Source organism: Meles meles, chromosome 20 (assembly GCF_922984935.1).
Source record: "Meles meles chromosome 20, mMelMel3.1 paternal haplotype, whole genome shotgun sequence".
NCBI classification, from domain to species: domain Eukaryota; kingdom Metazoa; phylum Chordata; class Mammalia; order Carnivora; family Mustelidae; genus Meles; species Meles meles.
The window spans coordinates 3834304-4072781 of NC_060085.1; the positions used below are offsets into that span (position 1 = coordinate 3834304).

The window sequence follows — 238478 nt, forward strand, 5'->3', positions numbered from 1 at the left end:
AGGTTTACTGACTTTCTGGGGCCACAGAACAGGCAAGTTCCAGGGCTGGGATTTGAACCCAGGCAGTCTGGCACCAAGGCAGGAGGCCTCCTACTGGTGGTGCCAGCTCCAGCCCTGAAGCTGCTCACTCGGCCGCTCTCGTCCCTAACATCTCCCAGGTGTTAGAAGCTGAACCCCACCCCTAACACTCCAGCAGTCCCTGAACCTTCCAGCCCCCATGACCAGCCGAGACAGCTGTGCAGTGAGAGGGGTTTTCTTGATTCCCCAGAAAGGGATCACTCGCTTGGTGCACGTGATGGGCTGAATTGTGTCCCTGCGCCCAAATTCATATGTGCAAGCCCAGACCCCCAGGACCTCAGAATGTGACTGTATTTGGAAACAGGGTCTTTAAAGAGCTAATTGAGTTAAATGAGGTCATGAGGGTGGGCCCTGATCCAATAGGACTGGTGTCCTTATGAGAAGAGGAGATTAGGACAGAGATGCATGCAGGGGGAGGATCACGTGAGGACACAGAGAGGACAGCCATAGACAAGCCAGAGAGAGAGGCCTCAGGGGGGAAAAAAAATCCTGCCAAGGCCTTGGCTCAAACTTCTAGCCTCCAGAATTGTGAGAAAATAAACGTCTGGTGTGGAAATTCCCCAGTCTCTAGTACTTTGTGATGGCAGTCCCCAGCAAACTCATATGGCGCCTGGGAGAGGAGCTCCACCAGCTCCAGAGCCTCAGCACTGAGGACATTTGGTCTGCAAACACACAAACAAGCCAAAAAATGAATCAGTTCAGATTCTTCTTAATCAAGAAGACCACTAGTATAACAAAATAACAGCTGCAGGCATGGTTCGATCCAGGTGCTCAAATCATGCCAGATCATCTGTTTTCCTCTCTATTAGCTCTATTCTCAGGGAAGTGTTTCCCAGATCAGATAGGTGCTAAAAAGACCGGGCTTCCCTCAACTCAGCCAACTCTGAGGAAAACAAGTGTCTTCTCCCACATAACAGAACTTCCCCCCATAAACCCAGCAAGTGTTCAGGAGCTGACGCTGATTGGGCCAACTTGGGTCATGGTGGGTGGCCCTGAGCCAATCACTGAAGCCAGAGGTTCAGCAGTCTCTGTTGGCCAGCCCTGGGTGTCTTTATTGGGCTCCCCCAAAAAGGAACTCTTTGAGACAAGGATCTGGGAGGTTGGGCCAGGGGGCGGTGGCGGGAGGGGGGGTGGGGATAGTATATTGGTTGATCCCAGGAAGCATCAAGGAGGAGATGAAAGTGAGACCTGGAAGGGAAATGGCCAAAACGGGGGTGATGCGGAACAGGTGGTGTGGAGGGGAGGGATCTCCAGGATACCACAGAGAACATGCCTCGGAATGATCCCAACGGTAGATGAGGCAGCTGCCATATTTACCCACCGACTCCCCATCTGTAAAGGCTGAGTGTGGCATGAATTCTTTTGCCTTCAGGCCTGGCCTGCCCTGGGCTGAGTGAGCTCCAGCCGCCAGGAAGATATCTGCCGAGAGCAGGTTGCTGGTTTCCAGCTTGCAAGGTGAGCTCAAAATGATAGGGATGTGGCTGCTCCACTGGGTCATATCTTCCCTACCTGGTGTCCAGGCTGAAGCCAACCATGCCTGAACCTTGTGAACTGAAAGCAAGACAGGGGAAGTCCCCCTAGGAAAACTCTGAGGCACTGTTCCAGAAAAAGGAAGGATGCAAGACAGGCTAAAACAAAGATCATCTAGATACAGTCAGATCTCCTTCTTTCTTCCCACGAATCTCATGTGCTCCCACTGGCTACCTCTTGACATTTCCCTCCAGTTGCCCAAGACCCCTGAGGCCCTTCCCGGTTCACAGCTGGGTCATCCTTGCAAACATCAGACAGAGAGAGAGGGCCAGAAGGCGGGACGGATAGGCCATTCCTGCTGTTACCTCTGTGGCGATGTTGGACAAAGGTTTTGTGCAATCCTGCTTCCTTGACCCTGCTGGTCCTAAGGCAGGTCCTTGCACACCCCAGTGGGGCTTCAAGGTAACACTCATACGGTTGACATTCACGAATGAGTTCAGGTCCCAGTCACCAGGCTAGACAACATGACAGGAAAAGAGAGTGAGGTAGGACTTCTATCCCCACCAAGCCCTGTATTAGAATCCTGTCCCCTCCCTCTTTCCTTAGGACTAAGCCCCCACAGGGACACCACTGAGTGCCCTTCCCTGCCCTTCGATCTCCATCCAGGCCATCTCAACCCAGAGAGAACCTCAGATGGGAAGGAGCTCTGCACATCCAGGAGTGTGGGGAGAGGTGTATTAGCTAGCTGTCGCTGCGTAACAAATGGGCACAAACTTAGCAATTAGACAACACACATCTACTATCTCACAGTTTCTGCAGATCGAGAGCCAGGACGTGGGTTAGCTGTTCCTCTGCTCCACGATTTCCCAAGAGACTACAACCAAAGTGTCAGCTGAGGCCAGAGTCGTCTCTGGGTTCAAAAGGAACTGAGTCTGCTCCCCAGTTCAAGAGGCCTCACGCACTTCTGTTCACTCTCTCGGAGCCCAGCTCCCGTGCGAGCAACCCCGGGCTAGTCTGCTGGAAGAACATCCTTGATCTTCGCGGAGTTTGATCATGGCACAAGATGCGGTTGTCCCAGCCAGCCACAGCGGACCCCCCAAACTAGAGGGCCCAGCCAAGATGCGCAGAGCGGTGCACCCAGCCCCAGGGTGAGTGCAGAGGCAGGACGGAGGCTGGTTGAGATGAGCAGAATCACCCAGCTCATCTGGGAACACGAGAACACCCTCGGTGCTTTCAGCTGTTGGGTTGGGGGCTGGCTTGACAGATGCAATCTGCCGCGGCACCGTCCACCACAATGACAATGACAATAGGCTCCCACTGAAATCTGAACGAAACTAGGAATCAGTCAGTCGGCTCTCCCCAAATAAAGAAGTTCTGCTTCACGGAGTTTTGCTGTCTCCACTCTGCAAAGGAAAGGTGGCTGGCAGCTTGTCCTGATTAAAAACTGTTAAGTTCCACCTCGCCAGGCATCCCATTAACCTCCTCTTCCGGCCACGTTCCCGGGAGAGTCTGGGAACCAGGGGATGCTCGCAAAGCCTTGCAGGCTGGACTGGGGACTGGCCAAGGCTCTCAGAACAGCGCCCCTCCCTGCCTGCCATCCTATTTCCAGCTCTTGGCTATGGAGGCTTGTTTGCTAAAGATATGCTCACCTTTACTTTCCCAAACCTGAGGCCCCCTTAAGGCAAAGTGGCCTGAAACACCTGCTGGAGAACAGCAGGATAGACTTCAGGAAGCCTCAGGTCAAGGCTCGGTCCAGACTCGCCAGTGAGCTTGGGCTTGTCACGGTCCAGGAACGCTCGGTAAAGAGAGGATGTCTCCTGCCCACTCCCCGGGTCCATCCCTGATCCCCCCGCCCCCCAAACCTCCTAGACCTCCTTCAAGGTCTAGCTCTGATGTGGACTTGCCCCAGCACATCTGGTCTCTTTGGTGGGTCCTGCCGTCCTACCTGTAGCTCAGTGATGTTTACTCTCCACCCAGAAAGCAAGTGCTCCGAGCGCCACAGCGCAGTGGTCATGAGCGTAAACTCTGGAGTGTTGAAAGCTTAGAAAACCTGGAAGGCATGAGGGAATGATTAGACCTTGAAAGATGACCCACCCATACCTGCGGGGAACCTCAGCGTCACCAAGATTCACTGCTACCACAACAAAGCCAGAGTCATGGATACAGTTTCTGTTTGGGATGATTAAAAAAAAAAAAAAGTTCTGCGGACGGATGGGGCGATGATTGCCCACAGCGGGAGGTACCCGGTGCCATTGTGCCGCACACGTTCCCGTGATGAATTTCATGTTATATATATCTGACCACAACTGCAAAGGGTTGGATGGGGGCGTGGCAGAAGGAAAGGTTTTGCCTCTCACAGGGTGACCCAACTTTATGCTTCCCACATTGCAGCCTCTGGCTCGCGGGGAGCTTGGAAGCAGCGTCAGGCACCAGTTTAGAGAAATGGAGATCCAGATGGGAGGGGAGCAGCCCAGAACTTCACCCAGCAAGGAGGGTGCCAGAACGGGACTCCAGGACTCCGACACAGCCCAAAGGGATAAGAAGGTCCCCCAGATCCTCTCCAGGGAGCAGTTGATTTTGTTCAAGCTCCTGGCAGGGGAGGCAGAATGAGAAGGAAGTGTCTTCTCTCCTTGCGGGAGCCTTGGGAACGTCTCCCTGGGGAGAGGTGCCGGCTGCTGAAGACGTTCCCCCCTGTTAAGTCTCCGATCACGAGATTCGGTGATTTCATTATTGTCTGCAAAGCTCTCAGGAGGGTTGGCGCACAGATAATCGCCCGTGATACAGGACAGTGGAGTCATCAAGGATCCCTGAGGCTGGTCGGGATGGGGGGGGCCAAGGTGGGTCCGCAGAGATGGCCCTGTGTGGAGAGAGGGGCCCAGGAGCCAGAGCAAGGGGAGGGGGAGCAAGGCCAAGGTCACAGAGCCAAAGCCAAAGTGGGGCGAGATCCTCCCTGGCAGCTTCCAAGGGGAAACCTGAGTCAGGTCCCTTCCTCTTGCCCACAGCCCTCGAGGCCTCTCACCTCCCTGCGGTAGAAGCCCAAGTTCTCCCCCATGATCCCCAGGACCCTGAGCTGTCCTGCCCAGTCCCCTCTCTGGCCTCCCCTCCTCCCTCTCTCCCCCTCGATCTCTCCATCCCAGGCCCTGGTACTTAACAAGTGCTCAGAAAAAAGGAACGGCCTCAATGCAGAATAAATGGGCGCCGTGAGCACATTTGGAATCTGAAAGGAACATCTAGTGCACAGCCTCTGCTTGGATTCCTCTCTCGATGAGGAGCTCACTACCTTTCAACAGGCTCCCTTTCCATCTCAGAGCTGTTCTGGCCATTAGAAGCATCCTTAACAAAGACTGGGCTGAGTTTTGTGTTCTGAAGAGTGTGTGTGTGTGTGTGTGTGTGTGTGTGAGCACGCACGAACGCACGTGTGTGTGTGTGTTGAAGCATGGGGGAGTGAAATGAGGTCGTGAGGGAAATAATTCTGGAATCTTTGTACAGTGGCCGCTGATTTGAACAAGTTGGAAAGCCTGAGGCTATCAGGATGAGGTGATCCCAAACTGATTCCTTCCTCTTCCTCTTCCTCCCTCTATCTCTCACTATGTCTCTCTCTCTCTCTCTCTCCTTTTGTCTCTCTGTTTCTGTCTCTCTCCTTTTTTCCACTTGTCTCTCTGTTTCTGTCTCTCGGTCGCTGTGCTGTTCAAAGTCAAACAGATACCAAAGCAGCCTCCCAGCCCCAAAAGAAAATTTCCGGCCGCCCCAGCAGCAGAATAATTGAATCCGCGGGCGGCCCAGGATTGAATCGAGTGAGAGGGTAAAGGCGGGTGGACTGGGGGGCGGCTGTGTTCAGGCTAAAAGCCGCCTCGCACCAGGAGGACGCGCTTAGCTCTAGGCAGTGGGGGCACAGCCTTGGGGGGCGGGGGGCTGTGAAATCTCCAGGGCGGGTCTGGCGCCCGCCGGGCCCCACACGAGGCGATCCGAGCCCTGCAGAAGGAGCCAGAGGTCTCCTGCCGTCCAGTCTCTGCCCTTCCTACACACAGTCGGCTGAATCCTCAGAACCAGGTGTCAGGGTCGGGGATGGGGGCTTCGCCAGGGCAGGCAAGCTCTCGGGAGGCAGGGGCAGCCCAGCTCGGCAATCGCTCTGTTGTTACCTGTCGACCATCCACCCATTCCCTCACCCCCCTGCCCACCCACCACCCACCACGACCTACCCCTCCCCCCACCCGTCCTTTCATCCATCTGTCTCCCACCTAGCCACCCACCCAACCTGCCATCCCCCTACCCCACCGCCCCCCTCCCATCCCCCCATCCTCCCTCCCACCCATCCTGGTCAAACACTCAACAAACACTTATTAAGCTCCTGCTGGGTGCCCATTTCTACACTGGGAGATCCTGGGAGAGCCGAGGGGCTCTGCTCAGAGGGGCAGCATCTAGTTGGGAAGATGACTGCTAAGCAAACAATTGGAAAAACAGCTCATAGAAATCATGCCGGTTCTGCAAGACACGCTCCAACGGCTCTCAGACATCTAATACGGGGAGGCGGATCCTTAGGTCTGAGGACATGGCTGGGCTCCAAAGGGGAACGGTGTCACAGGCAGAGGGAACAGCATATGCAAAGAAGAGGCAGTGAACAGTGGCTCAAGGGCAGGGCATGTGGAGTGGGCCTTGGACGTGATGTGAGAACCCTGGACAAGGAGTGAATGCGATGCGGGGGTAAGTTGCTGCCCCCAGATTGGGGGCTGCTGGAGAGTCTCCACGGGGATGGGTAGGAATCAGCAGGAGGAAGTGACAAGGAGGCAAAGGAGACTACAGGGGCAGAAGGGAAACCGCGGTGGGTGGGACCTCGAAGCCAAGGGGAAGGAGACCTGGGCATGGGACAGCCATCCCTTCCCCTCACCCAGACCACCCAGACGGAGAAGTTAGGATCCTGCCCGCCAGCCCGGGCTCTGCCCAGTGGCCTCTCTGTCCCCTCCTCCTGTTGGACAGCTTCTGGGGCCCTGAAGACCATGGAGGGAGACCCCTCAGCTGTTGATCTGGCAGCCTCCGTGTTCTTTCTGTGAAATGAGGACATTTCAGATGCCCCAGAGGCGGAGGGGAAGCACCAAGGCCAAGATGACAACAGAGAGAAGTTATCATGTCCTTGGCACGATGACTGGCATGGCCTTCTGGCCTCCGCATCATTCATTCATTCATTCATTCATTCAACAAATAATTATTGAGTGCTCAGGGACTGTTCTGGGTCCTGGCGATATTGTTGTAAAGAAAACAATCACAGGGGTGCCTGGGTGGCTCAGTGGGTTAAAGCCTCTGCTTTCGACTCGGGTCATGATCCCAGGGTCCTGGGATCGAGCCCCGCATCAGGCTCTCTGCTCAGCAGGGAGCCTGCTTCCCCCACCCTGCCTCTGCCTGCCTATCTGCCTACTTGTGATCTCTGTCAAATAAATAAATAAATAAAATCTAAAAAAAAAAAAGAAAACAATCACAGCTCCTCTATCCTCAAGGAGCTGATACTTAAGTAGCATGAGAACAGAGAATAACACATGAATACCTACTCTAATTTTGGGAAGCAGTATGAATTATAAAACAGGGAAAAGGGACGTAATGGTTTGGTAAAGATGCCCATAGCTAGGATCATCAGGGAAGGCTTCCTCGAGGAGGCGCCACGTGAGCTGAGACAGTGGAAGGAAGCATCAATCCGGCCAAGATGTTGAGAAAATCACTCCAGGTGCGGGGAACGGCAAATGCAAAGGTCCTGGGGCAGGACCAAGTTTGGCATTTTAAGAATCAGCAGTTTCATGTGGCTGGAACAGAACGAAAGTGAAGGAAGGGGGTCCATGCTCCCCAGCCACCCATCCCTGGCACTCCTAGTCCCCTTCTCTCTTGCTTCTCCACTGCAATTCAAACCATTTGCCATGCTATACCTTTTCCTTATTGTGTTTATTTTCTTGCTCTTCAACGGTAAGCCCCATGAAGATGGAAACTTCCTTCTTTCTGGCTGGTCTGCTTGTTCCTGGCTTTGCCACCAGAGCCTAGAAGAGTGCCTGGCACACAGTACGCGCTCGTGAGTAATTTTGAATTAGTGAATGAATGAACGAACGGACAGACGAATGAACAGGCATCGTTGCCATCAGAAGAGCCAGGTAGGAAGGCAATCAGAGGCTCCGGCCACTTCAAGAGGCCCCTCTAGGAGGTCAGAGCTGAGAGATGTGGGGGTCAGGGCCTCCCTTGATTACTGCGATTCTAATTAACTCCTGGGCCGAGAGGGCTGCCCTGCTCGGAGGAATTAGAGATAAGTTTGCATCCAAGTGTTTGAGCAGCGGCTCTAAGGGGGCGGGCAGCGGCTCCCCGCTCTCCCCCCCACCAGCCAGCTGGCCTGGGAGGCGGGCGCCGAAAGAGGTCATTTGCATAGGCAGGTAATTGGTTTTGCAAATAAATCTGGTTCTTGAAATTTGTAGATTAGCAATAATACGTCTCCAGATGAGAGAAAAAGGTCACGGATGAATAAAACAACAATTAAACTTTCGGGAGATTATTAAACTAAACAGAAATCTGGCACGGGGCGGCCGAGGGAATATGGAGCACGGTGGCGAAGGCGGAGAGGGCCTGGGTGGGGGAGCCCATGGCTGTCCTCGCCTTGTGCCTCGTGGGAGCACCTCCTGAATGCCAGGCTCTGCGCACAGTGGGGCTTTCTGTGCAACAGGCCCAGGATCCCGTTTCTCAGTAGAAAACTGAGGCCGGGGAGAGGGAGAGGATGATGCCCAAGGCCACGCCAATGCAGGATTCGAACCCACGAATGTTAGCTTTGCACTGTCCTGGGTGGCAGGGAGCCCCATCTAATGGCGGGGGGGGGAGGGGAGGCTGGAAGTCCAAACCTGCCTCCTCTTGGCTGTGCTTCCAGGCCCATTCCTTCCCCCACAAGACGCTTCATCATCCCATGCCTTGAAAAGCTGGGGCTAGGAGCCCTTTGGGTGTGATTTGTGATTTACGAATATTTTCATACTTCTCTGGCAACTAGAAGGGACCGGGCAGCCGATGGACCAGGCACTGGGCCTGGCATGATGGGGGTACCTCTTCGGTCATCCCAGGCTCTTGGCAGCAAACACAGAAATGTGCTCCCGGAGATGTAAGCAGAACCGAAACTGATAAGGAATTTGTGGTGTAGAAGGCAAAGGTGGAGAAAGAGGGTCAGTTGACAGAGAGGAAGGGGTCCCAGATAGGTGACACAACCCTCTTTTGGTGTGTGATCAGCGTGTGACCTTGGGTGAGTCACCCTTCCCCTAGGACCTGTTTCCATGTCACTAAAAGGGAGGACGATTTTGCCTACTTTATTCACTCAGTGTACTCATTCAGAATATTTCCCGAGCCCCGACTGAATGCCAGGCACCGTTCTAGGCACTGGGAATGCGACAGTGAGCAAAACAGGCAGAAACCCCTTCCCTGGGTCGAACTCAGAACCTCGTGGGCAAGACAGACAGTAAGCAAATAAATCTATAGGGCTTTCAAGAGTGCAAAGTGCTAGGAAGAGCATTAGGGCAGGGAAGGACGCAGGAAGGGGCAAGAAGTGGGGAGGGAGGGCAGGTTGCAATTTTAAATGGGACATTCAGGGAAGGCCTCTGAGGAGGTGACATTTGAGCAGATATCTGAAAGAAGGGAAGGGGGGAGTCATGGAAAGATGTGGAGGAAGAGCATCCCTGGCAGAGGGAACGGCCTGTGCAAAGGCCCTGGGGCAGGACTGAGTCCGGCATGCTGGAGGAACAGCATGAGGAGGCTCATGTGGCTGGAGCAGTGTGCAAGGGGGAGAGAGGGAGGAAGGGGGGGGCAGAGAGGGAACGGGACTGGGTCATGTAGGTCTCCTTGTCCAGAGACCAAGGAGAAGGGGCATCGCCCTGCTAGGATCACCGAAACAGTGACCAATGTCCACTTTTCCTTCCCAGCCCATTCAGTGGCAGAGGCTGTGGGCTGGCCCTTGATAGTCATTCTCTGCTTCCCCCTTTAGAAACAGAATCCACCCAACTGAAGCCCAACCTCCCTTGAAGCTCCGTGTGACCATGTGGCTACATAGGGGACAACAGGATGTGAGCACAAGCCATGCGTGTAACACCAGGCGGTAACCTCAGAACATAAGGACAGGCCCTCCTCTACCCCTTCTCCCATCCCTCCTTGCCCCTCATCTGGGAGGTGGCTGTGATGGCAGGAGCTGGAGCAGCCAGTATGGGCCACAGTTCAAAGTTCAACTGAGGAGGTGGAGCCATAAGGTAAAAAAAAAAAAAAAAAAAAGTCTGGTTCCTGATGACTGGGGACCCACCACTGTGGAGCCTGGGATGATGCCTGGACTGTGAGGACAGGAGCGATGAGCTTCTCTCGCACAAAAGCCATGATCTCACGGTGTCACAGACATGGTCATAGACTCATGGCAACAAAGAGCTCAAATAATAAATAGTCAAAAGTTCTTCTGGGTGGCTCAGTCGGTTAAGCATCTATGTTCAGCTCAGGTCATGATCCCTGGGTCCTCGAATCGAGCCCTATGTTGGGGCCGAGCAGGGAGCCTACTTCTCCCTCTGTCTCTCCCCCCTGCTCATGCTCCTTTGCACGTCCGGGCACGCTCTCTCTCTCTCTCACACAAAAATGAATAATCTTAAAAAAAAAAATAGTTAAAAAAACAAAGTAGTTTGAGCAGCACCACTGGCCACATTGCAAACCCCAGACTTGCTCTCCCAGTGAACAGGCCCTTGCTGCAGACCGTCCATCACCCATCTCCACCCCCTGATTTCCCAGAGACTCTGCTACAACCCAGCCGGACCCGCCAAATGTGCCACCATGTGGCCGGCCAGGAAAGTGTCGCCCTCGACTCCCGGGGAAGTCTGGCCCATCTGCAGCTGCCCACTGGTTCCCCAAGAGACTTAGTTTTATTCTAAGATATTTCCATGAATGTCCGCCTCTCCTACAGTCTCTTTACCTTCATCTCTCCCTCTGGCCCCTCCCAAATGTTGTAGCTCTACTAGACCTGAGCTCCAAGTCCTTTCACTCCCCAAGTCCTATGTCTGTGATGATTCTGTAAGGCAGAGGTGCACCAGAGACAGCCAGCGGCCTGGCGGGGTCACACAGCCAGGCCATCCTCTGCAGAGGGCATCCCTTCCTGGGAGGCCCACCACTATCCCCCCCCCCCCAAACCCCTGCGTCAGGGCTGGGTCATTTCATCCCCTCCTTCATGGCCCAAACTCTGAAAAATGGCTGCGTACCATGTCCTTCTGCCAACACAGGACCAAAGCAGCCTCTTCTCCTCCCTCTAAGAGCTCGCGGGTTCGTGTCTCCTGTCGGAGCTGCGGTGAGGCGCCCAGAAGAGGCCCCCCGAGCTGGGCTGGGCCCTGGGCTACCCGGAGGAGGTGACGCAAAGGGGAGAAGGCAGCGGGACCCACGCGGAGGCAAGAGCAGGAGCAGAGGTGGGTGCGGTGAGTGTGAGCCCCGCAGAGGCCGCCAGAGCTGGGGGTGTGGACCCAGGGGGTAACGAGAGCTGAGGGCAATGGGGATCCAAGGACGTAGATTTAAGGCGGTGGGGGGGGCGGGCAGTGAGATCAGATTTGGCTTGGGGGCCGATTGCCCGGAGGGGGCAGGGTTGGGGGCCCCGCCTGGAGGCCGGGGCAGGCGGGAGCTGGCCCAAGACCCGGCCGTGCGTCCCCGCCCGGGGTCGCTGCTCCCGTTGCGAGCGGGAAGGCGGGCCGGGAGGGGGTACCTGGCAGCCGAAAGCCCAGCGGCTAATGAGCCCGGTGCGGCGCGCGCTATTTTTAGCAGCAGCTCCTCGGGACGCCTAATCGCTCCGGCCGGCTCCCGCCAGGCTGCCATGGAAACGCTCAGCGCCGCCGAGAGCGCGGTCCCGGTCCCGGCCCGCGCGGCCACCTCCGGGCGGGGCCCCCGCGCGCCCTCCGCGCCGCCTCTCCTGCTCCCGCGCCGCCCGGGCCCCGCTCCCGGCAGTCGACCTCCAGCCCGCCCCCACCCTGCTTGGAGCCTCGGCTTCTCGTCTTTGAAACGGGCTCACCTGCTAGGACTGTGGGGGACCCGGGTGCTGGGAGCTCGGGGCAGAGCCCAGCGCCTGGTCTCCGTGATTCCAGGCACTCATTGAGCGCCTACTGTATGCCTGGCATGGCCCTAAGCGTTCCACACATTAATTTTACTCTGACTCCAGGGCATATTCGGGAGGGGTTAAACGGTCTGTCCAAAGTCACGCAGCTTGCAGGCGGTAGAGCTGGGATTTGAGCCCAGGCCTGCTGAAAACCGACTTAGCCCTAAGCCACCCCCCACCCACCCCCCACCCCCCCGAAGGGCAGGCACAGATATTTCAAGTGGAACCTGGCGGGTTTGTGTTTATCCGCCAAGGAATGCCTCGCAAATGGTGGCTTCTGAGGCAGGTGGGGACCTGCTTTTTAGCCCCACCTTGATTTATGGGAATCCGGAGGTGAGAGGCTTCACTCCCACATGGGACAAATGAGGACATCGAGGCCTGGCCAAGGAGCAGCGACTTGTGGGATGCTGACGCCGGAAAGCTCTGGTGGAGGGCATGGGTCTGTGGCACACGGACCCCCACCGGCAGCTCGTACCCATAGTTCTTTGAGGCAGTGTTGCTCAGGCAAGGAGACGGTGCCAAGCTGGGAGCCAGGATGGAGGGGTCCAAGCTGGGGGAGGTCCAGGCCCCACCTGGGCCAAGAGGTGGGGAGGGCAGGCAGGGCGTCAGATAGGCCAAGAGCATACCCCCACCAAGGTCCTCCCCCCTGTTTCCCCATCTATAAAGTGGGGTATCGATGACCACAGTCCCACCTCCCGGGGGGCTGTGGGGACCACCAGAACACTCCTACATGTCCGACCAATGCAGGGACCTACCCGCCTGCCCTTAACGTTGGCTGTTTTATTCTGCGTGGACTCTTTCTTGCATTGGTTTGAATTTTTGCAAACATGACTTAAAATAGTAGTTCCCTTGCTGACTGGGCTTGTTGGCACCTGCTTAAGTTCAATCTTACCCTAATCCTGGCCTGGTGACCATCACGAGAGCTGCTCTGAACCGGCCTGGCCCCCAGGACACACTCAAGGAGAGCGGCAGTCAAGTCAAAGTGGGTAACGTCTTCCGAGAGCTGCAAACTGATTTTAAGTGTCCGCGATCAATCTCTCTCGGCACCTGCCCTGTGCGGAGGGACCGCCAGCCTTGGTGGGCCCACCTGGAAGATAGTAATAACCTGTTCTTCCGAGCAGGGGAGGGAGGGAAGGGAGCCTCCTGAGGCCGGCATACAGTGGGCCCCTTTCCCACCATCCCGCCCGTCCTGAGCTACGGTTTTTGCCATTAGCTTTGCCTCCAAAGATGCTCCCTGAGAAGAGGAGCTGCGGGGCTGACTCCCGGGCCTCCGACTGGGGGCGAAGAGGGGGACACAAAGCCCGAAACTGCATCCCGCCCCCACCCCACTGATCCCCCCATCACCCCGGCAGCAGGAAGGGCGGGGGAGGGGAGGCCAAGGTTGCCGTGCCCCTCCCCCAGCCCGGCTGTAATTAGCCCGGAGATGAATTAAACATGAGGCCGCCGTCGAGGGGTGGCAGGCGCGTATCCGACACTAACTGTTCCCTGGCAGCCGGCAGAGGGCGGGGCTGCCGTGCGGGGCCGGGGGAGGAGCGCGAACGGCACCGGGCTAGGCAGGGCGTCTGCGTGGCCACGGTAGGGGCACGCGTGTGCCCACGTGAGCGTGTGTGTGCGCGTGTGTCCCGAGGGCTCTCCAGGCGTGGGAGCAGCCTTGGCCCTTGAGCTCAGCAGACCCAGCCGAAGGGGTGAAGCCTCACCCCGGCTCAGCAAAGCCGTCTGCGCACGGCCCCTTCCTGGGAACCCACCGCTCGGGCTGCCGGCTGACACCCCCGAGTTTCCACCGTTAGGACGGCTCTTAGTCACGCACCCCTTCCCGAGCACGCGGAGCGCGGGGGACAGAGCGCCGGGTGGGGCGCCGAGAGGGGCGGGGCGGGGCGGGGCGAGGTCGAGGGGCGGGGCCGAGAGAGGGAGGACAAGGCTTGGACCTGCACCGCGGGGACCGGCGGGCCCTCACGCTGGGCTCACCTTGCCCCGCCCTGAGCCAGTCACTCACTCCCTCGACGCCAGGAAATGCTGAAATCTCCCCCACCCGCCGGCAGACAGGCGACAGGCGGGAGATGGAGGTGGAGACGCGGAAGGGACCGGGAGGCGCGGGGCCGCGGCCCCCAGTGGACACGCCCCCCCAGCCCTGCCCTAACCTCACCCTTCCACCTTGCTTCCAGATCCCCCTACCAGATCCGACAGCGGGACTGTCCCCAGCTCCACCCCCAGGACCAGCCGAGGGACCTCAGCGAGGCGGGCTTGCCTCTCAGTGCCTCAGTGTTCCCACCTACACATTGGGGAGCGGCCGTGGACCCAGGAGGCCAGGGTTCATGACACAGTGTCAGAGATCAGCCTCCAGGCCCGCTGCCCAGGCCCCCGCGTGTGACTCAGACGTGTCACTGGTTCGCTCCCATCCTGTTTCCGCTCCTGTGAAATGGAAGGATGATAGTGTTTGGAGGGAGGGAGAAGGGCGAGCAGGGGCCCCTCCGCCCCGGCCCCCAAGCCCCGTCTGCAGCCATTGTGAGTGTGAGGACCACTGCCACCCTCCCTGAGAAAAATCGATTAGAATCAGCCTTTGCCTCTATTACGATTTCCTCACTCATGGCTCCTCTAGGTCCCCACAGACTCCAAGAGCCCATGAGTGCCCCCCCCCCCACTACTGAAATCCTACCTGGTCTGGGCCAAGCTGGCCTGGAGACCCAGCCCTGGAGGGGTCCCCAAGCTGGGGGAGCCAAACCAGCCAGAGACTCCCAGCCCAAGTGGTCAGGCTGGGCAGAGGAAGATGGGGTGCCCCGCCATGGAGTGGGTAAAGCTTCAGTGTGGGGTTCACAAAGAAAGCCTCCTGCAGACCTAGACCCTGAGTTTTGAAGACCAAGGGGGCTTCACACATGGGAAGGAAAGCCATTCCTGCTGGAGCAAACAGCCAAGGCAAATGTTTGGAGGCAGAAAGAAAAAAAAAAAAAAATCACAAATTCTGGTCTCATCTAGAACCCGAAGTGGCTCGCCTGGATAGAGCAGCCTGGCGGGGCTTCGCAGGACAAGCTCTCAAGTCAGAACCCACCCTGATGCAGACAGCGGCGCTCAAGAACACAGATCCTAGAGTCAGACGAGCACTCGCAAAGTGGAGGTAATAACAGCTTTCGCCCCCAGAGCTATTGTGACGAAGAGATGAGTGAAGAGAAGTGTGTAAACACTCAGCACAAACTCAAGTACTTGCAAGGTGGCTGTTGTTACTACGGTTCCAAACAGGACCACGCAGATCATTTTTTAACAGTTATATATTCATTTCAATGTCTATCCTCCCAAATTTATATATACCATTTACTTCACTCAAAAAAATATATATCTGCGATTTCATGGTAGGATATAACGGTGCATTTTTAAAATAAATATATTTTGTTGGGAAAGAATGGGGAGGAGTTTTAGAGAAAAAGTGATGAAGGAGGGAAGGAGGGAAGCCTTGCGTCAGGAACCGCTCGGCTAATAGATTTCTCAGCCTGCTCCTGGACCCGTAATTAATCCTGAGGGGCTCATTAAGTTCGGGCTTCCGCTCCAGCCACTCAGCGGCCTCCCTCCCGGTCTTCCCTCTCCCCCAGGGAGGCCCAGCCTGGCCTGCCCCTGCCAGGGCCTCCCTCCTGCCGTGCTGCTGGGCCCCCAGATCCCTGGGCTTAATCACGGAGAATTAACGTTTAATCAGAAGCTTTTACTGCTGGGAGGGGACGCTGGGCAGAGGCAGGGCCTCCCAGGTACAGCCGTCGCAGGAATGGGTGAGGCGAGTGAGGCAGAGTAGAGCCAGCGCAGGGTCAGAGCCTGGCAAAGTTTCACACTTCGATACTTTGTTCACTGTATCTGTTTCTGCATTTATTGTATTTTTTTAAATTTATGTATTCGAGAGAGAGATTGACCGTGCATGGCAGGGGGTGTGAGAGGGGTAGAGGGAGAGAGAGAAGCTGACGTCCTGCTGAGCCGGGAGCTGGGAGCCTCTGGTGAACTCGCTCCCAGGACCCCAATATCATGACCTGAACCCAAGGCATACCCTCCACCGACTGAGTCCCCCCAGGCAACCCTGCATTTATTGCATTTTTTTAAATATGGTGTTAAAATAGTATTTATCCAGGGCCCCTCCGTGGCACAGTCGGTTAGGCTTCTGACTCTTGGTTGAGGCTCAGGTAATGATCCCAGGGTCTTGGGACCCTGGGGCGGGCTCTATGTGCTTGGTCTGCTTGAGATTCTCTCTCTCCCTCTCTCTCTGCCCCCGCCATTTATGCACTCTCTCTCTCTCTAAGACAAATAAATACACCTTGGAAAAAAAACGTAGAGTTCCGTTACATGACTGAGTTTGGTGGTACCGCTAAGTTGGTACAGAGGCTGGTGCCTCTCTTGGCCGACCTTAATCCCGCTCATGACAGCTGCAGGGAGGCGGGAGCTCCTGAGTTAGCATCCTGTGGCCGGGAGCTAATTGGAACCTCACCATTGTCAGAAGATGGCCTACCACTGGACCGATTTCATAGAGGGGAAACCGAGGCCCAGAAGGGCAAGTCATTGGCCTCAGGTCACCCGGTTAAGAGAAGGCAGAGGCAGGATTTGAACCCTTGACAGCCTTCCAGGGCCCCACCTCCCTTGAGGTTAAATTCCAAACCCTCCCCGTGGCCCCCAAGGCTCCCACAGGACCTGCCCCCAAGGGCAACCAGATCAAAGGGGGTTCTGTGGGCAGGGGAGGAAGGGGACCGCCGGTGCTCACGGCCTCCCTCTAGTGACTGCTGCGGGAAGAGAGACTGCACAGGTGGAAGATGGGGGAACCGGAGCAGAGGGGACCCCGCTAGTCTACAGGGGTGATATAACCTTGTGCCTGATTCTGTACTGTCCAGCATGTGAGCCTCTGACATTTAAAGCGGGACTAGTTCACAGTGAGCTGTTCTGCAAGTACAAAACACACATCGGTTTCTAAAGACTTGGAATGATGGGGCGCCTGGGTGGCTGACTCTTGATTTTGGCTCAGGTCATGATCTCTGGGGTCTTGAGATCAAGCCCCACATAGGACTCTGAGCTCAGTGGGCATCTGCTTGAGATTCTCTCCTCCCTCTGATCCTTCCCCCCAACCTCACCTCCCCAAATAAATATATTTCTTTAAGATTTCATTTATTGGGGGGGCACCTGGGTGGCTCAGTGGGTTAAAGCCTCTGCCTTTGGCTCAGGTCATGATCCCAGGGTCTTGGGTTCGAGCCTTACATCAGGCTCTCTGCTCAGCGGGAAGCCCGTTTCCTCCTCTCTCTCTCTCTCTGCCTGCCTCTCTGCCTACTTGTGATCTCTATCTGTCAAATAAATAAATAAAATCTTTAAAAAAAAAAGATTTCATTTATTGGGGCACCTGGGTGGCTCAGTGGGTTAAGCCCCTGCCTTCGGCTCAGGTCATGATCTCAGGGTCCTGCGATCGAGCCCCGCATCAGGCTCTCTGCTCAGCGGGGAGCCTGCTTCCGCTTCTCTCTCTGCCTGCCCCTCTGCCTACTTGTGATCTCTCTCTGTCAAATAAATAAATAAAATCTTTTAAAAAATAAGATTTCATTTATCTATTTGACAGAAAGAGAGAGAGTGGGCACAAGCAGGGGGAGCAGCAGAAGGAGAGGGAGAAGCAAACTCCCTGCTGAGCAGGGAGCCTTATGTGGGGCTCGATCTCAGGACCCCGGGATCATGACCTGAGTGGAAGGCAGACGCTTAACCAACTGAGCCACACAGGCACCCCAATAAATAAATCCTTAAAAAAAAACCCAAAAACTTGGTATGAATAAAAAAGTTAAGATAGCTCCTGAACAGGTTTTTATATTGATTGCCTGTTAAAATGATATTTTGGCTGTATTGAGTTAAATAAAACATATTAAAATTAATTTCACCTGTTTCTTTTTACCTTTTTCTCATGGCTACTAGAAAGTTTTAAATTACATATGTGGTTTCCATGATCTTTCTACCAGACAACACTGGGTATTTGAATTCTGACTCATGGCCCACCAGGGGACGCTGTGCCCTTGCAGTGGGGTCTGGCCCTCAGGAATCTAAAGGAGAAGGAAGTAGTAAGTCGAGACAGTTGCTCCTTTGTGGTTGTTGTCTTGGATCAGGTCTTACAACACGGACCTGTATTTTCTATCCGCCATGGCTCACTGGCTAAGGGAGACAGAGCCACCTGTGGGTAAGCTGTTGGCCTCCCACACTGACCCCATTTTATTCTGCCAGGGTCAGGGAGGAAGAATTAGGACTCCAGAGACACATCACAGATTCTGCAATATTTATTATATAATGACTGTGTGCCACCCTCTGTTAATCCAAGGTGATTCCTGCCACAGATTCACCCAACAGACAAGGATCCCTCTACCTTTTTGCAAAAGAGAAAAACAAAGACTCAGCGAAGAAAAGTGAGTTCCCCCAAAAGAGCCCAGCAGAGGCAGGCTTTGCACCCAGGTCCACCTGGCTCCACGGCATTCTGGGCCTCCCCCCTACCCGAACCCCATCCCCCAGCCAGCTGCCTCTCAACCTCTTGGAAACTCCTGAGGGATGTTGAGCACACATGGGGGCCAGGACACTCTATCTGTCCAGATCAGACCAGTTCGGCGGGGCAGTCAATAATTCATTCTGAGTTTTCCCCATTTATCACAATGGCAGGAACCGGAGTGCATGGAATCCTAATCCCAAGTTTCTGTGCCCCTTGGTCGCCTGGAGTTGGACACAGTGGTGACAGCAACTGGGGAAGGGGTCCCGCACTGAGCCTGGGGAAGGGGGGGTGCTCCTGGCTCGCCACCCCCGATACTGGGTTGTTAAATGTGCGATCCAGCAGTGACCAGATGAGACCCATCCCAGCCTTCACAGTGCCCACAGGCTGGTGGAGAAAATACACACTGAATAAGTAATAATATAAATAATTAATGCTACCAAGGTAAAGAACAGAGTGATGTGAGAATGCAAAACTGGGGGGACATGACTTGTTTAGGGCCTCCTCAGGGAAGTGACATTGAATGTGCAAATCAGAAGGTGGAAGGTGAGGATGGGAGAGGGTGCTGCCTACAGAGAAACAGCACATGCAAAGGCCCTGTGGCCAGAAGTTTCTCCCACGTGGGAACCAGCAAGAGGATGCGTGGGTCTGGAGCTCAGAGCACTGGTGGAAGGTCAGTGTCGAGTCAGGAGCCCTCAGAGCCAGGCCTGGAGCCCTCATGCGGAGGCCAGCAGCCTTCAGTGGGTGCCAGGGACCCTCAGAGAAAGAGACAGGCAAGTTTCCCGGATGTTCTGGGGCATGGTGGTGAGGCCGCTTCCACCCCCGGTGAGTCACGTGGCAGGCTGGGCAGCTGGTCCTGTGATTTTCTCTTTCGTTTCTTCTTGCAGCTCTGTCCCCCGTGGAGGATTCTTTCAAACCCATTTGAGTGCAGGGGTGAGTCAGGATTTCTCTCCCAACAAATAGCCTATACCATGCAAGCAGCACCTGGGGCAGCCACCGGACACCCCTGCTTCCTTGAACAGGTGGGAGAACTGAGGCCCACAGAAGGGGTCTCCGGGAGCCCAGGAGCAGCCTCCGCCCTGCAGCATCATGGGTCTTCTGCTGAACCTCCAGCCTCGTGACGGTGCTCAGGTGGGTGTCTTGGCCTTTGTGTGAATTACAGAAAATGTCCCCTTCCTGGGGCCCTCTCACCCCTCAGCTGGGTGCTTTGGCGCCAACCTGTCCCACTCTCTGTGGCAGCCAGAGCAGGGTCTGTCTTGGTATCTCCAGCAGCCAGCCCAGGGCCAGGCACACAGAGGACACTCCAAATGCCCAGGGAACAAGTGAGCAGAGACAGAGAACGCCATGACCTGGCTTGGAATCACGGAGGAAGAGAGTGAGGCAGAGAAGGATGGAATCAGCAAGTCTGGGTGCTGGCAGTTTCTGGCTAAGCCGCCGATGCCTCCTCTGGGAAACACCTGGATTTACGTGCCACCCAGGAACCGCCCCCCACCCCCAGGGTTCTGGGAGCCCAAACCAAGTGGGCAGCCTGGAGGGGAGGCGGGAGGCAGGAGGCGCCCCTCCCCAGGACGCCTTGGGCCCCAGGAAGAGACAGTGGCCTCCAAGTTTCACTTGAAACTCCTTGCAGCCCAGACTTGCTCCAGGGGTGGAGCCAGGAGCCCCAGTCGCCTCGGGGGCAGGGGGAACCGTGGGGGGGGGGCGGAGGCAGGCTTCCTCTATTTCACAGCCCAAAGAGGGGAGGGGCGGGTTGGGGTCAGCCAGAGTAGGAGTCAGGGGAAAAGATTTCCTGTGGAGGGCAGAGCCCGCATGTGGGAAGAGGCGCTCACCCAGGCAGAAGGAAGACCAAAGGCCGAGTTAGGGAGCTTGAACTTGATTCTGTTTTGAAACACTTAATCTGGGGCATCTGGGTGGCTTGGTCGTTAAGCGTCTGCCTTCAGCTCAGGTCATGATACCCGGGCTGCAGGAAGCCTGCTTCTCCCTCTCCCACTCCCCCTGCTTGTGTTCCCTCTCTTACTGTCTCTCTCTCTCTCTCTCTGTCAAATAAATAAATAAATAATCTTAAAAAAAAAAAAAAGAAATACTTAATCTTTTATTCATACGCACTTGAAGACAGCCCTTCTATACCTGGTCCTGACCTGGGCCCCAGGCTCCACTCCTCAGGCTGGGAGGGCCAAAACACCGCCCAGTTGCCTGCGTCGGGACTGAGCCAGCAAGAATGGAGGTTGCAGGACCCACAGGCCCACGGGGCCACTGAAGAGCTCACACTGAGCCGTGTCATAACCAGGCAGGGGCCAGAACTGAGCCCAGTGGGCAGGGATGCTGTGGCCCCCTCAAGAAGTCAGGGCCGGACCATAGAGGGTTTAGTGTAACCGAAGCCCAGAGGGAAGTGGAGGCTCTTCTTGGAGTATCAGAAATGCCTGCGTGAAGAAGAGGGCATTGCAGCTGGGCTTTGAGGGATGAATAAGAGTTTGCCAAAGAGAGAGGGTAGGGCGTGCAACCTGGCAGTGGCCAGAATTCAAAAAACATGCTTATGGAGTAGCGGGAGAAAGCAGGACTGGGGAAACACAGTCTGTCAAGTCCAAGTTCTCCAGATCCAAGCTCGGGGCAGCCTGCCATTTGAGGCCAAAACCCTCCAGGATGACTTCCCTGGGCTCTGCCAAGCCCTGCCAGGCCACCACTTTCATGTGGCCCTGGGACCTCAGGCCAGACTTGGGCCTCCCTGTATCTCATCTGGAAGATGGGAATGCTGGGAGCCACTTTCGTTGCTTTTTCCATTCACCTCGGGACTGGGAGGCCTCCTAGGAACCAAGTACAGGAAGAAAAGCAGTAAAGGGAATAAAGGGAAGGAGGGGGAGAAGGGAAGGAAGAAAGGAGGGAGGGAGGGAGGGGGAAGGAGAAGCTCTATATTCCTCCTCCAGGCAAACACCAATGGACAGGTCCAACATTATTATTTCAGTGCACGCCTGGGCTGTCGAGCCTTAAGAAATGGGTGGTGATTTGCATATGATTTGCATAGTGTTTGTTAAATGTCAAAAAGGGCCTGAAATGCCTCCCCCACCCCCCTGCCTCTACCCTCAATCAAGAAGCAGGAATCCCTCTCCTTCTTCCATCAGGGACCCTGCAGGGGCTGGGGCCCCTCTGTTCAGCAGCCCGGAGAAGGATGACCTTGCACACCCCATCTGTGAAATGTGTCATAATCCCGGCCACCACCATGGGGCAGGCAGCAGTTTGTAGTTAGAACCGCCTGAAGTAAACCCTCTCAACTTTAGCAGGTAGTAGGGACTGAGGGATGGAGCTGGGTGACCGTCATGGAACCCCACTTTCTGGGCAGGCCCCCACATGTGCACAGAGTTGTCTGTGGGCCTGTGCCAGACACCTGTGTAGCTTACTGACATGTGGATCCGCAGGAGTCTGGGCTTCTTCCCTCTGCTGGCCCCAAGGGTTCCCTGCAAGGAGCTGCGGCCTCAGTTTACCCATCACAAAAGTGGGAACTGGAAGCCCTGACCTAAGAGAAACCCCAAGGAACAGGCACGGAGGTCTTGAGGTACCTGGTCTTGGACTTGGGCACCAGGGCGGACTGGGCACCAGGGGGAACAAAGACAGGTGGAACCCAGGTCACCCACGCTGTACCCCAGCGCCTAAGACTCAGAGGGCAGGGGAGCAAGGCCGGACCAACTGGCACCATCCCCGCCACAGCATGGGCGGGCAGTCCGAGCCTGGCTCTCCCCGCGGACCCTATTGATTACCCACGTGTCCACACTCAGCGCCCTGCGGCCAACACCACTCTTAATCAAAACGTTATTTCTTCCCAGGCTCCCGCGCCTCTGCCCTGCACCAGGCCGGCACCTGGACCGCGCACACCGCCCTCGAGGGAGTGTGCCGGCCCCCTCACCTCCCGCAACCCTCCCAGGTCCCAACAGCACGCAGAGCAGGGCAGAGGTCTAACCTGCGGGTCTCGTCCCCAGAATTGCCGCGACACACTGCCCGCAATGTCCCTGAGATCGCCGCCCGTGCCCCATGGCTCTTTGGACACCAACCGGCTCCTCCGGCCCTGCCCACTTACACAGGGCCCTTCAGACCCAACCAGGAGACCCCACATAGGGGTTTAGGGGATGAGGACACAGACAAAGGAGTGGGCACAGGCACAGAATGGGGGTGTGTTTGGGGCTGGAGGCATCGTGGGACGCTGGAGAGCTGGGGGAGGGCTGGGTCCCCCAGTCTCCCCCTGTAGTCATTGGAACTTGCATCAGTAATTGGCTGCACTCCCCCCTCCCCTAGTCAAGGCAGTTCACAGTAGAGGAGGCTCGTGGGGGCCCCACAGAGGACAAAGTGCTCACTGGCTGGTGAGGAGGGAATCCCAGAAGACTTCCTGGAGGAGGCTGGAATCCCAGATGCGTTGGAGTGGCAGACAGGAGTGTGGAAGGTGCGTCAGGAAGGGGGCGCAGCCCGGACACAGGTGTGGCCCAGAGAATGTACAAGGCGGGAGGGATGATGTCCCTAAGGTCCTCTCCTCTCCCCTCTGCGCCTCTCTTCATGTCATATCCCCTGGCTGCACACGGTTCCCGGCGCACGCCGGCTCCCACTGCAGACTGGGCACTGAAGGTCCTGCGGGGTCAGCCACAGCCTCAGGGTCACGCAGACTCCCCCCTGCTGGCTGGGCCTGAGCAGGTACATGCTAGGTCCCTGCCGGGCCTGGGACTCCGGGGGGCGTGTCCAAGGCAGCAGCTGGTCGGGAGGTCAGGCCAGTACTTCACCGAGCACCCCAGGAGCCCAGAATTTGCAACGGCAGCAAGGAGGAAATAAAACAATTTCAAGCCAGGCCCGGGGAAGGGTGAAACGCCAGCTTTCCTTTTCCCCTTGTCCCCAGATCCCTGACTTGGACAGTGACACAGGGAGCCATCTCTTCCTTCCTGGTGGCGGGGGGCCTAGCTCGGCTGTTTGGAGCCACCTGGTGACTGCTCTCTGGAATTGCAGGCAAAGAGCACAAATCAACCAACCCTGTGCACCAAAGGCCCATCTTTCTGGGGGAAGGAGTACCAGAGCCCAGAGAGGAGTGACTTGCCCAAGGTCACACAGCGAGTCGGGACAACATCACTCCTGTTAGTTAGGGGCGACAAATGTTAGTCTAAAGGTAAGTGAGAAGGTAAGGCCCATGTTCTTACCCAAGGGGCAAAAAATCACCAGGGCATGGAGTGCAGTGCTAGTCAACAGAGGCGAGTCCCTTCTCCTCTCTGGGCCTCAGTTTCCACATCTGTGATCTCTACAGTCTGCATTAGAAGTACTAGAGACTTAAGGGACGCCTGGCTGGCTCTGTTGGTAGAGCATGGGACTCTTGATCTCAAGGTTGTGATTTGAGCCCCACGTGGGGTGTAGAGATTACTTAAAACAAATCTTTAAAAAAAAAAAAGAAAGAAAGAAAGAAAGAAAGAAGAAGAAGAGACTTACCCAGAGTGATGTCAGGGCTCCTGGGAGGTGCCTCCGGAAGGTGCCCCCAGCCCCAGCCCGCTCCTTCAGCCAGCACCTCCGGTCCCCTGGGTCATGACTCCACCTCCTCCAACTACCTGAAGGACAGGGGCGAACGACCCAGGTTGCAGGCCAGATGCAGCCCTCCCCTCGGCACTCAATGCCTGATCCACTCCCTGCCGGCCAATGCATCTTCCAGCACCTGCTCGACTCACTTCCGGCCTTGAGACCCTCCCCCCACTTCCAGGAACCGCTAGAGCTCCAGGAAAGTGTTCTAAGCAGCCCCAACCTCCAGAAACAATACATTGGACAAATATTTACTGAGGACCTACTACATGCCAGGCACTGTACTGGGAAGACAGCAGTGAGTGCCCTCAGAGAGTTTACAGTCCAGGGGGAGGACATGGGGTGAAAAAATGAATGAAACATAAGTCGGCTCCTGGTGAGTGCTAGGGACAAAGGTTAAGGCACGTCAGCAGGGCGCAGTGTTAAACGGGGTGGTCTGGGAAGATTGCATTGTGATGTTATCTGAACAAAGGCCCGAAAGAGCTGAGCGAGGGAGGAAGGAAGGTGGAAAGCGTTCCAGGCCGGCTGGAACAGCCAGTGTAAAGGCCCTGAGGCATGTCCCTGCCTAGAGAGCTGGCCCAATCCTGTTTCAGTCTCTGCCATTGCTGTCCTGGAACTCTGCTCTGCTTCCCAGGCTTCTGCCATCCACCACCCCCCAGTCTGTCCTCCCCACACTGGCCACAAGAGGGCACCTGTGAGCTCCTGAGTTATGCCCTGCCTTCTGCCCACAGCCCTCCATGGCTCCACCTTCCTCAGGGTAAAAGTCCTCCTCATGGGCCCCCAAAGCCCTGCATTCCCTGCCCTGTCCCCTCCCCACCTTCCTCTCCTCCCTCTCTCCCCCTCACTCTGCTCCAGTCACACGTGCCTCCTCACTGCTCTAACACACCACGCCTGCTTCTCCCCCAGGGTCTTTGCACCGACTGTGCCCTCTGCCCAGACCATTCGCCCCCAACATATCCACTTCGTTCCCTCCCTCACCTCCATTAGGAATTTACTGAAACTGTCATCGTGTAAGTGAAGCTGTCCCTACAGCCCTGTTTAAATTAACAACTCTTTGGGTGCCTGGTTGGCTCAGTCATTGGGTATCTGCCTTCGGCTCGGGTCGTGATCCCAGGGTCCTGGGATCGGGCCCCGCCTCGGGCTCCCTGCTCAGTGGGGGAGCCTGCTTCTCCCTCTCCCACTCCCCCTGCTTGTGTTCCCTCTCTTGCTGTGTCTCTCTCTGTCAAATAAATAAATAAAATCTTAAAAATAAAATAAAATAGGGCACCTGGGTGGCTCAGTGGATTAAGCCTCTGCCTTCGGCTCAGGTCATGATCTCAGGGTCCTGGGATCAAGCCCCACGTCGGGCTCCCTGCTCGGCGGGGAGCCTGCTTCCCCCCTCTCTCTGCCTGCTTCTCTGCCTACTTGTGATCTCTCTCTGTCAAATAAATAAATAAAATCTTTTAAAAAAAATAAAATAACAACTCTCGGGGCGCCTGGGTGCTATAGTATGTTGAGCGTCGGACTCTTGGTTTTGGCTGGGGTCGCAGTCTTGGGGTTGTGGGATTGAGCCCCGAGTCGGGCTCCGTGATCAGCATGGCGTATGCTTAGAACTCTCTCCCTCTCCCTGTGCCCTTCCCACCCCAACTCTTTCTCTTTCTCTCTTTCAAAAAAATGAATAAATCTTTTTTAAAAAATGACAACTCTTGGGGACGCCTGCGTGACTCAGTCGGTTAAGCATCTGGTCACGATCCCTGGGTCCTGGGCTCAAGCCCATGTCAGGCTCTCTGCTCAGTGGGGAGTCTGCTTCTCCTTCTCCCTCTGACCCTCACCCTGCTCTGCTCTCGCTGGCTCTCTCTCTCTCTCTCATGAATAAATAAATAAATCTTTTTCTAAAAATGACAACTCTCAGGGGGCCTGGGTGGCTCAGTGGGCTAAGCCTCTGCCTTCGGTTCAGGTCATGATCCCAGGGTCCTGGGAGGCTCAGTGGGTTAAGCCTCTGCCTTCAGCTCAGGTCATGATCCCAGGGTCCTGGGATCGAGCCCCGCATCGGGCTCTCTGCTCAGCGGGGAGCCTGCTTCCCTTCCTCTCTCTCAGCCTGCCTCTCTGCCTACTTGTGATCTCTCTCTGTCAAATAAATAAAGAAAAATCTTTAAAAAATAGATGGAAGAAACAAGTTATGTTTAAATAAATAAATAACATTTTAAAAAATTAGGAAATGACAACTCTCACCCCTGCAGTCCCAAATCATCCCACCGCCTGACAGCCTCCTTCCAGAGGGCCAGGGGAGGCAGCCCTCCCACCCCACCCCCAGCCTCCTGCTCTCCAAACATCACCCCAGGCTTGGCAGATCAAGCCTTAAGGGCCAAACCCAGGGAGTGCGACCCCCATGAACTCTAGAGTTACACATCCTGGTTCGGGTCCCTCCCCTGCCCACTGCCACCACCTCAATACCAGGCTGGCCATAGGCTGGCCTCCAGCCTTCCCCAGAGCTGTCCCCGGCCTCTCCCCCGTGCTCTCCACAGACCCCCCCTGGGGCAGAGACATGCCCCTCCAGCGCCACCTTGGCCACTGGGACCTCTTTGGAAACCTCACGTGGCCAGATCAGAGCCTCAGGACCGGACTGGGGAGGGAGACAGAAGGGAGGAGAAGGCAGAGCGACTCAGAGAGACAAAGGAAAGCAACACAGACAGCAACGGACAGAGACACAGACACAGGAGGAGTGACCGGAAATGAAATAAACAGGGACAGCACCACTGAGCGGGGCAGGGGCTGAGACAGAGGGACCCTACGAAAGACCGGACAGGGCAAGGAGAGGGGGCAGAGCAAACGAGAAGGAATGAGGCAGGGGTGGTGGGGGGCGAGCCAGCCGCCCCAGGCCTCTCCCTGCCTGTCTCCAGTCTCTTCCCAGCCGGTTCGGAGAGGAGCCGGAGCTCGGGCCCTGGGCTGCCGCCATCCCACCCCATTCCGCCGCCCCGCCCTCCCGCCTTCCCCCACCCCGGACCCCAGCCGCGCCCCGCCCCCCCAACCCTTCTCGCCTCGCCGCACCCCTGCCCCCCCGCCCCGCCGCCGCAGCCCCCCCTCCGCGCGCGCGCGGGACCCCGCGCAGGCCCCCCGCCGCGCCCGCGCCCCGCCACCTGGGGTCGCTGACGAGCAGCAGCACCGAGCCGTCCTGCAGGCGCACGTCGCGCACCGTCTGGTGGTCGTCCAGCCGCCGCGCGTTGTAGTAGAAGGTGCGCTTCCAGGAGCTCACGCCCTGGCCCACGAGCTGCGCGCGCAGGTCGCTGAGCGTGTCCCGCGGCCGCACGGTGAGCGGCAGCAGCAGCGCCTCGTCCGCCAGGTGCACCTTGATGTGGTAGCGCTTCCAGCGCGACAGGCCCCGCCGCAGCCCCTCCATGGCGCCCGCGCGGCGCCCCGGCCCCGGCCCCGCGCCCGCCCCGGCCGCCCGCCCGACCGGCCCGCCCCCGCGCCAGCCCGCCCGGGCACGCCCGGCAGCAGGCGGGGGCCCCGGAGGGCGGGACGCGGCGACGCCGAGCTGGGGGCGGGTGGCGGTGGCGGCCCGGCTGCGGCCGAGACGAGGCGGAGGGACGCGCCCGGGAGACCCGCGGCCAAAGGGCGCAAAACCGAGACGCTAACGAAGCAGACGCGGTGCATCGGGTCGTGGGAAGGGCCGGGGAGGGGAAGGAGGAAGAGAGGCGGGCTGTTTTAGACGGAGACGAGGGTCAGGGGAGGTCTCTCCTGGGAGGTGGCATTGGGGCTGAGTCCTGAGGGATGAGGGGAGAGGTCATGGTTTTGAGTACCGCAGCCGGCAAGGGCTGGTGCAAGAGCCCTGGGGCAGAACCCCGCCAGGCCTGTTGGAAGAACAGGGAGGAGGAGACCTGGTGCCTGGAGCAAAGGGAGGGAGGGGGACTTGGGCTTTGACCCCAAGGGAGGTGGGCGCCCTGGAAGGCTATGGGCAGAGGCGGGAAGTGACTAAAGTTTGTATTTGTTACTCATTTATTCCCTTATGTCATTAGAGACACATTCAGCCAGCGCTGACTCTGTGTCCCCGGGTCATGCTGTGCACCAGAGAAATCTCAGCCTAGGGCCTGGCCCTGAAAGGTCTCTAGCTGGGGAGGTGGGAACGGAGAGCAGGACACAGACAACTCTAGGCCTTATGTGGTCAAGGCTTGAGAAGTAGATCTCGGGCTGGGAAAGGCCAGTGGGTGGGGATGGCTTCCCAGATGGGTGGGCATGAGAGCTTGGGCTCTGGCAGATGAGTAGGAGTTCAACACTCCCAGGAAGGAGGCACCTGCCCATGGTCCCCAGCTATTAGTTCAGTGTGTGCCTAGTTGGGAGAAAAGGAGGAGTCAAGACTTACCATGAGTAGCAGCCATGGGAGGCTGTGAGCAGGGCTCGCCCACCCCCCAATTTCTTGCCTGTCCTCTTTCATTCCTGCAATCTCTTTCTCAAGGCTCAGCTGGCCTCTCCAGTTACACTTCTCCAAGTACCCTCTTCCCAGAAGCCTTCCCTGATTGCTGCCTGTCCCTACGCACTGCCATACCAGCCAGGACAGGACTGACCAGTTCTGGGAATCCAGGATTCTGACTTGACCTCAAGGACTCTAAGTCTGGCCTTAGAAGCCAGTTTCACTGGGCCCGCTTGTAAGTCCTCCTCTATCAGTGGTCTGGAGGTGGGAGGAAGGGAGGGAGGGAGAGAGACTGAGGCCAGAGCAAGACAGAGAATGGGCTCGAGTCCTGGCCCTGACCCTTGAAAGTTCCTGAGGAAGGACACTACCCTCTCCAGTCCTCTAGGTGCCCATCTATCCAGTGCGATTGTTGTGAGGAGAAACCGCTGCAGGGGAAGCACTTAGAATGTTCCTGAAGCTCGGCCACTCGCCATCTGGCTGTGCTGAAAGGATAGTCACAGAGAAGTGCAATTTGACTCCTCAAAGAAAAGCAGATAAAAACAAAAATAGCAAACAGAGCCTGGGTGGCTCAGTGGGTTGAGCCTCTGCCTTCGGCTCAGGTCATGAGCTCAGGGTCCTGGGATCGAGCCCCTAATTGCATCCCGCTCTCTGCTCAGCGGGGAGTCTGCTTCCTCCTCTCCCTCTGCCTGCCTTTCTGCCTACTTGTGATCTCTATCTGTCGAATAATTAAATAAAAATCTTAAAAAAAAAAAAGGCAAACAGAAAAGGGACCTGCTAAGTGACAGGTGGTGTTTTGGGTTTTCAATTAAAAAAAGGGGGGGACGCCTGGGTGGCTCAGTCGTTGAGTGTCTGCCTTTGGCTCAGGTCATGATCCCAGGGTCCTGGGATCAAGTCCCGTGTTGGGCTCCCTGCTCCCCGGGTAGCCTGCTTCTCCCTCTCCCACTCCCTCTGCTGTGTTCCCTCTCTCGCTGTGTCTCTCTCTGTCAAATAAATAAATAAAATCTTAAAAAGAAGAAAGAAAGAAATTCTCACATCACACTATTAGCACCTATTTTACAGATGAGTAAACTGAGGCATGGAGAGGATACGCGACTTCCCTAAGGATACGCCATGGAAAATGTCAGAGCCAGAACCCTAGCTCAACACTAGCCACCTGCCTCCAGCAACCATGCTTTCGTCCATATACAATCATCAGATTTCAGGTGTAGATATTAAAAGTGACTAAAAAGCAGGGTGCCTGGGTGGCTCAGTCAGTTAAACATGGGACCCATAATTTCAACTCAGGTCATGATCTCAGCGTCATGAGACTGTGCCCCGAATCGGGCTCCATGCTGGGCGTGGAGATTCTGTGTCTCCCTCTCCCTCTACCCCTACCCCCTGCACCCCTGCTGGCATGCTTGCACTCTCTCTCTCTCTCTCAAAAACAAAGTGACTAAAAGCAAAATAAATTTCAGATGGGTCCCCAGCCCCTGAACATGGCTTCCAAAAAAAGGAAAAAAGAAAAAAAAGACAGAAAGAAACCATAAAACTACTAGAAGAGAACATGGGAGTTCAAAATAGCAATCCCAGAGTGTTGAAGCATGACATTAAGCCCTAAAGCCTTTAATTAAAAGATTAGTAATTAGCTGCATACAAATATAAAATTTCTGCATACACACACACACACACACGCGCGCGCGCGCACGCGTGCGCGAAGGTCAATAGACACAGGGAAACTTTTCCATGACATACCAGACAATAAGCGGATTTCCTTAATATGTAAAAAGCTTCCAGAAATCAATAAGGACCAGCAGCCCAATAGAAAAAGCAGCAAAAGATGTACGGTTTTTGAAAACGAAATACAAATGTCTTCTAAGCTTGTGAAAGGAACTTGTTATTCTCACTTGTAGTAAGCTAAATATAAAAGAAAACTACCAAGAAAATACCCTTTTTTAAAACTAAATCTATCAGGTTGCTCGAGATGAAAAAATTGGATAATTCACCACGTTGCCAGGCCCCATTTTGGGAAAAGGGCAATCTCACACCTCGGGGTTCGGAGTGTGAAAAGGCATAATCTCTCTGATAATAGCTATTGAAAGGATAAGCTGGCCGTGGCCCTTCTGGGAATCCGTCCATGTGCCCAAGGATAGAAGATAGCGCAAGTCCTGAGCCATTTACACATAATCCTCAGCAAAGTCTGAGGCTAAACTCATTGCACAAAGGAGGGAAACTAAGGCCCAGAGAGGGGAAGTGGCAGAATGAGGGCCCGCGCTGCTGTGTACTCTTTCCAAGGCAGATGTACGGGCTGGCTGTTCCTGCAGAACGAGGTCAGCACGGTCCCAGCCACCCCCCTCGTCGGGCTAAATCAGGCTTCGTGCATCATATACCCGCTGGTGTCTCCAACAGGTCAGAGCAAGGCCCCAGGATGCTGGGCTTTAATACAGAGGCCAAGCCAGCCATGCCAAAGCCCTGTGAGTGTTGGGTGCCAGTTCCAATTAATTCTGACTTTCTCATTAAGCCGTTAGAAGAGCCGGGTGGCTGCAGGCAGTAGCCCTCTGCCTGGGCTGCTGGATTAGAGGGATCATGGTTTCTGCCTCAAGACACTATATTATCCGTCACAGGCAATTATGGAAGACCCAGGCGAACAGTTCCTGAGCTCCGGAACCTGGGAGGCTCAGAGTCATGGGATCGCCGAAATTGTGGCCTCTCAGAATCTTGGAATGCCTGGCATTCTAGACCCTCAGGATGTATGCCCCCAGAACATTCTAGAATTGGAGAGCTAGGGCTTGGAACGGAAATTGGCACCCATCACTTTTGGCTGTTGTTATCCCATTTCTCAGATGAGAATGCTGGGGCTTGCTCGGAGAGAGAAATCACTTCTCGGAAGCCGCACCTGAAGGCGGGGTGGGGGTTGGGGGTGGGGAGGGTTGGGGGGGTGGGGAGGACCCCTGGAACAAAGCAGAAGAGAACTAATGGGAGGGCTCAGGCTCCTCTCTCCCTGGGCGTAAGCAAAAAGGAAATGTGGTGCAGACATGGGAATGGCTTTGAGAAAGGCACGGAAAAAGGAGTTTCGGTTTTCTTCTAAGAGCAATGGGGAGCCATGGAAGGTTGTGAAGCAAGGGAGTGGTGTGATCTATTTTATACATCAAAAAAGTCCCTGAGCGCTGAGTGTATCTCAGAAGATGGATACAGGGGATGCCTGGATGGCTCGGTGGGTTAAACCTCTGCCTTCAGCTCAGGTCATGACCCCAGGGTCCTGGGTTTGAGTCCCACATTGGGCTCCCTGCTGAGCAGAGAGACTGCTTCTCCCTCTGCCTGTTGCTCCCTGTGCTTGTGCTCACTCTATCTCTCTCTCTGACAAATAAAGAAAGAAAAAAAAAAAAAGGATGAATACATTGATCCTTAGCTAAGAAAGACCTTGCCTCAGGTCAGAGTGCTCTCTTCATAGCTACTACTTCTTGGACCTCTGTCCCTCTCCAGTGAGATTTCATAAGGAATTCATTGCTAGGATGTCTGGAAAATGAGGGCTCATGGTGATCCCTGGTGGTAAACTGGGTTATTCTCTTCTACCTTTATTGAAAACAAAAGGTATTCACCACCAATGAGTTCAAAAGTGACATCCTTCCTATATTAAGAGTGGTTAGAAATAAATGAGAATAGGGGTGCCTGGGTGGCTCAGTCATTAAGCGTCTGCCTTCAGCTCGGGTCATGGTCCTAGTGTCCTGGGATCGAGCCCCACATCAGGCTGCTGGCTCCGCGGGAAGCCTGTTTCTCCCTCTCTCACTCCCCCTGCTTGTGTTCCTTCTCTCACTGTGCCTGTCTCTCTGACAAATAAATAAATAAAATCTTTAAAAAAAAAGAAAGAAAGAAGAATAGAGAGACACATGCATAGAACATGGATGCTACTTTGCATACACAGAAGATGTCAGTGGGAAATTATAAAAGAAAGGCTCACATGCAAAAGTGTTTAACCAGGGGTGTCTGGGTGGCTCAGTGGGTTAAACCTCTGCCTTCGGCTCAGGTCATGATCTCGGGGTCCTGGGATCGAGCCCCACATCGGGCTCTCTGCTCCGCAGGGAGCCTGCTTCCCCCTCTCTCTCTGCCTGCCTCTCTGCCTACTTGTGATCTCTCTCTCTCTAAGAAGTAAATAAAATCTTTTTTTTAAAATATTTTATTTATTTGACAGAGAGAGATCACAAGTAGGCAGAGAGGCAGGCAGAGAGAGAGAGAGAGGGAAGCAGGCTCCCTGCTGAGCTGAGAGCCCGATGCGGGACTCGATCCCAGGACCCCGAGATCATGACCTGAGCCGAAGGCAGCGGCTTAACCCACTGAGCCACCCAGGAGCCCAGTACCATCTTTCTGGAAGGCAAGATGGTTAAATATATTGGAAGCCTTGGATGGATAATAAGCCATTATAATAACTCACCTTTGTTGAGTCACAAATCAACTTCCTTTATTACGTTTTCCCCACTTGAACAGAAGCGCCCCTAGGGCAGGAATTCTCCTGTGTTTTGTTCACTGCTGAGTCCCTGGTGCCAGGAACAGCACCTGGTTCTGCTTCGTATGCCCGGCAAGATCTAGTCTGCTCATTTTCCTGAAGTCTGAGAAACACTGAGCTAGACGAGACCAAAAGGGAAGTTTCGGCGCAGACAGATACCGACTGTCCACCTTATTTAGGTCTTTATGACAACCATCAATTCCCTAGCAGGGCAGGGAGGAGTCTCAGGTGCTCCCGCTGACCCATGTTTTAATGGATGCTCTTGTAATCCTAAGGATTAAATGAGATGATTTCTGACACTTATTAGTCCTTGGGCTGTGCCAGACAGTGTCCAAAGAGCTTTACAAAACTCAGCTCAGGGTGCCTGAATGGCTCAGTGGGTTAAAGCCTCTGCCTTCGGCTCAGGTCAGGATCTCAGAGTCCTGGGATCGAGTCCCGCATCGGGCTCTCTGCTCGGCAGGGAGCCTGCTTCTCCATCTCTCTCTGCCTGTCTCTCTGCCTACTTGTGATCTCTCTCTGTCAAATAAATAAATAAAATCTTTAAAAAAAAAAACCTCAGCTCAATCACTTAATAACAAAACTAACGTGAGGCCCATTTCACAGATGAGGAAAGTGAGTCCCCAGCACGAATGCAGTACCCTAGCTAGGGCCTGGTGCGTCGTAAGTGCTTAGGGTTAGTAGAACCTAAATCTTTCTCAGTGTGTGGGCATCACTTCTTGTCTCTGAAGGAAGCATTTCCTCCAGCGTCTTCTTCTGGGAGACCGTGGTCCCTCCCATGGAGGACCAGTAACTGCTTCCTGTTTCAATTCTTAAATTCCTTGAGTGACTCAAAGGAGAGCTGCCAGGGAAGGTGAACAGAGGTGGTCGTGGCATGTTTCTGGGGGCAGGGCGGGGAGACACATGACACGGAGTGGCCCCTTCTCCCCACACAGACACAGGGACGCCCATGAGCAGCGTCCCCTAAGACAAACACGAGACACCGCTGCCCGTGAGACATCTCACAGCCTGGATCCCAGCCCCAGCTCCAGCCCCCACTTCTGTCCCTTTACCCTGGGGCCCAGGGCCTCCCACTAAGGGGGGGCGTTGACTAGTTGGGGAGCCGGAGGCGGAGGCTGCGCGAGAAACGGACTTGCCGGGTTGCAGGAGGGGCAGGCGGGCAGGCGGAGGGCACAGAGCACGGCTCTCGGGCGCCACCCGGTGGGCACAGGGGACAGGGGCACGAAAGCCCCCTCAGCTGGACATCTTTGCGGGTCTGCGGGTCTCTCTGGGTCCCTGTGTGCCTTTGTCTCTGCGTCTGTGTCTCTTTCTAACTCTCTGTGTCTCAGCCTGTCTCCCTTCTCTGGAAGTCTCCATCTCTTTCTGCTTCTGTCTCTTCTGTGTCTCTGTCTCTGCTTTTCTTCCCCACCCCTTCTCCCCCATGCCTCTCCCTACCTCCTGAGCCCAGGACCTCTTCCACAGAGGAGCCCAAGTGCGTCCAGGGACCCCCTCCCTGCCCACGCCTCTTATCAGCAGCGTTACCCTTGCCCTGTCCCCCGATGGCATCTTGGCATTTCCGGCCACCGGGGGCCGCCAGCGTGACTCAGTCCAGGTGAGGCATGATGGCCAACCTTGTCGGCTTTGCCAGCCTACCTTCTGGTCTTTGGGGAGGGGACCCCACGCCAGGAGACGCACGGGGTCCCCCTGCTGTGCCTTTGAGTTGCTTGAAGCTCACCTTGGCTCACCCTGTCTGTAGGGCTGGCTGATGCGGGACCCCTGAAGGCAGGAAGTGCCGGCTGCGTAGGGGGGAGAGGGAGAGGGCAGGGGGACAATGAGGATTTGGACGGCCAAGCAAGGAAGGGCCCAGAGAGAGGCAGGGATGGTCACCCTGAAACCTGCTGGGAGGGCAGGGATCTTCTCAGCTGCTGAAAACCCACCACGGGCCCCTCATCCCCTACAGGCTGGCGGCCTGATCCCTGCCTAGCCCAAGCCTCAGAGCCCACTCTGACCGCAAGCCTCCTGGACTTCCATGGGCTCCGTTCCTTCGAGGTGCCACGCCCTTTCCTTTCTGGGCGCTCCCCCCCCATTCTGTTCTCTCTCTAGATGCCCTTCCGGTCACCTCCTCCAGGGAGGACGCAGGAAGTGTCCGGGAAGCGTTCGCTAAACAAATGAGCACCGGAAAGAGGGTTCAGGGCCTCCGGGGCTCCAGGACGTGCCTTCAGGCCCAGAACTCCCATCTTGCCTTGCTGGGGGCCCCCTGGCCCAGTGGGCTGCTCCCCGCTCTGTGCCCCGTGTCCCCGGGACAGGGGATGAGCAGACATTTCCTGGGCCCCTGGCGAGTTCTACCCCGCCGGGTGTCATTTCAGCCGCGTCTGTAAATATCTGGGCATCCATGCAGGGGAAGCTCCGGTGCCTTTTACGAGCCTCCCTGCGGGGGGCCCTACGCGGGGTTTCTGTGGCTGCGTATGTGGGGCGTCCGGGCAGTTTCGCAGCAGGCTGGCAAGGGGTGGGGAAGACTGCGGGGGCTGCGGGGGCTGCAGGGAGCCGCGAGACGGCCCCGGCGGCTTCTGGCACTTACCGGCCCAGCGTGCAGCATCACGAGGCCCGAACGGGGCCTCCTGTTTTAAAAATTGCTAATGCAACACTGTAGACAGCAGCGTGCTTGAGATGGGAGACCGAACAGACTCCCTGCCCCGCCCGAAGGACACACCGAATCCTTAGGGGAAGGGGTTTCTGGCGAGGAGGTGGAAGGCCCTGGTGTAGACGGAGGTCTTCTAGAAGAATCCACAGAGGCCCTGCCTACTGGCTAAGCACCAGCTGTATGCTGAGTAGCGTGCAAAACGCCATCAATGCATCACCTTGTCGTGCCCTCGGAAAGCACCCAGCCTGTCCCACGGGAAAATTCAGAGGGGTTCAGGGTAACCGGCTTAACGTCATCCAGCTGGCGAAGGGCAGCGTGGTCTCCGGTAAGTCTCCGTCCCTCATGGAGACCTCCCTGTAGGGCCACCGCGGGTCCGCCCTGGAAACCGCAGGGCGCTTCTCACCGGTCAGGACCCCAGGGGTGAGTGGATGTAAGGCTTGAATCAGATCAGCAGTTCGGAGTTGGGGTCTGGGAGCCTGGTTTTAGGTTAGCACCTGCCTCTGCCCTGGGGGACTCTGGCTGCCGGTGGCCCTCTGTCCTTCCATACAGACAGCAGCCTTACTACTGCCTCCGTTCCAACGGGTTTCCAACGCTGCCTCTCAATCCCAGGAGGAACCGGCTGCCATCTGCTGTTTCCTGAAGACACCACAAGACCGAGACCTTGAGACCTTGCCGGTCCCACCAGGCACTCATCTAGGGGGATTTCCCACCCTCCACAGTGGGTGTCTGATGCTTTAACATCCAGGGGCCTGGCTCAGCCTGGAGAGGCAGCCCCTCCCGGGCTAGCTAATTCCCGGGCTAGCTAAGAGCAAAGGACTCACCCCCGTGTGCCTGTCACACGCAAACTCCCACACAGACCCCACAACTAGTTCCCCCGGGGAGCTCTCCCAGTCAGGGCCAGGATCGCCCCAGGGCCCAGGGCCAGACAATGAGGCAAGCTCCCACACCCCAGAGCCCGCTGAGATCATTCAGACTGGCCAGGCCCGAGCCTGCGGACAGTGCTTCGCTGTTCCTGCTAGCAGAAACCACAGTAAAGTCCTTGTCCACTCTGTACTCCCCTCTCCCTGCCCCATCTCGGGAACAGTGAATAACAAACCATTTTTTTTTTTAAAGGATTTTAAAAAATGTAATCTCTGCACCCAGTGCGGGGCTCGAACTCACATCCCCAAGATCAAGAGTTGCACCGTCCGCGGTCTGGGCCAGCAGGGCGCCCCCAAGCTGTGTTACCAGTGTTAGCGGGGGCGGTCCTCTCTGTATCCCGAGCTCTGGGTTTGGAAAGGCCCTGGAGAGCCGCCTGGGCATAGGCCTGGGACATCTCCCTTTGCTGCAGGGTGTGGACAGAGTGCGGGCGCTGGGGGAGGGGATGGAATCTGAGACCCCAGCACCGCCCTTAATTCACCGGGTCCGTCCCGGGGCCCTTCTGCGTAGCGGGGTGCGGTCTCTGCTGTGTTGGTGTTTGCTGCCGCAGGCGACCCAGGCGGCTTTGTCTGCTGTGGGTTCAAGGTCGCACAGGTACTAGCCAACAGCCCCGGGCCGCCCTGCTGCTCCTGCACGCACCGCCTTTCCGGGAGCGATCTGAGATCCCCCCACCCCAACCCGTGCTGTTTTCACTTTCGCTTAGGCCATTTCGGATCTCTGACGCCATCAGGGATGCAGCAAGTTGCCCCGGAGGTCAACTCCAAAGGTCAGGCATGCGTGCGCGCGTGCACACACACACACACACACACACACACACACACACGCAACAGTGTAGACAGTAAACTTCCAGTCAGCCTGTTCACTGGTGCCCAAAGGCACGGTCACGTCTCTGATTCCAGAGAAGTTGGGACTGAGCATGTCGGGGCTTGAGGACGTCTTCATGTCCACAGGACATGAATAGGTCTCACTTCTTTGGCCACTGTTCACATCTGCGACCCCCAAAGCAGAGTGTGTCATGCCTCAGGGTGATGGGCGAAGTAAAGACCTGCCCGCTCCCCAGGGATGTCCATATCCCAATCCCTGGCACCAGTGACAATGTCCCCTGACGTGGCAAAAGGGACTGTGGCACATTTGACTGAGGTCACGGGCCCTGGGGGAAATGCACACACCCAGTTATCTTGCAAGCATTGCGTGCAACGAACGCTCCAGTCCCAAGATGAGCATAGCTCTCTTGGGGAGAGGAGGAAATCACCATCCTGGGGACCCAGCGCCCCACCGAGCAAAAGAGGCGTCCGGCAGACACGTTGGACCTGCCGTGGTCGCCCATCAAATCCTCCCAGGGTGAAGAAGGTATCACACCCCTCTGAGAAATGGGAAAGCAGTTGGCTCAGAGGGGGTGAGTCACTTTCCTAAGGACACACAGCGTATGAAAGAGGGGGAGCCGAGATGTGAACACACCTGGCAGGTGCGAGCCCAGGTCCAAACCCTGGCTCACCAGCCTCTGACGACCTTGCCCCAGGAAGGGGTGGTCTTAATTGGTGTGTGTGTCGGGGGTGGGGGTGTCAACCCCAGGAGTGTCGCGGAGACCCCTGCCCCTCAGCCTGGCCAGCCAGCTAAAAGGCCCTCTGTCCCCACTGGCCGTCTTTTGCAGCTGTTATTTTCTGAAAATCAAAAAGAGCTTTTTATAACTTCAGGTTTGAAGTTTTTTGACTGGGAGTCACACACGCAATTTACGACTGGCAATCATCATGCAGGCTTGGGAATTTCTGCAAAGTGAGAAAATTTAACCTAGCAACTGTTTTGAAATGTAATGAAATCTGTATGAGTACAAAATTTCGCAATTGATGAAGTTGACACATTTTTGTAGATGTGGAGACATCTGATAAGGTATTAATTCTGATTTCGCAGTTTTCCTTATATCTGGAGCGGAGAATCCCGTCCTTCCTATTCTCCAGGCCTCAAAACATCTTCCAGGTTCCCCGGACAGCACGAGGACCCCGGGACCTTTCCCTGCAGGCCGCCCACCCCGTGCCGGTCAACATGAAGCACTTACTGTATGGCAGGATCAACTCTGAGTTTTTCACGTATTTGACTAATTTCATCTTCGCCAAGACCCTTTACGGTAAATACTACTACTGTCCCCTTTTTCCAGTTAAGGAAGCTAAAGCAGAGGACTGTGAACTCCCCAAGGGCAGTCAGGCAAATGGGGGGATTGTGAACCTGCCCCGCCCTGCCTCTACCCAGTGCCTCTCAGTCTGATGGTACCCGATAGAAGCCCTGTCTTGAAAAAAATTACTTTTTTTATTTTTATTTTTTTAAAGATTTAATTAATTTATTTGACAGAGAAGAGAGACACAGAGAAAAAGAGAGGGAACACAAGCAGGAGGAGTGGGAGCGGGAGAAGCAGGCTTCCTGCTGAGCAGGGAGCCTGATGTGGGACTCGATCCCAGGACCTCGAGATCATGACCTGCCTTAATGACCGAGGCACCCAGGCGTCCCTAAACAAATTTTTAAATTGTGATAAAATACACATAAAATGTTACCATCTCTAAGTGCGCAGCTCAGTGGCATTAAGCACATTCCCGCTGTGCAAACATCCGCATCCTCCATCTCCAGAATCTTCCATGTCCCCCTCAAACAGATACTCTGAACCCATGAAGTATGGCCCCCCCCAGCCGCTGCCCCAGCCCGGCTCCCACCCTCTCCTCTGTGTTGGTGTGGACGGGACTCCTCTGGGGCCCTCCTGGGAGTGGGGACCTGCGGGATGAATCCTGCTGTGCTTGGCTCCTCCCACCGAACCCAGCGTCCTAGGGGGAGGCGGGGCAGGCCCTCTGCGTGGTGGCGGGTGTTCAAACTATGGACGGACCACGCCGTTTACCCACACTACCACCATACCCTGTTACGATGGCTGTTAACAAATGCGCAGAAACCAGAGAATCAGTGTTGGTGAGGACGCGGAGTGACCCTCCGTGCATCACTGGTGGGGCTGTGAGATGCACAGCCGCTGTGGGAAACGGGGTTCCTCAAAAGCCGAAGGCAGAATGACCATGGGAGCCAGCAGTTCCAGGCCTACGTGTCTACCCAGAATGGGAAACGGGTGTGCAGGCAGACACATGGCCATGAACGTTCAGAGGAGCCAAAGATGCCAACAAGCCCCGTGCCCACGAGCGGCCCCTTTCAGAACACAGACGTGGGAGACAAACTGTAAGACTCTTAATCATAGGAAACAAACTGAGGGTTGCTGGAGCGATGAGGTAACTGGGTGCTGGACATGAGGGAGGTACGTGTTACGGTGAGCATTGGGCGTTACAGAGGACTGACCACAGACCTAAACGTCGTACGTTTACAAAAAATGGTCAAAAATTTAAAATAAAAGCACAGGTTTGGTTTTACCTCCCTTTTCTCTCCTGGAATAAAAATCAGACCTAACATCATCTAACCACACAGTTTAAAAACAAAACGAAGTAAGGTGGGTTATCAGACACAACCAGAAAAAATAAGAAAATTGTAACAGATACTGCGCACTCCGGCGGGTCAACGCTCGGGCCCGGGATGATGGGGCGCTCGGCCGCACACGCGCACACAGCTCTGACCCTGCATGAAGGTGGTGGGGAGGCAGAGACACCCCAGCAGCCTGTCCACAGAGTGGGGTAACTCTAGGGAAGGTCCCGGACTTGATAATGAGCAATTTCCCCTCCATTTACCGGGAAGTTGCACCCTGGCAAAATTCCCATGTTGAGGTGCTGGCCCCAGGACCTTAGAAGGTGGCTGTATTTGGAGACGAGGCCTTTGCACAGGTCATTCGGGTGGGCCCCGGACCACGTGACCAGCGTACTTACAGAAAAAGGGAAATCTGGCCACAGACACGCACACTGGGATACTCCTGACAGGCAGAGATCAAGGTGACCTGTCAACAAGCCAAGGGACACCACCAAAGACTGCCGGTGACCTCCAAAGCTGGGAGAGCATGGGACAGATTCTGTCACAGCTTCGGAGGGAAACTTGACCCCGACTTCTGGTCTCCAGGATGGTGAGAGTATTATTTGTTTCCAGCACTGTGCTACGGCAGCCCCAGCAAATGCCCGGATTTTACCTATGTTAAGAACTAGTCTGGGGGGGGCACCTGGGTGGCTCAGTGGATTAAGCCGCTGCCTTCGGCTCAGGTCATGATCTCAGGGTCCTGGGATCGAGCCCCGCATCGGGCTCTCTGCTCCGTAGGGAGCCTGCTTCCTCCTCTCTCTCTGCCTGCCTCTCTGTCTACTTGTGATCTATCAAGTAAATAAATAAAATCTTTAAAAAAAAAAAAAAAGAACTAGTCTGGGGGCACCTGAGTGGCTCAGTGGGTTAAAGCCTCTGCCTTCGGCTCAGGCCATGATCCCAGGGCCCTGGGATTGAGCCCCGCATTGGGCTCTCTGCTCTGCGGGGAGCCTGCTTCCCCCTCTCTCTGCCTGCCTGCCTCTCTGCCTACTTGTGATCTGTGTCAAATAAATTAAAAAAAAACAAAAAAAACCAAAGTCCGGTTTCAGGCCCAGCTGTTAGGAAGGGGGTGTTCTCACCCGCCCCAGGCTGTCTAAAGCTCCGATGGGGCAGCTTGGCGGCAGCACCCGGGGCCGAGGGCCCTTGGTCTCGCTCCTGGACGTCAGTTACCCCTACCTCCTGGAGGGCGGTCGCTGCACGGCAGCTAGGGGACAAGATCTCAAAACAGGTCTCACCCGCAACCCCAGGCTGAGTCTGGCTTTTATCACCCAACATGGTGAGCTCAGACCCCAATTTCCAGGCTCTGGCTTGTGGAGAAGAGACAGGCCCTGTGCAGGAGGCACTGTGGAAACAGCATCTTGTTAACCTGTCATTGGAAGATGACTCCGAGAGCCCCCGTGGTGGGGGAAGCTCATGCAGCATTTACTCGGTGCAATTCAGAGGACACCAAGGGCCAGAGCTGACCTGCCTTTAACGCTCCGGCTTCCGCGGCAGGCTGGGGAGGACTTTCATATGGCTCTTTTAAAACTAAACACCCCAGCGGGAACACAGGCTACTCCTGGAGAACTGGCAATTGTTTGGCAGCCTGCGGGGCGGCTGTCCTAGTTCTGGAGGGAGGGAATCCAGGTGCCTGGCAGGGGACGCTGAGGGATTAACTCTCCCCACTCCAGATCAGGGCCAGGATTTGTGGGTCGTCCTCCTGCCTGCCCCCATATCCACCCCATTTACGGGGGTGGGGGGAAGGACAGGCTTGGCCCCTGGGTACCCCAATGGGCCCGTGGGCACCCAAGCTCCCTGCCAGCCGCAGCTCAGCTGTTCTCTGGGGTCACGCTGGAGGGGCCTGGGCCAGAGGGGCAGTGCCCAGCTCTGAGGGCCAGCCAGGGGCCTAGTAATCCCATGTGAGGAAATTACCTATTAATTTGCATTTCCAGAAAAATGGGGTGATCAAGCCCCCATACCAAGCAGGGCCTGCCCTCAGCCAGACCCCCAAACCTGGCACACCATCACCAGATCGCCCCCCTCACCTCCGGCACACCAGCATGAGGAGCGAAGTGACTGGTCTGAGGCCCCCACGATGCAGACCCCCCCACTCCCATGAAGAATTTCTAATTCGGATCCCAGCCCTGCCCCCTACTGCAATCCTTAGGACCCGGTTCCTCACCTGCAGCCGGGGGCGGGTGGGGGCGCAGGGCTGTCGGAGGAACTCACTCAGGCCCAAAGGCAAGAGGCCGCTGCTGAGGTGGGCACCGCCCCCAGCCCCGTAGTCACCGCGACACACACAAGTGCGAACCATAAACTTTTATTAATGGAAAATGGAATGCCTCAGTTAACAGAAATATCTTGTCTTAAAAATGGCAGAGAACACGTTTATTTAAAAAAAAAAAAAAAGTGAATTCACATTGTATTGAGCTACAACATGGTGGCAGGGTTTGCTTTTGTTTCCTAAAAGGTTCCACAAGTTCAAGGTGACTCGGGCAGAGTCAACAGTACGTCCGCCTACCTGGACGCTCGGGGAGAGTGGGGCTTAGTAGCGGCGGGTGAAGTGGGGGTACGGGTGGGGGTGGGGGTGCGGGACTCGGCTGCCCCGGTCCTGGCCGGCCGGTCCTCCACCTTCCAGTCCGCCGCCGGGCACCATGTGGCCCTGGGAATGCCCGCCTTGTGCAAAGCCGCCTCGCCTAGGAACAAAGGCACACGTTTTGTCCCCTCGAAGTGCTGTACGTTCTCCTCGTGACGTAGGGCAGCACACGGCTCTGCAGCCTTTACAGCCCGTCTGGCTTTTTCCAGGTGGGAGCAGTCCTCATCACAGACTGCGTTCCGGGCGCCTGGGGAGTGTGGCTTGTGGGGGCTGCCCAGAGCCGCTCTGGGGGCTTGCTGTCAAAACATTCAACCCAGCAAGCTGATCAAACATGCAAAAATAGGGAAGGAAAGGAGGAGCAGGGACAAAACTCCTTACCCCGACATCCCGCCCCGATTTGCCATGTGTCCTGGCCCTGAGGGTCCGGAGAGGCCCCTCTCACCACCTGGAAGAAAGGCAAGTGTTTGCATACACTTTTCTCGGAAGCCCCTGGAAGCCTCAGCAACTGCCGGGAGGGGTCCTGGAAACGTGCGGCCCTCCTTTAGCTCGTACCTTGCCACCGCGCGTGCTCCCTGCCTGCCGTGCCTGCGTCCACCGAGCCCGGCCACGCGCGCTCTGGATGCTCTTCTAGCCTCTGACCGTGCTCCGCCCAGTCACGTCCACCCCTGCGTCACAACAGAAAGCAGGCAAGTAAGTGTCCCTGCACGCCTCTACGGTGAGGCCGTGGCCTGGATGATCCTGCCCTACACCGACGGCTCCTGGAGAGGAGGGCAGAATAGGAGGACATGCCCCCAGAGACACGCACGTGGCCAGCGAGCCCGCGAACGGGAGCTCAGCTCGGCCACTGCGACAAGCAAATATGTCAGCTGTGAGACCCCTACACCACCCGAGAGGCTGGCCTGTGACCCAAGGACAGATGGGAAGAGCTGTCGAGGATGCGGACAAATAAGAGATCCTCGCGTGGGGCCAGTTCGAGAAGGTAAAACAGGACAGCACACGGTGACCGTGGCACCCGCCGTGTCCTTCCCTGCCCATTCGCCCAAGGGAGAAGGAAACGTGTTCACGGAAAAACTGGAACACACACTGCGGCACGACTCCGTGCAAGCCCCGAAGTGGGACAGCCCCAGTGTCCCCCTGCTGGTGAGCAGCGGAATAAAACGTGGTTTCTGCACAGGCGGCACGTCACTGAGCCACAAAAAGGAACGCAGCTCTGACCCGTGAGACCGCGTGGCTGAGCCCTGCCAACATGATAGGGAGAGAAGACAGATGCGAGAGGCCATGTAATGGGATTTCATCTTGCGTGAAACGCCCGAGCAGGCAAATCCAGACGCGGACCGGATCCGCAGGAGCCGGGGCAGGGGGAGGGAATGGGGAGGACTGTGAACGGAGGGTCCTTTGGGGGTGATGACAACGTTCCGTAATGGGCGGTGGGGAGGCGTCTACGGCTCCGAACATACTAGCAGCCGTGGCTTCAAAGCAGTCACCTCTGCGGTGCGGGACTGGGGCTCAAGAAAGTGGTTTCGAAAGAGAGAAGCTCCAGGGAGTAGGAGCCCACACAGGGTTCTGGCGTGGGGACGGCAGCCAGCACCAGCGGCGCCCAGGCCCAGGCTGACCCGTGCTCTGAAACGTGCGACAAGGAGGCCATCCGAGCCCAACACCTGTCCCCAAGGGTGACTGCTCGGCTGCCCCACACGCACGGGTGGCCGTCGCCCAGCCAGAGGGTGACGGCGCCCATGGCTCCCTTCTGTCCGCCAGAGTTCTCCCGGTCCCGCTTCTCGCGGGTACTTAAGGCAGAACGGACTGCCCGGTGTTCCAGGACCGAGTGCTAAGTAGGGCGCTCGGGAAAGCACTTCACATCAATCTAGCAAAACGGTACTGCCCTTTTGCTCCACACCCGAAAACCCACCTCAGAGAGGCAGAACCTTCTGGCAGGCACCGCGCCCCCCCCAACGCCTACAAGGGACTGGGGGGCAGGGGTCGGGGTGCAGAGCTTCTCTCTTCTCTAGGTCCCCGGGCCAAGCGTAAGAAAGGCTCCAGGGCTGTCCCCGTCAGTAGGCGGGGGCTCCCGTGCCTTAGGGCTGAGGCGCGTGGGGAAGGGCTGCTGGGGGTAAACCAGCGAGGCTCTCTCCCCGGCCCATCTGCCAACCTGGGTGGAGGCGGCGGCCCCCGGCCCTCACTCATCCTCTTGTCGGAGCCGTAGCCCCCCCAGCCGTCCCGGGAGTCCCGGCTGTGGCGCTCTGGCAGTCCTCCGTGTCCATGGCGGTCATCTGAGTAGTGCTGGAAGGCATAAGAGGGACAAGGCGACTCTAGCCACGTCACTCTCGGACAGGCCCGTGAGCCTGCTGGAGCTGGCCTGGTTGGCTCTGAGAGGACCTGCCCAGGCCCCTCCTGACCCCACCTCGCTGGAGACGCTCTTCGACCCTGACAGCGCCACGGGAACCCGAACGGGGCCTCTCGATTCCCTATCCCCTCTGGCTAAGACCGTCACGCGCCCCTACAGCCCATCTCCGGCGCCACGCCGAGTGCCAGCAGGGGCCGCTCCGGCCCCGTGCACGTGGAAAGCCCCGCACTTTATGGCGCTGAAGGGTCCTCTGCTAAGAGTCCCTTAGAGTCCTCCCTTCCCGGGAGGGTCCCTCCCACAGCCGTAGGGCAGTCAGCCGCCTCTCTGTGTGGCACGGGGGGGGGGGGGGTGGGGGGGGGTGGGGGGGGGGTGGGGGGGGGGTGGGCAGCAAGGCAGACAGGAACCACTCTGTGCTCTGGCCAACCAGTCCTGCACTCCGGAACCTGGCACACTGCCGCCGGGCGGAATCATAACCTGTTCCCTCAAAAATCACACTGCTGGCTTAGAAGATTCCGATGCTCACCCCCTTTCTCCTGGAGGACTACCCTCTTCTCTGAGCATCCCTCTGCAGACACACACGGATCCCACCACACCAATATGGGCAAAAACACCTCACGGGCTAAGCCCCCGAGTGGGGTATCGTGGGGCAGCTTGCGGTACCAAGACTCAAAGACCCTCTAAACAAGTGGGCGACCCAGAAACACTTGCAGATTCCACTGAATGCAATTCAACAAAAACACACCCTACGTATGAAAAAAACACACAGGCTCACTAACCAGAAAATCATCAGTCACACACACTTCCACTCACTGGTCAGAACTGACATGCCCACACCCCCCGCCCCCACAGCACAGAAGCAGGTACGCCCCAGGCTTGGGGTCTGGGTTTACTTACTTGCCCATCTCGCTCTCCCATCACCGACCTTGAACCTTCCCTCCTGCAAAAGGGAAACACCTCGTTCCAATGGCCGCGGGCGGCACCAGACAACGCTACGGCAGGTCCCACACGCAAGTTTCACAATTGGGGCGCTTCTTCCATTCCACCCAGTAAGAACTGTAATTTACTGGCCTGAGAAACAAAGCTGGCTGGCCTCTAAAGCCTTCTCCCTGAGGACGGGAGTGAAGCTGCAGCCTAAGAAGGTGGGAATAAAGATTTCACAGAACTGAATTCCCTTGGAGTGATCTCCAACCCACACCACGAAGCCCATGTCTCATTTATCTGTGGCCTGGTGACAAAACCCAAGGAATAGCAGGGAAGCCTTAGAGGGTCCCCAACCTCCGGTTTGATCCAATACACGTGATTCACACCAAATCTCCAAACCACCATTCATTCATTACGTGAGCGGCTTCTCAGCCCGGCTTTCCCTGCTCTCCCTTCCTTATTGAAGAGCTAATAAACAGTGAAACGGCCCAGGGATAGGCAGCCCAGGGGAGCATGATGAGAAACCCAGATAGAGAACTCTTAAACTAGAAAATTAAGGGCTGCCTTTCTAATGAACTATATATATTTCTCTTTTAAAATGACACTGACCAAAAAAAAAAAAAACTATTTCTTTAAAAGGGCCTGGCTAAAAAAACCTTCTCAAACCTTTCAACCGCCCAGCCAGGCAACAAGAACTTTCCCGCGTGCTGGTCGGTTCTCGCCTGTGCTGGTCAGCAAAGCTTGGGGATGTGGACTCTGGCCACTCTGCCTGCAAAGGCTCGGGCAGGTCATACCCTTTCTCTAAACAGCTTCCTCTCTGTGCAGACAAGGAGGCCGGGCACGTCCTCCTTGAAACCCTGCTTCCCAAGGGGCTTGCCTCAGTGGAGGGTGCCTGGGAGAGTTCTGAGCTATGAGGCCCGGAGTGTGGGGCCGGGGAGAGCTGAGCATGGGGGTGCTGAGGCTCAGGAATCGCCCCCAGACTCCACCAATCCGTGAAAAGGGCACTGTGTGAAAGGAGCTGGGGACGCCCTAAGGGACGTGAGTCCCACATCCTGCTGAAGGCGTGACCCTGTAAGTCCCATGTGCAGCAGGTCGGCCAACCGCGGGGAGCCTCACGCGTAAATGAGACGTCAGAGGACAGAGACCCATCCCTGTGTCGAGCTGAGGTGGCTCCGTCCACAGCTGCAAGAGATGGTGGTGCTGACCTGTCAGCCACATGGTCCTGGTACTGGCCCCGGTCTCGATGGTCAAAGTCGTGGAAGCGGTGATCAGGGCGAGGGAAGTCGGGACGGTACCTGTCCTCCATGGCCACACGCTTGCCTTCCGGCCAATAAGCATCATCTCGCCTGTTTTTTATTTTTAAAAGGAGTGAGTTTCATTTATGACGGAGAATGAAGGAAAAAATGGAAGGACGTAGAGGTGGGGAGGGGAGCTCTCTCCAGACCCAGTATCATTTAAAATGTCCTGGAGGGCTAATCTCTAAACATTCAATCATTATGGCTTTGATTTGATAAATTAAAATCCTCCAAACTGCCAAGAGGCATGCCCGTATTCTCATCTGACAGTCCTGAAAGGAGGGCTGCTGGGAGCTAATTGTATCACAGGCTGTTAATACCTTGATCCCCGCATGAGCCCAGATGCAAGTGAAATGAAATATTTGATTCCTCTGCAACGCCATTCTGAGCTGCCACATTTCCCCCTTCCTGTCTTCTACAGGAACCTGAACCTCCCTCTGAGTTTTTGCAAACGCAAAGGGAATTAGATGTGGTGATAGTGAACTACAAACAGCTCCGGATGGCATCCAATTATCTTCTTCCTGATCTGCCCCAGCACACTGGGATCCCCGGGGGTGGGGGGACGGGTGACTGTCAATTAAGCAGTTCGGAGGGGCCAGAGACCAATAAACCTACTTCGTGAAGGGGAAGGCAATTTCCTGTTCTACAGCGCCAGTCTGAGCCTCTCCCTCTCCTGGCCAACTGGCGGCCCTGGCGCCGAAGGGCCTCACCGCAGGCTCGGCCGCCCACAACTGGCACTGGCAGGTGGGAAACCGCGGTGTGAAGACGGCCGCGGCCTCAAAGAGCACCGGTTCCCCAAGGGGCAACTATCCAGATTCTCCGCGGGACAAGTCAGGGAAACCGCTGCCGAGCCCCCGGACCCCAGACCCCACAAGCTGGAGCTGGCGACTGCCCAGAGCCCTGTGCAGGCGTCTGGGGGCGCCAGGCTCGGTCGTCAACGTTCCCCACTCTGCAGGGAAGGGGGACTCACCGCCCGTCGTCGTAGGGCCTCCGCAGCACGGGCCGCCGCTCCTGCTCGTAGCGCAGCTGCTCCTGCTGGCGCCGCAGCTCCTCGCGCTCGCGGTGGATGCGCTCCTGCTCCTTGCGCCGCTCGCGCTCCACGCGCATGCGCTCCCGCTCCAGCCGCTCGCGCTCCATGCGCTCCCCGCTCCAGCCGCTGCCGCTGGCACTCGAGCTGCAGGCGCTCCCGCTGCAGCCGCGCCTTCTCCTTGCGCTCGTGGAAGGCCTCCAGGCGCTGCTCCCGCTCGCGCTGCTCCCGCTCTCTGCTGGGACATGGAGGGCCGCGCTGACTTCCCTGCTGGCACCCGGGAGACCCAGACACCCGGCGACAGGCGCCACCCCCACTTCGCAGAGCCGCGCACCTGGGCCGCAACCCCTCGCCTCCACGCTCCGTCCTTTGTCGCTAGAGCCAGGCCAGGGGTGAGCGGGGAGGCCGGGGGCACGGGCCAGGAGGGCTTGGCTCACAGGCACAAAGTGAAGCCACACGTTACAGGGGAGAGAAGAGAACCGGGGGTAGCCGCTGGGACGAAGGCTGCGGGGCGCAGGAGGACCCTAGAGCGAGGCCTGCATAACCTGGAACGGGCCTTCTTTCTTCCCACTTTCCCCCCCAGAAGCCGGCATTTTCTGGGGACCCTGCCTTTTCCGGCGGACCCGGGAAGCTGCGAGCCCAGAAGACTGGGCCTGCGCTAAGGTCACCGGCGGTATGGGGCCTGCTCTGTCATCGGCCAGCACACAACCACACACCCGGGGCTCCGGGGCATGGGGGACGCCCCCTCTGCACCTGCAAAGGGAGCTGCTGCTGCTCTGGGGACTGGGAGGCTCCAAGGCCAGCGTGGGCCACTGGGAAACAAACACAGCCAACGGTGCCTTTACTTCCTAAGGGTCCATGAACAGAGATGCCAGCGTCCCACTACGTCAGAAAGCCGACGGAGCGAAACCGGAGAAGTTTCTATACATCCTACTTCTGCTCAAGTAAGGTCGCCAACACCGTGACACAAAGCTTTCGTTTCAGAGTGGTGTAGAAGAATGACAAGGGAGCCTTAGGCAGAAAAAGGCAGAAGGCAGAACTGGGAAGAGGCCGACTACCAGAAACTGTCCTCCTAAACAAGAGGCAAACGTGGCGAAGAACGTCGTGTGCGACCGGGGCTGCCCGAATCACCACAAACGTGGGCACTTCAGGAGCGAGGACGCCGCTGCGGTGCGTACCGTCTCTAATAAACGTGCCACGTCCCCAGGCTGCATTCCTGCTCTTATGTGGGGCTGCAGCAGGGACAGCTATAAGACCTTGATACCGGGGGCCCTTCCATCAAGGCCACACACGGGTGAGCCTGCTCCCCGGGCCAGGGGACTCGCCACACAGCAGAGAGCAAGCACCTGCGCGGCTCAGGCGGGTAAGCGTCAGACTCTTGGTATCAGATGAAACCAGCTCTGACGAACGTCATGTCGAGGCTGACCATGACCGCTCATGACCCTCGCCTTTCGCCTCAGCTAACAGCAGGCGGCCAGTAAGCCTGGGCCAGGCAGGACGCGTGCTTGGGGAGAAGGGCGGAGCGCCCCCAGAGGAGACCACCCACCTGCCGGCCTGCCGGGCCCCACTCACCGCCGCCTCTCCGTCTCTCGGATCTCCCGTTCCCGCTGCCTCTGGCGCTCGCGCTCCCTCTGCTCTTTGATTTTATCAAATGACAAGATGTCTCTCTTCTCTTTGCTTTCCGATTTGCGGTCCTGACTCTTGGAGCTCTGTTTACCGAAATTGGTTCATTCACGTCAGAAAAATGCAGCCGGTGCACAGTGGAAGTTAGATACACGTTTCTCTGGGGTCGGCTAAAATTCCTGTCCCCCGTGGCTTCCAGGAAGGCCCAGGAGGCAGTTCAGCTCACCCACAGCCCAGAGGCACTGCTCGCTCGGGAGAACTGCCTTCTCATGCCGCAATCATAAGGGGTCACAGGAGAGCAAGGAGGGGGGACACCTCACAAAACCTACAGGCAGGTCTCCCTGCCCAGCAGAGAAGGACTCTGCGCCGTCTAGAACAAGGCCCCACGGAGCCACGGGCACATGTATCCTGGCCGCCCCGCTGGATGACAGGCCGCATGGCTCACATCTCACCTGTCGCCTCAGGCCTACAAATCCAACAGACCGAAGCAGCTCTGCCGTGAAGGAGAGCTCCTACTCGGCGACAAGGCGCTCACGGGCAACTGCCGTGCTGCTCCCTCTCCGGGTAAGGCAGGAAACGCTGCCGCCGACTCTCACCTCTGAGGCTCTCAGGGGCTAGGACGCCCAAGCTGGCCACGATCACCCTCTCAGAAAGCTTCCGCAGCTTGGGACACCTGTGTGTCCTGCAGCCCCCCACCCTGGTCTCTAAGGAAGGGGCTTAGAAGACATTTTTAAACATTTCCTCAGGTTATTTTCTTAATTATCTTGAGGACCAACCCAAGAAAAAGACAAGCCATAGTTATGAACAGATGATTTTGCTGAAAAAAGAGAGGAGCACAGAGAGGACGATCTCATCACAAAGAAAGACCGGACGCCAAAACACCAGGATGACACTCTTCGCCTAAGAGATGGGCCGAGTTTTGAGTCTAATCACACACACCGCAGGCCGGGGGGTGCCCAGGCGAGGTGCTGGAGTCTCCGAGTCGGACCCCAGGATCGCAGCGGGCCTCCAGCGTCCCTGTAGCCCGGTGCGCTCTACGCACCCAGGGACCTGGCATCCTGTTCCCTTTCTGAAGGGCGCTCGTAGAACACCCGACCCAAGGAACATCCGTGCTCCTCAGCACCTAGAGACCAGGGCCGGCATGGCCCGTGTGCACAAATGCTGCCCCACAGCGGTCCTTGACAGGGGCCGTGACACCAGCGAGTGTCCCTAAACAAGGGACCAGGGAAGAGGATCACAGTGCAGCTGCGTTTAAGGGTACACACACACGCGCGCGCGCACACACACACACAACTTGGACAGCTCCCAAGGGCACCACCCTGAGGTCACGTGCTACAGTCTCACTGGGACAACATTCTAGAGATGGGGGCGGAGAACCAGCTTAGCTTCCCAGGGCAGGGGTTAGGCCGGTGGGGTGGGTCACGAGCAGGAGAGCTCTACGGTGACCGGATGGCCCTGGACCCTGACCGCGGCTGTGCTCATGTGAGACTCCACCAGGACCCCAAAGTCCCAGCACTCCGGTCACGCACACCCCGCAGACCACTGTCACCGTCCCTGGCTTTGAAACTGGGCTATAGTTATGTGAGCGGAAATCCCCGGGGGAAGCAAGGTGATAGGTACATGTATCTCCATGCTATTCTGGCAACTTTCTGTGACTCCGTGATTATCTGGAAATAGAGTGTACACGCCGTGTCGCGTGTGTGATGCCCTTGGAAAGGGAGTGTGAGGAGTCCATGTGAAAGCAAGGAGGCTTCTGTCCTCGTGTTGTCCTCCTCCTATGTGTTCTCAAGGTTCTAATCGGACAGACTTTATTACTGTTTATTTTTTCTAACTTCAGAGCTTTTCAGCTGGTAAGTTTATGGGGATTTTGGGGGGGCTTTCTTTAGATTTCTCTATTTTATAGTTCTAAACTTTTACAGTTTTCACGTAGCCCATAAGAAACATGACCTTAGGAAGGACTGTATTCGAGAAAGCAAACGTTCATTGCAAAAGTCACCAACGGAGCGTTCTTAGATGAACAACGTTAGCTCCGTGTTCATTCTAAAAGGACAAGTCTCCTCAGGAACGTTTCAGCCAGAACCTTCAGCTGGTAAGCGGAGGGTTTCATTTTCCAGGTGAGGGAAAAAAACCAAAGGAGAAGCCACCGGTCTGTCCAGCCGCGTGCCGCTTACGACACGGAGGCGCGGTCTCTGACACTGTGGAAGTCGGTGTCGCAGTGGGCTCCCCTTTCCTTCCCCATTAACGTCCCAGAAGAAGGAAGTTGGCCAGCACAGGTCAGCCACACAGCAGAGCCCACCTTCCGACTTGAACAGCCTGGGTCCTGCCCGTCCCACCCCATGGTGGGCTTTCTGTGAACCGGTTTCCTTCTAGAAGATGGTATAATCCAACAAAGAACCAGCAAGGGGTCAATACATCGCGGAAAGGAAAAACACTAAGCATAGTTTTGAAACGCACCATAGAACCCAACCCTGGGTGCGCACATCCAGCCTAAACAGGGAGGAACAGGCGTGCCTCTAAGCACTTAGAAGAATGCTTCGATGTGGTTTTCCTAACGCGAATCCAAGCGGTCCTTCAACCACCCACAAATGCGCAGGGCCCGATGCAGGACACACAATACTTACTCTCTCTTTTGACCTGCTTGTGGTTTTCACGCTAATGACAGGCTCTCCTTTCGATCTGTCCATCACGACCGTCCGCTCCATCCCTCTGCTTCCTTCAGGGAGAAAACCGCGCTCTGTGCACCTGCCCACAGCCCCGCTTCCCGATGGCAGGCCGCGGCCGGGCTGCCAGGGGGTTCTCGCCGCTCTGAGTGACTCAAGCGAACCCCGGAGCCTCCGCACCTCCCCTCCCCGCTCGTCCTGACCTGCGGCGAGCACCACGGACAGGAGGCCGCTGGCGTGCCCTGACTGGGCCTCGCTCGCCTGGGATGGAGCAGCTGTGGTTTCCCCGCAACGTACCCCGTGAATCGAAGTCAAGGCGCGTTCGGCAGCGCACACACACCCGACCCACCCGCTGGCTTCACCCGCACGCTCAATCCTAGCGGCTCCAGGATAACCGCTTTCCATTTTTTCATCCTCCTCCACATTCTGGAAAGCTCTGCAGAGCTCAGGCCCTTGTGTTCTGAGTCAGATGGCTGGGCTTCCCTTCATTCGTGTACAGCAATAAAGGCTTCCAAATGGATTCTGCCCCTCGGCGACACAATAACCAGACTCTAACCACGGCGACTATTACTGATTTGGGGAGATTTGCAATACTTGAGGAACATTTTTAAAAACACGTTCCTCATGAGACTGCCAGTAAATTACCCCGAACGCTTAAGATCCAATTTGTAACGCGCTGTACCCAATTCCAACGCTCCAGATGGCTGAGTTTTGTTTGTTTTATGGGGGGGGGGGGGGAGGGCGGGGAGAACTGGGTTTTGTTTTTTCCACAAAACATTCTGTGGCGCCTCAAGGCAGTCTGAAGGCGTGGAACAAGCTGCAGAGCCGCATCAAATCTGTGACAAGAACGGGGCCACCTCTCCCTCGCACAGCTGCCAAAGGTGCGCGGGACGAGCAAGAAGCCCGGTCCCCAAGCCACCAGTGACCATATGTCACGGAGCGCGACACCTCCAGGTGTGCGACATCAGCAACGGCTCCTACAAGCCGCGCCATCCCCAGGCCCTGCTGCTTTTCAAGGCCGCCCATCCGTGGAAGCCGCAGTCTGCAGGGCCAGCGCACAGAGCCCTCGCTGGCTCCCTTGGCCCTCGCCCGCCCCCTGCCCGCCCCTCCTGCCAGGCTCTAGCCTCCCCGGGAGACCTTGGCAAGCTCCGCTCACCTGATTTGGTGACTCGGGAGCGATTGGTAGGCACTGGTTTCGGCTCATCCTCATCTTTTTCTTCCTTCTTAATGTCTTCGGGCTTTTTTTCCTCCTTTTTCTCCATCTTCTCTTCCTTCTTAATCACGGTTCTGTTTAAAAACATGGTCATCACGCTTGGGCTCCTGGGACTCCGGCAGCAGGTCACAGTCACTCGGACTTCCCGCACAAAACCAATCCGCCGGGGGCAAGCGGACAGGGACAGTGACTGGGGAACCGTGGAAATGATCTAATGCCCTCCCGAGACCTGGCCCTCATCCCCCCGGAGTTCTCTGCTGCGCGCAGAAACAGGCAGCACGGAGGCTCGTGGACAGTCTTCCACACTGCTCGAGGCACTGGTCTGTAGGACAGACACGCGGGCACATGTGAGAGCCACTCCCAACTAGAGAAGAATGGCCGGGAAAAACTGAGGTTTCGTGTTTCACTCCAGGTGGAATTTTTAAGTTTATGTATTTTGTCCAGATATGGCACAGAAGAGAAGAGAAGGGAACAGAGGCAGGGCACAAGGATGCGAGGTGCCTGTGCCACGAAGCAGCAGGCCACCCGCCCTCCGCTCCGCACCGGGTCACTGCCGCACACTTTGGGGGAGCTACAATGGCATGCTACGCACCAGCTCCTACAGAACCTGTCAGGAACGTTTCTGCTGAAGCCGGCTTTATTCTACCCAGTGAACTGCCTCTCACACTTGTCTCCCAAATTCCCTAACGCTGTTTGTCTCGGGCAATTAAATCCCACACTTATTAAATGCCCACCGTGTGCCAGGGTCCAGGATGGGAAAGCTAGGCCCCTCAGGGTTGCCTAACCAGTGCTCCCCGCCCTCTGTTGCCTACAACTCGGGCTGTCCAAGGAAACCCTCCGGGCTCGCTCTTCCTCTCTCAGCTTCCACAGTACAAAGCTGTCTTTTTGGGTTTTTTTGAGAGAGAGAGAGAGACAGACAGTGTGTGTATGTGTCTGTGTGTTGGGGGGTTGGTGATCGGGAAGGGCAGAGGAAGAATGAAAGGGGGAATCCTAAGCGCACTCCATGCCCACTGCGCGGCCCAACCTCGCGCTCAGTCTCACAGACCTGGAGCTCACGACCGTCTCGAAAACAGACGCTGAACCGAACAAGCCACCCAGGCACCTTGGAGCGGTCGTCTTTTTTTTTTTTTTAAAGATTTTATTTATTTATTTGATAGACAGAGATCACAAGTAGGCAGAGAGGCAGGCAGAGAGAGAGAGGAGGAAGCAGGCTCCCCACTGAGCAGAGAGCCCGATGTGGGGCTCGATCCCAGGACCCTGAGATCATGACCTGAGCTGAAAGCAGAGGCTTAACCCACTGAGCCACCCAGGCGCCCCGGAGCGGTCGTCTTTTAAGTAATACTCACTTTGGGACCTCTGGGCCGCTCAGTAGGTTAAGCATCTGCTTTTGCTCAGATCATGATCTCAGGGGCCTGGAATCGAGGCCCCTGTTGTCCTCTGCGCTTAGCTTGGAGTCTGCCTCTCCCTCTGCCCCTCCCTGCCAACTTGTGCTCATACCCCTCTCAAATGAATAAGTAAAATCTTTTAAAAAAGATTAAAATGATATTCACTTTAAGAAAACCTTTTTTCTTTTAAAAGATTTTATTTTTAAGTCACCTCTACACCCAATGTGGGGCCCGAACCTACAACCCTGAGCTCAAGAGTCAGAACGTGCCATCGGTAGAGCAAGCCAGGTGCCCTGAGCGAAACTTTATTAAGTAGTTGTTTTTTTAATTAGCAATAATCGCGCCTCGGATAAACCTCATTGGCTACGATACTGCCACTGCGCAAAGCTAGTAGTTGTTTTTTTAAAAAATATATATTTGGGAGAGAAAAGAGAAAGACAGAAAGAGAATGAACAAGGGAGGAGCAGAGGGAAAGAATCCCAAGGAGAAAGACTCTGCTGAGTGCGGAGCCTGATGGGGCTAAATTTCACGACCCTGAGATCATGGCCTGAGCCGAAACCACGAATTGGACGCTCAACCAACCAAGCCACTCAAGCGCCCCTAAAATTTTTTTACATTATGAACCACACCATAATAACTGATAATATAACCAGATCAAGAACTTTTTTTTTTTTTTTAAAGATTTGACTTATTTATTTGACAGACAGAGATCACAAGTAGGCAGAGAGGCAGGAAGAGGGAAAGAGGAGGAAGCAGGCTCGCTGCTAGCAGAGAACCCGATGCGGGGGCTCGATCCCAGGACCCTGGGATCATGACCCGAGCTGAAGGCAGATGCCTAACCAACTGATTCCCCCAGGTGCCCAAGAACTTGTTTTTAGCATATTGGTTTTGCTTAAAAAGACAAAACCCAAGAACCCTAAATACGCAGGTACGTCAAACAATTTCCCTGGGACGACCACCATGGGGCCTTTGCGGTCGATCACTGGGCTCCAGGCCCGGGCCGAGGCTCGGCGAGGCTGGGATGGAACGCGGCTCCCTGTGCTACAGCACCTCTCCCCTAGACCTTGTCGCGGGCAATACCCGTGCTTCTGCTTCCCCTCAACGGCTAAGGAGTCCGTGTCCCTTCTAACGGGACAGAGAAGGCTTCTGGGGACCACACGGCTGCAAGTAAAGCCATAACAAGTCACATCTGATGTGTGTCTGCTGCTACTCTGCGGGGGGTGGGGTGGGGGGGTGCCTTCTCTCTCCAAGGAGACCCCCTGCCCGTCCGTAGTCACATGGCATGTCCCAGACACAAAGGAACTTCTCTGGACACCACATTAAACAGTAATTTCTAAACCACAAACGTGAGCACGAGAAAAGGCTGGAAGGAATATACACGGAAGAGGGTCACCCTCGGGTAGCGGGATTGCACTCGACATTTGTCTGGACTTTCCAAACAGCGGCCACATGAAAACCACTCATCCAGCCCCAGGTGGACGAGCCCCTTGGTTGGAAAGGTGCTTCCGTTTCACTTAGGTTGACTGCTGCACCGACACGTTTTGTTTTTTAAGATTCTATGTATTTATCTGTCAGAGACCGCAACCACACACAAGCAGGGGGAGCAGCAGGCAGAGGCAGAAGCAGGCTCCCTGCCAAGCAAGAGGCCCGCTGCAGGGTTCAATCCCAGGACCCCGGGATCATGACCCCACCTCAAGGCAGATGCCTAACCGACTGAGTCCCCCAGGTGTCCCTGACTCTTGAAATTTTTTTTTTTTTTAAGATTTTATTTATTTATTTGACAGATAGAGATCACAAGTAGGGAGAGAGGCAGGCATAGAGAGAGAGAGGAGGAAGCAGGCTCCCCCGCAAGCAGAGAGCCCGATGTGGGGCTCGATCCCAGCACACTGGGATCATGACTTGAGCGAAAGGCAGAGGCTTAACCCACTGAGCCACCCAGGCACCCCGAATCTTGAAATTCTTAAAGCGAAAAGAAAAGATTAAAAAAGGTTTACTAGCAGAAAGAACTATTGTTCAAACGTATTTTGAATTACTCAACCTCCTCATCAGACCACTTGAAGCCAGTTTATCCCAAGTTCATCAGCTGGTTCTGTGCCCCGGCACTGGGGCCGGCCAGCCCAGACTGAATCCTGGCCTTGCCCCTCGCTAGCTGGGCTTGGTGCCCTTCAGCCGGACACTTCCCTTTCCGGAGCCTGTTCCCTCTGCGACCCAGGACCCTTCCAGGGACAGAGCGAACCACGTGATGCAGGTGAGCTAGCTTTTACCCCCGTCCTTTCTCTCCCGCGAACACGTCTCACCGTGTGGTCAGAAAACCAATAAAGAAAATGCATTCCAAAACACAACAACTCTGAACAACTCTGAGCAGCTCCCAGCAGTCCGCAAGCACAGGGCTTTGCAGCGCAGCCGACAGAACACGTCTCTGAGACCAGTCTCGCTTGGAAATACACAGAGGCTTAACCCATCACCGCTCACTGGCCAGCGGACTCCACGCTGGGATGCAGACCAGCACCTACACCTCTCAGAACGGGAGCTGCACGCGCAGGAGCGCCGGTGAAGTCCACACGCGCACTCACCTATACGTGTTCGTCACACAAGAAGCAACGGCCAGCGGAAGCAGTGAGACGGACCGCTTCTCAGCACGGGGCTCGGTCTTTAGAGAGAGTGGCCCCGGAAGGACGAGGAAGCGGTCCTGACAGTGTAAACTTACCGTACCCGCACTGAGAGCGACACCGTTGTCCGCAGCATCACCAAAATCTACCTGCCCCAGAAGACACACCGACGACTTTGAGGAAATTATTACCAAGCAGTGCCTGCCCTGGAAAGACCAGTCCCGATTTCCATCCTTTACAGACACTGTCTCAGACCCGCCGATCCCGAAGTTCTGGGCCACCCCCCCGGGGGTCACAGAAAACTCACAGGTACCCCAGGAGGCGTCGGTTTTGAGGGAAACACAGCAATACTTGGCAATGCCAGACACCTCACAAACTACTAGCTCGAGGTGGTTCTTTCCGCCACCGGATCAGGCTAGTTCCTGGGATAAAGAGCGAGGACTGGAGAACCCCAGTCTGGATCAGGAAACGGTTCCACGGTGGCAGGGGTCGTGCAAGGACCCAGAGCACCGAGTGAAGTGAAATTACTATTCTTTCCTTTCGGGTGTTCTTTTCTTTCAAAAGCCCCTGAAGTTGTCTGGATGTAAACACTTACTAAGGCTCCTATAAAGACACTTTGGAGAGGTACAGGGGACCGCGCAGGGACCCTTGCTGAAACCTGGACGCGGAAGTGGTAGCAAGATGCGCGCATGTGATACGTGAGCGAGAAGCCGGCGAGGAGGACACGTGCTTGCCTCTGGAGTGACCCTGTGGCTGTCGCCTGCCCTCCTCCCGACCAGCGCCCCCGCCCCCCACCCCCCGCGACAGAAAGCTTGAGAGAAAGGTTTTAAATAATCACGTTACTTTTCCATTTTGATCTCCACGGGATGATGTCTGTCAGCACTGGATAATTTTTCCTTCTTCACTTCACACTCTTTCCTGTCAGACAGCTTTTTCCCAGCAGGTTCATTTTTGGCCTAAAATACAAGACGGATCAGAAATGGCCCACGGTCCGGGTCCCCTCGCTCATGAGCTCGGTGGCATACAGTAGGCGAGTCGCCTCACCTTCTCTACGGAGATCATCCTTCCGTGCAGCTCCGTTCTGTGGAGATGACTGATGCACTTGGTGGCTTCGTCAGATGTCGACATGGTGACAAAGCCATAGCACCGAGCTCCAGGACTGCGGGCGTTGGTCACCACTTTGGCCCCGACAACCTTCGTGAGAGAGGACACTTACTCTTCCATACAAATCACCACACAATTTGTCAAAAATAACTAGCAGTTAACTGGTCACCAGGATTCTTTTCAACAGTTTTTACTTCTCCACAAACTGCTGGTTCGCCATAATTAGTTACTGAAGGGTCCTACCTCATCCTATCGAAATACATGTACTTGCGAAATATGATCAGCCTTCAGAGTGACAAAAAACCAACAGGGAAAGCTAAAGACATTTAAAACTTCACCAACCACAACTCATGAATTAATCAAAAGTCCAGGGCGCCTGGGGGGGCTCAGTGGGTTAAAGCCTCTGCCTTCAGCTCGGGTCACGATCCCAGGGTCCTGGGATCAAGCCCCGCATCCGGCTCTCTGCTCGGCAGGGAGCCTGCTTCCTCCCACCACCGCCTGCCTCTCTCCCTACTTGTGATCTCTGTCAAATAAACGAATAAAAATCTTTTTTTTTTTTAATTTTATTCATTTGACAGAGAGAAATCACAACCAGGCAGAGAGGCAGGCAGAGAGAGAGGAGGAAGCAGGCTTCCCGAGGAGCAGGGAGCCCAATGCGGGGCTCGATCCCAGGACCCTGAGATCATGACCTGAGCTGAAGGCAGAGGCTTTAACCCACTGAGCCACCCAGGCGCCCCAAACGAATAAAATCTTTAAAAAACTTAATCAAAGTCCTTCCCACTTGGATCATTTTCTCCAGCTGGACTTCGACTCCCAGACAGGTTGGCGCAGCAAGCATTTACCCACCCCTGCTGCCTGAAAAAAACCTCGCAAACTGGAGGAAATGTAGGCCACCAGGGTTTTCAAACACCATACACCAGGCCACACAGGACGGTGACCCGGGGGTGGGGACACACACGAGCCAAGCTGCATGGTTGCCCCCGCTTACTTCCTAGAGGTTCCCGGTTGCGTGGGGCGGGGGGAGGACAGGAGTTGAGCAGGGGACGTGGTATCCGGGAGCTGAGCATAGCTGAGCATCTGAAGAAATCGAGGCAGCAGGACACAGTACTGGAGACGAAGTGCTGCATAAAGACAGCTCCGGAGAGCTCCACGGGGCCCCACAGCAGCACGCACGTGAGAGGCCAGGGAGAACACCACCTGTACGAGCAAACACTCCCACAGGCTCAGGGACTCCTATACTTCACTTCTTCCAAAGTGAACCAGAATGGAAAAGAAAAGCTTGCAATTCATGGGGTTAGGCTGAGACCTCAGGAGGATCCTGCCCCAGAAGTGGACAGAGCTAGCCCCGAACTAAGGCTGCTCTGATCTAACGACGCCTAACAGCCAGCCTGGGGAGGAACATGTAACTGAACTGTGTCCCAGCAAAAGCTTAAGAACACTGACAGGGACATGCGAGTAACTAAAATGCAACGTGCACGTCACAACGGCTGGTGTCCGGTCAAAAACGACGAGGCAGCCAAGAAGTAAGAAAATGACTCTAATGAAGAGAACCAACCAATAAACAGAGATCCAGAGCGCGCTCCAACAACAGAATCAGTAAACGACGATATTAAAGTTATTTTACCTGCATCTTAAGCGTTCAAGAAGTTGGAGAAACCACTGAGCATGTTAGGTAAACACAGAGAAGATATTTAAAAACACCCAACCCAAGATTCTGGAGATGAACATACATGCGATGGGATGGACAGCGGACGCTGCAGAAGAAAGGCTGAGGAATTGAAGATGTAGCAACAGAAGCTACTCGAAAAGAACTTGAGGAAGAAAGACGGAAAACGAACCAAAACCACCAGAGCTTCAGGGTGCTGTCGGGCCACCTGTGGCATCACCAAACACCAGCAGCACAGGAAAACCTTCCCGGATGAAACCACAGCGCACAGGCGGCGGGATCTGCTCCAGAGCGGTGATAAAGAGAACCTTCCAGGTAAGCCAGACCAGAAAGACACCTATGTCCCAGGGAGCAAAGGTGAGACCCAGAGCCAACTGGTTAGACAACAGGAACCAGGTGGAGGGAGGAGCACTGCCCTCTGGACAAAAGCCAACAACCAACCCTGAATTCCGCAGGAGCAAGAACAGCTTTCAAAGTGGAAGCAAAAGAATGACATTTTCAGACCTACAAAGGCAGCAGGAATTCATCCCGGGCAACCCTGTATTGTAAGAAAGGTTTAAAGAGGGAGAAAAAAATACCTAAAGGGAACTTGGGTATCAACAAGAGAGAAAAAAGAGCACCCCGAAAAGTAAACACGGAGATAACTAAAAGCCTGTGACTTGCCTTGTTTACATAACTCCTTAATAGATAATTGTTTAAAGCAAAACAAGACAAAAAGACCCCTCCCTGCCAAAACCAAAAAGACACAAACACACCAAAACCCAACCAACCACCCCACCTGTCAATGAGCCAAGACCAGGCTACGTTGTATATGAACCCGAATTTACGCAGCGCTGATACCACCACGAAGGCTGGGAGGGCGGGGCACCGTGCCCAGGTTTGCGGGCCCCCCCACCCCCAAGGACTGGAGCATCGCTGAAGGACAGACTGCACTGCGTCCGATAACAGAATTCCTAATGCAGCCACCAAAGAAAAATGCTGTCGTTCAACCAACTGCTCACGGAAGAAACCAAAAAACTAAAAAAAAAAGCCTTGAGACCGGTGAAGGAGGATGTAACACAGCAAACCTACAGGGTATGGCAAAAGCAGTTCAGAGCTAAGTCCCCATCAAGAAACACAAAAAACCCAAGTGAGCGAGCTCACCTCAAGGAACCGGGACACAGCAACACTATTTCACACACTAGTTCAGCTAAAAAACGACGCAGCACACAAAAGACTCAAGTGCAAGAGGCAGCAGGTACAGAGGAGCAAGAGGTCCAGGAAACCGAGCAGGGAGGAGACAAGGAGCCGGATGGCAGATCAAAGCCCCACTACACGGACGCTCGAGTTAGATGTCCGTGTTCCTGTGGGGCGTGCGAGAGAACTCAAGGTAGGGCCGGCACCTACGCCAAGCGCAGAGCTGTGCATCAGGACACACGAGCCCTAATAGGTCCGGCTCTGACCACCTGTGCTCCTCTCTCTGGACCTCAGGGTCCCCCAACAGCGAGATGACCGGGGGTGCTCGTCACTGCTACGGTCCCGGCAGACCCCGGTGTCCATGAAAGCCCCTCCCCCGTCCAGAGCACCCCATACAGGGCCAAAGGGGACAGATTCTCCCTAGAGAGACATAAATGTCACTCCTCTTAGGCAGCTTCCCCTTCTTCCCTCTCTTCAAGATCAGGCAGCTGAGCCAAGGCCGGGGTCATGTGACCTTCCCGTCAAATACCGATCCTTGCAAGGACATCACCTCCAGTGGCCCTGAGCGCAGAATCCAAGACCTCAGCTGTCCCTGTGCCCCTTGCCTGGCGCTCCGCCGTCACAGCAGCCTTTGAGCAGTTCATCCAAATTACAGACTCGTCCCAACCCAGGGCCCAAGTCCCACAGCTTTAGTCCAGCCCCGATCTCCCGTGGGCAAGGCCGACTTTATCATCACTCAAGCCTCGGCTTCCGGTGCTCCTCCTCCCCAAGGGGCGGTGAACCCAAGACCCCCGCCCAACTCGGCCTTGCTCCCACACACTGATAGCAGGCTGTGACATTCCTACATGAATCCCTCGTAACTCGCCGTGTTTACTTAGGTCACCTCTCCAGCAGCCTGTAAGAACGAGGACGGCGCCCTCACAGCTGCTGTTGTCCCTCATGACTGCTGCCCCAACCAAGAAGGAAGGGAAACTGAGGACGGGCTGTGGCTTCCCAGTTGTGAGCCCCTCCAAAAGACATCCGTGGTCAAGAAAAATTCATCTCACGAACGCTTCTTCTGGGTCCTGTCCACTTAAGTCACGAACACATTCACCGACTCCCATTCGGGGACACAGACCTGGGCCGAGAACCCGCCCAGGACAGCCAGGACATCCTGCCAAGTTCCGCCTGGGCTCCCTACAGCTCCTCCTGGCCAAGGGGCGCCACAGCCCAGGGGCCCGCACCAGACCAGCGCGGAGCTCCCGGCTGTAGGGGCGACTGTTTCACCATCTAACTCCAGGACAGTGCAAATTGGCGTTCAATGTCCTCGAGTCCCTGCGAGGCTTCCAAGGGGTATTAATTTTCTTTCTGCCCCTGTGGACCATGTATTTGTTGATTTATTTTTAAAGCGCTATCACATTCCTGTTCTCCAACTATATGCCTAAAGGTTGATATGTTAAAAACCAACTTTTAAGTTTTGTATGGGCCAAAAACGAGGAGTTTCTTTACAAGCAATGAGAATGAATCACAAGAATGTTCAGACTGTAACGATTTATAGGTGTTTTCCGCGACACGATCAACTACCTGCTATTACCCACTCTCAGCGAGGAAACGAGGCTCCCTACCCAATACCAGGTGGGCCTCTTCTCCCTTGTAACCACAAGGTTGTTTTCTACCCTTCAAAAAACACACACACCAATGGGGCGCCTGGGTGGCTCAGTGGGTTAAAGCCTCTGCCTTCAGCTCAGGTCATGATTTCAAGGTCCTGGGATGGAGCCCCACACTGGGCTTTCTGTTCCACAGGAAGCCTGCTTCCCCTGCTCCCCCTGCCCTGCCTGCCTCTCTGCCTACTTGTGATCTCTGTCCAAAAAAAAAAAAAAAAAAAAAAAGTATATATACACACACTCTGAAAAGACCACCAACAAAACCGGCGACAGAAGAAAAAACTCGCCAAAGTCCTGTGTTCGTCATTGGGCGCCACGCGGAGGCCGGGTGACGGAGCGCCAGGGGTACATACCTTCCCGTACTTGTTGAAGAGGCTCTTCAGATCCGTCGCTCGAGTCGTGGAGGACAGTCCACTGACCCACAGGTTCCGGCCAGAGCTGCTGCTGGTGCGACCTGCCGCAGGAGGGAGGGGATCAGGCTTGGCCTCCAGGCCGAACGGGAAGCATGACCTGCCTCAGGACGCAGCCCGCTCCTGAACCCCAACTACCCCCCATCTCAGCTCCCCTGGTCTAAGCATTTACAGGACGGAAGACAAAATCTACGGGTTGCAGAGACTGTCCCCTTACTCGAGGAATCATCGGTCCTTGTCCGTTACAAACAGAAATGAATTTTGGTGACCAATCCTCAACTGGGGTGGCGGTTTCCACGACTCTGTTCTGTTATTCTAACGGGCAGAACGGGCCTGTACTAGGACGCGACGAAGCACTGGGATTTTCACTATCCCATAAATGACGACCACAATGGAGACGTAAACCACAGAAGCTCACCAACATTTCAATCTAGTCTCTCAAGATACTGGTAGATGGGTTACTTCCAGTAATCCTCAATGAGACCAACCATCGGATCCCCAGTGTGGGTTCCTGCAGGCCCCTCCCTCCCCAAATAAGGGATCCGTAGTCGGCTCCCTGCCACATAAGTTGAATCATACCTTTTTCATCTTTAATGATTGGCTTTATATCTTTTTCTTCCTTAAAAGAGCTAGAGACAAAAGTGAATGTTACTCACATGGGAACAAAATGAGAGAGAACTAAATTAAAAGTATGGCATGTGCTAAAAACTGAATACCTACCAGAAAATTAGTCTGAAATAAAATCTTAAGACACCTTTGCAAGCTTCTCTAGGAAATCTGACCCCCAAAATACGATGTCAGATTCTTAAAAGTCAATTGCATTTAGCTGAAGATAGCAGTTAACGATTTAAGAACACAACCATAGTAGGTTGGGAAAAAGAAAAGGAATAGATTCACCCATTAAAAAATACACAACGAGAAATAAAACATGGTTCAGAAGTAAGCTACGACTGCATCAGTCTGGCTGGCCAATTGCAGAAAAAACAGCTTAAGTGTGTCATTAAATGACCAATGGAAAGGAGATAGCGTCTGGTCTAAAACTGAGAAAAAACAAACCTCATTTTCTGATCAGCGCCCTCACTGGCTGAGGACTCTTTAGGAGCCGGAGGGACTTCATTACAAGCTTCAAAAGCAAACTTCTTCACGTCTTCTTTGCTATCTCTGGGGTCTGGGCTTGAGGCTTCCGGGGGCGCTTCCGCGGCCTCCTCGCTAGAGGCTTCCGTGCGCTCGGAGGCTTTACTACTCTGCTCAACCGGCTGCTCTAGCCCTACAGGCTCACAGTCCGTCCGCGCGCCACCGCCTGGCTGCTCCACGGGCTCCCTTTTCACTACCGCTAACAGGGTGTCTGCCCTGCTCGCCTGAGCTTGCGCTGTTGACTCGCTGGCCAAATCTAAGTCACCCTCCTCCGGGTGGCCGCTGCCAAAAAGGTCCTCTTCCTCCGCAAGCTTTCTGTCTGGCCCCACGCTACTTGTATCCTGTGCCAAGGGCTGCTCCAGCTCGGAACCTTCTTCTTTTACTGGCTCAGATTTACAAGTTTCCCCCAAAATGTCGAGTATTTTCTCATTTTCTACGGATTTAACAGGAATAGAATGGCACAAGGTTTAATTACCAGGGAAATAAAGCAATCACAAATGCGGAACTGGCACGGCTGCCACACTAACACGAAGAGAACCGCTAGCTACACAGAGATTGGAAAACCCGCGGGTACACAAAGTTACACCGGTTACACTACCTGCGCTCCAACCGACTGCTACAGTAAGCCGCTACGCTACATGGAAGAGAAAAGGCCCCCACAGATTCAAACACCTACAACCACGTGGCTGCTTCTCGACAGTCTTCCTCGTGTCTTTGTTCAAGTGTGAGTCTTCAGACTTAGTTTTCCAGTGTCCAAGGTGCCGAACCAAATGCGATCACCGTTCGATGACAGCTCAATTTCCAAAGTTTCTTCCGACTTCTTTTAACGGAACAGTCCGATACGCAAACCAGAAACTCTTCTGACGGCGGGAGATAAACGCAGTCCAGAAGGGGAATAACACGTTGGCCATTTTCCTGAAGAGACTCTGTTTCCTCTTCTGGAATCCAGTCACTTCTCGGGTTATGAGTGCCCTGACAACCGCTTTATCCTGCCTTAACTGTATTAATCAAAAAGACTGCAGCGAAATATCACAAGATCTGTTTCATGTGTGGAAACACATGGAAGAATCACCGGGGGAATGACTTAAATGCCCCTCCATGCGGTGAGAGAGACGAAGATAATCACTACATCTCACCCAATATATTCGACCTCCAGAAACCAGAAGGGCACTTCCACAGATCTGGTGATACGACTGGGTTTCCAATCTCTGATCCTTGTACGATCTGGATTGTCCACCATTAAAATCATTTACACGACCGTACACAGCTTAGAATATATAGATAGATTGAAAAAGAGTGGGAAAACTTTCAAACCATTAACTGTCGTGTTTCTCTTATCAGTACCTGGCTCCAAGAGAGCTTCTTCAATATCCTGTTTTAAAAAGAAAAGAGAAAGAAACCCGCAAGGCACTTAGAAACTGAGCAAATGTCTTTCCCTGGCAGACATAGCTTCAATCACGTGTGAATCAACATTTTCCACTCAAAACGACCCTCTTCCATTCCGGGAGGATTCGGTGAGAAGCCCATTTTGCTGCCCTCTCCCTGGCATAGCCAGGTAGGCAGCAGTGACGCTCGGCCTGTTCCGTTCTCCCTGGAGGGTCTGGTAGCCCCACCCCCAACTCTGGGCTGACCCAGCAGCCTCTGGAGAGAGCAAAGACAGCCACAGCGAGAGGTCACACAGACGGCAACTGTTCTAGATGTCATACCAGATCTGAGAAAGCTCTATTTCTCCCCAAGTAAGCTGTGATTTATAATTGGAAGCTGTCAACAAAACCATCTGTTCACCTCTCTCAAAACCGTCCTGACTGCCCACCGAACTTAAGACAATGGGCCAAATCCTTTCCCTGACTCACGGACGCGGGCGGTCAGGCCCACCCACATCTGCGGCCTCCAGCCCGACATTCAGCCAGTCTCCCTCCTGGCCCACTGATGGGACCTCAGTTTGGATGGCGCTTCCTCTGGGAGCGTTTACAGCCCAACCCCTTCAACTTCTCCCTGGAAGAACTTCTCCCTCCTAGTTACCAACTCCGTCCCCACTAGAATGCAAAGTTAGTCTTGTTTGGCTTGACCTCTTACCCCAGGCACTCAGCTCAGGATCAGCGCTGAACGAGTCCTTCTTACACAGACACACGCCCTCTCCCCCCAAGGAAAACCAAGCACTCACTTCACATCTCCAGCCCTGTAGCACCAGAAAGGTCACTTACCGGAGGTACTTTGAAGTCCAGTGACGAAGTGTCCAAAGTGTTCTCGAAGCCCTCCCCCTCCACCTGAAAGACAAAAACAGAACCACTTAGTGGAGACAGGGCTGTGAGTGCCAGCCCAACACCTCACCAGTTCCTGAGCAGCCTACGTGTCCACTCCCCTCAAGCGCCCGCCGCCCCCTGCAAGTCTGCCACTGGTTGTCGGGTTTCTGGTGGCCTCCCCCGCCTGCTCCAGGGCCGGGCGGCACAGCACCTCTGAGCGGCTCTCCCAGACAGCAGGGGCTCGGTTGGCACCGGCCCAGGAACATGCACACTCCGTTCCCAGGCAGCGTCTGTTTGCTGGCGACCCGGACATATTTTCCAGAGCAGAGCTCAGAAGGAAAATGAAAACCTTCACACTTCCCTGATTTCACTTGGTAACAATACTTTTTTAAAAGTAACAATAACTGGGGGGGCGCCTGGGTGGCTCAGTAGGTTAAGCCTCTGCTTTCAGCTTGGGTCTTGGTCTCAGGGTCCTGGGATCGAGCCCCGCATTAGGCTCTCTGCTCGGCAGGGAGCCTGCTTCCTGCTCTCTCTGCCTGCCTCTCTGCCTACTTGTGATCTGTGTCAAATAAATAAATAAATCTGGAAAAAAAAAAAGTAACAATAACCAGGAACTTTTATCTACTGTGCCTTATTTAAAACATTTAACTGAACTACTATCTTACATGTCTCTCTGTTTGAGAGCTTTTTACTTCTTAAAGTGAAATACAAAAAACTATGCCTTCCCAAAAAAATTTTTTTTTTCCTTTTCCAGGTTTGAAGCTCATGACCTGGATACTTCGATTAACCAAGAGGTAAGAAACCAAGTCAGTGCTCTGGAAATAATTAACACACAGCAGGATTGTACCGAGAGAGGCTAAGGCCAGCAAGTCAGTTACTCATTGTCACCCTAGGTTGAGGGGCAGTGGTGTTTGGAGTTTTTGATTTTTGACCTTTAAAGTCTAAAGTCTGGTCCGAGAGTACTTTTTCTTCCCCTCCCAGTTTAAGGCTTTAAAAAAAAAGAAAAGAAAAAAAAAGAAAAAAAAAAAAAAGGACAGCGAGAACAGAAAACCAAACCTAAACCCAAAAAATACCAAGGAAACGAAGAGGTTGAATGCACCAAGGCAGCAGGATTAAAATGGCAATCAGTTTTAGGATGGCCACAGAATTCTCCACCAAATGAAGTGAAAGTTCGAGAAAGCAATATTGGTAATAGAATCCAAGTCCTCCTTTATATATAGGAACGTTAAGAGTGGTTTTTCTTCCCTAGGGGAGGGGTGCTTCCGAGGGCACGAGTACTTTCCCTCACTCATGTCTTTTAACATAACCATCTAACCTTGTGCCTAGAGTACATCCTAAAAAAACCAACAGGAAGGGGCGCCTAGGTGGCTCAGTGGGGAGCCTGCTTGCCCCCCCCCGCCTGCCTCTCTACCTACTTGTGATCTCTCTGTCAAATAAATAAATAAAATCTTAAAAAAGAAAGGAAACAACAGGAAGACCAGAATGCTGACATGATGAATTGTTTGTGGTTTCCCGTTTTCCAAAGGAAAATACTTTTACCAACGTCAGTCTTTTCCGACTCGTGCCGAGGAAGGGCCTCTCGCCCTTGTATCAAACGACTCCTCAGGACCGTGGAGAAGTCAGGCGCCAACCGACACCTGACTTGCGCGCTGTTTAAACAGACATCATTTACCACGAGGCCCGAGACAGGGACCGCTGATGGGGTGGTGTGCTCCCTAACCACCAGCGCGGGCTCACTCCCTGCGGCGGCCCAGAAGCACCGAGGAGCCCCAGGGCTGCCGGCACCTTCCCCCGTGTCCTCGGGTCACCTACAGCGTGCTCTGCGAGCTGCGCCGGGAGCTCTCGCCGTCGGGCCGCCACATATTCTTTGCTGTCACAAAGGGAACCGAGAAGGCTGTCAGCGCCGTCCTCCCCAAAGTCGGGAGCACTGCTATTCTCAACTTCGCTTTCTTCCAACACACCCACATCCATCATGTCGAGGCTCTGCAAGCTGTCTAAACCTGCATCCATATCCTCCTGCCAAGAGAACGGAGGGCGTCAGCGACTGGGTGGCTGGTCACGGAGCTCCTGCTAGCGTCTCTGCCGTGGACGCCACATACCTGCCCATCTCTGGAATCTTCTTCCAGGCCATTGTCTTCTGTACCTTCTTCCTCCATCTTTTGTCCTGATGACAAAATGATTTTTTAATCAGATAATACTCAGGTTCTGACCTACAAAACGTGTGTACCTTTTATTCTAGAAATCCCCCCAGTTAAGGGCATGCGCTAAAATGTCTGAGGATGAACCAAAAACATAACCCATCTATCTAGAAACTGTATACAGCCCAAACATTCACAAGGGAGACAAATCACGACAGTGCGTTCATGTGTGGGACACCAGCTGTCCTCAACAGGGCAAGTGGAGGGGAATCTGGCGATGACTGGAAACATTTCTGGTGTCACAACTCAGGGATGCTCCCAGCAGCTGGTGGGCAGTGACCAGGGACGCTGTGGGACAGAAGAGCAACGGACAGCGCCCTGCCAGGACGTACCGCCCTCCCCCAGCTGTCAAAAGCGCCAAACCTGCAAAACATAGTGGCCCACCAATGTCTTACAACTTAAAAAGAAAAAAATTATGGGGGCGCCTGGGAGGCTCAGTGGGTTAAGCCTCTGCCTTCTGCTCAGGTTGTGATCTTGGGTCCTGGGATCGAGCCCCGCATTGGGCTCTCTGCTCGGCGGGGAGCCTGCTTCCACTTCTCTGCCTGCCTCTCTGCCTACTTGTGATCTCTCTATCAAATAAATAAAATCTTAAAAAAAAAAATTATGCTTCTAAGAATTAATGATATGGGAAAATGCCCACCAAAAAAATAAATAAATAAAAGACCACGGAGAGTAGTTCCACTTTCATTAAAAGGCACGTACTCATATGGATGCAATCAAGGGTAAAGACGCATTTATAAAACACACACATGAGAACGACGCAGGCCGTCACCAACAGGGGTTAAAATACAGGGTGGTAACATCAGAGATGATTTTCCTTTCACACGCATACTTCCTACGTTTTCTAAAGTATCCAGAAGTACGGTTCTTGTAATTTTTTACAAGAATTTGCTCTTGAAACTTCTCAATTTTCTCTAGAAATGAGACAACCACATCAAAGGGACATAGATCTTTGCATAAAGACCCAAACTGCAACTGGACACTGAGCCCAACTGTACACTGAAGCGGTCTCTGCGCCGCCATCGTGACACTCACTCAAGATGTGTGGCTTTACTGCGGGTCAGGCACCGTGGCCTCGCCGTCACTGCCCCCCACGCCACCAGCAGGCTTGGTAGCTGCACGGACACACGGGCATTTGGTCCGCCTCTTACAAGTGGCTCGAAAAATGCGTGGCAGCAGCACCCACTTTCAGGGCCTGCAGGGCCCAGGACGCCAACAGGACAGATGCAGAGCGCGAAGTTCCCTGAAGGAGTGGGGGGATGACAAAGGCTGACCGCAGAGGTCTGGACCCCAACTCCAAGGGCCTGGTTTCAGGAACGAAAGCTGCAGGGGTGGGGGACCAAGAGGCTAGAAAACCTAATCCAAAATTATAATCTTTCCAAACACATCCACGAGGTTCAAAACTTTTGTCTGTTCAAATGAGCTAAAGAGGAGAAGTTCCCTTGTCTCAACCTGAAGTTTTTTTTCCTCAAAAAGTTTAACTTACTTTTTACTTTTACATGATCTTGAAGACCTAGTTCTGACCAGGGCACCGCGAGGGTCCGGGGTCCAGCACTTCGAGTGACAAACCTTGTGTCCAGACTGCTACAAAGTAACAGTCCAGCTCCCCCAAACAGGGCGGGGCCCCGTTTTCTCTCCGCACTTCTGGCGACTTCTCAGAAAAAAAGGAAGGGGAAGGGACCAGTGCCCTTCTTATCCCACTACAGCTACCCTGGGACTGACATCGCTTTATACCAATAAAAGTAAGTACCACCAAAGCTTTTCTGACAAAATGGTAAGTCCAAGGGGTTTCACCGTCACCTAAACTGTAACCAGACATTCAGACATGCACTGCGAACCCTTGGCTGAGGTGTGGTTTGCCTAATGGTGCAAAGATCCCTGTTAAGAGCCAAGAACACTTTGAGCAGTAAGCCCTGACCCTCCCAAGTCTGAAAGGAGCATCTACGTTAGAGACTTGCACTAAGAACTTTCAGATCGACAGATACACATCTCTCGGCCTCCACTAGCCTGACTAGTCAGTGCTTATACTCGACCATTACAAGATCAATAAAAACACATCGATGGGTTAAAACTCAGCTTAAAGATTACTCCTTTATACAACCTGATTATAAAGTTTAACCTTTCAAAACACATGGAAAGCTTTAATGAATGAGTCACGTCAAAGTCCTTCCAGGAAAGCACTCATAAAAAGTAGATTAAAATTACTGGAAAAGTTGCAAGTTACTTTTCCCTTTCTGAGCATCTGTCCTCCACTGCCTAAACTTAACTCTTCTTCAGATGAACAGGGTACGTCCAGCCGCGACGATTTCTGTGTTGGTCCCTTTCAAGAAAATAATCCCCATCACAGGGAAGTTCCCAAGTAAAAACGAATGAGGATGAAAGCCAAGGAGGGTAACAATGTTTCAAAGTTTTATGGGATTAAATGATTCCAAAAATAGCTAGTACCATTCACACCAAAAAAATGAGGCATGAGTCTATGACACAAAGTGAATAAACCTTGAAAACACGCTCAACAGGATAAGCAGACACAGAAGACCACATACTGTGTGACCCTATTTACATGAAACACAACGATCAGTGACACACTGCCAGAGGCCACACACGGGAGGGGGAGATGGGGAACAAGTGTTTAAAGGCACGGGGGCTGTGTACTGTAAATGTTCCAAAATTAAATAATGTTGGCAACAACACAGCTTTGTGAATGTATTAAAAAGCAATGAAGTGTGGGGCGCCTGGGTGGCTCAGTGGGTTAAAGCCTCTGCCTTCGGCTCAGGTCATGGTCCCAGTGTCCTGGGATTGAGCCCCGCATCGGGCTCTCTGCACCTCAGGGAGCCTGCTTCCTCCTCTCTCTCTGCCTGCTTGTGCTGTCTCTCAAATAAATAAATAAAATCTTAAAAAAAAAAAAAAAGCAATGAAGTGTACGCTGTAAATGAGTGAATTCTATAGTATGTGAACTATACCTTAACTTGGAAAAAAAAAAAAAAAAAAGAAAGAAATCTCACTGTGGGGCACCTGGCTGGTTCAGCGGGTAGAGCACCTGAATCTTGATCTCGGGATTGTAACTATGAGCCCATGTTGGATGTAGAGATTACTTAAAAATAAGATCTTAAAGGGGCACCTGGGTGCTCAGTGGGTTAAGCTTCTGCCTTCGGCTCAGGTCATGATCTCGGGGTCCTAGGATCGAGCCCCGCATCGGGCTCCCTGCTCAGCAGGGAATCTGCTTTTCCCTCTGCCTCTGACCATCCCCCCTGCTTGTGCTCTCTTACATGCGCTCTCCCAAATAAATTAAAAAAAAAAAAAAGAAAAAAGGTAAGATCTTAAAAACAAAACAAAAAACAACTCACTGGTTTAAAAAAAAAAAAAAAAAGGCTGGGTGCAAATTCTCCAACAATCTATTTTGGATCCTTAAAGATACTGAGATCTACTCTGTCTCAGACTGGTGTGGTTTTCGTTGGTTTGGGATCTTGTTTTTTGAACTTTTAGGAAGGAAGCCACATAGTGTATTTGGTTGCTCAGGGCAACTTTAAGAGTGTGCCTTACGCGGGTTCCTTCTGAATCCCAAGGACAAGAGCCAAGAGGTCTCTAACATATGTTTCAGTTTAAATGTACGTGGCACGTGCACAACTCTCTCCTCCTTCCAGCATCCTGACAGAGCTCCTTGTGAGGCAGTGAACACCAAGCCTGTTTGTCAGAGGGAAACAACGAAGGCCAAGGACATTTTCCTGCCCCGAAGGTCTGAAACGGTGTTAAAAAACTCGATCTGTAAGTAAGTTCTCTCCACGCTCAGGCCTCCAGCGGCAATAAGGACGTGCGGGTACCTTTAATGTATCTCTTTATTGTCCTCTTGCTTGTGGCTTCCAAGGCGACACCAATTTCATCAGGATCCTGCCCTTCTTCCTTAACAGCCTGTTAAGAAGAGATGAAACTTTACAACACCATGGAGAGCTGCAGGGCACACGCCATTCTTTTGTTAAGCAAAGACTCCCCAGCAAACAAAGTCAAACACTTCCTTGCAAAAGGGAGTAACTCCCGTCCTACTATCTGGGCTGCCGGCCCAAAAGGCACGGGATGAACCCACCACGACTCCCTTCTCTCTGGGCCCTAAGCACAAAAGACAAAGGGATGGGCGAGCTGGGGATCCAGGGTGCGGGTCAATGTCTAGTTGCAAAATGGCCCTTAAACTAGATCTTGCCCAAACCTCCACTTTAATACCCATAACGGTCAAAGAGACGCTGCACTAAGTCCACCATCTGTAAGGCTGAACGGGGTTCCACAAGCCATGTTTGACCTCTGGGGAGAAACCCCACGCGACAGACGGGGGGAGGGGGCGGGTGCTGCTCGGCGCCCTCCCCCAGGCCGGCATAGGACTGGGCGCTCAATGGTAAACTCGAGCTAAGAGCTTGCTCGGCCCGGGAGTCAGCAATCCCTCCATCCTCAACGCGGGGTCGAGCGCGGCCAGGTGGGGCCTGAACACCGAACTGTGCAGGGCGGGAGCGGGGAGATGGAGCAACACCTGAGCCAGCGCGCGGGGAGACGTCTCAGGTAGAGCGAGGAGCACTACAAGGCACCAACCAGGCGAAGCCCTGGAAGAAGAGTGGTGGGGGGGGAGGGCATGATGACAGGAGCGAGACTCCTGGAGTGGGAACAAGCACAACCCCCCCCCCCCCCTTTAAGATCTCAAAGGCTCTTCGTTCCTCCGTTCCCCAGGGGAGGAAACTGAGGCGCGGAGAGAAAAAGGCACCTATCCAAGGTCACAGAACCCAGGCTCTGACCGGAGCCCGGAAGAAGTCCAGGCGGCCACTCGGCGGCTAAAAGGACGCGCTTTCAGCACTCTCGAGGCCACCAGCTGCAAGGAGGAGCAAAAGCAAGGTACAGAGAGGGGTGGTGACGAGCCAAGGTCACAGAACCGGGCCCCCCCCGGTCCCCGCAGGCTCGGGCCGGGGTCGGTAACAAGGCGAAATGGTGGAGGGGGGCCCGCGCCCGGCAATCGCGCTGACAGGCCGACACGGGGGCGTGCCCCGGCCTCCTCCTCCAACCCGGGACGTCGAGCCGCCTCACCTTCTTGAGCCGCTCCATCAAGACGCTCTTGTTGCCGCCCGTGTCCAGATTCCGCTTCTTCAGCTCCGCCCGCAGGTCTATCACCCGCAAGTCACTCAGGCGCCGCGTCCCGGCCTCCGAGGCACCCGATCCGACAGCGGCTGTGCCAGAACCCGACTCGCCGGACCCTGCCAGAGTCTCCGCCATCCCAGGTCTCACAGCCCCGCCACCCTCTTCCCACACCGCCGGCGGCTGTAGCGGTTCTGAGCACAAAATGGCGCCGCCTAAGAGGAAAACGCACTCGCTTCCTCCCGCCCCGCTTTCCGGCCGCGCATGCGTGCCGCACTTGCCAGCTTGCTTAACAGCACGCGCGCTCGCGCGTCGACCAACCGCACGTTCCGCACCACAACGCGCAGGCGCCGTAACTGCAGCACGCATGTGTCACGGCCGTTCGCGGCGGGAGGCTGGCGAAATGCAATGCGCCTGCGCGCAGCTCTTTTAGTTCTCACCACGCATGTGCAAATGCGACCGGCAGCGTCGGCTCTGCGCCGGGTGCGCCTGCGCAGAAGCGAGGCGCGCCAGGGCGGCTGGAGCGGTTCCCTCGCAGGCGGCGCCATTTTGTGCTAGGTGCCCAGATAAAACCGGCCCGGTTCTGTGTGAAGTGGGCGACGGAGCCAGGGTCCCTGGAATGGCGGAGACTCTCTCAGGCCTAGGCGATTCGGGTGCGGCGGGCGCAGCGGCTCTGAGCTCTGCCTCGTCGGAGACCGGGACGCGGCGGCTCAGCGACCTACGGGTGATCGATCTGCGGGCGGAGCTGAGGAAACGGAATCTGGACTCGAGCGGCAACAAGAGCGTTTTGATGGAGCGGCTCAAAAAGGTGGAGCTGGGGCCCTGCGGGAGCGGGCAGGAAGTGGGAAGGGGGTCCTGGCGGCCGCGACCGGGGTCCCCTGGCCTCGGGGTCCGCCCCCGGCCCGGTGTGGGGCCTGCGTCTGGCCTGGCGCTCCGGGCTTCTCCCGGCTCCTCCCGGGCCCACGCGGGAGCTCCCACCCCAGCGCGGCCTGAGTGCGAACCTCAGCGCCGCCGTGGGGAGAGAGCGACATCTGGGCGCGACCCGGCGACGGCGCCGCGGCCTTGCGGTGGAGGGCGGCGGGGCACCCAGCCGAGGGCTCCTGTTCTCCGCGCCAGCCACCGCGCCGCGCGGCCTTCCTCTCCGGGACCCACCCCAGCCTCCAGAAATGACGGGAAACCCGGAAGCCCTCATTTCCTGGGCCAGGTGGGGGGACTCGGCCAAGGTCACACGGCCGTGGCGACAGGCCGGCCGCTCTCCTGAGCCCGCGCCGGCCGCCGGGCTTCCCCGGAGGTGCCGACGCTCGCCGGCCCGTTCGGGCGGACGCACTTCGAGGAGAGGGGCTAGTTTAGCGGGCGAGTGCGCCGGGAACGTGTTCGGAGGTTAAAACGAAACGAAACAGCTTGTGGACTCGCCGGTCCCGGGTCGGGGAAGTATCACGGAAAGGGAAGCGCTGTCTGCGGTAGCGAGCGGCAACGTGAGAGCCCCGGCGGGGGCCGTGGGGACGGCCGCGGGGCTTCGCCCGGCGGCGGGCAGGCGGCGCGCCCGCTCTGGGGTCTGGCCTCGGGCCTCTGCCGGGTCTCCGTGCGGACGCGCTCTCCGCCTGTTTACGCCGGAAGGAGCCGCAAAGAGCGAGCTTCCGTGTTAGGATGAACCGGCCTTGGCTGGCGGCCTGGCGCGAGAAACGCGGTCGTTGTCACAATTCACTTTTTCTCTCTGTGCCCCCGTTTGTTCTGTGCAGCAGCGGGACTCTGGTCCCTGCCGTGAGGGTTCTCAGGGGCCGGTGCGAAAGCCTGAGCAGTTCACTAAACGTTCGGGGCCTTCCGCTTCCCTTTTCCCGTGCTCTCGTGGGCTTCTGGGCTCTTCTCCCGTTTGCCTGTTCTCATCTTGGGACTTGGGTGTAATCTCAGCCTCGGCCACCCCCAGCCCCTGCAGACGGTGTGACTTGTGACTCTTTCCACTCTCCTGGCTCCCCGGCGACGGAGGACCAGGGCATTAATTATTCCTGATTACCATTAAGCGGGAGTAGGGATTGTTTCTCATTTTTCGAATGAGGACGCTAGGGCTGGGAAGCGGTGGGTTGACGAGCCCAGAGTCCGTGGGGCTCTTACAACGTGAGCTTGTGTTTGTTTCACTATGGATACTAACTCCCTGGGCTCGCCTCGGGGCAGGTAGTTCACCAACGAAGATGATCTAGAAAAATGGCCGGAAGGTTGAGGGTTGCCACCGGGGCCTCCAGTCAGCAAGGCGAAATTGGGACTTTTATCCTTTTTACTCCCAGTCTGCAAGCCGGCAGAGCGGATAGGATGGCACTGAGCTTTCCGTCCGGTTGGTGGCTGAGACTGGTGTGTGGCCTTGAGGAGCCTCCTCCACTGTCCTCTTGGAGCCATTTTTCATTTCTTCTCTCTGCTTTCATTTCCTTTCTGTCTTTCTTTATTTTTATTTTACTGTTTTCATTTCCTTAGGGGTGTGGTCATAGAACGTAAATATCAGCAGCCTGTATGTTTACCTGCTGTTTTACCCAAGTGAGTCTAGAATTACTGATTGACTTTTTCACTTCTACCATCTAGTTAGTGTCCCCCCTTTTGGGTCATTTTTCCAGAAAGGGCAAATGAGGAAAAGGTGGAAGGAGCACAAAGAGTAGTTTCCCGAGCTCTGAAAGGATGACTCATAGCCCACAGCGTCCCTAGGGATGATCCTGTAAACACTGCACCCAGAGGAGACTTACTGAGGGGCAAAATGGTACACCTCCTGTCTGGAGCAGTTCTCTGTTCTCCTAGTGGTATTCCAGAATCCTCTTTTGCCAGGAAGAATGGGATAGACATTCTGGTTGTGCTTTCCTTGATTCCAGGGTAGAACTCCCAATTCCTCCTCCTCACCCTGGCTTACAGAGAGAAGAGAGATTTTTTTTTTTGTTCCTGGTACAGATCAGATGTGGAGCGTCTAAGCCCACAAATTCACAGCTCTTGCAAATCCAGACTTCCACACTGAGAAACTCCTGAAGATCTGAAATTTCTGAAACCGTCTGCAAATAAAAGATTCTATTTGAAGTGGGTTTAAACAGAATTCGCACTCGCAGGGTAATGCAATAAGAAGAGAAAGGGTTATCGGTGAAACCTAAAAGTGAAGTCCAGGATCCAAGAATATCACTGAGGACATGCTCAGTAATCATTTGCTGTGCACCTTCTTGGTGCTCCGCACTGTGCCAAGTGTGGGTGTGGGCTGTTCAAGGGAATGATGAGCTCTTGGGTGGGAGGTGGGGCTTACCAAGAGATGGTTTTAATTCTGTACCCTTTCAGGTAAGTCCCCTACTGGTTAAGAGCAAGACTTTTGGAGGCAGTCTTAGATGTGCCTGATCTGGTAAGGTAGTACAGGTCATGTCCAGCCTCATGCCACACACAGTACGATCTCAGCCGAGTGAGTATAAGTATCTGTCCAGACAGTGCCAAGTGTAGGCATGGCATGGGGAGGGAGTCACAGAGGGTCAAACAACACATTGCTGGGTAAAGTCTCGGGAAAAGAGTGTGCTTTTTCCTTTCTGAGTTCCCTTGGGTCCAGGAATAGGATGATCTACATGGTGGTGATGTTAATACCAAGAAATAAGTTGACTGCAGAGCCATTGTTCCAAGGGGGAGCAAGACAACATATGGGTAAGAGGGAGGCTCTTTCCAGATCAGCAACCTGAAGTTTCTGTGAAAGTCAAGTCTGTGTGCTGCCTTTTTTGATTAACTTTTTTTAACCTTTCCTCTAGGCAATTGAAGATGAGGGGGGTAATCCTGACGAAATTGAAATTACCTCTGAAGGAAACAAAAAGATGTCAAAGAGATCCAGCAAAGGTATGAAGGATTTTATAAGCACTGCTAATGTTGAGAATTTCCTTCACAATTATTTCCTTTGCTAATGAGCCTGTGTACTTGGCCGTGTTTGGGGTCTGTGTACTACCCTGTTAATCCAAAGGGCCTGGGATAAAGCTTTGCGTTTCCTTCAAGATCCCTCCAGTATATTTTCTTTTTCTGGCGCTTAGGAATTCTGACAGGATGGAAGGGATGTTTGCATATTGGTTCATCAGGCTCTCAGCAGTCCTTGTTTACCCAGACTTTTAACCTTCTTTACATAGAGAGTACTTAGGGTTGCTTGGGTCTCCTATTTCTCTGACTGAGGAATGTAATTTCTCTTTTAAATACCACCTGGCCGAAAGAGAGTTGTCAGTTTCACAGACTTTGCTTTTAAAATTGCCTAGTGCGGAAGTGCTCCAATCCACGTGGCATTAGTGACCTTCACCATCTGACCGACATCTCCTATTTCCCTCTTCTCCCCTTCAGCCTTCCTCGACTGCATCCTGGGCTTTAGTCAGGTGCCGAAGATGTGCTTCCCTTTCTTGGTCCTCTTTTGCCCAGGCTTCCGTTCTCTGCCTACCCCTCCCCATGTGTCTGCAGTCAAGTCCTCGTTCATCAGCAGACGACCTGCGATCCCACCAGCAGCAGCTCCTCCCACCTTCACCCTCTACACAGTCCTTAGGCCTTGCTTTTTTGTTTTTTTTTGTTTTTTTTAAGATTTTATTTATTTGTCAGCAAGTGCACAGGCAAGAGGAGTGGCAGGCAGAGGGAGAAGCAGGTTCCCCGCCAAGCAAGGAGCCAGTGTGGGACTCGGTCCTAGGACCTGGAGCATGACCAGAGCCAAAGGCAGATCCTTGACTCACTGAGCCATCCAGGCGCCCCCCCCCCCCCCCTTAGATCTTACTTTAATGCTAATATCAGTCTGCCTCATGTTAATGAGATTGTTGGGGGCAGGGGCTCTATCTTTCTTGTCAGTCTTCTTTAGTATTTACTTGTGATTTCATTCAGTAACATTCAGCTACCGTTTTAAGAAAGAATCGGTTAAAACTGTCCATTTAACTGTTCTAAAAAGTATCTTGGTAATTGGCGGCTTTGTTGCGTGGACCCCACAACAAAATGAAATATTCACATTACCTGGCCGGTGGTGAAGATTTGGGTTTGAAATGTCTAAGAGGCAGGGACCAAGGTCAGCCACACTGTGTGATGTAAGCTCTTGGACAGCAGCAGTCAGGCAATCTCACTTTGGAATGAAGTCACTTCTGTGGTCCCTAGTACATTGTGCATTTTTGGCTTTGCCCAAGTAAATGTCTTTGCCAGGGTAAGAGTACTGGAAAATCCCAGAAAGACAGTCATACTGGTAGAAAATAAAGCCTCTTGGCCTCTTGTGTTTTACTTTCTTTTTGATAAAAGAAATACTTGTTTTAAGTGTTTTGTTATGGTTTTCTTTTTTTAAGTACAGATAGGCATTAAGTAAAATGTAGAAGGAGCTCCTTTTTCCCAGTAAGGTGGTAACCCATTATTAGAAGGTTGGCCATACTTTCCCAGACTTTTCTGTGTGTATGCAGTCTTTTCAGTTAGCAATAATCGCGCCTCGGATAAACCTCATTGGCTACGATACTGCCACTGCGCAAAGCTTGTATGCAGTCTTTTAAAAATAAATATACAAGGGTGCCTGGGTGGCTCAGCGGGTTAAAGCCTCTGCCTTCGGCTCGGGTCATGATCCCAGGGTCCTGGGATCGAGCCCTGTATCAGGCTCTCTGCTCAGCAGGGACCTGCTTCCTCTCTCTTTCTCTCTGCCTGCTTGTGATCTCTGTCTGTCAAATAAATAAATAAAATCCTTTTAATAAATTAATAGAGGGGCGCCTGGGTGGTCAGTTGGTGAAGCATCTCACTTTGGCTCAGGTCATGATCCCAGGGTCCTGGCATCCAGTCCCACATCTTTGGGCTCCTTGTTCAGCAGGAGTCTCTCCCTCTCCCTCTGCTGCTCTCCCTGCTTGTGCCTGCGCCCGCATTGTGTGTGTGTGTGTCTTTCCTTCGCTCTCTAAAATAAATAAGTAAATAAAGTCTTTGGAAAAGTAAATAAATATGTAAAGATGTGTATACAGCTATGCATATGTACTTTTAATCTTAAGGAAATAGGTCTTAGTTTACAAAATATTTTTTAGATTGCTTCTTTTACTTTCCACATTAAGGACATATTTCTGTAGTACCTTAAAGTATAAAAAGATTTTACTCTTTTTTTTTTTTTTTTTTTTTAAAAGATTTTATTTATTTATTTGACACAGAGAGGTCACAAGTAGGCAGAGAGAGAGGAGGAAGCAGGCTCCCTGCGGAGCAGAGAGCCCGATGCGGGGCTCGATCCCAGGACCCTGAGATCATGACCTGAGCCGAAGGCAGCGGCTTAATCCACTGAGCCACCCAGGCGCCCCGATTTTACTCTTTTTTAAACAGTTTAATTTTTCCTATCAGTGCAACACAGTTTAGCTCATCAATCTCCTTTGTTATTAAACTGTTGAGATTTTTTTTTTTCCAGTTTTGACTTGGCACTCCCAGTTTTCAGTGCTGCCATGTACCAGAAATGTCTCTGTGTAAAGAAATGTATTTTTTGATTTTTTTAAAAAATATTTTGAGAGGGAATGAGCGAAAAAGCACAAGCAGGGGCGAGGGGCAGAGAGGCACAGGGAGAAGCAGACTCCTAGCTGAGCAGTGAGCCTGCATGATGCAGGACTTGATCCCCAGGACCCTTGGATCAGAACCTGAATCATCCAAGACAGATGCTCAACTGACTGAGCCACCCAGGTGCCCTATTTTTTGATAACTGAATTAGAAGTAGAATTATGGGGTCAGGGATATGTACATTTCGAGATAGCTGCTGCCAAGTAGCCCTTCAGCGGGCTGTGCTGGCTCTTACCTCTGCACCAGCGCTGGGGATAGGGCCGCCTCTTGAACGTCTTACTGAACGTTAAGGATTACCTTGTTAAATCTGTGTTTAAGGAGAAAACTACTATGTTTATCGGCATTTGTTCACAGGTAAAGTGTTAATTTTCATCTCGTTACAGGTTAAACTGCTTCTGGTAATTGGCTATCTGAACTTTCTGAACTGCCTTTAATGCCCTTTGCATTCTTTTCTGCTGAGTTTGTCTTACTGATTTTTGAGGGCTTGCTCTCTAAAATGTCGCAATTGTTTTTCCTAGTTTGTCATTTGACCTGACTTGTGCGTGATGTTTTGGTCCTTTGAGTTTTAATCTTTAATACGGGCTGCACTATCAACTTACTCTATATGGTTTCTAGATTTTTTTTTTCAAAGATTTTATTTATTTAACAGAAAGAGACACAGGGAGAGATGGAACACAAGCAGGGGGAGTGGGAGAGGGAGAAGCAGGCTTCCGGCGGAGCAGGGAGCCTGATGCAGGGCTCCATGCCAGGACCCCGGGATCATGACTGGAGCCGAAGGCAGCTGCTTAACATCCGAGCCACCCAGACACCCCTGGTTTCTAGATTTTATATTGTGTTTTAAAAGGCCCTTCTTGGGGCGCCTGGGTGGCTCAGTCGGTTAAACATCCCACTGTTGACTTCATCTTGGGTCGTCATCTGCAAGTAGGTGGACGGGGGCTGGAGCTCCGCGGCAGGCTGAGTGCAGAGTTTGCGGAGATTCTCTCCCTCCCCCCGGCTCCTGCACATTTGCACACCCTCTTTCTCTAAATAGATGAAAGTCTTTTTTTTTAATGTTATTTTTTAAAAAGAAAAAAAAAGATCCTTCTTTGCTTTAAAATTATAAAATGTATTCTACGTTGTAGAGTAATATTTATGGTTTTGTTTTTTAACTCAGATGTTTAATTCGTTTGGAATTTACTTTTGCACGTGCTGTGAGGTAGGTAGGGATCCAAGTACAGAACGTTTCTGTTTCTTTGTGCCCTTTCCCAGTCACACTCCCCGAAGCCCCCTAACACCTCACCCCACTCCAAAAAAAGTTTGTTGTGATGACTTTCATGATGAATTAGTTTTGCCTGTTCTAGAACCTCATGTAAAATGGAACCATTCAATATGAACTCTCTTGTGTCTGGTTCTTTGCTTGACGTAATTTGTTCTGTTCCATTACCGTCCATTTTGATATTTTGTGGGGCGAGTATGTACATTCTACTGTATTATTTTCGGCAGCCTTACTACATTTTAGGAAGAGTTTAATGAAAATAAGTTCATTCTTCTGACCCGCTTGGTGAACAAACTGAAAATGCCTTGAAATCTGCATACTGATGATCGCAATCACAGCCCCAGACTGTGTGTCAGGTGGTCTTGGCACTTCTCCAGAGCAGTTTCATACCAGGAATCTGCTAAGCATCATCTTTTTTAAAGTAATTATCAGAAAAAGCAAACCTCACTGGCAGAGTGAAGTTGATCTGTTAGCTCTTACCGATCCTGTGCTGTTGGTCTGTTCTGGCACAGGTTAATCGTAAGGAAAAGATGAAAGAATCAAAAATTTTTCCCGTGTCCTTCATCCAGCCTCCGCAGATGTTAGCATTTTACTAAATTTCTTTATCCTCCACCACCTCCTTGCGTATGTTTTGTTTCGTTTCTGAACGACGTGCGAATAAATGGCCAGCGTGGACCCCTTTGGCCCACAAACTTCTGTATCGCCTGGCAGCAAGCATATTACGGAGCCTTAGGTAATCAAAATTGAGGCATTAACATGGATACAGTTGCGTAAGCTGAGATCTTCTTTCGATGTTAGGTTCTTTATTGCTCAGAAGGAAGAATAATCCAGGGTCATGCATTGCGTGCAGTTGTCACGTGTTCCGGGGCAGTTTCTGAGACTTCGGTTGTGTTCCTGTCTTGCCAGTTTTGACGCGTACAGACCAGTTGTTTTGAAGGCTGGTTTCTGAATTGGGGTTTATTTGTTCATTCATTCATTTTGTTCTCCTCTCGTTCGGTCCGAATGAAACCCTTTTGTCAGCGGTACCGCAAACATTGCTCTCCCTCTGTGCTCTGTTCCTCGGCATCTCCTCGCAAGGCACATGCTGTCCAGTTGAGTAACTGCCTGAAAGTGCTGCTGGTCAGGTTTCTCCACTGGAAAGTTACTTCTTCCCCTTTGTAATTTTACCTCTGGGGGAGAAACTGTAAGACTCCTCTGAGTATCTTGTTCATCCTCCACTAGTTTCATCACCCACTGATTGTTACCCGCTGGTGGTTTTCTAAATTTATTATCCTGTCTACATTTCCTAGTTGGTTTCTGCTGTCAGGGGTGACTCGCCCTTCTTCCCTATTTATCAGTGTGTACCTAGAGAGTTTTACTTCGTTCAGTAAGTTATAAACCTTTGTGATGATTATTTTAATGTTCTTATTGTTCCAGTGAGAGCCCTTCAGGCTGACTTGTGTGTCCTTTTGACGTATCCCTGTCCGTGTTCGAGCACCTTCTTACGTTCTGGCAGAACAGGGCACTCCAGTCTCTTGTACTTCCTGCTGCACCTTGGACATCAGCCATTTCTTCTAGGCTCCCCTGTCCTTTTTTGTGGAGAGTGGTACCTTGTAGGCCAGTGCTGGGTGTGTAAGGGCTGTTGGACTGAATAAGCCTCATGAAATTAAATCTTGGTGAGGCAATCGAATTAGCCAGTGACAGCTTCAGAAATGTGAAAAAATAAAGCTCTGGCTAATATGAGCCGTGTACCAACTGAGCTTGCTAACTAGTTAAAATTGTTTACTAACTGATTCTCTTGGATTTTGGAGGTGGCAGTCATACTTGAGACTGAAGCAGGATGGATATTAAAAAAAACATGTTTAGTGTTCTTAAATGGCAAAATAAAAGTAAAAGGAGATATTTAAGATCTGTGACATGACTAATTTTGAGGTTTTCCTGGGTGTGATGATCTTGCTAGAAAGTTGTTGATCAGCCCCAAGTTGATCTTAAAAGAAAGTGCATAAGAATAACTGAAATTCTGAATAATCGGTGACATAGAGTTGCTCTCGTTTTACTAGTAGGTTATCAAAAGAGTGGGAAGTTGGAAGATTTGTTGGTCTTAAAGGTGGCATTGGGGTTGCGTGGCTGGCTCGGTCGTTAATGGGAGCAGCTCTTCATCTCAGGGTCACGGGTTCAAGCCCCACGTTGGGTATGGAGCCTACTTAGAATATATATATATGGTTTTTATGATGTTTTTTTTTTATTTATTTGACAGCAAGAGAGGGAACAGAAGCAGTGGGAATGGGAGAGGGAGAAGCAGGCTTCCCGCTGAGCAGGGAGCCTGATGCAGGACTCGATTTCAGAACCCTGGGATGGTGACCTGAGCCGAAGGCAGACGCTTAACGACTGAGCCACCCAGGCGCCCCTAAAATATATATATATATTTTAAAGGTGGCTCTATGGACGCCTGGGTGGCTCAGTGGGTTAAGCCTCTGCCTTCGCCTCAGGTCATGATCCCTGGGTCCTGGGATCGAGCCCCGCATGGGGCTCTCTGCTCAGTGGGGAGCCTGCTTCCCCCTCTCTCTCAGTCTGCCTCTCTGCCTGCTTGGGATCTCTGTCAAATAAATAAAAGGTGGCTCTAAGGGTTTTTCAGTAGATGATGCTGGAGCAGTTGGCTCTGACGGTGGGGAAGGACCTGTTCTTCTTCCTTCTCCGGCAGATAGACATTCTGGCTGGGATAGTACTTTCTTAGTCGCCGCCGTGGTGAGGGAGACCTGAAAGGACACTAAAAGTAAAACAAAAGGCAGATAAACTCAGCTGCGTGAAAGGTTTAATCCTCTCAGCAAAAGACATCATAAATAATCCGGGTGCAACAGACTCAGAAGCAGCGTTGTGGAATCCAAATATCCAGGAGACGTCGAGTCTTCTTACACATCCGTGAGGCAAACATGCGGTCCAGTCGGCGAAGTAGAGGCTGTGAGTAAGCAGTTCACAGACCGGAGAAAAAACAAACACGGCCTGCGGACACAAACGTTCTCTCGGGAGGGATTGAAGGAGGGCGCGGAAAAACAGAATTACCATTTTGTCTCTCGCACTCGTAAAAACTTACCCTGCTTGCAGTGTCCCGTGCTAGCGAGGGGGTGAGAGGTGGGCAGCCATTGCACGTGCTGAATTGAGCCTCTTTGCACGGGAGCCACGGAAGAACGCGCACCAGGCGTGATGTGAAACACGCAGGAGGGTCCGCAGGCCCTGCGGGATGGTACTGAGGAGCACGACTCTTCCATGGAAGTAAAACTGACCGTAAAATGAGGACATAAGTACGTCAGTGTATTTATAATCAAACATGTTTTAAAAGTAATGACCTGCCCACTCGGGGTGCTGTGGGGGAATCTGGCAGAAGTCGGGGAGGCGGTCCCACCGGTGAGTTCGGACCTGATCCCTGAGGCAAAAGCTCAGCAGGGGAAGAGGAGCTGTAATCCCAGGCAGGGAGGCTGGGGCCAGGTTAGGGAAGCCCGAGCAAGGCGGGTAGAGCCGTGCCTTCCGGTTTGGAGGCTGCGAATGAGGATGACACTTCGGAGGAGGGATCTGAGGGGCACCGTTTCCCTTGGTGCTGAAGCAAGCACTCAGCTTTGTTCCAGAGAGCTCCGGTTTCCATTCTCATCAGTTCTGCATTGGCTTATGCACAATTTTTTCTTCTTTCTAGAAAGTAGGGTGCCTTTTCCCAAATAGTGCTTCTCGATAAGCTTTCCAGCCAAGGTTGTGCTTTCTTCTGTATGTACTCAAGACTAAGTGGTTTTTTGTTTTTGTTTTTGTTTTTTTAAAAGATTTTATTTGTTTGTTTGACAGACAGAGATCACAAGCAGGCAGAGAGGCAGGCAGAGGGAGAGCAGGAAGCAGGCTCCCTGGTGAGCAGAGAGCCTGATGTGGGGCTCGATCCCATGACCCTGAGATTATGACGTGAGCCGAAGGCAGAGGCTTAACCCACTGAAGCACCCAGGCGCCCCTTAAGACTAAGTGTTTTTGTTTGTTTGTTTAAAGATTTTATTTATTTATTTATTTGACAGACAGATCATAAGTAGGTGGAGAGGAGGCAGAGAGAGAGGAGGAAACAGGCTCCCCAGCAAGCAGAGAGCCCAGTGTGGGGCTTGATCCCAGGACCCTGGGATCATGACCTGAGCCAAAGGCTGAGGCTTTAACTTACTGAGCCACCCAGGCACCCTGGTTTTGTTTTTTAAAGACTTTATATATTTATTTGATAGAGGTAGCAAGAGAGGGAACACACGCACAGGGGAGCTGGAGTGGGAGAAACAGGGAGCCCGATGGGGGCTCTATCCCAGGATGCTGGGATCGTGATCTGAGCTGAAGGCAGATGCTTAATGACTGAGCCCAGGCGCCCCAAGACTAAATGATCTTAAGAGCACGCATTCCCTTGTGGTCCTTTCTTACTTGAGAGAGCTCCCCCACCCCACCCCAAGGGGTTTGGGTTGCAGTGTGTCTGTGCTACTCTCTGGGGCAAAGGTAGTTGTGAAAGTGGAAAACTGATTTTGCTTGTTGGAAACTTGCTGCCTCTCTTGTGAAAGGGAGAGAGGATTGCAGATTTGTGGTGACCTACTTAGAATTTTCCTGGTAACTAGGATAGAACTGGATAAAAACCAGTATATATATTTTAGAATGATTTCAGCTTTTTCAAATACAAGTCTGTGGGAACGCTGCTGGTGCAGCTTCCTGAGATCTTTACATAAAGACCATCGGATTGAGTTCCAGACATTTTTTTAAAAGCTCGAGGCATGTTTTGTCATAGATACTACAAAACGGCAGTGGTGTTCCCAGCCGGCCACTAAGGCTGTTTTCACATAATGTATTGCATTCTGCTGTTAGTGTCATGGTCTGTGTTTTTAAATAGTGTAGTCCTGACAAACCTTTCAGATTTCCTGAAAGATATTCCTGAATGAAATTAGAAGATGGAAAAAACAGGGGCGCCTGGGTGGCCCAGTCGGTTGTGTGTCTGCCTTTGGCTCAGGTCAGGATCCCAGATCAAGCCCGTAGTCTCAGTCCCTGCACAGCAGAGAGCCTGCTTCCCCCTGTGCCCCATCCTTGCTTGTGCTCGCTCTCTGTGTCAAATACCTAAATAAACTCTTGAAAAAAAAAGAATATAGAAGAATGAGGTAACACATGTAATAAGGAAGTTCTTATCCCTGAGAGGGTTATTTATTTATTTATAAAATTTAAAATATCTTAATTATGGTATAAATGACTAGGTTTGGGTTTTTATCCCCCACCCCTTTTTTGCCCTGAATGTTACACATTTCATACACTTACAAGCTTAATTCGTGCGTATAAGCAAGGTAGTGTCTGTTTCCTTCACATTCCTCAAAAAACCCATAATGCTGTTAAGAAATTGAGGCTCCTGTTGGGGGAAAAGGTGTTGAGGGAAGTGAGTTTTTTTGTTTCGTGACTAAGTCACAAAAGAAGTTGTGCAGTGCCCTTGTGATAAGGAGCTGTAGCTCCAGAGCACATCACCTGACCGCGCCACACTCTGCTTTGGAGACACGGTCTCCTATGTCATACATGGGATTTTATTCCTCACCGTGCAGAGAGTAAGTGTGATTGTAGCAAGCCTGTTCTTAGACCCAACACTTCACTTTTCCCCTAGTCTTCCAGTATTCTCATGGCTAGTGATCTCCATTTTCTCTTCAGCCCTGGCATTTCTATTATCATTTACATTTTCCTATTTCTTTTTTTATTCATCCTTATAATTTATACAAAAAAATAAAGGCAAATGGCCACAGAAAAGCTATTTAGAGGAGTGTGCCCATGTGCCTGCCCACGGTGAACTGTCATCTTCAGAGCAGATTGTGAGTGTCCTAAAATAAATCTATTCATAAGAAATCCTAAAAGGTTGAGTGACGGAAGTTCAGGGGAAATGATTTCCTTGTTTTTCAAAGTAGTGGAGTCAAATTTGTCTAAAAATTGAAATGTGAGCCAGAAAATGAGTCCAGCCTCCTGAACAAAAAATACTCAACCTAAGGATATATTCAGGTACAAAAGTTTTCCTTTTTTGCCTAGAACATTGACAGGGATAAGAAATAAGAGCTGGTTTTAAAAGAGATTCCGAACGATCGGGGCTTTGATTCGTCCTTGATGGAACTGTACGAATCGGAGCAGCCTTCCTCTGGAGCATCTTGATAATATGCGGGTTCTTTGTTTTTACTAAAAGCCTTAAAAATATACATACCCTTTGTCTTAGGAATGCCGTTTCTAGAAATATGCTCTAAAATGGTAATTGCCTATGTACAAAAAGAATTGCCAGGATGTTCATCATTACAAGCATTTTCTTGAGTTTCCATGCATATGTATTAATTAGATCAACAGTGCTCTCTCTGTATAATGCCGTGAAAGAATATGGAATTAGATTCATCACATAGTAGTTGGGAAGGTCACAGAATGATGGAACAGTGTCATTTTTGTAAGCGTAGTGCATGTATATACATAGAATAGAGGAGGATGTCTGTGTCAGGACAACATGGGGGCTAACTCGAGGTCGTAAAATTATGAATGGCTTTTCTTACTGCTTGTTTATATTTCGTTTTGTATCCGTTTCTGTTGGAAAATAATGCCCCATGTTTCTTAACTAAAAAACAATACACTGTATGAAATACTTTTTTTTCCCACAAGCAAAGCTACTTGACACGAAGGCCAGGCCTTCAAACAGGTCTGATCTACCTTGACCCCTAAGCACTCATTTCCAGCTGCTTAGACTCCCTCCAACACTTGATTAGGACAGAACCTGCCGTGCTTGGGCTGCGAGCGGGCTTCCGCTTCCAGGATTACCGTTCTGAAGTTGGAAAGTACTACAGGTTTTGGTGTCTGCTTCCGAGACGCTTAGGGCCTGTAAAAGTTACTGTTTCTGGAAGATGCAGGTCGTTGATCGGGTTCTGTAAACTGTTCTCTCTTCAGGGCGTAAACCAGAAGAAGAGGGTGTGGAGGACAACGGGCTGGAGGAGAACTCTGGGGACGGACAGGTATGTGCAGCCTTATCAGTGAATCAGCTTGGTGGACGGACCTCGGGTGGTCACGTGATGGTTGGGTTTTGTTTTGTCGCAGGAGGATGTTGAAACTAGTTTGGAGAACTTGCAAGACATCGACATGATGGATATCAGCGTATTGGATGAAGCAGAAATCGATAACGGAAGCGTCGCCGACTGTGTAGAAGACGACGATGCGGATAACCTCCCAGAGTCCCTGTCCGAAAGCAGAGAGCTAGTCGAGGGCGAAGTGAGAGAGCTTCCAGAGCAGCTCCGAGAACACGCTGTAGGTAACGCGGCAGTGTCTCTCTAGGATGCACCGCGAATGTCGCGAGAGATGCTGAGGGTTATGTTTGGAATTGACTGGTTCCGTGGGACTGTGCTTAATCTGGTCATGTGTAGAATCCAGACCATTCTGAAAACACTTTGTTGAGAAGTGTCTCGGCTCACCGAGGTGAACTGGCCAGGGCTGTGTCATCACGAAGCATTTCGGGGCGCTGTCAGAGACCTTCCTGTTAGAGGAGCTTGGTCTGTGGTGGTGTGGTTCGCATGCCTTGAACGTAGCGAAAGAGGTTGCAAGTTGACCTTTTCCTGATAAAGAACCAATCTGTGCCTTCCTCCTAGTCGGTCTTTCATAAAGTACGCTTTGACCTGGTCTTTAAAGCATTCGTTTTTTTTTTTTTTTCGTTTTAGAAACAAATCTAATTATACTACAATTATAAAGGGTAATATTTATTGAGTTCTGTTTGCCAGGCATTAGGCAGCTGTCTTTCTATACTCTTAACAAGAATAGGACGTATGTAGATAATATTTTGCCGATTTTCCCCTTGAGGAAATCAGGGAGTAAAGAGGTAAACAATGATCTCCAGGCAGCACATAGCTCAGAAGAGAATAAGAATTAAGACCAGGCTAATCCAGAGTCTGTGTGCTTAACTCCTACATCGTGTGCACTTGGTGCAAATAATTTATTAGATTACTTTCCGTGAGGAAGCGTGCGTGTCGGGGGGGCTGAAAAGGCTGTGAAAATTAGAAGCTCTTGGGCATCTCGGTCGAAATCCTTATGTGTTGGTCGCTGGGAGGTACCTTGTTTTCTTCGTAGCTCTAATCTCTTGTAGTGAGTGTCCCATGCATCCCAGGGGACGGAAGCCCTTTTCTCTGCTAGTGGATCCGCTTCTGCTGTGCCTTAGAATATTTTCGCATTTCCTCCTGGAAGTGATTCTGAGTATCCTGAGAAATAGCGGACTGTCATCTTTGAATGGGGAGTTTGATTTTGAGAAGCGGCTCTCATTTTGATACAAATAGGGTGTATAATTTTACTTTGGTGTAAGTTTCATTCGTCGGTTTCCTAGAAAGTACCTGAAACACTCGCGCAGTTATAGGAAGGGCATACCCTTCCTTATTAGCTGCTCTTGCTAAGGGCTGTTTTTTCCTCCTCTGATTAGAAAATCCATACCTTTACTCATTAAAGCCTGGAAACATCCTACATGTCTTGCCAGTGATGGTTAAATTATAATTAATGGAAATAGGGTAAGTGAAGAATTAAGCCCATTCACTAGAGGTCTGACACTTGATTTGCTGTGTGACCTTGGGCAAATTACTTGCTCTCTCTGGACCTCACGTGTAAAAATGATAGGTTTTGGGAGGATTGAATAGATGAACATTTATTACTAGCTTAGATCCAGAGTCCTCAGACTGGCCAATGAACAGTTGGAACATACCCATACCCGTTTGTGGCAGTCATCCGTGGCAGCCGATTTCCCAAACAGTAGTCACGACAGAGACCATCTGGCTCGCAAAGTCTTAAATACTCGCTGTCTGCCCCTTGATAGGAAAAGTTTGCTGACCTTGGTTTAGAACTGTGCCTGGCATATAGCAACATCATAGCGGTGTTGTTGTTACCGTAAGATTATATTTGTCCTTCCAGTAGTAACAGTTACTACTGTTACGTAACCGTGTAAACGAACTAAGTAGGTTCATACGAACTAAACAGTCCTCAAGAGGGAAGTGAAAACAGGGCAGGGGACAGAATGTGCCGCCACTCGTGTGGACAGAGAAAGGAGAGGGGGTCTTGAACGCATGTGTGCTGAGCTCTTGTGAGCACTCATTGACTGTCTGAAGACGATCGCATCAGGGCAAGGAAAGGTGGTGCATGGGTGGTGTCCTAGTCAGGTAATCGTAATAGCCATACATGATGTTGGTAAAATATTCGCAAAATAATCCCCCTCCCTAAAATACAACAGCCTTGGGGCTTTACAGCAAGCAGTTCAAATTATTTTGGTTCTCACAAAGTAATATTACGAACCTTCCTCCTGTGTTTGGGGAATCCCCACCTTTTTGGGCAGAGCCCACCTCTTGGAATAGGAAATCAACATACCAGTCATTTTTCCCCAACAGAGGGGCCTCCGTGGGCCACCTGCCTTGGCAGTTCTGTGTTCCTGTCCCCACACTCTAGGAAATTTAGGAGGCCAGTACTCAGATATGCCATCTCAGTCTGGGCCAGAGTCATCTTGGGGCGGTGGGTTCAGTAGCAGTAGCATTCGGGCTTGGAGAAGTGGTGGTGGCCCCAGAGATCCAAGAATCCATTCTGTAGTCCGCTTCTGGTCGTTGTTCACAGAAGAACAGCCCCCAGACCTGGTGTTCCCGTTGACGGGGAGTCACATGCTATCTCATTTTAATTAGCAATAATCGCGCCTCGGATAAACCTCATTGGCTACGATACTGCCACTGCGCAAAGCTTGCTATCTCATTTTAATCTCTTTTCTGCTCAACTTAAACTCTCTGTTTTTCTTTCTTTGGTTGTACCTTAAAACCCTCAGTGGTACCATAGTGGGCTTCCCAGTGTATTTGCAGGTACCATTTCTTTAAATTGAGGTAAAGTCAATCTCTATGCTGTTTGGATTCCTGCATTGTGTTTAGAATTTTGTCATAAGTGATTTTTTATCGCTCTTTCTTTTCATCTTACAGATGTCCTGTTGTGTTATCTAATATTGACATTGCAGACTGTATTTTTGTTTATTTTACAGATAGAGGACAAAGAAACCCTAAACAATTTAGATACTTCATCATCTGACTTCACTATATTACAGGTAAATTGTATGTCTCAGGAATTTTAGAATCAGGTTAGCCTCCCATTTCTGCAAACGCCTACAGACATTGTATGGCATTCCCAAGTAAAAGTCATTGCAAGGTTTGTTTGCCCTCTTGGCATCTTCAGAGACTTTGCTTTCCACTTTCTCCAGATACAGCAGGCCTATTACAAAGGACTTACCATCTTGACTTCCCCTATAAGCACTGTGGCTTATCTGCAGCTGAGAGGAGGGCCTGTTTGGGGAAGTTCTTGTTGATTTGATTGCCGGGGGGCGGGGGGGGGGGGGGGGGAAGGCTGCCTGTCTGATCTGTTCTGGGGGGCATTCTCTGCAGAAAGACTTGTAAGGGGAGATGGTGGCAGGGGTTGGGGGGCACTCTCCCCCCAGGAGATACTAATAATGGGGTCCAGATGAGGATTCAGGAGGGTGGGGTGGCCAGAACACTGACATCACAGTTGGGGAAGGTGAAATCTTGCGGGGGGGGGGGGGTCTGGTTCTGCCTTTGGGAATTTGTCTCATAGAAAATGCACAGATTTCTTTTGATGACTTTATCGTCTTGACTGTATCATCTGTGTAAATATTAAATCTTAGATGAGAACAAATGAGATGTGGACTAACTTTCAGGTAGGATTTACATAAATGTGGGTCTTGAGTTTCCTTTATAAATTTTTCTGCCAGCCTACCTAGATACATAAACCATTGGAATAAACTTAACCTGGGTAGCTGTGTGATTTTCATTGGAAAATACAGTCAGCTTTTGCTGATTTTTGCTGGTTTTGCTGATTTTGTTTTGCTGATTTTGGTTCTGGGGGTGTTTTACTGTCCTATTCATTCACTTGTACTGCTTAATTAGAATCCTCTTTTCAGATGCAGTCTGCATTTGCTTCCGCCAGGCAGGGGCAAGGATAGTTACTGGGAAGTCAGAATCCCAGCTTCAAGGAAGCTGCAGACCTCAAGAAAACCCAGCCCACCTTTAGGGCTAATGTCTCTCTCCAGCTGCAAAGTGACACCACCCATTCTTGGCTCCGAAGGGAAAGGGGGAGCTGGGTCTTGTCACTTTCTCGAGTCTTTCTAGGTCCAAGACTCTTGTGTTAAAGTGGAAAATACATAAACCCTTACAGACACAGATAGGGATAGATTTTGTTTCTCTCTGCAGAAAGTTACAGAGAGAATTCTGCCTAGAACAATTTTTGGCTTGAGTTGCGGGGTTAAATCCCAGAATGGGGTATGTTGCCTGAGAAACAAGATACACAGAATGAACGTATGAAGAAAGTGAACAGTTTTCCGGGGCTTTCAGAATGGCAGGCCAGCGCCCACGAAGGTGCAGACCACCCGCCCCCCTCCCCCAGGCGTGTGTTCGTGCCTGTGGTGTGTCAGGCATGCGTGCAGAGATGAATGTCCCATCCTCGCAGGGCCCTTCCTGTGTGGAGTACAAACCAGCAGTGCTGGGGAGAGACCTGGGCTGATAGAGACTCGCGCTCACGCAGCCATTGTGGAGAACGTGGCTCTGCTGGGTGTCCTGAGGCAGTTGGTCAGCCACTCTGTGCCAGGACGGTACTAATAGTACCAACCGTGAGGGCTGATGTTTACTGTGTGTATGTAAAGGGATTACATTTGTGCCTGGAACGTAGTCGGCGCTCATCGGTAGTGGCTCGAATTCCAGGGTAAGGTGCCTCACGCAGAGGGGCTGTGGGCGCCGAGGACTGCGTGGTGAGAGAGAGGCTCTTCTGAAGTCGTTAGGAGGAACCTTTCTGGGAGGAGATGGCCCCTGAGCTGAGCTGGGGATCAGGAGGGGTGTAGATGGGCCTGTCAGGAGAGAGTTGATATGAGGGGTCATTGCCGAAGGCTACGGGCCACGGGAACCGTGTGCTCACCGTGGTGGCAGATAGCGTAGGGACAGTAAAACTGGGTGCCGTTGGAGGCGAGGAACAGCAGTGGTCAGGATTGCCAGCCAGGGCTTCCTGGGAAGGGTTTCAGGAATATTTAGGAATTAGAGGTGGCCCCGGGGAACGCTGCTGGAAGAGATAAAGGGAAGAGAAGTGTGTCACCCTCGAGAGTGCTCGGGTGACCAGGTACAGATGTGGTAGGACCAGGGGAAGTGAGAAGGGGTCGAACCGCCTGTGCCTCTATTCCCTCACTCGCTCGGATTTTCAGAAGTTAAACTACATTAAGTGAAAACCAGGACTGGAAAATATCAAGCACTCTTGTTACATGCTCCAAGTAGATAAAACACTGCTCTCTTGGCTTTTAAGAGTTCAGTATAGGGGGACAGACGGGCATGTGATGTGGTCATTGCCATGGAAAATGAGAACGTTGCCAGGCGCTGGGGAAACGAGGCAGCACGAACGGGAGCAGCCACCAGGTCCTGGGCCCCTCGAGAGTAGCCCAGGCAGAGGGGGTGGGGCGGGGCTTGGGCGGAGGTGGGCCAGGTGCACTGTCCTATGTGGGCTCTGTCCTGAATGTGACTAGGTTCTCCACCTGTCGTGTCTGTGAGTTTCCTAGTACGTGTTTTAGAAATTCCCTTTTTAGTTACAGTTTTTGGTGTAAAGAAGCTGTAGGTTTCATTCATCTGGCACAATCTTATATTATGTTTTTTGTTGCAGGAAATTGAAGAGCCATCCTTGGAGCCAGGTACTGTTAAATGAAAAACTTACCAGCGGGGGTTTGAACCATTCTAGCTTTCCACCTTCTCTAATGGAAATTCTTTAATTTTAAAAAAGTTGCCTTACTGTAGTAGACATTGTTCTGAAGGGTTACGACCCAGAACAGACCAGGATCATAGAGATTGGAAACCCAGCCGTATCACCAGATCTGTGAAGGTGGCTTGCTTCTCAGGTCACAGAATGTACTGAGATGAACCGATCTCATGCCTTTTTAAACGTAAACGGCACTTAAACGTATGTAGAAAGTTTGCATGATGCCTCTCGCGAGCTCATTGTTGTGCTCCCCACAAAACAGATCTTGTGATATTGGGCAGTGTCTTAACTTTGTGGTTTTTAATTCAGGCAGTGCAGGTAGCTGTAGGGAGATGCATTTTAAAACATTGAGACATAACTGGATTCCAGAAGAGGAAAGCGTTTCTTCATGAGAATTCCCAACAAATGCTATTCACTTTCTGGACTGCAAATATCTCAGAGCACCGATGGAAGAGATTCTGGTTTTCATGTTGGACTGTTCTGTTAAAAGAAATTCAAAGAAATTTGGAAATTGAGCTGTTCAGTGAATGGTGATACATTCAGTTAAGCACCTTGGACTTTGGAAGCTAAATTTGGAAGAGTCCTATGTAAACGACGACAGAATGAAGAGACTGTCAAGAATCAGCCAGAAGGTTTTGGGGGTTAAATCTCTGGGATGCTTTTCTCTTCCATGTAGCGTAGCGGCTTACTGTAGCAGTCGGTTGGAGCGCAGGTAGTGTAACCGGTGTAACTTTGTGTACCCGCGGGTTTTCCAATCTCTGTGTAGCTAGCGGTTCTCTTCGTGTTAGTGTGGCAGCCGTGCCAGTTCCGCATTTGTGATTGCTTTATTTCCCTGGTAATTAAACCTTGTGCCATTCTATTCCTGTTAAATCCGTAGAAAATGAGAAAATACTCGACATTTTGGGGGAAACTTGTAAATCTGAGCCAGTAAAAGAAGAAGGTTCCGAGCTGGAGCAGCCCTTGGCACAGGATACAAGTAGCGTGGGGCCAGACAGAAAGCTTGCGGAGGAAGAGGACCTTTTTGGCAGCGGCCACCCGGAGGAGGGTGACTTAGATTTGGCCAGCGAGTCAACAGCGCAAGCTCAGGCGAGCAGGGCAGACACCCTGTTAGCGGTAGTGAAAAGGGAGCCCGTGGAGCAGCCAGGCGGTGGCGCGCGGACGGACTGTGAGCCTGTAGGGCTAGAGCAGCCGGTTGAGCAGAGTAGTAAAGCCTCCGAGCGCACGGAAGCCTCTAGCGAGGAGGCCGCGGAAGCGCCCCCGGAAGCCTCAAGCCCAGACCCCAGAGATAGCAAAGAAGACGTGAAGAAGTTTGCTTTTGAAGCTTGTAATGAAGTCCCTCCGGCTCCTAAAGAGTCCTCAGCCAGTGAGGGCGCTGATCAGAAAATGAGGTTTGTTTTTTCTCAGTTTTAGACCAGACGCTATCTCCTTTCCATTGGTCATTTAATGACACACATAAGCTGTTTTTTCTGCAATTGGCCAGCCAGACTGATGCAGTCGTAGCTTACTTCTGAACCATGTTTTATTTCTCTTTGTTTATTTTAAACTGATTACATAATCTTTTTTCTTTTCTCAACCTATCATGGTTGTTTTCTTTAATTCTTCCTAATTATCTTTAGCCCAGCAGAATTAATTAACTCCTGTGGGTCTGAAATCTTATGGTTAGGTCAGATTTCCAATACCAGTTTGTCGGGGTGTCATTTTTCAGAACTAAATTTCGGGTAGGTATGCAACCTCAGCACGTGTTCTATAATTTTGAGTTTGTTTCGTGTCTGCTTCTTCCTTCTGGAGTGACATTATCTTTTGTCTCTAGTTCTGTCGAAGATGAGTCGGATACAAAACGGCTTTCCAAAGAGGAAAAGGGTAGGTCACTGGGGCGACAGCGGTCTGTCTCTTGCACCACGTTTGGCCTTGGCAGCGGTGGGCTTTCTGGTTCTCATTCACTGCGTACTGCGTTTCTCACCCAGATTTGCCTCAGCCTCTCCTGAAGCCTTTCTCTTCCTCTGCTATTCAGTCTGCAGGTTCTGGGTTGTAGGCAGCAGGCCAGGTCCTCAGAGTTAAGGTACTGATCCGAAGCTCACTCTTGCTTTCGCTAGAGCACGGTGACCCTCTGAGGTCGCTGACCCTGACTGCCCTCCCCCTCCCCATTTGCGGATGCCTTAGCCTCAGGGACACTTGCAAATGGGAAACTTTTGTCTGGTTTCAGATACCTTGGGGTTACCTGGCACCTCGGGTTTATCAACACCGTTTCTGTTTATTAAAAAATCACTAACGGAAAACACATTTTGTCGGTTCAGAGTCCTTAGCAGCCTAGAATACAAGCAAGGGATATAGGTGGGAAGGTATTTGTGGCAAGAAGGAGAGCGTCTGAGTTAGGTTCATCCCGACAGCAGCTTTATGTTTGGAAGCCGCCCCAGTGCGCTGCCTAATGCCATTGGGTGACTTCCAAGGGAGCAAACTTCTCACGGCCCTAATAGCCCCTGACTCGCTGTCATAAGTGGCGTTGCTCGCAGCCCTGGTGGGCCTCGTGTACATTTGCAAGGGTGGTGTGAGGGCAGGGGGCGGGCCCTCCTGCCCAAGCTGGCATCTGGGAGAGGTGGGAAAGTGTCTGGTCTGGGATGACTTCAGTCTTCCAGGCTCCTGTGAGTCTGGTGTTTCTGACCAGGCTTTTCTTTTGAAATAGGTCGGAGCAGTTGTGGTAGAAATTTCTGGGTTAGTGGACTTTCTTCTACTACCAGAGCGACAGATTTGAAGAATCTTTTCAGCAAATATGGGAAGGTAAGACCAGGGTTTTCTGGAGAAGAAAATGTTTTGAAGCCAGCGTGGTATGGTCTTAACTTGCAGACGACTGTCGCCTCCTGGTGACTGGTCTGAACAGCACATTGCCATTCTTTAAGCTCACATTTGCTCATGGCCGTGGACGATCTGTCTGTCCACAGCTAGAGGTGAGAGAGGTGGAAGGTTCCAGAGCGCACATCAACTTAGTATTTTTTTCTTCCTTTTCCCCGGCCGAAAGCCACCATTTCAGTCAGAGGATTTCCTGAATTCATTTCTGTGGTTTTGGGCCTTAAACTCAGGGAGGGCTTTGGGGGTCATAGCAGAGGGTGGCTTGGGAAGATTTCAGAACACGAGCGAGGCTGTGGAAAGGGGTTGTGAGCGGGGCCTGTGGAGCCAGACTGGTGCGGAGAGCTGGAGGCCGCAGCTGTGTGGCCGTGAGCCTGGCCCCTCCCCCACGTGAACCTCTGTCTACATCTGGGAGCCCTCAGAGCTGCTGCTTCCTCAAGATGGTGTGTGTAGCCGGAGCCGAGCTGTTGGTGCCTCTGCCCCGTGACTCTCCGCTCCCCTGCTCTTACCCACAGCTGGGCCAGCCCTGGCCACGTGCCCTCTGGAGCACCCGCCTGTCCTCCCTCCCCGCTCCGCCGTGAGCTGTGGCCGTGATGGGTAGAGCGCCTGCCTCCCCCCGGCCCCGAGGCCTGCTGCAGGTCCCTGTGTTTCACAGCACCCGTGGTGGGTCGCTTCCCTAGTCGTCCTCACTAGCCTGGGCTTCTTGTCTCAGGCATAGCTTTTGGGGCAAGCCGAAGGCACGGACTTTTATTTGTACTAAGGGTTCAACAGATCACAGCAGAGAAAACGAATAGTATTTATTTTGGTCATCGATGTCCGAGAACTGACGAGCAAAATTAAGTATGAGGCGCCTGTAGCGGTAACTAGCGAGTCCCTGAGGCTCATCCCTTTGATGATTCTCTGTGGCCCTCAGCAGGTGGGTGCTCCCAGCAGGGACCTGTCCCCCCGGGGCCTCCAGTGTCCTGGGTACATTGCAGGCTTCGGCTATTTGAGTCAGGGACCAACCCTTTCAGAAACTCCCTTGGGTCTGAGTCTCCATGTGGCCTAATATAGGAATAGGAATGGGAATATAGGCTGTGTTGGACCTCCCGGAGCCCGGGGGCCTACCCTTGGCTTGTGGGCCGTCAGGAAAACTGAGTCTTCTTGTCTCAGGCATAGCTTTTGGGGCAAGCCGATGTGTGATGGTGTGACGATGTGCCTGCAGCGCCGGGACGTGCGCACCACGTCTCGCGGTTGCTCCGAGTACGTGTCGTCTGTCGGGCTCCATCCACAGGCCTGTCTTCCTGCCTCACTGCGCATGCGGCTGGTGGGATGCCGGCAGCAGCGTGCCGTGCGTCTCACTTCCACGCTGCTCCTCGGCACTGCCGTCCTGGTCCCCAGGAGGAGCAGCCGGAAGGGGGGGGGGGCAGAGCCTTCGAGGAGTTGCAGTGAGGCAATAGCATCATCTTCCCCGCTGTCAGGTGCCACTTGTCAGGCACCAGGTGACGGCCTCCCCGATTTCCGCATCCCAGGGAGGGCGCCAGGACTTGAGGATTCGCGGAAGGCACCGTGAGCTACGGTGCCCTGCCCGCTTCCCCCGGGGGCGGGAGGGGGCCTCCCGCCTGAGCCATGCTTGTGTGCTTTCCTTTGAGGTGGTGGGCGCCAAGGTGGTGACAAATGCCCGGAGTCCTGGAGCCCGCTGCTACGGCTTCGTTACGATGTCCACAGCCGAAGAGGCCACGAAGTGCATCAACCAGCTGCACAAAACAGAGCTCCACGGGAAGATGATCTCAGTGGAAAAAGTAAGTGGTTATTTTCTTCCAGCAACGTGACCCTTTTTATATATATAGAAGGTAATGTGTGTGTGTGTCTGTGGTAATACTTGGGTTTGATTCTCTTTTTCAGGCGAAAAATGAGCCTACTGGGAAGAAGACCTCTGAAAAGAGAGAGGGTGAGGGGAAAAAGGAGAAGTCCAGCACCAGCGACAGGTACTGGTCTTCTGCGAGGGAGCTGTGGCCAAGAGAGGCCTTCTCTGTACTTCCCGGTCTGCGCGTTTTCCACGGCGGGGGGGCCTGCGGGGCCCCTCACCCCTTCCTTTCTTAGGTTTGGAGGAAGGGTCTCACCTGCAGCGGCTGAGACGATCCTTCCTGCAGGCCCGATGCCAGGGGAGCTTGGGGAGAGCAGGGGGGACTTCCTGTTGGGCATCGTCCCTTCATGCCGACCCAGGCAGCCTCCTGGTCCTGCGGTGCTCAGGCCAAGGGTCCGGTTGGGGCTGCTTTGCTTCTTGAGTACGGGATTTAACAGGCTTGTTGTGCCCTGGGACGTTATTTCTAGGTCTGCAAACCTTAAGAGGGAAGATAAAGCTGATCGAAAAGAGGACGTTAAGAAGGGTGAAGAGGGAAGCGGAGAAAAGAGTAAAGATCAAGACGATCAGAAACCTGGCCCGTCAGAGCGGTCCCGGACTACAAAATCAGGTATTGTCACTGAAGATACCACCTGCGTTTTTTCTCTTCCTGGTTGGTGTGGTTCGTGGTTCGATGTAGTCAGTCAGCAGCACAGACCTGATTTCTTTGCCGTGGAGTTGAGTACTGTTTCCTAATTTGAGTGTTTCCTGTTTCTTATGTCACACAACTCCTTTCCTCCTGTAGGAAGTCGAGGAACGGAGCGGACCGTGGTGATGGATAAATCGAAAGGCGTGCCTGTTATTAGTGTCAAAACATCAGGATCCAAAGAGAGGGTGAGTATTAATTTTCTAACTAGGGCATAGTATTTTCTCATTTCACATTTCTTTCGTTTACGTTTCTGTAGAGTTTAGGCAATTCTTGAACTTAATTTAAGAAAAAGGTGGTATGCCTTTTCAAAATGTAGACAGCTTGATATTCTAAAAAACAAAGAGTTTAAAAAGCTTTCGTTTATAAATACGTAACTCTTTTCTGTTGAGAGTTTTTTTTATTTTTTTATTTTATTTCCCTAAGCTAATTTTAAAATTCAGGTGTGGTGGAGAAGGTTCCATAGTAGATCAGGGGTTAGAACACTGGTCTTAGAAAATTCAAATATGAGACTGGTTGGTTCCCCCCCCGACCCCCCCACCCCCCGAAATCAGCCCATGTCTGGCTATTTCCGTTGCCTCCCCTGAAAGTTTCCGCAGCTCTCTATTGTGCATTCCGAAACTCACGTGCAACCCAGCCAGCCTTCCCTGCCTTTCTGAGTCCGGTCTCCGTTTTGGTTCAGTCCCACACTCTTTGTCCTTGCAGATGCTCCACAGAACACAATTCACAGAAGACCCGTCTTGGGTTCCTACCACTTCACTCCTGCTCTTAGGGTCTTGGGCAGCTGTTTTCCATAAATGCAATTTTTGATAGATTCGGGTCCAGGGTCCCCAAGGCCACCCACATGCAGTGATCCACTGTAAGGACCCCTGGGCTTACCCTGTGGTGGCACGCCCAACGAAGATGGACTCCAGTGGTGCGGTAAGGACGCGCAGGCAGAGTGTGCGGGAGACTCTTGCAGGCTCCCTTGGTGCTGTCCTGTGCCCGTGAGCTTACGCAGCGTTGAAAGTGCAGCGGCACGTGGGCACTGCTCCCGCCCAGGGCGCCCATCACCATCGCCCGTTAGAGCCTCAGCACCCCAGGCTTTTACTGGGGCTTGGTTACATAGGCATTCTGCCAGGTACAGACCAAACTTCTGACTCCCAGAAGGAGAGGAGGCGGTCAGCACAGAGCACATTTGCACGGTCTAGGCCCAGTGAACCGCCCTTACCAGGGAGCTCTGGCCTGGAGGTGCTCTGGGCGCTACGTTCCCAGGTGCCAGCCCCTGGCCGGCCGTGTCGCCGCATGCTGCGCGGTGACAAACCGTCGAAGCTCTGGCAAGCCATCCTTGCAGTTACGGAAGGTTTCAGTCTGTTTGTGTTTGTGCGAATATGTAATACATGTGAGCTCTTTTACGTTTATTTCACGTAAGGTAATTGGAAAATGGCCAAAATGGGAGTACGAGCTCCAGGGCTAAGATGGGATGATCTCATAAAAATCACTCGGGAATCCTCAGATATACCAGAAGTAGCCATGGTCAGGCACTCACTGCCTGTTTAGTTAAGGAAGGAAAAGAACAAGAGTAAGGAATTGATTGTAGATGCAGAAGACAAGGTATTTAGAAAATTGGTTACGGTCATTCATAAGTTTTGGCGTGGAAGTGCTGCCATTTTGACCCCATTGAAAGTACTCGGGGTAGTTGAGCATGGAGATAAGGCTCTTTGAATTATGAGAAGGGAAATGTGACAGTTTTTAGGAGGAGAATGCCTTGTTACTCGGTTGTTCCATTAAATGTACAGTGTTTGTTTCCAACCTTCAAGTTGGATGCTTGGACCTGGACCCGCCTGATTCTCTGTTGTCATTTCTGCTTTAACTTATGGATGTTTTTTTGGTGAACCAGGTTTCCAAGAGCCAGGATCGCAAATCGGCCAGCAGAGAGAAGCGGTCAGTTGTGTCCTTTGATAAAGTCAAAGAGCCTCGGAAGTCAAGAGACTCTGAGTCCCGCAGGTGAGTCCGTGTCCAGGAGTGTTAACTGGTTTGCTTGTATCTCTGGACTAGTTATAATCATGTCATAGGGGGTATTTCCAAAGTCCTCTGTCTGTGAAATATTGTGTTAGACCTCTTGACTCCTTTGGCTTTCATCCTGTGTTTTTATGTTTGTTTTGTTTTGTTTTGTTTTTTTCAATGATCTCAGAGAAGCACATAGGTCCATCTCTCTCTCTCTCTCTCTCTCTCTCTTTTTTTTTTTAAGATTGATTGATTTATTTGACAGAGCACAAGTAGGCAGAGAGGCAGGCAGAGAGAGGGGGAAGCAGGCTCCCTGCTGAGTAGAGAGCCCAGCACAGGGCTCCATCCCAGGACCTCGAGACCATGACCCGAGCTGAAGGCAAAGGCTTAACCCTCTGAGCCCCTCTTTCTCTCTCTCTCTCTTTTTTTTTTTTATACATTTTATTTGACAGTGAGAGAGGGAAACAAGCAGGGCGAGTGGGCAGAGGGAGAAGCGGGCTTCCTGCTGAGCAGGGAGCCTGATGTGGGGCTTGATCCCAGGACCCTGGGATCATGACCTGATCTGAAGGCAGCGGCTTAATGAGTCCCCTTGAGTCCCCCAGGCGCCCCGGCCCATCTCTTTTTTAAAAAGATTATGGAAGGTAACAGTAGGAGCTGGAATGCCTTCCTGGTACAGTAGTGCTAGTTAGCAAACATTCCAGATGTACTCCAGAAGCTGTAGAAAGGGAAAAAGGAACAGTGGAACGTATGCAGGGAGAGAATTAGAACAGTTAATTTTTCCTATCAAGAAACCTTTTTTTTTTTTTTAAAGACTTATTTATTTTAGGGGGCAGGTGGGGAGCAGAGGGGGAGAATATCAAACAGACTCCCTGTTGAGTGCAGAGCCCTACATGGGGCTCGATCTCATGACCCAGAGATCATGACCTGAGACCGAGACTCGGACGCTCCACTGACTGAGCCCCCCCAAACTTCATAGTCTAAAAAAATCATCAGTGCTATTGGCAGAGTAAGAATGAGGAAAGGGGGTAAGGCATTGTTTTTAGTGAGTCCACACTCACAGCTTCCTGCTTCCCAGGGCAAGGCAGCGGGCAGAGGGCACTTTTCTTGAGCCGACTGGCAGAGCGGCGGACCTGACCGATGCGCATGTGGGGATGTAATCTGCGAATGTGACAGGACGGACTAGAGCCCGAGTAGCTTCAGGTCACTGGGCTGTTCTTTACGCAGCACTTTGGGTCTCCCGCTCACGTCTGTGACAAAACCCTCACCATACACTGGTGACTGAACGTGAACGTGAAACGTAACGTCTGCGTTCATAGAAAGTGAACGTGAGCGAATTCAGGAGTAGGGTTGGACAGCCCAGAGTGTCACAGAGAGGTCGACTGAATGCAAATGTGACTTATGTATGTGAGCAGTGGGAACAAATGCGGTTTGAAATCAGTGTAATAAGGCAACGGTAACAAGACGGGAAAGCAGACAGAAGAGAGTTGCCGGAAGCGACAGGCCAGACATCACTGCTCCTGCAGTGGGCTCCGCCTCGCTGGGCCTCAGGAGTGCATGTGAGAGGAGTAGCTGTTTTGGTCCAAACCACAAGCACAGTGAGGCCAGAGTATGCATTTCTGCGGGTAGAGACCATATCTCTGTAAGTGTGTGGCCAGGGCTTGTAGGGGGACAGCCTGGCAGCCGTCGCCCCTGGCTCCTCAGCACGACACGCACAGGGGCCAGCAGGGAAACTGGCGACAGAGTAGACGCTGCGGGTCCCCGCACAGCCTTGCCGGCACCTCACGCAGCCACTGCAGGCCCTGCTGGTTGGCCAGCTCTTCTGAACTTGTACAGCTGCATCCAGAAGTTTCGGTGCTAGTGCCCTAGCCCGGTCCCACGGGGACTCGTTGAAGCTCCTGGGTCAGGGAGCAGAGGTTTTCGGTGAGACTTGATTTGCTGTGAAAGGTATGTTCTGTTGCTCGTTGTTAGCGGGCTGTCGCGTGGAATGAGATGTGGAGCTCCAGAAGAAACGTTCAGGGAGCGAGGCTGAGCTCGTTCTCTAGCTGACCCTCAGTGTGCACACGCCTCTTGCCTTCATGACCCGCCGGGCAGGAACCACGTGGAACGGGGCCTGTGCGGGCATGGCAGGGCCGCCGCTGCCCTCACCCTCATGTCCGCGGGCCTGCGAGAGCTGGAGACCCGTAGCAGGAGACGCAGCCCCGAGTCCGCGTTGGTGCCGCGCTCCGGGGCGGGTCCGCGTTCCCCAGGGTGGGCGCCGTGGTCTGTGTCCTGCAGCTCCGTGGCCCGGGGCCCCTGCAGCTGCTGCTGTCCCGCAGGGTGCGTGAGCGCAGCGAGTGGGAGCAGCGCATGCAGGCGCAGTGGGAGCGGGAGGAGCGGGAGCGGCTGGAGATCGCCCGCGAGCGGCTGGCCTTCCACCGGCACCGGCTGGAGCGCGAGCGCATGGAGCGGGAGCGGCTGGAGCGGGAGCGCATGCACGTGGAGCACGAGCGCCGGCGGGAGCAGGAGCGCATCCACCGCGAGCGCGAGGAGCTGCGGCGCCAGCAGGAGCTGCGCTACGAGCAGGAGCGGCGGCCGGCCGTGCGGAGGCCCTACGACGTGGACGGCCGGTGAGTCGGGCTGCTCTTAGCCCCCCTGCCCCCAGCGGAGGCCCCGGGGCGCTGGGTGTTGGGGGATGGGCCCCAGGGTCACATGAACGGGAGAGTCTTGTTCCGGAGGCCGCACAGGTACATGCTACAGCCCCGTTTGATGTCCTTTACTTCGTCCCGAACCTGGGAGATGGTTAGGGGTAGGTGGAGAAATGGTTGCGCAAAGCAGCGCCTGTCTGGTGAAGCCTCAAGTTCAAGTCCCAGCTCAGATCCCGGAGGAGGGAGTGTGGACTCGCAGAGCCGCACATGACACGCGAGGGCTAAGCAGGTGGCCAGAGACCAAAACCGGCTCCTTCGGGCCCCCTTTTTAGGCTTAGTTGTCATTGTAGTGATTTGTTCTGGTTTGTTCCAAGAACACTGTTTTGTTTCCCAGACATGCCGGTGTGACGTGTGAATACTGAAATGTGAGCCCCGTTGAAAAGGGCCCGATTTCAGACCTGCTCTTGGGAGTCGGGGGTGGTAGTGTCCGTACTGGTCCGATCCAGGCTTCTCCGCCTGCGTCCCCACTTGGGAAAAACCAGTTTGTACTCATGTGCTCTCAGCTGCACAGCTCAGAGTGGGCCCGGGTGACGGCCAGCAGGACCGCTCTTCGGGGACTTCCTGCTATTTTCAGACTTAGGACCTTTGTGCAAAATACTGATGCTGGGAGTCCGTTAGGCCCTAAGTGTTTTTAAAGCGTATGTTTCAAGTGCGTCTCAAAGCCCTTCCACTGGTGTCTTTGCTGGGTCAAGTCCACCTGGGAGGAGAGCCTTTGTGCCAAGGAGAGTTCAGGGTCCGGGCTCTCGCTTGCTGTCCTGGTCGAGGCCATGCACAGCTCTGGAGGCGACCTGCAGGGGTGCACGTGTGCCCACTCCTGCCCGGGAAGCCGCAGCTCTTCCGTGCAGGGGAAGTGGGGCACGTTGGAGGAAATAGAGCGGATCTGACGTGGGTCAGATTCCACGTCACCCTGCCAGCCCCCCTCAGATCACGTAGCAAAGAAGACCCCCCAGGAAAGTCCATTCACATGCTGGGAAGTGACAGGAGCCGAGGATCGTCAGAGGGTCTGGCTCACCAGCTCCCCCAGAGGTCACGAAGGTGGAGGAGAAACTAGGTTCACCTCTTTCTTCCCATTGCAGGCGTGACGATGCCTATTGGCCAGAAGCAAAGCGGGCCGCCCTGGATGAGCGCTACCACTCCGACTTCAACCGCCAGGACCGCTTCCACGACTTTGACCACAGGGACCGGGGCCGCTACCCTGACCACTCTGTCGACAGGTCAGCTGGGTCCCCGGCCCTGCCCTCTCTCTCTCGCTGTCTGTTCTCCTCTCCTCTCTTTTTCTAAATGCCTGAGAACTAGGGTCAGCCCTTCTAGGCTTTGTGGGCTCACTCGAACCATCAGAGCATGAAGTGCCTGGTTTCCATGTGGGAGGTGTTTTGTCTGGGAGGGCCTAACCGACTTAATTTTTCTTTCCTTAATGTTTTTATATAAATTGTCTTTTTCAGGAGAGAAGGTTCAAGATCTATGATGGGAGAAAGAGAAGGACAGGTGAGTCAGAATCTCGGTCGTATCCAGCTTTGCCTTGGTTTCGGTTCTGTCTCCTTTGGCGTGCCTTCTCCTCTCTCTGCAGCTGAGGGGGAGAAGCCGTGTATCCTGGAGTCTCTCTGGGTCTTGACTCTGAGGTTCTGTCCGCCTCTGAATAAGAGTAAATAATGCCGTACTCTTGGCTAAAGAGCTTCGGGCGCAGCTAGCAGGCTCAGCTGGATGCTTGTTCCCTGCGCAGCTTGAGCACACGCGAGTTTGGGGCCGCCTCAGGAGGCAGCTCACTCTCTGGGCCACACCGAGTGCGCCTTGCAGGGTGAGCGTGTTAGAAAATGGGCTTGATAGGGCGGAGGGAAGCTCATCGGTGGGGCCACGAGCTGAGTGCCTTGTGTCACTCTACCCCATGTCCCCTGGGAAGGTCTGAGACTAGGGCCATAGAGCGGCCCTAACAGGGTCCTCCCTGATTTCGGGGAGGTGAGTTCCCAGAGAACGGGGCTCCGCGCGAGGGCAGACTGGGCAGGAAAATGGGCTTGATCGGCTCCTCTTTCCTCTTAGACTTAGCTTGAGAACTTCCCCAAAGAGCATTGACTTCCGTGGGCTTACTGGGAAGATCGTGGGGAATGAGGGAAGGATGTGGTCAGGGCATCATCGTTGGGCGGAATTGCTGCCCGGTGGGCGTCCTTTCCCTGGGGCGAGCACAGATCACTCCCATCTGGCTCCCTCCCTCTTCCTGAGGGCCTGGTGGGGGCCGGCTGCCTGCCATGGCCAGATGGAGGGGGTTCCTCTGCTCCCTCTGGGGGAATCCTCCCAGGATTCCTTTTTCTCTGCTCCTGGAGGTGAATCTGGGACGCAGTTAAATGTACACCCGGTCTCCGGTTTCTTTTTGGTGAAGTTGAGCGCGGTGGTTAAATGTCCAGGTTCCAGAACCAGAACAGAGAGTCACGTCCTGCTGCCAGCACTTGGGCAGAGCGGGTGTCTCCAGCGGTGAGACTGAGGGGGCTTCCTCGCCTGCACGAGGGAGTGGGGCGGAGCGGGCTGAGAGCCACGCTGGCCGCATCCCTCGCGTGCAGCTGCTGGGCACCGCGGGCTCCCTTGCCCACCGTTAGCGCTCCTGAAACTGAAAACGGGCTTTTTCCTCTTGCACACTGTCCTAAGTAAGACGACGGTGCTGCCCTGGATGGTAGGTGGGGGCAGGGGGCGCAGAGGGGAGCACTGGTGCAGGCTTCTGGTCCGGCTGAACCCTTACAGGGGTCGGTGGGTCGGACGGCAGAGCGTGCCTATGTGGGGAAGTATCAGGTAGAGCTAGGAATGGCCCTCACGTAAGAAGTCTTTTCTCTCTCAGCTTTGTGTTTTTAGAAGGCTGTTGATCAAAGATTATTCCTTGTTTGTTTGTTTTTTTTAAAGATTTTACTTACTCATTAGAGCGTGCATGCACACACAGGGGAGCGGCAGGGAGAGGGAGGAGCAGGCTTCCCGCTGATCAGGGAGCCCGATGTGGGGTTCAATCCCAGAACCCCAGCATCATGACCTGAGCTGAAGGCAGACGCTTAACACACTGAGCCACCCAGGCGCCCTGATTGTTCTTTATTAAATATTTGTGATAGTTTAAAAGTGAAGGAAATGGTTTAAATCACAAGATGAAGTTTTTTTTGCTTGGTGTGTTTTGAGGGTTCTTTATGGACATGTTAATCTGGGGTTTCATTTTAACAGCTCTTGCCATCTGGCAGCACTGACTTTCTTGGACGCTCTTGGGTGTTGATTTTGCTCCTAGAAGGAACAGTGCCGTATTTTTTCCATCTTCTACAGTTGAGCAAGATGTCTGCACACATTTGGGAATGAGAGGCCAGGGGAGGCGGGGTGGAGGCCCAGGTGGTTAGGGCTCCCCGGGGTGGGAGCATGCGCGCCCCGGCCTCCGGGACTTCCTGCCTTAATGGTGAAGGTGAGCATGGACAGGAACAGCACCAGGGCACCCGGCATACTCATCCAAGGGGCTTCATCACCGGGCCTCCTTTCTAGGTCTTACCACTTAGAATGGGATCCTGGCACAAATGACCCCAGGGTCACAGGTTGGATCTGTGGGACAGTGAGACCCTCAATGGAACCAAAGCCACCTCCCCAGCTCCCTAAGAGCCATGGCCGTTCCCAGCCCGCAGGGCAGGGTGCAGGTGGAGGATGGGTGGGCATTTATTTCAGACAGCTTCTCCGAGGGGCGCCTGGGGCGTGCGGTCTGTTGAGTGTCTCACTCTTGGTTTTGGACTCAGGTGGTGATCTCAGGGTCATGGGATGGAGCCCCGTGTTGGGTTCACACTAAGCAGGGAGTCTGTTTGGGATTCTCTCTCTGTGCTCCCCCCCACCCCCATATGCTCACTCATTCTCTCACTCAGATAAACTTTCAAAACAGGCTCTTCTTAGAATGGGAGGCTTCCTTTCGATCCATCTTTCAGATGGCATCCCGGAGTCAAGCATCCGCGTGGCCTGTGCCAGCAAGCCGTTTCCACGAGCAAGGCCCCAGGGTGGCTGGCAGTGGGCTGCCCACAGCCCAGGGACATCAGGTCCAGAATGAGTGTGGTCAGGGATCCCCAGTGGCCCTTTCGTTTTGGTGGTTCTGCAGGGCCGGAGCACAGGCACTCGGCATACCGCTGTCTGCTATTGGTGCAGGGCATCCGCTAGGCCCGGCACCCTTCTCTCCATGGTGCCCGAGTTCTCTCCACTTGGATTAGGGCGAATCTCAGCCCTCAGTTTCTCCATTCTTCGACTTTGCTCGCTGGTCCATGGGCAGATGGGATATGGCGGTCATGCAGGCTAAAGACCCGCGTGGCACGAGGCCATGTGTCGCGTGCTCAGCTGCGCTTCTGAGCTGTCGTCACTGGCCTCATTAGCTTGTTGCCCCAACAGCCTTGGGAGCCAGGCTTGGTACCAAAGCTTTCTTTTTCTCCTGGTTCTTTAATACCCAGCATTACCCCGAACGCCACGGAGGACCAGAGCGCCACGGGCGGGACTCCCACGACGGGTGGGGCGGCTACGGCTCTGACAAGAGGATGAGCGAGGGCCGGGGGTTGCCTCCGCCACCCAGGTTTGTGTTCTGCACCCCGCTGCACTTGCGCAGGCCTCACACCGCTGGCTCGGTTGGTGTGTCCAGCTCAGGACCGGCGGCCCGAGGGAAAGATGGGTGCCAGCCCCGCCCCAGCACCCTGGCCTCGGCCTGGGCCGCCTCAGAGCCCTGAGCATCCCCCGACCAGGAGCCGGGTCCTGCCTCCCGCAGACCCCCGCCACTCAGGGATGGGCACTGGGCACACAGAATGCTGAACCCACCTTCCAGAACCTACCACCCCACCACTATGAAAGGCAGAGAGGGGCAATCCAAATCAGAGCTCTCTTTTTCCAAGGGGCAGACGTGACTGGGGGGACCATGGCCGAAGACTAGAGGACGACCGTGCGTGGCAGGGTGCTGCCGACGGAGGCATGATAGACAGGGACCACAAGAGGTGGCAAGGTAAGCCTGGCTCTCCGCCGGGACTGTGTCTCTCTGGAGAAGCATCAGAAAGCTCAAGCTGCTGCTTGAGGGCAGGGAGAGTCTTCTCGGCTCTCCCCAAGACCACAGGGTCTTGCTGGTCACTGACTGAACCTGGGGAGGGGGAAACGGAGGAGGTTCACTTCTCTGCCTCGACTTACCAGTTCAGCGAGTGTGTGCAGTTCGTGTGCTGATGTCTCGGCCGGGACCTGTGGGTACTGGTTGACCGGGTGGCTCGGGGAAGGGACTGGAACCCCATGAGCCCCACGTTGGTGTTCTTCGAACTCGATGGGCAGCGCTGAGGCGCTGTCTGCATTGGATCTCTTGTAGGTGGCGAAAGAAGTATGTCTGGTCACTCTGGGCCGGGTCACATGATGAACCGGGGAGGGATGTCAGGGTAAGGTGTCGCGTGCTGTTGTCCCTCTTACCGGTCTCCTCCCTGCATGGTGGCTCGCGTGGGAGAAGGTTAGAAACCGTGCGGGCCGGGCAGGGGCGCACAGCACAGGCGTCTGTGACCCGGGATCCGTGTTGGTCGTAGGCGCGGCAGCTTCGCCCCAGGTGGGGCCTCGCGGGGCCACGTGATCCCACGCGGTGGAATGCAGGGGGGCTTTGGAGGACAGAACCGGGGGAGCCGACCCAACGACACCCGCTTCACTCGCCGCTACTGAGTGCTCGGATCCCTGTGTTCTGTCACGTGGCTACAAGAGTATGTTCTGTTAGGAGTTACCTTAAACTGTGTACAATAATTTTTTTTATCTGCTGCCATATTGTAGCTCAATACAATGTGAATGTTTTTATGTTTTTTTTCCGTTTTTTTTTGTTTTGTTTTTTTTTTTTGTAATAAACGTGTTTCTGTTCACATATCCTTTATTTAAAGTGTTTTCTCTTTTTATTTCATCTCCTTGTGTGAGTTATACTTGGCCTTGCTGAGCCATGGCTCTTGCTTCAGGAAAGGACAGAAGGAGCAGCTTTAAGGGGCTCTTAGAGTTTCCAGAAGCCGTGTGCTGACAGCGCCCCCTCCCGGGCCCTTTGCGGTACCTCCAGTGTTTCTGTCCCCCAGGCTCTGCCTCTGTGTCCAGGACGCGCCCAGTCCTTGCCGAAGGGCTGCTCTGCTTTTTTTTTTTTTAATGTAAAATACACCAAACATGGAATTTCCCATTCTGACCACGTCTACACGTACAGCTCGGTGGCATTCATATTTGCACACCGCTGTGCAGCTATCACCAACCTCCATCTGCAGAACCTTCCATCTTCCCTGACCCCACCTGTCCCCGGTCCGCACACCCTTGCCCCCACACCCCCCGTTGACTCCCCGCCTCGGGCTTTGACTCCTGGGACGTGCTACATGGAACTGCATCCCGTGAGTAAGACCGGACAGCCGTGCGCTGCCTCCGCAGCTCAGTCAGACTCCGTCTCCGGGGGCCCCGCGGCTGTGCCCCTAGTGCGGGGGAGGGAGTCTCGTCCGCCCATCCGGGGGAGCCGTGCTGGCTGGGAGGCCTGCTGCCTCTTGCTCTGGAGATGGGCTGGTCGCCTCCATCTTTGTCCCATCAGAGTGGAGTCCAGTCCTGTCTGGGGGTGGACAGACACGTGACCCAGGCTTCAGACCCTGTGGTGGGCCACATAAACCCCTCCTGGCGGGGCCAGAGGAGTCCCCACCCTAACCCCTAGAACCTCTACGCACAGCAGCACCTACCGTGGCAAAAGGGGCTTTGCTGCTGGGATTCAGTTAAGGACCTGGAGATGGAGGGTTAACCAGGTGGGCCCAGGGTCCTGTGGGGAGCAGTGAGGCGGGGGAGCCGGAGGAGGGGCGGGCAGGCGGACTGGCTGGCTCCGAAGGTGAACAGGCTCTTGCCAAGGACTGCAGTGGCCTCTCGCAGCAGGCAGAGGCTGGAACGGTGACTTTACCGGAGCCTCCAGGGAGAGCCAGCCCGTCCGCACCTGCACTGAGCCCGGGGGGATAATGGCTTCCAGATCTGTGACATGATCAGTGTGCGCCGTTTCAAGTCCCTGAACCTGTGGACCTTTGTCACGGGACTACTACAGCCTCCCAGGGCGGTGGTGGTCAGCTGGAATGACTGTCCCCAGAGGACAGACACCTGCCAGGCCCTGGAGACATCTAGAACTGTACCGACTAGGGGGACAGGGTGCTGCTGGTGTTCCAGGGTTGGTCCTCAGCCTGTGTTGCTGGGCGGGGGGGGGCTCCTGCCTCGAAGGGACCACCCATGGGGCGGTCAGGAGGCCCAGGGGGAGCGCGGCCTGGGCAAGACGAGCAGGAGTGCGGACGCCGGGTGAAAGGGTGCCATGGCCAGTGGTGGAGGCCAGCTGTGTTCTGGGAGCAGAGAGGGCTCGGAGGAGTCTGGGCTCCAGCAGAGGGCAGCAGGGAGCCACAGAAGGTTTCTGACTAGGGCAGTGACATGATCAGACTTGGACCTGGGGAAGCAGATGGAAGGGGGCAGCAGACCAGGGAGGCGGCCTTGGCACCGTGGCGGATTCAAGTGGACGGAGGGATTCGGGTCTGACTGCACGAGGGTATGGAGGGGTCAAGAATGGCACCGTAGTCTCTGGGCCAGTGGCTGGGTTCATGTGGGCAGAGGCAAGCCCCAAAACACCTGGGAAGCGGAGAGCCATCCAGAAAGCAGTGCGAGCTGGTGGGCACCAACAGTACAATCAAACAGGGCTTGGGGACAGTGAGTGCTGCCCTGGGGCCATGAGCAGGCCGGGTGGCACAGGGAGCCAGGTGGCCTCCAGGTGCCACAACGGACATGGGAGATCCACCCAGAGACTGTTCCTGGAGAGCACAGTGACACAGGTCACTCCGGGCTCTGCCTCCCCAAACACTGCCAGCCAGGCCACCTGTCCTCCCCGACACTCCTCCCCACACCTCCCTTGGACACATGCCAGCTGCTCCTCCCAGGCGGAGCCGTGGGCAATGTCTTGGCTTCTGGTCTCTGCTTTCCTCACTGGAAGCCACCATCCTAGTTCTTGGGCTTCAGTGAGCTGTCGCCCAGGCCTGCTCTGAGCTCCTAGAGAGGCGTCTTGGGTGAGTCTCGGGTCCCAGCCAAGCCCACCCTCTACCGTCCGTCTGTCTGGGACACAGGCTTCCTCCCACTGCCATCATGGTGAGACGCCCTCCCGACTGGGAGTATGCCCAGGGCTCGCCCACCTGGCGCTTCAGCCCGGTGGGGAGGAACATTCAGGTCACCAGGCGGCTGACCCAGTGTGGGGTGGGAAAGCCTTCCCAGGGGAGCAGGGGAAGCCAGGAGGGAGGACATTTGAGGGTAGGGGAGCCCCCCCCACCCGCTGTAATGACCACAAAGTCTGTGGTCCCAGGAATCCGAAGATGGTGGGGAGGGTGGACTGCGGGTAGAGCAGGCAAGGGAGGGTCCGGACGAGATGACACTCGGGCATCAGTGAGCTGAGCCAGATGGAGACTCAGAGGCCGCAGGAACTCCCGGCCACGTAGACGGTGGAGAGATGAATTGTCCCCACCTCCGGAATAACCCCACTCTGGGCTCAGCCCTCCACGAGCTGAGACCCCCAACCTGGCCTGGCCATCAGTACTTCCCCAACCCATTCCTGGGCCCTGACCACAGTTTCTGGAGCACCAGGGCCAAGTGTCTGCTCCCTATCCCCATGCCAGGTTGGGGACTCAGCAGGCAGGGTCCTGGACAGCAAAGGGGTGAACCCATGGCCCTGAGGAGCTGCTGGGCGCCAGAAGCCCGGGCCCCTGCGCTCCAAGCACCAGCCAGGCCACCCAAGTCCCCGGGGCCAGCACACGGATCGGGGAGCACTTCCAAAGTCCTTTATTGGGCCGCAAGGCCGGGAGCTGCCCTTGGACTGGGGTCCCAGTGCCAGTCTGGAGTCTCCGGGTCTGTGGCGTACCGGCCCCTGTTCCTGACCGGGGGGGTGGGTGGCCTCTTCTGACAGGCTACTTGGTTCGCTGCTTCAGGTATTCCCAGCCCTCCTTGGAGTACTCGCAGGCCTTGGAGGGGGCCACGGACAGAGCTGACATTACCGTAATGATGCCTGTGGAGAGGGAGGGCCCAGCGCCTTCAACCCCCCGCTTTAGTCCACCGACACCAGTCCCGGAAACCCTAGCTCTGCAAGGCCTTTCGAGGCACCCGTCCCAGCTCCATCGGTTCCACACAGGGAAACTGAGGCAGAGGTGGGCAGCCTCCTCTTGTCCGAGGTCACACGATGACCCGTCCTCAAAGGAGGATCCCTGAAATCTCTGCCCCTTTTCCTGTTTTAGATCCACGGGAGCTGCGCGGAGCAGCAAGGGGAGCGACGGGAAGGAATGACCAGGAAGGGGTGGTAGAGGGTGCTGGACTGGGGGGTATCGGGAGCCACCCCCCAAGCACGGAGACCAGGGCCTACCTGAATTCCAGGTGTCGCGGATGTGAAAGTTAAACTTTGGAGGGGCTGGGAGCTGGGAAGAGAGGGGAGAAGGGGCAGGTGAAAAGGGGAGGGCCCAGCCAGCAGCCCCAGCTGCTTCCCCAGGCAGGGAAAGGCAGCACAAAGCCCAAGGCGGAGGACACCAAGCAGGGCTGGAGGGACCAGGGACCAAAAGCCACCCAGGAAATGACACCCTCCTCCCACCACGCCTCAGCCTCACTCCCAGCCTCACTCCCAGCCTCGGGGTACCTGAGGCATCTTCAGACCGGTCTGCTCACACACGTACTGGCTGAACTGGTACATGGCTGGGGGGACTACCTCCTCCGCCTTCTGAAGGGCAGCCTGGCTCTTGTCGCTCGGCCCCAGCAACTCCTGGTCATACACCAGGTAGACGGCGCCCCCGGCCACACTGCCCTTGATGAGAAACCTGTGGTTGGGGAAGGACAGCCGCTCAGCAGCTCCCCGGGCACAGCTGGCCAGTCTCGGGGAGGAGTCGGCCTCGCGGGCGCCACCGTCCTAGCAGTGACACACCTGAGGCCAGGCAGCTCAGACGGCAGAACGAGCCACCCCGCCGCGCGCCGAGGGCCGTGCCTGGCACCTACTCTGCACACAGCTCTCAATCCACACTGCGCCAGGAAAGCAGAGCTACTCGGCCCCACTGAACTGGGAAACTGAGGCCCGGAGAGGAAAAGGGGTCACTCGTGATCCCGCACAGAGCAGGGAACCGTGAAGACCGGAGAGCCCTGACTTTCTGCCTGCCAGCCGCAGCAGGCCCGACTTGCGCGCCACCCTCGAGGGGTTTCCAAGTGGCCCGGGTCGCTTCCTGTGTGTCATACGTCGCTTCCTGATACAGCGCCTGCGGCGTGCCCACCTTACAGAGGAGGCAACTGGGGCTCCGAGGGCTCTCGGACACGATCAGGGGGCAAGGGCTCGCTGGGAGGCGGGAAGGATCTCGGAAAGGCCGTCCCCGCCTGAAACTCAGTTTCCCCATCTGCGCGACGCGGGACCTGACACCACGGAATTGGGAGATCCAGTTGGGAGCAAACCAGAGGGGGTGCCCACGGGAGGGGACGTGCTGGGGGGCTCGGGGCCCGTCCTGCAGCCCGACGCACCTCATCAGCGACCACACTCGGGGAACCATGGTCGCTCGGCTCCGCGCGCAAGGACACTCGACTCGCCCGCCGCTTCCGGTGACAGCGCCGCAGAGACCTGTGGGAAGTGGAGTCGCCCGGGTCAGTCGCAAAGGCCTGCGGGAGTCGAAGTCGCGCAACGGCTCAGAGACGCCCGGAGAGGGACCGCAGTCCCACCGCGAAAGGATCGAAAGGATTCTGAGGGGAGTGATCTTCAGAGCCCGTCCGCCGCAACGCTGCCTGGGAAATGGAGTCCGCACCGCCCCGTGGAGGCGCCCGACGCCTCGCCTAGCCGCCGAGACTCCTGGGAAATGGAGTCCGGCCTGGCACCGCCCGGGGGGCGTGGGAGAGAAAGAGGAATCAGGCGTCTAGAGTGAGACCTGAAAGTGACCCAAGAAGATGTCGGAGCCCGGGAGATCCGCCCGCGCCCGCGCGGGAGACTGAGGGCCCAGGCCCAGGAAGAGGGTACCCAAAACATTGTTGTCATGGCAACGCGAGGTCGGACTTGTCCGAGGGAGGCGGAGCCTGGATCACGTGATCTGATCCTGGGTGGGGCTTTCGTCCAGGGGGCGGGACTGGGAGCAGGACCCTTGCTGGGAAGGGGCGAGCCGGGTGGAAGGCCGTTGCCGGGCAACGCCCGGGCACGGAGTTCTCGTAGCTAGGCCCGCCCCCTGAGGAGGTGGGCTCCTTGTCACGTGACCCGGGCCTACGGGAGGGGGCGCGGTCGGGGGCCCGGCCGGACGCGGCCGCTTAGCGAGCTCCGAGGGGTGCGCGCCGGGTTCCCAGGTCCGGATCCAGCCCCGCTGGACTGCGAGAGAACCTGAGGCCCGAGCGGGTGAGTGCGAGATGGGGAGCGCGCAGCACGTCGTACGCCCTTTTTGTCCAGAGGGGAAACTAAGGCCTGGCGAGGTCAGGGGACCAGTACGTTCTGCGAGGGTCTGGTTCTCTCACGTGCGGCCGCTTCATCCCTCCCTCCATCCCGCCATCCCTCCGTCTCTCCACCCAGACGGCCAGCCGGCCATTCATCCGCCCCACCCCACCTTGCCCTGCGTGGCTGCTGTGGTCAAGGTGGGAAGAGGGTCAAGTTGCGGGGCTCCACGGGCTTCCCCTGCAAAGTGGGGAGAGGTGGGATGGCTGCCATGACTGGGGAAGAGCGAGGAGTTCACCTTTCTGAGAGCTGAGAAAGATTCATAGACGGTAATGGTGGAAGATGAGACTGGACCGGTGAGCCTGGGCCAGACCCGCGAGGCACTGAGGTGAGGAGCTTGGTCTCCATGGGGGGCGTGGCGAACCCTAACACGGTTTGGAGCAGGAAGGGCAACATCAGATTTCTTTGGGAGATCCCTTCGGCTGCCCAAAAAGCATAGGATGGAAGGAAGGGAGTAGGAGGGTAGGGGAGGCAGGGGGGAGGCAGCTGGAACTTTGCAATAGGGGGCAAAGGACTGAGGCCTAATCTAGAGATCTCAAGACAGCCCAACCCCACCATCTCTCAGTTCTCGAAGTCTCCTTCTCCTCTTTGTCCTACTGAGTTCAGAGGACAGAAACCCCAAGATGTGATGGGCCTGTGCCTTTCTCAGGGAAGATTCATGAACCCCCGCCCCGCCTCCCGCCAATGTTAAGCATTTGGCCCGTTTCTCTCTTTCACCTTCTCCCTGGAACAAGTAAACCCACTCCCACAGCTGAAGTCACATCTTAATCCCGCTGATACTGCTCCTGTGTCTCCTACCGAGCCCCAAGATTCCTTCTGGGTGTCTCCGGACAGAGCCGTTTTTCTGTACCTCCTGCCCCCTGCCCCCAGCTCTTCCCTCCAATGTTCCTCGTATCACTCGGGGTCTCGGCGTCAGTCTGGTATCGAGCACCTACAGCATGGCTGGCACCATTTGGGGCCCTGAGGACCCGACAGTGAATCAAGCAGCTCCAGGTTTCCATTTCCTTCTCGCCTCCCGGAGCTGACAGCCTGGGAGGAGAGAGGGACAGTGAACATGTAACAACTCATCAGGATAATTTCGGGTCATGTCAAGAAGTTGTAGACGGAGGCCAGGGAGGGACAGGGACCAGGAGTCGCTTTAGAGAAGGAGGCCAGGGAATTTCCCTTGGAGAAGGTCCGTTTGGTGCTGACTTCAAGAAGTGAGAGAGCAACTCATTGGGTTCTATTTGGGAAGAGCATTCCCGGCAGAGGCTACAGCCAGTGCAAAGGCCCTGAGGCTGCTTGGAGACTGGCTGGTTCTGAGAAACTGTGAAGAGGCAGGGCGTGGCAAACAGCGGAGTGGGCCTGAAGGCTGGTCCCTGCAAGGCTCTTTTGACCTCAACGAGCCTGGCTTTTATCCTCAGTGAAATCGGGGCGGGGGGGGGGGGGCAAGATGTAATTTGGCTGCCTGGCGGAGGGAGAAAGCCCTGAAGAGGCCCAGGGAAAGCTGTGTGGTGCCCTGGACCAGGTGGTGGCTGGGAGATGGAGGAGAGAGGGCAGGGCCCGGAGCATCTTCATCAAACAAGGGCCTCGTTGGGGGAATGGGGATGGCTGTGGGCCAGGTCCCTGCCCGCCGTCCTCTCTCCCGCTGCAGAACCTGCAGACCCAGGGTGGGCCATGAAGGTTCTGCTGCTCACTGGGCTGGGGGCCCTGTTCTTCTCCTACTACTGGGATGACAACTTCGACCCTGGTGAGTGCCTGGCGGTGGCGGAGGGAGGAATCGGGCCAGCCGTCCAGTGCTACCCGTCCCCCCTCGGGTTGACCACCCCTGCGCCCTGCTAGCTAGCCTCCAGGGGGCCCGAGTGCTGCTGACGGGGGCCAGTGCCGGCGTTGGGGAGGAGCTGGCTTATCACTACGCCCGCCTGGGCTCCCACCTGGTGCTCACGGCCCACACGGAGGCCCTCCTGCAGAAGGTGAGACCGCCCATTTCCAGCTGAGTGCTGGTAGGGAGTGACTGGAAAACAGGGCCCTTCCTTGCCAAGATCCAGGCCCCCTGGGTGGCCTTAGGGGCGTAGCTTAGTCTCTGAGCCTTAGTTTCTGCTTTTGCAAGCCAGAGACCACAAAAGTACCTTCTCTCCGGTTACAGCGTTGGGTTGATCCATTAAGACAAGGGAGTGTTCCTTAAAAATGGGATTATTGGTGGTGTCCACAGCCCGTGCCAAGGGCCAGGGTTCTCAAAAGAGGGGTGGGTGGACACTCCTTAGCAGCAGCCCATCGTGGCTCCACGGAGATGTACAGTCCTTGGGGGCAAACCTTGCAAAATTTCTAGTGAGGCCAGATCTGTCGAGATTTGTATGAAGTTTCCTGAGTTTTAAATGTTGGTATCGAGCAAATGAAATGTGCCCGATGTGGGCCCCCAGGCTGCCAGTTTGCGACCCCAGTGGCAGCGCTTGGGAACAATGTCAAATGTCACCTGAAGCTCAAGGTCGGGGAGGGGGCTTGAGGGTGGGGCCCCAATGGTCTAGCAGGTGGAGGGGCCCAGCGCCGGTGGACGGCCCACGGGTAGCTCTGCCCCACCTCCCCGCAGGTGGTTGGGAACTGCCGGAAGCTGGGCGCTCCCAAGGTCTTCTTCATCGCTGCGGACATGGCCTCCCCCGAGGTGCCGGAGCGCGTGGTGCAGTTTGCGCTGGACAAGCTGGGTGAGGGTCTGGGCCTGGACTCTGGGACCCCGGCCTAGGCCTTAAGGGCAGGACCCGAAAGGGGTCCGGCGGTGGCAGTCGGTGGAGGTCTGTGCTGTCTGGGGCGTGGCTAGGGAGTGGGACGTCATTGCCTCCAGGGAGCGGAACTCGGGACTGGGCCTTATTGGATCAGGGACGGAACCTGGCAAGATCCGGGGAGTAGGCCCTGGTCTCTTTGATATTAGGCGGGGAGCTACCCCGGGCGGAACTCACTGGCTCTGTGCTCCGGCCGGAGCTTCTCTAGTTCAAGGTGACGGGGCCAGGGGCGGGGCCTCAAGGACTAGCTCCTGGCTGATGGGCGTCTCCGGGCCAGGGGGGCTGGACTACCTCGTGCTGAACCACCTCGGCGCCACCCCGGCAGGCACGCGGTCCCGGAGCGTCCAGGCGACCCGCTGGCTCCTGCAGGTGCCCCGCCCCGCCTCGCCCAGCGCCCCATCCCTGCTATCCCCAGGCTGCACCCTCCGCCCGTCCCAATTCCCACCCCCAGGTCCGGCCCCCCAGGCCCCGCCCACCGCCGCCAGGCCCCGCCCCTCCCGGGCCGGAGTCTGTCCGCGATGCGGTGACTCGCCGTCGCCGCCGCCTCCAGGTGAACCTCCTGAGTTACGTGCAGCTGACTTCGTTGGCGCTGCCCAGCCTGACGGACAGCAAAGGCTCTCTGGTGGTCGTGTCCTCGCTGCTCGGTGCGTGCCCGGGGGGCGGGGAGTCGGGAGGCCACAGGCCTCGAGGCGGGCGAGCCTGGAGAGGGCAGGAAGGCTGCCTGGAGGAGGGGGAGCTCAGGGGTGCCCTCCCGCGCTCCTAGGCCCTGTGCCCACATCCTTCTCCAGCCCGTACTCGGCGGCCAAGTTCGCGCTGGACGGCTTCTTCGGCTCTCTCCGGCGGGAGCTGGACGTGCAGGACGTGAACGTGGCCATCACCATGTGCGTCCTGGGCCTCCGGGATCGCGCCTCGACCGCTGAGGGAGTCAGGTAAGGCCCCAGGGCCATCGGGGGCCGTGGGGAGGGGGGCGGGGGGGCCGCCCCCTGCAGGCTCCACCGCGCCCTCCCGTCCGCAGGGGCGTCTCGAGGGCCAAGGCGGCCCCAGGGCCCAAGGCAGCCCTAGCGGTGATCCGCGGCGGCGCCACCCGCGCCCCCGGCGTCTTCTACCCGTGGCGCTTCCACCTGCTCTGCCTGCTGCGGGGATGGCTGCCGCACCCCAGAGCCTGGTTCATCCGCCAGGAGCTCAATGTCACGGCTGCCGCTGCTGCCTGAGCTCCCCGGGGGGGTGGCCCTCATCCTTCCAGAGGGGAACCCTCCATCCAGCCGCCCCGGAGCGGTGACACAAACCGAGACGCCTCTGAGCTGGTGGCCGTGGCTTAAGACAGAGTCATCAAGACAGAAAAGGACAATCGAGAAAAACTACCAGCCCCTGGAAACAGCCCCAGCTGCGGCTGTGCAAGTGCTAATGGGGGCCAGGCAGCCGGTCAGCAAGTTGGAAAGCATTACCTCCGTCTTCTGGGCCACCCTCGGGGACACAGTTGCTGCTTCCATTTTGCAGATGAGAAAAATAAGGCTCAGAGAGGTGGCGTGACTTGCCTAGACCCCTGGGACCTGGGAACCCTGGGAACTCTGTCCATCTCCCACTTGGAACCAGGGCATCTCTGATCTCTTCTGTCCACTCGCTGAGCCCCAAGCAGGGGACGCCTTCAAACTGTCCATCTGCCCACGCGGTCTAAGGCAGGGTAGGCAGGAAAGAATGTGTTCTGGGCTGGACCCAGCCTTCTGTTTCATAATAAAACCCTTCTTCCCTTGCTCGTAGGTCGTTGATGGTGCTTTGTTTCTCCAGTTTGCTGGTGGGAGGCAGGTAAAGAGGGACTTCTCCCTATTTGCCAGTGGAGAAGTGGAAGCTGAGATGGGTAGATCTCCCCCAGGAGGTCAGGGGTCGAAGGAAAGGTACAGAGTCGGTGGGCCAAAGGCCTTATTTGCAGTGTAAAGTACGTGGGTTTTTTGCCAATGATGAAAACGTGTATCAGGCACTGAGCCCTTGACTTGAGTGGTCTCGTGGCATCTTCACAACCGCAAGTTGGTGCTACCATTGTTTCTGTTTTAAGATGAGGAAATGTGCTGAGAGAGGGAGGAAGGGGCGTCTGGTGGTTCAGTTGGTTAAGTGTCTGCCTTCAGCTCAGGTCGTGATCCCAGGGTCCTGGGATGGAGCCCCACATTGCTCACTGGGATGGTCCTGGGATGGGCTCCCTGCTCACTGGGAAGTCTGCTTCTCCCTCTCCCTCTGCTCCTCCTCTCTACTTGTGCTCTCCCTCTGTCTCGAATAAATAAATAAATAATATCTTTAAAAAAAGAGAGGGAGGGAGGAATCGGTGGCAGGAGGTAGGATTCTGACAAGGGACTTTAGAAAAGTGTGGGCTACTTCTGTCTGCACATCACAGATATTTACATCAATTAGTGAAAAATGGACAGTTCTTCTAAAATGATTAGTGTGGTTTGCATAAAGAAAAAACAAGTATAGACGGCAACTGTAGGATGAATACAACATTACAAAATGCTAGCTATTGTTGGCTGTGGAGGGCTCTAGAATTAGCAAGTGTTAGAAGGGTTAACCCCAGACTAGCCCCAAATGGGGACCATCATTTGGGGAATAAGTAGGATTAAAAGATAAGGGTGCCTGGGTGGCTCAGTGGGTTGAGCCTCTGCCTTAGGCTCCAGTCCTGATCTTGGGGTCCTGGGATGGAGCCCCGCATCTGGCTCTCTGCTCAGCGGGGAGCCTGCTTCCCTTCCTCTTTCTCTCTGCCTGCCTCTCTGCCTGCTTGTGATCTCTGTCTGTCAAATAAATAAACAAAATCATTAAAAAAAAAAAAAGTGGTTTCTGTTTGTTTCTACCACACCTCCTGTCCCTGCACGACCTAAACTTATATCAAACGCCCATCAGGCGGTCCTATACCAAATCGCCCTCTTCGGTTCTAACACAGAGTTTGGTGTCATATAGAATGAAGCCAATACCTATTTGTGGAAGTTTTATTTTGTGTCAAGTATCATTATATCTTATTCAAACAGGTTGGAATAAGTACTATTATTGTCCTCATTCTAATAAAGACTTTTTTTTAAAACGATGTTTATTTATTTATTTTTAAAAATATTTTATTTATTTGACAGAGAGAGATCACAAGTAGGCAGAGACGCAGGCAGAGAGAGAGGAGGAAGCAGGCTCCCGGCGGAGCAGAGAGCCCGATGCCAGGCTCGATCCCAGGACCCTGAGATCATGACCTGAGCCGAAGGCAGAGGTTTTAACCCACTGAGCCACCCAGGCGCCCCAAAAGATGTTTATTTATTTAAGAGAGGGCACAACCAGGGAGAGGGAGAAGCAGGCTCCCGTGAGCAGGGAGGAGCCCCATGCGGGCCTCCATCCCAGGGCCCTGGGAGCAAGACCTGAGCTGAAGGCAGAGGCTTAACCCACTGAGTCACCCACGCGGCCCTTACTATTTTCATTCTATACATGAGGAAATCCAAGTCCAGGAGCTGAAGTCCCTGGCGCCGGGTCCGCAAGCCGGCGGCGTAGGTGGGATTTCAGGCAGCAAGCGGCAGAAGTAGGACTCGAACCCTCAAGCCATCCGGAAAGGAAGCCTGGGCAACTTTGGCTGCTGCTAATTTCGGTTCTGAGCGCTCCTGCACAGGGAGACGGTTTGCACATGCGCATGGGGGAAACCGCAGGGCCTCCAGCCGCCAGGGGGAGTCCGCGGAGTGTCTGCCGCTCTGGCCCGCTCGACCCGCGGAAGCTAGAAATCCCAGAATTCCGCGAGGCGACAGCCCTTCCGCCGCGGGAGCCATTGAAGAGGTGCAGGTTAGTGGGGCGCCGGGGGACTGGGATCTGCTGCCATCCGGGCTCCGTGGCCCCGGCGCGGCTCCGGGCTACAGCTGGGCGCCGCGAGCGAGCCCGGGGGAGTCGGGGCGCGGGGTTCCGGGCGGCGGGGACCGAGCCCGGACTCAGCCCCACGTCCCTCTCCGTTCCCGTCCGCAGCCATGGCTCTGCGCTACCCTATGGCCGTGGGCCTCAACAAGGGCCACAAAGTGACCAAGAACGTGAGCAAGCCGAGGCACAGCCGCCGCCGCGGGGTGAGTGCGGGCGCGCGCCGTCGGGGGCCGCGTTGGCGGGAGGAGGGCTCGCCCCGGCGGAGGGCGGACACCCCTGGGAATGGCCTGCGCGGGGAACGGCCGGCGGGGCGCGGGCCCGAGGACCGCGGGCGGCCCCGGCTCTGAGCGCCCCCCGCCCCGCAGCGCCTCACCAAACACACCAAGTTCGTGCGGGACATGATCCGAGAGGTGTGCGGCTTCGCGCCCTACGAGCGGCGGGCCATGGAGCTGCTCAAGGTGTCCAAGGACAAGCGCGCCCTCAAGTTCATCAAGAAAAGGGTAGGTGCGGGGCCGGGGCGCGGGGTCCCGGGTCCCCGCCTCCCCGACTGAGCGCGCTCCCTGCCCGGCAGGTGGGGACGCACATCCGCGCCAAGAGGAAGCGAGAGGAGCTGAGCAACGTCCTCGCCGCCATGCGGAAGGCGGCGGCCAAGAAGGACTGAGCCCCCGCCCGCGTGTGTAATAAAGCGTTTTTGGAACTCGGGCTGTGTGCTGGTCTGAGGGGGGAGTCCTCGCGCGGCGCCCTGGGGAGGGGCAGGCGCTGGCGTGGGGCACAGAACAAGCAGGCGAGCAGTCCTGGGAAGGCGTTTTAATCATAATTAAATAGTTCATCTGCGGGGCGCCGTGATTAAGCCCTCGTCGTGGCCCTGTGCCTCGGGCCTCTGCCCCCTCTGGGGGGCTCAGCGACCCAGAGTTCCTGGTCCAGTGCCTGCTTGGCCAGCGGGGGGCCGTCACCGCTCCACGGCCAGGGCCTCCGGCTGCTGCTCAGGGAAGGCGATGGTGAAGATCTCTCGGTAGTGCTCCACGAAGTGCACCTCCAGGCCCTCCGTGATGAAGGCAGCCAGGTCGTAGAAGTCCTTCTTGTTCTCGGCCGGCAGGACGACGCACGTCACTCCAGCTCGCTTTGCCTGGGAGGGAGGGCCCGAGGGCGCATGGAAAGGGCTGTGGGACAGGGCTGCGCCCCGTCGGCCTCACAGCGGAGGAGCTGGAACCCAGCACCATCCCTGGCCTCCATTCCAGCAGCCTGCTCCCGCAGAACCGCCAGTTGGAATCAATGGCAGTAACCAGAGCCGGTTAAGCATTCCGGCAGCTACAAGTAAACAGGATCTGAACACGAACTGCGTTAAAGCGAGCCACAGCCTCACTGCGCAGCCCAAGCGAGCACCTGTGAGCTCTGGATGCTGGTCTGTGTTTGGCCAACAGCCCCCATTTCACCCTGCTGCTGCCTGACTACCCCCCTGCGGGACAGTGGTTCCCACTGACCACCAGGCACTGTCCAGGGACACAGCAAGTGAAGCTTTATTTCCTCTTCCACTTCGCAAGTGAGAAAGCATCTGAAGTCCCCAGATGTGAACTCTGCCTAGTGGGCAGGTCAAGGGGGGGGGGGGCGGTTTCCAGGTTTCAGGAGTTTGGGATCCGGGGTTGGACGAAGGGACAGGAGTCCCAGCACTGAGGGAGAAGCACAGGACTAACCGGCCAAGGCAAGGCCTCTCACTCCCGGCCATCCTGGGTGCTTGGCTGAGGAAGCAGGACGCCCTGCTAGCTTGAGAGCAGCCAAGGTGGGAAATCTTGGAGAGACAAAGGACCACTGCAGAGCGGAACAGCTCGGACACTCCGCTCAACACGGACCCAAACCCTAGTTTGTAAGGGGGCTGGTACTGTCCCTGCCTTCCGGAGGCCTACACCAGCTCTGCAAGGACACAGTGCCTCCTGGGGGCCCTCTAGTCCAGACCCACCCCGGGGCAGAGAGGGTGAGACTCACCGCGATGGTCTTCTCCTTGATGCCGCCCACCGGCAGGATCTTGCCAGTGAGGGAGACCTCGCCTGTCATGGCCAAGTTTGGCCTCACGGGCCGATCCATGGCCAGGGAGAGCAGGGCCGTGACGATGGTGCAGCCGGCACTCGGGCCATCCTTGGGGGTGGCACCCTGGGGGGGAGGTGGGCAGGCTGGATGAGAGGGGCACAGCCTGGGGCAAGGGACCAGTGACCGGGCTGCCAGGCGGGTCCCCACCTCGGGCACGTGCAGGTGGATGTGGGAGGTCACCAGGTAATCGTTGCTGGGCTCGTGCTGCATCAGGAAGGCCCTGGCGAAGGTGTAGGCGATGCGCGCGCTCTCCTTCATCACGTCCCCCAGCTGGCCTGTCACCTCCAGGCTGCCATCTTTGTCCCCCTTACCGTCCTTGTCGCGGGGCCGCCGAGGGGACGTCTCAACGAACAGCGTCGAGCCTCCTGGGAGACCAGCAGGCAGAAGCTGGGAACCCTAGGGCCCCTCCCTCCGACCTTCACAGTGGGGTGCCTAGCGACATCCCCACATGTTCCCTCTGCCCCCTCTCCTGGCTTGATGCCCGCCTGCCTCTCCACATCGCAGCGCTGCCCCTGGGGCGGCTGCTGCCCTCTGCTTCGTTTTCGTGGGCACAGCCAGGGCGCAGCCTCCCAGCACGGGACCCCAGTTCCCTTACATGTCATCCTGACGTGCAGGCAGTGCACCAGCCGGAGCCCGCCTGTTCTGCAGACTCACCCCACCGCACCACCCGTCGGCCTGGGGTGCAGTGACGTCACCCGCGCAAGGAAGCCCCCACTGCTCGGTGGCAACCTAGTACCCCAGGCCCCCGTTGAGAGGGACTCCCAACGCAAATAAGGCTTGTGGGGCGCTCCTGACACCTTGGGGGCCCATCTTTCCCCTCCCCGATCAGTCCCCAGTCTGCCAAGGGGCCTCGGAGGGCTCTGCCGCTCACCCATGGCGGTCCAGGCCAGCCCCATGACCACGCCGGGCGGCGTCACGTCGTACATGCGCTCCACAGTGAACACGGGCTTCCCCACGAAGTCCTGCAGGTTCTCGGGTGTCACCTCTACCTGGTCGGCCTCGCCGCTGACGATCTTGTAGGCGGACTTCCGCAACACCTGCAGCAGGCCAGGCGGCAGCGTGAGCGTGTGCCCCTCACTCCGCTTTTCAGTTCTTAACGTCCGGATAAAACACATAAGGTGACCAGTTCAACCACTTCCAAGTTTATGGCTTCACGGCATCAAGTACATTCCCATCTGTCTCCAGAACTTTCCATCTCCCCAAATGGAGAGTCCGTCCCCTTGAAGCACAGACTCCTCCAGCCCCGGCCCCAGCCCCGGCTCCCACAGTCCTCCCCGTCTCTGTGGACAGGCCTCCTCTGGCGACCTCCTGGGAGTGGGGTCCCGCAGGACGGGTCCCTGAGTCAGCCCCCGCCTGCCCGCACAGGCTGCAGCCCTCCCCGTCCCCCCGGCTCACCTTCTCCACCTGCTTCTGCAGGTTGCGCACGCCGCTTTCGCGGCAGTACTTCTTGATGAGCAGGGTCAGCACGTCCGCCGACAGCCTGGCCTTGCTCTCGTCCAGGCCACACAGGGCGCGTGCCTGAGGCACCAGGTACCGCTGGCAGGAGGAGCGAGCTACCATCAGGACCCTCGGGGCCCGGGATCAGGAATGGGTGCCTCTCCTGCGTGCCCCCATGCCCACTCACCCCCGAAACCTTCCCACAACCCCTGGCTGGCTAGAGGGGATGGAGGGGGCCCCACATCTGTCTGCACCAGCTCTCATCCCCGGGGGCAGGGGGCGGGGCGCTCCAGGGAGCTCAGGGAAGGCTGTCCCAAGAGGAGACACCAAAGTGGAGACCCGAGGGTAAGGAGCCAGCAGGGCGGGGAGGAAGGGAGACAGGGAGTCCGGGCAGAGCGCATGGCGGGTACCAGGCCCTCCTGGGAGCCCACAGAGGCCCAGCCTGCCACCTCCAGAAGCTCCCAGGGCTCTGCTCCTGGGCCGTCCTCTGCCCAGGTTCCATTCCTGCCCTCCCTCCAAATGGCACTTAAGAGGCCACCCCTCCAGGAAGGTCTCCTGGATCCCTGGGCTCACCCCACTCACACTCGGGGTTGCCACCCTGAGCAGACAGGAATGGGGAGGTCAAGAGGCTCCAAGGTCACTCACAGCCCAGCCCGACTCCTGCCACACAGCAGTGACGGGACAGACAGGCCTGAGCACCAACTGGGGGTAGAAGGCAATGGAGACATGGGGGACACAACCTTACACGTCAGTACGTTTGTCAACTGACACGGGCTGGCCCCGAAGCCTCTGAGTCCGCGTTGTTGTTCTTGTTCCTTTCAAGTTTTAAAAGAAGTTCCCTGGGGCGCCTGGGTGGCTCAGTGGGTTAAAGCCCCTGCCTTCGGCTCAGGTCATGATTCCAGGGTCCTGGGATCGAGCCCCACATCGGGCTCTCTGCTCGGCAGGAAGCCTGCTTCCCCCTCTCTCTGCCTATCTCTCTGCCTACTTGTGATCTCTCTGTGTCAAAGAAATAAATAAAATCTTTGGGAAAAAAAAAAAAAAAAAAGAAGGTCCCTGTTCAGGTCCCCAAGCCTGCCCCTCCTTGGCCAGCGGGGGAGGCCCCAGGACCCCTGTAACTACCTCAGCCAAGAGCTCCTCTGGCTCCCCTCCCAGGGCAGGGGACAGGAGGCCACTACAGGCCCCGAGAGCTGGGGCCTAGCACCTGACGGCTGAAATGGGCTCAGGAAAAAAATGTGCTCGACCCCTTTCCAGCAAGAAAACTGCAAGTCAGAAACACCTTCCTTTGGTTCTGGAGAGAAACCTGGCTCTGTTCCGGCTAACATTCTTCAGGGTAGGAAGCCAGCCCCCCGCCAAGGAGACCACTAAGGTCTAGGGAACACACAGAGGCCTGAATTCCGGCTGAGCCTGGGCCTCGGACAAGCGTTCTGCGGCCACAGAACTCGAAGGCCCAAGGCCGGTGGGAAGACGGGCGGCAGGGGTGCCGGCCCTGGGGCAGCTGTGCGGCGGGACAGGGAGCAGCGCCGACGGGGGAGGGGACTAGCAGGGCCCAGCACACGGCCCCCCACGGTGCGCGGACAGCCCGGCTGATGGCCTGCCCAGAAGACCTTCATGGCGGTCTCTCCCTCATTCCTGTTCTGGGGCCCGGGGAGTGGGGTAGAACTCCGTACAGCGTGGGTCTGCAGGAGAGCGGGGGGAGCAGGGCGGCTGCTGGTGCCTCCCAGGGCCCCTTGCCTCACCCGGGCCTGCGCCAGTGAGGCAGACCCTGGAGTTGGGGTCTGAGGGCCGGGGTGGGGTGGGTGGATACTGGTCTGCCTCGGCCCTGACCCAACAGCGCACAGGGCCAGGAGCCTCCCTGAACAGCCTGGGCCGCGGAGCCGGGAGAAGGCAGGCCCGCGGGTGGCGCTGGAAGGGGGCGCCCCCAGGGACACAGAAGCCCGTGGTCCTGCTGGGCTAGATGCGTGGTCACAGCTGTTCCCTGGCTGTGTCCTCTGTAACGAACTGGTGAGGAAGCAGACTGTCGCCCCGAGCTCCGGGAGCTGGTACAGCAAACCGCCAAACCCGAACACGAGGTGTGGGAACCCCCGAGGTACAGCCAGTTGGTCGGAGGCCAGCCAGCCCTGCAATGCGCAACCGGCCCCCAAGCAGGAACAGCCCGGGGGTCTGACGCCAGGCCCGGGCAAGGGGCAAACAGGAGCCACCGGACACCCAGCCAGAAAGCGGGTGGGGCGGGGAAGTGCCCATGCAGGGGTCACACGTGCGCGGCTACACGGCTCACAGCTGGCCGCGCCTCTGCTCTCGGTCACTCACGCTACGCCAGTGGACAGCCCCTGGCCATCCCTGCTGCGAGCAGGACCACTATGGACTGTCCCCTGCAGCTCTGGTTAGGGGCCTGGCACTTGGGCTCAACCATGCCCCGACCGCCGGCTGCAGGGGGCACCCCCGTCTGTCCAGAGCTGGGGCGAGGGTCCGAGCCTCACCTCTGCGATGGCGAGCTTCTCCTGCGCCACGTAGCCGGACACGTTGATCATCTCCATCCGGTCCCTCAGCGGCTCGGGGATGGTCTCGGTGACGTTGGCCGTGCAGATGAACAGCACCTGGGGAGGCCGGCAGGAAGGTTCCAGAGGACCAGCCCCCTTGCCTCTCCCCACTGGGCCCGGCTCCCCGGCAGGACACACACCTTGGACAGGTCCACGGGCACGTCCAAGTAATGATCCAGGAAGTTGGCGTTCTGCTCGGGGTCCAGCAGCTCAAGCAGCGCGGACGACGGATCCCCCTGGTAGCCCCGGCCTATCTTGTCCACCTGAAGGGGCAGCGCAAGGTGGGTGCTCTGGGCCCTGGTCCCCGCTCCTGGGGCCGCTTCTGGCGGGAGGGAGGAGGGTGGGACCCCATTTCACCAGACCCAGGGCCCGGCACTGGGTGAGCCCGGAGCAGGAGGGCTGCCATGGGGTCGTCCGAGGACAAGGACAGAAGCTTACTGTGAAGCGGCACAGCAGCTGTGGGGCCCCCCCGGGGACTAGGGACAACCGAAATGGCGGGGGCCATGGGTCCGATCTCAGACTCCGTCTGGTCGGGACCGCCTGGAACTCCAGCCCAGGAAGGCCTCGGGGACCACGTCTGACCTCGGGGAAGGGTGCTAGGAACGGAAGCCGTGTCAGCCCTGAGCCCCACTGCACACCCGGCCCCCCGCCCTGCCCCCCGCCCGTGCGCACCTCGTCTATCAGGATCAGGGGGTTCTCCGTCTTGGTCTTCTTCAGGCACTGGATGACCTTCCCCGGCATGGCACCCACGTACGTCCGCCTGGGGGGCAGAGCACAACCGGAGCGGTCGGTCCTCCCCTGCCGGCTCCCCCAGCGCACAGACCCTCAGTGTAGCACTCGGCCTCCACGGAGGGCCACCCGGAGGCATCAACGGGGAGGTGACGCTTGTGGCACCGGCTGATGGCCTCCCCGACGGCCTGCGCGCTCCAGCAACGGCAATGTCGCCATCGCGCTCCAGCTCCGACTTGGGCCGGAACAGATGCAAAAGCAGGTCTCGCTCAGACCTGTCCCCCGAGCCAGCACCTTCTATCCAGATGGTGAAACCCAGCCCACGTTGCCCAACCTAACAGAACAAGAAAGGTCAGGAGCAGCCAGATGCTGGCGGCAGAAATGCTCTCTCCACCCAGGCCCTCACAGGCACAGCACGGCCTCCCAGGCCTTGGGGCCCCTGGGCCCACGGCCCGGACCCGCCTGGCGCCTGCCGGGATACTTCTTGACCACCTCCTTGCTCTACGGTCCCAGCTCAGGTGCGGGGGTCTGGTGCTCACAGAGTAAGGCAAACACGAGTCTTGTGCCTGACTTAGGCCCAGCAGGGCAGACAAATGGCACAAGAGATAAAGGAGGAACTCAGAAGTATGAAGAACTTCATACATGCTACAAAAATAAGAAGGGACGGGGGATCTGGAATGCCATTTCAGGGGTGTTAAAGCGGGAATAAGGAATGTCTCAGGGAGGGGTCCTGAGCAAAAAAAAGTGAAGCAGCAAGCTGTGTGGGTATTTGAAGGAAGAGGGTTTTCTGAGTAAGGGGAATGGCCTGTGCAAAGGTCCTGGGGCAGAGCAGGACCAGGCCTGGTGTGGCTAGAAAAAGCCCATGTGGCCAGAGCAGAGTGAGCGGGGGGAGGAGAGAGGACATGAGGATTCGAGCCCCAGGAGAAGATGCCATGACCGCCACAACGGGAGGGCGCACGCACACAGCCCAGCAGTTTTCAGACCCTGGACTCAGAGTACCAGCCCCTGCTAGACCTGGTGAGGGAGCAAAGAACCAGGAGAGGCGCTGAGGCCTCACTGGTGTGCGGCCCCGTTCTCAGCGGGGAGAGCGCCTTGCCCGGGAGCTCTGGCCGCAGCGCTGGGGGAGCTGAACCGCGTAGGATGGGAGCTGGAACTGGTGGGGACCATCTGCCAAGAACCTGGCAAACAAACGCTCCTGGGGGTCCGCCCTCCTGCTGGTCGAGAGGTTTTGAGCCGACGTTGGAGCGGCCGGACTCTGCCGGGCCTGCAGGCAGCAGGTGCCCGGGCTCATCGGCACTTAGCCCAGCATGAGCAGAGGCCACCGCTCGCCACTCACACCCCCTCGCACACAGAGGAATGGAGCCAGGCCAGGCCTACCTGTGCCCTTTGATCTCGGCCACGTCCGTCATGCCCCCGACACTGAAGCGGAAGTACTCGCGGTTCAGGGCGCGGGCGATGGAGCGGGCGATGCTGGTCTTGCCCACGCCGGGCGGGCCGTGGAAGCAGAGTATCTTGCCCTGTGTGGAGCCTCGGAGCTGGCTGACCGCGATGAACTCCTGTGGGCAGAGGCCGGCTCCCCTGAGACCCGCGCCGCCCTCGCTCAGGAGCCCTGCCTGCCGTGACCTTTGCCACTGTCACGCTGCCTTTCAGACCTCGGGGGGCTGTGGAAGGGACAAGGCATGTCCCAGAGGGGCCGTGGGGACTGCAGTGACCGACTGGGTCATAAGGGCTCCAGGCCGAGCCGGTAGCAACCCCTTCCTCCCACGTCCTGGACCCTATGGACCCTCTCGCCGCTCCGGCCACAAATTACTGGCCCTGAGCCGGACCCATCACCTGTCATCTCGGGCACGACTCTTGGCCCTCTTCTTAGGAATCTGAGGCCCCTAGAGCGGTCTGCCCGGCCCGGGCTGCCCTTGCCGCCTTCTGAGCTGCCCCAATGCCAGTCTCCCCCTGGAGCCCTCCGCCTTCTCCCCGAAACCACGCCTCTGGGACCCCACCCCACCATGGGGGGATCCTGGGTCCCGAATCGAGATGACAACACACCCTGCGTGCTCAGAACAAGAGCCGGGGGCTGGGACTGTGGCGCCCAGGGGAGGCTTCGAGCGGCCCGTGCCCAAGGACATGCAGGAGGGGTGCAGGCGGGGTGGGGTGGGGGAAGGCCTGGGACATAGGAGAGGGCGCGGGGGGCCTCACGGGGACAGGGTGGGGTGCAGATGGGGGCGGGCGCAGGGGTCCTCACCAGGATGCGCTTCTTGACGTCCTCCATTCCGTAGTGGTCCTCCTCCAGCACCGCCTGGGCCCGGGCCAAGTCCAGATTCTCGTCACTGTACTTGCCCCACGGGATGGACGTCAGCCAGTCCAGGTAGTTACGAGTGACGCTGCCGGGGGACAGACGAGACCCAGTGAGCGGAGCCCAGCCCGCTGCCTGGTGCTGCCGTTAGCAGTCCACGGCGCCGGCGCCCGCTGGCCCTGCCGCTCGAACCGCGCCCCGGGCACACCAGCTGGAGGAGCCAGTCATCGGCAACGGCCTCACCGTGGGAACCGCACGGCTCCCAGGACAGGGGCCTGGACACCGCGAGCACAGGGACTGCTCAGAATCCTGCTCCAGAGGCGGCAGGGGTGAAAACGGGAGATGACCTCTGCCAGGGCATGCGGGGCAGAGGCCCGGCTGGTGGCCAGTAAGCGCTGCCGCGAGAGCGACCCCGAGATGGGAGCTGCACACCCACGGGGCAAGGCTGAGCCCCCAGGAAGACGTGCGGACTTCCTGGCTCTCAAGGCCACGCAGAGGAGGGGATAGAGGCAAAGAGAGGGGCCCCGGCTGGAAGGACCGCTTACAGCCAAACACCCTGGGTTCAAATCCCCGTCCCCACCCGGCAGCGCAGAGGCCCGGCTCACTGACTCCGCTTCTCTGAGCTGCCTCTGCCCAGCGGGGAAACGAGTGACAAAGAGAAGTGCGTCTGCTCAGGGGCGCCGAGGGCGGGCCGCCACACGCCAAGTGCTTCTCGGGCGCCCGGCGTGACCGGAGAATGGCCGCGGCACCCACCCTCCCTGCCGGCTTCCCGGCTCCTGCCAGTCACCGGCTTCTCCGAGCCTGAGGCGCAAGGGGGGGCGGCCCTCGAGGATGGCAGGCCCCGCGGCCGGAGGCTCACTTGAACTCGGAGGAGTGGTTGTCCAGCAGGGCCAGCTTGCTCAGCTCCTCGTCCACCACGTCCATGACGTGCTTGGGGACCACGAGCTCCTTGAGCCGCTCGCGGAACTTCTCCTCGATGGCGTCCTTGTCCTCCTTCTCCAGCCCCAGCTCCTTCTTGATGATCTTCAGCTGCTCCTGCAGGAGGTACTTCCGGTGCGTCTGCTTGATCTTCTCCTCCACCTGCGGCCGAGCGCAGCCGTCAGCGCGGGGCGGCAGGGCTGCCCCCAGACACGGGAAGCCCGTCTCCAGCTCCCTCCCGCGCGAACCCGGTCTCCCCAAGCTGGAAATAAGGACGCCAAGTTCCAGGCGAGGAGAATCCTCCGTCCTGACCACGACCAGGTGAAGCCGGCCTGACGCTGGTGCAGCCACCACGGGCGCGGAGCTCCTCCGGATGCACAGGGCGGTGGGTGACGGCTCGGAGGCCGCCGAGCACCAGGCCCGCCTACGAGCCCCACTCCTGTCTCCCACCGGAGGTGCATTAAGGACAGCCTTGTGCTCGGGCAGCTTGCGGGCTCAGCGGGTAGAGCATGTGACCCTCGATCTTGGGGTTGTGAGTCTGAGCCCCACAACGGGTGGCTCGGTCAGTTAAGCATCCGCTTCGCCACAGGTCATCACCTCAGGGTCCTGGAATAGAGCCCCGAGCTGGGCCCGAGCAGGGGGTCTGCTTCTCCCTCTCCCTCTCCCACTATCCCTACCCCGGCGTGTGCTCTCGCTCTCAAATAACAAAGTCTTTTAAAAAAATTAAAAAATTAAACAAGTTGCCTTGGGCTAATAACCCAGAATTCAAAGTTTTCCAAGTAAAGATGTGACCTGAAAGTTTTCTTGAAAATAAAACAAAGTGGAAAAAGCAAGTCAGTTCTGAGAAGCGACACGAGTGTAAGCAACCGACCATCCACGCGGCCCCTGGACTGGGCCACAATCAGGAAGGCGGGCCACAAACAGCGGAGCCTGGGGGAAACAGCTTCACCCCTTCCCAGACCGGTTCCCAGAGCCCAGCATCTTCCCAGGACGTGGACGTGAGAGCAACTCCACCGCGATGGAGGGCATCCAGGGGGCTGCGGACCCGGGCTCAGCGCCGAGACCAGCCCTGGGTTCTCAGGGAGCTTCGCCGCCCCAGACAAGAGTGAGGCCCACCTTCCGCCCTCCCCCGGGCTCACCTCGCGCCCCAGGCGCTGCTGCAGCTTGCTCAGCTCAAACTCCTTCTTCAGGAGGGAAAGGGCCTTGTACAGCCGCTTGGGAATCTGCCGAGAAAGGGAAGACGCGAGCGATGGTCAGAAGTCGGCATCTGTGTGGGGGGAGCGGGCGGGGGGAGCAGGCCCCTGCCGACGGACGCACACAGGGCAGCTCGACCCAGCCAGTGTCCCCAAGTGGGGACAAGCCCCCTCGGACCCAGTTCTGCCAACACCTCCTACAGTTAAAGGCCAACAGGCCTGCAAGCTGTGGTCGAGAACTTTGTAGCGCTGTCGCTGGTAACAGCAGAAGACCAGTGGCGAGCCAAATATGCCTCCCATTGAACAAAAGACACCACCCGGAGCAAATGGCCACTTTCGCCACAGAGACCGGGGAGCAGGGGTGGCCTGACGGCCCCAGGGAGCGCGAGGTGGAATGGCAAAGCCGAGCCTCGGACAAGCAGCCAGGCCGGGAGGCTGGCCCGCGCACTCACGTTGGTCTCCTCCAGGACGTCCTGCAGCTCGTGGGACTCGGCTCCGGTCAGCGCGGCGCCCATGTCGCTCAGGTAGATCGGGTTGTCCACCACCCGCTGGCCCGCCTGCATCATCTGCAGCACAGACTCTCTGCAGGGACAGAGCACGCCGTTGCAGCTGCGGCCGGCCCGGCAGCAGCGCTGGCCCCCATGTCCCTTCCCCTGCAGCGACGGTCAAGGTCTGGGATGCTCATGGAGAGCCGGGTGCAGGCCGGTGGGGCCTCCCGTCCTAGAGCCATGAGACTCACAACCCCATGCCAGACACAAGCCCCCTCCGGCCACGGAGTGACACCCGCGTGAGAGTCCCTCCCTCCACCTCAGCTGATGATGAAAAGGCTTCCGGGCAAGTCCACGCTCTCCGGAGTACAAAGCAAAGAACGTGCACTGCGTAAGGTATCTCCCTCCACCCTCCCACCGCAGGGCCACCCCCGTTTTCTCCTGGGACGACACTCTTGAGAAAGCCTCCCATCAAGCCAGCTGCAGAAAGACGCAGGCAGACCCCCGCCTGGCCTCAGGGAGGGCCGACCACGCACGAGGCCTGGGGAACGGCACCGGCCACCAACCTGTAGAGCGGGTTCAAGGCAATGATGTCCCGGATGGTTTTCACGATCTCGGCGGTCAGGGCCTGGCGAACAGGGAGGCGGCCATCAGTCCCTGGGGCCAGCAGGGGCCGTGGCCCAAGGAGCCCCTCCCGCCTGGCCCAGGCCACGGATAGCCTCAGACGCCCGGGAGTGTACCCTGAATCCAGCAGCCATGGGGGCGCGGGATCAAGACCGTAAAACGAACACCAGTGCCTAGCGCCTTACACCGTCCAACCTTGACCTTAGAACGAGCCATTTGGAGGAAAAAAGGGGACGCGGGTTTCTTTATTCCTTTACTTCACGCACAAGGCTCGCAACCGACGCCCGTGTCCTCAACGTCGGCACACCCTGGCTTGAATTCCCCTCGGTCTGGGGAGGTCCCTGCGAGTCACCGGGGCGGTCAGCCCGTCCCCCGCCAGAACCTTGAGCCCAGGCTCCCCGAGGAGGTGGAGGACCGCCCCCACCACCACGCTGTGGACACCAGGGGCATCACCGCCACAGCGAAGACCATGATGCTCCTGGCAGGACCACGGACAACTGGTGGGGCGACCGCCGGAACCTGATTTCCGGAAGGCGGCTCCCAGCACACCAAACCCCAGCGAGGGCACAGGAGGGATCGGGAAAGCGGCCGCCGTGCGTTCCTTCACCGCAAGCACCCGGCCTCTAACTGTGGGTCTGTCCCTTAGACGGGACTGTCCAGAAGGAACCTGCAGGGGGCAGCTAGAGGCCCAGCGCGCTTGCACAGACCAGCACAAGTGTTAAGTCTCCGCAAGTTGCCCTGATCCTTTTCCCTGTGGCGTCTGTGCATTTCGCTGTCCTCCCGCCACCCCCCGCCCCCGTGAGTTCCCTCAGAGGAAGGAAGCTCTGAGGCCCAGTCCAGCCACGAGGGAGCCACAGATCGATTAATTAATTAATTAATTAAACTTAATAAATTTAATAATATAATAAATTAACTAATTAATTTAGAATCAAGACGAAAGCTACATTTTGTCCCTCGGTGGTACCAGCCACAGATCGAGCACCTGATGGCCACCGGGGCCAATGGCGCAGAACCAGAGACCGTGTCGGCGAGTTCCCGACAGCGCGGCTGCGTGGGTGTGAGGCTGCCCCGGGCAGACGCAGCCAAGCCCCTCCCAGCGCCCGGGGCAGATGTCACCTGCGGACCGCAGGACTCCTTCCCTCAGCTCAGAAGCCCCCAGAACTCTCGTTGGACACGGCGCCACAGGAGCCATGGAGGCTGCTGGCCGGCTACGGCACGGTGCACTCTCCCCCAGGCAGGACACCGGTGCCGGGACGTGCGCAGGTGGGGGCCTTCCGTAACCGCTGCCTTTCCCCACCCCCAGCCCCTGGAGGCGGCCCCCCCGCTGCTACCTGCCGCAGAACAGGCGGGAGGACACAGCACCCACCACCGCGGCAGCAGGCTCGCTAGGCTACGAAGGCGGCAAGCAGGCCTGCATCTGGGGTCAAGGCGGCCAGAAGGCTGCTGCTTTCCTGCCTGGAAGCCACGGGTAACGGGCAGTGGGCCCTGCTCCCCTTCCCCAGCGCCCCGGGCTTGAGCGGAAGGAGCCAGTACGGAAAGAAGGTCGGGGGGTTCCTGCACAGCCGACACGGGCTGGGGCCGGACCCAGGTTCCAATCCCTCACTCCTGGCTGCCGGTTTCTTCCTAGGACTTGTGGGGCGGGGTGGGGGGCACATTCTGCATTCCACCGCCTGACAGCCCAAACGGGCTAGAGCCTCAGGGAGCACGTCCCCTGCTCAGGGGGCCCCGCGGGCGGCGGCCACGACTCACTTTCACTTCCTCGGTGACCTTGAAGTCCTCGTGGACAACATTCTCCACCTCCACCATGAGCACCTCGCCGAGGGGCCCCGAGGCAGCTTCCGCCGTCACCTCCGTGAGGGGCCCACCGCTCTGGGAGCCGCCGCTCAGCTCCTCCTCCGCCTCCTTCTTGCCCCGCTTGGTCTTCCTGCGGACCTTCTGCTTGTTGTCAGCTTCGGCCTCCTCGGGCTCCACCTCCAGCTGTCTGTGGATGTGAATCCTGAAGACGGAGAAACGGGGCAGACGTGAAGCTGCTGGGGCTTCCAGCGCCGACAACGGAGGGGCGCGCCGGGCCCGGGGCTGGGACCAAGCTGCTGTCTCAGAACCCCAAGACCGGCAACCCCTCACCCCCCACCGGGCACACCGCTGGCCTCCAGCTGCCCCGGCCACTCTGCGTTCCACACCAACACCCCGCTGTCCTGCACGCGCCCCTGAAGTCTGCCCGGCGAGCCAGCAGCAGCCAGCTCTGGGGCCCATCACAAGCCGCGGGCGCCACCAAGCACAACCTGGCTCTAGGACTCCACCTGCCTCTCCCTCGGCCTGGAGCTCACCAGACAGCGGCTCCTTCGTGCTGTTCGGGCCTCAGTTCGAGGGCACCTCCACAGAGAAGCCCTCCCTGTCCACTCCATGTGAGGTCCAGCCCCCGTCTACGCCTACCCCTCACCCTGTCCATCTTCGCTTCCCCCCCAAAGCTCCCACCACCGTCAGAATTCAGCAGGCCGGGGCGCCAGGGTGGCTCAATGGGTTAAAGCCTCTGCCTTCAGCTCAGGTCATGATCCCAGAGTCCTGGGATTGAGCCCCGCATCGCGCTCTCTGCTTAGCAGGGAGCCTGCTCCCCGGCCCCCCCCCCCCCGCCTGCCTCTCTGCCTGCTTGTGATCTCAAATAAATAAATCTTTATTATACATAATAATAAATATAAATAAATAAATAAATAAAATCTTAAGAAAAAAAAAATTCAGCTGGCAGCCCGTTTTGATGCTCACGGCCTCCTCTCTTGGGGGTGGGGGGTGGGCCCCGGGCCTGTTTCTCCATCCACACCCAAGTACCCAGCAGACGCCAGGGGTTAAGTGATGTGAGTGCAAACCTGCCACCTCCCCTCTCGGCTCCCTCCTGTCCCACAGGGTCACTAACTGCCACCTTTCCCAGAGGGCTGGCCTGAGAGCTGGCGGGATGTGGACCCAGTGCCTGGCTGACGCCAGCAAACCGCCCAGGAACAGCAGGCCTGACCCCCAGAGCCAGCGGGACCCCTTCCAGGAGGCACCTTGCAGGTCAGGACAGCACTTAGCAGCAGACCAAGCTCTTACTCGTTCTGTGACATCGTCTCCTCCCTCCAGCTCACGAATCCTCCCCAGGAGACAGAGCGGCAGCCCCTATCCTAAAAGCAGCCTCTAACACGAGCAGATGAGGACCGGGGAGGGGACTTCATGAAGCGGGACCACCACTAGGACCCGGAACAGAGCCCGTGCCTGTCAGACCGTTCCCCTGGGTGTGCTGCCTTGTTGACAAGGCGATGTGTCTGGCTGAGTGGAAACCCGCGCTGCTAAGCTGGACATCCAGCACAATCCACGGGCAGACGCAGACGAGGGCACTTGGAGGAGAAGCACACCCAACTGTGAACGGCTGACACCTTACACGGGATACGAGGCAACCTGCTATTTTGCATTTGTGACGCTCGTGTGCATGACGTGCATAAAAGATACAACCTGCCGCTGGCCACCCATGCGGCCACTTTAAGAGGGACCCAGAAGTGACCTGTCTCCGCCACCTCCAGTTTTGGTCGAGTCCCTGCAGTGACACGGCGGGAGGGCTGAGCAAGAAGGATGGCCGGTATCGGAACCTGGGCACACTCAGGGCCTCTCCTCCTGCCTCATCCCAGACTCTCGGGGCCCCTCACCTTCTGTGTCCCATGACGATCATGCGCAGCTTGTCCCCAAGGTCTTGCATCTCGTGGATCTGGACAAACGTCCCCGTGTGGTAGACCTCATCCAGGCTCTCGACCACGTCAGACTCATTGCTAAGGGACAGGGACACAAAGGGGCATGGTCACAGGCCCCGATTCTCAGCAGGGCGTCTTGGGCGAAGAGGGAGGAGGAAGAGAAGAGAAACACCCCTGCCAGCCTCCACTAAAACCCAAGGGCAACCTCCTCGCTCCCACAGGTGCTGCAAAGCCCCGCGGAGCACCTGCGGGCTAAGGATGGCCCCTGGCGCCCACCGCCGCACACAGGTGAGCAGCTCCTGGGCTAAGTCAGCTGTAAAGAGAGGCCCAGATGGAAGAGATTTCATTCCATACCTCCCCCTACAGGATGTACCTCCTAACTCAGATGTGGAACTAATTCCCACCTGGAGTCAAGGTGGGTGTTCCTGGAGCTGCCCTATCTATCTACCCCCCACCCCCAGCTCTGCTCTGAAGTGACCTCACAGGCGGGGTCACCACCAAAGGTCCTGGAGGTTAACATGTGCACCCCCTCTCCGCCCTCCCCAACAACTGACCACATGAAACCTAGAGCTGAGCCAAGTCTTCAGCCCAGACTAAAAAGATGGCTCGGCTCCTGGCCTTATGCTCAGCAGGTGTTGCTTGATTTCTTCCGGGTCAGAGGTCAGTGGTCCCAGCTACTCTACCGAGCAGGACTTGTAGTGAACTACACTCCAGGGCAACGTGAACGAAGGAGTGAAGGAAAAGTTACACTTACTTGTCATCCCTCTTTAGAAAGACACCGGCATATGGCTGGGCAAGACGGACTTTCCTCCTTAGCAGCTCAACCAACTTCTTATTTTTAACCTGGCATGACAACGACCCAAAGTGAAATGCAGGACAGGTTTCCTAGCTGACATTTTGACAACAGCTCTAGCGTTTTCAAGATGATTCTCAAGGCTATGCTAACCTGACCCAGGACATTAACCAACACAGTACAGGAAGTCCCAAACCAAACCAAACACACACACACACAGGCGTAGAGAATGCCGTGGGACAGACTGACAGGGCTGCAGGCCGTGGTGGGCCCCACCGCCTTCTAAAGAAACCTCAAAGTAGACCAACAGCCAGAACCAAGAAACTGATTTAACTTCGATTTTAAGAGCTGTTTCAGAGGTGAAGTGTCTTGGCCTGAAAATCTAGACTATTCTGATTTTATCAACGCCAGAAAGACAACACTAAATGTGTGTGATTCAACCGTGGCCCATCCCATAGACCGGTAACTTCCCCCAATTCGCGTTGAAAGTATCTCCCAATCACATCTACACCCTTTTCATCAAGGATCGAAAGCCCCGGGATGACAACGCATCATCTTGATGTCATCTCAACGGCAGGGAGAGGACTAACATCTTCTAGGCAACATCCGACGGGCAGGAGCACAGACGTCCGTAGGGCCGAGTGATTTCCTTCCAGCAGGCATTAATTCCCAATCCAGACTCTGATTACACTTAAGGCCCCACAAACTTCAGCACCAGAGCTACCTGGAGGACTTGCTAAGGCAGGTGGCTGGGCCCCAGCCCTCAGCCTCTTGACAGACGAGGCCTGGGCTGGGCCTGAGAACCTGTACTTCACACGAGCTCCCAAGGGATGCTGATGCTGCCGGCCTCCGCACCACAGCCTGAGAACCAGTGTCCTAAACTCATCCCTCAGCAGGGGCTCTTAACTTATGATCCAGGAATTCCTGACCCTACAGATGCATTTTTCCCAGGGAAAAGGTCCATGACGGCCACAGGATGGGTACACGACCCACCACAATTTTTTTTTTCAAGATTTTATTGATTTGACAGAGAGAAACCCAGCGAAAGAGGGAACACAAGCAGTGGGGAGTGGGAGAGGGAGAAGCAGGCTTCCCACCAAGCAGGGACACCAGTGCGGGGCTCGATCCCAGGGTCTTGGGATCATGACCTGAGCTGAAGGCAGACTCTGTTAAGTTGTTAAGCTGAGTCCCCCAGGTGTCCCGACCCATCACAAATTAAGAGCCATTGATCTACACTGAGAGGCCACTAATAAGGGGAGAAACTACAGGGGCAAATTAGTCATAGGCCGGGTCAACCACAGAAGCAAGAGTGAACAGAGCTTGGCTAATAGGTTCAGAAACCTTCACCCAGTGCCATGGAAGTTTCCCTCATTCCTCTCCGATGATAGCCGACTGCCGCATCTTAGCACGTGCCTCCTCCCTCTGGCAGGATTCCTTGTCACTGACAAGGTAACAACAACACGTGCCAGTCTCCCGCTTTCCACAGCGATTCATTCAACCCTCCCAGCTAACTCCGGGTGGGGAGAGAGAATCTCCTGGAGGAATCATCTCTCTGGACAAAGAGCAAAAGAGGCATCTGCCACTTTGCAGGACTGAGGGGACCGTAGCTGAACGCTCCTGGCCCCAGAGGTCGGCTGGGGTCAAGGACAGAAAAAAGGCCCCGAGGGCAAGCTTCTGAAATGTCAGGAGGGTACCACACAGGAAAGAGCAGCAGCAGCTTCTGACTAAAGTATGGGGCCACACCCCCGACACTGGTGGGCTTACCTCCCCGACCAGCTCTAAGAATTGAGGTTTGATTACAATACCCATTTCACAGATGAGAAAATGGAGGCCCAGAGCCACAGCTTTCTGAAGGTGAAGGAGCTACGGGTGGTGGAGCCAGGATATGAACCCGTAGGTTCTGGGGCCACTCAAAACCAAGGAAGACCCTTGGAAGCGTAGCTCGAACACACACCATCAGCAGGTGGGAGAGGAGGTGGAAGGGGCACCTCCCGCCCCGAGATTTGTTTAGCGAACACTAAAGTATGAGGGAGAGGCTGGAGAGTGAATGCGGAGGCTGACTCACTGTACGACCTTGCTCTGTTAACAGATAACTTTTCACCAAGGACTCTAATTTCCACATGGTTTAAAAAAAAAAAAGTGGGGGTGGGGGAAGGGACATGGAAGAAACAAGGCATTCGGGTCCTTCCTACTCTAAAAACTCAAGTTCCTTGCACTCATGTTGCTTTCTATTACATCACCCAAGTCCATCTCCCCACCCCCTTGGCTCTTAGTCTTGAATGATGTTGCTTAATGTCTCTTCCAACAGAAGGCAAGCTCCTTTGCTGCTGCATCCCCAGTGCCTGCTACACAACAGGTAAAAAACACTCTACTGAATGAATACACCATGGCTGCCCCCCTCTGAGAACATCCTTCCCCCACCTACCTCCTAAGTCTCCCGTACCCTATTATCCCTACAGAGTCACTGCCTTCCAGTATGAAATTTACCTACTAATCTGGTTTATTGCCTCTTGTATCCGGCTAGGATGTAAGCTCCAAAGGCAGGAATTTTTATCACTCCCGTTCACTGCTGTAGCCCTAAGAACCGTGCCTGGCCCCTGGTGAGCGGTCAAGAAATGTTTAAGGAAGGAATGAATCCTAATCCCAAAGGGGCTCGCAACCAGACTGCAAACCGCCCGGAGTGAGAGTGTCATGGAACATTTACCAAAACCCGCACAAAAGTTACTAGGCCGCAGAGACTATTCTGGTCCGGTCCTTCCCAGCATGGGAGATTTCTATGACTAGGGCTCTAACTGGGCAGTCCTAAGCTCACTGGGTTCATCAGGGATCTGAAAGGGGGAGGAATCTGGCTCAAATTCACGAAACTAGTGAGAAGACAAGGACTCGAACTTCAACTTGTAAGAACCTTCGTGCGTGGAAAAAGTTGTGTAACATGAGGGTGCCCAAGGATCCCTGGGTCCCACCTGCCGTTTGGAGAGTTGGGGAAACTGGAGGCCAGGGCGGGGACGCTCATTACCTCGATAATCTTGATGAAACGCGGAAACACCGGGTTGCGGGTGACCGCGATGAGCGGCAGGTGCGGGAATACGTCCGGAATCGTCATAGGAGTCAGTGCCGTTATGATCGGGCCTTCCCCACCTCCCGCGCTGCTCCCCGCGCCCGCGGCTCCATCCTCAGCGCCACCCTCGGAGGCATCCTCGCCGCTGGAGAACGAGCCACCGCCGCCGCGGCTGTTCGCCTCCCAAAGTCCCCGCCACTGGCCCGCGGCCACAGGGCCTCGGCCCCACAGAGGCCAAGGAGGCAAGGCGTCGCAGGCCCGCCGGCCTCTGGGCAACCACACTCCGGCGGCAGTCGGAACCCGCCCCCCGGCGGCGGCCAGCAGTGGCCGCCGCAGCGCCCAACACCGCGCAGCGCCCCACAGCCGCACGTAGCCTGTGCCCGCCGCCATGCCCCGGCCATCCTAGCGACGCACAGGACTTGCGTCATTTCCCCCCGCCCCGCTAGTGCGCACGTGAAGTCCCGCGCGTGCCCAGGGACCCGGGGGCGCGGGGGAGGGGGGGGAAACGAAAGGGGGGGCGTGACCCGGAACGGAAAGCGGCGGGGGTGGGGCTCGAAGGAGCGTAGGGGCGGGGTCCAGCCTCTTCGCTGTCTCCGCCTCTTCGGCTCGCGTGGAGGGCTGTGGGCACGCCCCAGCGCCTCTGAAAAGCGAGCCCCTGGTGCTGCAAGAGCAGCTGCGAGAACGCGTAGGCAGCCCTGTGCATACACGTCACTTAGGCGCGCGGGCGGCACGCGCTCCGGCTCTGGAACGCGTCCTGGTTGGTGGATTCGGGTCTCCCGGGAGACACCGTGCGCATGCTCCAACGAGCCTGCCGGCTGGCAGCTCTATACGCCAGCCTGAGCCCTCCCCGGTGGCGCGTTCGGGAGACGATGAACGCATGCTCAGACAGGCGAGAGCGTGAGCGTCGGTGTGCGCACAGCCGGGCGCTCGAGAAGGGGGGCGTGTTTTGTGCGGCTTGGCGTCCCCCGGAAGACGAGGTGCGCATGCTCGGACGCCAGCAGGACCCCCCCCCCCCCCACGCCGCTGGCAGCTCAGGTTCAGGCTGCGCATGCCCACACTGGGAGGCGACACCCAGCGGCGGTTGAGGCGCATTGGTGGCGGTGGTTTTTTCTGCAAGATGCTGATGTTGATGCTGGTGGCTGCAGCCACCCTGCGACTCTGCTTGCTGGCCAGAGCTCAGCCGCTGTGCCGGTGGGGCTGCCCTCCCCGGGGAGGGGTGCTGCCCGGGGTCGCGGAGGGGGCCGGCGCGTCCCTGAGCAGAGGCTCCCCAACCTCGTTAAGGGCTCCCAGTTTCTTGTTCTAGAAATTGAACTTGATGTTTCCCGTTCTTTCACCCCAACTCCCCCCATTGCCATTTCAAAGCTTGGGCTCGATTTCCACCCTGGGAGCCACGTCCGCTGCCGTCGCCCTGGCCGTGCGCTCCTCTCCGTCGCCCAGTCCCGCAGTCAGGGGGATCATCGGTAAAAGAATCTGACCCCGTCATTCCCCTGGTCCGATTCTCTGTGGCGCCCCGGATGAAACCCAAGTTCCTGACGCAGCCTACATCCCGCATGATCTGGTCTGGGCGTTCTCAACAGCCGGGCAGCTGAAGTTGAGGATGCTTTGGGGCGGGGCCGTCCTGTGCGTGTAAGATGCGGAGCAGGGTCCGTGGCCTCCACCTGCTGGATGCCATAGTACTTCCTTCTCCAGGCTCGGCAGCCCATCAAGAATGTCTCTAGGCTCTGCCTTGGAAATAAGAGAACCAATCTGGTCCCTGCCTCCCCTGAATCAATGCCCCAGTCACACCATCCCTTGAACAAGCCAAACTCTGGCCAGCCTTGGGGACAGGGGAGAGGGTGCTTCGTATCCCCTCTGCCTGGCACACTTTGCTTCCAGATTTCTCCATGGCTGGTTCCTGATCCTGGTTTAGGTCAATCCGATCCTGACAGCACATCTCCTTATTTAAAGCACTTCCCCCGCCCCCATCCCTGGCAATGGCTTTTTCCTAGCAATGGCTAATTTCTGTTATTGTTTTGACAAATTTTTGTCTGTTGTCGTCACTAGAATGTGAATTCCATGAGGGTGTGGAGTACTTATCTCACTTGTTACCCAGAATATTTTTAGATTTTAGAATATTTTTAGATTAGTGGATACTGTGTGGAGGGTGCCACCAGGGCTAGGGAAATGTGAAAGCCCAGTTCCTGCCCTCAGGGAACTCCTGCCTGGAGTAAGCTGTCCTATTCCACAGGGCCCTGTTTGCCCATGATAGAGTAAACGTGCGCTCCTGGTGCATGACCTAACTTGATCTTTACAACAGTTCACAGAGCAGCGATTCCTTAACCTTACTTTATCAATGTGAAAACAGACCCAGGGAAATTAAAGACTCACCAACCTAAAGACACATAGCTAGTAAGCAAAAAGCTGAGTTTTCCAGTACAATTTACAGATGGGATTTGTCCCAAAGTTTGGAAAGATTGGTGATACCCAGTTCTCCCATTTCCTCACACTGGTTCTCCCAAGTGTGGTCCTGGACCAGCAGCATTAGCATCACCAGGGAATTTGTTAGACTTGGACCTACTGAATCAGAGACTCGGAGGTGGGGCCCAGCAGTCTACCCTTTATCAAGCCTCCAGGTGCTTCTGGCGCATGTCAAGCTGGACAAACTCTGCTATAAGCTATAAACCGTACCAACCTTCTCCAGCCGCCAAGACCATCCACCTCCCCACCCCTGGCCTGGCCACAGACCTTAAAAAAAAAATAAAAGGAGAGAGAGAGAAGGAAGACCTTGGGTTGAAGTAGGAGTTCCTAATCTGAGGTCTGCAAATGAGCCTTTATGAGCTCTCGGAAATTAAATCTCCATTGTTGCATGTACACGTGTGTGTTTGTGCGGGAGGAAGGCCCACAGTTTCATCAGACTTTCCAGGGCCTCCCACAACCCTAAAGCATCAGGAACAGGTATTTTAGGGTTAACCCAGAGGCACCCTGATAGGAGTCATGCTGAATATTTGGTAAAAATGACAGATGGTCTCTCTTGTCACTTACCTCTAGTAATCACATGGTGAGGACAGGAAAGGTGTTTCATATCAGACAGCAAATTCAAGGGGTATGTGGCTCCATACTGTGCTCGCTCGCGCGCGCTCTCTCTCTCTCTCTCCACTTTCAGAACTAATACTCAGTATTTCTCGGTGCCCATGATGTGTTAGGTATAGAACATTATCTAATTCCTACCATTGCACTTGGAAGTAGGGCTTAGTCTTTCCCCATTTACTGAAAAAAGTTGCAAGTAATCAAGTGACATGAAGAAAGCCAGGAGATGGCAGTGGGTTTAGAACTCAGATACTCCTTTTCAGTGTTCATTTGCTACACTCTAACTCTGGAATAATAAGAAACAAACCGTTACTTGGCTTGCATGAGGTCCTTCAAGAAGAAACTTTTTTTTTTTTCACCCCCTGTGTGCCTACAATGCGGGAAGAAGTATTTCACCTGTTCAAATACGTTTCCTGTCGACATGGCATTATTTCAGAAAGTGATGTCTGCATTTCTAAATCCTCTCCAAGCGCCTGGTCCCTAACATGTCACTTTCACAATTCCCCATCCTCGGGCGTCTCTTCCAAATAACTCATGATCTGGAAATACGCAGTAACATGGACAAGGAATGTGATAGCAGTAATTATCCTGTGAATCTCTCTTAATTTTTTATCTTGACATAAATACACAGCAAGTCGCAAGTAGAGCACAGAGATGTCTCAGGTACTGCTCACCCAGCTCCTCCCCCGCCCCGCCCTCCCCTTGACATCTGACATCACCAGAGTGTACTGGAAAACAGGAGGATTACCCTGCTTTCCTATGATGCACCTGCCTCAACTTCACATTTACAGTTTCAATGTTCTACATCAGGAAGTTATTTTTCTCAGCCGTTCATTGTTACTGATATTATTGTGTGACTCGCTCTCTCTAGGACCCACTGTATTTTTCATCGATGAGACCACACTTGATTAAACATCCTTGCAAGAAAAACGTAGCCCTGTATCTAGGGTAAGTGACCGTTTTATGTACTGTTACCTTCCTTTTTATTAAAACGTTAGATTTTACCTCATTCGTTCATTCACTCAACAAACATTAAGGCAGATGGATGTTGCTGGCTGCTGGCCCGTAGGGAGTTCATAGTCGGGGGTGGAGGGTCAGAGGAAGAGAAATGAAGAAACCAGCAAATAAAAGAATTACGGTGCGATATGGTATCACCTATCCCAGATCCTGGATATAATTAATCATCATGGAGGGGGGCGCATTCAAAGGAATGGGGATACTCTGCCCAGCGTGCACTTAGGGTCATCAGGGTGCAAGGTTAGGAAACCAGCTGTGTACAGCATACTGAAATGTTTACTCCTCATGCTAAGGGCAGTGGAGGGTTGGGGGCTACACAGTTTGTGTTCAGGAGGATTTCAAGAGCCCAGGCAAAAAAACCCACAAAAAACAAACAAACAAACAAACAACAACAACAAAAAACAAGAAACACAATGAAACAACAATGTGCTCAAGTCTAAAGAGAAGGCAAGGCTATAAACAGGAGGGGACCCAGCAGGACGTGCCTGTTCTCCTGGGCCGTGGAGATCGGAGGTGAGCAAGCCGTCTAAGATGGCCCTCAAGTTTCTGGTGTAAGGAACAGGGCGGGGGAGAGAGTTGGCAGTATGGGATGGCTTGGTGCTCGCGAGACACTGAGGACACGTGAGGCCAAAGCTGGGAACAGAAGGTCCTCTACCTGTCCGTGCTAGTTCTGGCTGTGGGCTGTCACCCAACGATCTCACCCAGTGATCTCTTAATCGGCCGGAGGGTCTGGTGAATCTCGGTTATACAGAGCAGGTGGGAGAAGAGAAAGAGAAATGGGAACTCAGGAGACCCAAGAAGCTAGGGAAGGCAGGAGTCAGGGAGGACCGAGGGATGTCACAGAGAAGTCAGGGCACGTGGGTGGGGAAGCAGCTGACAGATCAGTGGGACAGACAGGAGAGAAGCAAGGACGGAAGGACGGAGAGGTCCAAGTTTTATGTCACTCTGTCTGGAAGCCAAGACATTCCTGTACCTGGTGCAATGTGGGTGAACCCGGAGGACGTTATGCTCCGTGACATAAGCCAGACCCAGAAGGACCTATCCCGCAGGACCCCACTCCCTGGAGGTCCCCAGAGGAGTCCCGTCCACAGAGACAGGAAATGGTGGGCGCCAGGGTGGGGGGCAGGGGTGGGGAGTCCATGCTTCACAGGGACAGAATCTCCGTGTGGCGAGATGGAAAGTTCTAGAGACAGAGGGTGGGCATGGCTGCAGTACAGTGTGAGTGTGCTTCCCGCTGCTGAGCTGGACATTAGAAACAATTATAATGGCATATTTTATGTGTATTTTATCGCAGTTAAATTGTGAAACACATATTGTGTGTGTTGTACTGCAGTTCAAAAAATTAAAATTTTTAGTTGATTAAGATTAAATGCAGTGTAGAAACCACACAAACGAAGCGCATTTCAAACACTCGGCAGAGCTCGTGGCAAGCATGTGGGACAGCCCAGGAGCAGAATGGTCCCCTCCTCACATCTGCTTTAGACCGGGAGTCACAGACAGTGGCCTCCCCGGCCCGATTCAGCCCCGCCACCTGACTGCACATGGCTGGCAAGTTAAGAATAGTCTTTATATATTTATATGACTGAAAGGCAGTCAACAGTAGAGCCGTATTTTGTGGCAGTGAAATGACGTGGAATTCAAATTTCGATGTCCATAATAAGGTTTTAACTGTCCACAGAAGCGTTTGTGCTACAGCAGCAGTTAAGAGGTCCAGACAGAGGCCATGGGGTCCCTAAAATATGGCCTTTCTGTCCTTTTACAGGAAAAGTTTACCAGACACCCAGCTTAAAGCATAACATGCTTAAACGATATCCTGATCCCCACAACATGCTGGAGTCAGAGAGGGTCTGATTCCAACAGTTTCTGGCAATGGGACGTTCTGATGCTTAATACAGTGAGGAAAATGTCACTCGTTTGCCGGGAGCGCTGGTGAGGATGAGGACAAACATGGATGAGGCTAAGTGGGTTTGGACAGTTTGGCAGAATCTGTTAAAATGTTCGACACACGTTCTCAAACACAAGGACCCCATTTCTTGGCAGTTAACCTAAAATGATAATGTGTTTATGTTGCTCGTACGTATGATTCCTGAGCCCTTTGTCCCACCTGGAACCTCTCCCTGGAGTTTCCTTTCCTCTATGTCAGTGGGGAAGAGCATTCCAGGTGGGAGGGACAGCATGAGCAAAGGCCCTGAGGCAGGACCTTGCTTGATTTTTGGAGGAACAGCTCAAGGACAATGAGTGAAGGGAAGGAGTGAAGGGAGATGTCGACCGTATTAGATCACATGGGGCTTTTCATTTGGATTTCAGTGGAAAGCCACCAGAGATTAAGCAGAGGAGTTAAATGACCGTTGATTGTTGGGTGACAAACAGGAAGCAGAGAGGTGAGATAGCAGAAGGACAAAAGTAAGGGGCTGAGGCTGTGGCACAGTGAGAGACCAGGGAGGCAGCAACGGAGGGAGATAGGGTTAGGAGAGTCGTACATGAAATCTAGTGGTTCAGAGGAGGAGCGTTCTTGGGGGCAATCAAGGAAGGCTGCATGGAGGAAGGGGCATCAGGGACTAGTTGAAGCCCAGGTAGGATTTCAGTCCATTAGGGTGACTGTAGGGAAGGTCAATAGTGCTGAATAGTGCAAGAAGAATAGTGCAAGAATCCCTAGGATAGGGAGATGGGTAGAATTCAGATCATGGACCACCCTGCAGGCCAGTTTAGAAACCTTGCCCTTGGGGCGCCTGGGTGGCTCAGTGGGTTAATCCTCTGCCTTCGGCTTAGGTTATAATCCCAGGGTCCTGGGATGGAGCCCACATCGGGCTCTCTGCTCAGCGGGGAGCCTGCTTCCCCCCTCTCTCTCTGCCTGCCTCTCTGCCTACTTGTGATCTCTCCCTCTCTGTCAAATAAATAAATAAAATCTTTTTTTTAAAAAAAAGAAATCTTGCCCTTGATCCTTTAGGATATGGGTAGCGAGTCAAGTTTTCTAAGTAGGAGCGTGGCCTGGTTGATGCCAGCAGCTGCTGCCTTTGGAGCTGGCTGTTATCTTTTGCTATAAAATCATGATATGTCTAATTTTTAAAAAGATTTTTTAAAAATTTATTTATTTTGGGGCGCCTGGGTGGCTCAGTGGATTAAGCCGCTGCCTTCGGCTCAGGTCATGGTCTCAGGGTCCTGGGATCGAGCCCCTCATTGGGCTCTCTGCTCCGCAGGGAGCCTGCTTCCTCCTCTCTCTCTGCCTGCCTCTCTGCCTACTTGTGATCTCTCTCTCTGTCAAATAAATAAATAAAATCTTTTAAAAAAATTTATTTATTTGACAGAGAGAAGGACAGCGAGAAAGGGGATACAAGCAGGGTGAGTGGGAGAGGGAGAAGCAGGCTTCCTGCTGAGCAGGGAGGCCAATGCGGGGCTTGATCCCAGAATCCTGGGATCAAGACCTGAGCCAAAGGCAGACGCCCAATGACTGAGCCCCCCAGGCGCCCCAATATATCTAACTTAAACATGTTTCCTATTTTTTCCCATGTTTACAGACATCATATTTTGTTGACCACATGCCCAGTCTTTTCCAAGACTGTCATGAGAGTCTCCTACTTTCTAATTTACTATTTCAAACCTTTTCTTTTCTTTTTTTAAAAGATTTTATTTATTTATTTGAGAGAGAGAAGCACAGAGCCTGACGTGGGGCTCAAATCTCACAACTCTGGGATCCTGACTTGAGTCGAAACCAAAAGTCAGATGCTTAACTGCCTGAGCCACACAGGTGCCCCTCTAATTTACTGTGTTCAAGTTGTATGTAAAACCAGACCAGGGGTGCCTGGGTGGCTCAGTGGGTTAAAGCCTCTGCCTTTGGCTTGGGTCATGATCCCAGAGTCCTGGGATCGAGCCCCGCATTGGGCTCTCTCCTCAGCGGGGAGCCTGCTTCCTCCTCTGCCTCTCTGCCTACTTGTGATCGCTGTCTGTCAAATAAATAAATAAATAAATAAATAAATAATCTTTAAAACCAGACCTAATAAAATTTAAGGAAAGCATATTACTAAGGTATTTGAACTTTAGCCAGTGAACAAGAGTGTTGATTTTGCATGTGCTGAATTTGTGGTTACTTCCTTCTAGGTTCTTAACTAGGTTTCTAATAGCTAAGGTTCCTGAAAAAGTGAACCATTATATATTTATTTCAACCCCAAACTTGTTTCTTTATATATTTTTTTTTTCCCTGTGACCTAAAGAAGGTCTTGTAGGTAGAAACAATGTTTGGACATCAGATCCTGGTATCCAACAAAGGGGTACCAAATGCATGAATGAATTAGAGTTTGTTTTTAAAAAGAAAAAGGTCAAAATAGGTGAAAACCTTATAGTAGTTCAGAAAACTTTTGTTTAGAATACTCAGGAGCACCTGGGTGGCTCAGTTGGTTAAGTATCTGACTCAGTTTTGCCTCAGGTCATATCTCAGGGTCATGAGATAAGTCCTATGCTGGACTTCATGCTGGGCTCCGTGCTGGGCATGGAGCATGCTTGGGATTCTCTCTCATCCTCTCCCTCTGCCCCTCCTACCCAACAACACCCCCTTCCCCCTCTGGCTGTGTACACATGTGCACACACACTCTCTCTCTCTCTCTCCCTCTTAAAAAGAAAAGGGAGGTCTGGGTGGCTCAGTTGGTTAAGCGTCTACCTTTGGTTCAGGTCGTGATCCCAGGGTCCTGGGATCAAGTCCCACATCTGGCTCCCTACTGAGTGGGGAGTCTGCTTCTCCCTCGGCCTGCCCCTCTGCCTGCTCCTCCCCCTGCTTGTGCGTACTCCCTCTCTCTCTCTGACAAATAAATAAATAAAATCTTTTTAAAAATTTAAATAAAGAAAAGAAGAGAAAAGAAAACAAAGCTCACCTCAGTGACAGATTCTAAAACAGAAACAAAACTCAAGGGCACCTGCCTGGGTGGTTCAGTCCATTAGGTGTCTGACTCTTGATTTTAGATCAGGTCTCAATCTCAGTGTCATGTACTCAAGCCCCACACTGGGCTCTGTGCTGGCCATGTTCCCTACTTTAAAAAAAAAAAGAGAGAGAGAGAGAGAGAGAGAGCAAGAGAAACAAAACCTGAAAGTAAACAAGTAATATTCCTCGATTTACGCTTCAGTGTTCCTTTCTCCTCCAATGTTTTATTGGTTTTGATGTCAACTGTATATTTGCTGAAAGTATTCAACCCTGTAAAAGAGACAATACAAAGATAAAAGTAACAGAGAATCATATCACTCTCATTTACCTTGTATTGGAGTTCCCAGCCAATGCAGTATGACAAGATAAATACATGAAATGTAAAACACATTGGAAAGAAGGAGACAACATTTGCCAAAACCAAGAGTGTCAGCTCCTAGAAGTAATAACTGAGTGCAGCAAGAGGGCCAAATACAACACAGATGTTGAAAACATCAACATCTCTCTTGTAAACTAGCCATGATGACTCAGAAAAGTAGATACGAAAAACATCATTCCCAATAGCAACAAACACTTTAAAACATTAGAAATAACTCACAGTTCCTTTCTATCTAAAACTGTAAGACTCTCCTGGAGGAGGCAGAAGAAAAAGATCTGGATAAGGAGGCAATATACCATGTTCATGGATGGCCTTTCACTTCTTAAAACTTTCCTGCCCTGAGGAAACACATTGTTTCTTTCATGCATACACATTCCTGGTCTGAAACCTTTTACTTTAGTGGGATCAGAACCATATAAATGACAAAGCTGAAATTCATCCTGAATAAGGCAAGCTGTTGCTTAAAGTACTTTTTATGTAATTTTATATTTGACATGGTCACACTTTTAAAATATTATTTCAAGAAGTCAAATACCCAGTCTATGGAGGTTTACTCATGCAAAGAGAGATAAGACCCAAACCTTGGGGGCACATGGGTGGCTCAGTGGGTTAAGCCTCTGCCTTTGACTCAGGTCATGATCTCAGGGTCCAGGGATCGAGCCCCGTTTCAGGCTCTCTGCTCGGCAAGGAGCCTGCTTCCCCCTCTCTCTCTGCCTCTCTGCCTAGTTGTGATCTCTTTGTCTGTCAAATAAATAAATAAAATCTTAAAAAAAACCCCAAACCCAAACCTTGTCTTTAAAAAGTGGGGGCAGGGGGGACACCTGGATGGCTCAGTCAGTTGGGCATCTGATTCCTGATTTTGGCTCAGGTTGTAATCTCAGGATCGTGAGATCAAGGCCCATGTCTGGGCTCTGTTTTCAGTGGGGAGTCAGCTTGGGATTCTCTCTCTCCCTCTGCCTCTTCCCACTGCTCACACACACATACACACACACACACACACACACACTCTCTCTCTCTCTCTCAAATAAAATGTGTTTTTTTAAAAAAAGGAATTTTGTTTGAGTAGAACATTTTTAGAGTGCTGACATTATCTTTTTTCTTTTCTTGTGTGAAATTGTCCTAATTTAACCCTTTTATTGTCTTTCAGAAGACAAATCTTTTTCACGACAGATAATTTCAAAAGTAGTCTCCTTCCACTTTCCATCCCTGCATCAATGAAGGTAGTTATTTTACTGAACCATCTGAAGGATTCTCAACATAAGTAACTTTCAGGGGGAAGATACAGTTTGGAAATATCACCCTAGTCTGTTTTTATTAGTTTGGGGGCTTATATTAAAATGTACCTCTAAAAGATATTGAGAGCAATTTCTAAGCTAGAAGAAGGGTTGATTCTATTCTGCCCTTACTACTAAGATAGGCTTTTTTTTTTCTTTTTCTGAAGCAGAATTATTGGAAGTGCTCCTTATAACTGTTTGTGCATTATGAATAGATAGATTATATGCACTAATTTCAGGGCCTCCCTAAATTGTCCTAAACCAAAACAGAAAAAACCTTTACCCCTTCAGTAACTATCTTGAGAAATTTTACCACTGGCCCCTACACTAAAGAAGGCTTTGCGATCTATTGAAATACCCATGTTTCTCTCATAAGCAACACATTTATCGTTTATGTTCCTCATTCATAATTTACACTTTAAGCTTTATCCTCAGAGAAAGTTTTGATAAGGGAGAAGGAGGTATCCGAGGGCACCAAACACCAATTCTGAGCTCTCAGTTTCGGTCCCAGATGAGCCCAGAATATTCAGTTCCCAACACCGAGGAACCAAACAACGCTTGCTGGCATACATGTTTCTTAAATGTGCATCTAGACGTCTTAGTTTCCAAACCATCAGAAAGGATGCACTTCCTGATCTCCTGTGTCGTTATTTTCAGGTTGGCACACCAGAATTAACATCGGCACATATCGCTGACTCCGTATTGGTGTTAGTAGTGAATCAAAAAGTCTATATTTATGACTATGAAGCCAATTCCTGGAACACATCTCTAGGTATATGTGTTTTGTATTTTTTCTTACTTTGTTTGCGATCCGCCAACACCCGAGAACAGGTTTATTAATTTTGGAAATAGAAACAGAGCTGCTCCTTGGATGTCAGCCCCTAGACACTACCTTGTCCTTTAAAATTCAAATGAAAATGGTCTGTACAGTGGGAACCTCGTGTTCCCGTTGGGGGTTGTAGTTACACACCCCAAGAGCCGACTCTGACATGATTGGAGTAAATGAGGGACTTCAGTGGGAATTGTGTTAGGGTGGGTGTCAGGGAGGACCGAGGAAGACCAAGAATGGCTCATACATGCTCGGTGACAAGGGTGGGTGATGGGAATATTCAGTCCCACCTGCTGCCCATTAGGGACAGGGAACAGGACAGAAGGTAAGCTGTATTAGGAGAGAGAAAGAAGAGAATCCTCATGCGGGGCCGGGGGAGGAGGTCAAAAAGGAAGAGAAGGGAGATGCCATTCTTTAGAGAAGAGGGACGGTTGGGTACCCATTGTGATGAGGAAGGGGTCAGTTTGGGGTGCCTGGGTGGCTTGGATGGTTGGGCGTCTGACTTTTAATTTTGGCTCTGGTCACGATGTCAGGGTCAAGGGATCGGGCCCTGCATTGGATTCCACACTCAACACGGAGTCTACTTCTCCCTCTCCTTCTGTTCCTCCCCACCCTCCTACACGCACTCTCTCTCTCTTAAATAAATCTTTTTTAAAAATTTTTGACAAGGAAAGGAAAGAAGTCAGTTCACGGTTTCTCAACCCCAGCACTTCTGACATTTAGGTCCAGGTCCTTCTCTGTGGGGGGCCACCCTGGGCACCGTGGGGATGTGGGGTCGCATCTCTGGCCCCATCCACCCCCTGCCGGGAGTGCGCCTCCCCCCCGCCACGTCCTGACACCACAAACGTCCCCAGACGTCACCCAGTGTCCCCTGGGAGTCAAAATCCCCTCAGTCGAGAGCCGCAAGGGTTGGTAGATCACCATCTTGCCATGTGTTATTCTTTTGCTTCACTTATATTAGTTTTGGTGCAAGACTGTGGGCCCCACGAGAGGGAACCTTGTCCAGCCAATGCAGTGCCTGCCAGGGGCTCGCTGAGCCCTGGCTGGAGAGGGGCTGACAGAAGACAACACTGGTTTGTGTTTGGCCCCCGTCTGACTTCTCATTGCAGTGCTGGGATTTGACCCTCAGCAACAAGGTGACCTGGGTGCTGAGTGAATGATGTGCGGCGGCTGGGTGGGTCCAGAGTGTGTCTAACCCAGGTGGAGCGGGGACCCCGGGCCTCCGCCAGGGACTGTAGAAACAAGCCCCAGAAACCTGCCCTGACCAGTCTGGGGGCCACGTCATCAACGGTCACATCCAAACCAAACACCCAGCTGCCTCTGAAACACGAGTCCATCCATTCCTTGCAGAACCTAGTGCCCGGAGCCAAACAGCTGCACAGCCCTCCCTGCTTCCCCCCACCTCCCTGCCTCCAAAATTCACCCCCGGGCTGGCTCTCACTCTGCTGCCCCGCCAGCCCCCTCTATCCCCCTCCTGCGTCTCTTCTCTCTCACATTTCATGCCTTTCTCATTTGGGGGGGGAGGGGAAGGGAGCATAAAAGCCACATAAAACTGACCGTTTTAACCATTTTAAAGTGTGCAATTCAGCAGCATTTAGTGTATTCCCGATGTCGCGACACCGTCACTGCTATCTAGTTTTGGAACATTCCATCGCCCCGAGGAGAAAGACCTTCCCCACCAGCAGTCCCTCCCCAGCCCTCCCCAGCCCCTGACAGCCACACACCTGCTTTCTGTCTCCGTGGACGTGCCTCTTCGGCACGTTTCACACGCGTGGAATCGCACGCTTTGTGGCTTTTTTGTGTCCGGCTTCTCTCACCGAGTGTTGTGTTTCTGTTTTGTTGTTGTTGTTGTTGTTGTTTTAATTTTTAATTTATTTTTTATTTTTTTATAAACACATAATGTATTTTTGTCCCCAGAGGTACAGGTCTGTGAATCGCCAGGTTTACACACTTCACAGCACTCACCAGAGTGTTGTGTTTTCGAGCTTCCTCCCCATTTCAGCGTGTGTCAGCGGCTTGCTCCTTTTCAAGGCTGAATAATATTCCACGGTGTGGATGAACCACTTCTGTCCATTCATCAGCTGCTGGACACTTGGCTTGTTTCATCCTTTGAGCCGTTGTGCGATACAGCTTCTATGCCTATTCCTGTACGAGTCTGTATGGGGATGCAAGTTTCCAGTTCTCTGCAGTAACCTAACCTAGGAGTAGAATTGCTGGGTCATCTGGAAACTCCATGTTTTAATGAATTAAGGGACCATAAGGGCTCCTCGTAACGCCAGTCAGTCCAGCCTCTCTTCTTCCTCTTCTCTCCATCACTTTCTTCAACAGCATCCGAAGGGCTGACTCCCTACCCCCGACCCACCCTAGCTCCCACCATCTACTTTCTGTCTCTATGGATGTGGCTCATACAAGTAGACTCATGCAGGGTGGGTCCTCGTGTCTGGCTCCTCTCACTGAGCACAATGTCCTCAAGGTCCATCCATGCTGCAGGAGGTATCAGTATGTCCTTCCTTTTTAAGGCCAAATAATATTCCACTGTGTGTCTGCATGACTTTTTCGCTCATCCATTCATTATCTGTCAGCGGACACCTGGGTTGCTTCCATGTCTTAGTGATTGTGAATAATCCCGCCATGAACGTGGGCATGCAAGTGTCTCCTTTAGTCTCTGCCTTCGGTTCTTTTGAGTGGTAGGTCTACCCAGATTTCTATTTTCAGTTTCTTGAGGAGCTGCCATCCTGTCTCCCACACCACTTGCACCCATGTACGTTCCCACCAACAGTGCACAAGGCTCCTAATTGCTCCCCATCCTCGCCAACACTTGATTTCTGATTCTTTTTTTTTTAAGATTTTATTTATTTATTTGACAGAGAGAGATCATAAGTAGGCAGAGAGGCAGGCAGAGAGAGTGAGAGGGAAGCAGGCTCCCTGCCAAACAGAGAGCCCGATGTGGGACTCGATCCCAGGACCCTGAGATCATGACCTGAGCCAAAGGCAGCGGCTTAAACCACTGAGCCACGCAGGCGCCCCTGATTTCTGATTCTTTGATAATAACCCTTATGATAATAACCCATTTGATAATAACCCAACCCTTTGATAATAATCCCAATACGTAAAAAAAAAAAAAAAATAATCCCAATACGGGGGAGTGCCAGCTCACTGGGGTTTTGCTTTGCATTTCCCTGATGATTGGTGATGCCAAGAGCACCTTTCTCTGTCTTGTTGGCCACACGCGTATTTTCTTTGGAGCTGAAACTTCTGCTTTTACAATAGAATCAAAGAGTGCCTCCCTAAGAGAAAGGAGCCCTTCCCGCCATTTTGGCAGGATCCTAAGAGTGCCCGCAAAACCACTGGCTCTCAGATGTGACAGGTATGTCCCCCTTGGCGATGTTTGCAGATGGTTTTAGTTGTTAGGACTGGGGGAGGGTGCCATACTGGCATCAAGTCAGCAGAGACAAAGGTGCTACAGAACAGAGTGCCATGCACACAGGACAGCCCCACAGCCGAGAACCTTCGGGCTCCAAATGTCAGAAGTGTCAAGGTTGAGAAACCCTGCTCTACCCTTTTCTCTGAAATTTATGGAGGTCATGGTTTATTTCTTTATTTATGTTATTTATTTTTTATTTTTATTTTTTATTTATTTATTTATTTATTTATTTATTTATTTATTTATTTATTTATAAGAGTAGGCTCCACACCCAACATGGGGCTCGAACTCACAACCCTGAGATCAAGAGTCAGATGTTCCACCACCTGAGCCAGCCAGGCACCCCAGAAGCTCATTTAAGAATGATCTTGTCCTTTTAGGTATAGAACGCCCTGTTTCACATGTTTCTGGTGACAACTGTTGTTACAGCGGACATCCCTTTTGTGTGGTGAGTGTATGGAGCCTGCCATTCTTTTTTTGCTCTGCTTTGGACATAGATAATTATGAGTGAAAACAGGGACATGGCGGCTGGGGCATCAGGTTCCATGATGGACATGGGCAGGGTCCCCGCGCCAGGGTTCAGAGAAGGACTGAGATACGGGATCACCTGGCTGACACCCTAGGAATAGACCCGCCTACCTTCCTTTTTTAAACTTTTATTTTGAAATGATTATAGACCCTGCAGGAAGTCCCACGCCCCCTTCACCAATGGTCCCACCAAAGGTTCTACCTTATGTAACTGTAGTAAAAAACTACAACCAGGACGCTGACATGGAAATAACTGTGTGCATCTAATTCTGTGCCACTTATCGGTGTGTGAAGTCACAGAAAGACTACATCCTGCGAAATACTAGACTGTTCCATCAGCCCAAAGCTCTCCCTACATCCCTGCCCCACGGTCTCTAACCCCTGGCAAACACTATAACTTGTTCTCCATCTCTATAATCTCATCATATCAAGAATATTCTCTACCAGGGATCCTACAACATGTAACTCTGAAGAATTAGCTTTTGTCCACACTGGAGACTCCGCCCACTGGTTGCAGACTCCGCCCACTGGTCAGAGACTCCGCCCACTGGTTGCAGACTCCTCCCACTCATTGTGTGTATCTAATCCATTCCCCTTTGTTATCAAGTAATACTCCATGGAGTGTATCTGGTTGTTTCCACTTTTTGGTTATTACGAGTAATGCTGCAATGAACATTCATATGTGTCTGCACCTAAGTTTCCATCTCTGGGATAAATGCCAGGAGCATGATCATGGGCATCTATCTCCTTTTTTTTTAACTAAGATATAATTGAGACACAACAATGTATACATTTAAGGCGTACAATGTGTTGACTTGATACATTTATATGTTACAATATGATTGACCACCATAGTATTAACTAATACCGCCATCACATGATCAGTGTTTCCTTTCTGTGGTGAGAACAATTAAGATCTAGTCTCTTAGCAACTTTGAAATGTATAATACAGTATTGTTGTCTGTAATCACTATGCTGTGTATTAGATCTCTCAAACTTATTTATCTACCAGTTGCAAGCTTGTACCCTTAAAGGACATTTCCCCAACAACTCTAACCCTCTATCTCCTTTTGAATGTGAGCTTTCTTCCAGGATATGAGTAATTCAGTTTTTGCTTATTTGTATGGAGATCAAATATCTCAGACCACTGTATATTTCTCAAACACCCGGGGATACAAATTTCAGAAGTTTGCCTATGAAAGACAGGTATGTTCAATTTGGTAAAAAAAAAAAAAAAAATGAACAGCAAAATAATAAATATGTATTTATGTCCTGCATGGTAGGAGTCATTAGCAATCCCTGGGTGAGTGAGAGCTTTTCTCTTTTGAAGAGTCTGATGGGCTGAGAGAGTAGGGAAAATTTCAGGTCAAAGAAGCTTGCTAGGGAGAGTAGAAAGTTAGGAAAGGCTTCAGAAGGTGTTAGGTCATTGGATGGTTTCAGGAGTACTCATGTAAACAAAGCTGGGGACACAGTAAAGTCTGCACTTAACCCCAGGTCCACCCAAAACTCAGTACCATCAGGTACCGTCAACATCCCAATTATACAGAGGACAGAACAGTCCTGGCTCAGTTCCCACCCTCCCCAAAGTATATCCATCCAGAACCACAAAACATAACTCTACTTGGAAATCGGGTCTTTGCAGATTTAATGATTTAAGTTGAGATCATTCTGGATCAGGGGTGGGTTGTCAACCCAATGACTGGTGTCCTTCTAAGAAGAGAGGACGTGGAGAGATGCACACAGAGAAGCTCTCGTGATGCTGCAGGAGACATTGCAGGGCCACACCTACAAGCCAGGAGATGCCGAGGACTCCTGGCAACCACCAGACGTTGGAAGAGAGGGATGGCGAGGCTTCTTCCTCAGAGGAACCAGCCCTGCCAACACCTTGATTTCAGACCTCTGGCTTCCGCCAATGTGACGGTACTTTTTTGTCGTTTGAAGCCATCAGGCACAGGGCAGCCCCAGGACAGGGATACAGGGGTGAAGGCACAGAGCAGTGTGGGGCCTTTACCAAACAGCCTGGCAGAGCTGGGATCTGAACAGCTCAAGTGGACAGGATCCTTGGTAGCTAAGGGCATGAGGTTGCTTTGTTCTAATGCAGAGAGTGGCTCTACGCCCAAAACATTCGGGAAGTATGTGCAAAGCAAGGCAGGGAGTCTACTCTGCTCTCCAGTTCTGACCGTGTCCTGAATGCAGTTTCTCTGCCCTGCCCAGGAAGCCCAAGGGAGCCTAGAACCTAACCGATCCCATGTTTGCATTCAAAATTAGGCCTAGAAGGACTTAACATCTGTGCTCAGTTGAAAATGATCATCACTAAAAAACTGATAGGTAGGTAGGTAGACAGATAATAAGAATCAGCTCACGTGCTTAAGGGGGCAGAGAAGACCCACAATCTGCCATCTGTGAGCTGGGGAACCAGGAAGCCTGGTAGCAACGTTCAGTCTGAAGACAAAGGCCTGAGGACCTGGGAACCGCTGGTAGAAACCCCAGCATCCGAAGGCGCATGAGTCAGAAACTCTGATGTTTGGGGCAGAAGATGGACAAGACATCCCAGCTCGAGAAGAGAGATCAAATTCACCTTTCCTCCTCCTCTTTGTTCTATGAGGGCCCCCAACAGATTGGGTGATGCCCGCCCACATAGGTGGGTAAGAGTGATCTTTATTGGGTCTACTAAATTAAATCCGAATCTCTTCCAGGATCACCCTCACGGACACACCCAGAAAGAATGTTTTACCACGTACCTGGGCATACCTTAGCTCAGTCCGGCTGACACATAAAATGAACCAACACAAGTCCACCTCTTGTCAGCCCGGCGCCTATATGCATCTCCTTCAACCGCCCTTAATCGCCAAATAAAGACACTAACGAGGTCATCATTCCACCCAACACAATACGACCATCCCAAGTACAACTGCAAATGCACTGCCCCCTTCTGTGTGAGGGTTACTCTTCTCTTTGATGCCCCCTCACTCGAACTCCAGTTACTGATACAACAGTCTTTCTGCTCTTTGCATGCGTGTGTGAGTGTGTGTGTGTGTGTGTGTGTGTGTGTGTGTGTGTGTGTAGGGGGGGTTACTGTTCTTTTCAAGGCCAGAAGGCTGACACTCCTGATTCATCTCCTTGGAGTTCTGCCAGCAGGGAAGGAGTTGGGGGTGTCTGGTGGGGAGGTGGTGGGCTGGGAAGTCGAGCAACCTGTTCCAGTTGGGATGGGTTGACTGCATGTCTTGGGTCACCTCGGGCCACCATCATAGACACCACAGACTAGGTGACTTAAACAACAGACATTTTTCACAGTTCTGGAGGATGGAAAATCCAAGATCAAGATGATGGCTGACTGAGCTCCTGGTGAGAGCTCTCTTCCTGGCTCACAGATGGCTCTCTCCATACTGTGTCCTCACATGAAGAAGAGAGAATGCTTGGTCTCTCTCTCTTTTTTAAAGATTTTATTTATTTATTTACTTATTTAAGAGAGACAGAGACAGAGAGCATGAGTGGGAGAGGGGCAAAGGGAGAGGGAGAAGCAGACTCCCCACTGAGTAGGACCCTGTGATCATGACCTGAACCCAAGGCAGATTCTTAACTGACTGAGCACCCAGGCGCCCCTTCCGATAGGAATTCTTGCGCAGGTGTTCTGGTGTCTCTTTTTATAAAGACACTAACCCCATCCTTGGGGCCCACTCTCATGGTCTCATCTAAACCCACTTAGCTCCCAAAGGCCCCACCTCTAAAGACCATCCCATTGGTGATGCTAGTTTGAATGTTTGTGTGCCCCCCCCCCACAATTGGGGGAGACACAGTTCAGTCCATGGTGCTGTTTATAATAGAAAACTCCCCATGATAACATAAGAGACTTAAATAAAATAGTAGTCTTTCTCTCTCTTACCTGAAAGATTTCTGGAGGCAGTTAGCTGGGCTGTCCCACTGTCCCGTGGATAGGGTCCTTGGCCTTATGCTCCCACTTGGCTTCTGGACGCCTTGCTGACAAATTCAAAATCAGGTATGAGGAACCGAAGCAGGAGCGAAGGATTTAGACAACCATCTAACAGTCTGGGTCCACCCCACTTCCTCCAACACCCCCCCAAAAAGCTATCTTCTTAAGGTTCTGTCCTACATGCTACATTTCCATAGAGGGGAAATAGATCATAACAAAAAAGACTTTGCTTCATTTTAGCTTCTGAGGCAATCTGGAGTGAAAATCAAATGCCTTAATGATTTATTCATGTGTGATTTTTTGTGTGTTTGTTTTATAGCCAGAACTAGTCGGGTCTTTGGGTGGGACCTTCTACTTTCACTCTTTGTCACAAGTTGGGCTGCTTCTCATTGATCAAGGGAAGGTGAGTAACTTTGGACTGGGAAGAAAGACTTAAGGGACCTTTGCCCCCAGCCAGGTTTTTGTTAAGACTGACACACTTGGATTTTCATATCTGAAATCCATCTAGCTTTTCATTCACCTGCCCATCCATGTATCCATCTACCTAACCGACCATCCATCCACCCATCCATCCAACCAACCATCCATCCAACCAACCATCCATCCACCCATCCACCCATCCATCCATCCACCCACCCAGCACCCACCCACCCATCTATCTGCCCTACTTATCCATCTGTCCATCCATCCCTCCCTCGACCTTCCCTCCATCCATTTACCTACTTATCCATCCATTCACCCACCCACCCGTGCACCTACCTACTCAGCCATTCACCCATCTAGTCACCTACCTATTCATCCATGCACCTATCTTCCCACTCACAAACCCTCCTCCCAGTTTCATCGGCTCATTCAGTCATGCACTTGGCAGTATTTAAGTAGTGTCTAGAGGGGCTAAGCACTGTGCTGAACACTAAGGATAAACACGAAGTGCGGTGTACTTTCGCTGACAATGCACAAGACTGTGTTAAATGCTTCACGCTGAACTCTTTGTTAATGATTATTTTCATGGGTATCCGGAAGATCAGTACATCACACCTGTGACCTCATGGGTATCATTATTTAGAATAAGACCAAGTTAAGTAGAGGAGCATGTAAACTGCATTTGAAGAAAAAATGTTAAGGCAGAAAAAGGTCAAGTACAAAAAAAAAAAAAAAAGAAAAAAAGGTCAAGTACAGCATTACACGCTGCGTAGGTGGGATGTGCCGCTCTGGGGGCTCAGGGGAGCCCCGCTGTCAGGAAGCTTCGGGAGGTTGGGCTGACCTCCGGGTGGAAACCCCATCCTCTGACCCCGTGCTGGGTCCCATCCCCGCCCAGAGTGTTTCATTAGCATAGTCCCCGCCCAGAGTGCTCTCATTAGCATAGTCCCCGCCCAGAGTGCTCTCATTAGCATCAAGTGCCCGGGCCCCGCTCTGCTCCCGAGTGACCGCAGAGCCCAGGGTTACCACCTATGCACGATTTCTCAGGCTGCCCACCCGCAATCTCACAGGCTTTGGCTGGCGAGTGTCCACACTGGCGAGTGTCCACACTGGGAGGGTGGGCAGACGCACTGTGGACTTCGGCTGGCGTGTCCACACCCGGGACGGGGGGCGGAGCAAATGCGCCGCGAGCTCCGGAGGCCCGCTCCCTGCACATTTGCATTCCTAGCCTAGGTCTGTTGAGGTCTCCCCTAACTACACCCCCTAACTACCCCCCTTTCCCCACCGCCGTGTCTGGGAAGTGGCCGCATGGGGGGTCCAGCGCCATCCATCCTGCTCTGGGCGCTGTGTGTCCGGCAGCCCAGAAGGAGAGGGCAGGGTTTCTCAGCCTCCCACTGTGCGCATTGAACGAGGACGAGTTCTGTGTCTGGGGGCCATCCCACGCACTGTGGGGTGTGGAGAAGCCCCCCTATGCCATCCCGGGAGAACCCCCAGTCCTGACATCCCCTCTTACCCCCCCCCCCCGGACATCATCCAGTGTCCCCTGGGGGCAGAGCCACCCCAAGCTGAGAACACCAGCCCAGGTTATAAGGTCTGAAGGAAGTCTCCGCAGCAAAGCCGCAAACTTGTGGACCCCCTACGGCTGAGCCCGTGATGCCTTCTCCCAGATTCCGTGGTCTTTCCTCTCAGGCTAGGTTCGGTTACTCAGAACACCCCCTGAACAGCAGTTTCGGGCTGCCCTTCGACTACAACGGGACCCTTGGCATCCTCATCACCCCAGGCCAGAAAGGCATTCTAATCTTCTGGTTTGAGAAGAGCCTGTTGGTTTCCAGAAACTCAGGTGAGCCAGGTGCAGGCTCTGGGTGTCCCGCTGGTTTTTTCTCTCTCCTACCTCCAATAGACGGGGAACGGCCAATCTGGATGGCAGTCCTGGCTGTGTCCCATCTCTCCCCTCCACCCGCCCATACCCCGCCTGGGTTTCCTGCCCCCTGGAGTCCTTAGGGCCACGTGGGCAGGGTCTGAAAGTCGTCCACCAGTCACCCTTGTTTTGGCACCAAGGTCAGTGACTCCGGGACATGGCTAGGGGCTGCCCACTTGGACTTCCCCTGGCCAGAGAGAACTCGGAAACAGCACAGTTCCTCCTGCTGGCATAGCTGAGGAATCCCAGCAATGCCCGCCAGCAAGCAGACAAGAAGCAGAAGGCAGCCCCCCCTCCCCTTTCTGGGAGGAAAGGGATACTGTCGGGGACCCCTGAGCGCAGGTGTGTCTGCAAGACCGACCACTCTGAGCACCAGCCAGGATTCCTGAACACCATCAATCCAGCCCCCAATCCCCCGCCCTCTCCTACCCCCCTACCCCCCAGCAAGAGAAAGGGCTCAGGGCTGGCCCGTCCATTTGGAGAGCTCGTTGGAGAAGCTCTCCTTCCTTACATATGTTACCCATACAGTGAAAGGCATTCCGGGACGTCCACGCCTCCCGCAGTGAGACAGCCTTTCCCGTGAGCTCTGCAGCCGATGTGCCGCGTTCCTGTCCCATGGGGGCGCACGGGGTTGGTTTTCTCAAACCCAAGCGCCTTCTGCCTGAGGCTCTACAGCCCGGCGCGGCGCCTCGGTGCTGTGCTTTCCCCCACCCGGTATCATTTGAGTCCCTCACCAAGGACGGGCCAGGGAGTGGAATCGCTCTGCATTTCAGCAGTGGGGGGGTCCCTTTCCTCATGACTCCACTCTGTCATCTTACAGGTCAGCTCGTCTACCCTGTCCATGTGCGAGAAGGACCGAACACCTTGTATTCATCCATTTCTGAAGCCAACATCACCATCCACAGCGTGGCTGCCAGTGCGTGCCCTGCCTATGGGTAGCTTTCTAGAAGTGCCTTCTGCGGGGCTTACTAACCACTGACCCGCTAGACCCCATCCAGCCAAAACCGAACCAGACCAACCTAAACCCAAACCCAGACGTGATTATCGCATATTCGAGAACAATTCCCGGCATAAACTTCTGTCCTCTTGCACCGTGAGGTAGAATTGGCTTCCTGGGGCCGCTGCAGCCAACAATGCCCACACACTGGGGACCTTAGAGCGACAGAGGGTTCTGAAATCAAGTGCCAGCAGGGCGGCGCTCTGGGCATAGGCTCCAGAAGGATCCGCCCCAGGTCTGTCTCCTTGGCTTGTAGATAGCTGAGCCCCCTGACCCCCGTGTCTCCACGCTGCGATCCCTCTGTGCGCGGTTGTGTCGAAATTCCTCCCCTTTTTACGAGGACACGAGTCCTCCTGGATTCGGATCCACCCCAATGGCCTCATTTTAATGTAATCACCTCTGTAATGACCTGATCCCCAAATACAGTCACCTTCTGAGGTCCTGGGGGTTAGGACTGCTACACACCTCTTTTGGAAGGGACACGTTTCAAGCAAATAGCGTCTCAGGATTTCTTTGCTGCTCCGTGCTCTCCCGCTGCTTTCCCGAAAGATGAGCTTCACCTGACTAGTGTTTCTCCTCACACAGCTCCCGAGCTGCACACTTAGAGGCAGAGAGTGGGACACGCTGGGGGGTCACTTGGGTGCTAAGGCAGTGTCTCCCCTGCTTGCTGATCATCCCGTAACATCCTACCGTCTGTGTCCCTGTAGCTGTTTAAAGTTAACTTAGAGTTACAGAAATCCATGATATAAAATGCTCTTTTAAAAAAAAAAAAGATGATTTATTTATTTATTTGATAGACAGAGATCACAAGTAGGCAGAGAGGCAGGCAGAGAGAGAGGGAGAAGCAGGCTCCCCGCTGAGCAGAGAGCCCGATGCGGGCCTCGATCCCAGGACCCTGGGATCATGACCTGAGCCGAAGGCAGAGGCTTCAACCCACTGAGCCACCCAGGCGCCCCCTCACATAAAGCATATTAATAACAGCTAACTTTAGGGGTTCCTAGGTGTCTCAGTTAAGTATCTACCTTCGGCTCAGGTCATGATCCCAGGGCCCCTAATTTATAGGGCCCCTATAAATTGCTCTTATAATTAAACCAGTAGTGCATGGTCCTTTAAAGGATTTTTTTTTAAATATTCCAAGTACAGGGGTGCCTGGGTGACTCAGTGGGTTAAAGCCTCTACCTTTGGCTCGGGTCATGATCCCAGGGTCCTGGGATCAAGCCCTGCATCGGGCTCTCTGCTCAGCAGGGAACCTGCTTCCCCCTCTCTCTCTCTGTCTGCCTCCCTGCCTACTTGTGATCTCTGTCTGTCAAATAAATGAATAAAACCTTCTTAAAAATATTCCAAGTACAGTTGAAGTCCCTGGGGGCACCTGGGTGGCCCCCACCCAGTTGCTTAAGTGTCTGACTCTTGATTTCGGCTGGGGACATGATCTCAGGGTCATGAGATCGAGCCCTGCATCGGGCTCCGTGCTGAGCATGGAGCCTGCTTGGGATTCTCTCTCTCCCTCTCCCTCCCTCTGTGCCTGCCCTCCCCTCCCCCCGCTCACTCTCTGTCTCTTAAAAAAATTATAATAAACTTCTTATATTTTTTATATTTTTGTCCATTGAAACAACCTCATTTCAATTTTGTTCCATCTTGTTATTTTTCCCTAGATGAATATGAACTGGCAGTTTTAACCCAGGAGAACAATTTGTACTACGGCAGCTTGGGAATCCTGTCAAGTTCTCTAATCAAAGTAGGTAAAATCAAAGTAGTGTTGTTACCTTTCAGTGAGGAAATGGTATTGTTCTCAAACCTTTTTTTTTTTTTAAGATTTTATTTATATAAAAAAAAAAAAGGTCATGATCTCAGGGTCCTGGGATTGAGTCCCACGTTGGGCTCTCTGCTCGGCCGGGAGCCTGCTTCCCTCTCTCTCTCTCTCTCTCTCTCTCTCTCTGCCTGCCTCTCTGCCTACCTGTGATCTCTCTCTCTCGCTGTCAAATAAATAAATAAAATCTTTAAAAAAAAAAAAAAAAGGGGGCGCCTGGGTGGCTCAGTGGGTTAAGCCGCTGCCTTCGGCTCAGGTCATGATCTCAGGTCCTGGGATCGAGTCCCATGTCGGGCTCTCTGCTCGGCCGGGAGCCTGCTTCCCTCTCTCTCTCTCTCTCTCTCTCTCTCTGCCTGCCTCTCTGCCTACCTGTGATCTCTCTCTCTCGCTGTCAAATAAATAAATAAATAAAATCTTTTAAAAAAAAGATTTTATTTATTTATTTGACAAACAGAGATCACAAGTAGGCAGATAGAGAGAGAGGAGGAAGCAGGCCTCCTGCTGAGCAGAGAGCCCGATGCGGGGCTCGATCCCAGGACCCTGGGATCATGAACTGAGCCGAAAGCAGAGGCTTTAACCCACTGAGCCACTCAGGTGCCCCAACCTTTTTTTTTTTTTTAAGAGAGTAAGCAGGTGGTGGGGGCCAGGGGCAGAGAGAGAGGGGAAGAGAAATTTTTTAAAAAGATTTTATTTATTTATTTGACACAGAGAGAGAGAGAGACAGAGAGGGAACGCAAGCAGGGGGAGTGGGAGAGGGAGAAGCAGGCTCCCCGCTGAGCAGGGAGCCAGATGTGGGGCTCGATCCCAGGACCCTGGGATCATGATCTGAGCCGAAGGCAGGTGCCCAATGACTGAGCCACCCTGGCACCCGGGAAGAGAGAATCTTAGGTAGGTTCCACACTCAAAGTAGAGCCCGAAGCAAGATTTGATCTCACAACCCTGAGATCATGACCTGAGCCGAAATCAAGAGTCGGATGGTTAACCCACTGAGCCAGCCAGGCGCCCTTCTCAAACTTCTGTCCTTTTTCTGAAGGCTAGAAATCACTCTAGTTATTGAAACAGTCATAGTATTTCAATAACAGAGCAATAATTTAATTAATATTGAATTAGCATTAATATCAAAAGAATTTAACAGTAACAGTGATTTTCCTGGTTGTGAAAATCACGACAGCAGCTAAAACGTACCGAACCCTGAGAATATGGCAGGTACTAGTCTGAGTATTTCCCATCTGCTACCTCATTTAACCCCAACCATCATCTTTTTTTTTTTAAAGATTTTTTTTGTTTATTTGACAGACAGAGATCACAAGTAGGCAGACAGCAGGTAAAAAGAGAGAGGGAAGCAGGCTCCCTGCTGAGCAGAGAGGCCGACACAGGGCTCCATCCCAGGACCATGGGATCATGACTTGAGCCGAAGGCAGAGGCTTAACCCACTCAGCCACCCAGGCGCCCCCCATCATCCTTTTTTATTTTTTTAAGATTTTATTTATTTATTTGTCACAGAGAGAGAGATTGAGCACAAGCATGGGGAAGGGCAGGCAGAGGAAGAAGCCGGTTTTCCCACAGAGTAAGGATCCTGATGTGGGACCGGATCCCAGGATCCTGGGATCATGACCTGAGCCGAAGGCAGAGGCCCAACCCACTGAGCCACCCAGGCATCCCAATCCCAACCAGCGTCTTAAGAAGTGGAACCTTAGGGGGGCCTGGCTGGCTCAGCCGGAGAGCATGTGACTCTTGATCTCAGGATCATGAGTTTGAGCCCCCGGGGTGGGGGGCTAAAAATAAATAAATAAATAAACTTTAAAAAAAAAAAGCCAGAAAGAAAAGAAGTAGAGCCTTATGTGGTCCCCATTGGACAGACGGGAAGACAGAGGCACGGAGAGGCAGGAAGTGGTGGCAGGGAAGGGTCATTTCACATTACGTTAGACATCATGCCTATCTGTTTCTATTTCACTCTCACAAAGCCCCAGGAAAGAGAGCACAGCATCCAACTTTTACAAGGGAGGAAAACTGAAGTTTGCCTCTTTCCTCAGGTCCCTTAGCTCGTCAGCAGCTGAGCCAGAAAAGTCCCTAAGTGTGATGATCCCTACTTTGGTCCTTTTGCTGCTTGAGCTGCAAACACTGTAGTTCCAGAAGGCTGCCTGACATTGGCATAGGATAGGACAAGGACTATAGGGCCGTCTCCTTGAAGCCTTCCCCCTGACATTCAGACGCCCAGGGCGCTTTCTGGGCGAGGGTCTGTAGCCTTCGTCCCGACTCTCCAGAGCCATCTAGGACCTGTGCGTAAGTCTAGACTTAGTTCCTGCCTATCCTCTCTGCTGAGGAAAGACGGAGATTCCGTTATTCATCACCAAGGAATGAATGAAGCTGGAGAGCAGGTATTTCCACAAAGGGTGCCGATGGTTTTCTTTCTCTGTTTGTTTGGCCTGCCTTCTTTAAACCTGAAACGTCAGATAAAATTGGCGTCCTCGGGGCGCCTGGGTGGCTCAGTGGATGAAGCCGCTGCCTTCGGCTCGGGTCATGATCTCAGGGTCCTGGGATCAAGCCCCGCGTCGGACTCTCTGCTCTGCAGGGAGCCTGCTTCCTCCTCTCTGCCTGCCTCTCTGCCTGCCTCTCTCCCTACTTGTGATCTCTCTCTCTGTCAAATAAATGAATAAATAAAATCTTTAAAAAAAAAATTGGCGTCCTCAAAAACGACTTAGAATGACCTGATTCCTGAAATCGCTTTCCTCTTAGTTTGCAGGCCAAAACATCTGGTCCCAGAACGCAGCCCTGATGTTCACTGATGTGGGGAGAGTGGAAATACTGACCCCAATCCCGGATTTGATGTTTCCAGCTTTCGATTTCCAGAAGTGTTCCGTGAACATCCAGGCGATTCTCATGGATCCCCAACTCCAAGTCGACGTTTGCAAAGTATGTCGCGCCCTCGCCCCATGTGGATTTCATGCCCCTTGTTTCGGATAGAAACAGCCATCCCTTTAGTAACCACTCTCTGTAACAAGGAAGCCGGCCAACCCTTGATGGTTTGGAAGAGGATAAAGCAAATGATGTCCTTGCGGGGACTGCCTCCTCCTCCTCCAGCAAAGGAACGGTTCGTGTTCTCCCGAATCTGACCTGGAGAGCTCTGGAGAGGGAGATTCGATTGGGCTCAAGGCTTCCACCCAGCCCTGGGGTCAGCCTTGACCCTCGCTCAAAGCAGGGGGAAATTCCAGAACTACGGAAACATGGATGCATCAATTTTGACTCGTCGTTCTGCGAGTAACAGAAAGTCCCAATCGAATGGGGTTAAGCCGCAAAAACAACTGCTACCCGGTGCAGCCAGAAGGTCTGATGGGGGAAGACCTCGGGCGAGGCTTGATTTCAGCAAGGAGGCGGCTCCTGTCCATCTGTCCACCGTGCCTGCGGGGGTGTTCCATGCTTCACCCTGAAGATCCATCTAGATGCCGCTGGGAAGCCCTGGGTTCTCACACCGCGGCATCGAGCTGGCAGGTGCAGACGGGCAGCCTCGAACAGTATCCCCGGCAAGAGACAGGGTCTCTCATCCGAGCTCTGCAGAAGCCCTGAGAAATCCCCGCCCCCTCGAGTGTCTCCCGCATCTCATTGGCTCAGGGGAGATGCCAGGCTGGGGGTGAGCCAATCAGAGTCCACACCTTCGGATAGCAATGACGTCAGTCCGCCAGGCCCTCTGCCCGAGGATGAGCCAAGGGCCTGTCTGCGGAGGGGGACTGCGCCTACCCTGGGGAGGGGACCAGACGCGGGACAGAAGTAGCACGGTAGCCTCTCGGGGCCCCTCCCGAATCCACTCCCGCAGAGTGTCAGAAGTGCAGGAGAACACCATTTCTTCCACTTTGAAGGTTTAAACTGTCCCCAGGGCGGAATCACACATTGCTTTTTTCCAGTGGTGAGCACTTTCAGGGTCTCCTCTCTTGGCACCTCCCTGTGCGCAGTGCAGGGCTGTTACCTATCCCCAGCGCCGCTTTATCTCCCAACCGAACCCTTGTAGCTTTTTGAGCAACTTCGCCCATTTTGCCCATCTCTGCCCCCCACCCCTGGCAACCTCCAGTCTTTTCTCAGGATCTATGAGTTTGGCTTTTTCATTTTCATTTTATTTTATTTTTCTAAAGATTTTATTTACTTATTTGAGAGAGCGCACAAGCAGAGGGAGTGGCAGGCAGAGGGAGAAACAGACTCCCCGCTGAGCAGGGAGCCCATGTGGGGCTGGATCCCAGGACCCTGAGATCATGACCTGAGCAGAAGGCAAATGCTTAACGGAAGGAGGCACCTAGGTGTCCCCATATCACAAATTTTATTTATTTTTTAAAAGATTTTATTTATTTATTAGACAGAGATCACAAGGAGGCAGAGAGGTGGGGTGGGGGGTGGGGGGTGGGGGGTTGGGGAGCAGGCTCCCTGCTGAGCAGAGAGCCCGGATGTGGAGCTCGATCCCAGGATCCTGGGATCATGACCTGAGCCAAAGGCAGAAGCTTAACCCACTGAGCCACCCAGGTGCCCCTCAAGACTCATTTAACTGAACACTTAACATTTCTTTAAAATATATCACAAATTTTAATCCATTCATCCGTACATGGACACTTAGGTCGTTTTCATGTCTTGGCACGGAGCTGCAGTAAATATGGGAGGAGATACCTCTTCGAGACAGTCATTTCATTTCCTAGAGATACACACCCAGAAGCGGGATTGCGGGGCCATAGGGTAGCTCTACTTTTCATTTTCGGAGGCAACCCTGGACTGTTTTCCAGCACCCATTTACATTCCCAAGGAAATGCCATCTTGGGGTCTCCCCTGTCCAGCAGCAACCTCATCCCATCTCTCGATGCTCTGAAATCCACGGAATCAGAAATAAGGTCAGTGCTGTGGTCCCTGGAGCCCAGCTGACTCGGTGTCCTGTGTCTGCAGGGCCGCTCCCCTTCTGAAGGGCTGCAGAACAGTCACAGAGAGGTTTCAGGGTGTCCATCTCCAAATGGCCTTTGACTCCATGGCACTTAAGTGACGTGAGAAAAAAAATGAAAATGTCTGCGCCACACACCGAGGATATTGATTTATTAAAATACCCTTTTGTGAAACGATGGTGCTGATAGATGGGGGTGGTGTTTTTTTTTTTTTTCTTGTTTTCCTGACTTGCCACTGTAAAATATCCATCCCTAGCCATGGGGACTTTCTCGTGGGCTCTTGAAATCCCATATCTGGAAATTGCTGGTCTGAGGCACACGTGGAGGAGAAAAAGAGAGAGTGAGAGCGAGCCGTAGTAGGCTCGTGGCTGTCCCACTAGCAAGAAGTCTTCCCAAATCCCACCAAAAATGACATCAAAATACAAAACAAACAAACAAACAAAAAAACCAAAAAGCACCCAAACAGCAACAACACAGCATAGCGAAAGCCCACGGATGATGGAGGCCTGGCGGGCTCAGTTAGAGGAGCGTGTGACTCCTGATCTTGGGGTTGTGAGTTCGAGCCCCACCCTGGGTGTGCAGCCTGTTCCAAACCAAAAACCAAGACTAAAACAAACAGCAAAAAGCCCATGGGCGAAAGCTGGGACAGGGGTGCCTGGGTGGCTCAGTGGGTTAAAACCTCTGCCTTCTGCTCAGGTCATGATCCCAGGGTCCTGGGATCGAGCCCCGCATCGGGCTCCCTGCTCAGCGGGCAGCCTGCTTCTCCCTCTCCCTCTGCCTACTACTTCGCCTGCTTATGCTTTCTCTCTGTCAAATAAGTAAATTTAATTTAATTTTTAAAAAAAGGTGGGGCAATTAGTTGGATAATCTGAGTCCACGGGGATATAAAGAAGTGACTGAGTAAAAAAAGGAGCAGAGACCATTCCCCCTACCGTAGAACTCTGAGCCATGTGCTTGCGTATATCCCTCCTGGAAGAGTTTAACCCCCGGCCTGAGGCTGGACTGGTGTCCGTCACGTGCGCACAGGCAACAGTCTGGAAAGGGGGAGTAGTCGCTTGGTAGTGGAGAAGCCTGACAGGGACCAGATTAGCCGGGAGATAGGATCCACTTCGACAATCCCGTAGCAAGGGCAGGAAGCCCCAGGTTCTCTTGGCTGTTTCTCCACCCCAGACCTGGAATCAGTAGCTTCTCCAAGAAGCATCTCATTGGCTGGCTGCCTTGCTAGGATGGCAGGAAGCCAATCCGTTTCCTTGAACATGGGGTAAATAAAAGGCAAGATGCAAGCCTTGATCCCATCTTCCAACTGTTCCAATGGGTCGGCGAAAAGTAGAAGTGGGAGAGAGTCTGGGAAACTCCCCCGGCAAATGTGTGCAGACGAAATGATAGAATGTGGTCTTGCGGCAGCCCCAACATCAAGAAGAGTGGCAGCCAGCCCCAGGCTCTGCTGATGGAGGATCAATCACCCGTTGAGTCTTGCCAACGTGATCCAACCCAAACCCAACGGATCCAGCCGCCGATCTGCCAGAAACCCTGAGCACAAAGCAACACGCCTACCTGCACTAGGAAAATCCAGACCGTGGGCATCTACAGGTCCAGCTTCCTGGGTGCTTCAAAGTTGCATGGAAACGGAAAGAAAGGGATGAGGCGGCGGGGGCGGGGGGCTGGGGATTGAAGGAGCCTTCGAGAGAACAACGTTTGAAAATGGGCAGGACTAAGTCCCCCCATCACCTAGGGATGCACACGCAGCAAGAAAGCGATTGTGGGAAAAGTCAGGTGTTGGGGGGGCACTTCTGGAGAGAGGAGGCCGTGCGGTGGGGTGATGGGGGGGGACCTCGGGGATCTTCTGGGGGCTGCAGGATCTAGCCAGGAAGACACCGGCATGAGTGACAGATTGGAAAGTTCCATCCCTGGGGGAGACCACCGAGGGCCTCCACCCGCTCGTCTGCTTGTCCGTTCTGCTTTTGGGAACAGGAGTTTGGTTTAATTCATGGATTTGTTTGGCGTTTCTGTCTAGGCGGAACTTCTTGAAGGAGAATTTGACAACAAAATGTACACCATTGACATGAACAGCAAATTGGAGCTGACCGCCCTGATGATCCCGCGGCCCGGCATGTCCCTGATCCCGCTGGTAAGGCTGCCTCCCACGTCTGGCGGGCACTCCTGCAACGGGGTGCTCCCCAGTGTCCCAGGCTCTCAGAGCCCCCTGGGGATCCCAGGGGAATCCTCGCTCAGGATGCTTTATAGACATGCCCTGTCCTGCTCCGCAATGAGCCTCTGCTGTCTGGCCTCCTCTCCCCGGACCTGTGTGCCTGGCTCTCCACCCTTCTCCAGGGCTGCCCTGTGCTTCCCATAAGCTCCTCTTCCTCTTAGTCTTAGCCGGAGCCCGACTCATGCCTTCTCTCAGGCAGTAGGAGGTGCTCGAGAGACAGTGGGTTTCCCCGGAACTGAAGCCCAAATGTCCAAGCCTGGACTCTTGGGTACAAGTAAGGGATCTGAAAACGTGGGGGCGGCGCGATTAATGCAAGTTCATGGGATGACGTCCAGCCAGCCGGGACCAGCGCCTGGAAGGGGACACCAGGCTGGCTCCAGCTCTTATCCGGGCTCTCCTTCCCAGCTCCTCCTGTGCGGGTCGGGCCTCTGGGTCTCTCCAGGCATCCAGGACAGGTCAGGGGTCTGCAGCTCTGGGCTGTCTGCAGCACGGGGCTCAGAGGCCACAGCTGGGGAGTCGTTGATGTGCGGCACATTCGGGGATCAGAGGGGCACCGGCTTTTGCAGAGCAAGCTTGCTTTTCAGTGGGAAGGTGCACGAGGATACGTGTGGATGAGACCCACACCCCCCAGTGGCACCCCTTTGTGCCAACTAGCCCAGAACACCTGTGTGCGCTTCTCCTCCCCGGCCCCTGCCAGGCAATGGTGAGCAACCCCCACTCGCTGGGCCTGCAGGCCATCATCTATGAGGACGGCTACACTTACGACGGGAACACCAAACACAGGCTGGTGAGCTGCGCCCCCCGGCCCACCCCAGCCCCAGTTGCACGTGAGGAAGGGCACAGCCTTGAGGGCCACCTTAAGGCGCTCCTTGGCCTGACCTTCCTCCCTCCTTTCCTTCCTTGCACACAGCGCACACAGCAGGGTAAGGCGCTGGAGAATCTGGAGAGGACACAGCCCGGCCCCTTCCCCCAGGCAGGCAGCAGTCTCCCAGGACAAATGAGGTCTTTAAGGTGTCACGGGGATAAGCTCAGAGGCCATGGCAGGGAGCCTAACACAGCCCTGGGGAAATGTGGGTGGTTGGGTAAACTGAGGCATGAGGATGGAGGTGATCTAGAGGGACCAGGAGAGGCTTAGCCAAATAGGAGTCTGGAGGATTCATGGGGCAAGCCAGGCCTCTTGGTCGCACTACGGGCTTTGTGCTTGACGCCAGAAGCCTAGGGTGGGGTTGGAAGGTATCCAGGGAGCAAGGGCAAGGCATCAGTCCACCACAACAGAGCCTTTGGACCAGTCCTTGCCACCTTCTAAAGAAGAGGGGAGACAGTCACCCCTCACTACAGGTCCTCCAGACAAAGACAGCAAGGAAACACAGGGGCTTGGGGTGGCCATTTCCATGAGCTTCTAGAAGTCTTTCACCGGTGGTACAATTAGAATCAGGGGAGGGTTGGGGTGCCTGGGTGACTCAGTGGGTTTAAAGCCTCTGCCTTTGGCTCAGGTCATGATCTCAGGGTCCTGGGATCAAGCCCTGCATCGGGCTCTCTGCTCCGCTGGGAGCCTGCTTCCCTCTCTCTCTGCCTGCCTCTCTGCCTACTTGTGATCTCTCTGTGTCAAATAAATAAAATCTTTAAAAAAAAAATCAGGAGAGGGCTGGATGCTCTCCAGGCTTCTCTTCCCAGGGCCCCATCCTACCTCAGCCTCCCCCGAGCCCTGACTGTGCGCGGCCCCAGGCTGTCCCACCGTCGCAATGCCCGGTTGCCCTTGATTCCACAGAACATTTCCCTGAAGCAGCAGCACCACTGGGGCAGAGCCGACCCCAATTTCACCTCCAGGTATGTGGTCGGTCACCTAGACCGGAGTGGGGGAGGGGGTGGCCCAGGCTATCTAAGGAGTTCCCTTAATGGGAACTGAGAACCCGGGGCCAAGATCCAGACTCCTTCCTTCCAAGGACAGTAAGTAAGACCAGAATAATTGAAAACCCTTGCTAAGTGGAGGGATCCTCAAAAAACTAAACCTAAAATTTAGCAATCCCATTTCTGGGTCTACACCGGAAAGAACGGAAAGCAGGGACTCAAACAGATGCTGGGATTCCACTCCCAGGAGGTCCCCAGAGTATATAGTTCAAGAAGCTTTAATTCTAGATCTAGAGTTTTGTACCACTGTATGGTATAATTGAAATTTTCTAAGAAAGTAGAACTTAAATATTCTCACTACCACCCCCAAAGAAAGGTAAATATGTGAGGTGAAGGGTGTGTTGGGGGTGGGATCCTTTCACAAAATGCACAGATACCAAATAATTACATTATATACCTTCACAATCTTACAATTTATCAGTTTTACCTCAGCAAAGTTGAAAAACGTAAATAGAAAGTTGAAAAGAAAAGTACGTTGTATGTTATTAATATAGAATGCATGTTCTTCTCTCCCACACTTATGGTGTATTTATTTTAAAATCGCTCAATTTGGGGCGCCTGGGTGGCTCAGTGGGTTAAGCCGCTGCCTTCGGCTCAGGTCATGATCTCAGGGTCCTGGGATCGAGCCCCGCATTGGGCTCTCTGCTCAGCGGGGAGCCTGCTTCCCTCTCTCTCTCTCTGCCTGCCTCTCTATTTACTTGTGATCTCTCTCTGTCAAATAAATGAATAAAATGTTTAAAAAAATAATAAAAATAAAAATAAAATCGCTCAATTTTTATATGTACTTGGCCATTAGAAACGTCCACCAGACCTCCCAGGAGAGATTTTCAGACCACTTGCTCAGACTTTAATCCAACAAAGCTATGACTGAACAGCCAGAGAAGTAAAACCAGTAACAACAACAACAACAAACTCTTTTCTTGGAAATTAAGAGGACACTTTTCTAGATAATCCTTGAATCTTAGAATCCATGGAACACACCCAAAGTACTCAGAGGAAAATGAGTACCCCGAGCACTTTTATTATTAAGGGAGAAGATGGACTAAGGATGCACGAACTAAATATTTAACTTAAAGAACTAGGGGAACACAAAAAGAAGGGAATTAACAGTGATACAATCTGAAATGTATTAAATAGAGGCCAAAAAACAGTATCAAGTCACAGTGAGACATAAGGCTGGTTCTTCAGAAGACCAGTACACTAGATGAAACCCCGTGATCCTCACAAAGGAGGAGAGAATTGAAATGAACCTTGGGAATAGAAAATGAAAAGTATGGACACAGAACCCATGAAAAGAATAGTTGGGGGGGTGACTTCCTCAAACTAAAAAGCTTCTACATAATGAAAGAAACCATCAACAAAGTGAAAAGGCGACCTGCTGCCTGGGAGAAGGTACTGAGGCTAATCTCCACAATATGTAAAGAACACACACAATCCAATAGCAACAGCAATAATGCGATTACAAACGGACAGAAGATTTGAATAGACACTTTTCCAGAGAAGACATCTAGATGGCCAATAGTACGTGAAAACATGCTCAACGTCACTGATCCTCGGGGAAATATAAATCAAAACTACAATGAGATACCACCTCACACCTGTTGGAATGGCTAAAATCAACAACACAGCAAACAACAGATGCTGGTGAGGATGAGGAGAAAGGGGGAGCCTCTTGCTCCGTTGGTGGGAATGCAAACTGATGCAGCCAGTCCGGAAGACAATATGGAATTTTGTCCAAAAGTTAAACACAGATCCACCATACAATCCAGTAATTCCAGTTCTGGATATTTATTTGAAGAAAACAAAAACACTAATTTGAAAAGATACGTGCACCCCTATGTTTATAGCAGCATTATTTACAGTGGCCAAATTATAGAAGCAACGTAAGTATCCATCTATAGAAGAATGGATAAAGAAGATGGAGTGTATGTGTACAATGGCATATCACGCAGCCATCAGAGGAATGGACTCTTGCCATTTGTGACAACATGAATGGATCTTGAGGGCATTGTGCCGAGTGAAATAAGGCAGAGAGAGACAAATACCATATGATTTCACTTACATGTGGAATCCAAAAAACCCCAACACAAATGAACAAACAAGCAAAACAAAACCAGACTCGTAGATGCAGAGAAAAGACTGATGGTTACCAGAGGAGAGGGGGGTTGGAGGGTGGGCAAAACAGGTGAAGAGGATCAAGAGGTACAAACTAGCAGTTACAGTATAAATAAGTCACGGGGCTGTAATGTACAGCAGGGGAATATGGTCAATAAGAATGTGCTAACTTTGTATGGTGACAGATTGTAACAAGGATTATTACGGTCATCGTTTTGCAATGTATATAAACCTCAAATAACTATGTCATAGACCTGAAACAAATATGGTATTGTATTTCACTTACACCTCAGCGAAAAACAGAACAGGAAAACATGTATGTAGCTCGGGGATAATGAAACTGGAACTCAGATGTTTTCAATAGGTTATCATACGTAAATGAACAAAACTGACTCAAGAAGAGATAGAAACTCAAGGGAGGGTGGGGCTGCCATGTAAGAGCAGAGGTTCTCTGTCACTCTTCTGAAACAAATGGCTGAGTGGATGGATGAGTAGATGGATGGATGGACAGATGGACAAACGGAGGGATGGAGGGAGGGAGGGATGAATGGATGGATGATGGACGGATGATGGATGATGGATGCGTGCATGCATAAATAAATTGATGAGTCAGTGATTATTTTTAACACGGACCCTATGTGTGACACAGGTGTGCAATACCACACAATCCCATTGCCTTGCAGCATAAAGAGACCCACAGGATCTACCATCACTCTGGACATAGCCAACAAGGAAATTTCGTGTGTGGACCTCAAGCCACTGGTATGTCCCCAATTTTTGTTCCATATTCTTTGTTGTTAGTGTTAGGAATGATGGCAGTGGTGGGGGGTGGGCACGGCACCTGGGTACTCAGTCAATTAGGCATCTGACTCTTGATCTCACCTCAGGTTTTAATCTCAGGGTCATGAGTTCAAGCCCCACGTTGGGCTCCATGCTGGGTGTGGACCCTGCTTAAAAAAAAAAAAAAGAATAAGAGCAGTGGGCCTCCTCTGTCTTTTCCTTGAGGGGCTGGCTGAGCCCATGCTCAGAATCTGAAAATGGAGGTAATCCTGTCCCAGTTGCCAGGGCCACTCCCCCCCACCCCCGCCCGACAGCATTCCCCAGGGCGCCCCCTCATGACTCACCATCCTCGGAGCAGGTGCATGGATAGTCTCTTTCCTTGTTGGACATCCCCAGAACAAGACTCACCGACTCTGGTCACAGCACTCTTGGGTGCTCCAAGAGAACGGAAAACAATATACATCCACACAGAAACCCGTGCACAAGTATTCATAGTGACATTTTCATAGTAGTCAAGAGGTGGAAGCAACCTAAATATCTACCTGCACGTGAATCAATAGACACACGAGGGCCCATCCTCACACTGGAATTCAGCCTTCGAAAAGAAGGACGTCCTGACACCGCTACAACATAGACCCCAAGGACACGGGGCTCAGCGAGAGCAGCCAGACCCAGAAGGACACATCCCGCAGGTCCCCACTCCCAGAAGGTCCCCAGAGGAGTCCCATCCGCACAGAGAAGAGACCATGGGAGCCAGGGTTGGGGCAGGGGGTGGGGAGTCCATCCTTTGTGGGGAAAGAGTCTCCATGTGGGGAGATGGAAAGTTCTGGAGAAGGATGGGTGTGCTTGATGCCACTGTGATTTGCCCTTAGAAATGGCTAAGATGGTGAATTTTAGGGACGTCTAGGTGGCTCAGTTGGCTGAGTGTCTGCTTAGGTCGCGGGTCCTGGAATTGAGCTCCTACATCGGGCTCCCTGGTCCATGGGAAACCTGCTTCTCCCTCTCCCTCTGCCTGCCGTTTTCCCTGATTGTGCGCTCTCTCTCTCTGTCAAATGGACGGATAAAATATTTTTAAAAAATGGCGAATTTTATGTTGTATGTATTCTATACCACAATTTTTGTAAAACTGATATAAACCTTGCATTCTGTTCCTTGATAAATCCATGTTTGTTTGTTTGTTTGTTTGTTAAAGATTTTATTTATTTATTTGACAGAGAGAGAGAGAGATCACAAGTAGTCAGAGAGGCAGGCAGAGAGAGAGGGGAGGAAGCAGGCTCCCTGCCGAGCAGAGAGCCCGATGCGGGACTCGATCCCAGGACCCTGAGATCATGGCCTGAGCTGAAGGCAGAGGCTTTAACCCACTGAGCCACCCAGGCGCCCTAATCCATGTTTGTTTTAATATAAAGACAATAATATAAAAACTTAATATAAAAGTATGAAGTTTGTCTTAATATGCTTTTAGACTCCCTTTTACATCTCTGAGGGGTGACACCATACCCCAGTTTGAGAAGCCCATCTTAGCTTTTTGAGAAGCACAAATAGCTTTTTCCTCTTTTCTCCTGTTTGTTTATTGAAGCCCATCCACTCATTCATTAGTTGGCTCATTCATTCATTCATTCATTCTCCCCAGCCTTCTATATGCCAAGTATTATCCTGCATTTACAAATTGGTTTCTGGTTGGAGCTAAGTGATGGGGGCACTTAGGCTCGCCCCATAGCTCTGGGAGGGTCTTAGGGCTTGAAAGCTCCAACGGCCAAGCCTGGCTCCAGTGAGTCCCAGGAGCCTGGGTCACCGTGTCAGGATCTGCGCTCATCATGTCTCCCCTGGGCGTGAGTGTTTGCTGTGGCTGGGTCATCAGTGGCCCTCACCGACCCAGGTCAGCCTGTCCGCCTCTCTCCTCCGCAGACGGCGTTCATTTCAGTGGGTTGCGACCAGGAAAAGAAGATCATCATTCAGAAGTAAGTGTGTGAAAGTCGGGTGACACGGTCCTGTCCACTTTTGTGTATCTTTTACATTTCCATAGCAGATAGTCCAATAATGAGTACTAATGGTTTAAGTTCGTCTTCTGGCACAGTGGCCTCTCTCCTTGATCAATTTGGTGATATTTATAATTTTTTCCCCTCTTCCCTAATCCTTTGTGAGTTCTCTTCCTTTTATGAGTCCCTGAATTCCTTATTTTGATTAAAATTGCTTAGGGTTTTGGGTTTTAATTGGTTGCTGAAATTCTGCAGAATTTTGCCTTCAGTATCCATAGTTACCACCCCCGGGGAATGCGGCCATGAGAATCCAATTTAAAAAAAGAAAAAAAGCCAGAAGATTGGCCAAATTGCCATACTTTCCCCCCTCCGGCAGTGGTGTGCTGATAAATGTATAACAATTGGTTCTGGGTGGAGAGGGAGGCCCCGAGTCCAATCATGTGCCAATTCCTGTGGTGTGAATACGCCCACCCTGTCGATTTCCAGCTTCTGCTGGCCCACAAAATTCCAGAAGATTTAACACTTGGCTCTCAGGAGCTCGTCGAGGCTGGCTTCAGTTCTCCACTGCTCGAGGGCAATGATAAACTCAGGTGATGATTTTACCAGGTTTCCCCCAAATGGAAATGTTTTGTTGAATCAATAAATTGCATCGTTAGGACGTGTGTACGGGGAACATTGTTTAAACAATATACAAATAGCTTCTGCCATAAACAGAGTAGGAAGATATTTGTCCCGCATGGAACCAACAAAGGCTCGCATCCAGGCTTTATAAAGAATTCCTACAAATTAATCATTATAAAAAAAAGACAAATTTTTTAAAAAGGAGCAAAAGTCTTGAACAGGCACTTCTGAAAAAGAAAAACTAAAGAAATCCATATGCTCGGTAAAAGCGCTGAAAGGGTGGCCAACCTCACTTAATAGGAAAAAGAAAACGAAAATTTTCTTAGAGGCCAAATTCACTCACCAGCGTGGTGAAATTTAGAGAGCGTGGCCAGTAGCAAGGGCTGGTCAGCACGGGGAGCCCCAGGCGGCCTCCGGAACGCACCAACTTTGTGGGCGGGTAGGTACGTTTTTCAGGTGCTTTAGAAAGCACGTCTTTTGACCCCGCAATTCCAATCATGCATGTGGACACTGGCAAGGGTTCCAGAATGTTCTGAGCAGTATTATTCCTAATAGCTTCTAGCTGGAAGCAAGCCAGCTCGAATCCCTTGACAGGAGGATGGACAAACAGGTACGGTGGTTGGATGAATGGACTGTCCCAGCCATGCAAACCATCAAGGTAGAATTACCTGGACGGGGTTGTAGAAACATGGAACAGAAAGCACAACAGAACACACACAATGTGATTCTAGTCTTTAAAACCCCAAATCAGGCAGAAAGAAACCGTGTTGCCTAAGGAGGCCTGCCCGGATCTAACGCTACAAAGAAAATCCAGGAAATGATTGTTTCAAGAGTCAGAACACCCAGCGCCTAGGTCTAGGGCTCGTTCTCCCACATGAACTCGGGCTCCTTGGAGACTCTGGCCAGGGATGATGCAGACTGAGCCTGCAAGTAAGAAAGGACTCAAAAATGAAACCAGCCAGGGTATACGTGTCCAAGGGAAGAATTCACGATCCTTTCGGTGCTGCGTGGGGGTAGGGAGCTTCTCACCACCTTCTGTCGCTCACAGCGAAATCTCAGCCTGCCAGAACAACATCCTTGACCCCGTGGGCCTTCAGGACAATTACAGCTACGTCATTGAGAGGTGAGCCCGAGATTTCCATTCAAGCCCTCCCTCCCGTGACTGCCCCCGAGCCCCAAAGGCTAATTGGAAATCATTTTTATTTATTTTTTAAATTTTTATTTATTTATTTGACAGACGGAGATCACAAGTAGGCAGAGAGGCAGACAGAGAGAGAGGAAGGGAAGTAGGCTCCCCGCTGAGCAGGGAACCTGATGCAAGACTTGATCCCAGGACTCTGGGATCATGACCTGAGCCGAAGGCAGAGGCTTTAACCCACTGAGCCACCCAGGCACCCTGGAAATCCTTTTTAGATTGATATCTGGACTGTAGGGAATCTGAGGCGGGGCGGGGAGGGGGCAAGTAGGGAGGTGCGGGTCTGCGGGGAGCCCGTGCAATGTGGCAGGACCCCCCAGCCCAGGCCACCCCGCTGTCATCTCGCCAGCCTCCCACCTGCTCTTGGAGCCTGGGCACCTGCTCACCTGAGCGAGCAGAGGTAGCCAGACCCCGTCAGCCGAGGCGGGAGGGGGTGAGGGCCAGGATGACCCTCTGTATGGCGTGGCTGGTCCTGAGTGTCATTGAGAGAGCATGGAGCAGAACCTGGCCCTGCCTAGCACCCGAGCACAGAGAGCCCCCGACCCCCAGCAGGGGAAGACACGTGTGTGTTTTATACACCACAGCCCCTCAGATACGAGCCAGGAGTCAGGCCCCTGTCCACACTCACGGCCAAGGGCCAGCTGGGCACTGCTGGGCTTGCTGACCAGGGAGCCCGCAGTCAGACCTCGTGGGGGCACGGAGGGGCCCATGAGGCGGGACCCCAGGAAAGAGAGGTGAAACCGGACGCACGTAGAGAGATAAGAGGCCTGAGAGACAGAGAGAGGGACAGAGATAGAGACAGAGACAGACAGAGAGAGGGAGAGTTTAAGGAGTCCGTTCGCATCAGTGCCCACAGTCTGATGGGGGAGGCCATCGGCGTAGGGAACTGTTGCGGTTCCAGTCCAAAGGCTTTGGGCTTGGCGCCGGGGGCCAAGGGGGCCCGAGACGTTAACTGTCTCAGGGTTCCTGGGGTCGTTCGGACCATGGCTCTGAACGGCCCCCTGCTGCCACCTGTCTCTGCCTAGGGACGCCTACGACCCCAACTTCCAGGGGCAGAAGGCCAATGAGGACCTGGTGGTGGAGTACGAGTATGAGAAGCTGGGCTGCCCCAGCCTCGTCTACTGGAACAACCCCTGGAAGCCCGTGGTGGAACTGTAAGACTCCGGGTCGGGGGGCGGGGGGGGCCTCCAATCCGCCCGCTACCTCCCACAGCGCCCCCTCCTCCCCGCCGGGCTCCCCACTCCTCTCTGTACAGCCTGGACCCCCCAGCCGGCCCCCTAGGCCCCGCCCTTGCTGTGCCCTCTCGCTGCAATGTCTTTTCTTTCTTTTAAGATTTATTTATTTATTTGAGAGCGCGAGAGCCAGCGCACGAGTCGGGGGAGGGGCAGAGGAGCGAGACACTCCGGCGGACTCCATGCGGGCTTGATCTCCCCACCCTGAGATCGGGACCTGAGTCAAAACCAGGAGTTGGACACCCAAGCGACTGAACCCCCCAGGGGCCTCCTCTCCCTGCAATGTCTTACCTCCCACAGCCATAACGAATACCACCCGCTAGGCGCTCTAATGACAGGCGTGGGTTTTCTCAGGGTCCAGGAGGCTGGAGGTCCAAGGTCAGAGCGGGGCACGGCTGGGTTCGCCGAGGCTCGCTCCTTGGTGGACAGGCGGCCACCTCTGCCTGTGTCCTCGGGCGGTGGCGGGAGTGAGGACAGCCGTGCTCCTCCTCTTCTCCCGAGAGATCCGGCCCACCCTTCTGACCTCGGTCAGCCTCAACCACCCCTTTAAAGGCCCCACGTCCAAACACAGTCACAGGGGGAGCTACGGCTGCCACGTGGGCGTCTGGGGGGACACGACTTAGCCCATGGCTCTCATGTCACTCCCCTTTTGGTGGACTCTACTGCCTGCCTTCATCACAGCCCCTGCACACCCCACCGCGCGTAGCTTCCACACTGTCCTGGGTGGTCAACCAGCCCGGGGGGCCCCTGGAGCCCCCGCCCGGGGAGACCAGAACCACGCCACCCTGGGAGGGAGCTTCTTCATTGCTGCCCCAGATCAGCGCTGCCCAGTGGAAGTTCTCCATCCTTCCGTGCAGCCCTGTCGGCAGTCTGTAGCTCCATGTGGCTCCCGAGCACTCCCGAGGGTGGCCAGGGCACCCCAGGAACCGGCTTCTCCATTTTACTGATGGGTAATTGATTTAAACAAGGCATGTGCTGCCCGGGGCACAGCTCCGTGTCCCGCAGCCCGGCCGACTCCATGGCGGTGCGCTGACTTCCTGACAGCAGAAACCCGCTTACCCTTGAAAACAGGTGGGGTCCTTCGGACCACACGTGTCCGCTCCCGTGGCCCTAATCCCATGCACTGGCAAGACTGTGGGCCGGGCATGCGGACCGAGCCCCAAACTCTGAGCCGCCATGTGGGGGGGGGGGGGAACGCGAGCCCCTGTCCGGTAAAGATCAAGGAAAGCGACAAGCCAGGTGAAGGACCGGAACCCCCACCTGCCAGGAGATCACAGAGGTGTGCCCTAAAATGATTTTGAGAACAACCGGAATCAACAGCCCTAAATATATCCCTTTGGAATGTTGGCAGGTGGCCTCCGAAAAGTGTCAGAGGACAGGCCTGAAGGGTTGTGTGTGTGTGTGTGTGTGTGTGTGTTTACTTGCTTATTATCTAATTGGCTCTAGACCTTCACCCTAGAGGCAGAGAGGCACAGCGGGAAACAGGGCCCGCGCCCCCCCCCCCCGCCTCTCCCCCTCCCCCCCCCCCCCCCCCCCCCCCCCCCCGTCCCACCTAGCTGCTTCCCTCCGCAAAGTGGCAGCCTGGGCAGGCTTAGGGGGAGGGGATCACCGCCTTCCTCCCTGCCCTCCGTCGCCCCCCCCCTGCCGCCCCCAGCATGGGCTCATCACACCCGGGGGCTGCCGCATCCCCCCTCAGCCCCGCGCTGCGCCTGTGTCCCAGGTGGCGGGAAGACAAGTTCCAGGAGGTCATCGAGACAGAGTTCGTCCTACTGGAGGTGCATGGGCTGTTCACGTACACCTACTCCCTGACCGCCCAGACGGCGCTCTGCAAGGCCCAGCCGCAGAACTGGACCACCATCCTGGGGACCGCGGGCGACAGGAGGCCCTTCGCCTGGGACCGAGAGGTACCGTCCACTCCTTTTCCAAGACGGGGCCCGGCAACGGGCTGCGGGTCAGCGGTCAGACGGCGCGGACTGGTCGGGCCGGGGTGCGCGTTTGGGGGCTCAGGGCCCGGCGTGGCGGGGGGGGGGGGGGGTTGCACGGCGGAGAAACGAGCGCACGGCAGGAAAACGTGCTGCCGCGCGGGCAGCTGCCAGCCTGCCGAGCCGCGGGTGTGCGCTCCCAGCCCAGGCCAAGGGCGCGGATGCAGCGCGGCGACGCGGCCAACAGGTGGCGCTCGCTCCCCACGCCTGCAGCCCGGTCCCGCGGGCGGACATCGGCTCCTTTTTTTGCGCTCCCTTTCTCAGCCCTGCACCTCCGAAGCTTTCTCTCCGCACTCCTGAGTTGATCACTTACTTTCTTACGGACGATGGGTTTGCTTTTTTTTTCCCCCCAGTCTGAAGGAAGTCCACCTAGCCTACAAGCAACCCTGTGAAAGCGCGCTCCCTTCCACGATCCGCCCCGTGCCCTCGCCAGGCTGTACAAGCACCACGTCCCTGGTCTTTGTTCGTTTTTTCTTAAATAGAGAAAGCCACGTATCTGTGGTTTGCGTTTATTGTAATGTTCCGACTGTGCCCATGCGGAGTTGCATTCTTCTCGCTAGTGCGGTCATTCAGAGTAGCGTGCGTTTAGGAGATGGTCCCTTACTTTTTTCCATCAGTCCCAGTGACTGGCAATTTTGAATGCCTGCGTTTCCAGCACGTCTGGATGGACGGTTGGTTACAAGCCACTCCGCAGCCGAAACCCGGTGCAGCTAGCTCTGTCAATGTAAATGGGGCTTTAGAGGCTAAGAAACAGCCTCCTTTTCCCATTTCATGTGGTCTTTATATGACCCAGGTTTTTTTTTAAACTCCCAAAGACCTTTTTCTTTCTTTTTTTTTTTTAAGTAGACTCCATGCTCAGCTTGGAGCCCAGTGTGAGGCTTGAACTCACAACCCTGAGATTAAGACCTGAGCTGAAACCAAGAGTTGGATGCTTAACTGACTGAGCCACCCAAGTGCCCCCCCCCTTTTTTTTTAAGATTTTATTTATTTGAGAGAGAGACAGTGAGAGAGAGCATGAGAGGGGAGAAAGTCAGAGGGAGAAGCAGACTCTCCAAGGAGCAGGGAGCCTGATGTGGGACTTGATCCCAGGATTCTGGGATCATGACCTGAGCTGAAGGCAGTCGCTTAACCAACTGAGCCATCCAGGCGCCCCCCCCCCCCTTTTTTTTTTATAAAGTAGGCTCTACACCGCCCATGGGGCTCAAACTCACCACCCTGAGATCAAGGGTTGCATGACTGTACTGACTGACCCAATCAGGTGCCCCAAACCCCTTTTAAAAATTAAAGATTTAAAATTTTTTTCAATTGTGGTAAAACATGCACAACCTAAAATGTACCGTTGTAATCATTTCAGGTGGCCTGAAGCACACTCCCACTGTCCTGTGACCACCCCCACCCTCCGTCTCCAGAACTTTCCATCTCCCCAAACTGAACTCTGTCCCCACAAAGCACAGACTCCCTACCCCCTGCCCCAGCCCTGGCTCCCACGGTCTCCTCTCTTTGTGGACAGGACTCCTCTGGGGACCTCCTGGGAGTGGAGTCCTGTGGGATGTGACCTGGGTCTGGCTCCTCTCACTGAGCCCATTGTCCTCGGGGTCCCTCCGCATCATGGCAGGTGTCAGAGTCCCTTCCTTTCTAAGACTGAATAACATTCCACTGGATGGATGGACACCATTTATTCACCTGTCAGTGGACGCTGGGCATTGGGGTTAATTAGTGTTGCTATGAACACAGATATACACATCTCTCCTTGAGACCCTGTTTTCGGTTCTCACCCTCAAGAACTCGTCTAAACCTAATTCCATCCGAATTCCCAATTCCATCCTGTTGTGGGCTAGGGTTTCAACATACGAATCTGGGGAGGCGGGGGACACGTTCGGTGCCTAACAGGGACACAACCAACAGGGCCTGGTGAGGGACGGGATGATGCGGGAGGAGAGGGGCAGAGTCAAGCGTTGACTTCATTTCCAGCCTGAAGCTCGTGGGCAGCCCCTGGGGCCAGTGACATCAGGGATGAAGTGGGAGCAGCAGAAGGAAATACAGAGCCTATTTTTGTGGGGGGAGCTCAGCAGCGACACAGAGGAGGCCAGGGGCAAAATATACGGACAAGTGAGGACTGGCACGGGTGTGAGAACCAGCTCTGTTGGGGGGCTAACTTAGGGATGCGTCTGCCAAGGACGCCAAGGGGGGTCCCGGAGGAGGGGTGCCTCGTGGGGCACTGTGTAGTCCCACCACGCAGGGAGCTGCTGACAGAGGGGAGGGCCTGTTGCTGTTAACAGCCACGAGGCTGAGCTCCAAGGGCTGCCAGGTGCCCGGGCACAGGTGAAATCAGGGGTCTGCCCTCACCCTGTCCCTCGACCTGTGGGGGGAGGTAGGCAGGGCCTGGGTTTGGGGAACATACACCCAAGTGGCCATCCACACCATGGACATTGCTTCTGCATTTGTGTTCTGGTTTTTAATCAGAACTTCCGAACCCGCAGAAAACCCGGGAGAGTGGTAGGATGGACAGCTGGCCATTACCACTCCCCTCCAACTCCGCAGGGTGGTTTCTCGGTTCTGCACCTCGGACCTGCGGCATGGGTGGGGTGCCCCTGCAGGGGGTTTCAGTGGCAGGTCTGAGAAGGTTCTCTCTTGTGTGGGGCTTCTGCTAGGCAGGAGCTGGGCTGTCTGTCCGTGTGCTTTTTCTCTCCCCAGCAGGGTAGCCTGGGATCCCTTACAGCGTGGCTTGGGGTTCCAAGAGTGGAAGCTTCCAGACCCCCAAAGTCCGGTGCTCCCAAGCTGTTAAGCCACTGCCCCACTGATGGGCATGCGCTATTTCCGGTCTCTCACTTTCATCCACCCACATGGGTCCCTTGTCCTGGGGAGCTGTCTGCAGGCGGGGAAGGCTGGCTGGGTAATAAGGTACACGTGTGCTCAGTCTGGGCCGATGCCACATGCCTCCCACCACGCACCTGTCTCCACAGCACACCAGCTAGGTGTGCCACCCCAGGAGGGACAGGTCCAGTTCCGTGTGCCTGACTTCCGCTGCGGGCGGGCTTCGGGCTTCATGCCTTTTCCTGTTGGAGAGCCACTTTCACTTCTTTTCCTTGCTCGCTTGTCAAGAGCTCTTTCTAGAGCTGAGAGATTAACCCTTTGTTGCAATGCAGTGGCAACACTCAGTTGTGTCCGTGATGTCGTCTGAGTTTTTGCTGATGCCATGTGAGAGGAGCCCTTCAGTTTTGGGTGTTTTTTTTAAAGATTTTATTTATTTGGGAGCGCCTGGGTGGCTCAATGGGTTAAAGCCTCTGCCTTCGGCTCAGGTCATGATCCCAGGGTCCTGGGATCGAGCCCCACATCGGGCTCTCTGCTCAGCAGGGAGTCTGCTTCCTCCTCTCTCTCTGCCTGCCTCTCTGCCTACTTGTGATCTCTGTCAATAAATAAATAAAATCTTAAAAAAAAAGATTTTATTTATTTGACAGAGAGAGAGGGAGAGAGAGAGAGATCACAAGTAGGCAGAGCAGCAGGCAGAGAGAGAGGGGGAAGAAGGTTCCCTGCTGAGCAGAGAGCTCAATGCGGGGCCTGATCCCAGGACCCTGAGATCATGACTTGAGCCAAAGGCAGAGGCTTAACCCACTGAGCCAACCAGGTACCCCAACCCTTCAGTTTTTTTATATCACTGGGCTCCCCATCACTTTGACTTTCTTGCTTTTCCATTTTCTGTCTTTTTATAAGCCCCGCCCCCTCCCATCTGGGTCCACCAGCAAGTAGTGCAGAAGGGCAAAGTATTGTGCTCAGAGAAGCAGCATGATGTACTGGTTGAGGGCAAGCAGCTGAGTTCAAGGGTGTTTCCCTTCGTACAAAATCCTGGGCCCTGGAGACTGGGCCGAGAAGCTGCTGGTACCCCCCTGACCACTTCTTGACACCATGGCCATGCTTGGCAGTAGCGCCAGTGAGAAGCCCCAGGAAGGTGGCTCTGTGCCCTCTCTACCTTCAGATTTCCCAGGTGTCCCAGTGAGTTAGGGCTTCTGTGACAAGAACACCACACACCGGGTAGTTTTGATGCCAGAGATGGATCCTGTCCCAGTTCTGGACGCCGAAGTCTGACATCAAGGTGTTGCCAGGGTCGGTTCCTTCTACTGGTGAATGAGAATCTGTTCCAGGCTCTCCCAGCCTCTGGTGGTTTCCTGGTCATCTCTGGCGTTCTTGGCCTTGTAGACACACACCCCAATTTCTGCCTCTGTCTACACATGATGTTCTCCCCAGGCAAGTCTGGGTCCAAGTTTCCCCTTTTTATAAGGACACGAAACTTGTTGGATCAAGGGCCACCCTAACGACCTCAATTTTTTTTATAGATTTTTATTTATTTATTTGACAGACAGAGAGAGATCACAAGTAGGCAGAAAGGCAGGCAGAGAGGGAGGAGGAAGCAGGCTCCCCACTGCGCAGAGAGCCCGATGCGGGGCTCAATCCCAGGACCTCGAGATCATGAGTTGAGCCAAAGGCAGAGGCTTTAATCCACTGAGCCACCCAGGCGCCCCAACAACCTCATTTTAACTGGATCACTTGAAAAAGACCCCATCTCTGAATAAGGTCACATTCTGAGGCCCTAAGAGTTAGGATTCCGGCATATCATTGGCCATGGGCTCATTGTGTGTGTGTGGGGGGGGGAACACGTCAGGCCGTAACACCAAGAGTCCGTGAAATGGAGGCATCTGATTCACACCCAGACTCGGGGATTCAAGGCCTGGACACAGGAGGGCAGGATAAAGGCTGAACAGCCACCCACAGTGTCCCTCCAAGGTCACACACCACCCGCCCCTCAGGCACTTGGCCCTGGACTCGCCCCCATGGGTGCTGGGTGAGCAGTGTTGCAGGTGGGGCCCAGCCCGCAGCGGGGGTACATCTGTGGGCACGGGCCCGGCCCTCCCCAGCCCCCGGAGCTAGGGGGCATGCCTCTGTCCTTCTCCCCAGAACTATGTGAGCTGCCATGACCCCGACAATGAAGCCCCCTTGAGATGGCCAAACGTCCCGTATCAGATCCTGGGAGGCCCGACGGCGAACAAGGTTATTTTTGACCAGAGGAACGGAATCTACATCTTCTACATTTCTATCGTGGATCCGCACTACAGGTGAGCAGGGGTGAATTGCTCCGTGCCAGGGGCCTTTGGGGGGGATGGCTGGCTCTCCTGGGGTGGGTCGCGCACAGGCAAGGGACCCACTTTTCTCCCTCCCCTGGGCGGGTCCTGGATAAACATCAATGTTCCCAGCAGCCCAGACTGTCCCTGGCATCCGAAGTTCTAGAGGACATTTGCTCACTCCCTAAATAAGTCCTTACTCAGAGCCCACGCTGCGTTCCGGGGGGGGCGGGGGCAGCAGTTGGGGGCGGCCACGCCCCTCTCAAGCCCCATCTCATGGGTGGAGTGCACGTGCAGACCCTTAAATCTCCAGGGATCTCGCAAGCCAATTGTCCTTCCCTTGGTTGCCTGGAATCAGCCACGGTGGGAGAATTTACACCACGGGATTCGGCACACCCTACAAATTCAGCCCTTCCCCCTTAGAGCTGGTTGTTGAATATTTACTAGGCACGTGTGCAAAGGGGTTTCTAGGTGTGCTGGCCTAGGTTGCCAACACCTCCCACTGTGGGGGTGCGTACGGGACAATATCCTTCCCCCCATCATCTATCCTCTCTAGACAGATAGGACGTCCAAAGTACATGGAGAACTTGCCTTGAGACCCCACGCCTTGATCTAGGGGGCCCAGCTCTGGGATGGCCACGGATGGGAGGACGGGGTGGCACATGTAGAGAGAGGACTGCCTTTGTCCGCACCGTGGGTCCAGCGAGTTCTCCTTTACCCCGGGTCCCCTCTCCTGGGGTGCCCTTCCCTCCCGGCCTGCTACACCCTGGGGCTCGCTGCCCGCCTTGGGGACGCCTGTGGCCCCATCACGCCCGCCCTCAGCTTCCACTCGGGAACGGGATGGTTAGTCCGCCTCGCTAGACTGAGTCTGGGCATGGAGTCAGGGAGACGGCTGGTCCCCAGAGGAGGAGGGGACCACAGGAAACCTGGGGGAGGACAGGACTGTTGCCAGCAGACAGAGGACAGCAGACTCAGACTGGAGAAGAGCTGAAATGGACGGAAATGGAACCAGGCGTCCCAGCTCAGCACCCGGGGCCCAGGACTCCTTTCTGTGGGTTTTAGCACATTCAGTGGGACGAAGGGCAGGGCCCATGGGACAGCGGCCCATGGCCTCTCTCCACCCACCCCTTGCAGCTACTGTCACTTGGAGACCACCTTCAGCATCTACGTGTACGGCGCCTTCCCCCGGTCCGTCATCCTGGCGGAGGTCACGATCATCCCGCTGGTGGTGGTCATGCTGCTGTCCGTGTGGCTGGCCTACGCCATCCCCAAACTGCTGCGCACGGAGAAGGGCGTCAAGTTCAAGGGCTTCTGGGTTCATCTGTGCACGAGGTGCCGAAAGGCCTGTGCGTGTTTCCCAGGCAGGTGCTAAGTGCACCCGGGGAGCCCCGCGCGGCCTTAAAGCGTTCTATAAAGCGGCCGGTGGCGGTGTTCGTGCCGCGTGTTCGGAGCGTGTTGTGTCCTCCCCCCACCTCCCATCCTCCTGTCGCAGCCCCCCCGCTCCGCGGCACCTGCGCCGGCTGCGATGGGAGCGGGGCAGCCCAGACCCTCGACGGGACGCGGGGGAGGCGAGGGAACGGAGCACCCCACGGGGAGAGAGGCGGTCCCCTGAAAGGCCTAAGGCACAGCCCCGTGGCCCGTTAGAGGGGCGCGGGGGGGTCTGGAGGAGGCAGCAACTGCCGGGAGTCCGTTTCTGGGGTATAAACCCTCCCGTGTATACAAACACGCACACGTGTGCTCTGCTGTGTCCCCGGAGGAACGTTTGGAAGCATGATTTCATGTGCGTGCACACGTACGGACACGTGCCTACGGCATAGACGCAAGCGTGCCCGCGCACACATGTACACGGGTGTGCCTGGGCAAGGCGCACGGGCATAGCGTGCAGAGACACACACGGGTGTTTGGCGGTGTGGATACAACGTGTGTGCGTGCATCCCTAATGTGCGTACAGTACCCGTGTTTACCCAGGACATGAACACGTGTGTACGCGTCTACACATACACAGACCTGCACCCATGGCACGTGTACACAAACCCGCACGTTTGCGCACGCATGCGCACGTGTACACAACGCACACAGCCGCGTGCGCTCTCCCTAGCCGTCCAGGGCGGTTCCCTCCCCTCCCACCACCTCACTCGGACTCCCGGGTGGCACGGGACGGCCAGTTCATCCCAAGGGAGAACTTGGGTGGTCCCGTGAGTTTCCTGATTCTTCTGAGGTTCCGTGAGTATATTCCACGGTCCGCCTCGTGGCCCAGTCCCGTCTCAATCCTGTCGTGGAAGCGTGACCTTGACGGTGCAGGGAGCCCACTCTGCCCGGTGAGCATGACGGCGGCCACCCTCCACGTTAGGCTGACCGCTAACGTTAGCATTGACCTCGAGGACACCAAGCCCATTTGCCAACGTCTTTTGCCAGGGCCTTCCCTTCGTCAAGCGCACTCGGCTTTAATCTCAAAAATACCCGAACGTGGCCACAGGGAGAGGGGAGCTCGGCAGGAAGCGAAGGGCAGTGGGCTCCAGGCTCCTCTAGCCGGGCACGGAACGGGGCCCGGCGGGGCAGACTGCGCCGCCGTCTCTCCGGAGCTCTGGGATGGCGGTGCCACGAGGTGAGCCCAGCAGGCTCCTGGCGCAGTGCTCGGCAGACAGGAAGTCCCGAGTTCCAGCTACCGACTCTGCCTCCACACACCCAGCCAGCCCCCGGGGCTAACCCAGCCGAGCTGGACCACGAAGGCCCAGGGACCCAGCCCAGGGCCTGGGGCGGGAGGCCCCCTTCGTCCTCTGCAGGGGGAGAGAAGCAGGTTGGGGTAGGGGTGTGGGGGAGGGTAGGCCTCATCCCCAGGCCACTTCCTGGCCCTCTCCGGGCAACCCTTTCCCCACCAAACACCTGGGCGAAAGATCCTTACAGGGCAGTCCGGACAGCGTCTCCCCACCTTCCAGAAGCCCCCGCTCCATCTCCGCTGGCGGACTTTCTGGGGAGTGGAGAGGAGGGATTCAGGACTCCTCAGGACGGTAGGGCTTCCCGGCTCAGCTCCGGAAGCCCAGCACCCGGGAGGTGCTGAGGGCCCGCTGCGACGGTGCAGGAGGGGACCGTCCTCCACGTCCAGCCTCAGCCTGCTGTCCCCGGGCCCCGATGCCACCGAGCTGACAGTGAGCTGAGAGGTCAAATCCATTTTAATGGGGGGTGGCTCCCAGGTCCTGCGTGGGCCCTGAGGGGGCGATGCTGGTCGGGCCCGCTGCCTGCTTGCCCTTGCCCCCCTGCCTGCCCTTCTTGGTGGACGAGGCGCCGGCCTTCCTCTTGCCGGACAGCTCGGGTCGTGCTGCGGGGGCCGCGGTGTTGGCGACGGGGGGCCCCGGGCGGGGTGGCGGCTCCTCATCCAAGGCCTTGAAGTTGAAGAAGTAGTCCACGTTAGACACGGTGTCCAGGATCTCGGGCACACTGTAGTCAAAGGACAGCAGTTCGTCCGGCAGGTGCAGCGAGCGGATGTCGCTGGACGAGTCGTCCCCGCCGCCCCCGCTGTCCGGCAGGGCTGGCCCGGGGGCCTTGCGCGGGGACCCCTCGGGCTCAGCGTTGCCCGGCAAGCAGTCGAAGAGCTTCATGGCGTCTTCCAGAAGCACCTTCTCCGGCAGCACGAAGGCCCTGGCTGCCTCGGGGGTCCTGGCCTCGCCCGCCCCCAGAGGGGCGGCCTCCGCCTCCGCCACCTTGGGCTCCCCGGGGCCCGGCGGGTACAGCAGGGCCGGCCCAGCGCCACCACGCTGCAGCTCCTTGGAGGGGAAGGCCAGTGGCTCGCTGGGCCCATGGAACTGACTGAGGCGGCCCTTGAGGTGGCCGTAGGCACTGGGGGGCAGCGCGGCCTCCGCAGGGAGCGTGATGAGCAGGGGAGGCAGCTTGTTCTCCTTGGGGACAGGGGGTGGGGGCGGGGCCGGGGGTGGTGGCGGGGCTGGCCCCAGGCCTTCCTTGAGCAGGGGTGGGGGCAGCTCCATGTAGGCGGGGGGCCCCCCATCGCCCACAAAGCCCAGAGCCTCTGGCCCAGGCCCCTCGGGGGGGAAGTAGGGCACGAGGTACTGGGGGCCCCCAGGCAGCGGCTGGTAGTGCGGGTACGGTGGGGGCGGGGGAGCCGGCACGGGGGCCTTGAGGTAGTGCTGCGGCTCTAGGAGGTAGGAGGCGCCTGGGGAGGCGGGGCCCCCGGCCGGACCCCCGGGGGGTCCCCCACCGCCCACTGCCGTCAGCTTGTACAGGGACGACTGGCCGAAGTCGGTGGTGGCCCACTCGATTCGGTAGATGCGGGGGTCAAAGAAGCACCCGCAGGGTGCCATCTGGAAACCTGCGGGCCAGGGAGGGGCCGCCCTGAGAGGAGCTCTGAGATCCACCTGGGGCAAGGAGTACAGGCTAGGGGAGGGGAGGGGCAGAGCCCAAACCCTGGGGGCCCATCTGTGGGACAGGGGACAGACACCTGGTCTGGGGGTCCATCTGCGGGATGGGGACAGAGATCCCGCTATTGGGGACCCATCTGGGAGTCGGGGACCCGGGTATCGTTTTGGGGACCTGTCTGGGGAACGGTGGGCAGAGGCTTTGCCCCTGAAGGCCTACTGGAGGGACCAGAGACATATGCCTTACCTTTTGGGGGACCCCTAGGGCCAGGGGCATGGGCAGGACAGGCCCCGGCCCCTCTAACCCACCCCCTGAATCCTCATCAAGGGTTGGGGGGAGGCTGGTACCTGCCGGAGGGGCTGGAAACACCTCTTTCTCCGGGTTTGGGGGCTGATAGAGGTTGGAGGAGCCTGTGGACAAAAGCAGGTGGCTGGGCGGGGTCCTGAGCCCTGGTCCCCCCAACCCCCTTGGGGACCCCGACACCCACCACACCTGACACCCTCCGACTCGTACCCACAGCAGGAAGAGGCTCCATGCAGGTGGGAGCAGGCTGGCTGCCTGACCCCTCGGTGCCATCCAGGCCCCGGGGGCTGAAGCCTTCTTGGGGAGCTGTAGGTGCATAGAAGGGTTTGGGGTGCTGCATGGGGAGGCGGAGGGGGGCCAGCCTGGGCAGGCTGGGGGGGAGGCAGGCGGGAGCACAGGCAGCCCACCGGAGAGCAGGCTCAGTCCGGCCGAGTTCTGTTTGCCTGGTTACTCGGGGCAGCGGGTTCCAGGCTGCTGCCCGCCCACTGGTCGGGATTCCGGGTATTGGGGGGTGGGGGGGGGCAGGGGGCAGATGGAGAAACCAAGGCAGTCAGAGTCAGGCCTCACAAAAAGCGGGGCCGACCCCGAACTCAGTCCGCTGCCTTCTGCCTTTGCCTCTGTGCTCTGGGCAGCTCTAGGGCTCCTTCCTCCAGGCAGCCTGCCCCGATCCGCACCCGCGTAGGCCGAGGCCCCTGCCTCGAGAGTGCCTAGCGCTTTCTTGGCAGGTAAAGCCGCTCTGGGGAGCCGTGGTGGCCAGCACAGGGCTGGGCCCATGGGGGCGACTCGGAGACTCTTGTCGTTGAGAAAGGACAATTGAGTGCTGGGGAGAGAGTCAGCCCTGCATTGAGACAAAGCCCCAGGGTGGGACGAGGAAGCCTTGGGGTCACGAAAGGCCTGGGTTTTAAAAGAGTAAGATTTATTGCGTTCCCGTGCAGCAGGAGCCCCGCTGGGCCGTCAGGCGCCCCTCCCCCGCCCCAGCTACTTGTATGCATTGGCCTTGTGCTTGGGCAGAAAGACGAAGTCGGGCGGCACAGGTCCCAGCAGCATCTCACTGTGAAGAAGGCACAGGGCGGGGTCAGGCCTGCGGCCCAGGCGCCCCTCGGCCTCCCGCAGCCCAGCGCCTCGCTTTCCTGGCACCTGATCCGGATCCAGTCGGCCGCCTTCTGGCTGGCCATGAGTGTCTCCAGGTAGTCGCGGCCCAGGTAGTAGGGCGGCCGCTCGTTGATCCTCTGCGGGAGCCGCTCCAGGAGGCCCACGGGCACATACCTGCAGGCGGTGTGCACGGGTGAGGCCAGGCGGGCCGCCCCCCACGGGACCCCCCAGCTGGCGCGTGGCCCTGCACCCACCGGCACAGGAAGGACAGCCACTCGAGGAGGAAACGGCGGGTCTTCTCCACGCCCTGCGTGTCCGAGCCCCAGTGCTCCAGGCCGTAACGCGTGAAGTCCTGCAGGATGGCCAGGCGCTCGGACGACGAGATGTCCCAGTGCCGCTGCTCCTTGATCTCCGTGAACAGCCAAGGCTTCAGCAGGGCGCCCCTGGCAGTGGGGTAGGGAGCGGTGGTCTGGAGGCTCCAGGGCCCTGCCTCCCCGCCAGACTCAGCCAACCTTCAAAGCCCAAGAGTTCCAACCCACGAACGCACAGATGTCCGCTGCCCACCCCCTGCCCCCGGCAGAGCCACCTGCCAGTGACTCCGAGCAGGAAGGTGGGGAGGGAGGCAGGGGCAGCTCCGGCCAGTTCCTTGCAGCCCCCCCAGGCACACAGCACCCTTACCGAGCGACCATCACCCCCGCGACGCCAGTCTGCATGGCGCGGTTGGCATCCTCGTACGACAAGATGTCCCCGTTTCCTGAAGGACAGAGGCGGGGTCTCAGGGAGCCGGGGGCAGGCGGGAGCTCTGGGGGACATTCTGGCAGCCCAGTGATGCCCATGGGGGCAGGGCAGGGTCCCAGGTGGGGGCGGGGGACCCACCGAACAGCGGCATGGGGCTGGCTGCCGTCACACACTGCGCGATGTACCCCCAGTCGGCCAGCTTGGTGTAGCGCTGCTCCCGGGAGCGGCCGTGGAGCTGAAGGAGAAGCCACGCGCGGGGAGGGAGAGCCGGTCCGGGGGATGGAGGATCAGACACAGAGAGAGAGACCCAGAGACATCAAGAGGGACAGGCTGAGAGAGAGAGACAGAGAGATGAAGAGACAGACGGAGACAGACGGAGGGAGAACCAGAGAGCAGGAGGAAGGGGCGGGGAGAGAGAGACCGTTAGGAAGGGCCGCCCACCGTGTGCTCCGGTGGGGGCCCCCACGCCCTCTGTGCCCCGACACCCACCGTGACCAGGGCCGCGCCCCAGTCCCGCAGCTCAGGGAGCAAGCGGTGGGCCAGGTTCACGCGCTCCTGGACACCAGTGCGGATCTTCACGGTCAGCGGCACGTCCAGCACCTGCGGGCAGGGCGGCAGCGGTCAGCGGGACCCGGGCCGGTGGGGGCGGGGGCGGGGGGGCGCGGGCGGCTGAGGGCGTACCTGGTTCATGCCGCGGACGATCTGCTGGAACTTGGCCGTGCGGTTCATGAGGGCACAGCCCCCGCCCTGGGAGAGATGTGGGGCTGGAGCAAGGGACGGCAGGATGCGAGCTGGGCCTGCCACACCCTTCTCTGCCTGCGCCAGCCAAATGGGGGAAACCAAGGCAAGCAGCGCCCACGGGTCCCCCTGAGACTCAGGCAAGAGCAAGGCCGGGTTCCGGCCTCCCATGCCCTCCCCCCCACACCATGGCGGTCCAGGGCCCGGCAGCTACTACCTTCTTGTACACGAGGTCGATGGGGCACCCGACGTTGATGTCCACGAAGTCCACGTCCACGGTGCGGTTGAGCAGCTCGGCACACTTGGTCATGGTGTCAGGGAAGGCGCCCTCAAGCTGCGGCCGGGGGCGGAGCAGGGAGTGAGGGGCTGGCCCAGCCCACTGTGGGGATCCATCCAGGAGCCCTGTCTCTCCAAAGAGGCCCGGCGATAAGGCCACCGACCCACAAAGGGGCATCGGGTCAGCCCTCAAGCCCATGGCTGAGGCAAGAGGGGTCTGGGAGTGACTGAGTCAGGCCTGTGGTCAGGGAGACCCAACCCCGAAGCTGCCCCAGAGCGAGGCATCTAGCAGAGAACCCCTCTGTCCTTCCCGCCTCCCTCCCCTCGGGGCGGCACCGACCTGCACGCCGAAGACATCCTCACAGGGGTGGCGTCTGAGCAGGGCCCACTCAGACGTCTGGCCCTGCAGCAGGTTGGTGCACACGGCCATCTCCCCGCACGTCACGTCAGCCCCGAAGCGTTTGCAGATCCGCCGGAAGGGCAGGTTCCCACACTGGGGGCCATGGGGACATGGGCACATGTGAGGGGCAGCAGGCAGGAACCCCGGACGCTGATCGCAGCCCCAAAACCCACCAGACGGGCAGACACAGGGTCCTGCCGGGCTGACCTACCGTGGTGAGGGGGGCCAGGTACAGCTTGCCGCTGAGGTCCAGCTGCAGGGAAACAAAACCCAGGGGAGCTCGCCAGGCCTCTGGAGCTCCCTGCTCCCCACCCCACCCGCAGTCCTCCTCTGGGCCTCCGCACAAGTCGATGGATCCCTGTGCGAAGACCATTCTGTTCCCGTCTTCGCCTCTGCTGCAGTCTCTGCCCAACCGTCAAAACCACAGACCTGATGCCCCTTCTTCCAGGAAGCCTTCCCTCCCTCCTCCTTTCCCTCCCCCCACCCCCAGCCCGACTCTCTGGGGCTGGGGGTGTGCGTCTGGCTCTCTCTACCCCCAGGCTCCCAGCACCCTCAGCAGGAAGCCCCGACCGCGTACCTTCCTCTTCTCACAAGGCCGCAGCCGGACTATATCCTCGTCTGTCAGGGGCCCACAGGTCCGCCCCGAGCCGCTGGCTGGGACATCAGCGCCTGGCTCCAGGAGGGCCTGCTGGGTGTCACCGCTGTCCTGTCCGGGGGCACCTTCGGCCCCCGAGACGTCGGGGACCGCGGCCTCCGGGGAGGGGCCTGGCACGTGGCCCTTGCTCAGCTGGCGGAGGGCCTGCTCGGCGCGCTCGAAGCGGACCTTGCGTTTCCGCAGCTGCTGCTGCAGGGCCTTGTCCAGGCCGTTGCGGACCGGCGGGGCCTGGACCCGCTCTTCCCGCACCAGGTTCTGACCTTCGGGTCCCAGATGGGCCCCGGCGAAGCGGCAGGTCACACCATAGGGGCACCTGCCGAAGGTCTCGAAAAGCACACAGCGGGGGCCCAGGTCCGAAGGCTTGGTCTCCAGGTAGCGGCCCACGTCGTGCAGGAAGCGGCAGCGGTCGCCAAAGAAACACTTTGCTGCTGATCCCTGCGTGGGAACCAAGAGGCCACGAGGAAGGATGGGGGCCCACCGGGCCAGCCAGGCAGCCTGGGTGAGAGGCCCTCCCCTCCTGGTGGGTGTCCCGGGGCAAATCAGGAACCCATCAAGCCTGAGTTTACTTGTCAGGAAGATGGGGACAACAACATGTAATGCCCCAACTTTCGGAGGATTGAATGGGGAGCCCAGAGGCTCAGACGGAAGGTCTCCAGGACTTTCAAGCAACAATTACACTCACCTGGACCAGGGAGGGGCACAGCCTATTCTTGTCGTAGTGGGTGGGTTTCATGTGGGGCCGGCCCTTGTTCTGGCCCCGGGCTCTCTTCTGAGCCTTCGGCTTGTCTCCGGGTTCCGCCGCCTCCCCCGCCTGCCCATCCTCCAGTCGGATGCGCTTGGCCTCAGGCTCCGCCAGGTCATTGCCACTGGGGTCTCCTGCCTGGACTCCCTGGCTGGGCTTCTCCTGCCCGTTGGCTTCCAGGAATTCGTGGAACTGCTCCTTGGTGGTGAGGTATCTGCCAGCAGAGAGGCAGTGGCAAGAGCGCTTGTGGAAGGAACCCCCTCTCCGGCTCAGACGCAAGGGACACTGGGGGAAGGGACCGAGAACACCTGTCCCTGCTTAGGTGCGTCTGCTAATGGGGAGTACACCACTTAGAAGCGGCCAGCTGCCAGTCGGGGCGCATCTCAAGACCACAGGCAGAGCCTAAATTCTGTCCCTGGGTCCCACTGCCCAGAGGATCCAGCCAAAATACAAACAGCAGGAACATCCCCAACCACATTCGGCTAGAGAAAACTACACGTCCCCGCATGCCTTGCAACAGGGCCACGGTCGCCACATTCCCCAGCATGCCCCGCGGCCCTCGCTTCAGACCCAAGTCCCTGCCCGTAGGTGAGACTAGCTGCAGGTGCACGAGTGCTACTGCCGCCACACGCCGGACTACAGTCCCCAGCATGCACTGCGGCCCCAGCCTCCAACCCTGCGCGCCCCTACAAGCACCGTGTGTCCTTCGCACAAGTGACAGCCCCCAACGTGCGCTGTCCGCTCCGACCCTGCGGGTGCAGAACCAGCCCAGAATGAAGAGCCTGCGAGCTTCCCGCCTGGGCCGCTGCCCCGTCAGCCGGCGTGCACTGCCTGTAGATGCCGGGAAGGCCTCGTGAGGGTCTCCCCCGGTCCCGGCGACTCACTGAGATTTAATGGGCGCCACCCCCGGTTCCGGTGTGCCGGCTCCCGAATCGCTGCCGCCGCCGCCACCACTCTCTGCTGGGGCCTCCGCCGCTCCCTCCGCCATCAGCCCCCCTCACGCCGGCTTCGGAGAGCGACGGGAAGGCCTTCCGGGTCGCGAGAGCGTCTTCCCGTCGGGCTGGGGAAACGCGCATGCCCGGGGCGCTCCAAGTGACGCCATTGTTCGCGAGCCGACGTAAGGGGGCGGAGCCTGGGTGGGGGTGGAGCCTCGGTGCCGCTAAGGTTGGTACCGCGGAGCTGTTTGCGGGGCACGGAAACGCTCGGTTCCTCTTCTGATCCGCTGCGTTCCACCCACGAGGGTATTCGAAAAACCTTAAAACTGGGGCTTTAAGAAAAAAAGCTTAAACTCCACTTTTATGCGGGGCATTATCGACAGTTGAAAGCCTGCGTGCCAGAGGCTGTCCTAGACGCCGGGCAAGTCCCCGCGACAACAGGCGGCACCCTGCCCTTGAGAGCTCGCGGGGGAGCGGACTGGCTCCCAGCGCTGGCCTCGGCTGCCCTCTGTAGGACAATCTGGGGATAAACGGAGGACCTGCGGCGTCCAGTCTTGGGAGACTTCGTGTCCGGCTGTGTCTGCCCACCTCCAGGGACCGGAGCTCACTCCTCCCTCCTAGACTGCCCGTCCCATTGCCCTCTGAGGTTCCACCTGGAGTCTCCCCCCACCGTCCCACGGCACCCGGGTCCCTCTGGGGAGGCAGTTGGATAGAAGGGGAAACTGAGGCCCGCAGAGGGCTGTCTAAACATAGCCTCCCCTCTCTGGGCCTCCAGGGGCTCCCTGGGTCTGCCTTGCCATGGTCTGTATTTTCTGTGTGAGGCAATCAAGGAGGGCCTCCTGTAAGCGGGGGAAAGGAGTATGACTGTGGATTGGCCACTGACAATATTAATACTAATAATGCAATATTAATTGCTTATTATAATGGTGTAGTATTAATTGTTTACCAGTAGCTAAACAATTGTTGAGCACCAATTTTGTCTAAACCCTTCGCATTAACTCACTTATTCTACTCTCTGACTTTGTGCAGAGGGAACAGGCATTCATCCCCAATCCACCTGAATCCATGGATCTCAGAGGTCTCTGGCCAGAGACCAGGTCCGGTCCTGAGCCAGAGACCAGGGCATCAGCCTCCCCAACCTGCCTCTCCCCACAGCCTGTGGGTTCCTGTGTCCTGACCACTTGCCCTTCAGAATCTCCCTCTAGTCCATCCCCTCTCCCAGCACACCCACTACCAACTTCTGGGCCTCAATCTTCCATCCTACCCCCAAAGCCCAGACTCCCAGGCACAAATCTGACCATGACGTTTCCCCTGCTCCCAATCCTTCCATGTCTTCCTACTGCCCCAGACCTGTACCACGGCCCTCAAGTTCCTACAGTTCCTAGCCCCTGCTGCCTTCCGGTTTCATTCCTCATCACCCCCCACACCCTAAACTCAAATACCAAGTTCATTCCAGACGTTCCATGAGGCAGTTGTACCTCTCCGCCTTTGCACATGCTGTTCCCTCTTGCAAGAAGTCTGTTCCCTGCTCCCGATCTCCACTCACCCTCTAGTTCTCTCCTCTTCCTCCCCTTCCTTCCTCCTCTTCCTCCCCCTCCTTCCTCCACCAGAAGCCTCTCCAACTGCCCCGTACTGATACAGCCCCCTTCAGCCTTGGCAGCCATCCAGACATCACCCGGGAATCACGGACCTCAGCATCCTGGTGCTACCTGGCCACATGCCATCTTCCCCACTGTACTGAGCTCAGAGAGGGTGGGAATTGGCCCACTCAGTCACTCTGTGTCCCCAGCACCCAGGACCAGGCCCAGCCCACAGGAGGTGCCCAAGGAACGCTGAGTGCATCTTACCACAGCTGGGAGACTGAGGCACAAAGGGGCCAGGACCTGCTCTAGGGGGCCCTGCCTTCACTGAGACTGTGGCAGGGGGATGAGAACTTCCCAGGTGTCACCCTGGAGAACGTGGGGACACTCAGGAAGATGCCCCCCCCACCCTGAACCAGGCCTGAGTCGTCCTCTGAATGCCCTATCTTGACCGATTCGGAGAAACAGGAAGGAGGCAGGTGGCCCATGGAACCCTGTGCCAATGGGGACACTCAGGCACTCGGATAGGGGGAGGCAGGGCCTGGGGAAGACGCTGCCTGCTCTCTCTCTTTCCGTCTTCCTCTGCTTTTGGTCTCTGCCTTCCTCTCTCCCTCTGAGTCTCTCTTCTCTGTCTCCCTGCTCCCTCCCTGTGTCTCTGTCTCCCCTGCCCTCGCTGGCCCTCTCAGCCAGGCAGCCAGGCCGGATGGGGAGGCAGCAGGACAGGTGCGGCCTGGGCTCGGTGCCCGTTTCTGCCGGGGCCACCCCGGATTTGTGGCTGCGCCTCCTTTATCTGGGGCTGCAGCTGCCCCTTATCTCCTGGCTTCAGGACACGAGACAGGGATTAGGGCAGCCCAGGCCAAGGACGCGAGACAGCAGGGTTGGGCGGACGGGTGGTAAGAGCCAGGGTGCTGGGGTGGGGGGTGTGCCGCAGGGCACCCGCGAGCCTTGGCAGCTGGGGCTGCTGCATGTGTGAGTGTGTGTGTGTGTGGTGAGTGTCTGTGGCTTTTGCGCATGTGATGGTGTATACGCATCTCCTGTGCTATGTGACTGGGGAGTGTGTCTGATTTGGGGGGGCTGTGAATATAATTATGTTTCTGAGTACACGTGTTTATGTGTGTCTGTGTTTGTTGTATGTGTGTGTGTGGCAGTTTGTGCACACATCTGTGGCTTTTGTGGGGGGGGGGTGGCTGGCTCTGCCTGCGTGAGCCCCTGCCCTGCCCCACGTGTGCCCGCAACCCCCCGCCCAGGCCCCACCCGGCCGCTTGCCCTGCTGCCCTGACTCTCTTGGGCTGGCCTGATGGCTTTCCCACCTTGCTGACCCAGGGCCCCCGACCTGTGGCCTGTGGCTGCAAATGTCCCTATGGGGACGGCCGCCGGCCCTGCTTTTCCCATCCTCCCTCGCCTGGAACTGGCCAGCTCCTTCCCGCCACCCACAGGCCTCAAGGGCCCTGTGCTGGCCGAGGCCACCAGCTCCTCTTGGCCCCCGGGGCCCTCTCTCTGACCCTGGCCTGGGTCTCCCGTCGGGGCCGAGGCTTCTCTCTGCTCCGCATCCTCCAGCTTGGGGCCAGGAAGTTAAATTGAGACCTGAAGCCCACTTTAGGGGAGACTCTTGGCTGGCAGTTGGCGTTCCTGAGCTGTCCCAGTGACCCCTGGCAAACCCTTTCCCTTCTCCGCAGGAGAACGACACCGCTGGTCCCTGAGGGTCTGCACTGGGCACAGAACGGCTGTAGGAGCAATTTCACTGACGGGCCGAGAGGCCCAAACATCTCCGTGACCAGCTCATCGTGGAGTGGGGCGATGCCGAATACGGAGATGCTGGGGGGGGGGGCGGCGGTGCGGGAGAGGCAGAAGACACAGAGGACTCTGGGCTACCTACCCCCTGCGGCGCCGGTTCCTGGGGGTCCTGAGATACAGCCCGGGGCCTGCAGGGCCTGGACCAGCTCCTGGTGCTAAGATGGAAACTTCTCCACCGGCCAAGTCCATGTCTTGGCCAGCGGCCGCTGGCCTCCCAGAAGCTCTGCCTGGGCCTCCACTGGTGAACAGAGCACTCCCCTTGGGAGCAGTGACTGTGCAGCAAGGGCAGGGGGCCAGCCTCGGGGGTCAGGGCTGGAGGAGGGGCCAGGGCCATGGCTGAATGTTCTGGAATCATCCAGCCCCGGTTTGAACTTCTTCCCTACTCTGTGACCTTGGGCCATCCTCTTGACCTCTCTGATCCTCAGGTTTCACAGCTGCCAAGTGAGCACAGAGCACTACAGGGGCGGGGGTGTTGCCTGGAGCTACCTGGGTGCGGGGGACATCCGAGGAGGCAGCGGGGGAGCGGAACTAATTTCCAGGCAAACACCGTGGAGGGCTGACAGGTGACAGGGCCTGGGCTCTGGGTGCACCTGCGCTGTCCCACCCCTACCTTGGCCTTGACCCCAGGGCCAGCAGGCTCAAATCGGCCACAGCGGCCAGGTGGCCCACAGACGCCCCCTGCTCCACACTGAGCCTCAGTCTCTCTGTGTCTGTTCGCGCGCTGGGGAGACACAGCCCGTGCAACCCTCGGGCTGCTCTAGAAGCATGGGAGGCTCAAGGCTCTGTTCCACCCACCCCCGCCCCACAGCAGCCACAGTCTGGGAGAAGGAGGGTTTAAAAATAAAGCATTGTAAATACCCGTGTTTCCTGCAAATAGAACCAGCCCCTGAATCCCCGTGGCCTCCCAGACAGCCAGGCCCAGACAGCTCCTTTGGGGGGGGCGGGGGCCAGAGGGTGGGTGTGTCTGCGTGCGCCCCAGTTCCCAGCTGCTGTGTGAGTCAACCGGCGCGACAGGGTGTCTGTCACCGCCTGTCCAGGAGGTGACAAAGTCTGTGGGCTGGTGACAGCGTCCAGAGGTGACACACCAGCGTGCTGTGGGGCCGGGACACCGTGGACATGTGTCTCCTGTGACCACGTGGGGCTGGCCCCGAGCACAACAGGGTTCCCCGGGGCCCGAACGTGATGGGGTCTCCAGCCGCGGTGGAGGGTGGTGGCATGTGCCGGCGTCCCACCTCCCGCCTCCTGTGTCGCCCGGCCGCAGCCTCACCCTAGTGCCCCCCCCCCCACCCCAGAGGAAGCCCTGAGGCTTTTCAAGTCGCTGTTGCCCGGGCAACCATTTTACGAGCGTCCACATGGTGGGCACATGTGTGTGTCCTGCACCCCTCGTGTCTGCACGCCCCCACCCCCACGGCCCCAGCCACGGTGGGGAGGGGGATACCGGCAGTGTGGGGTGAGCGGGAGGTGGCCAAGGGCGGCTGGTGACAGCTTAATGGTGGCTGGGTGCATGGGGGTGGTCTCTTGGCCGGGCCGTCTGTGTGCAGAGGGCTGTACCCCCCAGACTGGCCTCACACGTGTGTGCATGCTTGTGTGCACGCGTGATCGTGTCTCTGAGGCTCCTGCGCTTGGGTGGCTGTGGGGTGTGTACTGTACCCTTGGGGGCGTGTGGGCCACGAGTGACTGTGTGGAATGCTTGCGTGGGGGCTGTGTGTGTGCGCACACGGCAGGGACGTGAGCAGTCTCTGCGTGGCCGTGTGTCCCAGCGGTGGGTGTGGAGCGGGCCACGCCGTGTGTGTATTAACTGCAAATTGGCACCAGGCGGCATGGGAGTGCGAGGCGAGCCACCGAGTGTGCGTGAGCGGACAGGAGCAACCAAGGGGCTGCTTGGAGGGCCGGTGGGCTCCTGTGTGAATATGCTGTGTGTGTGTGTGTGTGTGTGTGTGTGCGTGCGTGCGTCCATGCATGTCCTTGGGCAAGGACGTGGGTCGAGGGTTGTTGTGACCGCTCTGAGTGTGTTAGGGATGCTGCTGGGCATCCGTGTGCCCCAGTGTGTGTGAGAATAAGGATGGCGCTGGCTGGGAGCCTGCCTGGACCAAAGATTTGGGCGCCTGTGTGCAAATGGCCACGGGGACGTACCCTTCTCTTCCGGCCAGGATGTCACCGGGAGCGCGTGGTGACAGCAACAACGGCAGACGCCGGTGGCGTGGGCCTCGCTCACCACGAGCCAGGGATGGTCACGCCTATTTACTTACGCGATCTCTACCACAACCCTATTAGAATCTACTCATAATACCCGGTTACAGATGGGGAAACTGAGGCACATTCAAGAAGGATGGGCCCAAGGCTGCACAGGGCAGACACCTGTCCTTCCCATCCTGGACCAGGACCAGGCAGCTCTGACGCCGCCACTTCGCTGATACCTGCTCGTCCTTATGCCCCCACCCTCCCCACAAGCTCACGTCCTGGCGGACTCCTTCCTGGGGGCTGTGCGCAGTCCCCGACGTCCCCCCACCCGCGTGAGTCTGAGTACAGGGAGGGAGACTGCCTGAGTGTCTCCTATCACCGCCTACACTGTGTTGTAGTGCAAGTTGTACAGGCCTCTTGGGTGTGTGTGTGTGTGTGTGTGTGTGTGTGTGTGTGTACACGCGTTGAGGGCGTGGAGACCGGACGCGGGTCCTAGGAAGGCCTAATAGCCATACGAGTCCCAGGGCGGCTGGCATCCGAGGAAGGCAGGCGGCCTGTGCGGGAGCGAGGAGGCCCCAAGAAATCAGGCGGCAGTAGAGAGAAACCAGAGCACGGGGCCCCAGGAACGCGGGCGGCGCGCGGGAAAAAGCCGGTCGCGGAGGCCGAGGGCGGGGTCGTAGGGAGGGTATTTTTCGGTAACTAGGCCGCGGTGGGGCGGGGCCACGGCGGTTCCAGCCCCGCCCACTCCACCCACCCCGCAGTTGGCTGGGGCCGCCAGGGGGCGCTTTAGGAACGCGGAGCCGTCGGGGAGGGGGCCCGGTGGGTTTGGGCGCGCTGGCGGGAGGGGCGACGCGAGTCTTGGTACCCAGAGAGCGCGGTGGAGAGCCGGGGGTGGGGATGGGATCCCCCGCAGGGCTCTGCGGCCAGGCTGGGGAGAACTGCCCCTTGGTGAGGGGCTCTGTGGGCAGCGGGTATCATCAGTCTCGGTATCACTTACGGTCTTAGGAAAAAATTTAGGGTCTCAGTTCTCTAGAATGGCTTTGTCACCGGGGGCTTCTTTAGCTTTCTGAAAAGAGGACCTGGGGCAGGACTAGGAAGACCCCACAGTCTTCAGCGGGGTAAGAGGAGACTGTAGCCGCTGTAGCCGCCGTCTGGGGTAGTGCTGGAGCTCTTAATTCCCCCGAGGAGAATCTGGGGGAGGGGCTTCTCGGGGCCCCAGACTTTTGGAAGATGCGCTGTCCAGGTCTCTGCAGTAGGGGTGGGAAACAGCTAGTTAGCAGGGCGCTGCTCAGGGTTCCCTTGAGGGGCTTCCTGGGTGAGGGTACTTCTTGGGACCCTGCTTTCCGAAAGGGGACCAGGCAGGACCCAGGAGTCTGGCAGTAAAACCAGATCCTCACTAGAGCGTGGGGCGCTCAAGGCCGCGCATACTGGCGTCGGGGGCGCTGTGCCTCTTATCCCAGAAGCGGGCCCTTGGGGAGGGGGCGTCTTGGGGAGCTGGTTTTCCTAAAGGGGCGCCGCCGCGGTCTCCGGGGGCCCGGGGAGATCTCCTTCTAGAGGGGGCGCTGTGGCCCCCGCACCCCAGCCACCTGCTCTCCTCCGGCCCCCGCCATGGGCGGGGGCGGCTCCCGTCCCGGGAAACCCGAGCCACCGCCCCTGGCCCCGCCCCCGGCCCCGCCCCCCGCCCGGAGCCGGCCAAGCCGTCCGCGGCGGGAGCGGCGGAGGCGGCGGGAGAGCGCGCCGTGGAGCCGCTCCGAAAGCCCGGGCCCCTCGCGCAGCAGCCCCGGAGCCCAGCGCCGCACGCCCAGGCCGCCCGCGCCGTCCGTGCGACCCCGCGCTCCGCGCCCTCCGAGCCGCGGGCCGTCCAGGGCGCCCCCAGCCCCAGCCCCAGCCCGGCGGGGTTGGCCGCAGCCCGCGGCTGATCGAGCCTGGGGGGGCCCCATGGGCCGGCCCGCGCCGCGTCCCCCCCGCGGCCGCCCCCTCCGGCCCGGGCCCCCCCGAGCGCCGCGGGCCCAGGCGGCCCGGATGGCGGTCGCGGCGGCAGGGGCAGGGGCTGGGGCCGGCGCGGGCGGCAGGCGCGGCCACCACTGACGGGTAGTCGGGCACCCCGAGCAGGTAAGCAAGGGCAGGCTGGGGACCCGTAGGGGACTGGCGCCGGGGGAGGACCGGCCCCGTGGACGGGGGTCTGGGGGCTACCAGGGGCTCCGGATAGACCGGTAGCTTCCCTCCTCTAACCAAGAACCGGCATGTGTATGAAGGTGTGGTCTCGGGGGCGACAGGTCCGCGCATGGCAGGGGGGGCAGAGGTGGGCAGGGCGATCTTCGGCGCCTCTGCAAGCCAGGATCTGGCCAGGGTCCTTGTCCGACGGGGCGGGCGCGCCTCTGCCTCCTTGGACCCCCCAAGTGTGCGTCTGAACCGGGTGGAAGCGGGGGCAGCAGGAATCCCCTCCCCAGCCTCCAGGAGGGCGAGACCCAGACACCCGCGCTGCCTTGTGGTGTACAAGGGGCTGCGGGGGACGTTCGGATCCGCAGACCCCAGCCGGGGAGCTGCCGTCGCGGCCCAGCTGCGCGCAGAAGTAAACATCTGTCAGTGGCGCGTTCCAGCCGCCGCCGCCTCCGGGGACACGGTGTCCTCCGGTAAGGGCCCGGCTCTCTCGGCTCCGGGAGCGCCTGTTCAGCCACAAGAGGGCGCGAAACCCTTTTTGGGGGGAGGGTAGTCCCTTAAGGGCGAAGAGTGTATTTGAAGGAGAGGGGGGCTGTTTCTCCTGCTTTTTAAAGAAGGCATCTCTTGCTCAGGATAGTCTCGGAATTCTCCCAGAAGGTGCAGCGTGTGGGTTAGGAGTCATTAGGCAGCGGTGGATACAGACAGGGGGCAGATTTGGGGCGGGTTTGGAGAGAGAAACGGCTACTCCCAGGGCTTGGTGATACCGCTACTCCTTCCCCCCAAGAAGTGACTGTATATATCATGGTGTCACTGGCTGGGCTCTGGGCTTGTGGTAACCTGCAAGTCTGGGACCCCAACCAGATCTGGGGGAGCATGGTCAGGGTTCTGTGGGGGGGGGGGGGGTTGCTGGAGGCCAGACCCCTGACTTTCCTCACTCCTGCCTGCCTGCCCTGCCCTCTCTCTGCTCAATCCTTCTCTGTGTGCTCCATGACACTCTTTGTCTTCAAGTGCCCCAGGCTGAGGAAGCCCCAGTGGGGCGTGACTGGTCTAGGCGGATGTCAGTGGAGGGAAGACTCCTAGCTTTGCCAGTCCCCCTTACCCCCCCCCCCCCGCCAGCCCCCTTGCCTTGGGGCCCTTTGGACACCCCTCCCCATTCCCTGCATCCAAGGACTCCTGAGGTTCAGGGTTCCGAAGCCACCCCTGGGCCTTATAGACTACTAGCGGCGAGCTGCAAAGAGCTAGTTCTAGCCGTGCCGGGAAGAGAGCAGCGTCCCCGCCAGCGGCAGGGCACAGTGGCTGAAATTCCACCATCGGGACTATCCCTCGGTTTCAGACCTCAGTTTTCCGGGAAACAAGCAGAGGATACAGCTTTCGAGAATCCGGGCAGGAGAAGGAACGAGTTTGCAGCCTGGCACAAGGACACAATCGAGAGATTGTTCCCATGAATGTTTGCTGGATGGTGATGGTGTGGCTGACTGTTGGTATCCAGGCTCATGGGCCTTGTCCTTCAGGGAGGACAGACTTAGACCCAGGGTGGAGCCCAGAGTGGAGCCCAGAGTGAGGAGCAAAGGGTCTATCTCAGGGTAAGGCGATCAAGGGAGACTTCCTGGAGGAGGGGCATTGGGGCTGGGGCTGTGAAGGATGAATAGGAGTTTTCTAAGTTGGAAAAGAAAGGGCATTCCAGGTAACAGGAACGGCACATTCAGAGATCTGGAGGCAGGTAAAAACACGACTGGTTTTGGAAAATCCAGTGTCTGGATGAGTATGGGAAGGAGAGACTGTTCCGAGAGGTTTGCCCAGGAAAAACTGGGCGGGGGCATTCAGGACCAGATTCCTAGAAGTTAGGGCTGGAAACACAGAGCAGAGAGGAATGGGTCTTTAAAGCATCTGGCACCACTAGCCCAGCTTTCTTCGCTGAGACTAAATTCCTCTGCAGCTACATCTTTCCCGGTCCCCAAGGTAGGACAGAGGAGTCTGGGCCTCTGGGGTGAGGCCCACATGGGGAGGTAGAGGAGGGGCAGATGGGGTTTTCCCTCTGCTTAATGAGCACCAAGTAAGCATTGTGCAGGGCCGGCAGGAGGCTGGTTCTCCCCAGTTTGCAGCTGAGAAAACTGAGACTGGGTGAGCCGGAGGGATCTTTCCTTCTTGCCCCAAATATTTTCTAAGCATCAAGCTACTGTGTGCCAAGCTCTGGGCTAGGACGAAACGCAGGATAGGACGGGCCTGGTGCCTGACACACCTGGGGGGGTGGGTGAGGGAGTGGAAGAGAGGTTTCCAGCCAGCCGGCCAGATCTTTGCATGTGCACTTCCTGCTACCTGGAATGACTTCTCTTTCCTGCTTAGAAAACTCCTACTCATCCTTCACAGCCCCATCCTCAATCCCCTCCTCCAGGAAATCTCCTCCGACCCTACTACCCTGATGTAGACCCTTTGTTCCCCACACGGGGCCCCACCCTGGGTCCACGTCTGTCTTCCTTGGAGGACAAGGCCCAGGAGCCCGGACCCCAACGGCCACACCATTTACTGACCAACAAATATTTGTGGGAGGTTATTTTCAGGCGACGTAACAGCTCCAAAGGAACCTGAGGGGAGGATGGGGCACTTCAGCAAAGGGATTCAGGAGAGGAAAGATCTCCTCTTCAAATCCAAGTGAAGCCAGGCTTCGGGTCGGTCCTGGAAGAAATCAGACAAGGGGCTCCTGTTTGCAGTAGGTGGTCTCACTTCCCAGTTGGGGGGACTGACACCCGAGAGAGCGTGCCTAAAAAGCTCAATGCATTGGGGACCAAGTGCAGAATTTGCACTTGGTGGAAGAGATGACTCGGGTCCCCTGGTTCCCAGGAAACCAACGGGAGGGTTTGAGTCAGGCCCAAGTTCCGTGCCTCTGTTCCCCCTCTGTCCGATGGCCAGCTTTGCACGGTGTCCTCCTGGCTACTCCCAGAGGACCCAAGTCCCTTGTGCCACCCGCCGGCCCCACACCAGCTGCTCACCCATGCCAGGCTTAATTAGGCTGATCCTGTTATCCACCCCCGCCCAGGGAGCCCCCTCCTGCCCGCCCCAGATGCCTGCAAGGCCAGCCCCAGGCCAGCCTGGCTAGGCAGACCAGCCTGCTACAGTCAAGGTGAGATCTTTACAAGCCAGCCGATGAGGGCTGGGCCAGAGAAGCTGGCGGCCCTGCCCACCCCCACCCCCCCACTCCCCAGCCCAGTCTCCCCGAGAACATGCCCCGTGTGGCAGCAGGTTCAGGAGGAGAATTCCAGGCACTGGTGGGGGGGCGGGGCATTGGCGAGCCGACCACGCAGGTCACAGAGCCCTCTCTCTCCCCTGCCTCATCTCCCCCCACTGACCCCCAAATCCATTTGCGCCTGCAAGTCCCTCCACTTAGAACACTCTCTCCAAATCCTCACTTGGTCTCAGCTGCAAGGCGGCCTCCTCTAAGAAGCCCTCCCGGCCGCTCACCCTAAAAGTCTCCCCCAGTCACTATGACTTCCCTGTGTTCTGTTTTGTGACCTCTAAACTACCTTATTCATTTCTTCTTTCTTCTCCACCTCCCTGATTGGATGGGGTCGGGGGGCTTGGCGGGGGTGGGGCCCCGGTTAGCCTTGGTTCCCTGCCTGGCCCAGTGCGCACAGCAGGCACTCAGTAAGTGTCCATCGGGTGTGTTGGGGGCAGAACTCAGCCTGGCACACGGGGCTTGCTGCCACGTGGACACTTTATCTACTTGCTGGCTCTGCTCTGCTACGGGTCTTCGAGAAAACCTCTTATTTCCGTGGATATCAGCCCCCCTTTCTCCCAGATGGCAGGACCTACAGTGCCCTCCCGCTGCTCCCCGCCCCCTCCCCATGGCCCTGGCCACCGGGACCCAGGGACTGTGGAGCCATTTGAGAGGACACGTTTGGAGTGAGACCCAGGTTCAACCTCAGTTTGGCACTTTTTTCTTTTCTTTTCCTTTCTTTATTTTTTAAAAAGATTTTATTTATTTATATTTAGAGAGAGAGAGCGCGCTTTCATGGGGACGGGACAGGGGACAGGAGGAGGGACAGGAGGAGGGGGAGAGACTCTAGCAGAGTCCCTGCTGAGTGCAGAGCCTGAGCCAAAATCAGGAGTCAGATGCTCAACCAGCTGTGTGGGGGAAAACGACATCTTTTCCAGGAACTGTGGGGACCAGTAAACCAGTGGAAAGCACTTAGTACAGGACTTGACACTACGTAAACGAAATAGCCTGCGTGGTGGGGGCGCTAATGTTATTATTGTTGCTATTAGAGAGGCCATGCGGTACCATGATTAAGAATGGGGGGGCGGGTATTGGGCCTGGGACTCTGAGGGATGTGTAGGAGTTCACCTGACTATCCGTGTTCCAATCCCAGCTTGGCCACTTACACTCTGTTTGATCCTGAGCAAATAATGTCACTTCTTGGACCTGTTTTCCCACCCACAGAACGGAGATGAAATAGTCCACACTTGCTGTGGATTATTCTGTGTAAAGTGCTTAGAACTAGGTGTACGCTAGTGTTAGTGAGAGCTATTCGTTTCCGTTTTATCTACTTTTTGCTGCTATTATGGTCGCGGGGCGATCAGCACAGTCCCCCCCAGAAGTCACTGTGTCTGTACCTCTCTCGGCTTCCCTCTGGCGAAGACAGACCTGGAGCCCCTTCACGCAAGCTCAGGAGCTCAGATTGATTCTCAAATCCATCAAATCAAAAAATCAATCTCAAATCAATCAATCAAAAAAAAAATGGCCCGGAGCCAGTGATGGTTCTAGCAACTGGGCAGCAGGGAGCTTCTGGGTGGGGAGAAGACGAGAGCTAGGCATGGAAGGTCGGCTGGGGGTGTTTGGGACCACCCCCCCCCCCACGAGGCCCCTGCAGACGCGGCATCGGAACCAGCTGTGCTAGCCAGATGTTCCTGGTTTACCCCCAGATGTGTGTCGCCGGCTCGCGGCTGCCCTGGCTTCCCCATCTCCACCATGGGGCGGGGCTGGGCCCTGGGGCCTCCCAGGGAGGGGGCACATTTTTGTGGGCTGTGGAATTTGGTTCTTGTTTTGCAGGACCATTGAGTCGTGCCTCGACGGAGGCCAAGTCCTGCCCCTCCTGCGACCTCAGTTTCCCCACCACGGGAACTTGTAGGGGCCTTCTAGGGGGAAGGAGAGGAGCAGGGAGCCCTGTTGCTGTCAGCCCCGGGGGTGGGGGGCGGAGGCCTGGCCCGCTGCTGCCACCAGCCCGCCCGCAGGTCTGCACTGAATGCAGGAGCTGGCCCTCCCAATGAGAGCAGAGGTGTCCCAGGCAGCTCGCTGTGCGGAAGGGGAAACTGAGGCTCAGGGAGGGGGAGGGGCTTGCCCTGAGTCATCCAGCATAGCCTTTTTTTTTTTTAAGATTTTGTTTATTTATTTGACACACACACACACACACACAGAGCAGAAGCAGGGGGAGTGGCAGGCAGAGGCAGAAGGAGAAGCAGGCTTCCTGCTGAGCAAGGATCCCGACATGGGGCTTGATCCCAGGACCCTGGGATCATGCCCTGAGCTGAAGGCAGACGCCTGACCGACTGAGCCACCCAGGCGCTCAAGCTCATACCTTTGTGAACAGAATTCTTGACGCCTGCCCGTGCCTTAAAGGGACCCAGGCCAGGCTAGCCCTCGAAAATCCCCCAGTCCAGAAAAGACAGATGTGGATCCAAACACTATACCAGTGGGGCTAGGTAAGAGGGAGGGACCCACAGCTGGGGATCCAAGATGGGAAGCCAGGAAGGCTTCCTGGAGGAGGTCCCACAGGGGCTAGGGCTCTGAAGGATGAGTAGGAGTTTACCAGATGGGGGAGGCCCGGATTCAAGACCTCTCTCAGACTAGAGAGACGAGTGGATGGAAAGAAGTGCCCTCTTCCATCCTTCTTCTCCCTGGGAATGAGCAAGAAACCAGTGCCTCCCTGAGGCCAGGAGCTCTACAAGAAGGAGGCTGTTGACCACGAGAACAGGAATGCCTGGGCTGTGTCTCCTGGGAGGCTCCATGGAAAGGTGGAGCCTTAGGGCATTTCCTGGGCACCAGGATAATGAGCAGAGTTTCTTGGCACTACCAAGGAAGGTTCCAGAAACACCCACATGCACACACCCTCACCCTGACTGTCTGTTCCTTGGAAGATTGGAAGGGCTTGCCTGGCTGTGTGACTCTGCGTTACTCATCACCCCTCTCTGGGCCTCGTCCCAGCCCTGGACACTCTGTGGCCTCCAGCTAGAAGTGAGGTCATCTTTGATCTGACTTTCTGGAGTTCAGACTGTCAGGGACCCCCAAGAAATGGGGGGGCTCCCTTCCCTGGGCAGTGAGGATTCTGAAGGGTCTGGACATTTTCTGAGAGTTGAGAGGACACCACAGCCAGGCCCTGTCTGAGCAGTGAGGGAGGCCCAGGACCAGTGTGTCCCCGTGTGTGTGAGCTCGTGGCCACAAAGTGAGAATGGCAGAGGCAAGCAGGTGGCGGGCCCGGTTCGGTCCGAGGCCAAGCGTGCAAACAATGTGGGACACCCCACGGCTGTAGGTGTGTGTCCCTGAGTGTGCACAGGTCGAGTGCTCAGGGGAGGGCTTGGGGATAACACGCCTGCATGGCCAGACCTGCTGTTCTCTGGGCCAACGTGCCAGAGACCATGTGTGTTGTTCATGTGAGTGTGAAAACGCTTGTGTGGGGGCTCCCAGGTGTGCAAGAGGCTAAGAACACCCGAGGGGCTGGGAGGGAGGGCCCAAGTGTGCAAACATGCTAGTGTGTGAGCAGGGGTGTGTTCAAACATGATAACCTACGAGTGTGGTGGAAACTGCCCAAGCATGACCAGGTGTGAGCGTGAATTACACTAGCAGGTAAGCAAGGCTGCCGTAATGTGTGAATGTGAGTGTTAACATGCCTCAGTGTGAACGCTCAAGCTTCTGAGTGCAGGACACTAGGATGTGAGTGAGGTAGTGATAGGGCGCGTGAGAATGGTTGAATGCATGACTGAGTTCAAATAAATGAGTGGGATCACGCTGGAAGATAGGAGTACGCACACACACGTTAGCGATTGTGTTTATGTCTGCAGCGTAATCTTCCTTGAGGGTGTGAGTTGTGAAAACTTCTGGGGGTGTAATCACGTCGGGACTGTGTGTGACAATGCCCTCGTGCGTGAGTGTGCTCCCGTTCGGATGGAAGTGTGAGGACACCGGCCCGTGGGAGTGTGAGAGCATGGCCATGTGGTTCCAGCGTGAGTGAAAATGCCCGTGTGTGCGTGAAAACACCTGCGTGTGTGAGCCCCACCCTGCTGGATGGAGTTGGTGACCACAAATGCAGGGAGTGTAAGTGGACGGTGTCGGAGCGTGCAAGCGACAGCGTGTCCCAGGGTGTGCGTGCAGGAGTGTCTGGGAGTGCACGGGAGTGAGAGCACCCAGGTGCGTGACTGAGGACAAGAAGGCCGAGTGTGAGTGAGTGTGAGCCCCCATGTATGCTGTGAGCCCAACTCCCCAGGTCCAGGGGCCTCCGGGACCCAGACACACGGGCGGTGCCCAGCGGGCCCCTAACCAGGCCCTCGTCCACGCGTGCAGCACCCCCGTGTGTCAGGGCCGCGCCAGACACAAACCAGTCGGGTGACCCCCTTACTGAAAGGCCCATTGTTCACAGACGCTTATCAGCCGCACCTGCGGGCCCCTCCACCCTTGGCCCTCTGCTCTCCTGCCCCCCAGCAGAGCTCCGGGGGGTCCGCGGCTCCAAGGACACGGGGGCTCTGGGGGCCAGGCGGTCTCCGCACCCATGCAGCCATTCTGGCCCCTGCCGCCCCCACGGGAAGGCCTCCGCAGAAACACAGGACCAGAGCCTGGCACCGGGCGGGGGTGTCGTCCAGCCTAACAGGGAAACGGAGGCACACCACGGCAGGACGTGTGTGAGAGCAGGCAGGGTGCCGGGCGTGCAGAGAAGGCTTCGTGGCCCCAAAGCATAAAGCAGGTGCTCCTTCAGGCCAAGGCGCGGGTTGGGGCACCTGACAACTTCGAGGCTGCCGTCTGCTTGCTGCACCAGCGTGACAATGAGACATGCTCCCCGTAGCCACCAAGGCCCTGCGTGACCTGTCCTGGGCCCCTCCCCGGCCTCCCCTCCTCCTCCCTCCGCCTCGCTCACTCTGTTCCAGCCACAGGAGCCACCACTGTTCCTCCCTCACGCCAGGTGCCCTCCAGAGCTCTGCGCTCCACAGGTTGGCCCAGATTTCTCCCGAGCCCCGTAGCGGGAGGAGCTCCTTCGGGGCCAGCGCCACCAGTAGTCCCCAAAACGGCCCAATCCACACACCACCGAGCTGGGCAGCCAAGTCCTCAGGGGCACTCCACAGGCATCCGGCCCAAACCCAGCCCCGCGCAGCCCCTGCGTGTGTGTCCCACCCAAGAAGGCAGGTTCCAATCCCAGATGCTTTTCTTTTTTTTATTATTATTATTTTTTTTTAATTTTTTTTATTTAATTATGCGACAGAGAGAGATCACAATCAGGCAGAGAGAGAGAGAGAGAGAAGCAGGCTCCCTGCTCAGCAGAGAGCCCGATGCGGGACTCGATCCCAGGACCCTGAGATCATGACCTGAGTGAAGGCAGTGGCTTAACCCACTGAGCCACCCAGGCTCCCCCAGATGCTTTTCTAATGTCCCCTTGCCTAAGCCCCTACCTGCTGTGCGCCGCCTTTCCCCAGCTGTAACTGGAGCTCACCATGCCTCCTTGGTGGGCACAGCACCCGGTCTGGTACACAGCAGGTACTTAATACATGTCCCCTGCTACTGTCTAGCGGCTGTAGGTCCCGCGCCAGCGATTCCATGAGGCAGAGGTGCCGGGTTGGGAGGGGGCGGGGAGAGGCAGTTCCAGACCCACTGAGCCCAACCTGCCCCTGCGGGGTCCAGGCGAGACTGAGATGCAAATCGCATGCAAATGCCGGCTCTGCGCAGGGGCCAGCGGCCTGAGCCGCCCAAGGGGCGCGCGTGGGGGGCGCCCGGCACCCCACAGCCCAGCCCAGGCGCTGACCGGCCCCCAGCGCAGCTTTCAACGCTCCGTGTAAATGTTTACACCCGGCAGGCCGCCAGGCCCCGCGCGGGCCGCCACCAGCCTGCCAGGCCTGGGAATGTAAACCCGGGTTGGGGGCCGCCCAGCGGCCTGGAGAAGCTCTGGCCCGGGTAGGCGGGGAATGGGCCTCAGGAAACACCTACTGTGTGCACTCAGGGCGCCGGGGCTAGGCCATCCCAGCACGGAGTCATCCTTGAAACACTGCGGGGAAGGCTCGGGCCACTGGGGGTGCACACCTGCTCCGACCCGGGCTGGGGGTGGGGGAAGGGCGCGGGTAGGAGCAGCCAGAGAGGGCTTCCTGGGGGAGTCGCTGTCCCAGCTGAGACTGAGAGGGGCCTGGGAGTGGGGAGGAGGAGAAGACAAGGTGCTGGGTGGGAGGACCGGCTTGTGCAAAGGCCTGGGGGTGGTGGGTCGAGTGCAGCTTAGGTCCACGGACACCCGTTCCTGGGCGGCAATGTCATCTCTGTCTGGAGGGGAAACCCAGGCTCAGAGAGGGGTGGGAGGTACTCCTGAGGACCCCAATATGTCAGGAACACATTAGGGCACATTCTCTTCTCCACCCCCCACCCCGTCCCACAGTGCCCCCTGCTGGGAGCACCCGCACCTCCTTCCAGGCTCCCTCCCTGGGCTCCCGCCACTCCAGCCTCCAGGCTGCACTGGCCAACTTTGGTCCAGCCTCAGGACCTTTGCACTGGCTCTTCCCGCCTGCCTGAGATGCCTGGCCGATTCCTACCTTTGTTGTTCAAGCCTCAGCTTTCGTCGGTGCTCAGGAAAGCAGTGTGGCAGCCCCAGATGGGGGCGGTTGCCCTGCTACTCCTGGCGCAGTGCCCACCCCTTTCCTGGGCAGCATTTTCCACAAGCTGGTTCAGTGGTTCCTTGATGAGTCGTGTCTATGTAATTACTGATCATTAAGCAGAAGTGGCTGGAAATCAGGGGCCCCACCGTGTCCCCCCGCGCCTGGCCCAGCTCTCTGTTCCCGTTTGTTGCCTGACAGACAGACAGACGGAGGCCGTGGGGCTGACCATCGCGTGCCCGCAGGCGGAGGATGCAGCGCTGGAAGGCGGCAGCCTTGGCCTCGGTGCTCTGCAGCTCGGTGCTGTCCATCTGGATGTGTCGGGACGGCCTGCTCCTCAGCCACCGCCTGGGACCCGCGCTGACCCCACTACGCCGGCCACCTCGCACCCTGGACGCCCGGATCGCCCGCCTGGCCCAGTGTAAGGGGGTCCCGGATGTAGATCAGCTGCCCTGATACGGGGGTGGCCATAACGGTGGAACTCTATTTAGGGGCCACTGAGGCTTAATTGAGATGGGGTGGGGAGGGTGCAAATTCCCCCAACGTCCTGGCAGGGATGGTGGTGGGGGGGGATGCTGGGAGCTGGGGGACTCTGGGCTCAGCTGTCACAAGGAATTAGGTTCTGGTCTTGAGGGGCCAGGGGTCCGGATGGGGATTAGACCAAGGCATCCAGCCTCTGGGGCGGACGAGCTCCCATGCGCTGCTCGGGATGCACGTACCGGAAGGCCGGACCCGATGTCCCAAGGACCTGCCCAATGGACAAGGACCAAGGGGAGAGGGAAACCTCGAGAGACGTAGAAACGGGGAGAGAAACAGAAACTGAGATGCTCACAGACAGAGAGACACAGGTTGGGAGAGATGGGGAGGGGAATATGCCTTGGATAGAACCGCCCCCTTCGAGGGGCGTGGCCTTCGCGGCCCTGATCCCCACTCCTCCCTGGGGCCCGCCCACTGCCCCGCCCACTCGACGGAAGTGGGGGTGATAGGGCCTGGATCCCGACCTCCTGAGAGTGCGCACTTGTCCACGCGGGCGCCACGCCGGCGGCCCAGGTGTGGGCGCGGTCGCGGCGCGTGCAAGGCGCCCGCGGGGTTGCAGCGCGTGCGGTTCGTGGGCAAGTCCGCGCCCGCCCTGCCGGCCCACACAATCCTCCTTTCTTGTCCTTACAATGGACAAGGGCAGCCTCAGGCATGGGCTCCACTTCCGCCCTCCGCTTATTCCCGCGGGCAGCAAAGTCCTTCCCAAGACCCTGAGTTCCAGAGACGCGCGGGGGGGGGGGGGGGGGGGGGGCAAAACCTAGCGCTTGGAGCCTGGTGCTGCAACACCGACGGTGGGATCTCAGGCACCCACCGAGAAGGCTCTCAATCCCTGGGCGGGGGTTGCCCACCCGGCAGCCTGTTCCTGGGCGCAGTCCTATTAAGGGAAGAGAGTGGCCGCTCTCCCCCCCAGAGTCCCCCTGAGCCCAATGCGCGGGTGGTGGAATTGCAGGCTTGGGGAGGTGGGAGCAAGGGGTGGGGCTCGGGTGGGTGAAGCTATTGCTCATCTCATCTCTGTGTGTTCAGACCCTGTGCAGGGGGCCAGGCCTGCTGGAGGGAGGCAGGGACACATAGACCAAGGGAGCTTGCACTGTTTATCTGAAATGCAAATTTTAAAAAAAAGATTTTATTTATTTTTATTTTATTTTTTTTAAAGATTTTATTTATTTATTTGACAGACAGAGATCACAAGTAGGCAGAGAGGCAGGCAGAGAGAGAGAGGAGGAAGTAGGCTCCCTGCTGAGCAGAGAGCCCGATGCAGGGCTCGATCCTAGGACTCTGGGATCATGACCTGAGTCGAAGGGAGAGGCTTTAACCCACTGAGCCACCCAGGTGCCCCTATTTTTTTTTTTTTTATAGAGAGAGATCACAAGTAGGCAGAGAGGCAGGCAGAGAGAGGAGGAAGCAGGCTCCCCGCTGAGCAGAGAGCCTGATGTTGGGCTCGATTCCAGGACCCTGAGATCAAGACCTAAGCGGAAGGCAGAGGTTTAACCCACTGAGCCACCCAGGCGCCCTGAAATGCAAATTTAACTGAGCATCTGTACTTTATCTGGCGACCTCCCCCGCTCCACAATCCACCCCCCCCCACCCCTGCAATAACTCTGTGGATGCACACCTGAGGGGCGGGCACACTACATGGTGGAAATTTAGGCACCCTAAGTTAGGTAGCTCCAACCTAACCCCAGAGCAGATGCCGCCGGCCACCCCAGTCCTCCCCCAGGGCTTCAAGAACTGGAAACATGCCCAGTTCATCCCCACTTTCCAGTGCCCCAGCCTCAGCCAGATCGGAACTCTCCCAGCTCCTTGAGCAGACAGGGAAACTGAGGCACAGAGCAGGGCCATCACCTGCCTGAAGTTTTACAGGGCTGAAAGTGGCAGAGCAAGGCTCCCAATTAGGGTCTGTCTGCTTCCTGAGACCCCCTGCGGAAACAGACACACCCTCTCCCTAGGGTCTCCCTGCGAGCCATTTCCTTGGAGAGCCAGGGGTGGGGCAGGCAGGGGATAAACTCGGGATCTCCTCTCCCAACCACAAGCCTGCCTGCCACCTGCTCAGAGGCTGGGCGCCCCTGCCTGCCTTTCCACTCTCAGTGCCACCTGCCACCGGCTTGCCTGCCAGGCTCTCCAGGGGACTGGGGCAGCCCAGCCGCCTGGGAAATAAATTTAGGCTCCGGGGCCCTGGGAATCTGTGACTCCGGGCACCTCCCGGCACCGTGGGAGCGCAGAGGACTGGACGTGGGCCAAACTTGGCCCCACGAGGGAGGCCGGAAGAAGCCTGGGCTTGTGTGTGTGTCTCTCTGTGTCACCTGCTAGTGCTGTGGCCTTGGGCCAGTCTCTGCCCTACTGGATGGCCAGTTGTCTCACCTGTAACATGGGGGAGACCGGGATATCTCCTTGCTTCCTCCCCACGCGGTCCTCACACGCAGGCCTCGGTGTCTGCTGCTGTTGTCCTCTGCACGTTCTGAACAGCCCACCCAGCCCGATGGGGCGCTGTGCATGGAGAAACTGAGTGCCAGCGCGCGATGGAGCCGGAGTGGGGGGCGGGTGGGGGTGTTGGGTGGGGCCCCCACAGAATGAGCTCATTAACAGCCCAGCGGAAGAGCCGGTGCCCAACACAGGGGCTGGGTCCAGAGAAGGCCGTTGGGAGCCATGGGGGCCCTGCCTGGGCTTCCGCACAGACATCCCGCTGGGCAATCAGAGAGAGGCCGATTAGGTACCATGCTTGGGAAGCAGCAGTGAGCTGAGACTTGGCCTTGGGAGGGTGCGCGAAGGCCCCGGGCAAGGGGCTGTTCTCGGAGGGGAACGGCGACGGTCGCAGCTCTCCCCCAGTCCCCCACCGACCCACCCCGCTCTGTGTCTCTCCTCGCAGATCGTGCGCTGCTGCAGGGCGCCCCGGACGCGGTGGAGCTGCGCCAGCTGACGCCCTGGGCCGCCAGATCCCCGCGTGCGCACCGTCGGGCGGGGGCCCGGCGGAGGCGCGCGCGCGCGCGATCGGGGGCGCGGCCGTGCGGGCTGCGCGAGCTCGAAGTGCGCGTGAGCGAGCTGGGCTTGGGCTACGCGTCGGACGAGACGGTGCTGTTCCGCTACTGCGCAGGCGCCTGCGAGGCGGCCGCGCGCGTGTACGACCTGGGGCTGCGGCGGCTCCGCCAGCGGAGGCGCGTCCGGCGGGAGCGGGTGCGCGCGCAGCCGTGCTGCCGCCCGACGGCCTACGAGGACGAGGTGTCCTTCCTGGACGCGCACAGCCGCTACCACACGGTCCACGAGCTGTCGGCGCGCGAGTGTGCCTGCGTCTGAGCCTACCTCACCGGGACCAGGGCCACGGCGGCCACCCCCCACCCGCGCGACGGCGCCCCCACCCGCCCCGCCTGGCCGGGCCCGCGGCAACGGACTGCGCGTGCGCAGCAGGTGCCGGCCAGGCCTCCGGACTGTCCAGTTACTGCACCGAGATAAAGTGTGGAAAATGGAGCTTGGGTGTGATTCCGCGTTCCGGGGGAGCCCACGTGTCGGAGGGACACGAGCCTGCGTGGGGTGGGGCGCGGCGCCACCGCCACTGGGCAAAGGGGGACGGGCCGGGTACCCCCTGCTTGGCGTAAAGAGGCTTCTTTCCCTTCGGTAACACCAAGGAAAGTGGTATGAGTGGGAACAACATCTACAGGAGTCGTCCATCCCACTTGCCTTTAGGTCCCTGGGTCCCCTCTGGTGTGTCCCGCTTCCACCGCCCCCAAAGGTGAGGTTCTGAATGGGAAGAGCGAGCCAAATGGCAGAGGAGGAGCCTGAGGTCTAGGTGGACCCAGGCCTCCCTCCCCCAGAGAGCCTCTTAGGCCCCGTCTACCCGCACGGAGCCACTATCTCCTTTCACCAGCTAAAAATACATGTGCGCTGCCCATCTCCCTGTGGGGATAGGTCTGGGGCGCGCGCCAGCCCCGTCCAGCCCAAAAGCGGCGCCTGCTGGGGCAGAGCCCCGTCCCCAGGGACCTAGGTCCTGGGCCTATTAAAGCCCTGGCCGGAGCTCCTGAGGGGATTTACGATGCGTCCTGATGGAGGACAGAAAAAGCGGTGTCACCTTGGTGCTTGGCAGGCCCGGGACAGCGTGGAGGATTGGGTTCCCAGACTTTGGGGAGGGGTCTGCCCATCCCAGCGCCAGAGGAAGGGCCCTCCGTGGAACCCCAAACCCTGACAATCCCCTCTCACCGCAGACAGCTTTCCTGAGGACATGGTCGCCTTTCTTCTTCCCTCACCCCAAGTCCGTGGAGGCTCCTAGGGAAAGAGTCCTTTCCCTCCTTCACTATTCCCCTAGACTGCCCTCTCCCCTCTTTTCGGCACATCTGATATTAGGGCCGCCATCTAAATACCAAGACCCCGCCGAGGCCCCTTCCCGAAGCTCTAGGGCCCCATCAGAAGCTGCCTTGGGTAGGATTACCCAGCCGATTGGGAATATCCCCTGTTCCCTGTACTCGGTCCCCGGCTGCAGCTGGAGACACCTGAGGCAGCAATAAGCAGGACTTCCAGGGAATCCTGAGAGTAGACCTTGGCAGCCAGGCCCCAGCCGAGGCTGGCCTGCTTGGTAGGAAATTTCAGGACTGAGACTGTCCGGCGTCCTTGTCCACCCCCCACCCCCAACCTCCCCCAACTCCCCCCCTCACCCCCCATCCCCCATCTTTTGAGTTTGGGGTGGTGGACCCTTCCTGTGTTTGGGCTGACTCTGCCCAGCTGTCGCAGAGAGGCTGGGGTCCACTGCTTGGGTCAGAAGCCAAGCCTCAGCTTCCCCATCCCAGATGGCCCTGAGCCACAGAGGAGGAAGTTCCTCAGCCCAGCCTACACAGTGGGAAAATTGACCTTGGAGCCCAGGTCTGTGGCCCCTGAAGCCTGTCTGCCTCCGTGTGTGTGTGTGTGTGTGTGTGTGTGTGTGTGTGTGTGTGCACCTTCTCATGGTCTCTGGGACTTCCTTGTCTTCTGCTCAGTTCCAACATCCCAACCATGGGGCACTGGCCCAGCCCCCCAGAGCACTGGAGAGAGACTCAGATGCCCCCACAGCTGCCTGGGGCTGGGGTTGTCCGCAGTCCACACACACACACGCACACACACTCAGTGCAGAGAGTGGCACCTATATGCGGTTTAGGAGATCTGATCACACGCGGCCACATGGCCCAGATGCTTCCACAGTCCAAATCGCACAGGAGGAGGGATGCCCTGTGTCCCCTCTCATGTGCAAGACCATGGGGGGGTCTGGTATTCGGCCACACCCAGTGGGATCTCTCCCCAGTGGCCTCACTCCAAGCACCCCCCCCCCCCACGGTCAGCCCTGGTTACACACACTGTCTGGTCCACACGTGCTCAGCACCGCAATCTTTCCCCTCCCCCTCCTCCACTCTTGTCCCACCCCTGCCCCCCATGGGCCCCCGGACAGTCTGGTCCCCACTCCCGCCCGCTGTGGGGCTTGACCTGCAGGGTTCTACCACGTCTTGTCACTGGCACCCAGGCCGTTCTTGGCGTTGGGGCCTTCCTGGGCTTGTGGCTGTTGGACAGCGTCCCTGGCCCCCTCCCACCGGATGCTCTCAGCCCACCTCCTGCTGAGCCAAGCACAAGCCTCCTGGGCCTTTGCCCCATGTGTACGCGCAGGCGCAGGCGCCTGGGGTGCGAGGCGCTGCTCTAAAATGAGGGAGGGGACAGCGGTTTCCCGGGAGCATTCCCGTGTGGAGAACGGAGCCAGCGTTGCCCATCTGCGTGCCCGCGGGCGGCTGGCGACCGCACCGGTAACCGTCACCAGTGAGCGGGACCCCAAGGCCAGTTCCCCCGGGGGAGTCTTAGCGGGTGAGGGGTGCAGCAGGTCAGGCCCCCGTTCAGAGGGGCTCGTCGCAATGAGTCCCAGCGAGGCTAGGTGACTGGTTTCAGATCCCCAGCAGGCGAGGTCCCCAACAGCCGACGTCCCCGGCAGGTAAGACCCCCCTGGAGGTGAGGCCCTGGAGGCAAGGTCCCTTGGAGTTGCTCTTCTGGGGCTGAGGTGCCGGGTAGGTGATGTCCCCGCTCAGGGAGGTCCCCGGCAGTCAAGTGCCCGGCAGTGAGGTCCCCGGCAGGTGCGTCTGGAGCAGTTGATGGCCCAGGCTGGCCAGCCCACGTGAGCCAGGAGGTCTGCTGGGCGCTGTCTGGTCGGGGGGCTTCCCGTTGCTGTCGCCAGCGGCCTCTGCAGAACGTCAGGGCCGAGCTGAAAGTTTGAGATCTCAAGGTCTCTTGATGTCGGAATTGTGAGTTTGAGCCCCATGTTGGGTTCAGAGAAGACTTAAAAATAAAGTCTTTAAATAAAAAGAAAGATTAGGGTTGCCTGGATGGCTCAGTCGGTTAAGCATCTGCCTTCCGCTTAGGTCAGGATCCCAGGGTGCCGTATTATGTTTCTGGCTCAGCGGGGAGTCTGCTTTCCCCTCTGCCTGCTGCTCCCCTGCTCATCCTCTCTCTCTCCCTCTCCCTGACAAATAAAAAATAAATAAATAGAAAGAAAGATCAAACAGAAGCGAAAGCAACCTCAGATAGTCAATTCAATGACTGGAAACCTTGGAAGTATATATGGAAACGTCCCAGATGTGCACCTCTGCCTCTTCGACTGTCCATCTTCTGGAGCTAAATACCGATCAAGGATCGCGGATGAAAACCGAGCGTCCAGACTGGCGGCGCACCCAGTGTAAATAAGAGACTCACCAGATTTCCAAGGCACAGGGTCAGAGAAAGAATGTAATATCTCAGTAATTTTCATATTGATTATACATGGAAATCATACTAGTTAGGGTCTCTTGGGTTGAGGACAAGACAGTCTTTTAAAAATTAATTCCACTATATTATTTTTACATTTTTGAAAATGTGGCTACTAGAAAAGTATTACATACACGTGTGGCTCTGTCGAAAGCCTGTCGTGCTGATGGGCGGAGCCTGCGAGTCTTGATTTCAGGATTGTGGGTTTGAGCCCCATGCTGGGTTTAGAGATTACTTTATTTCATTTTTTTAATTAATTTATTTATTTGACAGATAGAGAGATCACAACCAGGCAGAGAGGCAGGCAGAGAGAGAGGGGAAAGCACGTTCCCTGCGGAGCAGAGAGCCCGATATGGGGCTCGATCCCAGGACCCTGAGATCATGACCTGAGCTGAAGGCAGAGGCTTAACCCATTGAGCCACCCAGGTGCCCAGATTACTTTATTTTTTAAAAAATATTTTATTTACTTATTTGAGAAAGAGAGAGAGCATGAGTGAAGGGAGGGGCAGATGGAGAGGGAGCAGGAGACTACTAGCTGAGCAGGGAGCCTGGTGGGGGGTCGGTCCCAGACCCCGGGATCATGACCTGAGCTGAAGACAGAGGCTTAACCGAAGGAGCCTCCCATGTGCTCCTAGAGATTACTTTAAAAAATAAAATCTTAGGGCACCTGGAGGGCTCAGTCAGCTAGGTATTCATCTCTCTTTTTGTTTTAAAAGATTTTATTTATTTATTTGACAGAGAGAGATCACAAGTAGGCAGAGAGGCAGGCAGAGAGAGAGGAGGAAGCAGGCTCCCTGCTGAGCAGAGAGCCTGATGCGGGGCTCGATCCCAGGACCCTGAGATCATGACCTGAGCCAAAGGCAGAGGCTTTAACCCACTGAGCCACCCAGGCGCCCCAGTATCCATGTCTTGATTTCAGCTCAGGTCATGATCTCAGCATTATGAGGTGGAGTCCCATTTTGGGCTTCCTGCTGGGCGTAGTCGGCTTGGGATTCTCTCTCTCCCTCTTCCTCCGCCTGCTCTCCCACACCCTGACCCCGCTCGCACTCCCTTGCTCCCTCTCAAAAAAATAAGTTAAAAAAAAATTAAAAAAAAAAACATTTTGTTTTCTTTTTCTTTTTAAAAAGATTTTCTTTATTATTTAGAGAGAGAGACAGAGCAGAAACAGGGGCGGGCAGGCAGAGGGAGATGCAGAAGCAGGTTCCCGCAGAGCAGGAGGAGCCCGATGCGGGGCTCGATCCCAGGACCCCGGCCATGACCTGATCCGAAGGCAGTTGCTTAACCAACTGAGCCACTCAGGCGCCCCCTCCCCAAAAGCATGTGCTGCTCTAGAATTTCTAAGAAAGGAAAACTAGTGAGCATGGTAATTTAAAATGCATGTACCCTCTGGCCACAGGGATTGGCCCGAATGCCACAGATGTGCCTAGCAGGGCCTTTGGGACAAGTTCCGTGTCTGCCATGGTGGCCGTGGTTAAACTGGGGTGTCTCACTACAATAAGATACTGGGAAGCTCGCAGAATAAATAAAACCACGGCGTCAGCACAGATCCTCAGCAGAGATCGGGGTTTCCCAGGAGCCTGCAGGTTTAGTATCGAAACAGAGATGGGTGTGCCATGGAAAGTGGACCTGGGGTCCTAAGGAGTTCGCAGCAAAGAATATAAAATATCCCAGACTGACCTTTCTCTATCGGTTACGTATTGAGACGATGTTTTGGGTGTATTGGGTAAAATAAAATATATTATTAGCATTAACTTTTCTGGTATCTTTCTATTTTTTTTTTAAGATTTTATTTATTTATTTGAGAGAGAGAGAGAATGAAAGAGAGCATGAGAGGAGAGAGGTCAGCAGGAGAAGCAGGCTTCCCGCTGAGCAGGGAGCCCGATGCGGGACTCGATCCCAGGACTCCAGGATCATGACCTGAGCCGAAGGCAGTTGATTAACCAACTGAGCCAGCCAGGTGCCCCCATCTTTCTATTTTTAATACAGTTGCTAGAACAGTGAAAATCACATGTGGAGGAAGACAGTCTGGCTGCTTCTCAGAAACGCGGACCTCGAGTTAGCATTGTACGCAGACTCCCTGATGTCTGTGGAAAGGAACTGAAAGTAGCGACTCAATTATTTGTGCACAACGGCACGATTGTCCACCAAAATTCGCAAGCAGCCCAGACCCTCACTGAGGCACGAACGCATTGACAGAATGCTGTCCACCCCACGCGGGAATGTTATTCTCATGATCAGAAGGAAGGACATTCTCACAGTGGCGACAGGAAGATGAACCTGGAGGGCATTGGCTCAGCGAGAGAAGCCAGACACACGTTCTAGGATTCCACGTCCGAGAAACATCTCGAAAAGGTAAATTTGAAGGGATGGAAAGTAGAATAAAGATTACCAGGGCCCTGGGAGGGTGGAAAGGGAACTGGGAGTTTCTGCTACTGGGAACAGAGCTTCTAGGTGGGGTGACAGAGACGCTTTGGAAATAGTGGGGATGGTCACACGCCATCACGAATGCTCTCGATACCGCCGAATTGCACCCTTGACTATGGGTAAAATGGCAAATTGTCCGTCATATGTATTTTTGCTACAGGTTCTAAAATGATGCAACATTTTTAATTAATTATTTTATTATTTTAATTTATTTTATTTATTTTAGTAGGTCTCAGAGACGTCGTCAGTGGCTGGCAGGCTTGTGCCACTGGGCTGAGCGGGGCAAAGCTGCCAGGGCAGAGGGCAGCAACTGGCAGGTGGCCTCGAATGACAGAGAGGAGCGGAATGCAGAATTACGTGTTGACGCCAACACTTCTGGAAGGAGACCCAACAGATAGACAGATAGACAATTCCAGGAGATATCCCCTGGCAGGAGTGGGAAGGGGCTGAAAGTTGACCATTTGCTACTTTTGCCTTAGGGCTTGGTGGCCGGGCACAGAAGGTTAATACACAGGAATGTAATAAAGTGAATATAGTCTGTGCTTTTCCGTAGGGCTCTGGGTTTACGGCGGCCCCTCCTAGGGGCCAGGGGATCCTTGGCAGTGACCTTGAAGAGCACAGTTTTAGGAGACAGGGGGATCCCATCCAAGTTGAACCCAAGATTTTTAAAAGCAGAATGAAAAGTGTGGCTGTGCTGGGATGCTGCAAAGATCAGAATAATAGGGGCGCCTGGGTGGCTCAGTGGGTTAAACCGCTGCCTTCGGCTCAGGTCATGATCCCAGGGTCCTGGGATCGAGCCCCACATCGGGCTCTCTGCTCCGCAGGGAGCCTGCTTCCTCCTCTCTCTCTGCCTGCCTCTCTGCCTAGTTGTGATTTCTCTCTGTCAAATAAATAAAATTTAAAAAAAAAATCAGAATAATAATAATAATAAAAAAGACAGATACTGGGGTGCCTGGGTGGCACAGTGGGTTAAGGGTCTGCCTTCAGCTCAGGTCACGATCTCAGGGTCCTGCTCAGTGGAATCTGCTTCTCCCTCTTCCTCTGCCCCTCCCCCTGCTCACAAGGGTACGTGCACTCTCTCTTTATTAAAAAAATCAAAAATAAATAAAATAAAATGTGACATTTAAGGGGCACCTGGGTAGCTCAGTGTGTTGGGCATCTGCCTTCCATTCAGTTCATGATCTCAAGGTCCTGGTATCAAGCCCCGCATGGGGCTCCCTGCTCAGCAGGGAGTCTGCTTTTTTCCTCCCTCCCCCCACCCCAGGCATGCTCGCTGCCTTTCTCTCTCTCACTCACTCTCTCTCACAACTAAATAAGCAAAATCTTTTTAAATATTTTTTAAAATTATTTATTTATTTGTCAGAGAGAGAGCACCCAGGCAGGCAGAGTGGCAGGCGAAGGCAGAGGGAGAAGCAGGCTCCCCGCCGAGCAGGGAGCCCGATGCGGGAGTTGATCCCCGGACACTGGACCATGACCTGAGCCGAAGGCAGCCGCCTAACCGACTGAGCCACTCAGGAGTCCCAGTAAAATCTGAAAGAAAGAAAGAAAGAAAGAAGGACACTAGGGGCACCTGGGTGGTTCAGTAGGTTAAAGCCTCTGCCTTCCACTCAGGTCATGATCCCAGGCTCCTGGGAACGAGCCCCGTGTAGGGCTCTCTGCTCAGCAGGGAGCCTGCTTCTCTGCCTGACTCTCTGCCTGCCTCTCTGCCTACTTGTGATCTCAGGTCTGTCAAATAAATAAATAAAATCTTTAAAAAAGAAAGAAAGAAAGAAAGAAAAAGAAAGAAAGATAGATACTAAACCCTAACCCAACACAAAATCTCCCTGTATTGCAAATCCTTTTCCCATCGGATGGGCTGGAGAGAGTCCAAGGTCAAGAACTCTGAAGGGCTCTGGGCTGCCGATGGAGGCCAGGGCCCTGGGGGCTCACACCCCACCCCACCTGGGCCCCACCTGGACCCAGAAAGACCCCAGGACAGCAGTCACGAGGCCTTGTCTAGGGGGCATCCACTGCATCCTGGGAGGGGGTAAATTTGCCTCAGGAGGCCTGACCTGGGGAGGGGTGGCGTGCGGGGGAGCCGGCAGCTGGCCGGCAGGTTTAGGACGGAGGCACAGGCTTCTCAGGGTATGGACTAGACCACACCAGGGAGGAGAAGGAAATGGACTGATCGAGGGTGCGAGGCTCAGTCCAACCCCCACACCTGCCATCAGGTAACCCAGGTGTCCGCTCCCAGCAGGTAGACCATCACCAAAAAGCCACCTGTGGGACCGCCTGTCCCATCTCTGCTGTGATATAATGATTTATAAGGAGTACACGCATATTTGGTCATTCAAATCCCCCAAATCTATTTCTCGGATGTGTTCAGTCTTCATCCATCGTCCCCGGAAAGGTGTCAGAGCCCTAAACGTGAAACGCGTGCCTCGTTCAAGAAGGTTACTTTTGGACCCACCCAAGGCTGGGGTATGTTGCCAGGAAGTTGAACCCGCCCATGACCGGTGAGTGAGTCAATCACGCCTATGGGGAAACCCCAGACGGACCAGGTGCACGGAGCTTCCGGGCTGGTGAGCAGGTGGCCAGAGTTGTTGGCTGGAGAGGTGAGGAAGCCCATCCTTTGTCCTGCGCCTCTCTCCGTCTGGCTGTTCATTCGCATCATTTACTATGTCCTTTAAAAATCTGATAAAGGTAAGCGTTTCCCTGAGTTCTGTGACCCACCCCAGCCAAGTCGTGAAACCCAAGGAGCGGGACCTTGGAACCTCCTCTCTCTAGCTGGGCATCAGGTGATGGGGACCTCTGGGTGGCTCAGTCGGTGAAGCATCTGCCTTCGGCTCAGGTCATGATCTCAGGGTCCTGGAATCGAGTCCCACATCAGGCTCCCTGCTCAGCGGGGAGTCTGCTTCCCCCTCTGCCTGCCCCTCCTCCTGCTCGTGTGCGCGCTCTCTCTCGCTCTCTCAAAAAATACGTAAAACCTTTAAAAAGAAAAAAGCAGGGGCGCCTGGGTGCCTCAGCGGGTTAAAGCCTCTGCCTTCGGCTCAGGTCATGATCCCAGGGTCCTGGGATCGAGCCCCACATTGGGCTCTCTGCTCAGCAGGGAAGCTGCTTCCTCCTCTCTCTCTGCCTGCTTCTCTGCCTACTTGGGATCTCTGTCTGTCAAATAAATAAATAAAATCTTAAAAAAAAAAAGCAAAAAGCAAAAAGCACAGACGATGGGCTGGGCTTGTGGCTGGCTTCTGAAGTGGGGGTGGGGGGTAGGCTTGTGCGCGAGAGCCCCTAGCCTGGCGGGACCGATGCTGTCTCTGTGGACACGTGTTATTGACCTGAATTCTCTTCGAACTGCTTGGTGTTGGGGGTGTCCCCATCACGGGCAGTACCAGTGCCCTGAGGCTTGTGTGGTTTTGGACATACAGCCGGCCCATCCATAAAGGGAAAAGGATGACCAAAACCGCTGGTTCTCAAAGTGGGTTCTGTCCAGGGGTGGGCAGGGGTTCTTTGGACGGTGGAAAGGGGCAGGTGGGCAGAAATTCCAGCTCCCACCTTCACCTCCACTAGATCCCACTCCCATGTTGAGTCGCTCAACAAACATTTCTTGACCACTGGCTATGTGCTGGGCCCCCAGGATCCTGCAGGAAGCAAGTGGCAAACACAACAAACACAACAAGACACACACACAAGGAACTCAGAGTGAATGTGAAATTATAACTGGTACCAAGTGAGGTGGATGGGACCTGGTCTGGCCTGCCTGGGTGTGTGAGATGTGAGCTAAAGCCCCATAGGAGTTCTCTTCGTAAAAAGGAGGGAAGAGCTTTCTGGGCGGAGGAATGACCTGTGCAAAGGCCCTGAGGCAGGCTGCAAGGAACGGAGGGATGGAGGAATTCAAAAAGGCTGGGTCTTCCTGAGCAGGACATGAGGTCAGAGCTGGCACGGAGGCCAGGCCACATGGAGCCGTGTCTGCCGACAGTCAGCAATGGGGTTCTCAATGCTCGGGGGTCTGGGGGAGGGATAGGGAGCCACGTGAGGCTTCCAAGAGAGCCATCACCATATCCCCTCCTGTCTGGAGACTCTCTCGGGCTGCCATGTGGAGGACAGGCTCCTGGAGACAGAGCAGAGGCAGGGAGACCAGGAAACAAGAGGCTGCTCCAGGCTGGCCAAAGTCTGAAGTCGGCTCCTGGAGTCACCCTGTCCCTAGGCGGGATACCATTTCCGTGAGACGCTCTTCTAGGCCGGTGGAGGTTCTGGGAGGCGGGGGGTCTCCTGGGGCCAGACACTGACCCAGGAGGCTGACCCAAATCTACTCATGGCTCACTCTCCGGCAGGGGGAATTATCTGGTGACTCGTTAAATTATAAGTCACAGAGCTGTCGGTGGTCATGTCGCTGTGTCCCCGCCCGCAGCCGGGGCGAGATGCCAGCCTTCCCACGGCGACCCTGCTGGTAATGGCGACCGAGGTCCCCAGGGGAATTCCATGCCGCAGGCCACCTGCAGTCTCCAGTGCACTAAGGAGCCACCAGACACATTCCAGAAACACTGCTCGCCCCTTGTCCCCTTGTTACGCCCTGGCTCAGGTCAGGTCTGTCCTCATGGGAGCTTTGGCCACTCTGTGTCGCTTTTTCTGCTCAACCAACAGCCCCATGGGGACAGAAAAGCCGAAGAACCAGAGAGGCTTGAAGAGAGTGTAAGACGTGAGGTTTTATCTCAAGGATTGAAAACCCGGGAGTGCCTGGCTGGCTCAGTCAGTGGAGTGTGCGACTCTTGATCTCGGGGTTGTGAGTTTGAGTCCCACCTTGGGCGCAGAGAGGACTTAAAAATAAAATCTTAAAAAACCCAAACCCAGAGCAGATGTTTAGTGGAGGGCCTGGGTTCTGTCTTCCACTCGTGTGATCAGAGTTTGGCTGGCTATGTCGGCAAGAGTGTTGGGTTAGGTCCCTGGTCCTGCTTTTCACTCCCTGAGGGATGTGGGACCAGGTGGTCGCGCTCAGAGCCCCACATCCCTCCTCTGTGGCATGACCATCTCTGGCTCTGCTCACAGTTCCTCCAGAGGGAGTGAGTGCCCCGTCTAGGGGAGGATCCAAGCAGGCTGGCTCTGCAGTGGAGGTCAGGGCTTCCCAGCACTTTTCACATGCCCCAGAGGAGCAAGGAGGTGCTTATCCCCTCTGGGGCCAGGCCAGAAAGGTTCCAAGAGGCTGGGCTGGGACAGCAGCCAGACAGAGACCCCCCGTGTTGCCCCTGTCCCACCTGCTCCTGGACCCTCTGGGTCAGATCCACTTGTCACCGTGGCCAGAGAGGGGACGGAGGTGGTGCTGTCCCCCGAGGGTCCCCACGCACAACTGTACCTCGAGCCACACCGGAGCTCTAGCCCTCTGTCACCGAGTCACAGGAGGGTGTGGACTGGAGCAGCGACAGCGAGGCTGGGTGTCTGAAGGGTACGTTGCATGCACCAGCTCCCCGAAGCTGACGGTCTGAGCGCCCCGCGGGGCACCAGGAGGCTGGAGGTGCTCCTGGGCTCAGCGACTGCAGCCAGGCCGAGCCCCCGACTCCAGGCAGCCCCAGCCGCAGAGAAGGGGGAGGTGGTGACCGGGGTCCCTGGGAGGCCTGCAGGCACCCGGTCACTCTACTTCTGCCCGCTCGCCCCCTCCCTCCTAGTCCTGCCCCTCGGCAGGGAGTGGGAATGGAAGCCGTGGGTGTAACAGGGGTCAGGCAGGGGCAGATCACCTCCCAAACCACCCCAGCTGGCACAGCGATCGCCCTTGGCAGCCCCGGCGCCCATCCCGACTCCTTCCTCAAGCCCTTCCCAGCACCGGCTCCCTCCACCTGGCTCACCCTTCCCTGCCCTTACTCTCTTCCTGCTCAATGTGCCACCTGCCCCTGGGGCCTCTGGCCAGGGTCCCTCCCTTCATTTCCTTTTACGGCCCCAAACCACCTGTTCTGCTTAAAATTTTATTTCAGACTCTTGCTATTTTTATGGTCTGCTCCAAACAGCTGGGAAGTGGGATTGGGGGGGTTGGGATTTGAACCCACTGGCCTTAGGCTGTGCAGCTAGCCAAAAGTCAACACCTGGGGTCCAGCTTTTGCGGGTCACAGGACCCCTCCTGCCAAAAGCCAGAGGGAGCTGGTGCTTATCCTGGATTTGCTGTGTGACCTGAGAGATTGCCAGACCCTCTCTGGGCCAGGCTTGTGGTGCCAATGCCAGGCAGGCCTCCCTGGAAGGAAGCTGGTCCTAGAGCCCAGACTGGGGGGACCCCCCCTCCTTCAGGTTCAGGCTGAGCTGGCACCCGTGTGTGGGATGAGCGGGGCCGTCTGTCTTCCCCAGCCGGGGTCTCTGCCTACCTCGGACCCCCCAGTGCCTTGCTCCTGGGGCTGGGTGCTTGATGGAGCTGCCGGCCTGCTGGAAATTTCTTCCCCCCTGGGGCCTCAGGGCTGTGAGCCAAGGGTGTCTGGCAGCTCAGGAGGCAGGCAGGAGCCCCTTTGGCCTGGGATGGGTGAGAAATGAACCACATGTGGGACTTGAGGCACAGGAAAAGGGGACGGGGGTGCAGGCATGGTGCCCGGGCACAAAGGGGTCACTCTGGCACCCCCTGGTGTTGGCCCAGGGGGCCGGGGTCAAGGAAGGTTCCCTTCTGAGCCTTGGAGAAACTTTCAGAACAAGGGAGATACTCAGCTCTCGCACATCAGTTCAATCGGAGGCAATGACTCTACGGACAAAGGGTCCCTAGGCTCCGCTCTGTGCCTCCCACCCCAGGGACTGGCCCTGCTCCAGCCTGCAAGGCAGCCCCGGCCTGGCATCCGAGGACCCCTGGCTTGCAGCCAGCCCGTGAGGAGAGCAGCCCCAGGTGTGTAATGTGGGCGGCGGGTGAGCGATGGGCCAGTGAGGCTGGCTCGGCTCTGGGGTTGCTGGCGGGCTTGGCAGAGGCCCTCCACGCCCCCCAAACCCTCACCCACCGGTGCCCCACCCATCCTCCCACCCGGCCCCAGTCAAAGGCATTGCAGGGATTACCGAGTGTCCACTGTGCAGACAGGGAAACTGAGGCTCACAGAGTGTCTGGAATTCACCCCGCCACACCACCAAAAATACCCCTGAGCTTCCCTTGGCTCTTGCTCTCTCCAGAGAGCAGCAATTTCTCCCAACCCCAGAATGTTCTAGAATGTTCCAGAAGGCCTCATTTAAAGTCAGAATCTGCCCTGCAGCCCCCGAGGGGTAGAGCTGGGCTGGAACCATCGGTCTGACCTCAGAGCTCTGGACCACAAGAGCTTCAGAGAATAGACTCTGACCTCTGGCAGCTGTGTGACCTTTGGTGAGTCAAGTCACTTCTCTGGGTCCCAGTCATCAGCTCCGCAGAAGGAAGCCAACGCTGGCGCCCTCTTCAGGTGAACTGGTGCGTCTCCCTCATCCTCCTGCGCTGGAGAGTCCCTGTGGGGGGCAGAATTGTGGGCAGGGGGTTGGAAACTCTCAGTCCTGGGCCCCTGGCCCTTTCTGGGCCTCAGTTTCCCCTCCTGGGTTATCTTTTAGAACTGGCCTCTTCCTGCCCATCGTCATGGTGCTGGGGGCTGCTGTGCGGAGAGGGAGGGAGGAGGGCCAGGTGACAGAAAGCTGGCATCCCTGAGCTGCCTGCCCTGCGCCTTTCTTCACCCCGGCCCCCTGGCACGTTGGGGTCTGCCCGCTCCTGGCACCTTGGCCCGGCCGCTTCACGTGGCTTAAATTTCAGCCCGTGGTAGGTGCGCAAGCAGGGGCTGGACACGCTTCATTTTCCAATTTCTGGAAATAAAAGCTGTGGGGCCCTCTATTGTCGAGTGGAAAAACGCCGTTGCAAAACTTGGGGTGAAGAAACACCGGTGTCTCGGTGCATCGCCGCTGCCCAGCGCGGGAGACAGAAAATTCCAGGGAAGACCGGGGGCTGGGGAACAAAGGGCCCTTTTTCCTCTCCCCCTGGAAGGGTGCTGTAGCACTCGCCAGGCGTGTGGTGGTTTTAGAGTCAGAAAAGCCAGTGATGGTGTTTGGCAAGACAGAAAGCGGTTCGGAGATCTGTTGGGACAAGGAAACAGAAAAGGATAGAATTCGTCGGTTTGTTTTTGGAGGACGTTTTCCAGAGATGTAAGACACCTGTCCCTCCACTGGCAAAAATCTGGGCCAGGAATGCCAGCGACCTGGGCACCGGGCCTGGCCCCGCAGGGAGCAGACGGCGCTGCTACGTGCGGAAGGTGTGCCCAGAATTTGCCCCCGTCCCTGTCCCCACTGGCGTGCTCCGGCAAGCGGCCATTTCCCCCTACCCGGGCTCTCTGAATGTGCCTGCCCAGGAAATCCTGATTTACTGCTGGAATCCACCTGCAGCCACTCAGGTTCCTGGCCCAGCTGCCGCCCCTGGCCCTGTCCCTGCCCTCAACCTGGAGGGTGCCTGCGCTGGGGGTTGGCCTGGGAACAAAGGTAGAGCCAGATGGTGGAATTTCGGGCCACATCTCTGCTCAAGACCTTCCCGTGGCTGTCATCAATCTCAGGGGCAAAGGCCCTAGGGTCCTGCTGCCTCTCCCCACATGCCTCCTCACAGTTCATACCCCCAGGACCTTTGCATGGGCTGTTGCCACAGCTTGGAACTTTCTCCCTGATAGTCACACAGCTTCCTCCCATATCACTCTCTTGAATCACTGTCTTTCCAACTGCCCCCCGCCAGTGCTCCCCAACTCCTCTCCTGCTTTACTTCTCTCTGCCAACAATTACTACCATTTAACTAGACCATGTGTTCGGATTATTGGCATCATTCACTCTTGCTTTTCTCCCGCCAGAAAGTCAGCCCCGCAAGGGATCTCGGTCTGCTCTGTTTCCTACAGAGCCCCAGGACCTGAACAGTGCCAGACACACAAGAGGGCCTCAGTAAACACACCCCAAATGAATGAATGAAATGAATGAGTGAATGAATGAATGGAAAATACTAAGCACAGCTGGAAAATTCTCCTGTTTTCTGGCTTGTCATTGCCTTCCCCCTAGACTGGGAGCCCTGTGGGACAGCGCCTGGGTCCCCCCGTAGGATCTGGCACCCAGTCGCTGCTCCCTGAGCAGGTAGCTGGATAGACTACAGTATTTGTGAGCTAACCCAAACAGAAGTTTGGAATCTTACCCAGGAAATGATTAATGAAGACTTTGTGGGGGGTACTTTGGGGCAGGAGTGACCCTCGCCCACCCTCTTCCTTGCCCCCCGACCCTGAGTGCCCTGCCCATGGCTGTCTCCAAGTGGCCTACAGGTGAGATGTTCCTGACCCCGGGTGACACAGGGCAGGCCACATGGGGATGGAGCCTGATGGCAGGCGCAGGCAGGCAAGGAATGCCTTGCCAACAGGAATGAATAAACAGGCTCCTTGGATGTCAGAGGTTGGGGTGGGGGATGCTTTGAACCTCAAGCTTGGCTGAGGATGTTTGGACAAGGCAGGAGGCCAGGGGGTGTCATCAGAGCTAAAATTAGCCTCTGATTCCCGCTCAGTCCCTCCCCCTGGGGCCGGGAGAGAGGCCAGGACAGGCCATCACTTAAGTGAGGACTAACTTTGTGCCAGGACAAGCTCCTGGAATGTATGAATGTGCTTAATCCTCTCAACGGCCCGAGAGTTCGGTACTATTCTTATTATTAGCAGTAGGAGTATCCCCATATTACAGGCGAGGAGACTGAGGCGCGGCAAGAACCCTTGGTTCAAAGTCATACGACTTGCAAGGGGAGGAGCTGGGATTCAAACCTGGGGGTCGGGGACTGTGCCCTCACCATCGGGGCTGTGTGAAGGTCAAGGAGATAACAGATCTCATGCAGTGGGTACTTGGGGGAGGCGTCATGGGGCCCCTCCTTTCCTCTCCCCCAGGGACCTCTCGAGAGTCCCAATTTCAGCATCCAGATTAAAATACGATCATTGCAGTTGGCAGAGAGATGTGGTGTCAACCTCTCCTGTCCTACCTGGGCCCCTATCCTGGGCCCCTCCCCCACCAGGAGCCCCAAGTCCAGCATCTAAGTTGGGGACACACCTGATGGGAGTCCCCCAGCATTTCCAGGGTGGCAGGGTCCCCCTGACCGGCTGATGTTGGTCAGCATGCGGGTACTCACCCACAAAGCAGGAAGGACAACTGAGGCCCACTGCCCATTCCGGTGGG

At 55.6% G+C, this 238478-nt stretch overlaps 11 protein-coding genes, 1 non-coding gene and 2 pseudogenes across 27 annotated transcripts; 5 read left to right on the forward strand and 9 right to left on the reverse strand.

Annotated features, from left to right (window-relative positions):
- Positions 1–19224: 19224 nt before the first annotated feature.
- Positions 19225–27051, reverse strand: TINCR (TINCR ubiquitin domain containing). 4 transcript variants are annotated; one of them, XR_006816387.1, is made up of 3 exons: positions 26759–27051; positions 23559–23674; positions 19225–22718 (listed from the first exon to the last, which is right to left on the reverse strand). XR_006816387.1 is itself a non-coding variant. In XM_045989683.1 (3 exons), exons 1-3 carry the CDS (start codon positions 27016–27018, stop codon positions 20840–20842), a joined length of 444 nt encoding a protein of 147 aa, XP_045845639.1. In that variant the 5' UTR covers positions 27019–27051; the 3' UTR covers positions 19225–20839. The 4 variants fall into 4 exon arrangements, 2 of the variants coding, with proteins under 2 accessions (XP_045845639.1, XP_045845638.1); XM_045989683.1 differs by having other exon boundaries at positions 19225–20911; positions 23559–23670; XM_045989682.1 differs by having other exon boundaries at positions 19225–22861; positions 23559–23670.
- A 14750-nt stretch (positions 27052–41801) lies between these two features.
- On the reverse strand, positions 41802–74082 carry SAFB2 (scaffold attachment factor B2). Its single transcript, XM_045990072.1, is given in 22 exon segments — positions 41802–42193; positions 42472–42538; positions 42646–42758; positions 44240–44370; positions 45329–45371; positions 46561–46701; positions 47621–47793; positions 47795–47912; positions 49250–49386; positions 51922–52013; positions 53117–53247; positions 58011–58123; positions 58212–58361; positions 63110–63210; positions 63746–63795; positions 64223–64733; positions 65645–65672; positions 66505–66567; positions 68356–68559; positions 68643–68707; positions 72560–72647; positions 73800–74082. Coding segments are annotated over 22 exon segments (2856 nt in total). The 5' UTR covers positions 73986–74082; the 3' UTR covers positions 41802–42042.
- Positions 54695–54947, reverse strand: LOC123933317 (annotated as a pseudogene).
- A 238-nt stretch (positions 74083–74320) lies between the features above and the next one.
- SAFB (scaffold attachment factor B) lies at positions 74321–110279 on the forward strand. 4 transcript variants are annotated; one of them, XM_045990073.1, is made up of 22 exons: positions 74321–74655; positions 77597–77681; positions 88531–88595; positions 88678–88884; positions 91622–91684; positions 92276–92308; positions 94288–94315; positions 95258–95768; positions 96191–96240; positions 97061–97155; positions 98853–99002; positions 99106–99188; positions 99535–99674; positions 99849–99937; positions 101629–101735; positions 104051–104341; positions 105496–105633; positions 105862–105904; positions 108853–108971; positions 109285–109391; positions 109740–109806; positions 109948–110279. In XM_045990073.1, exons 1-22 carry the CDS (start codon positions 74467–74469, stop codon positions 110075–110077), a joined length of 2790 nt encoding a protein of 929 aa, XP_045846029.1. In that variant the 5' UTR covers positions 74321–74466; the 3' UTR covers positions 110078–110279. The 4 variants fall into 4 exon arrangements, with proteins under 4 accessions (XP_045846029.1, XP_045846030.1, XP_045846031.1 ...); XM_045990074.1 differs by having other exon boundaries at positions 109291–109391; XM_045990075.1 differs by lacking the exon at positions 92276–92308 and having other exon boundaries at positions 74322–74655.
- On the reverse strand, positions 79179–79316 carry LOC123933327. The gene has a single exon (XR_006816562.1). It is a non-coding gene; the product is annotated as a U4 spliceosomal RNA (small nuclear RNA).
- Positions 91206–91334, reverse strand: LOC123933328 (annotated as a pseudogene).
- Positions 110280–113196: 2917 nt separating the features above from the next.
- MICOS13 (mitochondrial contact site and cristae organizing system subunit 13) lies at positions 113197–115082 on the reverse strand. The gene is made up of 4 exons (XM_045991831.1): positions 114917–115082; positions 114054–114231; positions 113787–113838; positions 113197–113435 (listed from the first exon to the last, which is right to left on the reverse strand). Exons 1-4 carry the CDS (start codon positions 114943–114945, stop codon positions 113338–113340), a joined length of 357 nt encoding a protein of 118 aa, XP_045847787.1. The 5' UTR covers positions 114946–115082; the 3' UTR covers positions 113197–113337.
- Positions 115083–115270: 188 nt separating this feature from the next.
- HSD11B1L (hydroxysteroid 11-beta dehydrogenase 1 like) lies at positions 115271–120372 on the forward strand. Of its 9 annotated transcripts, none has more exons than XM_045991823.1 (8): positions 115306–116190; positions 117496–117591; positions 117684–117814; positions 118429–118540; positions 118824–118984; positions 119166–119259; positions 119379–119544; positions 119631–120372. In XM_045991823.1, the coding sequence occupies exons 2-8, from the start codon at positions 117519–117521 to the stop codon at positions 119824–119826; spliced, it is 933 nt and encodes a 310-aa protein (XP_045847779.1). In that variant the 5' UTR covers positions 115306–116190; positions 117496–117518; the 3' UTR covers positions 119827–120372. The 9 variants fall into 9 exon arrangements, with proteins under 9 accessions (XP_045847781.1, XP_045847786.1, XP_045847779.1 ...); XM_045991821.1 differs by having other exon boundaries at positions 115306–115769; positions 115941–117591; XM_045991824.1 differs by having other exon boundaries at positions 115306–115769.
- Positions 120373–122277: 1905 nt separating this feature from the next.
- RPL36 (ribosomal protein L36) lies at positions 122278–123178 on the forward strand. 2 transcript variants are annotated; one of them, XM_045991423.1, is made up of 4 exons: positions 122278–122407; positions 122585–122679; positions 122842–122976; positions 123048–123178. In XM_045991423.1, the coding sequence occupies exons 2-4, from the start codon at positions 122587–122589 to the stop codon at positions 123135–123137; spliced, it is 318 nt and encodes a 105-aa protein (XP_045847379.1). In that variant the 5' UTR covers positions 122278–122407; positions 122585–122586; the 3' UTR covers positions 123138–123178. The 2 variants fall into 2 exon arrangements, with proteins under 2 accessions (XP_045847379.1, XP_045847380.1); XM_045991424.1 differs by lacking the exon at positions 122278–122407 and having other exon boundaries at positions 122424–122679.
- An 89-nt stretch (positions 123179–123267) lies between these two features.
- On the reverse strand, positions 123268–142750 carry LONP1 (lon peptidase 1, mitochondrial). Its single transcript, XM_045991422.1, has 18 exons — positions 142297–142750; positions 139242–139330; positions 138446–138565; positions 136524–136770; positions 134717–134778; positions 134115–134244; positions 133609–133692; positions 132411–132631; positions 131501–131639; positions 130639–130817; positions 129205–129292; positions 128673–128795; positions 128473–128589; positions 125954–126094; positions 125430–125595; positions 124706–124923; positions 124457–124621; positions 123268–123602 (listed from the first exon to the last, which is right to left on the reverse strand). Exons 1-18 carry the CDS (start codon positions 142726–142728, stop codon positions 123426–123428), a joined length of 2898 nt encoding a protein of 965 aa, XP_045847378.1. The 5' UTR covers positions 142729–142750; the 3' UTR covers positions 123268–123425.
- A 636-nt stretch (positions 142751–143386) lies between these two features.
- CATSPERD (cation channel sperm associated auxiliary subunit delta) lies at positions 143387–194034 on the forward strand. Its single transcript, XM_045991444.1, has 24 exons — positions 143387–143529; positions 145366–145420; positions 146276–146352; positions 152857–152929; positions 153641–153755; positions 157617–157684; positions 158857–158970; positions 162015–162098; positions 163805–163955; positions 164854–164949; positions 166683–166765; positions 169574–169750; positions 173762–173875; positions 174654–174743; positions 175725–175783; positions 178663–178741; positions 180665–180717; positions 182405–182479; positions 183577–183705; positions 185504–185687; positions 190716–190873; positions 192014–192211; positions 192372–192447; positions 193816–194034. Exons 1-24 carry the CDS (start codon positions 143387–143389, stop codon positions 194032–194034), a joined length of 2670 nt encoding a protein of 889 aa, XP_045847400.1.
- On the reverse strand, positions 193337–195898 carry PRR22 (proline rich 22). The gene is made up of 3 exons (XM_045992059.1): positions 195761–195898; positions 195595–195657; positions 193337–195200 (listed from the first exon to the last, which is right to left on the reverse strand). The coding sequence occupies exons 1-3, from the start codon at positions 195888–195890 to the stop codon at positions 194050–194052; spliced, it is 1344 nt and encodes a 447-aa protein (XP_045848015.1). The 5' UTR covers positions 195891–195898; the 3' UTR covers positions 193337–194049.
- A 36-nt stretch (positions 195899–195934) lies between these two features.
- On the reverse strand, positions 195935–201297 carry DUS3L (dihydrouridine synthase 3 like). The gene is made up of 13 exons (XM_045992058.1): positions 201076–201297; positions 200132–200405; positions 199372–199884; positions 199006–199047; positions 198735–198887; positions 198336–198452; positions 198062–198127; positions 197870–197980; positions 197519–197615; positions 197321–197396; positions 196897–197085; positions 196688–196816; positions 195935–196601 (listed from the first exon to the last, which is right to left on the reverse strand). Exons 1-13 carry the CDS (start codon positions 201177–201179, stop codon positions 196529–196531), a joined length of 1944 nt encoding a protein of 647 aa, XP_045848014.1. The 5' UTR covers positions 201180–201297; the 3' UTR covers positions 195935–196528.
- A 7181-nt stretch (positions 201298–208478) lies between these two features.
- On the forward strand, positions 208479–222663 carry NRTN (neurturin). Its single transcript, XM_045989817.1, has 3 exons — positions 208479–208793; positions 218871–219090; positions 222070–222663. Exons 2-3 carry the CDS (start codon positions 218922–218924, stop codon positions 222492–222494), a joined length of 594 nt encoding a protein of 197 aa, XP_045845773.1. The 5' UTR covers positions 208479–208793; positions 218871–218921; the 3' UTR covers positions 222495–222663.
- Positions 222664–238478: the final 15815 nt, after the last annotated feature.

What these genes read in the sequence shown, in the direction of transcription:
- RPL36 (XM_045991423.1), top strand. Translation starts at nt 122,587, where the DNA reads ATGGCTCTGCGCTACCCTATGGCCGTGGGCCTCAACAAGGGCCACAAA. An exon ending in GGCACAGCCGCCGCCGCGGG is followed by an intron (nt 122,680 to 122,841) that starts GTGAGTGCGGGC and finishes CCCGCCCCGCAG; the next exon opens with CGCCTCACCAAACACACCAA. An exon ending in TCAAGTTCATCAAGAAAAGG is followed by an intron (nt 122,977 to 123,047) that starts GTAGGTGCGGGG and finishes CCTGCCCGGCAG; the next exon opens with GTGGGGACGCACATCCGCGC.
- MICOS13 (XM_045991831.1), bottom strand. Translation starts at nt 114,945, where the DNA reads ATGGTTCCCCGAGTGTGGTCGCTGATGAG. An exon ending in CCGGTCTGAAGATGCCTCAG is followed by an intron (nt 113,839 to 114,053) that starts GTACCCCGAGGC and finishes CTCTCTTCCCAG; the next exon opens with CTCCCAGCCCCTCCAAAGTT. An exon ending in CCGCGACACCTGGAATTCAG is followed by an intron (nt 113,436 to 113,786) that starts GTAGGCCCTGGT and finishes CCCTCTCCACAG; the next exon opens with GCATCATTACGGTAATGTCA.
- DUS3L (XM_045992058.1), bottom strand. Translation starts at nt 201,179, where the DNA reads ATGGCGGAGGGAGCGGCGGAGGCCCCAGCAGAGAGTGGTGGCGGCGGC. An exon ending in CAGCCCCATGCCGCTGTTCG is followed by an intron (nt 197,397 to 197,518) that starts GTGGGTCCCCCG and finishes TCTGTCCTTCAG; the next exon opens with GAAACGGGGACATCTTGTCG. An exon ending in TGGCTGTCCTTCCTGTGCCG is followed by an intron (nt 196,817 to 196,896) that starts GTGGGTGCAGGG and finishes CACCGCCTGCAG; the next exon opens with GTATGTGCCCGTGGGCCTCC.
- TINCR (XM_045989682.1), bottom strand. Translation starts at nt 27,018, where the DNA reads ATGGAGGGGCTGCGGCGGGGCCTGTCGCGCTGGAAGCGCTACCACATC. An exon ending in CTGCTCGTCAGCGACCCCAG is followed by an intron (nt 23,671 to 26,758) that starts GTGGCGGGGCGC and finishes TCCTTCAGGTAG; the next exon opens with TTGGAGGAGGTGGAGTCATG. An exon ending in GAGCCCTGACATCACTCTGG is followed by an intron (nt 22,862 to 23,558) that starts GTAAGTCTCTTC and finishes TGCTCGGTGAAG; the next exon opens with TACTGGCCTGACCTCCCGAC.
- HSD11B1L (XM_045991821.1), top strand. Translation starts at nt 117,384, where the DNA reads ATGGAGGAGAGAGGGCAGGGCCCGGAGCATCTTCATCAAACAAGGGCC. An exon ending in GGATGACAACTTCGACCCTG is followed by an intron (nt 117,592 to 117,683) that starts GTGAGTGCCTGG and finishes GCGCCCTGCTAG; the next exon opens with CTAGCCTCCAGGGGGCCCGA. An exon ending in TCGACCGCTGAGGGAGTCAG is followed by an intron (nt 119,545 to 119,630) that starts GTAAGGCCCCAG and finishes TCCCGTCCGCAG; the next exon opens with GGGCGTCTCGAGGGCCAAGG.
- PRR22 (XM_045992059.1), bottom strand. Translation starts at nt 195,890, where the DNA reads ATGCAGCACCCCAAACCCTTCTATGCACCTACAGCTCCCCAAGAAGGC. An exon ending in GGAGCCTCTTCCTGCTGTGG is followed by an intron (nt 195,658 to 195,760) that starts GTACGAGTCGGA and finishes TTTTGTCCACAG; the next exon opens with GCTCCTCCAACCTCTATCAG. An exon ending in GTTTCCAGCCCCTCCGGCAG is followed by an intron (nt 195,201 to 195,594) that starts GTACCAGCCTCC and finishes CCTGGCCCGCAG; the next exon opens with GTTTCCAGATGGCACCCTGC.
- SAFB (XM_045990073.1), top strand. Translation starts at nt 74,467, where the DNA reads ATGGCGGAGACTCTCTCAGGCCTAGGCGATTCGGGTGCGGCGGGCGCA. An exon ending in AGATGTGGACTAACTTTCAG is followed by an intron (nt 92,309 to 94,287) that starts GTAGGATTTACA and finishes TTTTTGTTGCAG; the next exon opens with GAAATTGAAGAGCCATCCTT. An exon ending in GGACCACAAGAGGTGGCAAG is followed by an intron (nt 109,392 to 109,739) that starts GTAAGCCTGGCT and finishes GATCTCTTGTAG; the next exon opens with GTGGCGAAAGAAGTATGTCT.
- NRTN (XM_045989817.1), top strand. Translation starts at nt 218,922, where the DNA reads ATGCAGCGCTGGAAGGCGGCAGCCTTGGCCTCGGTGCTCTGCAGCTCG. An exon ending in GATCGCCCGCCTGGCCCAGT is followed by an intron (nt 219,091 to 222,069) that starts GTAAGGGGGTCC and finishes CTCTCCTCGCAG; the next exon opens with ATCGTGCGCTGCTGCAGGGC.
- LONP1 (XM_045991422.1), bottom strand. Translation starts at nt 142,728, where the DNA reads ATGGCGGCGGGCACAGGCTACGTGCGGCTGTGGGGCGCTGCGCGGTGT. An exon ending in CCCTGATCCTGATAGACGAG is followed by an intron (nt 128,796 to 129,204) that starts GTGCGCACGGGC and finishes CTGCCCCTTCAG; the next exon opens with GTGGACAAGATAGGCCGGGG. An exon ending in TGCAGAAGCAGGTGGAGAAG is followed by an intron (nt 125,596 to 125,953) that starts GTGAGCCGGGGG and finishes GGCCTGCTGCAG; the next exon opens with GTGTTGCGGAAGTCCGCCTA.
- CATSPERD (XM_045991444.1), top strand. Translation starts at nt 143,387, where the DNA reads ATGCCCACACTGGGAGGCGACACCCAGCGGCGGTTGAGGCGCATTGGT. An exon ending in TTCTCATTGATCAAGGGAAG is followed by an intron (nt 162,099 to 163,804) that starts GTGAGTAACTTT and finishes CTTTCCTCTCAG; the next exon opens with GCTAGGTTCGGTTACTCAGA. An exon ending in CCTTCGCCTGGGACCGAGAG is followed by an intron (nt 185,688 to 190,715) that starts GTACCGTCCACT and finishes CCTTCTCCCCAG; the next exon opens with AACTATGTGAGCTGCCATGA.